Here is a 243,793-nt window from a genome sequence, read left to right on the forward strand (position 1 = left end):
CTTTAGTCGTATTCTTCAACCAAACAAATAAAATGCCAATTCTTTTGGATATAAGATGGTTTACTAGAACATGGCTCTTTTTAATAAACGTAGAAAGGCACATAAGAATAAAATAGGTACAAAAGTTATTCAAAATTTCATGAACTATTCAAGTGAACGTCTGTAACTTGCCGATTTCTGATCGTTACGGTTAACTTGCAGTCTGCATGTTTGTTTCAATGATGCGTCTTTGTCGTTTGTTCGCCGTTGTCTTGAAATGGTTCTCTTAAAATAAAGGAGCGACCTTTTTCCAACCAACTGAAAATAGTTTTCAAATTCTGTACGAGTATTAATATAGCAAACAAAATTGGTCGTTGATGGTACTTGAGTCTACCCATCTATGGTTGATACGTGACCAAATAGACCGAGAACCGTCTGGCTTTACAGGATTTGATCACGTGACCAACTTACTTCATATACAACAAAATATTCAAAACTTTGAATAATTTCTTAGATAAATCGTTAAGTACGTCTATAAAATAATAGAAATACTATGTTTATTTTGATTAAATTATTCTATTTTAAAAGTTCGACATAGTAATAAAAACAACTTTAAATTGGACCGATTTTTATTTAATTTTTTTCTTTCTTTTTTTTTTTGGGGGGGGGGGGGGGGGCAAGATTCCCAATACATGTATTTGACGCAAATATACATTATGTACTGTGATATAACTATCCTATTGTCTTCTTCTCTATTTCTATAAAGAATCGATTTCAGTAAATTCGTCAACATTCTTTTTAATCTTTTGATATTGCTTAATCCATTGAATCGTCTTCGATCTATGGCTGATTATCAGTAAATGATACGGATATAAATTCAGTGCTTGTTAGTGTATTCCAAAAAAGTAAATTCAGCAGTTATTAGCTGCAAAGGTTATTTTGTTTCATACTGACAACAAAACTGTCGGTGCTGTCAAATATTGATCTATGTATAAACGGCTTCTCTCTAATAAACGCATGTCTATTATTAATAATATCACCATCAGCTGTCTCTTTAAGACGTTTCTCAATGATGTTTCATCCCTGGTTTTAATAAATCTTCTTTGATACCGATGATTCGGTGGTAATTGATAATGAAAGTATCGGTTGTATTAGAAAGGGTTTTAAAATCACCTAAGAATCGGACATAATACTACAAGTTTGTGTCCAGAAGTTGCGAAGACTTAGCGGAGATAAAAACAGTTTTCTATTCTTTAATGTCCTATCAGATATGTCTAAGATGTAACTACCTTATATGCATGTACTTTTTTCACTGTCTAATATTGTGTGTCGAGGATATCAAAAATATATATACAGGTAGATGCGATCTCAAAGCGAGCAAAGAGTGGGTCGCCAGCAGTATTATCGATAAGATCAGATTAAGATATCAATAAGATCCGTCAATCCATCTGAGCCTATTTAAGACGCGATATGCAAACATTTATCAAAACTGCAAATGTCACCAATCGAATTTTTAGAATAACAAAAGTTGAGCTCCATACAGACGATAGAATAAAAATGAGAAAGAGGGCCATTTTAACAAACCTTGGACTTAGTTAGTTGTGTCGAACAGAAATGTGACGTAGGTTTGTCTACTTCATTGTCAGCCTCTCAGCCATGTCTCTTTGAAATCAAAGAGTATGTCAAAGCAAGACTTGGGCTGCGTATACATGTATATGTGGTTGTTTCGCTTGAAAATAAAAGCGTCATTTTCAACTTGGTTTGATTCCAGAAGTAGACAGTTTCATTGTGACATAGTCCACTGTCTCGTGAAAAAGACTCTATATTGGTAACTGGGGGTAGATAATATCATATTATCTGTTTTAGGTCTCCTACATTCAAAAATATTGTTTTTAGAACAGTGTTTCTCGTTGCAGAATCATTGCATAGAATTCAGTAAATACCAATATTAACTTTATTGAATTTAATTTTAATTATACGACCCTGCAACAATACTAAGAGTAAGCCTTCTTTCTGTTTTATTTTTTTCTTCTTTGGTTTGTTTTGTGATGTTTGTTTTTTGGTTGAATTTTAGTTCCTTTTCTCTTGCTTCAAAGCTTCAGACCTGTTTTCCTGTTTGCGATGAGACGAACTGCGATTTGTGGTTCTTTAGATGATTTGTTTGATAAGCATACATTAGGCTAACTAAACATTGCTAATATTTTCAACATATATAAAGGAACAGACAAACAACTTATATAGAGTTAACATTCCCATTTGGTGTTACCCTTTAATGCAACATGTACATGATTGGCTGACTTGCCGTTTCCTTAGTTCTAGATCTTCAGACGCACACTTTTGATAATTTATTAATCAGAAAAACGCCTCCATTGATGTGCTTTTGTGTTTCTATTTTGAAATTATATTAGACGTAGTATTAATAAAACTAAACCTTGATGCATGCTTTCGGCTAGAAGTGATGAATGGGGGAAACCCACTGAAAAAAAAACCTGTGTGTGTACTTGACAAGTCATTCTTTTTCTTTCCGAAGTCAAAGAAATTGGGTAAAACTATCTACATGTAGTTGATCATTTAACGATGAAATGCTTACATGTCTAATTTTGTGTTTATTGTATTGCGTTATGCATGCGTGTATATGAATGACACTTCTAGCGAGATAAAGCATTGACTAGTAGATTAAGTGTAGCAGAAAGATAGCGGGGGTTGGGGGTTAAAATGGACAAAAAGATTCTAGTAGTCGGCAATACCAGTAATTAAAACATCATAATAAATGCGATACAAGAAATAGTATCTGGTTCTTCTGACCGAGAGTGATACTGTCCTCAAATATTATTTAACCTTCGGGGTACCCCCCTCCCCCCAACCCTCATACACTTCTATCAAATACACCAGCATTTGCCTGACATCGACTTCTTTCACCTTTCCCCTGCTACCCACTCATGGTTCATTGCTCTCTTTGTGACGTACATACCACATGTTTATTAGCTCTGTCCGATATATATGATGAATATATGATGTTAGATAAATATAAAGATATATATTCTGTTAGAAGTGCCATGGCATGACTCTGCGAAATTTCTGATTCTTGCTGGTAAACCATAATAAACATGCAACGTTTGTTTAATATCGAAAAGAAAAACTAATGCTGCCAAATCATACTTATAATTCATAAGGTAAATATTCCACTCATTATCAATAATTCACTACAGTAACTGCGTTTGTATTTAATTTGTCCCACACTTTATTATTTTATTTTACTCATCGCTAATGCAATGAGAAAACTAATTCATAGTTTCAAATCTATTTCATTTCCTATTCTCTCAAAACCAGGTCACAGATGTATGAGATACATGTCACAAAAACATGTAGGATCGCAAGTATGTATCAGGAGAAACCGCTACTACACAATTTAAAGTATAATCAGCTTTAAATTTAAAAGTTTTAGAAAGTGTCTGAGGATTTTGACAGTATTAATCGTTTTTGTTATTATGGTCAGTTATCAAATCTTCAGCGGAACCGAGTAAGCAGATATTTCATTCAGCTAAATGCACTTCAGAGCAAGACATGTAGCGCTTATTTCCTGTTGCTATTTTAAAGAGATTCAAGGACTACGGTGATATGATACAGTCGTTTTGCACATGTAATTATACGAGAAGAGAATGTCGTAGTTTCTAGTTTTCTGAATAACACACTTTAAAAACAGCCTTATATTTCATATCACGAAATTGTAAGAAAATATACTGTATCTTATTCATTCATTGCAAATGACTTGAATTAACAATATTTCCGGGGCTAACGATTTCATCACAATAAAGCTTACTATACAGATTTATAGACTCGTGCTTTTTTATTTTCGAGTCGGTATCATCGAGTATTTAATAACCATCAATCTGAAATAAAATATTTTTGCTTGAAATTAATGGAAAATGATGATATACACATGGCAGGTAACCTTGTTTTCAACTACACAACAGGCACGTAGCATCGCCAACCCCACTTTTTCTCGCAGCAACTAATTTTTTTTAAAATATACATATGAGAAATTGAATTATCATGGAGTTGCCCCCCCCCCCCCCCCCACTTTTTGGGGAGCATGTAAAAAATTAATATGAAAATAAGGAAATTAGGATTGAAATTGAAGTGATATATTTTTTTGCTTGTCAAGATTTTTTGGATGAGTCTGCCCCCCCCCCACTTTCAAAAACGATGCTACGTGCCTGCACAAATACATGTGTTCTTTTGCCGTGTCATCGTTTTTCACTGATACAAGATTTATAGTATTTGGCCTTCATTTTGCGCTCTGTATCTTCAGGGGGTAAAGTGAAAAATTCACGGAAGAAGCGCTCCATGCGAGATAATGATATCGCACGATCTGGGGTAGTTTGTTATACTAAAAAGGAATGACTGCAACCACTTCTTATCATGCTGCGAAATGTAAAGGTTAGAAATCAATCGAGAAACGTTTTCTGGATTAAACGTGGCAAGGAAATTAGCAATAAATTAAGAAGATGTTTTGATGTGAAATTTTTTTTTATCAAAAAGTGCAGCAAGATTCAGTTTAACGAGTTATAGATTTTTTTTCATTGCCTTTTAATGTTAAGCACAATTCCAAAATATTCTTTAACATTTCTATGGACTATAAATGTCGTCTTTGATTTTTTTTATGCCGTTCTAGGAAAGATTTAAAAATCACATGCGCATTTTCTCACGTCTGGACGTGAATCAGTGTTTAACGTATTACTGCTGAAGTACACTTGATTCTATTAATTGAATTTTATATGCCGAATGATTATTCCGCCTACAACGTTTTAGTGTTATAATCCTTGGGGTACAGCAGCGGATTGCGTTAAGTCCAACTATTTACCGTCGCCACCGCCCCTTGTATTCATTCATTTAATCAGCATTAAGATGAAAGAGGAATCAACGGGTCAAGATCAATAAAAAATATAACTTTAGACAAAACTTCTCGTCAAAACGCTAATTACTATGACGCGCAATTTTTTGGAATGCCACTGTAGGGGGAGAAGAGGGGAAATGGACGTAAAGTCGATAGAACGTCTGCGCGCGAAAGGCGGAGCTAAGCAAGGCAGCAACTGATAGTGATAAAATATGGTTTATTCAATGAATCAATTGAGTCCTATCATGACGTCACGGCCACTACCATATACACATAATAACTTGTTATAAATTGGCATCAAACTTGATTTACTCCCGAAAGAAGACAAACGATCCCCAAGACATAGACCAATCTCTTCTTTGATATTATCTACCTTTTGGACGCCAGAAAGATTCATTTACTCAAAAAGAACTTTTGGAAAAAAAACTTTTTCTCTTTGGACAGTTTATTTTGAGATTTGCTATATTCAGCACTAGATATGAAATATTCTGTTCACTTTATTTTGCTGCTTCAGTTTCTACAGATGGTATGGGGTGAGTACTTTTAAATCATTATTATTTTATTTAAAATATAACTGAGTTAATGCATTTGTGATATCACCATAGTAAAGTTAAGCAATATTTACGTTAACGCTATAAACGCATGTAACTTTACTATTTTAAAACGCTATCAACAATGCATCGAATAGCTTTATTATTTGATATTAAACATCCTCATAAGATATATTTTAAGACCATTTACAATTTCTCTCAGCCAGTTGTCGAAATGTTCTTTTTTTTTTTAAACTTTCCTTTTGATACTTTTTTTCCTAAAGCGTATGTGTAATTCCCGCTAATCATGATCACTTTATTCTCGTGTGTGGCAAATAATTGATTCCTAAATTAGATTTCTAGTTTTCAAATCTAAATCGATGTTTGGTTATGCTTTTAGGGCATTTCACTATTTTAAACAGTTTAACAAACCCCGTTTTTTTTAAGAACGAGGAAATCCTACTTTTACACTAATTACTTTCAAGTTTAGCCAAATACAGCTACAGTGCCGCTATGCTTGTCTAAGATATTAAATTGCCATGCCGGGCTGTATTCTTATTTTTTGTCAATTTATCAAAATCTGTGATACAAAAAACCGCGAAAACGCGATCCAAACTGACAAGTTCTTTATCTTCTCAGGAAAGATATTGATGCTAGCAACCGTGGCAATGAATTCTTAATCATTTTGTCCAGGCAAAATTTGTGAATTTTCATTCAGACGTCTTGAATGATAAATTTCCATTTGAATAACTTTCTTTGAAATTTTTCATAACACTGTTTCTACTAGGCAAATAAAATCAAGAAAAGTAATTTTCTTTCTTCGACGAGCGCTCACGATCCTCCAATAGTCAATGACCTGTCATAGATTTATCGTATTGCGCAGACATACATAATACATTTTTAGGACCAATAACATGCAAGTTTTACACAAATTTTAAAAATAGACCAGTTTCTATCAAGATTTATACTTCCCGATGGAATTGATTAATTAGATTCTCATTCTTGTTTATCTTAACTTTCGTACCTATTCCCTATTAAATTACATTCAATGACTTATGTTGCTGCGTTATAGCTTTTTTTCATTGGAATATTCGATGCGATTTTTAAGCATCAATCTAAAATCAATAAATCTTTATTTTACCTCCTCTTATATCCAAAATTTACAAGGTTTAAAACGTCTATAACGATATGTCGATATGAGAAGTAAAACAAATGTCATAAATGGAACTCCCATTTGTTTTTAAATTAATGATAACATTTTTGCCGTTATCATCGACTTTTGAAATTAAACCTCTGATTGCGGCATCAAGAGATGTTTGCAGGGCGTGCAGGCACTATTGTGAAACGTGGATTAAATAATTCGCCCTGTTCATTTTGCTCCATCACCTCAATCCAACAAAGCCGAGATTAAAACCCCAAGAATGTGCCAGCATGATATTTGATTTAAATCATATATGCTATTAAAATCCACCTTATTTTTTGTTTTTACTCATACAACGACAATTCAAAATATTCACTTTGCACTGATGGCATTCTCGAGAGACGACAAACCTATTTTGAAGTTTGAGATTTTCAATCAGTGTCAAAAAAAAATAGATAGATGGAAACAACAATGCGGGTGCTTGCATGTTAAAGTAAAGGCCTTATCGTCCACAGTTGAGCCTGAGTTTTCTCAACCATAAAAGTCGTCGATAACCACAGTATGACGTTTGTTAATTGTACTTGTATTTGCAATAAATTTTAAAATGCTACATGTATAGTAAATCCATTCATTCGTCTATTGGATGAAATCAGCTAACAGTATTACCAAGTTCAATCTTTAAACTAAAAAAAAACCACGTGATTCTTCAAATTTTTTTTCCCGCGAGCATTTTCCCTAGTGAAGACGCTGAATTGGCGATGTCAGTAGGCGCTATGGTTTCGGTTAAATTAACGACACGGATAGGGACCAGGGAGTAAATACTCGGTTTCCGCAGGCACCTAGACGACTATCTATTTCTGTTCAATGTGTTGCATTTTTAATGGGCCTTTCCATTATAAAACCATCTCTGATGGCTGTCAATACCATCTTATTAATGTTCTCCTTTGTAATTTACCTTGCCGTTTTGTGATCTTGAAATTGCTAAATTGTTGCCCAAAATTTCTTTCTGAGAGGTGATTTGCGTAAATATAGGTTTTTATATCCTAAGGGTAACGTGCATTTACAGTTTATATGTACATTTCTTATTAAATTTCTCGAAACGAAGATATAGAAGGTCATTTGCGATCTTCATTTACACATTTCGTTTAAAGCAGGCAATTATTGGAAGGCGTTTAAAACGTATACAATTCAACTGAAAACCTTCCTCTCTTTAAGGGCGATATTGCAACTTTTTGTGTTTCTGTATAAATTAAACAAAAAATAAACATGATAAATTGAAAGAATATTGTCACTTATTGTATATGAAGCAAAAATTTAACACAACGTTAAAAATAAAAAAAATAACAGCTTAGAGGCCTACTAAAATGAACGGACATTTGATGATACACTGAACAGATAGTTGAATTAAAAAATCAAAGCATAAAACAGCCGGATCGTAAATCTGTTTAAATCAAATCTTAAATATACAACATTAATTATGGAACAAGAAATCATTCATTGAGTATCATGAGGTGATCAAATACGGTTTGGGTGATCAAATCCAATAACGCCCGGAGGGCTTATGATAGATTTGATCACGCCCAACCGAACTTGATCACCTCATTATATTTAAAGATGATTCATTATGATTACTTATATTAATATAAATTCCAGCAATTGTAAGATTAAATATTTCAATTAGTCATTGGTGAAATGTATTGGATTATACACTACAAAATCGATTCGTAGTGTTATCACAAACAAATTAAATACACTGGAATATGTAAATATTAATCACTAAAAAGAAAATGAGAAATCATTTATAACATTATTGCAGTAAGTTTCTCGCTTTAATTTTTTTTACGAGTGGCGATTTTTCACAATAGCTGTTTGTCATTATCTAACTAACAATCAGATATGTTCTCAGTGCTCAATTTCAATAAAAGTAACACAACATCACAGAACATTTCATTTCGTTTTTTATGTGCAAGTATTCATAAATTGATGCATCTTTCCATCGTCTCGGAACTTAAAACAGTTAGAGAGAGACCTGAGATGCTTTTGTGTCTTCTGGAGAGGTATTATTTCGGATCAAAGCTCCTGACTTCTAAGAAGTGTGACCTTTCCTGGGACATGATGATATGTGCTTAGTCGAATCCTCTCTCATCAAAGTAATTCACTCGTCGATACCTTCCCTGTGATGTGTGTAATTTGTTCTGTTGGTCGAGTAGATTCTTTTCTTTGTGATAAAAAACATTTTCTACATCGTTATCTCCAAGTTTCTCTTTCTTTTGAACAGTGTAATAATCGTCATGTTTATAATATTTACACATTTACGAACGAAAAAGGTAATTTTTATTCTTCTTAACCTTATGAGGAATATAATGACAGTCACAAAAAGGGGGATTTGGGTCGATTTTTAACATCTATTGAATAATTTCCATAAACTTATTAACTGGGTTTGAATTCGGAAAAAATAATCATCAATCAATTGTTTGGAGGAAAAGGCACAAAAGTACATAAGGTATCAATCAAGCGATCGAAATTCATAGCATTTCTTTCGCGGGCCTGAGAAAACGCGAAAGAAAAAAGTGCCAGCGTTATTATGAATTACTTTTCCTGGAAATGGCGTGTGACAGTATAACAATTAAAAATAATAGTGAAAGTGCTAGCCCGGTGTTCTTTTCATCTGAAACTTTTCAAAGACCGCACTAATAACGATATCGATACCAAAAGATAGGAAGTTATTTGCACTCGCTTCCGGTTGCGTCATAAAATAGTCCCAAACCCAATGGAAGAACGGCATTTCTCGACAAAAATACCGTTAATTTGAACACTTACTGTCAAAATCCTATCAGATAAAGTGTTAATTATTGATTAAGCTATTTTGTGTCAATTGAAGTTTGATAGCCATAAACAATATCAATTGGGGCCCTACTTTTGTGACTCAAATTTACTCCGCTGTTCATGCATGTGACAAATAAACAGCAATCGATGTAGAATAGTAATGCGATTTACTGCCATTTAAATTCAATATAATGCTAACTAGTCTTGCTGGACAAGTTCCTCTTTTTTCTATTAATTTTAATCTATTTTTTCTTCATTACCTTCGTGCATCATGTAATATAACATTGTGGAGCTGGGTGAAACTTTTGAAGTCGCGATATGATATATGACAAAGATAGAAAAATAAAGCTGTGTTGCGACCGCTTAATTGGCTCTCTCCGATAACAAATTTTCAGGTTTTACCATGACCATCGCGCGGTAAGAGTCCTCTTTAGCAAATTAAAGGTAAACTATCTTCAATATTTTCTTTCAACCAAAAGAGAAATATTTCCATGCTATTTATTTTTCTCTTCTGCAATGCTCACAATGCTCAAGAGTTTCGAAGAGTTTATTTGGAAAACACTTGTGATATTTTACCTGCGCATTAATCCCTTTTGTGCTTAAATAATTCTACAAATAGTTCACTACCGTGAGAAAGCATCAAAGCTGATGGCAGGGATTAAGTCATTATTTTCTCATTTTTCTCATTTTTTTTTCATTTTTTATAATCGTCCAGGAAATAATGACAGTCAGATTACTTCAGTTTCCTTTAAACTATTTTTTTAGTTGGTCTTCGCTTGCAAGTCATGGGTTAAGATTTCTGAGTATCATTGTATCTTCATTTCAATATTGACTTTATTTTTCTCGAAATCTCGATAAAACTCTCTTTATATCTGATACAATGGTCAGTGAAAATATGAAATGTCGATGATATGCAATTTAAAACGCAATAAAATGCATAAATAGAAATAAACAGTCCAACCAATTCATTAACTGCCAATAACGAAGAATACAATGACAAGTGAATGAAACCAATTTATCAAAATTAATTTGATTTTGAAGAGAGAGAGAAAAAGAGAGAGAGATGGTGAGATTTTTAAAATAATAAGATTTTGGTCACCTCTTGTCTTGTTTAGGTGTTTGTTTTAATAAAAAGCCCCCTGCCGACATTGGATCTTTGTTTTCCTCATCATGGTCGATTAGAACGGAAGTCGACGGACAGTTAATTGTAGATCATTATTCTTCCAACTTTTGATCTGTCACTGAAGTTGCAGTTGCCATCCTTTAATTAGATTCGAGAGAGTCATCTTTGCAACATTCTACAGCACAAAGAGATAATATTTTTTTCATGCTTTAACACAAATACATCAAAACCAGTAAAGAAACAAAGCTTTTTTCCCCCCAAAAAAAGAACGTGAAATGAAATAGGTTGCTCAAAATTGGTACAATAAAAGCTTTGAGGATAACTGCAACGTCTAATTGTCGTGAAGATTCAATAAAACAAGCAAACGTATACTTATGGAATGTCACATATTTCTAAAGCAAACAAATATTAGTTTCACACTATAAACCATTGATGATACAATTAACGCACGAGAGTTTTAAAGAAATTGCATATTTGATAAGAATTATAAAACAAAATTTCTTCTGTTATGATTTAAAATGCGCAAGTATTGCAAGCTTTCATAAATAGATTCTAATAAATATAATATGAAATCAGCGGCAATTTACAGAGAAAAAAAATCTAGACAGTTATTTACTCACAATGACGTCAGGGAGAGTGACCCTGAAATAAAACAGCTGATTATTAAATATCTATTAGAATTATACCGGAAGTTCGTTCCGCTAGTGTGAAGAGCTGAATGGCCGAAGTAGCGGGCTTGATAGCGACTGTGACATAAGAAAGTTTTATTGCATTTTCATCATTTCCCGAACAAGTTCACACGACAGTCACTTTATTGTCTTTAATTGACGTTAATGTGTTAATTGCCGATTTCGAGTCGCTTTGTCAGTACCCAACACATTTCTGCTTTGACATCTTCCATTTTCTCTCTACCGGCATTGCGTGACGCGGCATCGCTCGTCTATAATAAGAGCGTTTTTCGCAGTTCTACATTAGGCGTAATAGGAACGAATTGTCTATTTTATTACTGTTCACAGAATAATTCCTGGCGACGATAAATCTTTTGCCATTTCATGAAATGTTAAACATTAGCTCTGATTTTTCATGGGAAAGGTTTTAGTTTGAGTTATTTTTCCCTCCCATAATACTATAGTTCACTTCCTGTCTGGGTTCTGCTAATGTATTCGGTATTGCTGCGTGCTACTCCTTTAGTCCATTACCCAAAGAATTCTTCTTTTTTAAACTTTTATAAACAATAAATATTTAGAATTTCGCTAATCAATCATTATCTGTAAAAGGGAAATAAACAAGGTTTTCCAATCTAAGTGCCATTAAAAGAAAAAAAAAAACGACCTTAAACTTTTTGAGATTAATTTGATTAAGGTGAAAAAAGCCATAACGGTTTTCAATTAGGGATCTTTGATAGTGGGCTGGATTTTTACTCTCGTGGAATCTGAACTTGACAAATGCGGTGTGGGAAGTCCGGTGTTGAATTCCACCTGTAAATATTTGCTAAGCCCTTCATCATTCCTGATGTTGTGCAATTTATGATCAATTACATCTGCAAGAAAAACACCTAAACGTGCTTTTTTGTCATGCTCCCTGCAGTGTGCCCAAAGGATTTTGTGTTTTCCGAAAGGATATGAAAGTTTTTAATTAAGTTTGAAAAATGATAAATGTGCAAATGTTTCAAGTTATAGTTTCATAATATCAACACAAAGCTTGACGATTCAAAAACTGTCTGATTAAGTTTTTTAAAATCAATCAACATATTTTCTCAGAATTTTTCAATGACATTGGTTTTAGAGCGAGAAAGCACGTACACTATCAAAATTTGTGACACTATTTTTAATTAGTCCTTCCAACGGTGTGCTCAACAGACATAATTCAATTTTTCTCTCGTTGATAAGACCAAAGAACTTCGAACTAGACTCCCAGTAGAATCTTACACTTTCTATTTTATTCCATCGTGCTTTATAGTGATATAGCTGATAATGATGGAAACGGTTTAGCGTCAGAAAAACATCGATGTTGCGTTCAGTTACTCGGTGATGAACTGAGATTTTATTGAAGTCGTATAAATAACCTTAAGACACTCTTCCTCAACTCTGTCACATGTAAATCCTTCAATCGACTTGACATGCAAATATAGGAATCATAAATTTTCTTATTCTGAAGCGAAAACATCTTGATATTCTCATCGAAATCTTAAGCGGCTGGTAGCACTCAGTTAGGACACCCGCCATCTTTCCGCCTAATTTCCTCTTTACATTAATAAACGTTCTATATAAGATAAGGCAATCCTAGCTCAAACGCTCTCCTGCTCTTATTCCAGATAAAGTATGCTATTCTAAATGTTTAATTTCGATTTGGTAATTAGGAAACATGGAAAATTGATGGAGACTCCGATTGGGAGCTTGGCACAGATGATGTGATAAATGATCGCACTGTATTGAATACTAATTGACACTTTGGTACCATAACCGCTGCTTACACTTTTTGTACTTGTAAATGGGAGTGAATTTGTTACAATTTGTTGCAACCGACACAATATATGGAATTTGTTTGCGTGTAGTTGTATCAAGCATTGTATCCGTAGTACACAATTAAAAGTCGATGTGTTTGGGGGAAAGGGGGTGGCGAAATATATCATATATAAATTTTATTACCTTCTGACTTAAAAGTTTTACGTGAAAAAGTACACGGCTGTGTATGCAAGTATCGCATGATTAATTTTGTTTTCAAGTACATTTCTATGTTGGGTAAAATCAATCTGAGCAAAAAATAATTTCACAATTCATTAACCATTAAATGGTACAACAGGCTCTGATAACCAACAGATGACAGATTTAACTTCAATCAAACGTAAGACATGTACACACAAACCACTTAATGTAAAACTGCCCTTAAGTTAAAATATAAAATTTATTTTACTTCCGATACAATTCTCGGTTTATTAGGCATTTTGGAGACAAATGTATTTTAGACTTTTGAGAATTTATCTCTGAGTTTTTTTTATGAATGAATAAAATGTCAACTAATCATAAAACTTTAAACAACAGTGATAATCATACATCGACAAAAGTTACAATAAAACTATTTTTAGACGGTTTTCGGAAATACTGTAGATTATTTAACATGAATTCAAAAAAAATAGCTTGAAAAAAAAAGAAATAGGTTGGATTACCATGTAATTCAGATTAAAAAATTACGCGTATTTATTTTGTCAAACTGGTATTAAACACTGTAGTGGTTTGTATTTAAGATAAAAAAAAAAAAGAGGAATATTTATCATATACATATCCATCATATGATACATGTATTTTGAGATTCTAATATCCTAAATTGATACAAATAATCAATAAAAATCCCATTCAATGACTTTAAAAAATAGTTCGTTGAAAGTGCACGCCTTTAAATCATCTGCATGGTCCTATCAGTGTTTGATGAAGTTTATTTTCAATCATATATATTGAACGTTGGAAAGGTTGGCAATACAAGTTAAGCAATACTTCATAGCTTTTTCTATCCCGATCGACTATGATACTTACAATCAAAGAACTGACGAGAGCTCGTCCAATCTCTGCATAAAGCGATACCGTAAACGGACCATCGTTATATTCGGCTCGAAATACATCGCTCCGGAAACATTAATATTGTTGACCAAATAGTTCATTTATGGTCGAAATTGTAAGAAAATGTGTGAAAATTTGGCAATTAGTTCGATTATTTCTGATGTCGCAGAACAAACGGTGTCACTGAACTCGGTATGCGGTGATAGCGCAGGGCCAATACTCATCAAAATAACTGAAGTCTAGCAGATAGGATTAACTCAGATTTGCAAAAAATGCCGTTGTTTACATCCATGGCTCTTTAATTTAAGAGCGGTAAAGCTGATAATTTCCGAATTATACAAATAGCACGACGTTTAAAATAGCCATTTACATTTATCAAAAGAATTATCAAAGACACTCTGCTTTTATCGGTTATTCCTAAAGGAAAGAAAAAAAACGGAACTCAGTTTTCAATCACAGCATGCTGTTTGAAACGACAAGATTATTCTTTGTATAAGGTTAAATACCCATCTATTTTGTTATGCATTACTAATGTTTCTTTCGTTGATTTCAGGATCCGCAGACTCAATAGATGAATCCCATTCCAGAGTAAGGCGAGGCGGTCTGAGCATGCTCAGACTAGGGCGCGGGTTACAAATGTTACGACTAGGCAAACGAGGCATGCCAATGCTACGGTTAGGTCGTTCTAATGGACTGAGTGAAACTGACGAGGATTTTATGTACCCGGATGAAAGCGAATTAGACGAAGGCAGACGACAGGTTCCCCTGCCAAGATATGGTAAAGATTTGCAGCAACAGTTACAACTCGAATGGTTACAAAGCGTCTTAGACAGTGACCTGGAAAACAATGGTGTCAGGATTATTCGCCCTGCTGGTCGCCCGGGCCGTTTTAGGAGATCTCTGAAAGAAGACAACAGCGAGGAGAAAGACAGCGAGGAAAGACATATCCCTCATCCACGTATTGGCCGCCTGATACAACTTGACGACCTCAAATATCCAACGTCAAACCTTGGAAGTTACTACTTAACCGATTCTAATGTATATACGGATAAACGGGGTATGCCTATGTTACGACTTGGACGTGGAATGCCCATGCTTCGTTTGGGAAAGAGGCTACAGGCCGATGACTCAAAACGAGGCATGCCCATGTTAAGACTGGGCAAGCGCACAAATGTTCAGGCAGATTCTGCGTCACAGCAAGAGACAAATCAAAATAAACGTGGCATGCCGATGCTTCGTTTAGGAAGAAATGCAAACTAAAGGTTTAACATACTCTTACCATAAACCAAATATACTTTATCTCCTAGCAAAAAACTAATTTAAAACAATGCGGTTATGACATTCCGAAAACTGTACAAGCAAACAAGCAATGGATTCATTATTTTTTAGTACCATTATGTGTGTAAATTGTTTTGATGTTGATGAAATTTTGATTGACATATTAAATAATTGTGGCAAGTATTAGAGAATTATTTTTGATGATTGTTTGAAAACATAAAAACTCTGTGATCATTATGACTTTATTTTGAATCATTTTGTATATTTAATTAAAGATGTTGTTAAACTTTGTTTGAATGGCATTTGGTTTTTATTTAAAATAAAAGGAATAACAGCAGGTCGATAATAAAAGCATTTTGTTCGTGACACCCCCATCTACTAACTCAATTATAACGCAGTCAAATTTTCCCTGAAAACGTTTTTGTTTTCCAAACTCTCTAACTTGGGTGCCAAGTCAATGAAGTTATTTCATCATTATATCTACTTCTATTCCTTGCATTATATCTCAGTATTCTGTTTGACTGGATCGTATTAAACCCATCAAATTATTTTTGTATTGAGCTCAGTAACATCAAGTAGTCTTAGCATTGGTACCGAAATGTTCAACATGCATACAGTGTTATATCATATAACATCGATATCTAGTAAACTATGGAATAAGGCCAACAAATATACGAAATAATTGCCAAGTTCTCTTAGTTCCTTGTTTCCCATACATGCATAAATTGTATGAACACGAAAAGCATCTTTATTGAGTATATTGAGACCAAATAATCATAAAGTCAGACGGTTTCTTTCGGGGCTTTTCACTGTACATGCGTGTGTTGTATGAACACGAGAAGCATCATTGATAAGTGTCTAGTATACCAAGACCGAAACGTCGGCAATAACCACAGTTACTTAATACAGCAAAATAATGCAATGCAACCCAAATGAGCAACCGTTTTAACCAATCAGCAGGCGTTTTTTTTATACCAAATTTCTCAACAAGGCGACAAAGAGATTATTGCTCAAGTATAAGCGTTTTATAATGCCGTGTTCGGCACATTCCTGTTCTGTGACACACTGACTATTTAAACCTATTAAACGACAATTTTCATGTACATGTAATTATTTGACCATTGCGTGGAAACTATCAAAGAGAATGTTTGGGTAGGATGGTGCAAATCGCGTTGTTTCCATTTCTTAATTTCTAAATCGCTCTTGTTTATATAGTTCAAACCCATTTGGCCTGTAATAAGGAAGAACTAAATCATTAGCAATGCCACCTTTTCACCTCTAATTATTTTTTAAGCCATAGCGTCTTTTTTTTCTTGGTTAATTCTCCTTCTTTTAAAATAAGATTAGTAGTTTTTAATCAAATAAGTGCATGAAATCAATAGCTCTTGTAGTATAAATGTTCGCCAAGTTCGAAATAAATACGATGTAAATTAGTTTCAGACCAAATACTTAAAAATGGTGTATTCAAACTTCCGCCTTTTTAAAGTTAGTTATTTATAAATAGACAACTTAACTATATAAGAAAAAGAATCTAAACACATTATTTGTGATGTGAACTATCACAATTTCTCGGTGCAGAATTTAAATCATATGCTAGACCTTGATAAATAAAGTGATTTGGTACTGTTATCAAAAAATAACCTTTGTCTTTTAAAACAAAAACCTTGCTGGTGCATGCTTAACCTGAATATTATGGATGTATTTCGAAGTCAATTGTACATACATGTAGTTCGAACCAGCTGATCGGAAGTGAATTTTGCCGTGAGCCTTCATCCTACAACTTATTTTCTTATGTAGTACATACAGGACCACCAGTAATGTTGCAATGTCAGTATTAAATGAGTAGCTTTTAGCTAAGTGAATCGAAATACACCGAGGAATGTGATAGTCTCCTAATTAATGGCAAAGAAATTAACGTTGTAAATCGCATCTTGATTGTCTTCGACGGATAATATCAGTTTATGAATTAAACATTAAGGTCATATCAAGTTACTGACTTTTAGCTACATCTGTTGTTACATATATAGATAAGAATTGCACCAATGCAAATGACAATCAAATTACGAATATTCTAAACATGAAAAAGTTCTATACCCAAAAATATGATTGAAAAGATAATATTCTGTATGATTTTTTAAACATTAACGTTTAAAATAAGTTTAAGTAGTAATTCTTAATTCTATACGTTCAAAAATTAAATGTACTCTTTTTTGTTTAGCTTAAACAATTTAAAAAAGAAAATCAGATATTATTTTCCTTTCCCAAAAGTTTAAATGATCATGATTACGTGTACACACAACTGATAACCTGTAGGCATAGATTAACAGAAATTTTATAATTTAAAAAAAAAATAATATGAAATCGAAGAAATATGTCAGCGCGCTGACTTTTGAAGCTATTTGCCTCGAAATAGTTTATATAAAACAGACGCCAAATCACCATTCCTTAGACATTTTTTTTTCATATTCTAAATGCACTCAATTTATGAATGAACATTTATCACTTAATAAAAGCGTCGGTATTTTTATGGTGGTATTTAAGCATAGGGCTTGCTTTTCTTTTTTCTCTCGAAACGATTACACGCGATTTATACCCTTAAAAACACGGGGAGGTGTATTAATTACGTCGCCAGGGGGCTTTATTGTTTCCAAAATGATTCTCAGCCACAGAGAGACAAGGATATTATTGGAATAACATTTGGTAAGCGCTTCACCCGGTGTGCCTGAAGAGCTGGTCGCTGTTCCAATTAAAGGTGAGCACAACCAATACGAAGGGGAGGCTCCATTGTCCGCTCAAGGGTAATTCCGGTTCTTACTAAGTGACTACTTGCATCAAACGGTTTTCGGAGGCCCATTACATCTCGTTATACCCCAGCAATCGATCGAGACCCTAATGTTACTTAATCGACGACCATATTCGCGGAACACAAACATCGGGTGAAAGATGTATCGGGGGCCATTTTGTTTGGTCACAAATAACTCCAAAAATTATTAGACATATATAGTGAAGTTGAGTGTTCCGGAACAACAGGAATTGCCGTTAACGGATGACAAATTGAATTACGATATCTTATACAAAAATACAACCGGACACACACTTCCGGTTTTTTGATAAAAATAACCCAATATCCACGTCCAAAAGAGGCACCATCACGCCTTATAATTTTGTTTACAAGAAAGTTTTGAACAAAATTGCTAAATATCGATGTTATTGACCGGGGAAATTGCATTTCGTATTCTTAACGTTATCTGCTTAGCTACAAGTTGTGAAAGAAGATTATCTCTTAATGTATACGTCGATTTAGTTCTTTAAGTTACCCTTTTTTGAAACTGTTTTGGGTGGTTTAATATTTCCTCAATAAAGATATAAGAAACTTTACTTAAAGCAATAAACTGGACCACAAAAAGCAGAAAATTATATTTTGGTCATAGAGATGAAATGAAATGCAGAGTATTGCAATGAAAAAATGATAAGAAAAACAATATAGTGTTCTTTTGAAATACCTACAGCGATAAACAATGCATGTACATGTGCCAATAAATGCGAACAAAGATATCTGTGAGTGACTGTGACAGTGCATGCTGTGTTAGGATGGATACAACATTATATAAATAGTGCCTGGTTTTCTCGGGGTGTCAATTTCAACAGTTTCCCTCCCAAACAGGCACTGTTTATTTTATTATATACTGAATGTCTTATTTTTTAAAGAAAATTTTACTGCTTTTATATAGAAATGATGTGAATTCTACGGCGAACCGTACGCGCATAATTTACGCGCATGTAACAATTCGTTTTATAATTTTACTTTCATGTTAAATACTGAAATCGGATTGGTTTAGACGCAGTTGGTAATCCGTTCTATTACACTCAGCGTTAGCAACACACTTGGCAACGGGTAACACAATAAATTGTTACATGCGCGTAAATTATGCGCGTACGGTTTGCCGTAGAATTCACTTCATTTATATAGAAAAGCAATAAGGTTTTCTTTAAAAATAAGACATTCAGTATAATAAAATAAATAGTGACTGTTTGGGAGGGTAACTGTTGAAATTGACACCCCTCGAAAGCCATTGTCAACCTCCGCTTCGCGTCGGTTGACAATGGTTTTCTCGGGGGTGTCAATTTCAACAGTTACCCTCCCAAACAGGCACTATTTATATAGCGTTACCTGTTGCCAAGTGTGTTGCTAACGCTGAGGGTAATAGGTTACCAACTACGTCTAAACCAATCAGATTTCAGTATTTAACATGAAAGTATAATAAAAAAAAAAAACCAACCTTACAACCATAGCAGCATACAATGTAAATAATAGGAAAGAATTGCAAGACTTTGGACTGTTGTTTCTATTATTTTCAATATTTAATACTCTTAAATATGATGCATTACATGCATATCTTAATCTTTTAGAATTGATTTATTTAATAAAATGAAGGAGAAGATCTCGTAAGTTGTACTAATCCCTTTTGTATGTGATGAATACAAATACAAGTATGTTTAATTCATTAAGCAGTGTTCTTTACATATTTATTAAAATTTCTATAAAGTAAATAATAATTACATTATTAAATGGTGTCTTCTTTTATATTTTTGAGGTTACTTTGCATTCTATAATACGCGATTTATCAAAACCTTTTGCTACATTTGAAACGCGAGTAAAAAAAAACCCCATTGACTTCCATTTTTTTTATATATAAGAATTAGCTATTCTTTCTGTGTAACGTTCTAATTGACAGTTACAATTATTTTAGTATTTTAACTCACTATTCGCTGACGCGGTGTATGCATTTTTTTCTGCAATGTTAGTTACTGTCATAGCCGTATGAACACCAAAGAAAAAAAAAGAATTTTGTTTCTTTTATAAATTTAACACAAAAATATTTGAAGACTGGTGCACAATACCAACAAGAATATTTTTCTTTGATTAATGTTATTTCAAACCAAATAATTTGTAAACCTCGGGATGATGGATCGTTTGTTCTGTAAAAGAGAAAGGTTTCGCGATGGATAATGCAACACCTCCACCAAATCTGTATTGATCTTTCTGGAGGAGATGGGGGGGGGGGGGGTGTAAAATCATCTAATGCCATGGAATCTTTATCAATACAGTACTATACCTATAATATCAAAATTTCATAGTTCCGTAGAAACAATATCGAGGAATCGATTAGGTAATCAAATGACAACCTTTTGGGTCTTTTTTTTAGGGGGAGGGGTATTCATTTAACATATTATTATTTATATGATATACATGTATGTTATGGCATTTTGACGATGTCATTTTGTATGTCATGTAGTCAGAATTTTGTTTGCATTGCTCGCTACTCTCTAACCGCATTCAGGTTTCTGGTCAGTAATTGAGATTTTGAGTCACATTAAAAAAAATATCGTATATGTATTTACAAGATTTATGATATCCAAAAAAATCACCTTGTTTGATTCCTTTTATGCCTGCATGACGATCGAAATAGTGGAGAAAATAATAAGTGGACATACAAATTTCCTTTTTTCCAAATGCATTTCTGATTCCAAATAGCTGGCTCTTTGCAGATCTGTACCAATATGATCGTTTATCACTACATGTACCAACAGCTGATCATCCTCCTGTTGTGGTCGGTCATAGAGTTCGATCTTCCAACCTCCAATTGCACCAGGAAATAGTACATTTTCACATTTTGTTGTACATCACACTTCTTTCTGTATAACTGCAAGAAACTACTTAGGCAACTTACTCGATCACTATATCTAATGTGACAATGTCATTAAACTTCGCCATTTTGATTATCTGCTTTTTTCCGTTTTCTTCGTAAGGTACCTGATGTCATTCTCATATTCAGTGGTATATCAGAGTACCCTTGTCTCTCGTCTCTTAATTTTGGCTGAATATCATACCCAATAAGAGCAATGATGTATTACTGACAAGAACTAACATTTCACACCTCAATTAATATTTACCAATAATAGATAATGTTATGGCAGAAGCATGAGTACAACAGAGGATTCCATCTTTCTTTCAGGCCAAAATTGTCTTTGATCTTTGGTCCAATTTTGCTTGATTATAAATTACAGATACTAATCTTCGTACATATAATGTCATTGGAAACGTACCCTATTCAAGGCCCTGTTACATAAAGTCAAGGTCGGCTAACAAGATATATCAACGAAATTAGCGTAAAAACAGCGAGAACGTTTGGAGCAGGGCTTTACAAGGGCGCTTAATTCTTCAAATCACGGTCAAAATGTCGACCAAGAACATAAATTCAGAATCCCTTCCTCCCCCGATCCGATCGACAATTAAGATAAATACTTAAAAAAAAAACGTACGCATAATTCAATGTGCAAAATAATAAAAACGAAAATATATGTATATACATGTATTTTTGAAATGGCTTTATTTGAATGAGCTGATATTGATATTGGTGAAACCTTAAAGTCACAACAAATAGTACTCATGACAAAGTACTTTTAATTAGTTTTTCATTCTTTCAATTTCTTCATGTCCTTTTACTGCAAGTGCAGGAGCCGATTTAACGGATTATCAAAGCCATTGCTCGAAGGTTCTGATACGCTATGTTGCCCATCTTTGTGTAATTAAAAGCTTTATTAATCACACAGTTCTGAAAAGATGGCATTGATGCACACCGCCTGCTGCAGCAAAGTATGGGTGTTCTGTAATTGTGCAGAAAACGCCCGAAGTCAGACACCTTCCTACATCCTCATCAATGAACAAACTCTCTTTTTATTTTCATTTCCTCCATTGAAAATTTGTTGTTTTAGATTATCGTGTTCAGTTCGACACTCTTGAGTCGTCTGCTACGAGTCCGTGCCAATCACGTCGAGTCATGTGACCTATGACGCGTGTTCTTGTGGTAATTAATCACGAGGCTCTGCCCTTACTCTAGGACTTGTGTGCTGACATCATTTCCTTGTACTTCTACATCGAGTCTCTTTGAACTTTACGTCAGCAGCCGTTTACTTATAATCCGATTGCTTAAAAAATCCCAAATCATGTGTCAAATTTACAGTTGGCATGCATTTTCTCAGAGATCTTACATTCTAAATTAAGAATCATGAGTCAACATATCAACCAAAGCCCTAATTGCAGGCCAAAAACTTTAACTTTCCATGAACAAAGCAAACATTTGTCTTTCAACATTACAATACGTATTAGCCCGGATATATAATATTTCTTATTCAGCAATGTCGTTCTGTTGGGTAATATATATTCAACTGATATACAAGTTATGAGGTCAACATCATTTGGGCATTTTTGAAAATTTTTGCATAAAAATCATTCTTTGACTAAAATTGTAGTTTTTGAAAAAAAATTTAAAACAGTTACTTTTCGTCATGTATATTAATTATCTGATTTTCTTTGGTCAAAATATTCTGAAATAATTCAAAATGCCCATTCTAACCTCAACCAAATAATCTAGTACTTATTTAATTTTGAGCTAGGCATGCCTAATGCTAAGTTTAAATCTTTCAACATCAACTCAACCAGTAGAATTGTTTATCGAGTTTTATTGTACCATCTACATGCTGTACATCAATCATTGTTGAAATGTACTTCAATTTTTTAAACAAACTCAAAATAATTCAAAACAAAAGAAATCAACAAATGTACATAAATAAACATTCACAAGACAAAAACAGTTTTTTACACATAGCACATTGTAATTTATAACAGGCAGAAAGACAAGTCAACATGGAAATCTACTTTGTTTGAAAAAAAATTTTAAAACCTCAATCTAATTCCTGTGGAATACCGTAATAAGGCTATGGTGCACAAGAGTCTTTTTGCAGAATCATGTTGGTTTTGTATTGACCTTCTGATGGTTAAGATTTTAAACACAACTTCCAAGTTTTCCTCTAAAGTATATTTCTACATCCACAGGTTTTCATTAGCACATTCATTTTTAAATTTTATTAAACAAAAAAATGTTCAATGGTTGTCATATTGCATGTAACCTTGTAAAAAAAAATTTTACTCATTTGTAAATACATGTATGTCTTTTCTTGTACATGTACAACTGTATTTCACAGTACAATATAGATTACAAAAACAACATGTAATAAGTAATCTGCCACTCAGAACATCTTCATTCATGGCCACAAGAAGACACTGATATTATCCATATAAAAAGCTACAGCTCAGCATCTTCTCTTAATGCAATGTAACATACATTAAAAAATACCTGTAATAAGTAAGTAGTCCACCTTTAAATCTCACTCTCCTTTCCTATGTATCAGTTACTTTTAAACTTGCTAATTTGCTAGAATATAAGATATTAAAGATGCCATCACAAACCACGATACAAAACTAAATCAAAATCTACAAATAAATAACTAAATCTAAGTACATGTATATATACCGATAAAAGATAAATGTAACAATGGTTTTTGACAACATTAAATATTCTGACTGGGAGTTAGTTTTTACCTTATTACGTTTTTCAAAACCTGTAGCTTGCTCATTCCTTTTCCTGCCTTGTTCATGTACAATAATATTTCATTTATAACTTTAAAAGGAACTATACTATTGAATATAAGGTTACTAGGTTACTTGTAACTTTAATATGTACTCGTACTCTCTCTCTCTCTTTCTCTCTCTCTCTCTCTCTCTCTCTCTCTCTCTCTCTCTCTCTCTCTCTCTCCTCCCACTGGTAGTTATGGCTTATGGAAAAGATGAAGTTCTAACAATGCTCCTAGCATAATCAATCATTAGTATCTCATCATCTGTTCTTCCACAAGCAATCCTCACAAATTCTGTATTCAACTGAAAATAATACAAAAATAATAATGAAAACTTGTAACCAGATAGCCGTATATATATGAAATATAATTTTATGATTGTATTCTGCTTTACGTTAATTAGTCATTAGCTTGTTGTACACTTGATGCAAGATAAGTGTATAGTGAACAATGTTAAAGGTCATTGACCGAGAGGGACAACTGCGTAGTTAGAATTCGTGGTGTTAGCGGAATGACCAGGAAGAATAAAACTCTCGATGATGATTGGACTTTGGAAAGCGGTCAACGGATGCAAGACTCTTAATTGTAATTAACCTTTAACAATGGACTTCGTTGATAAGTCAGTAGTCACTTATGAACTGTGACCCGAAAGGATGTACTAACAATTGCTTATTCTATTTTACTGATTTTTATGCTCATGATTTGATTAATAATTGGTAGACTGATTTTAGACCACTATACGATTACAGTGCTTAATACATGTAAATATCATAAAACATGAACTGACTTATGATTTCAAAAGTCTAAAGAATAACAACAGAAGGATCACAAACTGCTAATTAGTAATCAGAGTTAATTATTGCTCTATGAAAACAATATGTAATAATACCAAATATTGATGCCCTTATTTGATTCAATGTGTTCCAATAAGACTCCAAATGAAAAATTACATATGCAAATTTGAAAATTAACATTCCATAAAAAGAAAATGAAAATTCCTGTAGTGATATTGCTTACTTTTGTTATGTCCTGTGGCTCAGGTTCTGCAAACTGAATTTTTCTGCTGGACTTTCTAACCAGAATATTCTAAAAAAAAAATCCTGCTGTATACAATTCGTGCTTGACCAGAGGCATGCAAGAGTTATCAGTTTATGTTAAAATTGATATATCAAACCCTCATAACCAGAAAGCTTAAGATTACTGGGGGAAAACACATTTATTTTTATATGCATGTTGAATGGTTTGGCTTTAGAGCTTGTTTTGTTGTTGTTGCGCTTTTTTTTTGGGGGGGGGGGGGGGTTCAGTCTTACAGCATACCTTATTTTTCTGTTTGGGAGGCGATTTCATTTCTTCCAATATTTCCTCTGGTAACGTGTCCTTGATGATAGAAGGAGGTGAAAACAGCACACTGGCATCATTTTGTAAAGATTTACTCTGAAAAGTAGATACAATGAAAATGATTGCTGTACAAAAATCAAATCTTAAAAAAAAACAGTTTTGTTTGACTCTGCATTCTTTCTCAAAGACAAGAAATCCAGACTAGGTGCAGGTGATTTGATAAAAAATAGTTCTGTACATTACATATGTACATACAATGCGATAAACACGTTACATTTGGCAGTGTGTTCTAATTACGGTAGATTTTTTGGCAGAAGACTAAACCAACTAAATGAAGTACATTAAAGCAATTTTCATGATATGCTGGTATATATGATAGATATCATATAAAGAATAATGTGCTAAATCCTTTATCGGCTAATTTATTGATAAATCAATTTCCATAAAATATGAAATAAATGTTAGGTTTTAAATTACATTTGCCCCTAATTCTAATTTTGGTATTGACATTTTGAGAAAATCAAATTATGTAACAAAGGAATGGACAAAAAAACCACACCAATATTAATACAATGTACATGTACTTCAAAACCTGTATATCCAACAATGTCACAGAGACCTTCATTAACCTAAATTTCCCCTTCGAATCATTGATTTTTTTTTTTCAAACATAACCCCTAATACTCCTTGACCCACTTACAGGTGTTTCTGGAGACATCACCACAGGTTTCTCTCCTTGGAAACTTGTCTCTCTCCTTGGTGACAACCATCTTGTGGCTAGACATTTTCTCATCCTATGTTTAGGCTGTGCCTGTGATATATATTCAAAAATCAAAACACTACGAAACAGCTTCAGAGTTAAGGCTTAGAGGAAAAGTGAAGTTTGCATTATAAATCAATCAACAGGATCTGACATCTAACATTTTTAGTTTGTAACATGTGCAGAGACTACACATCAAATAAGAATAACTTAAAGCTAATCTAAATTGGAGGCAACCTCCAAACTTCCATCACATATAAATTTTCAGCTTTACCTGAGGTGAAGGCAACCTCCAAACAAATGTTCAACATAAGAAAGTCTTAAAAATCTCCTCAATAAGTACAATGCTATAATCTTGTTTTACTAATACTAGTATACTATACATACAATCCAGATATAATTTGTATGTAAATCTGTTGAATCGCTACCTCCATGACCATTAACAAGGCCAAAATTTTAAAGGAGATAATAGTGAGATACCTTTTGACTGGTTGCTGGTGCTTGTTTTCTGAGTTCCAGCTGAAGGTTTTCTGGTGTATATGTCAGCTTATTGTCTTCTCTGTTTAAAATACATGCATCCTCTGGCTATATACAAGAAACAATTATGTAAAAATTGTAGTATTGAGGAAAGTTCATGCAAATGTTCATGCTGTTGTGCTGGTACAGGATGGCAAACAAATGGTACATTCAACTGTCTCCAAACTTATCAAATTTATATAATTACAATACCAGTACATGCAGTGACAGTTTGGCGCATAATTTAATAATTGCATTTCATTAAGTTCACATACTGGCTGTCAAGTTTTATCAGTTTCTTCGTATGGAGGTAGAAAAAAATCTATATTAGCAACAATGATGTACCCTCCTTAACTTGGAATCATAAACAACTAAAAAAAGGCCTTTCCAAAAAGCATGTCAATATTACCATAATTATCATAAAATAATTTTTCATTTATCTTTTATTGATAATTATTCATTTTGATATTATTTTCAAACCTTACCACAAAATTCACTTTTGTGAAAAAATATCATGTTTATACATGTATCAATGTAAATACTAACTAAATTACACTACCCTAATCAAAATCTTTTTAAAAAAAAGATAAATTACTAGAAATTCTGAATTAGCATTCTTTAAAAACTAAATTTATTTATTTTTATAATGATATAAATTGATATTCAAATCAATCTCTCTTTGGCAAAGTTGTACACATGAGGAGGTTACTGATGTTGGAGGAAGCCAGAGTACCTGGAGAAAACTTGCATTTGTATGAGTCCAAGCAGGCGACCTCCATTCCCTTTCACATTATGACATAAAGAAACTGTCAATCGCAAGGACTGAACCGAGTCGCAGTGGTGATAAGCAAGCATATTGTCCACTGCGCTACTTGGACACCCAACCCAAATTTTGTGGATTTTTAATTTTTCACAGGTTTACCAGGACATAACCTCAGCAACATGTAGTAGCTAGTACAAATAATGTTTAAGGGCTGTGTTGTTTAAGAATTCATTGAGACGGTAAATTTCTTGGCAAAGAGTACCCACACAATCCACAGAAATTCAGCCCTCACTAATTCTGATGATTCCACAGTTTGTTGAGACGATCATATACACCCACATAAACGAAAATGAATAGACTTACCATTTCACTGATTTTGTTCTTTTTGTCGGCCATGGCATCCTTGAAAGGAGTGGGTGTTCTGGGGGAGGCATTCAGTAGTGTTCGTCTAATTCTTGGGGTGCAGTTGGCAGACCTACAACAGACATTTATATATGCATGCAAATAGAGATCCTACCAAAGCTGTCACAACTACTACAAATACAAGGAGACAGATTTTTAAATAAGTATTTTTTTGTGCCTGTGACGAAATAAATCTAGCAAATTTCACAAAATTTTCTCACACAAGAATATGAATTGATTTATCCAACATATAACTATTTAATTATAGGAGTTTTTACCTGGTTTGGACTGTGCAGGCAGCAATACCTTGGGACATACAGGTGGGGGTGGCGGCCTCACGCTGGGTGCACACCGGTGTAGAAGTTACACGTCCGATCGGAATGTCAGGACTGTTGAGGAACTGAAGGATAAACATAAATCTGGATGTATAAAAAATCACCATTTGCACAGCCATCAAAGAAGACAGACAATACTCTTATATAAAGTTCAATGGAAATGTATACAGGTTTTTTTTTAATTGACTGTTCATGTATCATTCATAGCATACTCATATTTTTATAAATATGTTATGTTTTGATTTTATTAAATCTTAATAGAATTTTCATCTATGAAGCTTGTGTTTCCAAACATCAAAGAACAAAAATTAAAATCTGACCCAATTTCAGTTTTCAAAACCATGAATCATTAAAGACCTTAATAAAAAAAAGAATGAAAATGATTAATTTTTACCACGGAAGGAGAAAACGGTAAACTTTTTATTGGAGTTCCATTTGGAGTAAGGGCCTCTAACAAGGAGTCATTTCCTTTCCCCAGGTCATTATCAATGTCTTCTGGATTGATTTCTGTCAGAATAACTCCTTGTTCTAATTCTACGATGTCTTTGGGCTGCTCCTTGTATGACATGAACGGGAGACTGATTGGCTCAATGTTTTCTGTGTCACTCGTCTCTGTCTCATCGCGGAAGGCTGTATCTAGGTCATTCGTTTGCAGAAAGTGTCTCTTGGTAATGTTTATGATATTTTTCTTCTTTAGAGCCCGATTCTGAAAGATTCATATACAATGTAGTATTTTATACAATGTTAATTCTAAAATCTAAACTCCAGTCCTCTAAACAGTCAAGTTTAAGAAAATGGGTCATTTTTGTATGCAATGAACATTTAACAGATTATGCAATGAACATTTGACAGAGTTACAGTTGAGAAAGAAAAATGTAATGAGAAAGAGGATTTGTTTGGAAGATATCAATCTTTTTATTGTATTAGCATATTGTACATGTATAAGTAAATTAATATGAAAAACCAAAATATATGCAGGGCAATTTGAAGATGATTCAAACAAAAAATTGATATAACCATTTCAATAAATAGGTTGATATGCATGTTAATAGATAACCATGACAGGATTAACAATTACTGGCATAATCAAATGCCAGCTAATGGTTTATATTTAAATACATTCATTTACAAAGACTTCCGTAATTATGAGCTGTGACATTTCAAACCTGTGCTATAACCGTTCAAGTAATTCAACTTTTTTTGTAAAAATCTGTCATGTTTAACTTAAGGTCAGTAATCATGGTAATGAAAGAATTTTTTCCCATTGCAGATACAATTTCTTTGAAAGTAAATGGTAGTCAATAGGTAATTCATTTTAGTCATCGCTTCCTTGCAGAGAGAAAAATCAGACATAATATTACTCAATACTCCGAGTTACAAAGAATTATATATGATTGTAGTCAAATTTGGCCCCAATAATTCGTCATTTTTTGAAGTGTTTCAGGAAAATTGAATTGTTGTGTTATTTTTTAAAAGAGTTGATACAAAATATATTTTTTATCTATTCATTTGATTTAGTCACTGGCAGTTTTTGACGTCAGAAGTGAAGCTATTTTTATAATTCAATCAAAACAGTCAAAATTTGACATTTTTCTTATCTTTTTTTTTTTGAATGGGAAATATAGAGCGACGATTTGAACAAGAACTAACTTTTTGTCACTTATAAGTACTGAATAGATACATCTTTGATGAAAATATTTTGTTTGTTCAAGCAATCGCTCAATGTTTTCTTAAAGAAAAACTGCTAGAAAAACCAGCCTTGTTATGCTAAAATGCAAAAAATAGCAGGAAAGGGTAATCTTTATGATGTCATATTTTTAAATTGTGGGCACGTTAATCAAAATAAAAGTTATGAAAAAAACATCAAATGTATATCTGTACAAAGAATAACAGTAAAATGACGATGTTTATTTAAGGGGGCTATTTTAGGCAAAACCATATATAGTTCTTTCACTCAGCTTCCCAATACAGGGCTTCATTGACTCAATCATCATTTTCAAACACATAAAACGTCAAAGTTTCAATCATCTCAAAATTAACCTTGTCAATTATATTCTTCCTTGTTCCTTCTAATGAAACATACTGATTGACAATATCTAATCTATGTACTTTTAATCATTTTATAAGGGGTTTTTAAATATAAACCTACAACATTTAAGGGCTATTTGTTTTTAATTCATTGGTTTGATTTGAATGAATATAATCAATGAATTGGATATTACAAATTACTCTTAGGCTAGCAAAAATCAAAATTACAACATTATTTATATGTTTGGTGAGATATGCTTGCATTTGTGCGAGGTCTAGCCTAATCTTTTCAAAAAAGAGCAAATATAATTCTATTTTGAATATGGCCTTTTCTATTAAAACAAGATGCAAATTCTTCTGTACTTTAATACCTCTCAGTTGAAAGAATTTCAATCTAATTCATTTTTTGGCCAATTAAGATTATCATAAAATTCAATGTTTATAAAGACTACTAGTGAATCATAAACAATTTACTGCAACAGTAAATCAGAAATCAACATTCCATCAAAGTACCCACCATTTTGACAGGTCTCCTGCGTCTTGATCGTCCCCGTCTTAAAATGGACGGAACAGCGGAAAACTTGGAGGTGACAGAGGAAGGGATGGGAATCAGACGCCCAGGGCTCTTCAACTTCTTGATTGCTTTCCCATCAAATCTGTACTCTATAATACAGCATTAACTGCTTAAAAAGCTAATTCATAATTTAGAGGTAAATGCTCTTTGTTAAGCTTATTTACAATTTAGAGGTAATGAAAGCAAGGTGTATTCATCACTCAATCATGTAAACAATTGTCTTTATTGTAGAAATTTAATAAGGATGTGTTTGTCAAGCACTACATGATCAAACATACACAAATTGAAAATACATGTACTAGTATATCAAACCATATTGGTCATTTTGCCTGTAAACTTGTTGAATGACCTTGTCTATAATCTTTGACCTACATCTTTGATGTCATATGTATGAACATATGACAACTCTATCTTGATAATTCAATTGTTAGAAGATAAATAGAGCTGTAAGCAGATATGTGAGAGAGAGAGAGAGAGAGAGAGAGAGAGAGAGAGAGAGAGAGAGAGAGAGAGACAAAGTGCCATCAGATATTTACTACAAGAGTCAAAAGATTGTACAGATTATCTGATATGTCTAATAAAAATTACTTACTAGAACAAAACTAAATGTGTTGACTATATTTCAAAGTACCGGGTATGTTATATACATTACAATACATTTATATACATTACAAAACTGCTTTAAGATATCTTTAAAAAGATTTTTAAGTAAAATTGTCTTTGTACCTTTTGAATACAGTGAAGTAAACTTGGATGGAGTCTTTTTATTCGATCCATTCCGTCCATTCGGAACAACTTTCAACACTGCCATCTGCGGTACATCTTGTCTAATGAAAACAAACACTTACAATTACAAAATGCTCATACATTAAACAAATTTCCATAATGTGAGATAAATGTCATTTATCCAACAGGTCGTGTTATTTCTATTGCCAAGAAATCTTCGCTATCATAGATTACAAATAAGTTTGATAAAAATGAAATTTGATAAATTCATAAAATGTTTTTTTGTGAATTTCATCTTGTCTCTTATCTAACAATTCTTTAAAGCTTTTAACAGGACAGTACATTGTACAGCAAAGAAATACACATTGTAATACATGCATTAAAATCTTATACAACTGCTGATTCAACAAATATTCAGGCAGACACATGAATAAAACATTCACCATTAATAATAAGCCTACATAAGGAATATGTGTAAGAGTAAATACACAGTTAATGTCGTCTGTACCTACCCAGACACAAGAGCAGTAACTGCATCCTGGCCGACCTTTGAGTTTGGGAACAGCTGTACGGGCTGGAGTGAGGGCACAGCAGAATTACTGGGGGTACAGGGCTGCCCACTGACCACAGGACCAGGGAATGTCCCGGTAAAGTCAGGGGGTGGAATCCTCTCCTCATACTTCCTCTTCATTGTAGAGTTCCAGTGATTCTTTATTGCATTATCAGTTCTACAGAAAACATCAGGCACTATGAATACATGAACATATGATTAATTGTTGGTTTTGATAATAAAATGACAGAAATCTTTCCTATCTTATATCAGTAGGAGAATTGTATCAAAGATCTATGTACCCAGTACATACCGTAAATGCAGTTAATTCGTGTTCATTTGCTCTAATTAAGACTCAAAGTAAAAGTAGACATTAGTGCTAAGTTAACCAAGATGTAATGAAAATGAAATTGGGCACTTCCTAACAAAATACAAATCCACCCATATTACCTTATTTTACTTATTGGTTATACACAACATACTATATATTAGATAGAGAGAACCTGATTATGCAAACTTTTTCTACTTCAGGGAAAAATTGAATTATTGTCCGCAATTAAATTCCCATCCCTGAATTGAACAACAGTTCCATTTTCACAACAGAAATTCTTTTTTTCGTAGATCATAATTCAGCAATTATGCTATTAGAGAGATTCCAGCAAGCTTGACAATGAAAGACAAATATATCCTCTATTTACAGCTGCTGTTGTAAATTCTACTGGAGACAGTAGTCTACTGTGTCTCATACTATGACTATGGAACAAATTGTTTCTCCATGCAGAGTCCAGAAGCATTTTAATTAAGTCACATACTTGGCCCTTCCCTTTTTCCTTAGGGCTATATAAAAAAATGTCACCTCTTCCCAAATCAAAATAAAGTCTATGACAAATGGCATCTGTATCATTTTTAGCAAATACGATATTAACTCTTAGACAATGAAAGTCTCTGAAATATTGCAGCATTGCAACTTTCCACTTTACATAACAATTGACAAGTCTAAAGAGAGAATAATGTACTTGGTGTCACTGAAATGCAATATATCAAATCAAAAATTCACTGCAAGATCATTTGATGAAATTACTTTCTGATCATTTGTCTTGCAGCCAAAACTCTGCATATAATAAGATAAAACAATCATGTTTCACACTGTGTAACATGACCCTATTAATCACTAGCATTGAAAAGGGACTTTTAATCTGGTATATAAAAGAACAATAGAAATCTGATTACAACCTTAAAGAAGACAAATTATGCTAAATACTGCTGGAGTACTAATTCACATTCAGATGAAGAAAACCCTGTGCTTGTATGAGGAGACACAGCTGCTATGGCTGTTGAATTTACCTTCCAGGTAAATACTTGGCTATTTCTGCCCATCTGTTGCCCAAGGACCTATGAAGTTGGTATATTAGTATGTCCTCTTCTCTAGTCCAGGCTGACTTCTTGATTTCTGGATTTAAATGATTATGCCACCTACAAGATAGACCCCACAGCTGTGGTTATTAAACACACTGGCAACAATTTGCCACCTAAAGCTTGAATCCAATTTAGTGATAATAAACCAATGAAGATGTCTTTGGCATCTTACCTCTCTCGACACTGTTTTCCAGTTCTACCCTGAAGATGCTTAGAGATCTGGGTCCAATGCTTTGCTCCAATTTCTCTCACAAGCTTAATTACTTTTTCATCTTCCTGCCAAGGTTAGCACCGTTTCATTAGCAGTATAACTGTTTCAATGTCAGTGAATGAGCAAGGGAAATGTTTAGGCTTAAAATCAAACCCTTAAATTTATTATCTCATTTCTCTTTTCATTTTAACAAAACAATTAATAAATAACAAAATTCTAAAGGATTGTGGGCACACACACACTCTCATGCTTACTTCTTTGGTCCAGGCACCTTTGACGAGATTTGGGTTGAGTACTTTACACCACCTGTGTTGGCACTGGATGTCTGACCGATCAAAAAAATAGTTGGCTACTAGCTTCCAGTCAGAGTCCCCTTTTACCTCCACTAAGTTACGCAATTTTTCGTCCTACAATACATTTATGACACATTTAAACAGCTATAAAGACATTATAATTCAAAACATAATGCAAAAAATATTCAAAATTTAAAATTAAACTTGCACTTTTATTTTCAATTTTTCAGTATAGAAAAGGAATATTTGCTCTTTTTGCTAATCAATATGCAAAACTCATAGATTTTAGGAAGCAAATAATGTATTAAAAAAAAAAACAAAAAAAAAACTTCTTTATAAGACATTCATATATTTTCTTAAGAGTGCCAACTAATGACTTATGCAAGAGAAACTTTCAGGTATTGTACAGGAAAACAATGAAAATAAAATAACTTTAGGGCACCTGTGACCCATACCAAATAGGAAACATACGGTAGTTATATTTATCCTACATTTAACTCAATGATAGAACATTTAACCATTCATGTCAATAAATTTACATAACCTACAACCAAGGGCATGATTAGGTGGGATTCCATTCATGAGATGGCTTTCTTAGCCTAAAGTCAAGATTCTTTTAAGGCGAGAGAAATTTAATTTTTAGTTTTACGGATCCGCCGACCCAATTTTTCCGATTTTGTAAAAAAAAAAAAAATGAAAAAAAAAATCGCATCTTCGGAAATTTTTCCGGAATTTTCAAGTTTGACCGATCTAGGTTTTAAAATTACTTTATTTTATTTGAAATCTGCAAAATGCTTGACAAAGGGAGCTTTTAAAATCAAGTGTAAGCGTCTCTATAACATGAAGTATTTAAGATGGAGGTCAGCCATGCATGGTTTGGCTTAAAAGTTTTTATGAAAAGCAAAGAAAATGTTATCCTGAACAAATTTAGTAAGGTTAATACCAATGAACTTGAAACAAACACAAAGTACACAGTGGATAGTGCAGAGTTCTTGAAATCTTTTTTCCACTGTCAGTCATTTGGACTGACAACCATCAGAAGTTTGTCAGTCCAGACTGATTTCTATCAGTCCAAACATTTTCAATAGAAAGATGAAAAACTACAAGTTTATTTGCCTTATAGTTTCTCTCATTTTTACCTTAATTGATCTGATTTCTCCTAACTTTCACATTCTGGCTCCTGATAACATTCTTATTTATCACTTCATTTATCACTTCATGAATTATTTTTATTTTTTATTTTTGTGTGTATTTCTGTGTATTGCAGTAAAAACATTCACTGAAAACCCTGTTTCGGTGTATGCAATGTACATTGAAAAAACGTAACGAGACAACACTCGCCATCTTGGATTTATAGGGGGCCCTCAGTTCACGCTATATATGTTTAAAACAAGTTCTCCAATTTCTCCCACGATTTCTGACGACATCTAGGTTGGAAAATGATTGAAAGACTTATTCCTATTGTCTGACTACATCTGTTAGCTGCATTATAAACACACCGTATCAATATGTACGAAATACTCGCCAAACTTATCGAAAGCAACGGAAGTGATAATTACTGAGGTGTTCCGAAAATGTATAATAAGTCTAGAGAGAGCGAAAAAACCGCGAAAACCTCCTCTAGATTTATCGTATGCGTTCGGATCTCCTCAGTGAGTATTAAAATTAGTTATATTTTCGCAAGTTACTCTGTCCATATCTACCGGTCATTTGGACTGGCAGGCAACCTCAAGTAATCGGTCCTTGGTTATTTTTATCGGTCTTGCCGACAGGACCGAAAGATTTCAAGAACTCTGGATAGTGGACAAATTAAACTTAATATTATAAGTTCAAGCAAATAATATGTAATTTTGAATAATAAAAGTTTGCCCACTGGTTTTTTTTTGTTTGTTTTATTTTTATTTTCCCTCCTCCGACCCAAATTTTTTACAACAAAATCCATAAAACTAAGAATTAAATTTCTCTCGCCTAATTCGACTATATTTGACTCCTCCTTCATTGCTACTTACCTCCTCTGTTGACCACCTTCCTTTATTAATTACTTTCTTTGCTGCAAAGATGTGACTGTTGTAGTCGTGATCAACTAACTCCGAATCGCTTGAATCTTCTCCACTGCTGAAGGATTGTCTACTGGAGCTATAAACAGCATACAGAATAAATTTATGGTATTAACTAAAGAAGGTGGGTGGATAAGGCATGTAAAATGCCCATATATGGTCAGACAAGCTACTGAAAAACTAAAGTATCAATACGATATATTTTTTTAAAAATAATTTAAAACAATATACATTTTACATATCATTGATTTTTAACTCATAAACATTTTCAATTGGAATATGTTGACTCAAACAGGCGTATACGAATCAAAACCTGCAAATACTGTCATTTTTTAGAACTTCAAGGCATTTTCTTTTATAGAGTGGGCCTGTGCTCCATATTTTTCTCATAGTCTGAATAAGGTCTATTGGAAAGCAAACAAATTTCAGTCAACAAAAACGTGGAGAAATGACCCACTTTACATTAAAAATATCATTATGTATCCAAACAACTGAATGTTTTGAACAAATAAAACAAGACCGTAAATTCATGGTCAAAGTCACACATAATATTAAACAGCCTGCTTTGTTGTGTCTTAAAATGGCTCAGTGGTTAGTGTACCTCTTATAAACTAACCTTATATATTTAGGGTTTTTATGTTATGGGTTCGAGAAAAAATTTCTGGCAATATTTTTTTTCTTATCTTTTGTTAAATATATTAAAAACTGAATATAGTTAGAAATTGTGCTTTTGCAAACTAGTATAATAATATATTTGAATAGATTTAATTGGAAAAAATAAATTCAAAATTGTATTACACTACTAAACCGAAAGGGCATTTGCGCCATCTTATCCCCCTCCCCCCCCCATCTTCTTTGTCAATAAAATGTGTCTAGCATTTTCTTTTATATGATTACTGTCACAATATTATAATAGTAAAATTGACCACAAACACTTTTAAACATTTACCTCATTATCTTTCTTATACAGTGTCAATTTTCTATCATAATGATGCATGTAATGAACAATTTGCATCAGTGATTAGGTATTACCATATATTTTTTATTATGAAAATCTGTATGATGCTATCATTCCAAAATGAAATGAAATTGAGCTTTCGATAGAGGGTTTAAACAAGATATTTAAAAACACAGCATTTCTAAATTCTACTTGTTTTTAAACTAACAATTCTCTTTACCTCTGGTACGATTTTTAAACTTTGTAATGACCAACTAATCCATTGACTAAAAATTAAAAATCATTACTGATCTTATCACTCTTTTTAGCATTTTTGACTATCATGTCAATGAAGCCCTAAAGTACACAATTACATATTTTGTTTTCACTTCACGGTACAAGTGCATGATGCCATGATCCCCATACAGTCAAATCACAAAAGAAAACATAATTAGTTAACCTGACATAAATTCGAGTTCCATATCTAAAGGAGGGCAACAGCGCCATAACCTTTCCTTCACAAAAAGTGCTTCCTCATCAATACTATTGATCATCACGCGATGACATTCTATAAATCAGCTGTTGCAACGCAGTCAAAATGACGTCACAATTAATATACAATAACCATCTTAGCGCCAAAATGTTCTTGTAAACGAGTAAGTATTTTCCGTCTATAAATCATATACACAATGATCGTAATCATACTCTTAGAGGGTTACATAGAGTCACGCAAGGGCCCGTGGCCCTCATACAATCTAATAATTTCGGCTTCATAGCATGCGTCTACGGCACCACTTTACCTGTCAGACAGATCACTCATGTCTACTTGGTGTAGACACTTCTAATCTAGCCATCACTTCTTTGGACTTATAAAACTTCACATATGACTGTCCAGTTTTTCATTAGTTCTAATGAAATGTGAAAATTCTGTACAAAGCAGTGTACACAAACACCAAATTGCGCGCGGTAGATCAGCGATTGGTCCTGTAAACCGGAACTGGTTTGGAAATGACTATACACCCAAAAATACCATAAGTACTTGTAAAAACTGTTTAAATGTAGCTCTCTTTATAGTTTACTGTAGACGTGTGTAGATTGTAATCACTGAACAAATCACAATTTTTTCATGCGTTTCATTTTAAATTTCATTAAAATTTGAAGCGCGTTTGTTGTTTAAACAATTTACACATTCATCAATTTATTTGTAATACAACGAGAGATAACTCTGATAAGTTATACATTTGCATCATATGCTTTGGTCTTTGTATCCATTCACACCAACAACTTCATTTTTTAGAGTAAGGATCAGCAGTTCATTAATTAATTCAATGAACAATGCATGTATATCGACGCACAGTCAATCAAATTCCACGAAACTACAAAAGCGATTGGTTTACAAAAAGTCATTTATTCAGAAAAAAATATTAGCACCCCGTATAAAAAATATACAGGTAAGAATATATATTTTATTTGTTACCATCCAATACATATACAACTAATTGGTCTGTAAAATTAGATTCGGTCTTACATAAAAAAAAGGGTAATATTTTCTTTGTATTTACTTTCATTTATTTTCGCATTAATGTGTGGTGACTTTGAAAATAAAATAAAAATAAAATGATAAACAATTAAATAAACAGATAAATGATAAACAATTAAATAAACAGATAAAAGGGGGATTAAATGTCAAATAATTTCAAATGAACAGTTATTAAATTGCTTGATTAATGTCGTTTTCATTAAACTTAGTTTTAAAAAGTATATAAAATACACTTGAATTTTTCTAATTTCGATTTGAAAAATACTTATTCCTTTTTTCTATGCATTTTTGGGGTCTATTCTGTAACATTTATTGTTCAACGGTTATACACCTTATGTCACGTTATAATAACCATAAAAGATATAAACAAAAAACATTGCGAATCTGATACCATGTGTTATTAATTGTACTGTCCCAGCAATTCAGACCTATATAACTCAAATCTATCACACGTGTTACATTCTACAGAAGTTTTGTGAGTGACCATAGACATAAGCAAATACATAGGACAACGCGTAATTACTTTAGATAAGAAACCCAAGTGCACTTGGACTGTATGTGAAGAAAAGGGTTCGAAAATGAAGAAATAACCTTCTTACACAAATACACTTCGCTAGCTGTAATTTTTTTTAAAAAGAGGTAGAAATATTTCATAAATTTCATGTATATGTATCTAAAACTGAAAAATTAGTTGTTGTCTTAATTCTTTTACTCATTTTTTTTTTGGGGGGGGGGGGGTGTACTGATTAAATCACATCATTGTTTTTTTTTTCTTAAAGAATTACTTTTTTCCTTATTTATGATTAATGAAATATGATAAATTAATGATAAATTATGTTCAAATTACTCAACACGTGCAAGATAAGAAAGACACTACGATGGTATATATCGAATTCAATCTACTTGCTTCAATTTGGTCAGTATTTTGCATTTATAAGTGAATTTAGCATACATGTATATCTATAGGTACCAAAAAAATTGTTTTAAAATTGTTTTAAAATTTATCGATTGTTTAACCTGGCTCGATTTTCAAAAAATCAGATATCTTAAACCCATTTATTGAGAATTATTATTATATAGGTAGAATCTGCTGTACGGAACACACCGTTCTGATGTACAATGTACTTCAGTGAATTCAAACATTTACCAGAAAAAAGTCAAGCACTTACTCTGCGAGTATTTCACGGAAACATTCATGATAGAATATTACCAACTCTGTCAGTCACCTGCTTGCCTTTATGGAACTACGGTATACAAGTGATTTTAAAGGAAACTATGTAGGTGCATTGTTCATTGTTTTCACCACAATTTATCAAAGAGCATATATTACTTACGTAGTCCATGTTATAATAAAACAAAAGCTCATTAGGTACGGATAATTTATATATATAACTATCATCGACATAGTTCGATTTATTTCCAAATCAAGACTGATCTGATATATAAAACACTATGTTTTATTTCAGTAAAATTTGCCCCGCTTTGTTGCTTTCACAGAAACATATATGGCACTACAGCGCTTCAATACCCTAACATAAAAGCAAACATACATGTATCACAATGTGTGATTTTATTCAGCCAACACCTTTCCACAACGGCTACAAGAATGACATTTTCTATCGTTTAAAAAGTCATGTACCGGTATATCACTCGTATCGTCCAAATGCCTTCTTGGAAACGTAAAGGTTTCTGGAATTAATTGGAGATGGACCACCGGTTCCCACTGTATGAGTAACATGTCTGTGTTGTCGGAAAACACTTCTTATGCCTGGATTACCTTGGCCTTGGACTCCAAGGAAACTGTTATTATTCTGTAAAACATTGGAGTTACGCCTCAAGTTAAAAATCGCTGACAAGGGACCACCTCGTACAGTGTTAACTGGTGGATTAATCGGTCGTTGTATGCCACCGACAGCACCAGATGATGCTGGAATATTCGGCGCTGTTTGGGAATGGACAATTGAATTACCCAAATTCAACAGGTGTCGGACATTCGGGATATTGTTTCTGGAGGATATCTGCGAACTTCCAAGTCTAGGCTGATTGAACTCGAAACCGCCTTGAGGAAAAGGTACCACGGGTTCGGAAGTCAGACCCGGCTGTCGTCGATTGAATGCGTCGTTGATATCAATGTTTGGCATTGGGCCATCAAACTGCCCCTGTACGGCGGCTGTCAGGAAGGGTTGGTTTCTGGGACCGTCTGGGTCAGGAATAGCCAATCCAAAAGGTTGTGGCGGAGGTCTTGTTTGTCGCACTGGTTGTTCGGGCATAGGTTGAGATCGTCTAAAAAACGGTCTATTTGTATCTATTGGTCGACGAAATTGCGAGAGGGATCGAGTCTGAAAAGAATTGACAGGTACTTGTGGTGAAATACGAGATGGTGAAGAAGGTTCCATCGGTGGTGCGAAGGGAGTTCTTGGCATCATGTCTCTTGGGTTAAAAGGCCTTTCTGCTCTCTCGTTTATTCCATCATTTCTTCCTGGAAATCGTCCTGATGGAACTATAGGCAATGGGTTGCCAAAGTTATTGCGGGCATTTCTTCGATTATTTTCAAATATATCTCTTTCTTCTAGTCTATTAATGTCTTCGCCCACTGGACCGTTTACTCTAAATGGTGACGATGGGTCTCTAGGAATTAATCTATTTTGGAATCCTCGAGGTACGCCTCGGTTCACATCAAACCCAACCTCATCCGATGCACTTGTCACATCATCGATATTTACGAGGAAAGATATCAGAAAAGACCCCCGAGGCCTTCTTACTGGGGAACGCTGAAAAAATCGTGTCATTTCTCTAGAAACCGGTGATACTGAAAATTGAGACCCAGAGCTAGATCTCACTAAAGGAGGAAACCTTGGCTGAAAGAAAGGCGTGAAAGACCTATCATTTTCTTCATCCAAAAAGTCAACTATATTACCAAAAGGATCATCGCTTCTTCTATCATCAAATGGTCTTCTATCATCAAATGGTCTTCTATCATCAAATGGTCTTCTGTCATCAAATGGTCCTCTATCATCAAATCTTCTATCTGGATCGAATGCACCAGCTCGTGAATCTAAACGATCAATATCTCGATCAAATATATTATTGAATTCAAATCGCCCGTCCCGGGGATCATCAAAACGTGTATTCAATCTGTTGAGTGGATCAAATCTACTAAAAGGACTGCTAATACTATCTCTTCTGTCGCCAAATCTATTATCTGGTTCCATCCTTAAATCGTCAAAATTTTGATCATTAAACCTTGGAAATTGACCTACACCAGGACGTGTGCTAAACATTGGCTGAACTGTTGCACGGTTTGAAGGTACAGCGATTCCAATCGGTCTAGGGACGTCGTTTATACGGTTATCCATAAAGGGTGCGTTGCTAACACGGTTCTGAAACCTGGGATCTTCACTGAATGGAGGTTGTAATACTCTTGATGGAATAAAAGGGGGAGATGATAAATCGTTTGGGGGTAAAAATCTATTTTCTGGACCAAATCCGAAATTCTGGGGGTCAGCAATGCGATTTTCTCTCACATCATTAAAATCGCGTCTATTGAATGGAACATTTCTTTCTAAAAAACCTGTGTTAGATGGTTCCACAATTCTTTGCCTAGGTACAGCTATACCTATGGGTCTTGGAGAAGAGGGACTGGTGGCACGAGTAGGTGTTCGGAATCGTCGGTCGTCAATTACAGGTGATTGAGGCCTCCTAGATGTAAAGACGTTCGGTCTAGACGATACTCTTGGTGTTACAAACCTATTCTCAGGACTGAATCTACTGTTTCGATCATCAAATAAACGCCGATTATCAAATGATGGGCTGCTGAATGGAATACCTCTTCTAAAAGTATCAACATTTGAATCAATTCGATCTCTCGTTACCTGGTTAGGAGGTATTGCTATACCGATAGGTCTGGGGAAATCGTTAGCAGGGTCTCTTGATCGAGGAGCTTGGGATCTACGATCGCTTATGAAAGATGGTCGGAAAACTCGAGATGGGATGTCAGTATTTGTTAAAGGACGACCCCTAGATCTACGGAAAGTTGTTGTTAAATCTTGATCTTCGGTTAAAGGTTGTGGAAATCTTGCTGGAATAAATCTAGGTGCGGTACCCCCACGTAGAGGTTGCATGTTCTCCGATCTTCGGTCGGTAAAACGGGGATTTACAATTATTGAATCGGATCCTAAATTACCTGAATCAAATGGCCTGGAGAAATCAGGGTCAAATTGTCTCGGAAGGGCAAAATTATCTCTCATAAAATCTTGTTGTATACGTTCATCAACCGTCGAAGGTAAATCGATATTTGGCAAAGGTTGTGGACTTCTATCTCTGGTAAAGTCACGTCTACTATCAAATGGTAAATTTTCTCTTCTGTTAAATTGATCTGTAGGCAAATTTATTTGGTTAAATCTAGTACTTGGACGTCTAAAGTCGGGATCTGAAAAACCACCTCTGCTCACGGGTGACCTGCGAGATTCAAGAAATCTCGACTCTTGCGGCTGGTCTTCAAAGAACTGCCTATCCCCATTTACAGATGATGATCTAGGAACGAAGTCATCAAAACTTGATCGTCGAACAAAGTTATGTATTCTGTTAACTGAAAGTCTTGGATCAATGTTAGGATTTGGTGAAACTCTATTCCTTCCTTCTGGTCCAGGAGTTCTAGGAAGGATTCTTCTATTAGCGGTCAGGGGAATGTTTGATGCTGGTCCAAATGATACTGGCGTGCGTTGACCATTTCTTTGTCTAGGTATTGGTTGAATATTACCACCTGAACCTGATCTAGTGGAAGAACCACGACTTGAAGGAAAGATACCCGATGATACCGGGTTAATTCCAGAGACTAAGTTTGGTACTTGTGCAAATCTGCTTTGGTGATGAACGAAGCTTGTTGTTGAAGACGAATGTACGCTTCCATCATTAAATCTATGCAGTCTGTGTAACGCTGGAAGTCCAGCATTTGAACCCATTGCTTGAGGTGCAACGGCATTTAATATAGATGCAGGATGAAATGGAACACGCGGCAATGATGGTGCTGAATTTGACAGCGAACGTAAAATGGCGGGATGTAATGGTCCAGTCAGAGGACTAGAACCAGACAAGGATTGACGAATGGCATTTGCATTGTGTTGTTGGGCAAGTCTGGCAGCAACGGGATGTATGGAACCAGGAAAAGAATTGAAATTCGTCGGCATCCCTCGAAACTGGTTACCAAATATAGCTGCTGGATGCTGTCTTGCGCCAGGCTGTGGTATAACACGCCTTGACAGAGCATGGGCTTGGTGAAGGGCAGCAATTGGATGAAGTGGGGCACCGGGCGTTCGATTGATGTTGGAAAGTGCCGAACTCAACGAACCCAGAGAGGGAGTTTGAGATAGGGATGGGATCTGAGCCTGGCCGACTGATTGCCTTCCACGAACAATATGCGTACTTTCGTGGGAGACAGCTGTACCAGAATTTTCTCTGAGATACTGTGGTAAAGAATTACTAGGTATGGCAACTTCTGGTGCATTCGGAATAAGAGACCCAAGATTGACGTAAGTAAGGTCCCGACCAGCACCGAAGGGGCCCGATCCTGAGTGAGTGACGGTACCTTGTCGAATCAACGATATGAAATCGTTGAAGTTAATGACCGGAACCCCTGTTGCCTGTGTCCCTCCTGTGGCGGGGTGGATTCTTTGTAGTCCCCCGGGGAATGGTACATTTGGCCCATTTGGTAATTGCATGAGATTTCGAGGAGCATTTCCTCTGTTTCTATGGAGATTTAAAGGACCAATGAAAGGTTCTATGCTCTGTGAGACGGGGGTCTCGGCGACAGGGATATATATCGGGTTAAATGGCACTTGGTTTCCTATCCCAGGCCCTAGTCTGCGTGGGCTTGGCCCTGGTACTTGCCCAAGTGATCCTGCAGAATTGCTGGCGAGGCATCCTTAAAAAGAAATGATGTTAATAAATAATTATTTTAAAACTGACATTCTAAGTTATTACCTAAATGGGCTGAGTACAATATTTACTTCAAATACTAGAACTTTACAAAATCTTCTTAATTCGTAGTATCAACTATTATTATAGATGACTTGTTCAAATTCATATTTTGAAAAAAGGCACGATTTTCTGTAACAAAAAATACTGAGTATGAAGCTTTTGGTTGTTACGTCAACATTTTAAAATTCTGTCAGGAAAATTTTCAGTTCAATAAAATAGAAGCAAAACGTCTCTGTTGAATATTTAACACCTAGTCTATATTGAAATAAATTGAAATCTCGATTCCTATAATACCACATGCGGGCGTCTTATGTATTGTAAAATTTTTTTAAAAATACGGGCTTTAAAGATATCTTTAATTCAAACACAAAAATAAATGGGATATGGAAATTGTTGGATACAATTTATTCATTATTATTATAATACATGTACATTTATATTCAACGTTAAGCACACTAGTTCTATCTTATTGGTACGTTGTCGTTACAATCCAATTTTTTTCTTTAAAAACCTATTTGTATCTAGTTAATGAATGGAATTCATTATTAAAAACTTTATTTTTTTTATTTTAAGTTATTTATTTATTTATTTATTTTTTGATTCCAAATACAATACTTTGGTTTACAATTTTTCAATTTACGATGCACAGTTTAGTGTAAAGGATGGAAGAAAAATAAACATATGTGTTTGTGACTTCCTTTACATAAGAAAGTTCGTTTTAAAAATAATATGGCGCAAATTCCAATATTGGTCTATGTTCTATACTGTAAAGAAGCAATTACACATAAAAGAAAAACTAACTCAACGCGATACTTTTATATAAATATGAAATGATAAACAAACATTTCTTTACAGTTGTTGAAAAAGTTTGTTCTATAGCCTCCCTTCTTACCAGAAACACATAGAATAAGTATTCCAAGACGTATCATCATGCCTCCGTGAGCTGTCAATTCATTCTGCAAAAACTGGAATCGGATAGCGGACCTAGAATTTATAAGCGCGACTTTGTCTTTCGTCATTTAGTGGTCGCCATGTCCAGTTACAGATTCTTATTTTTTCGTTGTACATATTTGACTGTTGTTTTTTCCTTGTAAAAGTTTTGATGTTTAATAAAAAATCAAAAATGACATCTGATCGAAGCCGTTTCTTGTATTTCGATTAATGTCATTTGTGCTTCATCGCTGCACCTGAACATGAAAAGTGAACTTAAAACAAGAGAGTCATTTCCGCATGTTACTGTGTTGTCTACTCCTCATGGTTGTTCATTTGTTTTTAACTGATTTATTGACAATCGATTTTTAGTTTGGGGTTGCTGCTTAGTTCGCCTCGGACATTTGTAAATCATGGAAGACGAATTTCGTGTTTAAAAAAACTTGTAAATTTATCACACATTTCTGAAATTCTTTTAAAATCGGAAAAGTGTAAACATTAATTTATATGTTTTTTTTTTAATCGGCAAAACTTATCAATTTAACAGGTTAAAAGTCAGGAAAATAACAAAATTTATTAGAGAACAAAATTATTAGTATCTAAACTATAAAAATTCATGATTGGTTTGATCTGACAATGTTTGTTTTGAATTTATCATGTTTTTTATCATTTAACTAACAAGAAAAATCGCAGCTCCAAAGATCGGTACATGGCATTGGTTAAAGTTAAGAGTTTGTTTAAAACCATCTATAGATGATGTACACAATGCATACATTGAAAAAAAAATGGCGTTCTCATTGTTTTTTAATAATAATTGTGTGGATACATGAATTCGGAATGCATTTTACAAGATTTATCTCTCGTTGACCTTGCAAAAATGAAAGAAAGAGACGGGGGGGGGGGACATGATTTAATTGACTCGGCTGTTATCTAACACGTTTTAAATAAAAATATATGCACTTCATAATTTTGGGTAAATTTTCCTAGAAAAAGACAATTGCTAAAGGATAATATACCACGTGTCTTAAACGCAAAAAAATCATATGCTTTAATTATCAATGTTTAATAAATTCGATTTATACATGAATCATATGCGGCGAGTACACACGATGATATGTAGATTTGAATTAGCTCCCTTTTTCCATGATTCTATATATCATATCGCTATCAATGTAATACTAAATAATAAATGTAAATAAGTGTCCATTACTAATTAACAATTTTTGTTGTCAATTTGTCATGGTAATGGACTCAATGACAATAAAAATATTATTAATTAGTAAAAAGACATTAATTCTGATAATAATTTCACAAGCAATATCAAATCCAACGCTAACAAGTCTTTAGAAGTTGTGATAAAAAGTAAGCAATCTGTTACATTTGAATGTGTTAAACATAGATATCATGACATAAAACACAAGTAACTCTAAATAAAATGCCATTTACTTCCCCAATGATATTAACATCACTATGTTTTATTTACAATTTATAGCATCGACCTTCGACACGTGTCTCTGTTCAGCAAAATGGCCACGTGCTGTTTTAGAGGAGAAACTCCGTAAAACTCAATGCAGTTAAATCAGTCAGCCCTAACTGGCAGGAATCAACTCATTCCGATCTCACTGACTACTTCCGGGATAAGGGACTGGAGATAATCGCCGATTATCTGCCTAAGGATCCCCCGATGAGTTTTCCTCACGACCCTCTCAACTGCCGTCCAGCAACTCGACTAGATACTTGAATGTTGGTGGTTCCCCGTAAAAATGCCTTCACACTCCTTTTTGCGGTAATCAGTCTAATGAAGTCCAGCGGTCGTTAAGATCTTAAATCAGGGCGAAAAATCGCGAAGTTTCGAGAGCAAAAATTGAGAAAATGTGTGCTGTGTACGCGAGGAAAGCTTAAAATGACCTTTTAACTTAAACCAAAAGAAAGACGCATCCCTTGTCAATTTGAGAGACACAAATAAACACTCTTATTTGTTTACATTAAAAAAGTATAATGGACAAGGTGCTAATAAAAACACCAAAAGTTAATTAGCACCGCGTGTTAAGGGTTATAAACGTGTGTTTAAGCAATTTGTTCTTTGCAATTTACTAACATGAAGTCCAGAAGGAATATCATAGCGTACTTTAATCCTACATTCGAATGGTGTATTTAAAATGAGGATTAAAAATTTATACTACATGTACTTCTTTATAATACTGAACCGCTAAAACGTCAATCAATGAATAGATTATTGTTCTCCTCATCACAAAAAGCAAAAACCGAACCTGATTTACCGGGATGTGAAACTTTCAATACTTAATGGGAAGTAATGGTTAATGATTGCCGTATTCTACAGCTAGCTTTGTTCAAACAATATTAAAAGCAAGATTCCTTTCAATTGTTTTGGAAAAGAGTAGTTTTGATTTATGTCTCCATCTATATTTTTTTTCCAGTTCCGCCTCCGAATCGCTAGGTTACTGGATGGTTAAAGACCATACGGAGATTCACAATAACAAAATACCAATGATAAACTTTTCCGACCTTTCAATGTTTCATTGCGATTCGATTAACCACAGAACCAGATACGTCAATGAAATATTAAACCTTTTTGAGGTTCTTTGTATTTTTCGTTTCGGGAATTCCGCTCTCGCTGATCCATAAATCCGACTAAAACATTTCAGTTAAATCGAAAGTTCGCGACCATCAAATATCCTGGAATAAAAATCAAACATCTATTGAAACTGTCGATACGAATCGTTCGGGTTACAATAAATTTATATGTACTATGTTGTAAATTTGAGACACTTTTGTTTATTTTATAGGAATATTGATTCACAGTCATTATGTGGTAACAAATCACAGTTTGACATTAATCACTCACAACTAAAACGTATCCTTTTGTTTTTATTCATTCTGTTAATAACAACTCTTAATTTGATTTGAAATCAAGTTACTTAATTGTAAAAAAGAAAAAAAAGAGACTAAAATGACAATAAATTTATTTTCATCAATTTTTATTACCATGTAATATGTGGCATTGACAGGGATCCTATTCTGGTTTTTTGGTTTTTTTATTGTTTATATTATTTTTGTTTGGTAAATATGGCCTTAATACCAATAACCAAGCTAATATTTCGAGAAAGAGACAGTTCAGCAATGTATTTCGATCATGGATAAATAAAGAAAACCATGCACTGTTTTTCGGTCACCGGGGGGGGGGGGGGATACAGAGAAATGCAAATAATGCATTCAGACCTGATACGAGAGACCCAGACCGAGTTGTGTCGTATGCACAATTTGTGTGAAAAAAAGAAATACTTTTAGATTATCTTGTAAGAATATTGCTTTGGATAACTGTAAAGAGCAAACTTTCTCCAAGGTCCCATGTGGTATGACATTTTCAAATGTTTACACACTGCCGTTTAATTCGCTTCTTTTAATTCTCAAATCTGTATAATCAGTGTGTTTACATTTACCTAAAGCAAACTTTTTACATGTAATTCCATACATTTAATCGTAAATACACACCATTCGTTATGAAGGTAGCGAAATCGTATTAGGCTAAAGCAACCAAATAAACGAAGTTAAAAAGCTGCATTGATTTCCCAATCGCACTGATTCCAAAATCAACAAATTACGAAAAAAATATATAAAATATTAAAAATAAATCCAAAATTCGTTTTTTAAGATCGTGTTGATAGAATTCACAAAACACTAATGACCTTGACATGCACCATTCAGGTCATCACTAGGAATATCCAGCCACCCACGCGGCTTTCAGATTCACGGGATGGAACTAATTGCACGGGCTACTTTTGCATAATTCGTTAATTGATACCCTTGAGCCTAGAAAGTATTTCTCGGCATTCGTAACAAGCCTATCTTGCCAGGCGATCCCATTTGCCTGCTAGATCCATTCACATAGATATAGAATAATAAGAAAGTAGGTACTGGGTAAATTGATTGTTCGTTCGTTATAAGATTTCCACTCTGCTTGACCATCTACTAGCGGAATAGAATAAACAAAAATCACCAGACATAACAAATGTTTTGCAAAAATAATGCAAAACCTTCTAGGGCAGGAGTGTGAGAAAAGCCGAAACCACAGTATCGAACACCAATTTTTTCCAACATTTTTTATACTTATTGATCTTTTAGTGCATGTTTTTGTTTGACATCTTACGAAGTGCATTCCGTACCCCTTACAATTAACGCATGAAATACAATTTCCATTTCCTCACGTTTATTCTGATTATATTTTTTAAGAGTATATTTTTAATTCTAAGTTTTAAAAAATCAATGATAACCTGAAAAGATGCCAAAAGAGATATATTTCCGGGGGGAGATCGAAAATGTACTCTTACAAATTAATTAGGAAATGCAATTAATTTGAAAGCCTTTATAAATCTCATGCTTACAATTACATGTAGAACTTGCCTAAGATTCCTATAATGTGACATTCCTGTTGCCACAGTTTACAAACTCTGGTTATTTTTTTGGACCAGCTACATACATTTTCCAAAATAAATCACGAAATATCTGAGGTTGTCATCCTCATATTATACCAGCGGTTTCCATTAACAAAATCATTGGCTGCAGATGCCATGGGTAGCAATTACTCAGGTCCCTTTGGCATTTACATATTGCTTGAATGAATGTTTGCATAACGAAGCAAAGGTTTGCGACCATAAATTTGGTGGGTAGAATGTATCTATCTGCAAATAAAATAGCCCCCTGAAGTTTCAGCTCATTCCTGAATGTTCTGTTGTATTTATTGGGGTTTTTTCTGGTTGATACTTATTGGTTTTTCATTTTGGGAGGTGACATGAATGTTGCCCTTTCTTCATTACTAGTATTATGAAAAAAATATTTTACTAGTAATTACTGTAATTGCTGTAACTTGAACTGCACGTGATCTCTCTCTCTCTCTCTCTCTCTCTCTCTCTCTCTCTCTCTCTCTGTATATAAAATCCCGATTTAAACATGCTTTCGTGAGAAAAAACAAACTTGTATTTCTGACGTCATGAAGGAAATAACAAATGGATATTTATCATACTTTAAATACACATCTTATCTTCATACATTCGTGTCAGCTTCTGTTTTTATTCGATTTTTCTATAATTTCTCTGTAATTGTTATAAAACAAAAATATTCTCGTCTGCTCCGAGACATAAAACCACGCGCAGTGCGCGCCACTTCACCCATCTTGTGTTATGAGGTTATCTCCATCAAATGCAAAACGTTAACCAGTTACAAATTTCCTTATCAAGGGTAAATTAAACAGAAAACGATCGAATTATATTCTAAAGACCCAAATTATTGCAGTTGATGCCATAACACAGTATATTGCCGATCGCTTTGAAGTTGGAGAAGTCTGTATACTGGAAAATTTTTAATGTGTTCTAAAACATTCTCTCTCGGTGTTCAAGACAATGCATATGGCCCCTAAAAGTCTATATCGATTAAACAAATACACACTTTAAGGTGTAGAAAACACAGCATTCTGTGTGTGTTCTGGTCTCCTATATTTCTATTGCTGTAAACTTTTTTTTATTATGCATGACGTCCATTGTTTTTGAGAAATTCCGATTCATGGAAAGCTTGAACAATTGAGAAAATACATGTACAAAAGCGATTTTTAAAGAAATATTCTCAATATAAAAAAATAACTTTTAATGGTATGATTGCTAGCAAAGCTGGTTTTTTGCAAATCAACAGTTCAATATAAGCTAAACAGCAATTGAAAACTTTTGCACATCAAGGCAAAATGCCTTAGTGCGTCCCAATTCCTTGAAATTTCTAAGATAATCCTCAAAGCCCGCAGTTGTCTCCCATCATTACTATTCTGAAAAGACAATAGGTTGTCAAGGTGTATCAAGAATGTAAACAGACTTTCCTCACGCAGGGCATCGCGTCTAATCAGGCCTGATTAATCAGTCAACTGCGATAGCATCTAAATCTCGCCGAAATCTCGAACAGAATCTCACGCGAGACAATTGAACACGACATTTAAAATGGACGACATACCTCCTCTGCATTTCGTCGGCGAATAAACGAACTACTGTGGACGTAAATGACGGTTTACGTCAAAACCTTACCTGTCTCCAAGATAAAGGTCTGATCAAAGGCGAAGGAAAGCGCTGATGCTGACCCCAAACCGTAGAGTCCCAGATGAAAACAGCATGTAGACGAGCTCAAGCAGCCCACCCTAATTTTGGTACAATTTGTGACCGCGACCAGAATTCTACTAACAAGATTCATACTGACCAAGCAGGATTTGGTGACCTACATCTATCAGTACTTTAACCCAAGATGTAAACTACAACGGTTATCTAAATATATTTGAGAGAGAGGTTTCTTCCGTCATGTTTACAAAATTGTAAATGTGAATTCAATTATTTTTTCAAATACGCATTAGTAAACGTGCATTATGGTATGCATGTATTTTCATAATGCATTGTCCGAGAAAATAAATATAAAAGTTGTAGATTTCTGAATCGATTTGAAATAAGTGTTTTCCTAGAAATAAGTTTAAAATCTAATGCACTAAAATACCGAAATATTCAATGTACGACTAATCTTATTATTGCATTTTACCAAATTAATTCAAACTGAGACTGATTGCTTAATTTTGTTGTAAATGAATGTGACTTTGTTACTGTATTGTTCCTCACAACATTTATCAAGACATGCTCAGTATATAAGAGCAGGGAGAACAAATTTTGGCAACAAGTTGTTAAGACCGATTATTTCGCGCAATAAACCTCCAGATCTGTTTCGAATATAATAATTAGAATGGGTAATTACTGTTTTCTTTTGCAGGCCTCTCGAAGACCGGGGGTAATTTTAACACGTCTAGTTCAACTCCACGGCAAATTAACACTTCCACTGTACTCGCTAATAGAATTTTCCGACACATTTTGTTTGAAGTCGCGCGAAACACTCTCTTGAAATCTCGTCAGGTTATCTGAAATGCAACTTTTGTTTGAAATTCATGTAAGTGCAGAACGGTAAGATGTAGCAGGCGACAGGGAAGTAGGGCTTGTCCCACAATTCCATCTGTTGAAATATGGCGAAAACTGACATATATGAATCAAAGACTGTTAATTTTAATGTTGCATTTCAAAACAATTGCTTGCATTTATCAATTCAACGATCATAGTTAAAACAAATTCTGGTAATCAATTTTCATAAAGGAGATGGATGAATAAGGCGTGTAAACTGCCTATATGGGGATAGATAAGATAGTATAAAATTAAAACAGGAACAAATCTCATAATTTCTTTCTAAATTATTGAAACCAATGTATATTTTCCATTACATCGATTTATAGCCTTTAAATATGTTAAATATTTAGCATAGGTTGATTCAAACTGGCGTATGCGTGTCGAAACCTCCAAATAGTGTCATTTTTAGAACTTCAGTGCCTTTTCTTTTATAGAGTGGGTCTGGGCTCCATATTTTGTCATAGTCTATATAAGGTTTAGAGGATATCAAACCGATTTCAATCAACAAAAACGTGGAGAGATGACCCACAATACTTTAAAAATGTCATTTTGTATCCCAACAATTGAGCGTTTTAGAGAAATACTACAAGTCCGTAAATTCGTGGTTTAAGTTGCATTTAGCAATTTAACAATGAAGTTTGTTGTGACTGAAATGGCTCAGTGATAGAGCACCAGACATTAGGTAACATTTTAGAGCTAGGGTTTTTAGGTTGTGGGTTCGATACCACCAAAACTTAAGAATTTATTTTTTTTTCTTATCGTTTGTTAAATTATTCAAAACTGAATATAGTTAGAAATTGTGCTTTTGTAAACTTGTAATATAACATCATCTAGTATATTTGGTTGGAAAAAAATTAATTTGAAATTGTTTTTTAACGACAAATTCAAATGGGCATTTGCGCAATCTTGTTCCCCCATCTTCAAAATTTTGAAAATTCTAAGACTAAATCATTAAATTCTTGTAATAATTTTCAGACACCGCTATTACAAAACGTAATGTAATAAATGTGCATAAACACAATATATAATAATCAGGATAATTAATAATTAATCTTAATGCAAATTCAAAGACTATGAAAGTCTAAACAAAAACGACCCACGAAAGAAGTGCCAGTTTAAACGATTGTAAAAATTAAACTTTAATTTGAAAGGTCAATATGAAGTACAAAGTAAATAAGCGAAAAAATGTGTAAAATGAAAAGACAAAACATAAAAAATGAATATTTGATGCCCAGTGAATGTAATTGTTTTCAAGCATTCCTCCCCGGAATTTCCACTTTGTTTTCAAAGTATCATGATGCAATTTTTCCCAGTCGACTCGTTAATGCGTGTGTCACTGATCAACAAATTGAACTAATTAAAAGTACATCAATTTGACCTTAAATTTTCGAAATTGTCCCCAAAATATTAAAAAAGATATTATGGATTTTAGGAAGACAAAAATCTTTTCTAAAGCTTATCTTTCAATTTATCTCCAGCATGACGAAGTGTATGTAACCAAATATTGCTGTATCGTCAATCATTAATCCGAATTATTTTAATAATGACTTATTCATTTTATCATAACCCAATTTTTGTTATCGCACAATGGATGGACTCTACACAAGTGTATTGTTCTGATTGCAAAACCCGATACTGGTTACATTTGGCCACTTTTTGACGGTAATTCTGAGATCTAGACCAGATTCCCGTCTACAAAGAACAAAAAGATGGCCTCCCTAGGTGTCCAGTGTGCGTGACTCTCCGTGATAAATGTTACCAATTCCTGCAGAAAAAAGATCTCCATCTGACAGGAGTTGTCACCCCTGTTATAGATGGCGCTGATAGTTGGCCATGTGTATCGAGCTGACAAATCACACTGAATCCAAATAAGGTTTTATCTGATTTAAAGCCATGGCGAATAATTTTGAATTAAGCTGCTACATTTTTTGCATGTCATCAACAATTATCCACCAGAGACATGAAATGGTTAACCTTTTGGACAAACACATTTAAAATGTAAATTCAAGGATTTTTTCATCAATTGCATTGATAAATCACGGATGCATTTTGACAGTGTTTAAGCGTGTTTCTTTTTAAACGAGGGTTTAAAAAAAAATTAAAAAAGTATCAAATGATTTGTAATGAGATATGACGAAGCACCTGTTACATTAAACCAGACCCCCACGGAGCCCTAGCGGAGACTTCTCCCCAAGTGGTGGGCGTGTCTTCGGAGTAGGCAGCTTACATTTTTGTACCCCTTACAAAGAGACACTTGTACTGACTTTCGATGGACTCTGTTATGTAATATAAGTGTCATTTTGATTACTTTGGTGCGCATTTATACAAACATTTTCTTTCATTCTTTCCGTCTTACAACTAATAACCTGTTCGGCTCTAATAGTTGTATATCCAATTTTACAATATGAAACAAATATAACACAACTCATTTGCGAAACGGATTGTTTAACTAAGACTGATAACAAATTAAGATACACCATTCTTCGTGAAATGACATGTTATAGTCATGTATTAAATCAAGAAAGGTGGAACAAGGACTTTTGTATAAAATGGGTGCTCTTCTAGAAACAAAAATAAACACCAAGATTTATGATACACAATGATAGCAACTTGGACCAAGAGTACTTTACTGGCGTTCTTACCAATATTTCAGCGTTATAAGGTCTAAAACAATATCACATATACATGTACAGGACTCGCATGAAAATAAAGTGTATTCCATTGTTCTTTTTTAAGATGGGTTTGTCACGACTGAGTTTTTACTCCCGCAAAGTAAAAATATATATAACTTTACAAACTATTTTTCAAGTTTTGTACCATTGTGTATTATAGCCGATGTTTCAACTTCAAAACCAATCAAAAAATCTTTTAAAGAATGTAAAATGATTTAAAAGATTTTGAGGATTTTGGGTTAGTCATAATAAAATGATTCTGTCACCCTTTTGCGCTACGCTACACAATAGCTAAATGAACAGAGATCGATCGATCAAGTTGATAAGGGTAGCCGTTAGATATTTATCTCCCCTTGATACTTAAGGCGTTCAACCCTACCGAAGGCATAAACATCACTAAAACCAAACGATTAAAGGGTAAATATGGTATCTGTTTGTGGCACATTCTTCTTTTATGTTTGAGGCTCCGTATTTTTTTTATTCTACAGATAGCCATCGATTTGTTGACGGCCGTTATATCTATCAATTTTGTCCTCCAATGGTTCGATGGTGGATGACTTTTTTTTCAAACAATGGCAAAGTTTATCCTCTATTGTTGACTTTTTAATCAGAAGTTCCCGAGGGGTTCCGGGTTAATGCCGCTGAATACGCCGGTAGTTAGAAAAATGGCCGTCTTTCTTTTGAGTATCGACAGGTTTCCAAAACAAAACAAATCGTAAATCAGCGGAGGACTTCATTAGTTTTTCGGTTCATGCACTAAGAAAGTTATTTAATGAGCAATGACCACATTAGATGGTCATAGAAGGAATTCTCTGCTGAATTCATTAGAAGAATGTTTTTAAATAACTGCAGTGATTCTGACAACCAGTTTTTGTCGCAAACCCCCAAGCACTTCTTCAGTCAATACAAAACAGAATACTTTCATTATTATTTCAATAACTAACAATGATACAGGTTCATCAAAATTGTTTTGCGATCGAGTAATATCAAAAGTACTTTGTTTGCAATGTGAGCAATTGTTTCAAAACATGAGGATAAAAAATGGTTATCCAACAGTTAAAACTCAAATAAACACACTTAACAGCTAAACGAATGCGAACGTATTGCATATCTTTGACAAAGTTTTTAACACATGTCAATCAAAAAAATACAAATCTTTAAATGTGTACCGTGTGTCCAATTTGTTGAATTTATCGAAAATTTCCGGGAATTGTTGTCTTTCTTTTTCTCGCATTGGATAAAAGTTTGTCGTTAGATTATTTTAAAATTTCATGTATAAACAAGCATTTTTTTTAAAATTTAATATTGATGTATGTATATCATTAACAACATTAGATTTCTCTCAAAGGAATCATCTGGCATGGAAATACATATATGGTAAATAAAAATCTAAAGATTCATTTGTTCCACTTTTGCAAAACTGAGCTGCAAATGAATTGTTAAAAGGATCTATTACGTTTTATGATGTTTTAATTAAATTTGAATTAACAACAACATTTTAACAACAATAATTTAACAGCAAAAACTCCCAATGAAATCAGACGAGAGAGAGAGAGAGAGAGAGAGAGAGAGAAAGAGAGAGAGAGAGAGAGAGAGAGAGAGAGAGAGAGAGAGAGAGAGAGAGAGAGAGAGAGAGAGAGAGAGAGAGAATATGTTCACACCTTTAATTATTCGTATTCAAACATAAAAAAAACTTGACTAGAAAAAAAAGCAACAATACATGATGCGCAAAGGTGGTCTTAATTGTCATAATTCGTGATTTATTCATCAACTCGAACAAACAAACAGCTCTAGATGGGGATTTTTTTTTTTGTTGGACTGCCGACACCATTGTTAGAGCTTGCCTGTTGTTTTTATGTGTAAACTTCGTCGCGTGGGTGTCGTCTGCAAGGATTCACTACCACGTGAGAACTTGAATAATTTGTTGATTATAAGATATTTTCTTTCCTTTTCTAGCTTCAATGCAATTTTATTCGTGAAATTATGAAAAAAATGCAGCAAATACGCTGAATATTAAACACAGACTTTTCACAGTCATTATAATGGTTTTCGTGGTTTTGTATTTTTTGAAGATCTGCACGGACGGATGTAGTAACTGCAAAATGCAGAAATCGAAATGTGAGGTGTATAAAACTCTCAAAGTAAATAATACATTTTGTTCAATAATGCATTTGATAAATTAGTTAGAAACTAGAAAATGCATTTTTAAGACAATATATTCACATCAAGCAAGTAAATTTTTATCATTTTGACTGCTATATGATATACAGGAATACACATTTACAATTTTTATCTATTCCTTAAGGTACTCTTATTTTCTTTCTGTTCTATAAAACCGCAACCACTAGGTTGGGATCTTTGAGATTTTTTTTATCATTTGGGGTTATTAGTACAACCCATTTCCCGGTGACTCCTCTTTTCGTCATCCTTGCATACAAGTATTATTGCAGTTTTTATGAAGAGTTGGCGGAGAGAAAGGCGCAAAACTCTGTTTAATGTTCAAGTACTTCGTCTCAATCATCAACATCTGTTGAAAAGTTGGTATGCAAAGCTATTTAGACAGTCTGGGATTTCAAAATGATAAAAGACAACGAGAGAAATTGTCAATTGTGAACTGGTATATTTCATGTTTTAAGCAATTCCCCATATCCAAAGAGTCATTGTAAGATTCATAATTGAGACTGTCTCCTATAATGCTGTACAAAACTAAAGAAGCTTTGTGAAAATGCAGTAAACATAAAAACGTTCAATAGTTAATATTTCTGATAGTTTTCGCCTTTTTAAATATCTAGATATCAATTTCCTTTCATTATTAAATTAGAAATAGATCGTACATTGTTCATCTAATACAAACATGTACTATTGGTCCCATTATGTTCATTTTATATTATATTACTTTTTTTTCTTTTTACTTTTTCCTATTTATTTTTGGTAAAAGAAAATATAAATTCGTTAATCACAATAGTTTTATATCTTATTATTATAGTATATATAGGACGTCTAGAAGTTACTGCGTTAGTATAATTGTAAATAATTTGTATGGTACCAAATGAATTAGATGTAACAAATGTGAAAACTGATATTAGATCATTATTTAAAGATCAGTCTCAACTGGGAAAAACTAGAGAATTTTTTATTAAAAATGGGAGATTTTTCAATGTATAGAACTATGGTATTTATTTCAAAATATTTATGCTTGATAGTCAAATCTGAAAATTCTATATATATATGAACATGATTGCATGATCATATAAATTGGTTCCAAATTGTCCTAAAATTCAGGCATGCTTAATGCAACACGCAGGAACTTGAATATGTCTAGCATCCAGTGAATGGCTCTGCGGAGAGACATGTTGGCAATCTTATAATCTAAAATTGTTATTTTCAATGCAATATGCAACTTGATCTATGTGGCCTATGAATTGTGAACAATTACCAAAGTACATAAAAAATCTAATTGCTAAGGTTTATTCCTCCCTCACCTGAAGAATCAATGGATTATCTGCAAAGAGGGAGATGTTTGAATAGTCATTGAAAAGGGGGACATATTACATAATGGAAACCCAATCTGGGTGGCGTTGAATACAATTTTATATATATATTCTTGAAAGGGTTAAAGTTCATTAAAATAAAACCAGTTTTCACTAAGTAGAGATCCACAACACTTAATGCCACTGATTTAAGTGGGGGCATGTATATAAAGAAAATAATTTATATTCATGCATTACTTTATTTACACTTATTATCGCCCAATGAACTGAGTACATGTATCGTTTTTAATGAATCCAATCGTATTTGTTTTGCACTTGTTCCGTATCCGAATAATTATTGCCACAGAAAATTGTCCGTAAACTATGCCGTATAAAGGCACGCAGAATTAAATGAAAATTTGAACGATTTAAAATTCCAATAATTTTCTTTGACCATTTTTTTCACGAAAATATCATTTTAGAAAAAGGTAATATTTGAAAAAATCTCTTTACAGACAACATACAGCAAAGCCAACCAAGATTCTAGTCCATAAACAGGTAGATTGATGAATTACCTATATATTGTAACTATAATTTGAGAAAAAAGCGGTTATTTTGTATCGATCCACAATACATGTATAATAGAATAACTTCAATTTAAATACAGCATTACTTTAAAAGTAACATAATTTGGGTCATTTTCTGGCTCAAAAAGTAAAAATGTCTTTTAGGAAACAGTACTCTTCAACCGCTAAACTGACCACTTTAATGTGGGTCAACTTTAGGTCACATAATCACATGGTCATGTTTTAAAAATATTTGTGTTAATATATATTGTGATAAAAGTTTATTCTACATGAGTAGTACTTCATTAAAGATCTGAGGCTAAATGGAAATACCTAGATCAAAGCAAATATAAACAGTTATGAACCACGATTAACCCGGCGAAGACAAAGAAAATGCATTAATCCTTGATCAAATAAAACAATATTTAAGTATGTGTCAGTTTGTTGTTTTCTGTATCGGAGAAACTGAGCCCTTTTGCGAGAGTTCGTTACTTTAGTCGTTTCCTTACACAATCGAGAAGAAACGCTTTGTATCGGTGCAATATTTGTCTTCACACTTTTATTCAAATGTAAAACCAATACTTTTAATGGGCCTCTTGAAAAAAATATTTTACGCCTTTTTGTTATTAAATCACCCTTAAAGTCTTGCCCAATTTCAGTTATAAGCTTGCGACAGATACGATTTAGTACCGGCTACATTACGTTGACCTAATGAACTGAATATCCTTTCATCCACTGCCAAAATTTGTTCGTTGTCCTACAGACGAATCATTTTCTTCCTTGAAAATGAAGTCCACAGTCTTCGTCAGCGGGACGTTTGTAAGCAGTGGTATGGATAAACAGACATTGATGGTGCCAGTGTGCATGTCCTGTAAATTTTTCTCTGCTGTCATGGAGCCTTCGGTAGATCATTGTAAATTCTAAACCGACATTTTCAACACCCAGTAATTAAGTACATGTAACATGCACTTTATGTTGCAAGGAGAACAATAACGAGTACACATTTGTAAAATTATTTTCAGGTAATACACGTGAATCATGTGTAATGAACCTTATAACAAAATAATTTTCTCTTTTAAAAAAAATCTTAGGCTTTGGAAAATATGTTAGAACCAGCGTCTGGAAAATTAATCAAAAACCAAACTGAGAAGGGTATCATTTGGACCAGTATTTAAGGAAGTCAATTATAGCGATAGTTTTATAATACAAATAATTATAAACGATAACATATTGTAGATTACTCAATGTAGTACATGTACGTCATAGTTATGGCCACATTAACATTCCTATACCATACGATGACGTCACAAAATGACTTTCAACGAACTCTACCCATAAAACAACGATTCTTACAGGTATTCATCTTGTCTTTTATGATATCATTTTTACTTTTATTCTCCAAAGAGGTATTGCAACAAAAGAAACATCTAGTTTTGCTTATAATAACCTTTTATTACATAACTTGTGCATGTATGACTGACTTTTGGTTTTTATGTATTTCATGATAAAATAATTTTTAGATAAAATTATGTTACAAACGTACATGTACTACGATGAAAAGTTGTAGGCTAAACAAAAGAATACAATTAGCGCTTTCTATAAAACTCCTGCGCTTTTTTCCAAATTAACCTTTAAATCATCATAGTTTGGTGTTTAATACCAAGATCGTTGTAGGCTTTTTAATTACTTTACTTGCATGGTGCATGTACAATGTAGTTGTGTTTGTATACAAAAGACCATGCTTTTTAAGCGAAAGTCTTTAATAATCTTACACAAAAAGATTATCAAAAATTTTCAATGATTTTAGAAGAAGCCTTATCTTAAAAACGCCATCTCGGGCAATTTATTTCATAGTGCATTGAAAGATTTGTCGAGACCCTTTGAAAGTTCACTGCAATAATTCCTATCAATAAACACACAGAAAACATATTCATATGAGTAGTAGTTACCAAGAATAGAGATATTATTAGAATTTCACCGGCACTGTGGGAGAGATTAGCACAATCTCCCAGCCAGATATTCCTCGATCGCGCTGAATACCGGGGTAGACCCTACAGCACCGACGAACAAAACTTTGTTTGGGCAAAAGGCAAAATTAATCAAACAAGCAACGATAGGAAGGTCCGAGCGATAATTGTGGCATAAAAACAAATCCTTCTGGGTCAATTTGGGTCACATTTCTTTTTTATCACAACGAACTGGCAGTGAAAGTTCTGTGGGACAGATAGGCGAAATCTGGCTTCCTGGCTACAGCATGAATGGATCTGATATATAGAAGCTATACTGTATATGGTATTTGGTATTCCAAGCATAATAGATGATCAGTAATATAAATTAAACGACGACAACTGCCTTATAAGTTCAAGAATGTTTGACAGTGAATAAATTTTGCTAAAACATGCTGTATAATGTATTTTGATTTCTAAAATATGTTTCTCATTGAGTTTCAAGCAAAAAGAAAGAAATAAAGGGAACTTGTAGATAAATTCTTGCAGCCATTTCCCCAAAGTCTGTAAAACCGATTAAGGTTAGAAATGAATGGAAGCTTCAGATATCCATATCAAATTCTTACAGCAATTCTGTTTACGTCATGAACAATCCATGTGAGTAAAAACTGATTAGAAAGCAGCTGCTGTCGATAAAAGGTGCCATAACGGAACCTAAATGTGCAGCAACTGCAGTGCAAGTTTGCACACGAATGGACTCCAAGTTTTGGCTTTACTTGTTTTTATAGTAAGTAAGGTGATTTGAAATCGAGATTGGCATTGGACTATTACAGTAATATTACATCATAATCAAAAACGTCATAATTGCAGTCACATATTTGGGTTACAAATTTTGTGCAGATTGATATAAAAAATATCATCTGTGAATATACACATACAATTCTATACTTAAAGGTTTTGCGTTATGTAATGCATGTTGTACAAACTGCATGTTTTAAAAGGTGTGATTTACCATGGATCAAATTGGCGTCGAATGATGTGTCCCTGTCATCGCAAATTGCTATACTAAAAAGCACTTCATTGAAACGTTTTAATCTACCATTCTGTGCATTTCCAAAGTAGTTTGGTCTAAAGTGGAAGGTCTATATTTATTTTACATTGCGGTTTGAGTTTTACAAGAGCGGCGTATTACAACGAGAGACACTTAACTGTAGAATATTACAAGTTTAATTCTTTTTTTCCATTATTGTGTGATGATATCATCAGTACCGAAGTTAATGAGAGGTTTTCAATCAATGGTCGTTACTTTCACTTGTTCCCTTCTGAGTAGACGACAGTGAAATCATTAACCACCTCAAATATTGTCCATGTTAATTGATACTCAAGCTAAATATGTCAAATTACTTCTCTTGATATTCTCTCGCGGGTATTTAAGAAAGGCTAGATCTATATCATATTAGAAAATTTCTTCTTGACAAGTGGTTCGATCTCTTAGCACGTAACGTTACGCGGAATCCCAATATTTACATTGCTATAAAAAGTTTCACCTTAAGATAATAAAACGGGAGTATGTATTGCCCGAAATGCGATCCATACCCAGACAGGAGCTACTTGAAATTTGAAAAGCCATGAATGGCTAGTGTTTGCTTCGATCGAAAAATACCAATATCAATAGAGTATCGCATACGGACTTCGTGTGTATAGAATTCTCCGTCCTGCCTATGCTATAGGCTAGAACTATACCTACCTCCTGATAAAGCCCACAACAGTAAGAATTAATTAATAAATTATGAACCTTAACAGAAGAAGACTATGGTACTAATTTCACTTATTTACTGTTTTATATACAGAAAGCCTATTAACCTTGTTTCGCTGATGACAATTAATGTGAGGTCAATTTCGATGATTCATATAACTATATGTCCTTCAAAACTATGGATCTCATAGTACGTGGTCATGTTCAAAACTTGAACTTGACCTAAATTAAATCCCTTGACCCTGACCTTATAATTAGGAGTCTGCATATTGTACGTGTTATTTCATAATAAGTACAGACAAAGAAAATAGTAAATGAACCAACTTAAATATTGTTTGATTGACATACAGAATTAATAGGGTTGGGTGGTCGTGGCCATTTTTAAACTTAATTTATCTCCTTTCAAGGAAGAACTCTGTATGAAGATGTAGGAAAATGTTCATATTTTTAAGTTAAAATATTAGTTTCTTTTAACTTAATAATAGTTTATGAACTTAATATCATATTTCAAAATTTAAAGAACATCTGATGGTTAATTTGTTAACCACCCAACCTCCTTAAACAAAAAGCAATCCATCTTAAAGACTTAGTATTATTTTAGGCTAAGGCATTCCCTTGCTATTTTTTTTTTGTTTATTTGATACCCAAACATCGTCCAATGGCATCAAAGAAGTGGTCTGTTGGATTCATTTACGAAGATGTTTGGAAATTTGAACTATTACAGTTTCATCATTACGCCCCTAAAATGTAGCCAGAACGAAACAAAAAAAGAGAAAGTTACGAAAGTTGGGCATCTGAGATCAAGGTTATTAGAGCCATTCACCTCCTACCATATGGAACGTGAGACCATTTCACAGAGGTAACAGTCATACTATATGTATTCTTTGGCTGTTTTTATGAGGATGATAACGACATTTCCATTCTGCAATGTTTTAAGGAACCACAGTACACGGATTTTTAGACAATTTCTTTGCGCATCACTTCTTATTGTTTACAGCCCCAGCGTGTTCTTAACCTTGTAAAACGAACATTACCGTAACCAACTGCCAACTAAAATATGTCTTCGCCTCCACAACGACACTCTGTGTATGCCAGATAGATTATCTCCGAAATCCGGGAATTCTACTAAAATTTGTGGTTGAATTAAGTTTGCAAAGGCAACTGTGGCTCTTGTGCAAGAACGACAGTCTATAATCTACCAGCATACCATTACGGTAATGTCGTCTGCGTATGAAGTCGATTTCAATCATGTCTTTTAGTTGTTTGGTTCTTGTAATTCTAAACTTGTTTTTCTACATCTGAAGATTGTCCTTAATTGAATTATTACAAGGGGACATAGTTTTTGCATGCAAAAAATATAACAGTAGATTTTTAGCATCCGAAAATTTAGTGCCCGCTGAGTGGAACAAACTGAACATAATAAAGTTGGGATCAAATAACTTTGGGCACGAAAAACCGAGCACCTACAAGTATTCAGAAGAACACAATCAATAATGGGCAATTTTTCGTCATCAAAAGCTTTGAAAAGTGCATGAAATATTTTCTGAAAGTACATTTTTTAAAGTAAGCTTTTCCTTATTAATAAATCATTAATTGATAGAAAACTTTCCACATCGTATACCTATGTCTTTGTCATAGAATACTGAGTAATAATTGGTTGTTTTCATACATGGCTATCTTGTAAGTTCAAAAGCTTTGAAATAAGAAGACTAAATTAAATACGTCGTTTAGAATTATTATGAGACTGACATTAATCAAATTCAGAGGAATTCGTTACGGGCTCCATTTTCGTGGATTTTCTTGATACCTCTTCAACGAATCACGAAACCAAATCTTTTTATCCACATTTTACAGTTTAAACTCATGAATGTCCCGGAACGTGTTAAAATGTTGTAATTTACTACTAAAGTTGGTCTCCCTGACTTTCCCTGGGTACAGTTTATGACTGGTTGTTCATATATGTATAAACAACCAAACAAAACAAAGCTTTTATATAGTATATACCACGTTTACGTTGTATAATAAAACAGAAAATCAACAAATAATGAATGACTTTTCCTCACCTTTGTTCTTCGCTTGGTATGTACTATGTAAATAACAGTACCGCCTACACACACTTGTATCCACTTAGTCAAAGTACCGAGGAAGGACTATTAGGACCTATTGATGGTGCTTACATGCTTTGAATTTCGGAAATAATTCGACGATGCTATTGAGTATATAAGATACGTCTTCATCTCATGTCTATAACGTATATCGGAATCTGTGTGGTAAGAATTGTTTTTATTGATGTTGTAATAATAATAATTTTTTTTTTGCAAAAACCAAATAAAAGAATACAATAACTATGTTGATGATCTTGGGTTTGTTCATTATTTATTACATGAAGAAGTTGTAGAAATCACGTTTGCTGATGAGATATTTTTACACGTTTAGGTAACTTTAGGAATATACATGTACCTTTATCTTATTTCATACATTGGACAACGAATATAGACGAACGCACAAATGTGTAATTACAGAATTAAAGTTTTTTTTCCAATTTCACATTTTGGTGATATATTCGAATTGAATAAAATTACACGTGTGTTTACATTGCAATATCAAAAGGTGGACCAAAGAGGTCCTTCTTTAATAATACTTATCACAAGTAATACTAAAGGCATGTATTATTTCGTCAAAGCCTATGATAAGTTGAATGTTTTGAATATCATTTGATATGACTGTGAAGCAATACTACTGTGAATATATAGTGTTAGAGTGTACGACATATTTTAGTTTAATTTCAATTCACTGAATTTTTCATAGGATTGGAAACCCAGCTGTTATTCTAAAAACACTACTATAATATATGTCAATGCTACTGTAACTACTTGTAAATTATATGTAGTAATAGACAATTTGTTTATGAGAAATTGCATGTCTAATATATAGTGGATGAGAATGCAGTATATAAAACGCTCTATGTGGGAAGGAACGTGTTTAACATCAATGAAGTTTTGGGAAATTAAGCACAGGATATATACCTCGTGCAGAGTTTGTATCAATCATGAATAATGAAAAAAATATTTATATATTTTACTATCAATTTATTGAAATAAAAATGCCCGAGTACGCATGGAATATATTGCAAATCAAAAGGCGGGAAAATCTGTCGTCTGCTTTGATCTGATAAGAAAAAATTGGCTTGTTGGGTTGAAGCGAGGGAGAAATAACCATCTCCGCATTTAAGCAAACATATTCTAACACCATGTACCCACTTGTGATGAGAGGGTGTCTCATTCAAAATGCAATATCGGATATCTAAGCAAATAAACTTAGAATAGACCAAGAACAAAGGGTATTGCATAGTCTGTGACATAGGTTTTGCATAGAGACAATCATCCAACAATGTAATTGCATGTCTTTCAATGAAGACCATATGGGAATTCTTTGACTGACAGTTCCAGTTGTTTTTATTGCGACATTTAAAATTATCCCCGAGATTGACTGAAGAAAACCACCTTATGACCACATGTTGAAGAAGAGTCAATATGGGTGTTTTGAGAAGATATTTGTTTTGTCTGGTCTCGCACAGAGTACTCTTTAAGAGACTTCACAGCTAATGAAGAGTATATTTTGGCTTGGAGACAGTTTCATGCTTCATTCTAATTCAAGCAACTGTTCATATAATCACTGTTTCACGCATTAAGACAATTGTTTTCTGTGTAAAAGAAGATTGGTTTCTGACTATAAATAAATCTTTCGTAATCATTATGTATTGTATTAAGTGTGAGTCATTGGGTTTCTTAAGGCTTTAAAATTGATATATGTTATATAGGAAAGACATTACTTTGAATCTGAATTTTCAAAAAAAAATTCAAATGGTCATATTGCATATGACGTAAACCAAATTAGTTAATGCGTGTGTAATTATATAGTCTGATGGAAAAAAAATAATTTGAGACAGGCATCTAGCACTTTTAAAGATGAAGCGTTAACTAGGACGAAATGGCAGTGACCGAAATGTGCAGTAGATTAGAAAGATATGCCGTGTCTGTCATTATGTGCAGGTTTGTCATGCCTTTAGTTCAGTCGTCACATCGTTGCCATAGAAATCAGAAAAATGTAATCACTGCAAGATGGATCATGAAACAAGATTAAGAATACTTCTTGCGATTTGTGTGAAATACTCTAGATTGGTACCTATTCTGTACCAAACGCAAGGATTATGCAATCTTGGTAGTCGATGTTTGTCTTTGGCGCAATGTGGTTCAAGGTTTCTTTTTATTTTATTTTCGTCATAGTCATCCTTAAGGATTGTCACGTGACACATCTAATACGCATGCTTCGTTGACCCATCAAAGATGAGGTTTTCTGATTAGCTTTAAAAAATACGATCAGATTGCTACACAACAATAATTCCGTAGCTAAACGTTTGTTAGATATATTTGATAGCACTGTAAAGATTCAGTGGTTTCCAATGGGTCACCGTTATATTGCATGTGATCAATTAGTCAGATAATTGTGCGATATCATTCAAAATCTTCTTTCTAGTCACTTCGTGGGAAAAACACAGATAAGATTATGCGTTGCTGTCGAGCTTTGTTTTGACACTGTATCAAGTCCTGGTCTCAAGATTCAGAAATGTGTTACAATTAGTTCATCAAATTACACAAAGCACTCGTACTAGCATTCTCCACATAATGTTCCCTCCTCCATCCTGCTATTTTTCTATTACTTGCGTGTTTTTGTATATAACAGTACTGTTTATTCCCTGCCAAATCCTGTGCTATTCGGTTAATGAATTAGAGGACATATTGGCTGGACAGTAAGAGATGATCTGGGAGAAAAGAAAGCATTCCATTGATCACAAGTCAATCTACCTATACCCACAATTATTTATTTTTTTTTAATAAAAAGGTTAATTGTTAGGTCACCAGAAACAAATCTAAATTTATGCAACATTTTTTTTTTATCTTTTGTCTCCAACGAAATATCAAAAGAAACAAAAAAAATGAATATTCCTGCGAACTGATAACAGCACAACATAAAGCTCTTTCTAACTTTCACAGTGTGAATTCAAATGCATGTCTGTCTAGTTATGCCTTTGATTGCTGTTCACCGCTGGGACTTGAACCCAGAACCATCCACAATGGGACCGCTCTACATTGAGCTACGGTAAATTCAGGTATTTGTAAGGCAAACTTGACACTTTAATTTTTATTTTCATGATTTACTGTTCAATTGAATCATGTAGGCTATATATTTCATAATCTTCAGTTAACAATTCATTATTAGTGTAACAGACTGATATCAAAATCTTTGTGAGTTTGACCGTATTTTCACAATGTTGTGTAATGCCTAAAAAATATTAGCTGCGATCATTAAAGTTAGAAAAAGATAAAAGCATTTGATACGTATTACATTTTTACTGCCTAAATATTCAACTTAATTAATCTAAGGCGATTAAAATCAAATCCGTACAGCGTTTGTACGTACGGATGGGTGAATCGTATTAATACAATATCAATACGCAAACTATAAATATATAACAAATGGATTAAGTCTGTCTTCTGGCCCAGATTAATTTCTTGAGATTAGGGTGTATGCCAGAAATCGGGTACATATGTTTAATCCTATTAAATAACTAATTTCATTTAGAAAGAGATTAGGCTCTGCTTTTTCCATTGTTCTATTGTATAACTTTATGGGTATGAAAACTAAGACAAAGTAATAAATACATTCCACATTATAAACGTGGAATATTTTTATTTCGGGTTGTCTTCTTAATTTGGGTAGAAGAGTCTACATTTTTTATTATCTTTGCCAATCCATTTCTCAGCTCAGGTCCTTTGTCTGTGTGTATTTGTTTAACATGTTCACTATTCCTTAAAGGTAAATAGCCCCAGAATCTGTCTGCTGTTAACAAAAATGGTAAAAATAAATAAAAGAAAAAAATAAAATAAAACTCCTGCAAATCTAACAGGCAGGAACATGTCGAAGTTTTATCTTTAATCGTCGTCCTAATCTGCATTAAATAATTATTTCGACATTTAATTCACCCGTAGCACTGTATGTCTGACATATCTATAGCTGTGATATATACCTCATGAAAAATCCGAGTTTTGGCCTGTTTTAAGTGATCAAGATAGAAAAATTAAAACTCATAAAATATCAAAATCTGAATATGACAAAGTAAACTGTTGGCTTGTATTGTAGAAAGATTTTCAACATGGCCTTGAGTGGGTTAGACTTATTGTATGAATTCTAATTAAAAATGACTCTCATTTTCATCAGAAAATACGTCTCAGCAATAACGCATACAAGGGCATTCTTGTGTACCTGTAATCTGTAATGACACGCGAGCCATGTCTCTGCTTTCTGATTTCTACTGAGTGCACCACAACAACGTGTAATTAATGCCCAAATCTGATGTTAACAAGTATTTATTAGATAAAAATATTTGAATTTGTTATACACTAAATTTCAACAGCTTATAAAATTTCATTTTTTTAAATCAAAGAGATTTCCAAGTGCTTTATATGACATACCAGATTTGAGCTTGTCATTATTTTGCCATTATTTTCTGTTATGGGACGTAGAACTACTAGAGAGGTATAATTGAAGACTATAGGAATATACGATTGCAATTTAAGGCCCAGAGAACACTTGATGGTCTGTATTAACCGTAAAAAAACAGCACCATTGAGCACACGAATGACGAAGCAGTATAAATGAAATGCATGGTACTTATTTTTCTTGAAGATTAAAAGCCATCAACAATTTGAAAATCGCTAAAAAGCTAATTCAAAGAGATGAATGTAAGCAGAATGAGAAAGGTCTGGCGTTCAGAAATACATTGTACATGTACATAAATCCATAAATCTAGACAGATTCGATTGCATCTTTCTCTTGTTTCAAATCTCGCATCTTTCTCTTGTTCAAAATCAACCGGGAACTTCCTGTTCGGATGTTTACGGAACATTATAAAATCAACGCGACAAACAAAGCCAACGAAAAAACTTTAGTGATTTTCTGCTCGACACGACACCTCTTTTGCATTAAAGAATACTGACCTCGGAATATAAAAAAAAAATTAAAATAAGAGCAAGGTGTATTTTTTTTAATACAAAAGACGATATACATCGACAAGATAGCAATCTAGTCCATGGGTTCTCGTAAAATCTGATAAGTTATCTTCTGGTGAGATATTGAATAGACCAGAGAAGTCCGCATAATAAATTCAATGGTAGTTTGCTGTTAGGATGTGCATTATATAAAATATGTGACTACAAAAAATGACACACAGAAGTGCATTCATTAAAGTTGGGTCAATTTATAAAGAATCGGTTTTTCTTTTTGAACAGTTTTTTTGAAAGGTGTAAGCAAGTTAGAATAAATGTCCTTGTTGTCGGGTTAAGCATGTGTTTCGTTAAAAGCCTTTTCAAAATGTAGCTTTAAACCTTAAAAAATCCCAAGACCAAACTTTGTCGTCGTGCAATTACATCCTTGACAAAATGTTTTCTACTGAAAAAGAAATGATTTCGACCTTAAGTGTGATTTTAGGGGTGATCTGATTTCAAGGACTTATTCCTAAGTCAGCTGTAAAACTTCTGTCCCAGGGTAAATGTTCCTACGAAAGAAAGCGTGGGGTCATGAAGAAACAGTCATTGAATACTGAAGGACGACGAAATCGTTTGATGAATATGAACTTTGAGTATTTCTGATTTCTGGTGTCAGATGAATGGAAGATACTCATATCTATCTGCCAAATTTGCGAAAGAAATTCTAAGGCGTTTGTTGACAGAACGCATCAGTGACTGTAATTACCGTGAAATCGACATTTTTATCACATGTGTGAAACAATGGGTTTGTATCTAGAAAATTGAATGATTTTGTCAATGAATCGGCGGCAATTCAAGGCAGCAAAACGCAGAACAAAAGAATACTGACCCCAGAGAGAATAAGAAAACACGTTATACTGATGGGTGAAAGAAGCATGCGCTCAAAAGGCCACAATGTGTTAAACGAAATGCAGAAACACCTAAAAGTTTAATGAAGCGTATAGAAACATGTTTTGCAATCATTATAAATCTAGCACAACGGGTGGGATATGGTAATAGGAAATTTGGGATTTTTCTAATAACTGTTATAAATTTCTAAGTAATCGTTAAAATTCAGAGATAAAAGAGATAAAGTTTGTTACAATATAAAATATCATAAAAAACAAATTTGACTTTGCTCATTTAACTAATTCATATACGTGTACCATCAAAAATATTCGGCCATTCCCAAGAATTAAATTAAAGTCAATCCAAGCAGTGCAAATTAAAACCAAACGTAAACCACCTTTTAAACCACTTTATTTAAAAATATGATGGGAATTTGTCAATTAGAGCTAGATTTTAGTGCAAGGGCTAGTCCTTCTCTTGTGAATTTTTTCACATAGAAATCCATTGCACAAGCAGATTACGTCATTCAAAGACTGCAGGACCGTACAGGACATATCTCTCTCATTGGGGAGGGGAGGGGGTTCGGGGGTCAAGAATAAACAACAATAACCAAAAAGCCCTATATACAAATCAAATCAAACAGAAAAAGAACAATCTCAAGGTGTGACTTCCAGCTTGTCTTAGACTATTAGTGAAATAAAATCCTAGACTAGGTAAACACTGAGATGGTGATCAATTAATGATAAGTAAATCAGCAAGGGGCTTGCTTTGTGTGGGACCGAGATAGCACGTCAGAGGGCCAGAAAAACCTTAACACGGGTCAAAAATACGACAAGGAAATCACAACATGTAAGAATTGATCTCAGTTTGACAAATTCCTTGCTTATCGGTCATTCCAAAATAGACGTGAGAGTTGCATTCGTTATCTGACTTCATTAAAATTTAAAGTTAACAAATTTGTTCCTTGCCTTTTACGTGCATCGACCTTAATCTTGGGCTGCACTTATTGTCCCTTTCCGCCGTGGCACCCTGAACTGTTTCTTAATACGTGAAAATCTTCAATTCCTTCGCGCACAGTACAACAACTGCATTTAGAAGACATTGGTATCTTCTTGTAACGTTTACGTTTGTTGTCATACTTGTATATGTTGGAGCAAATTTCAATATTTATTCTGTATTTGATTAGTCAAAGATCTCTTTCGTCCTTGTGTATTTCTATTACTTGTGTAAGTAGATATCTGTTTACGCGTGCATTGTGATGCCTTACGATATCTAGTTACGATGTTGACACAGATGCAGCCATTTTTATAGAGCCAAATATTGGGCAGGTGTCCCTCAATCTCGGTATCCTGAATATAATACAAACAGTTGAAATTCTAATATCGAATACTTGTTACATGCACAAATTTTTAAATTTTGCAACGTACGATTTGTTAGAAAAGAGGCAGGTTTGCAAACTTTTAAATTCAGCACCATATAATTATGATAAAGAAAAGATCGAGGCAGGATTGCTGATTGAATATTCAAATCGTTTTGTTTGCTTTTCAGTCTATACAGGGTTTTGAGGGGGGAAGATAATTGGATTTTGATACTTTTGAGTTTGTTTCCCTCCCCTAATTCAAACTGAAAACAAAGCACGTATTCTCAGACAGTGTGAGCCAACCCCGGAGTGTGTGGACAATATAATATCTAAAACAAATTATCAACATATATATCCCATTCAAGAGTGTTGTGAACAAACAGTTCTTATCTCTTATTATAAATCTTAACTTGATATATCTGTCTGCTTCAACTAGATTTAATATGACTCTTCGAAATTTTCTAAACATATCCTCAGGATAAACATGTATATTACACATGGTATATTTGTGTGTGTATCCACCTTAAATCTACTGAAAGACATTTAGAATGATTTAAAACTAATCCTTCTAGCGTTTAGACTGGATAATAAATCCTTTAGTAAACTACCGCAAAAGCTTCTCGGCACTGAAAGAAGATTTGATTTTAATCTTTAACAAAACGTAAGACTAGGGTATTTTTCTTTCGATCTGTAACGACAGGGTTCAAATTCTGATTCATATCGTTCAATAATTATCTAATAAATAGAGTCGACATTCTTGCAACGTCATTTTTTTTTACAGTCTGGTCCATTCAATATAATACGCTTTTACCCCCTTTCTCTAATTTGATATATCTATGAATCATTTTACATGATATCGTTAATTTTCAGAACATAATTGGTGGTTCAATAATTTTAACTACTTGCATTTGACAAGTTGCGTCACCGCTTTAGTAAAGACCAAACACAAAGGGTATGCAACCAATGATATATTGCTAATCACTTTAGGTTTATTTCTAACTTTCACCGACAGACAAAAATATGCAGGGGGGGGGGGGTGTAAAAGATATAAGAATTTTTTTTCATTTTTGGATTTTATCAATCGCTAATTAATTTTCTGAAAGAATGTCTAAATATAGAAACGCATCGAAATACATACATTAAAAAGATCTTAAATATGATTCATCAAACGAGAGATCAATGCTTTTGTTATAATATAGCGACAATCTTTCGTTAACTTGACAAATCTCGAACAATACGAGATTAGATTTCACCACGTGACCAGAAGAGTACATATGGCAAACTCCGCTCTTTGTTCTTTTGGTAATGAATTGTGACTACATAAAGAAATCGGCGATTGGAAGATTGTACTTGTGGATTTTAAACACCAAAGCAACGACATTCAACACCAAAAGTTATGAAGCGTGCACGAGTACCAATTATACATAGAATATTACTCTAAACCAAAACAAACAAAGTCTTACATATATATTTGTTATTGTGAAATTTATGAAATTCTATAATGTGGGTAGCAATTAAAATTCAATTAATTATACTTCTAACACATTGAAAGAATTCTCTCTCTCTCTCTCTCAAGAGGAGTGGAGTTTTTTCTGAATTTTTTTTTAATTCAAGCATTGTCCATGATATCAATATTTTACTCTGTTTGAATGGAAGAACATGCCTCTCAAGGAACATGGACATTCGGATACATCAGTTACATCATGCTTTGGGGGTAAAAATAAGTAATCTAACTTTATAAGACAAGATTTTGTACGTTAAAAGGTGATTTTAAAATATGAAAAAGAGATTTACATAATATCACCACTATTTTCCGGTAAATAAGAAGTTAAGTTTCAACAAACAGTTTTAAAATAATATAATAATTAACCTTTTATAACTAAGATAATTATATTTTCTTAAATCAACATACATTTTGCAAACACAATGGGTTTAAACTTGAAATGTGCTATGTTACTATTCAAAATGTCATTAAAAAGACAAATTTTCGCTTAAAAGATATTTTCAGCTTGAGACATTCATTCATTTATTTGGATCTCAGCACAAAATTATGTTCATCAAAACTTTTTATGCGTCTGATTATCGTATATATAATCAACTGAATGGTATATCTCTGGGTGGGACAGGTTAAGCATTCATTTGACAAATTTATGTGAACGTGGAAGACACAAAGGACTGAGAATATTTATTTTGGGGGGGTTAGGAATTTTTGGTTAATAAATTCAAGCTGTAAGAGAACAAAGAATAAACCTCGTGTCCTCGGCTTGTTACATTCTTACGCATTATCTCAGAGAACTATGCATTAATGAATAGCAATTAATGAAACGTATAACGGTATTTTGGATACAGAGTGAAATAAAGATTGTAATTACACCACAGACGTCACACAAAAAAATAAACCTGTTTTAGCAGCTTTTGATCAGTGTATATTTCTCTTTGACAAAGACCTTGCCGGATCTTTTATATTTCGCTGTGTTTTAGTTTTCTGGTATCATCTTTCGGAGAAAATTAGCATATCTATAGACATTTTGCTATGAAGAAAGACACAACCAGTGTCATCTGAAGCGAACTCGGATCATTTTGAGGGTAAATGTATCAAAGTTTAAATGTGTCGCAAATTTTATTTTTTTTTATTCGAAATTGACATGTCTGAGCAGGCGTCTTGCGACGTGACACGCGCTCCGCGTGTGGCTGTTGAAATAAACAGCAGCAGGAAGTATACGAATATAGCCTGCATTGTTCGCTGTGCATATATTTTTCAACAAAGAAATTAAAAAAAATGTTTAAACTTATTTAAAACATGAATTTATTTACATGAAATATCACGTAGTCAAAAAGGGTCCTTTTTCAATTATTTGTAGAATCGGAAGAAAATAGTTCCTTAGGTACATATTTGCAAACTGTGCATTTTTTGAATGAGTATGCAATAATGTCTGTGACCGATAGTATTCTTTGGTTTGCGGATAGTAATGTGTTGGTAATGCATCAATTTTTTGTGAGTTTATGATGAAGATGGATGCATCTGGTGATGTGCACATGCATATGGCACACTCTGGACTCTCCTCTGATATGTCTGTTACCAAAGATCTTTCATCAGTAGCTTATGAAGATGCTGAATGTGATAGCATCCACCGCAACAGTGTTACCTACCATGCACGCGTCGAGCGTAATTTATATTAATGGCCTACAGTCATCTAGGAACTTTTTGCTTTACACAAAAATCAGGATCAAGTTTCTCCTTTATTTACCAACCGGGGCCCGTTTACATGTTCAAGACCCTTATCCCAAATGTACGGACGTTGCCTGTTGTCATTTAGCCACATGTATCTGGTTTGAATAGACAAAAGGTCTCTAATTTGCGTACATAACGCGATTAGCAGGAGGAAACATTCGTACTTTGCCGTTGGCATCCATCCCATATGGTTCCAATGCTTCTCTTCCTAACTGCAGCGCTTATCAAAACTCTGTGACATCGTCGGCAGTAGCTTAACTCAATTATAGCTTTATATATTACAGTTAACAAATTACAATAAACAGAGGGGGGAATCAAAAAATCTGTTTCGTGTCTTAAATGAGTGCTAAAGTTGATTGTGTCTTTCCTTGTATATATCGTTATACTTTAAGAATGTATTCTATGGATATTCCTTTTGCAATACAGAAAACAGTGCCTTCAGATTATGAAGCTTGCATTACAATTATTTCTTGTTTTTTGTTTTTTAACAGAGCAAGGTTCACTCGTCATATATAGGGATCAGAGAAACAGAAGTCATCCCCGTTTGTTATGTAAAACTTTGAAGAAAAAGGAAAAGTGTTGACAGGGTTAAATGCTGGATAAATGGAGACATTTCTCCTTTGTTTCCATTTTAAGAAGTGAACATATCGCTCGAATGATTCATCAAAGCTTTTGTGATCATTTCATAAACCGTCCCCAAACGCTTATGTTCTTACAAGAACAGTATCGTTCCAAAAATCAGCTCAAATACTTAGAGACACAATATACGGATTTATCTTGTTCAAATGCATGACTTCTCCCTTGAAAACCGATTAAACTTATTAGTGTTTGTTCCCTCTCCGCACTATTCTCCTTTTACTTTTTAAATATTCACCTCTTTGGTCGGAATTTAAGATAATTCCGTTTGAAGGTTGTCGTCTAAACGTTCTCTCTTTGTTCCCAAGTTTCAATTACACAGTTATCTGTAGGCATGCTCTTTAAAACGATAATTGTTAAAACATATCTACTTTTTCCCTCTTTCATAAATCTTCAATGGAGTGTAAAATCATAATCGTTACTTTTGAATGTCATAATGGTACAAACTTGATATGTGCTCGGTTTAAAGATTTTAAGTATCGTTCATTTCACTCTTTTAGCGACCTCGACTCCATTTAGTGCACTGAGATTTAAGATATTAAGAAAATAATAGTGGAACCCAACTTTTATAATTTGCACAAAATTTGAACATTCAAGGCCTTAAAAATCGAAAGCTTTATACCATGATATTGCGAAGATTTTTTTTTCAAAAAAAAATCTTTCTCATAAAACACAAGAGTTCATCAAAATTGTAACTAATATTCAACAATATTGCTTAATGCATGCATGGAACAGTGAGTTTAAAAAAAAAATGAAACAGAGTTCCCAGAACAAAAGTTTCAGAACAAATAACTATTGATGAATTTTGTAGGAAAAATCGTTCATTATGAACCAGAAGAGCCACAAATTGAAAACTTATTATTCTAACAGTTTGGCGCAAAACACATTTCAGAACAAAAAAGAACTATTGATGACTTGTGTTTCTGAATTAAAAACACCGATGTTTATGGAGCAGAAAATCTCAAATCCCTTCACATTTTTTTCAACATGACTAATTTCTTTCGGAACATGCCGTCTCTCAGAAAAACTAAATTAATTATTGATGCGGACTTTGGGAAAGCTTAGAAGCCAGAATTATGATGTCTGTCAGTCGTTTTAATAATAAATTGTACCAGGGAACGGTCACAATGGACGGCCAAGCGCCTTGACACGAAATTTTTAATTTTCACTCACCACATGTTTGGCTACCTTCTATTGAATTTTGTCGAAATCAGGGTTAATTTTCTTGTCAGACAGTATATATTGATAACTTTCATAAACTATTTATGTTTGTCTCATGAATTTTTTCTTCTTCTTAGAATAAGACCAACGACAAAGTTATCAAAATAGAAGTTCAAAGAGGTTAGAATGTTCTCTTGTTTTCCCGATTGTTAAAGATATTTTTTCCTGTTTGTTTTAATGCCAAGTATGATAGAGTTACTTCGCCCTCAGTTTGAGAAACCGTCTGTTTCTAGACTGGTAACGGCGCCTGACTTGGTTGCTCCGAAATTTCGGTGCAATGAAATCTCTGAGGGTCAGTCTTGTTTGTATTTTTTAATCGTCGTTATTTCACGCAGAGGAAAAATGAATTTGCCTTAGTGGAATGCTACCTGTGTGGTAATGCTATGAAGGAGATCGGGTCGAGTCTTTAGAACGTTTTGATTCTTGGTCAAAAATATGTATAAAGATACAGGCTAATGTGAAACATATGTAACACCTCCCGAACGAATTGGTCATGACCCCGTTAGACTCGATGTGGTCAGCTCGGACAAATTTATAGGGAAAATGTCGGTGTAAATATATTCTGTAACTTTTCCCCCAACCTTTAGATACCGAAGCCATATTGAACAAGAAAACTTGTGTACACATATAATTTAGAATTTTGTCAGATAAACTTTAAATTCATTCTGTTATCTTTACATTTAGTTCACGAATTAAAGAAATGAATTTTAGTCCATTATTTCTTATATTTACTTTGCCAACCCTCTGACAACTCGGTTCAGAACTCGAACTTCAAAGGCGGTCAGCTGTTTGCCTATTGACTTGAACTCAGTAGGCTTTAAAAGGATATAATTATTCATTGGAAATATTTGTTTGTATGTGTGACCAGCGCAGACAAAACAAACGAACACAGGGGTTAGCAGGTTAACATAATGTATAAATGTATATTCAGTGTAAGAAAAAATGCATTACAATTCTCTCTCTCTCTCTCTCTCTCTCTCTCTCTCTCTCTCTCTCTCTCTCTCTCTCTCTCTCTCTCTCTCTCTCTCTCTCTCTCTCTCTCTCTCTCTCTCTCTCCAAAATGCTAGACGACAACCCATACCCCAACAAAGAATCCAGACCCTGACATAACAATTAGGTATCCTTTATTTCAAAGACGACTGCTGAACAGTCGATACGATCTGGTCTTTTGTTTTAACTATTTTTTTATGGGACATAGACACCTGAAGAGATGGTATCTGGGTAATTAGAGCCGTCTTTGCCAGTTGGAGATCCCGCTCGGGCTGGACGTGTTAAAACATAGGGACACACTTAATCTTAAGCCCGGGTCACAAGAACCAGAACATTTATCCTAATCTCAGACCAATAATCTGTTTTTACGTACGTAGCTCCCTTAAGTTTATAGGCAGCTTAAAATGTGAAATATAGTGCAAATCTTAATACGAAAAAAATATCCCCAACTTTCTCGATTAAGTATGAGATAAATTTCATTTCAATAACTAAACTTGCATGACAAGACTACGACTTTTAATAATCAATAAATTTTAATTTACTACATCACTTAGATTGCTTTTAGTGGATGTTGTGGCTTTCCTGAAACATTAAATGCTTTTTAATTTTCATATGCTGTTTACTTTCAATTTCATTGCATAATTATGTATTACATATTCAAGTTCTGAAGATTTAAATAAATCTCGATATCAAACATATAGAAAGCATTTGGTCGGGGGTCTGTACGCGATCAATTTGTCGCTGTCATGAGGTTTATAATGCAGTGCATATTACATAATTTAATGTTGTCAACAGACAGGTATAAAGTACCAAGCGGTTAACCAGGGGATCATACAAATTATACATTGTCACCATCAAGTTCTACATGTAGCTACCATTAAGAAAACCCAAGAATATCTTGTAGAAAGAGAGAAGAACGTGAATGAGAGAAAGAAGAAACGACAGAAAGAATCTTAGAGAAAAAGAATAAAAAAGGACGAACAAGAGAAAAAAAAGAGAACAAAAGAATTCACAAAAATAATAAAAGGGAAGGGAAATTGACAGAAAAGGAGAAAGGATATTCTAAATACATAAACTGGTGGCCCCCTGGTGATAGAGAAGACTGTACACACTGGGAATGGTCAACGCCACATGGCCCTGTCCCGGCCGTGTGATGTCCGGCTTATGACACAATCCATGGGTGGGTGTTTACGGATTAATTAATCCCCAGTATGAGAAAGGGAGGGGATGTAATTTGGTGATTGTTCGTTATAATTGAATAAAAGGATTGCAGCCCTGCTGTGTACCTTGATAAAACAAGTACCACACAGGCAACAGTAAAACTGGAGAGATATTGAAATCATACTACATCAAAGATATTACCCCCTGTAACAATGAACTCTACAGCGGGCAGCCACTAGTCTTCTATCAGAATATAGACTACCAGTGTCTTGGTCACAATGTGAACTTAACAAAAACCCTAAAGATCGTGGGTAGGGCGCTGAGCTGATGTGCTCATCTCTGTACTTTTATCATTAAAACGTCCGATTGTACGAAAGAGTATTCAAATGTGCTCTTGCACTTTATTCATAATGATCAAGTATAAGAAAAGATACGTGAAAAATTGAGCATGAATTTATTAAGTCCCCTCTTGGTAACAAGCCTATCCTATATATGAACCCCAAGGTAAATGCACAGAAATACAATATGCAGACGATGGTCCATTTTCTGTCAAAAGAGTATATTGTACAGCTTTATTGGACGATTAAAATAAGAATTAAAATAATTAACAGAAAAAAATAACTAGAAGTAAAGAAATCAATATGACAAAAGTCGTTATTATGCCTTTTTGTGTTTCATGGTGCTAATATGCTAATTACGAATCGACGACCGGCTTCTGACAACTGGTGAAATAAACGAGTCCTGGACAGCTGTATTTGTTTTCTTAGGGGTGAGAAAACTCACCGCTGTTACAACGAAATTTCTTACAGTTTATTTCCGATTCTTCTTGGCCATGTATCCTGCTATGGCATTGTCAAATTTCATTGTGACTTTTCTAAAGTTCTTGTTGGTTTTTCAGACAAAATAAAAAGAACTGTATCGAACGCGCACCTATATACAGGCAAAACATTGTTCTGTCCTTGCAACGTGTATAACTAGCTGCATTTAGAATTAAAAAGAGCTTTTTACGAGAAAATTTCCAAAGTAAACACATTTACAATAGTTGATTCATACACACAGTTAAACTATGGTCTTTATAATTTTTTCGAAACTAGGGCGCAGACAATTTGAGGGGAGAACTACTGCAAAAAGAATAAAGGCAGTTGTGGAAGAGACGTTCGCGTCAATATTCCCACGAATAATAAATCATACACATGTTTAATAACTTTTATGTATCTTATCAATTATCTTTAGAAGCAACCAATTTTGCGTTTCCTTTGTCTAATTTCTAGTCTATGCATCTATAGCTAAGTATCAGATTTATTTTGGAGAGTTTATCCCTTTCAGTTTCTATGCCCTACCCTGCCATTTTCCTCCACAAATCACGTTATAAATCAGCTATACACGTTTTCCCTATCCTGACACTACAGAATGGTTCCAATCTGGACAATGTTTTGTAATCGGTACACCCAGTTTTTTCTGATAAACTCCAAAACCCAAGAAGCCCATATTACCTAACATTCGCCCCCTTGATTTGTTTTCCAAATGCTGGTGAACCACGTCCATATTTAATGCTTCATTTTCAACGGATTTTATATCAAAAGCTGCACCGAAAATACTCAGTATTTTACTTCCATGTCAGCTTTTGAAGTCCTTCAAGTTTAAGTCTTTTCATATAAAATTACTTTAACCTTGAGGAAATTGATATCCTTTGAGTTTTGCTAGTTAGGGTTTGAAAAGAGTTGTCATATCATAACGAAGTCATACCTTAAGAAGCAGAGAGTTTTATCTTCTTTACTTGTGAATATAAGGATAGGACACTAATTTATCTATATAATTGAATGACACGGCCTTGGATTTTGTGTATATGAGAGTCTGTGTATTCGTATTCCGTACGAAGTTGTTTGTCAGGTTTGCTTCATCAGTAACTGATAACATATGCAGTTTTCTGTTTTCGAAGGCGAGGTTTGTCAGTACTGTGTTCAAGCCGAGGACACTAAGAATGTGATAAAAATAAAAGTCAGACAACAAACTGCAAACTCACACCACACCAAACGATGTAAAAATGAAAAGTAAGCGCCAAAACCCGTACAAGTTCCCTCAAAAATCCGATTCGGATCTGAAGGAGCATATAGGGTTAATATTTTCGTATTTATTTTGCTTCGGGGAGTTTTGTGGAAGGAAGCAAAGTAGAGTGGGGGAGGGAAGGGTGTGTTTGTTCTTGTGGTAGTCGTCTTTAGATAGATCTCCCGGAGCACTCCAATAAAAAAACACACACACAAAAAGAGAAAAAGCACACACAAATCTAATGAGTAAATATTTTATTTCAAACAAAACAGCAGCATCCCGAAGATTTTTTTTTTGTTCTGTGGTCCGATCAGATATAGCGGCTACTAGGGAACGAGAGAAGAATTTTTGACAGAAGTAAATCTTTTTTTTTTAAGAAAAGGGCACAATTTTTCTATTTTCTAAGAGAAATGTTAGTATATGAATAAAAAAATATAATAAACAACTGGCACAGCAAATCTAGGCCAAATTCAAACCACACAATGCCGCCTACCTTACATTTTTCCTCATGTAAAAGTAAGTCCAAAAAAGAAAGGGAGCAAAGTAACACAGATTGCGAATCTGATGCGTGCCATCAGGGGGACCCCTAACGAATCTGAAGATGCAACATAACTTTTTGTCGTAAGGTATCGAATCGGAACACTGATTTCGACTTGAACTGACTTTGGAACTTCGTCCTCATTCGTCCACGAAGCTAATCAAAACCCTTTGTTACCGTTGCTACAACAACGGGGCCATTTCTATCTCCCGCGTAGAAGAGGTTACTTCATCTGTCAGTTATGCAAATTAGTTTTTATTGCGACGACATTAAATGGATAATCAGTATTATTATTCGGATTAGAGCAGGATTTGTCCCTTTAAACAGCTTACTGCGGTAACAAAGACTTACTTAGTCAGAGATATGGTCTTTAAATCCTGTGATGGTGTGCTTTGAAATTCCGTGATTTCATGCTATAAACTGTTCGAGATCGATCGGTAGTAGACAGAAATAAACAGATTTAAACATATGTAAAATGACAGTTCAGAAGGCTGGACAAACGCCAAAGATTTTAAAAAAAAAAAAAAAGAATTATCCCGTCCAAAGAGACACGACCACGAGGTAAAAACAAGAATAGCCAAGAAAATGAAGCCCGGATAACTCTACAATAATAAATCCTGTCCTCGTCTGATAAAAAGCAGTTGTGTGCATCATTTCTTACATTCATTAGCTATCGAAATCTAAATAAAACATTAGCTTGATCGGTAATATCAAAATTACAAACTACCCTGTGCAATCTGGCATAACGCGATCAGATAAGACACGCTAACGGGCGAGGGGCGCAGGGGGGAGGTCGGAAGGCGTCGATGGGGGCGGAGCTAACGGTTCTTTCACGTGGCTCATTAAACCATGCATGTGGGCGGAGCTAACTGCTTTCTTTATTCTAAACACATTGCAAAAGATATAGGTTCCACACAGAAGTACGAGAGTGCCAAATATACAGATCTGCTGTTACTGCTGCACACTATTGATATTTCACCTCTAGTCCGTGTGTGCCGTAGTCTTTTTTAGACATTTGCAGGCTGAAGTTGTTACTTGTGGAATTCCCCTGCACGTGTTTGTGTGTGATTTTCTTAGGGCTTCTTTAATTTATTCTTTTGCTGATTCTTTCCTTTAAACATCCCATCAAGATGGCCAACACAATTACTCAGAAGGACACAACATTTACTAAAATCTTTGTTGGGGGACTACCTTACCATACCACTGACAAATCGCTACGAGAATTCTTTGACAAGTTTGGAGAAATCGAGGAAGCTGTTGTCATCACAGACAGACAGACCGGCAAAAGCCGTGGCTATGGATTTGTAAGTATATATTTTTTCACATTTGTCACGGCATGTGCTTGTTCAATTGACATTTCATTGCTACCTATATGTTATTCTTTTACCTTCTATTTATTTGACTTCTGAAAGATAAGGTCTTAAAAAATTGGGTGTTATCAAATTGTTTATCTCTCCCTATCGGCTGCTATCGCGTGTATTCCCTCTCTATTCAATTCATCATCTTGTTAACTCGGCCTTGGGATTTTTCATTTACTCTCCCTCATTCTTCGGGCATTCGATTCTTGAGCACAGAAACTCTCAGTCCACTATACAGCCGTACATTTTGTAATAAAGTAAACACAAACCCTCACAATTTCTCGTTTCGTTTTAAATGGCCTTAGATGGGCTTTTTGTAATATTTTCAACTATCAGACCATAAGTATACAGTAGGGTCTGATTGAGCGAAACTTGATTACAGAGCCCATGCACTGATTGCTCCAACCAGAAACGCGGGTTAACGTCTAATCACCGTATAGGTTTTCTTGTCAATTTATTAATTTAAATGCCTGGCTCTTTGTGATAAAAGTCTTTCAAGAAAAAATGCGTGGCCTTACACAAATAAATCTATTGGCAAAATTACTAAGACCCGTCTGTTTCTCTCTCGTCTATTCTTCAGTAACCACGATTGTGTTGTGTAGCTTTTACCAAAAGAATTGATTTTATATATTTGTTGTCTGTGAGGTCTGAGAATACATATGTAATGTTTGATGCTTTTTTGCAGGTAACAATGGCCAATAGAGAGGCAGCAGAAAGAGCATGCAAAGATCCTAACCCCATCATTGACGGCAGGAAAGCCAATGTGAACTTGGCCTACCTAGGGGCCAAACCAAGAGGTATTCAGTCAGGTACAATATCCGGTACCGATCTCTGCAGCGATTTTCAAAGTAAATGCCGGCATCAGAGACCAAGACTTGAAATCAATGGTCGCCATTTTAAAAACTAGTTCTAACTTACTTCTCCATAATGAATAGTCACTCTTGGACTTTGCTCCTCTCCATGGTCTGTGTTCCGAAGCACTTATTTTGAAAATCGTTGTAAAGCACTGTGTATTTTGCTGCCCTGCACTGATGCATTTGAGTATGTTGTCAATCGAAGAGGCGCCTCCATATCAGATTTGACCTTGTGACGTAACATGAATATCTTTTTTAATTTATTACTTGTAAATCGATTAGGGGTTTTAAATAATTCATCGTTTTCTTTCGGGGAACGGTTCGTAAAGGTGAGCTGCAAAGTTTTCATTTTTTGATGAACAGTTACTCAATAAATCTTTATTCCTTACTTCAATATTAGTTCCCAACATATCATATGCTCTGTGGTTTACCAGCAGACCTCATAAAATAATCAAATCCTAGGATTATACGCATAGTTTCCTGTTATAGATTTCATTGTTGTGAAAATGGATTTTAATTCCACATTTATGCAAGTCTCAGTCCATACATCAAAACTAAACAAACACAGCCAAGTTTGAATCGTTTTCTTAAAAGCATAGGTTTGTTAAATGGCCGACATTTTATTAATATTAATTTCATAGAGCACAATGGCATCTTTTGGAGTTTCTGTGTTCATTTGACTTGTCACTCAAACTCGTGGAAATATGTCAAACACAAACAATAGCTGTTTTTAGAGATACCATATATGAATGTATACAACAATACATATTGTTGCATGCTCGAACACGTCTAATTGCTAAGTTTGATTTTAATCGCATAATCTCCTCCCAAATATCAAGTTCTTACAATTTACTGAAACCAGTTTCAAATCGAGCAAACATAATTTGTTTAATAAATGTATAACCCCAGTATTTTTCTTAAAGTTGATAGAAAATTATCAGTGCAGAAAAGGGGGTCACAATTCCGCTGTTAAACAAAGCTAAGCAAGAACAATACACGAAAATGCCGTGAAGGTATTACTGGTATACTGCTGTCATAATGGAATTATTGTGTTAAACTCATTAACTATCGGACACCCTTACAGAGAAAACAAAACAAACACCCCTCGATAGGGACCGTGGACACTCCGCCGAACCGTGACCAGTAGAAAGTTCACACGTCATTACACGTGCGAGCACATGTCACTCAGAGATTCCAAATATACACAGCGAGCAGTGGCAATTTCCTGTTAATTGGTAGTACTCATGAAGTAACATGTCCTAATTAGAGTGATATTTCTACTAATTATTAGCACCACATGTAATGTACTAATCAAGTCCCAAAGTGAGACCATCAGACAAACGCCTAAATAATTGTATTTTATTGCAAGATCTCAGCAACTCAGACTAAAAACGTAAATATTACTCGTGGGGCTTTCTTTTATGATCTGTGAAGTTTAACAAAAATTAATAATTGAAGTATTTGTCCCTTTTTATCTTTTGATTAGTAATTCATCAAAGCGGTAAAACTTAGTAGAGCAAACAGAGAGAACACTCAACACTATAGGGGAGTGTTCATTGGAAGTAAACGAAATTGAAAACGAAGGGGAGAGGCGGTTGTCTGGGGTTTCCCCTCGGTCAGTGATTAGAACAACTTTCCGTCCTGCTGTCTGACAGTAGAAGTATGACGACACAAAATGTCATGGCCTAAATATGAGACTGGAGATAGAGAGACAAAATTCATTTCTATCTTTTATTCACTACACCATCTCTCCAAAATCCAAGCAGGCACTTGGGTAGTTGTAGATGTAGTCTAGTGGCTACTAGGTAGAAATGTTTTGTTAAAATCTATTACGGGGATAAAGTGTGTGATGTAGTGGTTTATTAAATATCTTAATCCTGTCTCTAATCCCCGATTTAAACTCTAATCCACAAATCCCCCTTTAATATAGCACAAATGTCATTTAATACATTGCACTCCAAAGTTCGTTTGAATTAAAACAAAACTGGAATACTTTAACGTTGTTCCTCTGACGATAATAAATACGTAGATACTGCAGAAAATGTGCACAGTTTGTGCATGAAAGTTAATAAAAATTTCATGAAGGACAAAGATGAAAACAGGTGAACCTGTTGAAGAAGAACAACGCACCTGTGAGGGAATACTCTTATCTTCGAAAATTTTATTGCATTTATTTAATCAAACAAGAAAACAATTACCAAATTCTTTCACCACATTTTTTGCACGTTAGCGTATTATTGGCAGATATTAGACACGATCGGTTCCATATCTCGGGAGGCCATGTTGTAGCTCACGAGATCTCGTTTCGAGAGATCTTCAGAACCTCGTAAAATTTGTTTTCAATTAGATAACAAAAAATATATATTAATAAATCTTTGAGTTTGAAGCCTTCCACAACACACAAAAATCCACGAACGACACGTAGAAGCGGATAGATAGTTGTCAACAAGAGAACGTTACAATCTTCTTTTCTTTCCCTCATATTTTTGTTCATCCTGGAAAGAATTTTTGGACACCCCTTTCTTTTCATCTATGCCATTGAGATGGCGTGTTATTATACAAACACATCAAAACAAAAAGAGAGTGATTTATTAACAAATAGCCCCATCTTCTCTCACCTCGCTACAAACGGAAGCCTGTCCTAGTTCCAAGATATTTGTTTACTTTTCTAATGAGATTTGTCTGCTTGCAACCTGTATTCCAAGAAAGTGACTCGTTGCTACTCCAAAAACACCGTGTATTCTTGGATCCCTATTGGCCAATGTTATTACGTACATTTATATATGTACTGCAAAACTAAATTTCAAGTTCCTTCTTTGCATTCGCTGTCATTTATTTCTCAGGCTATTGACACCTATTCTTCATTGTTTCTAGGTATTCCTCTAGCCATAAAAGGTGTACCAGGTCTCCTGCCAGGCCAATTTGGGTAAGTTTTTGTCTCCACTAAGTACCACATAAATCAAGCGATAAAATTATTAGTAATGTAAGGTGAAGCATTCAAAATTGAACGAGTCTTGAAGGTGTTTTGTTCACAAATGAAGTTGCATAGTTCTGTTCATTTCATCTAGTGACTTGTCAAGAGACTTTTACAAATTGTATGCAAGTCAAGATTCATAATCCTCAATCCATTCATGTTTTACCAATTTTAGAGGATAGCCGATTTTGTTACCATGAGGCGAAGTCTTTCTGGTCTATATCAAGAGATGCTGTTACAATGCATCCCAAAATTATGGAAGCTTAGGATATTGGTGATTAAATTTTGGCAGTGTTTTTACCGTTTGAAGTGTATTTTTTGGTCATTTGTTTATTTCTTTACAAACTTTCGTTCTTTTTTTTTTTGCTTGACAATACGTGTGATTCCTCTTGTTTCCAAGACAATGTGATATGAGCAGTCCAATCAGAGCACCTGTAATCAAATTGTGATCACGTGATCACTTACATCCGGGTTTCAGGTGTGCTGAAAAGGACAATGTTTAGAGTCTGCTCTGACTTTTTGTGTGCAAATCGATCATGTCACACCACACTCAAATTGACTTGATTTTGTTTATTTTTTCCCGTGTGGTGTTTTTGCCAATGGTCAGTGAGTGACGTGGGGTTTTTTGCACTTATGAAATACTTTTTTTGAACAGTACCAAAATCATTACTTTTTAACATAACTGTAGCATACGTATCGCCCCCTGTATAATAATACTAACACTGGTGAATTGTATTTCTTAATTTTTCAAAGTATTGAACACATGTCGTAGAGTTCTCTAATGAACATTTTCACCTTTTTCGTTTAGACTTTTCACATTTCTTTAAAATTTATATTAACAAACGGTAACAAACATGAAAGGGGATTGGGGAAAATGAGGTTTAAAAGGCACCTCAAACAACTACCGGAAATCAGCAGGGTCCTGCGTTTGGTTTTCGGATTAGAAATTTACTTCAGTTGCGTTTTTGCGTTATATTCAGCTTTGGTTTTGTCATATTTTATAACGCTTACTGTTTATATTTGGGTGCGAATGGGTATAACGTATGTGTAAAGAAAAGGCAGAGAAAGACCATTGCTCGAAACGCTATTTGAAAAACTCTCCTTTTCAAGTTCGACGAAAATGCTAGACGACTTTGAGTACCGATAACACATTTTTATCTCGATCATAAAACATTTCATTGAATGGTCAAACCTGCATTAAATCTGACTTGATGTCAGTATGCTTTGTGAACGAAAATAAATAAATGACTACCACCTGAATTGGGGGAGAGTGGCCTTTTCAAAAGATAAACTTTATCAATGGTTTTAAACATTTCATCCGAGCTACGATTTGAAAATGCCAAAACTCTCAGATTAATTTTCAAGTGGCGGCGAAAGTTCTTGAAAGTATATAACAAATAATTTCCGCCCAAAAAAGCAAAGGATACATTTTTTCTAACCCGTTCTAAAACGAATTTCTTTAATGATTACTTCAGCGATCGATGCATAGATTTTTTTTTTCAGGAAGAAACCGATCGCTTCTTCGAGCAGACAAAAAACTTAAACAACATCTGTTTTTAAAGTGTGAAAATCAGAGCCATAAAATGATTAAGCCCCTATGGAAAATTTTAAAAACATATGTCGTAGCATGTGAAGTATTTAGTCGGAATGGGGGTGAGAAGTAAACACGGCGTCACAGACAGGCTGTCCCTCGGCCTTCTGTTACGGTTGGAATTAAACATCCTGCTAGTCTTTTATAAACAAGATACGCATTTTTTAAACGCCTCCACTTCATATAATAAATGTAACACTTGATAAAATCACCGAGAAAAAATATCCAAGCGAGTACCTGGTGGTAATTGAACATACGATTCGACGATGTTCTGGATTATTTCGATTATTTTATTATGAACAGTGTAACCCAATTTCTGGTAACGGTGGTCATTATGGCAAGAGCTTCGTGTAGTATTTATCGTACCGTACCCTCAGTGTCTGGTCGTTAGTTGCATTCTCGGGGGGATTAATCAGATGTCCAAACAATTAACAATGAAAATATTTACATTTCATCTAACGAGTAACAGATTTAGTGTGTTGGTCCAATGGGAGGTTCAGCCAAAACATGTTCAATACCGTCAGGAAATGAATGTTAATCACACCCTATTCATCGAAATTCATATGAAAAAAAAGTTCAGTAGTTCTGAAAACGCCCTCAAAATTAAGGCCCATTTTTCCTAGCACCACCTGTTTCGATTTGAATATACACGTTACGTAAGAAAGGGATGGCACTAGGACTATCGAGGAATGAAAACAACACTAGATTTCCTTGGCTTCATGGCGAGTTTAATAAAAGGATAAATCATTTCAGCAGTAAGCAATAAGGATAAGTAAATAATAAGACAGGGGATGAAAACAACTCATCACAGGTGAAGTAATTTTGTTTTGATTTCAACGTAAACACTAGTATTCACACCTGATCTGGCCGAAATAGAAGACGGTATTTAAAAATTTCCGTAACTTTTTCCCCGAACAAATAAATTTGGGTCGACAACAAAAAATGAGTCAGTCGTCAAAGATTTCTCATTATTTTGTAAACTGAAACCATCTCTTTTTTTTAAAGCAAAGCAACAGTAGATTCTGTAAATATTAATCTTTGTTTCCAAAATTCTTAAAAGAGTTCCGTTATATTCCTACCATATTTAAGACATGGATCTTCGGACTGTAAATTCTAACATATATTTGTGTGTTTGGGAACACTTTTGTATCACGAGAATAGGAAGAAATCTCAGATAGTGGTTTTCCCCTGAGTTTTAATTAAATCAGTGATTGTGCTATATCTAGTTTTCGTGCCTTCACTGCATTTAAAATTTTATGCCTGCTTATTTTTCATACATTGACTGCCGCGAATCACAGGTTATCAACTGCTTTCTCAGAGAGTATTTTTTTTTCGAGAATCTAGGAATAGGGATTATAATTGGATTATTTTCTTTTACACATGGTTCAACTTCGATCGAATTCTCCGGAGGTGACCCGGTACCTTTGTGTATTTCAAACTTAGTGGCGGATCTTGTAGGGTGCTGATCCTGTTCAAATGGCTTGTCTGTGTGTACCTTATACGTCATATGCACCGACAGTTTACTTGTTTAGATGATCTAGGACTTTGGGCTTAAAACAGTTATGAGTAGTAGCCTTTATATTTGAAAGTACAAATTTGATAGCCGTCTCTGAACAAATAATGGGTGCCTTTGCATTTTTCCAGTAATCTTTCAAACTTTCAAAGAAAAGTAAAACGTTTCTTTGTTCAAATCTTATTTCTACGTTTGTACTGTGGAGAAATGGCGACAGTGTATTTTATTTGATGTGTGTATATATCGAACATTTACAGGATTAATAAACGACAAGTTCTAAATCTCCCAACTGATAAATGACGCGATATTGATTGAACATTCCTCTGCTGGGAAGAGAGTAACGAATGGACTTGTGGAAGACAATTTCGTGAATCCTCTATTTAGTCCAAGAATTATTCTTAGATGAAAATTTGTCCCATATTAGATGGCAATAAACTTCAATTGATATTTGTTTATGTCTGGCAACAAAACCGTACATACAATATTGAAAATAAAATAAAACCAGACCAGTTTCAATGCGTTTTAAAAAGTTTCTACTTGAGAATATGGATTGAACTCCTTTTATTAGACCGAGTCCGTTTGGAGTCAAAACAAAGCTTTTCCCTGACACGATATCAATAATGTCAGTAAACCATGTCTTAGCTTTCTTTGTAATTTCGCAAGGCGAAAACTTGGTTTTAAACATAGAACACAATTTTTTTAACTGAACACAGAAAGTGGTCGCGAAAATAGTTTCGGGTGTGCAAATACGAAAAGAAGTGATTTAAATAGAGTCATAACTCCGCCGTTTCAGACAGCTTTGTGACAAATTCTATTTGCCAACACACTTCAATTGTATATAGACTCAATCTGCATAATGGTTATCAATGATCAAGTATTCCCGTTTCATGTTTTACTCAAAAGCTTCTCCTTCTGCTGATCATAATTCACATGGATCATAAGTTACGCTGAGTATTTTGTGATGTAATTTCATCATACTGATAAGACTCGGTGTTGACAGTTATTTCTTTTTCGTTACAGGTTCCCTCAGTATTTATACCCGTCCACTGCTTACGTCGCAGCGCCCTCTACCGCCAGTATGCTCACCACAGCAGTGCCACATTCGCCACTCTCACCTACCGCAGCGGCCACCACAGGACAGTTGCTTGACTATTCCACCGCATACGCGTCTCAGTTTGGAGCATACGAGGCTGCATATCCATACGCCTCTAGCGCAACTGGTTTGATTACACCCACTGCCGCCGGATATACTTACGCTGCCATCCCCCAGCCTGCACTCGTAGCTGGCGGAAGTGCGATACATTATCAGCCCCAACAAATACAGGAGAGGATGCAATGATGGTAATAGGAGAAAACTAGCAGTATTCACGCCGAATTCAAAGTATTTCAACAGAAACTATTGACCAAACGTCCGTCCTGAGAGCAGAACGGAAAAAAACCGTTAACCATCTTTTGGATATCAATTTTTTAAAAGGCATTTTATATACATCGATACGTTTTTCTTTAACTGTAATATTTTTATCACGAATTCGGTAGAGAAATATTAGCATGATCTCTATGCAAGATGAAGGACTGATTTGGACGAAAGAGTATTTCAAGCTTTTTTTATAATGTGAGATGAGAGAGTAATTATGAGGGAGAGAGAAAAATCGTATTTATGGCCTATGTATTGTTTAGTGTGAGTGAGTTGGAAGGATATGTGCTTGATAAGCTTACACTATTAAGCGTCCCAAGTACAGTTCAAAATCATAATTTATATTGATATCATATATTATTTGTATCAAAGTATTTATAATATTGTTGTTGACATAAAACTGTTTCAAATTTGTGGATCACGTGGTGTCTCCGTCCAGTTAGCTCAACCTTGCCATCACATTTTTTATTGTAGAGGTCATAAGGTCATGACAAGCAGACGACATCGGTCACATGAAATGTGAACATTAGTTGCAGAACTATATTACGTAGTAGATTTCATGACATCTTTCACTTAAATTGCTAGGGCGGAGACCACGGTTGTAAAAGGATGATACTTGTAACAACTACTTGTTATAATTGTGTAAAATCGTTATCCCTTGAAAACTTAATATTCGATATTTATAAAATATCATTGTTGTCACTGTACACTGTACATATCATCGTAATGTTATATATTAGGTAGATGTTAGACTAGTCTTGTTGTTAATCTAGAGGCAACCGTAGTTAACACACTATGCAAGTAGGAAGGGTGACCCATTGATACACTATAAGAATCGATGGTATATAATTATGCTACTTTGATATTATTTGTATTACCTAATTGTCTTTCTTTATTTGGTAGTATCAACAGAAAGTGCAAATAATCGACTATCGAATCACGTAGCATGCGCGCCGTCCGTTGCATTTTAAACATATTCCAACGAAAGAGGCTGAAGTGCCTTTTAGTCCCACCACATGTAAAAGAAAAGATGTATAATCAAAATTGAAAAAAAATATATCTATAGAACTCGAAATCCACCGCTGTTTCATATAATAGATAGGAATAGATGACGTCACCTGTCATTAGTTTGCAAGATTACGTATGAATGTGTGTGTACTTGGTCAAGGCTTCATGTATAGTTTGCTTGTGATTCAGATAAGGACTCAAGGTGGCGCTGAGTACATGTGTATGCCTCATGTTAACCAGACACCCTTAAAAGTTCCTCGTCCATCCCAAGAGGTTGCCATGGCGATACGAATCGAATTTTTTCATACTTTCTTGTCCACAAAGGCATTTTTCATTACTTTTAAGATGTTTTCGTTTTTTATCTTCTTTTTGGTTGTTTTTGCATCTAGACCAATTCTTACTATTCTCCTAACCAGACAAAAATGGTCAATCTAGTCAGATTTTCGGATTTGTGATTTGATCACCATGGCAACTCATTGCATATTGTGTTCTGATACGGAAAACATTTTGTACACCCGAAAGTATTATAGATTTGAAAACGAGGTTAAACGAATTACGACGTTTATGAGGGGTTTTTTCTACGATTTTCGTTTTCTTGTTCGTGAAGATAATGCATTCCATTTCTTAAAAATGTAATTTTGGTCCAACGTCTTAATTCAGTTCACACAAATGGCTTGACTATCAAGAAGTTAGAGAAAGTTTAACCTCGTTTTCATTTAAATGGTTGGTAATGTTTAAAACCAACCGATGCCTCATTTTTGTACGACTCTTGTTGGTATATATATTATATACAAATATTTATTGCTGTTACGCTTTCAGAGAAAGACAAGATGTGTATAAAGAAAGCAGGGGCGTATAACTATTGTTATATTTTATTTATTTTACCCAACCATTATAATCAAAATAATGGTTGGGACTTTTTATATTGATGTATTATCATTATGAATGTATTTAACAATCATCGATGTCATATCTTAGAGCATTAACTTAAACAATTAACTTAAGAAACTGTAGTATAGTATAATATTGTCTATAGTAGAAACTATGAATACAATGGACTACAATGCCACATCGTATAACAGTGTCAATGTGTAATGCGGTTCAACATCCGCGAGAATAGCATAATCCAATGTTAAATAAAACAGACCATTTACTATGTTGACATTTACTTATGTTACAATCATGAAAACAAATAAAAAAAGGAAATATTATGAAACAGTAGTGCTTTTCTTCTTTTTCATGCAGTATCAGTGTCACCCAGTGGACCTTTTTAGTTTGGAAAACTAGGTCACCAAAAGTAACTGAATGGTCTCAAGTAGTGAGGTTCTTTCTCTCCCCCAAAACCTCGAATCATTCTATAAAATTGCGTATTAGATGAACTTTGGGGGCCTATTTGCATTTACGATATTCGTCACCTCTTCTAAGGATAACAATATAGCGAGATATAGATTTCAACTTGTGTCAATAAGAAACATTGGTGTGTTTGTTCAGCAGAGAAGTAGTGACACCGTGTTTGCACAAGATGGTAAAACATGCACTCGATGACTAATGACAGCAATCTAGGTATAGATGATAGTATTCACCGGGCCCATCTTTCACGAGAAATGCCTTCATTAAATGGATAATAAACATTTTTGTCTAAAGAAATAGTTTTGCGGAGCGCCAATATTTGTGGATTATCTTCACCCCAATTGCCAGAAAACACGATGCGACAACCTTTTCTATTGTGTCTAGAAATGGATTTCTTTTAACGTTAGAAAATCGAAGGTCATAATTTGGTTTTAAATGTAAGAAGAGTCGACTTCCGAGTTAAATGGGGAAGAAATATGGGAAATGCTTTCGTGACATTGCACGAGCAATTTTACCGCAGAATTTTATATTCATTTGAAAACCAGACGGGTTAACTATACGAACTTGCACCATTGATACAAAGAAATATTTACGCGCCAAGATTTAAATATTTAAATCCTGTTCCAAATTACGACAGGGACTGTTGTTACGTACGAGGCGAATAAACAAAACCTGCTCAGTTTTTTTTTCTAATTAAGAATCAGAAAATGGCATAGCTGAAACATGTATATCGTTCAAAAGTTTTGGTTATGATTGGAGGATTAAAAATTATAAGTGTTACAAGATTGCATTTGTTGATTACCTCACCAGAAAAAAAAACCAAAACACTGTGCTCCGATTAAGGTTATATTTTTATCAAACCGTAATTTCTAATAGTTACATTTAAAATGGTTTGATGGAGAGGAAATTAAGAAAAGGGGTTGTTCTTTTATAAAGAGAAAACAAATCCATTGTTTTTGCATTCTGTTGTTTTTCAAATACTGCAATTACTAAATAGTTATTATCCCTCTAACGCGAATCTTGCTAGTCACAGAAATGGTGTATTATTAGTTCCCAAAGATGTAGTTTACAACCAAGTTTCTCTAGTGGTCAACTGTGTATATCTGATAGACTCTTTTTTTAAGAATATTAATAAATGTATTCTTTACATTATGAGTTTGTACCAGTCATTGCAATATTATTATTTGCATTGGGGTCCTGTATTGTTCCATATATTTACTTTCTATTCAAACGTTCGATATGGTCATTTACAGACCTAATGTGAGTAGTTTATTGACTGTGCACAAGGGCACGTGACTTCAAGAAGATATTCTCCTGATGTATGTTTCAAACATTCTCTCGCACTCCAAATCAAATTGATATAGTTCACCCACCAAGCGTTTAATGAGCGTTCAGGCGATGAGATTTTCTATCAATTCAATTTACTTTCATTATCTTAATTGCACAGAGGGTAACCGCAGTGTTATCATAACACCCTGGGCCGTGAATTCGCAGACCAAGCTATGCATTAAGATGTTCTTATCGCGCGGAAAAAAGGTGTTGATACAATGACCAACATAGAGAGATTATCACTCAATCACTGGCTACTTCAGGCCCTCGGTAAAAGATTGTCATACATTGAAACGCTATACAAAGATCATCGAGTTCGCCAGACGTTCTGCCCCTTCAGACCAGTTGTGTGTTTGTCTTTTCGTGTCCATTTTTAAAAGTCTTCGACTTCCCCTCAGAGTAGAGAAAGACAAACAAGGTCGCATTTATTGATTCGTTGATCCTAATTGCACGAAACTTTAAAATGTTGTGTATTGTTCAAAACATCCATGTTAGTGAAAGAGAGGCAGGCATGCATCAAAGCAAGAGTGCTCTTTCATCGAATTTTCTATCAGTCTCACGGCGAGATGCGGTGCAAAGGACGGGGTGTAAGGTTTTAATTAGTGTACACAACGTACCGTGTATCAAGAAACGAACAATGGGAATCGAACCCTGCTTCCTCTGTTCCATCGATTTACACCGATCCCAGTTTTCTTTGATGCCGATTCAGAGGATGAGATCCCAGTCGAATGAACAAATTGGTAAGCAGACCAAAGCAAACAAATGGTAATCCACAAACATTGAAACCGTACAATATACAGAAAAATTATGAGAGTAACTCAAAATGTAACTCAAAATAGAACCATTTTAACAAGACCTTGGACTTTCGGTAGGATGTAACTACCCTTGTCTTGCGTCAAAACAAGTTAAAAATGACGCGGGTTTCAAGTGAAATATACACAGATTACGTAGTCTTTGCTCAAGAGACAGACAAATCTTGTTGATTTCAAAGAGCCATAGCTGAGTGGCCAGCAGTGAAATAGACAGGCATACGTCACATTGCTGTTTGACACAACTACCCAAAGTCCAAGCTCCTGTTAAAATGGTTCTAGTAGTGTCCTTTACAAAAATTTAGATTATTGATAATCAAAATTTGTACATGACAATAATCTAAATTTTTGTAAAGGACAGTAGGCCTATCACCAGAAAGATAATAACAGTTGTCTAAACAAAGCGTCTTCTTACTAGGATATAGATCACATTTTAACCATATCGATTGGTATGCACTTTAAGACTTGCATTTCAATTTTCTAATAGAACTAAGCTTTGGTCTTTATAATCATTATCTCTCTCTCTCTCTCTCTCTCTCTCTCTCTCTCTCTCTCTCTCTCTCTCTCGTGAGATTTATCAATTTTCAATTTAAAAATAAAATAAACAAACAAAAACTATACACAGAAAATGCGGTAATTCTTAGACACATAGGTTTTGCTTGTTCTTTTGGGGTTTTTATTTTTGGCTAAATGGAAATCGATGCGCACACATTCACTTATGATATTGACTCGAAAAAATTGTACTAACGTTATGTAATATTATATAAATGAACATGAATGTATATAAAAACCATATTACAACAAAATTACATAATTTTTTCCCAACTGTCCGAAGTAACCTACCCGTAGATTATTCATGAAATTTTCCATACAACGTAATTACCTTACGTTACCAAAGTATGTCATTATGATACCATTCATACAGTAAGTGTGCCAAGGGCGGCCTTTAATAAGATGACGTAAACCATCAAAGACCATCAGACGGGTCTTTCAAAGTTCTCATACTACTTACGGTTATGATATTAACCCGGAATATTAAATCGAGTCTGAATACCGATTATGTCTTTTCATCAAGTATCGTATGCATTTGAAACCGGTCTCGACTTATTTTTTGGTATGTCAACTTTCCATCGCGTAATTACTCTCAGAATGTCTAATGAGAACTATCAACTTTTAAAATTCAATTATCCCTTAAGTTAAGTCTGCACTTGGATTATTGATATTATCAACTAATGTTTGAAAAAATATAATAATTGAGACTATGCATATTCCTTGGTCGATCGTTTTAACGATTAGAGCGATAGTAGCATACTTGAACCATGTCGATTCGTGCATTAGATCAGATATTTTTTTGTACAGCGATTCATATAGGAGAAAATGATAGAAATCAATTTAAATTCCATATTTTATGATGTTGTGCATCGATTTAAAGCTTTGACACCAGGAATCATGGTTCATTGGGAGGTATTTTTTTTCTTATTTATTTTTTAAACGTCGCAATGATGTAGTCAATTAACAGCTAAAAAGACGAGGATTTTGCACGAGTTAATGATATAGGCGGTAACCATAAGGGTTTTCCCGACGTTTTATGCGGCCTCTGCGTCAGGAATGAGTTTGTCGCGTCAGTCAGTCCCCCGTTTATTTGAGATCTGCATATTTCAAGGAGACACTCCATCGCATCTATAGCTTTGAATCCTGTTTATCAACGTAGGGAGACGAATTAATTTCATTCTGATGATGAATAAAAAGACATTTCGACAAGAGCCTTAATGTGCGGGAGACATTCTCACTCCTTGTATCCAATCTTTGATTATGTTTCTTGTATAACTAATCCGTAGTGCAAAAAGTGCCTATCCGAGAATTTGGGAACACGGGTTGAAAAGGTTTACAAAATATTTACATTTGTCCTATATAAGTATTAGTGCTAACAGATGTTCAATAAGCCAACTGTTCATCAATGGTAAAGTTTTGACGTTTATATATACCGTCTTGTAACCTTAGCCCCGTCAGTCTTTGATGGAGGTTTTTCAAGTCCACGGAACTTTAATCGCAAGCCACTCTTAGGTCTTGCCCCTGCGTTGTGCACCTCAATAGAAAAGTTATAAATTATGTGCCCCTTTCATGAGACGTAACCTTGCCTTTTTCTACCTGAAGTGCACCTTGTTCTGTACACTTTAACTGTACTTTAGTTGTGACGACCACCCACTTCTGTGTGACCAGAGAAAGAGATGATGGCCTTGCGAGTAACTCGAAACGATTTCCAAGCTTCCTTGGTTACTTCTTTGTGTCACCATGTTGCATGAAGAGCAAAGCATACCACAGTAGAAGTAAAACCGAGATTGGGAACAGAGAGTCGGGGGAAATTCAGATAGCAAGATAATAAAATTGCAGTTCCTGAACTTCTCCGCTCATCACTACAATTTGATATGAAATCTGATTTAATCCCGGAATTCTTGCCGATATCCTTCTGTTTGTATGTTATCTTTAAGTCTTAATCTTCCGAGCGTTTCGTTTCTAAGGTTACACTTTGTTCCAATTGACATGTGTTTGAATGGTAGAAGAATTCGCAAGCGAATACAATGGCGGTAATATTGACGGGTTAAAAGAGGTGAAGATTGACTCACAGGTGTCAGAAACAGGTGAATAATGCTGAAAATATACAAAAATATTTACCAAGTATAATAAAATGTTTACCTCAAGCGTCGCTTTTAAGACGATGAGCACAATGTACAATTATTGTCTGATAGAAAAGCCTATGACTGGAACAGTCGACGTGTTTGTATATGAACCCCCTGCTTTGATCTACCAAGTTATGACAAATTAACATTGCTGCACATTTGCGTGGGGGAATATATTTTAAGCTGGGGCAATACAAATATCTTCAGGCGGGATATAGGATGTACATTATTTCTATACAGTTTAGCTAAGTGTATACATGTACATACAGTATGTCTGATTAAAACATCAATGCAGATACCCCAGCATTATACCCATGCGCTCATTACTCTAAATTACAAGACATGGTAAATTTATAATCCACGTGATTATAACATGAAGAGAAAACTTTCAATATCTCAGGATGTAAGAGAGAGAGAGAGAGAGAGAGAAAGAGAGAGAGAGAGAGAGAGAGGGGGGTCTGAAAGGTCGAATGTCGCTATGTGGTCATTGCAGATAGACGTTGTGTAGCTGTAGACATACTTTTGGCTAAGGAACAGAACAAAGGCACAACCATCCATTAGCTGTACACGTACTTCTATCAAAAAGAAAAATTACGATGACGAATCATCTAACAATCAGCCAAGGTCGGTCAGACTTGTAGTTTTTTAGTAATTTTCTGTTGCTAATGACTAACGGTCACAAACACCAGCTATATTTGAAACGCCAAGGATGCAAATAGAACGTCATCACATTCTGTATTAATACATAATTATAATAATTTATTAATAAGATTCAGTACGACAGATATAGAGATTCTAAATTTCACATTTTAAACTGCAGCAACTCGACAGTATATACTTAGCTATACAACGTATGTGGTGTGTGGGTACAATTTATTGGCCAATGTACTTGAGCAGAAGTATGGCTTTTGTGTACAGAAGATCAGATTATTACGTTTAAGTAAACGAGTCTTCAGTGTGATATTTTAGGCTGTCGATTTTACAAGGTTGCTGCAGACAAACCATATAATTCATAGTGATTGTCCTTTCGGAGAAAAGGAACATCCAAAACACTTGTTCAATCTTTGTTAGTCGTCAATAAGGGCTGTAATAATGAATCTTTATACACAAGAAATGTCATTATAATAACCGAATACTTCTCTACAAGAATTTGAAATCATTTTATACTTTGAACGAGGAAAGACAGATAGATTCAATATATGAGCTCGATTGCTTCATATTTCGGATAATGATAATCATTCTTTTGAAGATGAAAGGACAGAAAGGAGACCCAAAAAAGTAAAATCTGATAAGGGCACTTATCTGCTCGAAAAGTATTATTGATGTTAACAAAATTATGACGTCATAGTAGAAGAAAAATCCCATAAAATGGCGGTTTCATTATGTGACGGATCATAATGGGAATCGTATACAAGAATGCCCTTCTCAACTGAAACCTGGTTAACCGGTCTGAAAAATTCTTTCAACAATGTGGGGTTATACACAAAAATTACAGGAAATATTAGGACTACATATAAAAATCCATTTGAAGCCAGCGATAAATACCTGTGTTCAAAATAATAATACAGTGAACAAAAAAATAACCCTGCACCGCTGATGATTTTGGTGATACCATCGACTGATCGAACAAAAGCAATCCGAATCAAAAAAAGAGATTTTATCAACAACAAAAAAGGAGAGAGAGAATAATCGTCACGAGATGAGTATTTAAATGAATGTCAAATATTATAGTGTTGAAATACATGTAGTCCAAAAACTCTGATATTTTATGAGAGAAGGGTTTTTTCGTCTTTTGATAAAATTTCACAAAGGCCAAAGCAAATTAACCTAGTCATTGAAAAATCGAAAGCAAGACCTCGGCTGCATTGTATGAGCCTTTTGCAAAGTCGATACCACGTGCTGCGATGGTATACACAGTGATCTGGTCTCGTTTGATTTCTCTTCTGTTTTATGGGGAGCAATATTTTATTCCTTGGCATTTTGAAGTAAGTGTCTGTGCTATTCGGCTTTATAGGAGGTCATTTTGGAATATTTAAAAGCATATCGACAACAGCTTAGCAGCCATTCCGGGTACCATGTACCGAAGCAAGGTGTGAAACAGCGACTTCAAGGACGTTGAAAAGGAATAAACATTTTCTGAAATAAATTCACTGTCATGGCCGTCTCTTGGCACATCTTTATAACTGTTCTTTAAGGTTTTAGATATTTGCATGCCAGTATCTAGCAAATTTTTAACTTTTTTTTCATAGGATTGTCAAAGTAAATTTTACAATGCATGCTTCGTGACCTAATTGACAAATAGTGTCATATTGTTTTGATATAACTGTCTCCACGTTCGGTTTATCAGACTGTTTGTTTCTTTGCAACTTTAACCTTGAGCAAACATGATCAATCTTGTTAGTGAAGACATGTTTGATAAAAAGGTTGCAAAGACATTTCGAATACTCTGAAAATAATCCAACAAAAAATGGACATGCATTCACAATATTGTAGATTTTAATTTCATTCATTTGGTTTAATTATTTTTTTTTCTTAATTTTTTGTAATGTCCCATTAATTAAATAACTTATATGATGTTAAGTCCACAGTATAGACCAATTTGCGTAAAATCTAAAAATTTAGAAGTGACTTTTATAAATTAGTTATAATAATATGCATGTTACTGAAGGTGAAAATAAAGTGTTTTGAAATCATTAATTGATATCAGTGAAAAGAAAGTAGCAAGATCAATCTATTTTAATACAATCCTTCCAACATACTGAAAACTTTTTATATTAAGCGTGAACTATTATTAGCGGACTTGATCATTGTTCAACAAGTTAGTGAAGATTTCATTAACGCTTTCCTAGATGTAACTTTTTATGCATTTCAGTTATTTTAAACAATATATAGCGGAAGGTGCTTTATGCAAAATAGAACACATAGCCAAATGTATACGTTTATAGTAACTTAAATTCACTTTTCAGTTTCAGAAAAAAATCGTCTTCTGAAAAAAAAGAATGTCATAGAATATCTGAAAATGCCCCGATATGATGGAATATTCAATAAACGACTGACGCGGTCAGATAGAACGACAAAGTAGCATGACCCAGATCATCAAGGGCAAAACAAAAACAACACAAGTGCATGTATACACAAACATTTATCAAAATCATCGTTTGATTCCTTTTTCCTCACAGTGGCATGATGACCCAATGCACCTGAGACAGCACATTACTGGATTAGTAGAGTTGTATTAAAGTGTGTAAGGTTGAAAGGCACAAGTACTAGTATATGTGATACGTGTAAGGTTTTTTTTATTGTAGTGTAGATAAGTGATTCAGTCTGTACATGGCCAAATTCAATGCTCATTCTATGTACATGTATGTATAATGTATAATTTGATCAATGATTTACAGATTCATATCCACGAGGGCTTTCAGTGTTTGTTTTACTTTATTTATTAACGTCTGTATAACATGTTCCTATAACGGGCCACGGATTGAAATAATCATCCCAACCAAACAAAAACAATCTATACGAAGTCGAATCATCATGGTCACTATACAGAATCTGAATTGATGTTAAAAAGATTTCATTGAGGAATCTCGGCTGGAAATCCTCAGACACAGCTGTTCATAAAAAATTCCCAACTGGAACTATTTTTAAGACAAGATCGATAAATAAATCAATCAATATCGGGATTAACCTGTACTTCATAATCTTTCCTAGCACACTTTCTTCTTTTGTGGTTTAATTTACAGTATCTACGGGGGCTTCTGTTTGATCGCGTCTCGCTGAAGAGCACACTCTGCATGTAAACTAGAGCTACGCCGAGGATTACATGGGCATTATGTACCCCGGATATCGTAAATGGGGGTGATGACCTGACCGGTTTTATGTTTTATTTGCAGTCTCAGACTTCCTCGTTTTTAAATGGCGGGATCCTCTCTGACATTGACACAAAGAGGCGCTTGACAGAAACACGAAAAATATTGAGAGAAGCGAAAATCTATGTGTCAGATGAATCTTGGTCCCAATGGAATTTATGCCTATCAATACAATACATGCTTTATTTTTCATATTAACACCAAGGTCACTAGTATCGTTTTGTGTATAAATTCAAAGTTCTTTTACAAGAATGTTAAGGGAGTAGTGTTTGAAGATTAGTTTAAAGCTCTGATTTCCCCATTAAAATATTTTTTTCTTACAATGTTTACAAATCCGAATTTTATTATTGAAAATACTCTTTTGATCTCAACACAACAGAATCTTTATTTCTATGCTTAGTTGCTATTGCGAAAAGAATGAAAGTCTGGTGTTTGGTCGGTTTTGGATTGTTATTTTTAACACTATACATATAAGAAAAAGGTCTGCAATAACCAAGATACCGGTACAGGGCGGTAAAAGAATATGGCGTTTTCAAGGTTGACACCTTGTAGACAGACTGTCCACCAAATTATTGTTCAATGACGTTAAGAAATGACGTTAACAAATTGGCCATCGAATCTACCTAAAAAATTAAGCTATGATTTGTTAAGCTATAAAATTTTATTAAAGGGGCATGGTCACGATTTTTGTCAAAATTTATTATTTCGCTTTTAGTGTTTATAATGCTTCAGAATGTCATTTTAATAGGCAACCAAAATTTGAGTGTCTTTTGTTGAGTTATAAGCGAGTTACAGAGCTTATAATTCCTCGCTATGTAAACAAAGTTTTTGTTTACATTTTGAATGTTGAAGTGAAAATTCCAGTTTTAGACCTAAAATGAATGTGTTAATCGTTAGGAACTGTTTATTTATGCTTTAAATGAATAAGAGGATAGACAAATCATCTTGAAAACTATTTTTACTGGTATATTGAAGCTATGTAAACAAAAACAGGGCACGAGCCTTGTTTACATGACGAAGAATTGTGAGCTCTGTATCTTGCTTAAAACTCATCGACGGGCACCCAAATTTCATTTGATCATTAGAAATGTATTCATATAGCATTGTAAATAATAAAAACAGAAAAATAAAATTTGACCAAAAATCGTAAAACTATTTGTATATTGCCTTTAAAATTTTGAGATATTCCTATATTTTTATTTAGAGCTCTTCTTCTTAAAGAGAACAATACAGTCTAAAAACGGCAGTGACCATCAAGCCCTCGTAACACGTGAAAACAAAACCATTTCTTTCTTTTATCTTGGGATGCATGATTTCATTTTTTTATAATTGTAGTACAGTTCTAAGTAAAGTTTTTTTTTTTAATATGAGACTGTGAATTTTGCATATATACGTTTAAATTGCGGATAAGCTTTTAAATATTTAATGTGGCGATTGTTTATAGTGCGGTATATCCCTTAGTTACGTGTCGTTGTAACACCACTTTGTCTGTAAAACGTCGTGCCATATTTGTATATACGGATGGTTTTATACATTTATTGCATGATGGTGAAGGAAATATGAAGATTTATTCCCCCAAGAAAAATAATATTTCCCGAGGGCTCTGCCCAAGGGAAATATAATTTTTCTGGGGGAATAAATCTTCATATTTACCGAACATTCATGCAATAAAAGTTTTATTATACCGAACAACAAATGATTATACAACAAACGTCGATTTTCTAAAAATTTTCGACTTGTCGAAATCAAAGACGTTGTGATTTTTATTTTTTATCATTCCTCATTTTTTTTGTTCATATATGTCACATTATCTATTTATAATAATATATATTAACATGTTATTGTAATTGTACTTCAAGTACCATCTGCAGAATAGTTTTGATATGATAAAGTGAACCTTATCTTGAACTTATACTATCCAAAGCATCAACTCAAAACATACACTCTATGTGTCTGTTTGTCTGTCTGTCTGTCTCTCTTTTTGGTCTCTCTTGATCTCTACATGTTAAAAAATTATTGGAACATTTTTGCTTATTTTTTATTTATTAACTTTGATTTAAGATAACCTCTGCATTTCTTATTCTGGGAGATTAGACAAGGTTTTAATCGATATCAATTTCCTGTTTCGTAGGACGACCAGCGGGTCCACGTCTCACTCAATATCAGATGTTTCTGTATCCACGATATTCGCAAGACATCAAGGACCTGCATTTTAATATGTGCATGTGCACATTTGCACTGCACTCTAAGGTGTATGTTTTCATTTTCAATTACTCTGACGCAGACGTTATTTATACTTGTACAGTGCACTAGAAAAAGACCAATCTTATGCACAGTATCCGAGGGATGGTCTCAGTGGTATCACTGAACTAATCACGGAGAAATTCATTGGATGATGGATTCATTGGCCCGCCAGTCAATGAAAGTTTAAAAATTAAAATGTTTTTATAGAAATATCAGTTTGTTCCATGGGCCTATTTTTAACGACCTTTTCATCCGATCAGATTTTGACATTCATCATTAATAAAAAAAATTTACGGTGATAATACGTTCACGTTCCGCGGTATATTAACATTCAAGCCCGATCCAAAATTTTAAAAGATTCAAGAGAATGAGAGAGACGGGGAAATATTTTGTGTATACGTTTACTGAAGTGAATAGAAGATCAACAATCTCGTATCATCTAACTTTTGTACTGAACCTGCATTTGTACCAACTAAACATTCATCCAGTTTTCCTCCAGATTTTTGACAAGCCTTGCAGCATATATTTAAGTATCAATAAATTTCAATTATCATTTTTTCCCCTACAAATTACAACTCCACCCATTCCCCTAAAACATAAGATAATGATTGCGTAACATGTACATGCATAGAATTTAAAATAAACAATTATTGAACTTCAGCCTATAAAACCCTATGTTTTACACTTATTACAAACAATTTAACAAGTTTTCAAGAGTGTATTCATACCCCCTAATTAAACAAAGGTCTCAACTTATGAAAACTTTGCCTATCAAATAATTCTAAACCTACGGACCAAAAGTTGAACACAACAAAATTATTGAGCGCGCAATGTTTTAAGTTATTGTAACCTGATTGGGAGTGATCAGGTCGCGGATCAATATGGCGAGACAGGGTCACAGATTTCATATCGCTCCCTTTCCGTCAAAGGAGAAACTGTCAAATCATTGGGCAGTACTTGCACTTGTGTGCTTCGTGACCTCATTTTGAAGAAGGAACCTTGTCTTGGATTTTGACAAAACGCTTACTTGTTTACAACCTTGCGCATCCATTTTGCGAATATCATTTATCGTTTTATCTTATTTTTTAGATATCTTCTCATCTATATTTTCCCCTTTTTACTTTGCACCAAATGAACTTTGGATCATTTTATTGAAAATATGAATATATGTATCGGGTTTCAAAATCTCAATTGTTAAGGTTATTTGTATGAAAGAAAGATCGAAGGCGTTGGTTCCTGGGTTATCAATTACTATATGTAGGACTAATGACTAACAATATTTCACCAGGTATGACATACAGATTGATATAAAAATCACAACTCTTAAATCGTCCCTTTACCTGCATCTAGGGGTTTAAAATGTTTTTGTGGTACACTTGGTCCCCTGTATTGGCATACCGTTTTATTTCAAACCATAAAAAACACCCAAACTAATAATCGTTTGCTCTGACACGAAATAGGAGACTATTCTTTGCCAATAATCTTTTAATTACCCTTTTAACAATCGAATAAAGGCAGGTCTTCTTGTTAGAATTAGATTTATTGAGTAATCAAAAGCGAAAAGTTGGCCCCTCTGAGACATGATATTCAAAGCAGGGTTATAGGAATATTGTAATAAATCAAATGAACCTGTTCAAAAGACATGCCGTGATGAAGTCGAATTAGGAATGTGGAGAGAGAGAGAGAGAGAGAGAGAGAGAGAGAGAGAGAGAGAGAGAGAGAGAGAGAGAGAGAGAGAGAGAGAGAGAGAGAGAGAATGTCGCTATGTGGTCATTGCAGATAGACGTTGTGTAGCTGTAGACATACTTTTTGCTATGGAACAGAGAGAGAGAGAGAGAGAGAGAGACACACACAGAGAGAGACACACAGAGAGACAGAGAGAGAGAGAGAGAGATCTAATTACTGAATAGAAAATTATTTCCGACGAATATTTGAGTAGCTTATCACTTGTTGATATCCAAAACAATAATTAGAAATGTAACTTATAAACTATCATTTTTTATTTGGAGTCATCAGATCTAAGTACAACATGTGCATTTGTTAATAAAGAGGAATGTTATTTTGAAAAATTCTACAAGATAAGAAATTGTTGCACTTCCATTATAGACCAAGCAATTGCCAAATCTGAACTTACAATGGAATGATAATAATTCTTTTATAGTTGTTTCTCATTGATTATCAACTCGAATTAACAAAAATCAAATTCATTTCATTTTTTTTTGTCGTCCCTTCAACATCTGCGGTTACCGCTTCTGAGGTAAATACATGTACACAGTAATCTCAAACCCCTGACTGCTTTTGTAAAGTGTTAATATCAACTCAATTAAGATTTTTACAATTTAGGAAAGTGTCAACATAATTCTTGCCATTTTACTGCAACCTTTCATTTAACATATCCTGCGTAAAAAAATCGTGAAAGCAACCACGAGAGGAGAAACAGGTTTTATTACATCTTCTGAGTATTTTATCCCCTATATCTTTAGACATACGGCCACTGACACAATCAAATCACGATCTGGTCAGTTTTAATTAATTTCCCCGTGTATGATACACATTCCTTGAACTTTTAATAGTAATTCACTTTCAATCTGCCACATTGTGTTTTATAAAATTAAGCAAAATGACTAACTACGGTATCTCATTTAAAAGACTTATTCTGTAATATTGTCTCCTACTAGAATTTCAAATCTGTGCATTATCATCAAAGAAGAATCCTATTATTGGCCATGTTACGCGGTATACCAAAGAGAGGCAAACAAGTATCAATGTACTATATCGCATAAAACCGTCTGACTTTTCCACCTTGCCAAATGGGAAAAAATATTTGTACATTTAATATATATGCCTAAAATTCATTTCTCAAAGTACAAACTGTACAAATATACGCAAAGCATGTATAAAAATTTCATGAACGCTTTATCATATACCCAAATAAAATTATATACATTCATGCATGTATAATTGGGGAAAGTACAGAAGTCAAATTATAGTATACGAAAGAAGCCTACAAGTTTCCGAAAGAAATGTAATTACATGTATTTGCTGCATGTATACCATTATACAGGTGAAGGTTTTGGTGATGACATAAAAAAGATCCGTAAAGATGTCGCGTATCATCGATATTTTTAGAAACGAGGTCAACTATACAAACGCATAAACGGATTAAATTGGTTTAATCATTCATATGATTCATAAAAAAACCGGGTCATTTTATTAAGGATTGTCAAAAATATCGGTGATAAGCTACCTCTATACAGATGTTTATAAACAGTGACATCATCATCAACACCCCCACCTCAAAAATTTGTTTATAAGGATCTCGTTTTTAAAAATATCGATGATAAGTGACCTCTATATGGATTCCATTTCTATAAATAGTTACGTCATCATCAAGGGACCGACCTCTACAAACGTATACATGCGTTTATTTCATTTGAGGAAGCTTAATTAATATTACTTGCTTATATAAGATGTATCGTATAGGAATGTAATAACTTTAAAATTTAATTCTAAGAATTTTAAGAAAAAATATTTAAACATGTAAGAGGGTTTTTCCAAATTTGATGTATCCAGATTGCATACCGTTTCTAACAAAATTAGTTCTTGACTTCTTTCAAAAATTATAAAATGAGAGTATCCGGAGTTTTCTAAGATTTGAAATGGAATAAGTTCAAGTTCAGTTTATTCGCTCAAACCAAATAATTTGGTACAAGAGGAACATATATACAATACACACAAATACAAATCGTCAGAGGTACATACAAACAGGTACATTTTCATACAGGGAAAAAATGTAAATAAATAAAAAAAAAAAAAAAAAAAGGACAGACTATAAAATCACTACTTATGTAAGATTTTGGTATAAAGTATCATAATAGGAAAACAACTAAGAGGAGCAGACAGCATCAAAAATATTTGAAATAAATACAGATAATTTTCTTAGCGATTTACAATTGCAATTAGTCATGAGTTCAGAAAACTTAAAAAAATTTGGAATACAAATACATAATCCTTATATAACAATTAAGTACGGACATGATTATTTAATTAAAATCAATTATGAAATCACATCTAGCACAAAAACTCAGTCTATACTTATTTTATTAATTACTAAATCTTTGTGTTATTCAAGCCACAACATAAATGAAAAATATTTAGCAGCGTTTTCACACGACGCATTTCCTCCATTTATGTCAGCAAAACCATTAATTAAATATTAACATATGATATTTTCTCTTCTAACTTTTAACATGTACATGTACTTCCTATGGGCAGTAATTTAAAGAAAAGCGCTACATATTCAACATTTTTGCAATATTCATGTTTAAAAAAAATAATAAAATTATTCATGACCGAATTGATGTTTAAAATCAAATTCATGAATATGGATGTCAATAATTATGTAAATGTGATTTTATGCAAGTAATATTGTAACATAAAATAAATGTAAATATCAGTTGCGAGTAGATATGTTTTATTTATTTTATTGTCAATTGCCCTCGCAGGAATTGTAATATAGACTATAGCAATTAAGCAATTATCTCACCTGGTCAAATTCCCGTTTCGCACACATTTTTTCGATACCTAATTTACAAATGTGTGCAAAACGGGAACAAACCGTGTAGGTGGCGTGGAACCGGAAGTTGATTATCATTATATCCATGCTTATACAAGACAATGCAACATAGTCTTAAATTACCCAATATGAAAATCATGTCAATAGCCCACATTGTCTCATTGAAAAATCAAATGCCACGCCATGTCTGTCTAGTCTTTGTTTCAGTATGTTGTTTTGTATTCCGCTCTGCATGCGGGTAAGAATTATGTCGCATTGCTTCCCCGAAACGAAATTGATGTTTGATGACCAAAGTATATTCTCATTGCACAATCATTTACCTTTTGATAATTTTAATAAAAGATAACAAAAATGTTCCTACATTTGTAAGGTATATGAAAATTTAAGGTCTGCGAAGTTTCGAAATCCTTCCCGCGTCGAGCCCTCACAGGTAAACTGATAGAAGATACATTTCTTCATTTTGAAATAAAAAATGGGTTTTACTTGTATGTTTACAGGAAAAATAACCAAGGACAGCCTTTTTTCAAGATCATTCTGGCTACACCTATTACCAGGAAATGGGACATAAAAACACACACATATACATCATTTAAAGGGCCCAAAACTTCAAAATTGGATGTAAAATTGTTAGTTAAATCGCATAAATAAGAATTATCGAAGCCCCCTTCGGATAATTTTGGTGAAAAAATTCAATTCAATTTCAAATGGAGATTTTTTTCAGTCCGTTAAATTTCATTTTAGATGATTAATTGAGTGATAAAATTCCCGATAACCTCCTCAATTCTAACTTTCATGTTACATGCACAGAATTAAATTTGGCGACGCAATATATCTTATACATGGATAGAAAAAAAAACCATGAATGAATTTGTTTTGATGACCGAGATGAAACATTTGTGTCGCTTTGCATATTGAGAGCAAATATTCAGTACTGAGACCATAAAATGCAACACGTCTTTTTACAAGAGTTAACATTGGAAGTTAACTACTGTATTGTTTTCAAGGTTTGAACTTCTCTTTTTACATAATTATACATGTATTTCAGTTCAACAGACATCAGAATAACTTCTGGTTTTCCATAAACGTGGATTAGGGTCACTTGGAATATTGGCTGTTGGGTTGTATTCAGGAATGGGGAGTGGGATTGAGACTGGATGTCATATGTGTTCCTTTGACTCTTATAGATGTGTTTAGGGCATGTTAATGGGAGGGGGTATAAGAAATATTATTTATTAGAGAACGCCATGGCTGACGTGGTTGACAAAAAAGTATAATTTTATGTTTTGTGTCCTGTGACGATATTATCAGCAAAAATATTAGATAGCTTATGAGCTAACATGTCAGTACTAGTTCAGTGCATTGTATCTACTGATTTATTCATACAGTCATTAAATTTTCTTCGTCGCTGCGCATGTTCAGTTTTAATTGGTTTTTAACATTCTGATTTTATAACCTACCCGATATAGAATGTATTTGACGCAGAAAAAAAAATCACGAATTAGGGAATAATTACAAAAAATAATGTTTAAAATTAATCACATGTACTTTTATTTGATTATTTATGATTCATATAATTTCATAAAGCATGTCAGCAACAAAGTTATAGTACACATGCAGAAATGGAGATATGATGCATGATGGCAATTATATCTTTAACATAAATTAAATAGAAACATATTAAATGCAGGTAGGAGACAGAACTGTGTCCCCAAAGTGTTGAAATTGATACTAGTAATTAGACAAAAAACTTTCAGATTTATGCAATTCCTTAAGCGGATTCTCATAATCTGTGACCGTTCAATATTATGCCTTTTATATAGATGGTTAACGTCTCGGGATCGATCTCCTCCCCATGTGATTGCCATTTTGCCCTTATGCGCCATTCCCATTGATCTCATGCATGTAAAAAAAAATAATTCTCCAAAGTTTCATAATACATAATGATTTATTATACAATTTATAAAAAAAAAAAGAACGTGTCATAGCCAAAGTTGTATTTCTTTCAGAAGAATAGAAGTTAAATTACGCCACTTGACCCCACGAAATTTGTCGTTTTTTTATTTTATTAAGGATGTAAGATTTTCTTTTGAGGTTCTTGATAAGCTTCAAAGTACGTAACCTTTCTAGAGAGACCTGCATCTAGAACCCATTTACCATTCTAAACACCAGTTTATCTACCATCGTTATCAAGAATCGTTTCTTATGGAGAATTTTCAATGTCTATTGCCATGCAATTTACCCGACCAAACGAAAGTAAATATACATGGTAAACATCTTATTTGTAGATAATAAAAAAGTTCATGATTTTTTTTTCGTCAAGCCCAAAACTTAACTTCAGACTACATGCCTCGGTCGTTTAGTTTTTTTTAATCTAGCGTTTCACGTGACCAGTGTTGTCAGAAACAAAAATCAATTATTTTCTGATTTGTTTTCAAATTAAGTCGTGGATATGTTTATTGTTTTTGTTTTGGGTTGATGATGTTGCTGTTCAGTTCATGACGTAATCAATGAGAGGGTTATATTTCTTGTTACATTGTAACTATAGTCACTCATTCGTTGCTGGTTGATAATCGAGATCTTGCCTTAATTATGCCATTTTGACTGAAATGATAAATTTAAAGCGGTAAACATGAAAACCATCAACAGTAAATAAGAACTTGTTCCACAAGGTGGCTCAATATATCAATTGATTGATCTATAAACTTAGGTATAATTTTTAAAATAATGATTTCACAAACAAAAGTCTGATTTTAGCTCATTATTTCATGATTTGTTAAGGGGAATTTTTCTTCAGAAAACAAGATATTTAAGAGCTTTGAATTTGGTCTTAATGGTTAATATAGGCATGATATAATTATTTAAAATACATGTCAGAGCGTTCATGTAAACCTTAATTTTAACTTTGGCTATTAAAATGAAAGCAAAGAATTGTTTATAAAAAAAAAATAATCACAGTAAACAACTAGCTAATACTAGCAATGGGCTCTTATATGTGAAATTATACGTTTAAAAAATTAATGAAATATTGTTTTAAAAAAAATTAAATTTTTTTATATGCATGTAGATCTATAAAATAAAGAATTGGTGTGTGAACCCCTTTTATCAAACCGACTAACACTGACCAGGGAAAGAAATATCCGTTAAGTATATACATTTGTAAGATGAAATTCAATCCAAATTTAAGCTGCGTTTATGTTATTGTATTGGTATAAATATATCTATGTCCTGAAGATGCCTAAAGAAGTACATCCAAAGGTTATTGGCTGTGAAAGAGTAGGAATGGTAATGATTTGGACTGCTTAAGGTTTTGTTTTTTAAACAAATAAATGGGATTTAAATTTTCTTGACCAACCATAAAAAGTGGGGTTCATGTCCTTAGACCATTCCACCTCCCGTCCCCAGCCTTGATACGGGACTGCCGAGTTATACATGTTTAAGGACGCGACAAGAAACATAACTCGTTATGAGATCAATGACAATACGAAGAATCTTGTGTCCCTGGTTCACAAATATTTTACAGCAGATATCAAAGTTTTAACCCTATCTTTTTTTTAACAAATGCATTTCTTCTCCCAACGAAAAATGATTAAAAGTTTATACGTACAAAAATTGGTGAGTTTTTTTTAAACGTTTCACATATATGTATTTTTTGTGAAAGCATTTTTTTTCGGTTTCTTCTAACAGGCAGTCTATTGTTTGGTTGAGTTGTGATACAGATTCTCGCATATCGCTTTATAGACTTACTTATTATTATATTTGTTAAAAAAGAAATGCATGAAACCGAGCGTTGCCTTTCATAACTTTACATGTTTGTTCGCATGTAATTTGACGTTGCACAAAGTGAGTTCCTTGTAACAAGTGGTGTGTTAACAACGCAAGGAACCAGCATCACCCCTACCAACGACGTGGCAAGGCTTCCATCCGGGTCTTTGTGCTGTGTGCCGACAGGAAGATCATGCAATGTACAGATCGTTGATTAGCTGTGAACAACTTATAGGTTTAACTAAGAAAACGGTCAACGTAAACATTCCTCGGTTAATTATGATGACGTTACCGTGTCGGCAATCGATTTGAACGCAGTCGTAAATACTTGACCATTTCCTCTAGCGAGACTTTTCGCAAGCGGAAATGGCCGAGCAGTTATGAAGTTGCGCACAGTGGTTAATTTAAACGTAGCCTGACGATGTTAATATTAAATATGATAACTACTTGAATTGAAATTGATATTCAAAAAGCTTTAAACAATGGATCTAAAAGCAGTTTAGAAGGTGGACATTCTTACGCCGACAACTTAGTCGTTTTTATGTAAGAAAAGTAGGGAATATAATCAGTGGATATATATATATATATATATATATATATATATATATATATATATATATATATATATATATATATATATATATATATATATATATATATATATATATATATATATATATATATACATATACATGAAATGCACAAAGACTCCCTTGATCCACTTATTTCACACTTTTCAATGTAGAAGTAAGAATGTATCTCTTAAAGAGGCAAATATAGGTGGCATCTCGATTTTTTACTGCCTCTCTCTCCTTTAAAAGGGATGTGGTCTCTTTTGCCTGTCTTTAGGATTTCCAGTGTTGTTTTTTGTTTGGTTTTTTTTTTTGGGGGGGGGGGGGGTTGGGTTCTTTTTTTTGAATTCGAAGTAAAATTGTGCAACAGAAAATTGGATAGATGGACAGGTAAAGATGCGAAAGCCTGTAAAATGCTATCAGAATTTCTTTTTCAAATTCCTCCCCATTCACTTGTAGGCCTTCTCTGTCCAGAAGGTTAGGGTAAACATTTTCTTCTTTTCCTGATCGTTCTAATATGATCATTGATAATCGTTTTTGGGTCTCTGTGACCTCTTTCTGATACATTTTTGGAGAATTTTCGATATTACTCAATGCTGGCTAATGGGTACCATAATAAACTGAGGAAAAGTGTGTCACTTTTGTTGGTTTAGACCAAAATTTGTATCAATGACTCAATTTTCAAAATTTAGTCCTTTTATAATAACAGCTTCAACTATGACTAGATTAAAACTAAACATTATTTACATGATAACCACCTCAATCTCAAAGGACCCAATTTGATTAAAGAGCTGCAGTATTTAAAGCATGCTAGAGAACTTCGACTTAAACCTCTGACGAAGTAATTTTCAGTTGACATTGACCTGTAATTCAAGGCCACTGCAAAATCCTTACCTACAGGCAATCTTTTGTTTAACCCTGAGCAAGCTTGGGCAAAGGGCCGGGAGAGAAGTTAATGTCCAACACTGAATTACAAAGCGTTCTGCTATAACATTTACATTGACATAGAAACGTAGTTCAAGGTCACTCCAAACCATTTGCGCAAAAGCACTCTTCCTGCGAAGTATGGGCTAAATTAGGATATAAGGCCAAGGATAGAGAAAATACATTGTCTAGATAAAGGTTTCGTAATGAGTTCTGTAAGCCATTGATTAAAATGTAAACATTTCTTAAGATATCATTCCATATTAGGACCTATTTTTTCTAACCTTAAATATCCACTATGAATTAAATACTCTGATATTTAGAGTAAAAAAAGATTAACCTAGAGAAATTTTCAAAAATATTGTTAATTAAGCAGTAGTTAATTAATAAAGATTGCATTACATGGTCTAGTGGGACAAGAACATTATTTAGAATAAAAAAGTGAATACAAAGAATATCAATAAATGCTTTGGTGGAAAGATGTATTTTAAATCATTAGGAATACAAAACCATTAAAAATCAATTATTTTTTTTACCGAATACAATTTTTTAGAATTAATTTTTTTTTAGATTTAAAGCAAAGGGGGGCAACTCTTCAATAAAAGAAAATGGTCATTTATTAGGACACATTCCTCTCTTACATGTACATATTGATAATTAATCATGAAAAGTATGTCCAAGTATACAATGTATTAATCCCATACATATCTGTTACGCATCCAGATTCATTGAATCTCGTGCTATTATGGATCGGATACCTTAAACTGGCTTGTTTCTGCCCAAAACTAACCAAAATTGTTGTCAAAAGATCAAAAAGCAATAAATATGAGGGTTTACAAGTGTGTTTTTTTTGGTATGCAAATAACGCATGCGTTATTAAATCAATAATGAGAAAAATTCTAAACTTGCTGTTAACATTGTTTCATAAAAAGGGTACCCTATTCTTAAAATGGGTCTCAGAAACTATATCAGTCGGCACAAGATTTGACTGTGTATATTGGGGTACATTGAAGTTATATTTGAAATGAAAGATACTTGTATATTAAAGACAATTAATTATTGGACCCCTACCCCACTTCTAAAAAGAATTTACTTAATTTATACTTATAGAAGTAAAAAAAAAACCAAACAAACAAACCTGGGACTTGTAAATGAATGTCTGTCACTTTCAACAAAGATTGTTTTGAATTGACGTTTAATTTTCTCTATGAAAATAAAACGTCAATGTGCTTCTATAAACACAGGAGTTCTAAGTATAGACTGGCTATTTTTTCTTGTTCTAAAAATAGATCCCATGCTGACTGATAAAAATAAGATACCTATTTTAAGACAAAGGTACAACACTAAGGTGGTCTGGGATACTTTCATGTTATCACGTATACTATTTATCGAAATAACCAATAACATCGAGTGTCATTTTATTAACAGTTTCTTTCCCATAATTTTCACTTTACAGCTTAGCGCAGTGGGTTAGAGAGTTCGAATGGATTAGAATCCTACAGACGCTTATTGAGGCCAGTTCAGTAAATAAATTAATTTATATTAATTGCGCTAAATCGCAATAGTTATTATGTGGATTGCGTTTAAACGCAAAGTATTGCGTTTAATAGCAAAATTATTGTGTTTAAACGCAAAAAATATTGCGTTTAAACGCAAAGCTATTATTGCGTTTAAACGCAATATATTTTGCGAATAAACGCAAAAGTTTTTGCGATTAAATGCAATAATTTTAAAATTTGCGATTAAACGCAATAATTTTGCGATTAAATGCAATGAATTTGCGATTAAACGCAATGATTTTTGCGTTAAATGGCAATTACTTGTAGTTCATTTGCATATATATACACTTAGTATATGTACCAAGTCCTTGATTTTTTTTATGACAACACTTGACACATCACAAAGACTCAATTTCTGGTTTTCACTTGGATTAACTTATAATGAAATATACTGTATAGTAAGTTGTCATAACTTGAATGCATCAGGCACTTCTAAGCAAACGTGTCCTGAAAAGAAGGATCGCGCTATAAATAAAAACAAGAGAAAGAATGTCTTTGCTTATATTTGTTTCCAAATTCTTCCTTAAAGATGACATGCAAAATGGCTATAATTGATTGATGCAACAGTGATGTTTGCTAGCCGGATACTGGGTATCTAGACTGTGAGAAACAGTTGAATTGAAAAAACGGAAAAGACTCCTTCGCAAAGAGCATTATGCCAAGGGGCCTTATTAATGGAGGCATGTCGATTCGTGTGACAAATTAAAACAAATGGAACTTGCATAAGAAAATGTATTGATGACTATACTAAGAAAGTTTCTTGCTGTGAAGCAACTCATTCGAGTAGCGATCATCACCTCGAAATGTTACAGGACATTTCATCAATAGGAAAAACTGTCCATGAAAAGAGGGAACCGTGGAAAAAATGTATAAGAAAATTTACATTCTATATTGTCTACCCGAGTTATAAGGGACTGAAAATTGTTCAAAACAAATTGATTACCATGTTTTTAATCTGCATGAGTTCTGAAACTTCCGATGGAAACATCGTCTCGCTGATTCTGTAGAAGACGCCTATGATTTATGTTACCTTGCGTCATGTAGCAAACCACGAAATGCTTTATTTTATACGCATACATAAATCATAAAATGTACCATATAATGTCACTTTTCAATGCAATATTTTTTAGTATGGAAACAATAACATCATGCCAACTCTTAATTTTGGTATTGCATCTTTTAAGTAAAATAAAAAACCGCAATATTTGTATGATAAATACATTTATGCACTCTCATTATTGAATTTGACGTTGTACGTCACTCGCACTCGTAGATATCAGTTTGACACCCCGAGAAAACCATTGTCAACCGACGCGAAGCGGAGGTTGACAATGAATTTCTCGGGGTGTCAATTTCAACTGTTATCCTCCCAAACGGGCACTATTTTTTTTTTATTATACTGAATCTCTTAATTTAAGAGAATTTATTACTCCTTTTACACAGAAATAACGTGAATTCTAAGGCGAACCGTACACGCATAATTTAAGCGCGTGTAACAATTAGTCGTGTTACGCGTTGCCAAGTGCGTTGCCAACGCTGAGGGTAATAGAACGGATTATCAACTGCGTATAAACCAATCAGATTTCAGTATTTAACATAAAAGTATAATAATTGATTTTATTGGATAACTAAGATTTGATTTATCAGAAACAATAGGAAAACCATTAGAAATAGAGAAGAGAGCACGACGAGAAAAGGGAGAAATGTCTAACATTACGTTTGGTGGACAGACTGACGGATGATTGTGGCATAACATAAGTCCTAACAACATAAACCTCTTCATTTGGTCGGAATAAAAAAAGTCATGTTCAAATTAAAAACAGTTTTGCAATAAAACGCAATAGCTATTGCGTTTAAACCCAATACCTTTTGAGATTAAACGCAACAATTATTGCGTTTTATCGCAAAGGGTATTGCGTTTAATCGCAAAAATGTTTGCGTTTAATCGCAAAAATCATTGCGTTTAAACGCAATATTAGCTTTGCTTTTAAACGCAATAATTGTTTTGCTTTTAAACGCAATACTTTTGCGTTTAAACGCAAAACATTGCGTTTAAAACGCATCGATAAAAAAAATCGATAAAACGCAATTTTCTTTGCGTTTAAACGCAATAGCTATTTCGTTTAATCGCAATCTTTTGTTATTGCGATTTAACGCAAAAGAAATTATTTTTTCTGCTAAGCTGGCCTCAATAAGCTTCCGTAGAATCCTGCTGGATTTTTAAAATTTTTTACCTTTCCAATTTTAAAACGTATTTTGGTGAAATGTTGTAAAATTTGAACATTCTAAACCAGTGAAAGTATTTAAATTTTAATGTACCTTAATCCACGTTAATATGACAGATGTCCTATACAACCTTAATGTTTAAAATTTAGCTTTTTGTCAACAAATGGTTGTAAAGAGGACACCAATGAACCCCTTTCATATTGTTTCTAGTAAATCTTCAAAATAAGTCTGCAGCTGCGCAGCTCTTTTAAGTGATAAACATAGGTAATCACAGATTACAAAGCTCACCGAGACGAGACATCACCCTTATGAGACTTCACCTTTATGAGACCACCTTTATCATATTAAATGAAAATCATACTTTATGATCTTGGATATTCATGGATTCTGTTTTGACACAATATCGTATATCATCTGTTAAAAAATTGTATGATAATCATATGTCCATAAGTTAATCAATACAATAATATAAAATTAAATATTGCATCCTATCATATTTACAACATTTATCATATAATACAATAAAATACCAAAATAAACAATGATGGGATATGATATTGTAACGTATGGTATGACATTGTATTGTGTTATACGTTATTGTATTTGATCACATAATACAATATCATAATATATAAAACAATATAGTATTATATTACAATATCATATTACATAATACATCATAACATAGAAACATATGATATTATATTGTATAATATAGAATGATATTGTATGATACTGTATCTTTTTGGAAACATAATATGATATTGTATCATATGATACAATATAATTTGATACAACATTGTATCATATCAAATGATACAATATTATGTGATAAAGTAAAATATATAATACAACATTATATTATACATATTGTATTATATGATACAATAATATATTTTACAATATCATACAATACAATTTCATGTGATGTGATAATATATCATATTATAAACCAATATCATATTATACAATATCGTATGATACGATAATATATAATATAACAGTATCATATTATACAATTCATGTGATATAATTCTATATTACAGAAACTAATATCATATTATACAATATCGTATGATACAATATTATAGAATATACAATATTGTATCATAGGATATAATATTATATTTTGCAATATCTTATGTAATAGTAACATGTGATAAAATAATAAATTAATAATACAATATAATATCATACAATATTGTATCATAATATACAATACTATACATAACGATATCATGTTACAATATCATAACATAAAATATAAAAAAAATTGATTCGATATCATATCGTATCATATCACTTTTTATAAAATTACATATGATATTATATTGTATCATATTAAAGAATATTGTTTCATACCATACAATACTATATCATAGGAATCATGTTATATCATTTATCAACAAACACATCTATCTATCGAGCTGGTTTGAGTGAGGTAGGAGATTCCTTTAGCATCCTTGATAATGGAGATCAGGCTCTGCATCTGAAGCAACCTCTCCGTTTCATTTATAATATAGTTAAATCAACTATGCAAGCTATCATCTATAAAACATGTGACCTGTTCCAAAAATACTAAACCTCATCCAGCATCCGAAACCTATGGCTCAGATTCAGCATTCAAGCCTTTCAGGTGCATCAGTATACATAAGACGCATCTCCATGCAAGTTTGGTGAAGTTCAGACCAGTAATAACCAAGATATTATCATCAGAGGGCACTAGCAATTAAAACCTTAACCTGCTCCAGCATCAGCAACCTAATATGGCTAAGATTCAACATCCATGCCTGTCAGGTGCATCTGTATCATAAGACACACCATCCATTCAAGTTTGGTGAAGTTAGGACCTGTATTAACCAAGATATATTTTTTAGCATCCTTGATAATGGAGATCAAGCTCTACATCTGAAGCTTCCTCTGTGATTCATTCATATTACACTTTAATCAACTATGCAAGTTTGAAATAGTACTATTATCTATTAAACATGTGACCTGTTCCAAAAAACTTAACCATATCCAGCATCTGAAACCTTTGGCTCAGACTCAGCATTCAAGCCCGTCAGGTGCATCAGTATAATAAAACGCACCATCCATGGAAGTCTGGTGTAGTTAGGACAAGTAATAACTAAGATATGATCATCAGAGGGCACCTGTTTCAAAAACTTTAACCAGCTCTAAAAACCATAACCTCCTTCAGCATCTGTAACCTATAGCTCAGATTCAGCACCCAAGCCTGTCTGGTGCATGAGTATCATAAGACACACCATCAATGCAAGTTTGGTGAAGTACGGACCAGCAGTAACTTAGATATTGCTAACAAAGGGCACCTGCAACAAAGACTTTAACCTGCTCCAAAAACCTTAACCTCCTCCAGCATCCGAAACCTATGGCTCAGATTCAGCATTCAAGCCTGTCTGGTGCATCAGTATCATAAGACACATCATCCATGCAAGTTTGGTGAAGTACGGACCTGCAGTAACTTAGATATTGCTATTAAAGGGCACCTGCAACAAAAACTTTAACCTGGTCCAACAACCTTAACCTCCTCCAGCATCTGAAATTTAGGACTCAGATTCAGCATCCAAGTCTTTCAAGTCCATAAGTAGGTCCAGATGCATCATCCATGCAAGTTTGGTGAAGATAGGACAAGTAATAGCTTAGATACAGGACCTGCAACAAAAACTTTAACCAGGTCCGGACGCCGACGCCGAGGGTATAGCATAAGCTCCCCCTGACTTCGTCTCGTTGAGCTAAAAAGGCATTGTTCTGTTCCTCTATGTGTTATGTGCATACGAAATATAATGCAACACCTCGTATTTATTGCATTTTTTTTCTTTTAACAAAAGTTATGGTCAGTTTTCGACAGAAACAAGCCAGTTCAAGAAATATTTGGATTTTGGTCCTTAAACGTACGAGACGACCGCATACCAACGATTAGAAAGGAAACAACAAGAGCATCCTTCCATGGTACATCTTAAAGCCTATACAGTAAAACACGGTTATAGCGAACACGCTTATAATGAATTGACGCTTACAGCGAAGTGATTTTCATTCCCCGTGACTATATTACATGTTGTAATCTTGACGGATATAACGAATTACGCTTATAACGAAGCAAAATCACCCGTCCCTGGCGCTTTGTTATAACCGTGTTTTACTGTATTGAAAAATATTTTATTTCATGCCCTAAAGCAGTTCAAATTAATAAATCTTTACAACATTCTCCAAAATCCTTCTTTCAGACCTTAGATCCAATACTGGTTAAACAAGTAACATTAACTCCCTTCACAAGACTGAAAATGGTTTTAAAAAATAATGAACACATTTCTTTAAAAGAAAAGACTTTTTTTAATATCTTTCAATATTCATGGAGAACACTTTAGTTTCTTTATAGAATTTTTCCATAATGAGTAAAATAAATCAAAAATGAAAGTCCAAATACAAAGTTGCAAAACAAATGGCAGGATTGATACAACAATGATCTGCTAGAGAGATGTAGAAAGCACATTACGTAGCACTATTAGATTACAGTGTTCTTTAGCTCCTCATTAGTGTCTTAGATTAATATATAAATGTTGATAAATTTGCACTGTTCAATTTAAAGTTGACCACAGTTTTCGATCTTGATTGGCTTGGATGGCTTTCCACTCTGCGATCCGGTTGCTTCCATCGCTTTGACGACATTCATGCCATCGGTCACTCTTCCGAACACAACGTGTTTGCCATCGAGCCAAGATGTCTTTTCTGTGCAAATGAAGAACTGGCTTCCATTGGTGTTGGGTCCAGCATTGGCCATGGAAAGAGTTCCTATAGATAGATGCATTTAAATTAATACTCTTAAAAACAATATATATTGAGCCTGTAAAATAAACTTAAAGGGGGAGAGGAACGTAAAGTTATAATTTTCATGTAAAAAAAATTCTCATTTTCTTTAAAATTCAACAGTAGATGGAAAGAATGTTGGAATAAGAAATACAAGATGAGAAATATTCAGAACAATAATATAAATATAAGCTGAATTTACCTGGTCCAAGGTGCTTCAGCTGGAAGTTCTCATCAGGGAACTTGTTTCCATAGATGCTTTTTCCTCCAGTGCCATTGTGGTTTGTGAAGTCTCCACCCTGGCACATGAACTGGGGAATAACTCTGTGGAATCCACTGCCTTTGTAGCCAAAGCCTTTCTCTCCTGAAATACAATTAAAGCAAGAGAAGTTTAAACAAAAAGCATAACCAATGGCAGAATCGCCTGGCAAAAGAGCATTTATAATTATATTGATAAAGAGCCCATAGAACAGGAATAGAATTCTGAACCCTACAGACAGAAACTCGTTAGGGCTGAAACACTAATCCCAATGTAAATGATCACTTCTGTTTGCATGCATACACTCTCTTACCAACAAACATTACAAGTATACCCCTCACCCTCAAATGCATTTGGAGTAATATAATTAAAGGTAAAACCAGAAGTCTTACTTTAAAATTAACAGAAACTAATCAGTCATTCTGTGCTTTTTATACAATTAAATTACCGTAGATTCCTAATTAAAGGCAAGAAATTAAGATCCATGTGAAAAACAAGTGTAGCACATCTTGCGGATTTAAAATCTCACTTATTTTTTGGACAGATGAAGGAAACTGATTTAACTTTGGCATTGCACAATTCACAAATTACTTCAGTCTTTCATAACTATTTCTTTCTTAAACAGGTTATCCAATAGTTTCCCGCACTCCAGATTAACTTCATAACAGTTTTAACAACTTTGCGTAGTCTACCAACATCTTCGTACTTCCATAGTGATACGAAGTGCCAGCTAACTAAAAAATACTGATTCTAGCATATATGAAGCCAGGATACTTTTGGAAAATTGAAAAGTGTATCAATCCATATATCATCGAAATTTGTATTGTGATGCATCAATGCATTATCCCACACCTATCATGATGTTAGGCTAAAACTTTTGGCTCACATTGTATTACATACAGATGCCAAATTTATTTCTTTCAGAAAATATATGGATGAACCATTGAATCATTTCAAAACCTACACCTAAACAAGTTTTTGTCAATGGGGTATTTTTTGTAAATGTGTTATGAGCCATCTTAATATCTATAGTAGTGTGTTACAAATAGAAAAAAGAGAGATTTGATGTCTTTCCTCCCCAAAAACATCAAAGACATTTTCTTAACATAAACTATGAATTCAAATGTTGTCCACAATGCCAAAATCACCAGAGGCACATACCTTTTACTGGCCTTTACTCTATACTGGTAATGGGGCGTTTTGTTAAAAAGATAGAGAATTTAACACTTTCTAGTCAAAAGTATTTATGTCAGTAAAAATTGAGAAAATATTAAAAGGTTACAAAAATAAAGGAAACCTGGGACAGAGTAAGCAAGTTTTTAATTCATTAAAAATACAATTAACAAGTCAGTGCACATGCACACAAAAAATATTCTGGAATGCGGAAATTAAATTCGATTACACAAATTTACACATTCTATTGAAATAAATAACTGACATTATCTGTCACAATTGATTACACTATGCTTGTAGTTCGCACTGTTTGTATATTGCCATGCCACCTTCCCGCCATTTTCTTAACAAAGAGCACATGGTTATGACGGTAGATTTAATAAATTAAGTACCTGTGCAAAGAGCACGGAAATTTTCTGCCGTCTTTGGAACAACGTCAGCTTCCAATTCCATGACAATCCTACCGGCGGGTTGCCCACCGATGGAAATGTCGAAAAAGACTTGTGGTTTCCCCATCTTCTTACGTCGTATTACTCTTCGACTTCCTCGTGCAAAAAGAAAGAGATTTGGGAAAAGTACCGGCTTGATGACCTGCTTAATATTACCGCAGAGGATTGTTGGTAATTTTCTTCACTTCCGGTTAGACCCGCCCTCTATGCGGAAGCAAAGTGAAAGCCGGGGAGTAGAAAATCGACTGATCAGAAAACATTGGTATTTAGTTTTATTTGGTTTCTTTAATCGCTTCAGTGCATTTGAATCAAGAGATATTAGTTTTTAATTTTTATCTGATGGAGAATGTGAACTGAAACGTTAATTGTCAGTTTTTCAGTACTATTTCAAATGTGATAAGTTTTTAATTGTTTTGTTCTTACTGTCACTAGTCTATGGGTGAAAGAAATGCTATTTATGATGACTGACAAGTTGTTGAGTCTACTGTATCCACTTGTAAAGCCATCAGAAGCAACACAATAGAACCCCGCTCATTGATAGATGAATTTTGCAGTTGGTTTTCTTTCTAGAACCTTCATACAAAATACAGTGTACACATAGTTTTTTGATAATATGATTTATGGTGCGACCGTTTGAGCGAGAGCAGCATAAATTAAATTGAATACACACAGGTAGATACGTTTCATAATAATAAAGCGTGGTTAATCAAATGGATGCATGAACCTGATAAAAAATAAATAAAAAAGTAAAATATTTTATGCTCCAGTGTACTTGTTTAAACATATACATTCTCTTCACCCAGGAGTTGTCGTTAGAGTTTGCTTCGCCAGCACTACTACAGTATGCATGATGTCGCCACGTTGCCTCATTAATATTGCCATTATTGCTAGCGCTCTCGAGCGCTAGCAACTACGTTAGTCCTTTTCACTGGAATACGCATGCTCGCCTCCATAGTAGGGGATTCTGGGAATACTGTACTACTGTAGATAAACTGTACCATTTTAATTTCGTTTTATCATCTTCACGTGAAATTTTGTGTTTTATCGTTAATGTCAAAAAGTAACAGTAGCTTCGGTCTTATAATGCAAAGTTATTTTCAATATTATAATAAATAACATGTAGCTAGCTTTAGCTTATATTCCTTCAAGTTCGGAAGACTACTTCGGATATGTTTTCCGAGCTTGCCGGAAAGGCCCGAGAAGATACGATTGCTACAAAACAGTACCAATGGTTCCCGAAAAAAATTCACCTCGAAATTGAAATTACAGGAGATACATTATGATTAAGGCACAGCCAATGAGCTATGTCATTGCCCACTCTAGATTCACAGTTTCAAATTGAGACCCCACTCCAGCACAATTCCAGTACACTACTGTGCCTTCCTATTGTTAATTAATCGATTCAGAAAATTAAACCAATGTTTTAGAAATCTGCTTCTGTGTTTTATGATTGCTACAGCGCTAGCTCACCAATCTTTTTTAAAAGATAGGCTTGTACACAATAACATCAACAAGATAACTATAAGGCTTCATGAATTTGGAGAAAAAATCATTATGAAGACAGTGGATCTACTCTTTTTATTTATTTGTAAACATAATTATTGAAATTAAAGGATACTCTGTCAACATACATGTAATTCAGTACATCATATAATTAATTTGTGAAGAGATATAATTGAACTGTTATTGCTATATAGCAAGACTGGTCAGGGTAAAATGTGCCCGCAAATCAATGTCTGTATTGGCAAGGAGAGGTTCAAAAGACCAATGACTAAACTAAAAGGGCAAGGGTCTACTTTCAAAACACTCTCCTTTGAAACATTGCTTGTGATGCAATATACTCTAGCATCATGTCAACTAACTGTAATAGTAATTTATTGAGCTGTTTTATTCAATGTCAAAAATAAACTGTTAAGGCTATATAGCTACATGTACTTTTGCCCTTTTTAAAAGTACATGTATAGCTACTTAATTTTATTTTAGACATTACACTGACACATGGCTATACAGGAAGTTGTCAAATGTGAACATGCATGTGGATGAATTACGCAGATTGAGAAGAAAGAATTTGTTTATCTTGACACTTTTGATTTCAACAATGGCATAGTCACAAAATAACACATAGTGCAATTGAAAAATAAAATAACTGAAAAGATCAATGAAAAACAATTATTAGATATATACATGTATATGTATGTAAATATAAATACAATTGAACTCTGATATCTCAAAAACTGAAAGCTGAAACTTGTGTGGAAGCATTCTCAGGTAGTGTAGATTCCAAGTTGTGAAAATCATGACCCCCGGGGGTAGGTAGGGGCCACAATGGGGGTCAAAGTTTTACATAGGAATATATCATGTATATAGAGTAAATCTTTTAAAATCCTCTCCTCAGAAACTAATCAGCCAGGAAAACTGAAACTTGTGTGGAAGCATCCTCAGGTAGTGTAGATTCAAAGTTGTGAAAATCATGACCCCGAGGGTAGGGTGGGGCCACAATGGGGGTCGAAGTTTTACATAGGAATATATAGAGTAAATTTTTAAAAATCCTCTTCTCAGAAACTAATCAGCCAGGAAAGCTGAAACTTGTGTGGAAGCATCCTCAGGTAGTGTAGATTCAAAGTTGTGAAAATCATGATCCCTGGGGGTAGGGTGGGGCCACATTGGGGGGGGGGTTAAGTTTTACATAGGAATATATAGAGTAAATCTTTAAAAATCTTCTCCTCAGAAACTAATCAGCCAGATGATTCTTTATAATTGTTAAGACTTTGTCTCCAGGACAATTCTTCGGCCTCACAAGAAGGTTCAGAGTTTGATGTAGCTTTATATCCCATATATAAACAATTGTTAATGATCTTTTTGAGAACTGCAATACTCAACATGTGATATGACTACAAAATCATCCTGTTAGAAAAGGGACTAATGATTATAAACATAAGAATATCCAGGGGGGAAATGGATTTTATTTATACAGGATCTACATGTATTATTGTACATTGTCCAGATTGTTTGTATTAAGACTCCATTAAGTTGATTTTATCATACCTATTGTTCCTCAGGTGAGCGATGTGGCCCATGGGCCTCTTGTTTTTGTTACCATAGGTAGTAAAGTGGTGAAGTCAAGAAAAGATACTCATTGTTGTGCTCTTACAAAACTATAGTTTTCTATAGAATATGTTAAAAGACAAATAATTAGAATTTTAACATATAACATAATTGTAACATAAATCCAGTGATCAATTAAAAATTTTGTGTTAATGAATGCATGAAACGCAAACTACATTGCAAGTTCCTATCATTAAAAAGAATGAAATAAAATGTCATCAGGGTACAACAATACAGACATATTTTATGTTTAGTATCATAATGAGCAAAAATTATGCATTAAAAGTCATCTTTTCTTCCCATCTGCAGACAGACAATTTACTTTGTGTTTGCATATTTACAGAAATTAATTAAGACAAGTTAAGCAGAACTATGCTGAAAATATAATTAAGTTATATATATAAGTCTTGAAGTGCTAAACTATAATGCTTCACATCGGCATGTTTATTTTGTGAAATGTACATATATAATATTTGTAATTTTATGTAGGTATGTTACAGAGTTTCAAAGATTAAAATTACTGGGAATTTAAATTCTTTAATATCTGTTGTAATTCAAGTCATCATCCTCTCTCATACTTCTAGAATTTCCAATTTTCCAAATGCCTAGGAAACATCAGTTTATTGTAACACGTGAAGAAAAAATTCATAACCTGCAAATTTTTTCTGCTATGATCGCCACCTTCATAACCCACATGAATCATCAAAGAAAGCATTTTTATGTTTATATTTACATATGAATAAATTTATTGTAAAAAGTAAGTTAATTTAACTTAATTACCTTTAATGTACATATAGATAAAAAAAACACAAAATCATCTTGTATGGGAGTTTGAGTCTGATATCATCATGATATTTCGTGCCGTCCGTGATTCTTCTTAGGTCACTGAAGGCTTACTAGACCAATCGATAAATGGGGCGTGTCAATACATGTATCAGTCCTTTTAGATTCTATAGAGATATGAATTAACTTACTAAAGTTTAGGGAATCATACTTGATAGATGTAAATATATGAACAACAAACCTTATAAAGATATAAACTAAAATTCATTGCAAGAAACCCTTTAAGAAGAAACAAATTACTGTAGGTGAATTATTCAGGGTGAAAAATATAAAAGATAAGGCAGAACTATGGGTGCGCCATCCCATTTTACCTGTTACGAATCTAACATTAGTAAGATGTAAGTGTAGCAAGATTGTTGTGTACTTTAAAGAATTTGCTGATATAACAATCAATCATGACTTCCTCCTTCCTTCTAGATTTAAACATATAGAACCATGCATTTTATTTGTAGATTTGTTTAAACCAAAATTCAAAGCTCAGAGTTCAAGAGATCAACCAGTGTTGTGACTTCTGACAGATTTTGTCCTTTCTCTGTTTTTGGCATTTCACTTTTAACAGCAGGATTTTAGGTGGACATGTAAATTACTTGTAAAATTGAAAAATTCCAATATTGCTATAAAAGGTGATCTTGCCACTTGAGATTCAGTTGACAGACTAAAAGTAAACAAGACATAAAGTAAACAGACTACATATAAACCTGTCTCAACATCTCAAGGATGGATATACCACTATGTTAAATAACCTTCTGAAATGATTACCATTATCGATAATTCTATTAATTTATGATAAATTGGTAATACATGTACCGATACATGATCAGGTCAGTCATGTAGCCCCTATACAGGCCAGCTAGTATGTAATTCTGCAATCAACTCTCTTAATTCTGTATGCCTTTAGTGTGAGAGATTTGCCTTACCTGAGGTCTCTCATGTAAAGTGGAATGTCAATAAAGCTTTTATTTTGGCAGAATGATTAAAGTCTCACAGAGAACACCATTGGCTGTACCTTATTACGTCTCTGTGTTTGATTTGTGTTTAATTGGGGGAGGATAAAGTAATTAATACCGACCTGTCAAATATGTCTCCTCTCTTTCTTCCCTGGCGATATAGCTGATGCAAGGTGTTGCCATGGATTTAGGGAGGAGGGCATTTTGTTTTGATTTTTTTGTTTTACACTGGGGTTATTTTTACTGGTGATCTGTTATTTTGCTATAAGGCGTTGAGGAGTTTGGGAGTTGTGTATATATAAATAAGTGTACACCGCTGTGTAAGCCCCCTGGTGTATATGTGTATGTGTGTGCACTGGCAAACCTTGGAATGTGCTGGGAAGAATGATTGTGTCTGAGATTTATGTGCATCTCTGAGATTGATCATTACGTGACTTACGGTGCAAACATTTTAGTGAATCAGAATAGTATAGCTAAGTGATTTCTAGGGCCACTGCATCATTACTCTGGTATTCTTGGGATTTTTGTTGGAGTAGACGACCAATAAACAAAATGATGTGTTGTAACAGTTGTGTTATATCAGATGATGATGATGATGATGTTGACTCTTTACAGACAAAAGCACAGGACATTCCACACAAAACAGGTGAAACAAAGGAAGTAACCACCTCGCAAGACGTCAGAGCGACGATTCCCACAGAGGAACATAAAAATAGTTCAGAGACTACCCCAAAAGAGAAAGTAAAAGTAGATTCCTCACAGGAAGTTGGTCTTGAAGAGGTCCAGCTTCAGAAGAAAGTTTCATCTCTGCAGACTATACCTGAAAAGCTTGAAAAGGTACCAGTTAAGGAACAGGAAGTGCAGACGACAGAGAAAGTATTTGGAATCATGTCTGCGTCTGAATTACAGTCGGCTGTCAACAGACTTGAGGCAGTCGCTAGTCGTCTGGAGACCCTGGCCCAGAAATCTACCTCCGCAGGGTCAAGCAAATCCTCCTCTGGGGGAGGAGAATCAGGTAATGAGTAAATCTATGGAATCAGCTGTATGCTTTGCCCTCAGCATCTAGATAGAGAAGAGAACATTCAGTGGGGCAGCACTAGCATCTAAATGTAGATGTTAAGGTCAGACGACAAGTTCCTTGAAAAATGATGATTATTTTTCAAATTTTCCTGATAATATACCAAATAGTATCTTGCAAAAATGTCTGGTTAGGTCCCCTGATTTTTTGCAAGAAAGCTTTCCAAAGTAGTAGTAAATCAAGAACAAATTCCTGGAAAAAGTTACGGTATATAAAGTTGAGGAACGCGTCGTCTGACCTTACAATAGAAGTTTGAGACTAGTTGTTGACCTCTTATTCTACTTAAGTGTCATTCTCTTTGTGAAAGTCAAGGACATATCATTATATATGTCATGGTCAAGTCTTATTAATCCTGAAACTTGACAAATTTCATCTTATACTGAGTATTGTAATATATCACAGATGATGTGTGGTCATCTTAATTTCTCATCATGTAAATGTAATAATATTGATAACATATATTTGTATTAAATAGTTTTAGACCTGCCAGTACTAGCTACCCAGGCTAATCTTACTTTACGACCAGATTTCCCCCAGGTTTATACATAGATACTTTACGACCAGATTTCCCCCAGGTCTATATATAGCTTACTATTTTACTTCATTGTGACAAAAAAAAAAAAGAAGCCTCAAGGAAAAGAGGTATAGTGCACCAAGTATGCGGTTTCACTTGAAATATACCAATTTTGCAAACATCAGGCATTTTCAGTATCATACAATGTTTAGTAGAAGTATATTCAAAGGAACACAAATACACAATAACCATGTCAATGAGTCTTTGATAACCTTTCATGACTCCATTAAAATCTTCTGGTTTTGTAAGGGATATATAGGAAAATAGAAAGTATATAATAAAAAGTTCGATATTTGACCATTTGAACCACTCTAAACCAAAGAAATCTGACTAAAATTGTCCTATAAGTATTGCATTACATGTTTAAAATTAAATAAGTTTGATTTAATGCGGTCTTTGTACTGAAAATTATCGGAAGTCAAATGTTTCATTAAGTGACTTTCCTAATACTTTCATGTATATTGCCACATATATTAAAAAGACACCTTATGAAAGTGTTATATGTGTGGCCTAGTGGTGACGCGTAGGTCTTTTTGATTTAAATTAATGATCAATTCCATCAAGTAGTGAAATATTTATTTCTTTAACTTAAAGCGTGTGATAAGAATAAAAAGTTTAACTTACATTTATCTAATCAAGTGGATTTTTTTTTTAAACTTTTGTTTATTTCTTAGTGAAAGCACACCCAAAATAAATGGAACTTTTTAGTGAAAAGTTTTCACTAACACTGTACATTCACTGTGTATATAATTACGTTAGTTGAATTTTGCGGCAAGTGATCACAGTTCAGAATATCAACTGTCTTTGTACACAAAGTACTACATGATTATATTCATTTCTCCATGCAGGTTTCCTGATTTTTTGACAAATCAGTGGTTACAGACACCATTATAAAATCAGTACCTGGGTTTCGAAAATCATTTTGTGACAGGTACTTGTATCTATTTTAAGTAACAGGTGCTTTTCGTTCGAACACGGGTGTAGGCAAAATAATCGGAAAAGGCACAATACGTCTTTGTTTATTACATATAAATGTGTGGTGATGAAGTTTGTATAGTGGAGCAAATTTTACAAAAGATGATTATACTTTCTTTAAAATCTTTTGCAAACTAGAAGAAAAATACATATTTAAAATATGGTGCTAGCTAGAAGACTGGTAAACTAACTAATAATGTTGAAAGATGTAATTTCTGATGTAACAGTAGCACATAGAGCACTTGACATTTGAGAACAATGTTAACATAATTCACTTCTGTTTAATAATATCAAATTTAAACATTTGTTTGAAAGTGTGCTTCATATTATGTACAATTATTTCATCCCATATTCTGAGACTACACAGCACTGAGAAATCCGTCCTCACCTTCTTATCAAAAAGTTCAGTCTGGAGAAATATCTACAAAATTAAGCTCCCCCAAAGTTCGATAATGAAGAACTGCACTTTGAAGCTCTTCCAAGTACAAACAGGATATTACTTCAACCATAAGAATTTCAACAAAGTAAAAATTGACTAGTTTTACGTATTGATGAGCTGAATGATCTCATACTGACTTGGAGATGATGAAAAAAAATCAATGAACCCCAATTTTCCTTCATGCATGTTGTATTCAGCTCATCTTTCTGTTTTGCATACTGTGATTTTAATTTTTGGGGGAGGGAGTTTGATTTGTTTATATCTCCGAATGATAACAAATAAATTGAAACATTCAATCATGAATGGAATTTCATTATTACTAGCAGTTTTCAGTTTTGCAGCTAGGTGAAAAGCCCACTAAATACAAAATAACGATTGCTTTAATTTTATTTTCCCCCAATTTAACAACAAGTTGATTAGGATTTATGAAAATAGGAAAGTTTATGTTGGAATTTGTGAACCTTAGGCAAATTTAAAAAAGAACAATTTTTTTTCAATACTTGTGCAACACTCATTACCCTGCATACAATACAGAGAGTGCGTGTGGGTTGGGTTGGGGTTGTTGTTGTTGTTGTTGTTGATTTTGTTGATTCACAAAGGAAGAAACAGCAGAGCTATGGTAAAAATCCCACTGCAAGCTTGCATATACAGGGACCACATTCCCTTTTTGTTTGGATTCTGAATTCTGCATGATACAAAATTTCTCTGCTATGAAGTACTTTCAATAATCTATTATTTGCTCCTTATAAGAAAAGTCCTTTTATATACAAGATAATTGTTGTCCTTATTTTATTTTTGCCTGGTTTGCCCAATTTCACTGCTTATAAGGTGATTTGAAAACTGGAAATATCAATTAATATGTATGTTGATTGTTTGAAAAGAGATTATTGTAAGTTGATCATGTACTGATTCGAGTTGAAATAGCTGATGGAGATAAGGGGTTGGGAGATAAATGAATGTTTGGAAAAAAGTGAGACAATTATATATGAAATCTTAACGACTAGGGAGGGGAGATCATATATTATTTTGCATTAAATGATGCTGCATTCTTGAAAAGAGATATCGTATTTAAAGTGCAGGTGAACCTAGATAACCGAAACTTCGGGGTAATATGTAAAACGTTGTAAGGTCTTTGGGACAACTTAATACCAGGATGTGTATTTGACATATCTTATGTAAAATCCTTTGCATTTTTATCTGAAGAGGGATTATGTTACATGTAGATTACATATTCAAATATATATGTTATAACTATATTTATACCAGCTAGTACATGTAATTATATATAATAGGTAGGATACTGGTACTTACACTTTGTCAAGGACTCAGTGATAAGAGACCTATAGATGAGAGAGTTATCCCATACAGTGCTTGTATTACATCAAGACCTATATACGGTTATTGCTGAAGGAAACAGCTTTTTTATTTGACTGAAAAATCTGTTGCCCGTCCCCTATATAGTAACATCCAACTTGTTATTGTCCAAATTGTCACGTGACCGATGGATACACTTCACTATAATATCCATAATTCGTGATATCCATAAGACAAATTCGCAATAATCAGTAATGCAAATTTGCTATGTACATTTTATCTTCCACTTTACTACCAGTTTTTCTTATTGAGGTATGAAATAAAATACCTTTGCTGGAAATTAACTTAATGTTTGTTATCATAAGGATACAAATGTGTTCATGCATTAACAGTTAAGTCCAAATAAAATGGAATTAAAATATTACTAGTGGGTTTGTTTACTCATATAAGCATTTAACAATTTAAAAAAATAAAAAATAATAAATAAAATCCGCCCACCTGCCCCATATTTTTTGCAAGTCAGGATGAGAATCTAAATTTTAATTTTATGTGGCCTTAATATTATAAATAGCTGTAAAAAGGTGTAAAACTCATTATTTTTCACGTATACTGGATTCAAAATCAGCCAAACAAAGTTCTTTAAATTTAATGTTTCACAGAAAACAGAGCTTAATTGAATCTGATGAATCTAAATCTACACAGATGCATGCCTATTATATCCTGAGGCAAATATTTCAATCTTGACCACAAGAAATGAATTGTGCTATTATTGGTCAAGTTCAAAGTTCAACAAATTTTTGGGGTGCAGATTCAGCTTTATTACTTAATTGATGCAGGGTCTGTGGGGTACATAACTTTGATGCCTAGCTGTCAAAAATTATGAAGGATTAATTGAAAGTGGGATGAATTTCAAACAAAAATATTGTTAAAGCAAATACATTTCAGTTGCATACCCATATACTTGTGGTTCTTTGATGGTATGCGGGAAATAAATAATAATGTTATTTGTTCAGTATTATTTAAATACAAGTGTGCGGGGTCCGACGAACAAGAAATTATATTGGTGTGGCCTTACTTATGTATAAATAGAGATATATATGAAAATTGTAGCAAGAAAGCCGCAGACAACATGGATGAACGTTTCACTTCCTTTATGTATCATTGTAACACTCACACAAACACTTGTAACTAACATCCTATTTGATACAAGGTACAGGGAGAGTCAAGCTTTTGACATTTATAAAGAAACGGTTTATTTGCTGGATAAGGAAGTTTTTGTTGTTTAAACAGCTAGATGTTGTTATCATTCAGTTTTCAAGGTTTTATCTAGTACATGTAGGTCAATCATCACTATTAGAAAAAAACTGTAAGAAAAAATACATATGCATGTATATACAAGTAATTGTTTTCTATGCAGCAAAAATGGTATTTTAGAGGGTATAAGCATGGGAAATATTAATTATATAGAGTGTTTTATTGTTTAGAAGTGTGGTTTTGGGTGAATTGGTGGGGATAGAAAAATACATCTAGAACTTTGTGTATTTTCTGTTATTATTTCTCCATGTAACCTAACACTTATCTTCTCATCGATGCCATTTTAATTTTTGGTTTCTGAATCAGTCACAGCTAGGATTCAAAAATAGAAAACTTAGTAACATATTTATAAGAACATGTACATCAATTATAGCATCAACCATTTATGTTTAAATTCCTTGTTCGTGAAAGTCAAAAGTTGGGGCAGTATCAGATTTATCCATCCATTTCAAATAGTTCATGTCCCTGTGTGTTGTTCCTTGTCAGTCGTAGGATTTTGATTTACATTCAAATTCAGTATGTTTCACTCTTCAAAACTCAGTAAGTTGTAACTATTTAATTAACTATCTGAAACAAAGATGCATTTAATTTTCAATAGATTAATCACCCAATGCTTTTTCATATTATTCAGTGCTGTACTATTTGTATGTAGCTGCAGATCTGTGGCTCTGTGGCATGTCAACTCAAATTTTCACCTAAAGCTATAGATTTTTTTTTTTCATCAATCTAGTTTATTTTGCATGTATATTTTTTGAAGGGGAGATAACTTTCTACATCTGTTTGTATTTCTTTGCAGAAGTTGTTACACCAAGTGTGACTGCATTTGATGAGATCGTGAACAGCAGTGTCGGCAAGTTTGTAGACCTAAGCAACAAAATCCAGGGGGATGTTCAGACAGTGGTGAGTGTTTGGGGAAATATGGGATGAATCAGTTAGGTCAAGGGTGATGGAATCATGGGATTGATCAGGCATTGAGGCCAACTATCTTTTTTCTTTGCAGAATCTCAAATCAAAGAAACTGTATACAAGGTTATTTTCACTCCGTTTTATTTTCGCCCTTCTTCACTTGCAAACAGTTTCGCCCCGTCTTGAATTCGTCCAGACATGGTTGTCTTTAAAGATAGATAGTTTGAGACGTCGGAATTCGCCCACTGACGACGAAGGCGAAAGAGGTGAAAATAAAATGGGGGCAAATATTTCCTTGTATACAGTACTGAATATTAATCTGCTTTTCATTATATTCAAATGTTTATTTTCTTGAAAGATTTTACTTTAAGATTAAATTATTTTTTCTTGGCAAAAGAGGAATAATATTTATAATTAACATGGACGATATTATAATTTATACATATAACAGCAATCATTGGTGTGTGATTTTCACGAAAAACTAATTTGTAGGTACATTTGAATTACTTATTCCTGTTTTACTTTAGGGTGCCATGGTACAGAGGGGATTCAACAACCTACGTCAGTATATCTATGTAGCCTCCAGGAGCAAACAGCCAAGTGAGGTCAGTGTTAATTACTGGTAATTAGTGTATCCAGAGACCTGGCGCTGCAGGTTATGATAAAGTTATAGCTGTTTGTAAAATGTGAATTATTTTTCAAAATTTTAAAAAATCCCTGTTCAACATCTATGCAAGTCAGGACTTACAAGCTGTACATTCTTTTTTTCTCTTTAATGAATCCTTCCTGAGGTGTCAATTAAAAATAACTAGCCAACAAAATAGAGTTTATTTTCATTACATGTAAAGAATTTTTAATATACACATTTAAATCATTAATATAGATACAGTTACACAACTTTTCCCAAATAGACAACCTTCCTTGTCTGTAAACATGCATCTATGTCAACATGTTTAACGAGCTTTCCCTGTAATTGATAACATTAGCTGCATTGATTAATGCTGTCTGTCATGAAATGAAATAGTTGTGTGTTCAATAAATTTTCAGAGTTTCAAAGAACACTTTTAATCAGGTTGAATTACTAGATGTACAGCGGAGTATTCTAATGGGTTTTTCTGCTGACGTCAGGGAAACATCAAATAACGTTTTCGGCCTTGTCTTTTCATATTGATCTATTACATGTACATTTTCTGTAAATTAAATTGCATTGGCTAAATGCCTTGATGGAGGAATTGTCTGAGATTTTTTAAAAACTTTCTTTCGAAATTTTCATGCTGGTATTTGAAAAAAAAAAAGCAACTTAAAACATGATTTACTATGACATCATTTACTGTGTTTGGTTAGAGATGGGTAGGACTCTCTGATTCTGACACTAGTATTTTATGGGTTTTCTTCTTTCGTTTTTCAGGCTGTCATGGAAAAGTTATTTGATCCAGTCAAAAAAGTGATTGAAGAGGCCATGGTAAGTTTCGTATATACATGAACACCTTTGTGTAATCTCTTTACCTTGTGCAGAATTTTATTTGTTTTCATGCAGATGTTACCTTTTAATCTCATGGACATGTCCCTTGACATGCAATCATAATGTGAAATTGAATAAAGTGATTTGAACACAGTGCTTCAGAGAAAAATACAAGCATGTACTTTCAGTCATCAGTATCTCGATGTCAATACCTCAAATACGGTAGATACATGTATTTTAAAGTGTTGAAAGTCCCAACCACTGTTTCTTTGTGTAGTGTAACCTTAGTTTCTCAAATCCTTGGATATCTTTGAAGTTTTTTCCAAGTCCCATGGAATTTGAGATAATGAAGTTTGACTATACTATTTTATCATATGATAAAAAGTCTTCTTAATATTATAGGCACAGGAAGCAGGAAGGGGCCTGCCCCTCCACTTCAATATTTTTCTTATACTAAGTATAATTTTTTAATAGAAAAATTAATTGTGCCTGTGCAATTTACAGCTACGTGTACAATGTTTAATGTAGCCCAAACAATGGCTGGTGAATCATAAGGACCTAAAACGCAACACATAATGACAAATGATTGCAATATGGCAGCTTCCTTAAACTCACGAGGACGAAACTTGTTTGAATCAGTTGTACCATAAAACTATGGTATTGCGTTTACTGTGCAAAATTGATTACAATCTAAAACACTGAGTGTTTTAGTAGACAGAATTAAGATAAATTGTGTATACTACTTCTGCTGCTTCAGAAGGAAAATTCAAGATGTGCATATGAACATGTATAGCTTTATTTCAATTACTGCACTATTAAAAAAAATTTCACACACATCAAGCTCTGTCCACAGTATTTTAAAAACTTGGGTTATTCTCATTATACGATTAATATACAAGTCCTTATCACAGTTTATAACCTAGCTGAAAAAGTAAATTTCTATGAGTATCCCTGGAGTTCTAATGATAATAGCAAGGAAAGTGAGTCACATAATCTGTGCTGTGTGTAATTTTCTTAATTACTAGTATTGCGTATAAAAGCAAGTATATAAACAACTGTGTCAGCAAAATTAGACTGCCTTCAAGCTGAACATGACTCGTTTAGAGCTAATTATGCCATAATAGTTTTCGTGTAAATTAATGAATGATATGCCTTTACCTACCTTTTACAATACAAAAAAACTTGGGACAGTTTACACTATATAAACTGCGAAGTGTTAGCTTTAAAAAAAATTTTGAATGTAAAATTCAGTGAATAAGTGTGTTAAACATGTGCATTATTGAAATTTTGGTGCTTCATACATACATGAAGGTAGCTATGTAGCATTGCAGAAAAATGCATACACGCGTTAGCTCATGTGTACTATAATTATTACTGGTAATGATAAAATGTGCCATGATAAATTATGACAAAACAGTTTTACTAACATAGCTAGGAATGCACTTCTTAGATTTAGAAAGCAATATGCCAAGCTCTGAATACACAGACAATGTGAAAGAAATACGTTCCGTCAGTCTTATAAAAGAAATCTGCTCCAATTATATCTGAACACAAGTATTGCTTACAAAAAAACTACCCCCCCCCTTACAAAAGCAACAAAAATTTAGACAGAAAAACTACCCCCCCCCCCCCCCCCCTTACAAAAGCAACAAAAATTTAGACAGACTCAGTGATAGTGAAATAATCCAATATTGTCAAATCTATATTTGACAATGCCACTGTTCATTGGTAGCAATAAAAAATTTCAGACTTTGAGATGTTTATCATGTCAGGAGAATAACTACCTTTTTCGATACTGCAGCAGCAGCAATTAGTAGAGCAAGAAAGACAACTCTTGATAATGTTAAAAAAGGTGAAATATCAAAAACATGCATTTTCATGGAGATAAGAGAGTAGAGGAATTCTTCATCAGTTGGCTATGGGATATTAATAATTTGGTCCAACCCTGTAGAAGCGTTTGATGGGACTAGATTTTATGATGTTCCATATGCAGAGAATTCTTCCCATGGCTTATGTTGCTCTCAAATTTCGATCTAGTGACGTGAAAATCAGGATTTGGCATATGTTTTTAGTAGTTTTGCCTCTATGTCTGGAATTCTTGTAAAGCCAAATATCCTGAGCCTCTGCATGAAGTCTTCAAAGTTAAGAAAAAATGAAATTTTAGTCATGTGACGGTAATTTATCAGTTGGGAAGACACCCCGGTCACAGGAATGTGTTTGTCGTGCGTGGTTGTCAAATGACAACTCCTCAAACCTAGACAATGCATACCTTTTGGAAGCTGGAAAGGATTATTTCATTATCACTCAGTCTGTTTTAATTTTTGTTCCCTTTCGTAGGAGGGAGTATTTTTGTAAGGAATACCGATATTAACAATGATGGGATACAATTAGAGCAGATTTTTTTATAAGGCTGACAGAACTTATTTCTTTCACATTGTTTCTGTATTCAAAACTTGGTTAAATTTATGATTATTGTTTAAGCTTATGAAAACTTGCAAGTCCTTTAAATGTACTTTGGTGTAAATGAATCATTTTATCTCTTTATGTTGAAACCAGATTGTGAATTGTGTATGCTTTAGAAATGTTATCTCAAATGTTAACACAAGACAAATAATTAATTCAATTTCTTCCTGATTGTGGTCCATATTTTTTACTCCCAGAATAAGCTTTGAAGAGGAAAAAAAAATGTGGAATTATATATTATTGGAGTGTTTTACTGTAATTAAGGGATCGAGTTTATTATTCACCGATTTTTTTCCCCCTTGGTTTGTTTAGAAGAATTCATCTTTATTGAATTAACAGTTTTTTGGGGGCCTCTGTTTAATTGTGCATGTAAAAGGAGAACAATGGAAGGTTAATTCATTGCATCCAGCGCGGCGACCCACAGACTGATGCCACGTGGTGGTGGCAGACCCGTGACCACCAGACACCTGCCGTTAGCATCGCAGGATCCAAATTAAAAGCTGCGAAATACCACAGAAAAACCAAAGATACACAAATACATGTACCAAAAACAACTGTTTCAGAATAGCACATACTTTTAACCTAAAATTCTTAAATTTATGATACAATGTGATATTAAACCAAGGGTGAATGATATAGTGGGAGTGAAATTACTACAAAAAACGAACTCTATCAAGTATTCTCAATTTCGCAACAATTTTACAACAGGGACCTTTCCACCCATCTGATGACTTTAGCATGATGTTTGGAGCATAAAGTGTAAATACATATACAGGTCTATGTTCAATCTTGAGATTTTGGCAAATCTACCGACACAACTTTTTTTTCTTCAAGATTTTTATCTTTTCAAAATGTTGAAAGTTGCAAGGAGTTTATTTAAAAGTGAGAAATGTTTTCAACTGTATGAGGTGTCGGGATTTAGGGAGGCAGTTGAACTTTTAACACCATGACTGTATCAGTTTGGGCTGAATAAATCAATCCAAAGTAAAATAGATAAAACTGAGAATTTGAATTGCTGCAATCGATCAAGTCAAATTGATGGCCACTGGTCGAGATGGGAATTTATCACTTTTAAATCTTGAACCCAACATGGCATTGAGATTCTCTGCTAATTTTAAACACCTGTAAATCTATGCCATTACCCTGCTGTGTGTTTAAAACTTAAAATCAACAAAATGTGTTTTCCCCTTCTGTTTATTTTTTATCATCTCCCAGCATTGAAAAAGTAATGCATGCAGAAAACTGAAATACAGGCAAAGAGGAATAACTCTTGAGACACGTATCCGTACCTCTGAAATTTTTGATTTTGATTTTGTAGACATTCAAAGATAACAACCGCCCCAGCAAACAGTTCAATCACTTGTCAGCCATAGCTGAGTCACTGCCTGCCCTTTGCTGGGTCCGAGTGGTAAGTTTGTGTGGTGCTTGAGGTGGCCTCCACATTGTTTAATGCCTGCAACAGGTGTACACCATTTTGTTATCTCTCTGCAGTGTCTATCTTACTCTAAATGTTCAAGGTAAAAGTGAAAAAGTGAGAGTGGCAGTGAAATTTTCTTCTATTCAATATAAAGAGTGTTCCTGATGAATAATTTTGGAAGCTCAATAAATTAGATATTCTTTAAAAGTTTGAAGTCCTATGAATGCCAATTAAATTTTGCTCCTTCTTTACATGAAGTATTCTGTTTTTTAATGCTCTGGTGGTTTTTTTTCATTTGTTTGTATCCATTACAGGCCCCCACCCCCGGTCCATATGTCAAAGATATGCAAGATGCTGGGATGTTCTACACCAACCGGGTTCTGAAAGAATACAAGGATAAGTAAGTTTACTTTTTCATCCTCATCATTAGCATTATCACCACCATCATCATCAGAAGAAGAAGAAGCATCATCATCAGCAGCAGCAAAAGCATCAACAACATTACCAATATTGTCGACTTCATCATTATGTATAGCCATCACAATTGATCGTATTCATACCACCACCACCAACCCCCAAACACAACACCCCCCCCCCCCCCCCCCCATCCACACTCACTGACTGGCATTCGTGCAACAAGCATACTTTAATAACTAAAACACACTATCATAATTATCACATTATATTAAAAATATACCAATTAAAACCATTATATAACAACTAACAAGTCTTTGATTGGCAAAAATGATGTAGTCTACTTCTCACTGGGAGAAGAAAAGGTAAGCTTGCATGCAAGTCAAATAAAGCTACCAGATGAAAACAGAATTTGTAGCTGTCTGTTTTGACAGGCCAAGCGGATGTATGCTCTCATCGCCCATGTTAAACTTCCATCTCAGGGTTCAGTAAGAAGACAGAATTCCCAGTTTGTCTTCATTTCATCATCTTTTGAAGTTTGAAACAGGCCAAAATATAAGTGAGGTTTTCGGCTGGCACTTTCTATGACAGGGTGCAATTTTCCTTGTCACTGTAAACTCGCCTCTTCATTATTTACACTATATTGTTTGCATGGAGGAAAAAAGGAAGAAATTGATGAATCGTCTAGTGAATTTTTACACTGGGGCCTAATTGTTTCTCGTATGGTCAGACACAGATACAGGGGGAGAGGGTCATATCAAAATTTCTGAAACAGTGTGAGGTTACATGAAAGGTCAAGGTCATTAACAATAGTACATTTTTGAGACCAATTGTTATTCTTCATCATTATTCAAAGATCTACCCTGAACCTTCTAGTATTACTGTACAGCAGCCATAATGAATATGTAAGCTCTCGGCTTAATCATTAACAGCCTGCGAAATTATCTGCTTTTGACCCTGATGTATATTTGTTTAGATTCTTTTGGCCTTTTATAAAGTGCATGTCTGGCACTGAATTACTGAATATTTCAGGAAACATTTTAATGTTAGGCTTTCAGATACAGTGTGGCATTTGCTATTGTAACAGATGTTTGAAACAAGTGGTAGACAATTGGGTGAATAAGGAATTTTGAAACCGTTCCGCCATTTGTACCGCTATTTAAAATTTCTATTATTGCAGATCTTTGGAGAATGGTATTATAAATGCAGTGAGTGCTTGAACTGGCGACCAAGTGTTCTCTTAAGTTTTTTTTCACTGTTCTTTAAGATATCAAGTAAAAAATTGTGGAAAAAAGAAAAAGAGTTTTTCACAAAAACAGTTTTGATAAATTGATTTGAAAATGATTTTCTTGAAGCAAAATCTAAAAGTGACTGACATATGAAATAATAGATATTGATGGTATTTTCTTGTGTGCTCAGGTATATGTATCAAAAACATTTGATAAATTACCACTGCTGCCAATTTTCTTTACAAACTGGCCTTCCAAAAATTGTGATAGTTGTCAAAACTGTGATAAAGAGGTGGTTTAGAAATATTTACCAAGAATCATAAACATTCAAAGTTTTTTGTTTATTTGTGTTTTTGTTTTTGTTTAGATAAATTGATGGGGCCTATCTTGTTCTCTCTATCATATACCGGTATATGGATGAACCACAGCAATTATCAACTGCATAATGCATGTGAAGCAATCCATCTGTAACATCATGGACTCCTTTCAATTATAGGGATCATTTCCTCCCGTGCCCCTTCACTTGATGAATTGAAAACTTAAATTTTTAAATTTTTTAAATTCCAGTTTTTTGGAATTTTTTTTTTTTTTTTGAAATTAAAAAATAAATATAAATGGAGACATAAATTTTAAAACAGTAAATCTCAAAATTTGTAGTGATTCAGCTGGGTTTTTTTTAAAATTTTTATATTGATGTACAAGTGTTTGCTATAATGCAGAGACACCGATGTGTAAAACATGATCTGTTCCGATAGCCCATGTTCCTACATTTGTACGGCATTGCTGTAGTATATGAGGAAAATCTCTTTGGCACTAGCCCATCTAGAGGTGAAGTCAATATGCAGAATAAGAAAAGCATGCACTTTATGCTTGTTTTATTTAAATTTCTGTGAAATATGTCAAACAATACTGTTTTAAAAAGTTGAAGGGAAACAAATGTTTGCTACCGATATAAATGCCAAGATTTGTGCTGCTGGGGATATTGCTTTTTGTTCTATGTAGATCGAGAAGAATATAGAGTTTTAGATCATGTTTCTATGAATATTTTTGATAGCTATTAAATTCGTAAGTTTTTTTTTTCCTTTTTGAAATAAAAAATGTAAAATATTTCAAAAGATATCTTCTTGTATGTGTTTGAACTTTTTAATATGAATCTTGCATTATAGGACTTAAGTGAATGAATAAAGACATGAAACATATTGTAATGATATACATTGTTGAACAAAGTCCAAACACTTTACACGAAACTTTGTTGAATTCTTGTTCTCTGGACATTAATCAAGCAAACTAAGGCTTGCAATTCTAAAAAAAATTTTAACTGTTATTTCAGGCTTTAAATTTTTTTTAGCAGAATTTCGCACATCTGTTTTGATTTCCAATAGATATTATTGAGATGAACTGAGAAATATCTGAAACTTTGCTGTTTTAATTAAAGAACTTCGCATATGTTATTTGTTTCCTCTATATAACTAGACTCGATGACATCTCATAGGGTTAATCTTAAACTCTTTATTAACAAACCTAATTATTTGGACAAGGATTCAAGGCTTTACATTTCGTTTTTATTTCACCATACCATGAATCATTGTAAAACATGGTATAGATACCATGAACTTGCTCTTCTGTATAATCTATAATCCTCTTTCTTTAGAGCAGGAAGATTTAAATGTATATTTGTATTGTGCTCCCTGCGTGGGTGGGATGGTGTGTGTGCATAGCGGTGCACAAAACAATTCAAACTGTGGCATTCATTGTGGTAACCGACATGCATGGGTACTGTAAAAAGCCCTTTGCTATGTTGTTTATCTAAGTAGTGATATGGTAAAGTACAATCATGTACCGGTATATGTGCATGTAGATATCTAAACATATACCTACACAGGAAACAATTACTACTTATGTATACAGTTATGAAAATACCTTTCTTCTATTAGATAAAACCTGAATCATAATAGCAAAAGATCATTATTTTAACAATGCTAGATTGTCTTGTATGGCATTTATGATAAGCATTAGAAAATTAGAAATTAATGATAAGTTTGGAAATGGCTCTGTGACAAAGTCTTGGGGAGGGGGACATGGTAATACTGGAGCCAGGCTTGTAAAGCTCAAATAAAAAAATTATGCTGCAAAAAGAAACTCCCAAAAAATGATTTAAATAAAATTTCTTTTCTTGATATCTTCAGAGACCAGACCCACGTGGATTGGGTTAAGACCTGGAACGACACGCTGAGTAAAACCATCGCTTACATCAAGGAGTTCCACACCACCGGTCTGTCCTGGAACCCACAGGTAAATGATGGCGGCTCCTAATGCCCTAATGTTTTCTACTAAGGAGCTGTCTTTGTTTATGCAGCATATTTTCCATGGATTTGTGCAAACCATTGTCTACACTTAAATTGGTAGAAATAGATTATGGTACATGTACTCCACTTATTTTTAAAAGAAATAAGGAAAGGATATGGTATTGCAACAAATCATGCTTTTTTTTTAAAAGTAGCTAGTGCATAATGGAGTAAGAGATATATGTCTTAGGTTGGGTGTATTCAATTTCAGATGAAGTGTATACTATATACTGGAATATATATGTAAATTATTTACTTGATTAAGATTTTGCAGCCCTAGCTGCATGCTTATACAAACTGCCCTGATCAAGATACTGGCAGGGAATTCATCTATATATGATATAATATCTCTCTTGAAAACTCTGCTAATTATATAACTTAGTTCTGTTTCATTAAACACTTGATTTCACCCACTTAATATTTTGAAATAATTTGAAGAGATGGTAATGAAAGCAAAGTGGCGCTCTGTAGCTTACAGCATTCTCTCACAGATAATGTTGCGACTCCATTTCTCGTTGTGTGGCTCCACTACTGCATGTTTTTTTAAAGTTAAGAATAAAAAAGTGAACAAGATTAAAAGAGATAACATCAGATCCTTTACCTAACCTCAAATCAACACTGAAACACAAAACCGCTGAATTCCGATAGCTGCTACGTGTTTGCAAAGACTAGCCTGGTATTGCAGTGGCTTGTAGGAGATTTGAAGAAAATCTCGTTTTCTGTCTTGTCTGTATTTTTTGGACATTGTGTCTTGTTGTTTCTTCAAACAGCCTCCATCCACCAGACATTCCAAGTCTGTCTGTATTTACACCTAGATGTGTGTTCAACACAGTTTATAACGATTCATCGAGTCTCCTTGTTTATTTTACAAGTTGTGTGTGGTTTTTCACTCTGGGTTTGCAAGCAGTCCCACTATAAACTCTTTTTTTGCAGTGTATATAGATGTGTGGAACTTCGCTTTGCTCCAAGAGGAAAACCTCTTAGGGATAACCAGGCACCTAGTTCATGTTTCTTCATTTTGAGATTTTCCATGTAAACTTGAAGTTTTAATGATGTTCATAAAACAGTATCTGCTTATGTAGCATGAAGTTTTTCAAGTTTAGAATTTCCTGTAAAGTGGTGAGCAGTGTTATAAACTCTTCCTCTTAGATATTTTAAAGAATTTGCTTTTTGGAAATATTTTAAAGTTCAATTACAAAGGATCAGGAAATTTTTTTGTTTTGAACTTTTGAATAAACTTTGGATTGGACAGAATCGGAAAACTATACTATGACCATGAAACAATTAAGGCATTATGAAGATAATGAACAACAACGATGTTTATGACAAGAATATTAAAAAAATTAGATATTGCTCACTGCCAGATAATATTGTCTTAATCTGAATTTACGTTCTTGCGATCTTTTAATTTAATGGCGATATAAAGTACATTGAAGCTGCTTGCTTACCATCCATTATCAAAGGTTTTGATTTTTATTGCAAATGAAATCAGCTGTTAAAATAGATTGTTTTTCACAAACTTTTTTTCCCCTGCAATTTCAAATGGATGTTGATTCAAATTGTAGATATGAACTTTACAATGAAATCTGCATTGGCATTATAAAAAGGGATGTTGGCATTGTTTTCTGCCGTCTTGATATCAGAGAATTAAATGGAAACCAAAAAGTGTTGGTTCGAATAAAAGTTAAATGGGAACAGATAGATTATAAAATCCCTCTGTATCTGGAATGATTTATAAGAAATGTGTGGGAAACATCTCTAGACTTTTCTTCGACATGTCATTTTTAGAGTGAATAGAATTTTTCTTCAACAGTACAAAGAAACTCAGGGCCATGCAAACGCTTTGCACATGCTGGGTGCACAATGCATTAGATAAATGCACAAATCATGTAGATGTTTTCATATTTTTCTTTTTTGAATTAATCGTAGCCGAATCTTCATCTTAGCTATATTCTCACTAATGTTCCATCCTGTTTTCATCTCCCTATGATTTTGACCTTGACAAGAAGCAATCAAACGGATCGTGCATTGAAACTTTTTTTTTAGTTCAAACAGTTTTCTCACTCTTGTTGCATTCTCTCAAAAGCATGGGGCCCACCTTATATGATACTATAAGCGCATGTTGAAAGAACTCTTCAATTTGATTTTAATCCCTTTCACACCTGGATCTGGCTTTTAAAACATTACTATGCTTAGTGATCCATATAGGTAATTTCATTTCCATGTTTTCTGGATTTTTTCCTTCTCTATCAAAAATAAATCTCAATGTCTTCTTTTTATTTAAACACTTGGCGGATTCAAAACAGATTTTTTGTTGTTGTTTTATCAAATTACGATAAAGATGGATTTCATATATAAATAAATTCAAGGAAAGCCGGCTATGAAACTCCATCTGACTGAGTCTATATAGCTTTATTTTATTTGTGTTGATGGCTTGATGCTGACAAACACATAGATGAAGAAGATTTGATCAAGATTTTTTTTTAAAGCAAATTTAAACAAATCATAAAAAATGAGGGAAATATCTCTCCAGGTATTTGTTTGTCATTCCAGTTGTATTTGGCAACTGTTTAACTTGGTTCATGGGAGAGAACAGAAGATGACGCGAGTTGACAAAGGTGGTTGTATACAGACATAAACCCCCATCTGTTGAGTCCCTAGAATAAAGCAGTTTAAATTCAGGTGCAAATGGAGCATGTAACCATGGGATATGGGATCCATATGTTAGTTTAGAATGATGAAAGAAAATCAGTGAAAACTTAGTTAGGTGGCTCTCAATACATTGAAAATAAGGTAGCTAGAATTATCTGTAATAATGTTGAAGCAGTGCCCCACAGAAAATATAGATTCTTCAAAGTAGGTACTTAATGCAATATCCTTTTAATTATGATTTTCAAAATGGGCTTTTTATTTTTTGATTTTTTTGTGAATTACGGCTAGATGTATAATGCAACCAGTGCCACCACCAGCGTTTTAAAGTTTCAAGTGCAGACAACTCTTTAGGGCTTTTTTTTATGAGGCCTACTTGTGAAATATTTGCTTTCAGTCAAAGACGAAAAATGAAAAAAATCTGCTTGTAATGCCAAAAGATACTTACTTTGTTTGCCTCTTTTTCAAAGCACTGGGAGCAAATTTCTTCACACATAAAAATCATTAGAGTTCTCAATCATTTTAAAAAGCCCAGGTGCTGTGTTTCCTGCAAATAGAAAGATTTGTCTGATGCTTGGTGGTCAATAAATTGTGGATAAAACCAAGGGCAATGAATGCATACAGATGAAGATTTCTTTGTGTCAAAGAGGAATCCTGTACTAAATATACAAAGGTTCCCTCTTTGGAGTCTGACTGTACTGTAGTGGTCTATTTGATGTTTTGGTATATGTGTACGTCATACAATAAAAGTTGTGGAAACTGAAATACCAGACTGATCTATTGATGACAGGTCAAGGACATGGCAGAGAAATCTTTTGAATTTCAGCTTAACTGTGAATGTAGATTGCAATTTGGATTAACTTGCATTTACAATAAAAGTTATATCAGGAAATTAATGCCATATGATAAATAACAACGTTACAGATAAAGAACATGTGCATGCATTTCCTTATGTCCAATTTTAAGAAATATAATTTGACAATATACAATAATACATGTATAAAAACACCATCGGAGCATGTTGTAGTTTTAAATGTCAAATTAAAGTTATCTCAAAATGTAATGTATATATATTCACCTTATTTCTCTGACATTAGCAAAATAAATATTGCATTCGCTGCAAAAGACAGGTGAAGGATGTGGAATGCTACAGTTTCCAGGCCTAGTCAGATTGCAAGCTTCTTAATGCCTTCTCTTGATTGGCCAGAGGGGTATTTACTGAACACTTATGAATGAAGGCCAGATCTACTATAGGTTACATGCCATTGTTTACTAACAATGAGTATAAATGTATTGCTGGAGGTTGCTCTGGTGTGGAGTTAATAATTGGATAGATATCTGTAAGCTTCCCCGGGAAGATGTCTGATAAAGGACTGGGAGAGCCGGCGTGATCGACTGAGACAAGGAAAGGATCTTAGGTTTCTCTGATCATATTCCCCCCCTGATCTGCATCCATATCTCACTGTTAGTAAAGAGAGATAATTAGCGGCCATGAAATCTAGTCTATGATGGGAAACTTCAGACTTGGGCAGCGTCTCCCCCTCCCTTTCTTCTTGTTCTCCAAGGCTAAGGGGATGGGTAACAATGGATTAATGAACAGAAATCTTATTAATTAGGCTATTAATTCCTGTTGGGTGTTTTTTCAAGTTTTTTTTAAAGTTCGTTTGAGAGGAAGATGTTGCAAGATTAGGTATAAGCCATTAGCTGTGCATGCAGCAGAAAGAAGCTGTAATGCTGATAGTGATCTAAAACTAGGGTGAAGAAAATGTAGAAAAATTAGCAAGCTATCAAATTTATGAAAACATGACAAACTGATTCACCTGCTATTCTTCAAGTCTGTTGTGAAGTGAGAGGGAAAGAAATCTTCATGGGATCATAACTGAATATGCATCTTTGTCAAGGGCTAAGCTGTTATGCTTGCAAGCTTGCATCCTTTCAAAGTTTGTTGTCCATTAGAAAAGATAAGAAACCAACCACACTTTATCTTTAACATCCCTTGAAAGGGAGAATAAAAAGGTATTCATAGTGAAAAATGGTCCCTATCGATAGTTGATTATGAAAATCGGGGTTTATTTATGTACCCATCTCTAGGTCTGACTTCTGCTGAGCTGAAAGGGCTGATTTTAATTACAAGGATCTTGATTAAGGGGAATGCTTTCCTGGAGGAACATTCGTGTGGGATTCACACTCTGATGTGTCGAAGAAAGGCAAAAAAAAAAGTGAAGAAATTGCTCTTGAAAGTGTGCCAATTTTCTAATAGCAATTCTACCACTTTAAAGTCTAAGATTATAACTTTAAAATGTAATTGACTTAAAAATCATTCTACTCATTTGTTAGAATTCTTGAAATGAATATTTTGAAAACATTTTGAATTCTAGGTGCTATCCTGAAACAAACTTCACAGCTTTTTCCCCTGCATTTTTAATTGCATGCAATATATCTTTAATTGCACACGACAGAAGAAATACAGGTTAAACTTATTTTTAAAAGCTTGTAAAAGCATCATACCCAATCAGTTAACTGTGCTAAGACAGACGTCAATTTCAGTCAGATACAAGCTTTTTCAACCAATCAGATTGCAGGAAGAAAAGAGAAATTTTGAAAACTTGTCAGTCAATTCTGATTGGCATCCATCATCATTCTAGGAGTAAAATGAGCTCCAGGGAAAAAAATCCGACTCTTCATTCAGATAGGTGGGTTCGCGTGTGCTACACGTGCCGCAGAAATTTATTTGAGCTACTCTTAGCGTCGGGAGAAATATTTATGTACTCCCAATGCTCTTTGATCGTATACAAACAACATTGTAACTGAAAAGAATCTGAAAACCCTATGGGACCCAAAAACAATTTTCAGTGTGATCTGGTCCTTAGCTATATAGACAAGTCGCGATGTTAATTTGATAAAAGCATGATTAAAAATGACCTTGGAAATATGTTTTTTTTTCCAAAAAAAATATTTGAAAAATGTTAAACTTTTAAAGTAATATCTGGGCTAAATCAATTTAATTGTACTGGGTATATTGGCTATTTCAATGTCAGTGGATTCTAACTCCGGAGATTGTAAACCTGTTGCATTTTAGATAACGGCTAACTGTTTGCAATTATCAAAGTGCTATGTTGGGTCCTTCCTTACATTAAGCATGCATAGAACATTTGTAATCAATTCAGACATGTACTGATTAAGTCTATGACTGTATGAGCATTTGATGTGGAATAGAAATACTTAATATATGATTTGAAATGAGATATTTCAGTGACAGGTATTCATTTTCACTTTAATTTCATAAAAGTATTGTGTGTCCGAATATTTCTTCAAATGATCATATTATTAAATATGAATTTTTTAAATTACATCCTCATTGAAGGAGATGTGTTAATTAATACACAGTGCACAGCAACTTGGTCCTTTGAAGTTCCTATTTCTATCTGCAATAAACTAAGCCCCATACATTATCCTTTCTTGCTAGCCCTTGCATCAAAACTCTAACAATTTCTTTTTGGAATTTAAATTGGTGTTTAATTATATAGTCAGCATTTCCATAGGATTGGTTCTTCAATTTGTTTTTATAAAAAAAAATTCATTTAATCAAGTTTAAATTAGCTGCCTAATCTTGTTTTAAAGGCTGACAAAAGCATGTCAAAATATTTGCATGCATGGTGATACAGCGTCAGTATGTGTGGCTTTTATTCATAGGGACGCGATGAGAGACATAGCCCATCTGTTGGCCTGTGTTTACAAAATTTAACTTCCTTATTCTAAACCACCAAATTCCAGAACATCTGAAGGGAGAACCATTCCATGGCTTTTCGTGTGCTGCACCAATTTACCTGTTGTGTTAAAAAAATTCTGATTTGACAAAAAGAACTTTCCATCACAAGTACAACTTGTAGAAACAAGAACGCATCTTTGTGATGTATATTAATGAGTAATCCATGGTGATAGAATGACTTCATAACTTTGACTAGTTTAGGTAAAAAACACAGTTCATGTATACATTTTTGCCCTAAAGTAATTTTTAAATTACCAAGAAAAATAGGTTGGGTGTTGCTTTGCTCGAATTTTTGTTATTGATAAAATACTTACATGTACTCTGTTATGTATAAGTTTGCCAGAAATGAGGTAATTTGAAAAGCCTAAAAATTATTGAAACTCGTTTTCATGTGCCGATCAAATCTGTTTTGAAAGTTTAAAGCGATGTCAAACAGAACAGAATTCAAGTGAACAAGAAATAATTTCAAAAAGCATTGGAAAATATTTAATTTATTTTCCCTTCTTGAAACCATTCCGATTTGATATGATATGGATTAGACATGGAAGTATTTTGTGCCAATTTCAATATGCCACCAACACACTATTCCGTGACCTTACATCATTAGATTGTGAGATATGCCACTTTTTTATGATGTAAACCTGTAAATAACTTGCATTGTAAGCCCAGAGTTGTTAATAAATTGTATTATTACAGAGGGTTGATGTTCTTGCCAATTATGATCAAATAAATTTGAGGCTGTTTGATAAGGTCTTTGAAGAGCGAGTTCCCTGCAGTGGTTTGCAAATAAATCAGGGAAATGAAGATTCCAAGATCTCAACAGATTTCTACATGTTTTCTATTTAATTTAATTTATATTCAAGAAATGTGCTGAAGTTATTTTAATCTGTTGTGAATTTTGTCTGGGTTTTCATCAAGATAGAAAACGGCTTTGAACGTGGAGAGAAACGAGCAGACGTCAGTCGAAGGCTTTTGTTTAAGGATACCTTTAATCATTTCAACAGTTCTAATATCCTATAGCACATCTGATTTGAGGCCTTTTTAAACATGAGAAAAAGATTTGGCCTCTCGGTACGATTTTCCTTGATGGTGATTGCGGCTGAAAATTTTGTTATTGCAACAAATGCTGCTACATGGATGCCTGTACATTAATCAGCCTTTCTGAAGATTAAAACATGACCAGAATTGCGTTGTTCAAAATTCAAATTTTTTTTTCATACAGAGCTTCATTATATTGCTGTAGTTAAAAAAAATATTTGTCTTGAAAATTCCACAAGTGGGCATGATGTTAAGAGTTGAGAGATCATAAGCAGTGCATCAAAGACTCTGTGTTAATTTCAAGTTCAGTTTAATTCGAAGGAGCCTGCTTGATTAGTACAACAGAAGTCAAGTTTTGAGACTCTTGGAAACAGAAATTTTATCAGGCCTTGGCGGATATTGTTTCTGAACATTCTGATTACAACTTCTGGGCAACAGATGTGAAAGACATTTCTTCATACAGAAATTTGATGATATGAAAATAATTAATTTTAATATCAAAATGCAAGAGAGAGTTTTTTAGTTTATTTTATGAGTGGCTGATGTGGGATGCCCAAGATAAAGCAGAGGTCTTCTGCTTTTGTGATTTTAAGCTGACTTTATGCTTTGTTTATTTGTATTAGAAAAAAAAGCTAGCTTCCAATCCTCTTGGCACAAATAATTGTTTTATCACTTTCAATCTCAGTAGTTTGGATTGTATGTAAATCTTTTGTTTATACTCCTACACAGCTAGTGCACGAATTACCCATAACTTTGGGTCATGTTAAGAATATAAACTAGATATCCCCTTACCCCAAACAAATATGACAGAATTGGTATAGTTTGTAAGGCATCTATAGAAGTGTAAGAAATGTTCAGTTATACAGTCTCTAAGACAAATTCTGGTTAGGTTTGTACATATAATAGCAAAACAATTCAGACATTATTTAAGGCTTTTGTCTTGGCAGGGTGACTAGGAGACCATAGGTGATTGGTTCATTGTCCTTTTTGTAATTCAATCACGGAAGACAATTCTACCAACGCAAATGCTGAGAAGAACATCTAAAACTCGCATTCATTCACAGTTATATTTTCTGTTCGAATACAACTGTTTGAAGATGATGAACTTTTTTTGCAAAGGAGGACGAGAAAGCACTGCTGTTAAATGAAATAAGAATATTTTTCCATGTTGATTGGTGGGGGGAATGTTGCGCTTTGGCAGTTAGTAAAAGTGACTGTCCGATGAAGCTGGTTTGTTATGACGATGGATTAGGCCTCCACGTTTCCCATTTTCTCCAGTCATCTCCAGGAATTTCAATTAAAATATTCACAGTGCCTTGTTTTACAGGTTTTCTGTCTCATCACCTTCATGCAGCCCAAACTTTTTCAATTTAAGCGCTGGCTGGCATTTGGTGCTTTATTTGGATTTTCCAAATGCTCTTGCTCGTGTTTTTTTAATGATTTGTGCTGTAAGATCATATGCCTGAAAATTTAACAAAAATATTTTTGTTGTCTGTTGAAATCCCTTTTCATGTGTCAAAAGTATGTATTCTTTTCATTATTTTACCACCCATGTGAATCACGTCAGATCTTGGCTGCTCTTTTGTGTTATTGTTTTTAAATGTAATAGATTTTCAGTCCCACAAGGTCAAAGGTCGTGGAAATCTTGTTTTTAATGTGTGTTTTTATTTTTCCTGCTCTTTTATTTCTTCTAAACTATAAACTGAGATACCAAATAAAAGTAACCATTCTTAGTGACCTTAACAGTGAAGGGTTGTCTGGCAATGTTTAAGGTCATTTGTCAAGTTCAGGGTCAACTTGACCATGAATATTAGTTGCTATTCATTGCTACCTCATCCAGGAGGATAGTGTTTGATAAACACATAGTTTTGTATAGAATTTTATAAAAAAGTTTATTAAAATATGTTTGATCTCCCAAGGCATAATATAGAGACTGTTACTATGACACCCAGTTTCCTTAGCAACTTCAAGTCACACAGTACAAGAATAAAGTGTCTCTAACATAATGTGAGTTTCTACTGTCAATTTGTCATCTGCTGTGAATTATAGCAGCTATATGTAGATATATTTTCAGCACCAAAATATCCTTGTCTTCTTTCATAATGATGTACAAGAAAATGAAGCCATGAAATATGGCTGTTGCATTTGTTAGCGGGATGGCAGTGTTAAGATGTCTCCTTTCCTTCTCATTATCATTGCTGACATTGAGGCATTCTTCCTGGGGAGAATTGACAGTAGTTACCTCAGAGAACAAAATGGGTTAGGACTGGGAGGAACAAACAATACAATCACCTCAAGAATTCGGGGGATGAAAATGAAAGAAATATGTCTACAGATGTCCTCCAATCACCCTCTCAAAGAAACCTGAACTTGATGATGATCAATCTTTGCTGCATGCATGTTTTTAAGGTGGATTGAGGTGTTGATTGAAATTAGTCAACCAGTAACATCATCCCTGCACTTTAAGGGGAAAAAATGAAATGTCACTGATATTTCATGATGTAGCAGAGTTCGATAAATACACTTTTTTAGTTTGATTAACCAAACCACTGAGGAGATCAAACACTTTCATTTCACAATGCATTATGCACCAGTCTGCACGTATCAAATTTTAGAGTGAAGATTTCTACTTCCTGTAACCCTTATAAATGACCTGTGCACCTGGAAATACGGTGATTTATTTACTGCACATCAGTAAGTGTAAACACAAAAGTGATCTCACCAAATATCTTGCGATTTCTACTTTTATCCCCAGTATAGCTGAGATAGCAGTTTGCAAGCATGCACCCAACCTGTTTATGTAATGTCAAATACTGTGGGATTGAAATCTTACAATACTGTGAAGTATTGTTCAATAAGTACATATAATGGAATGTTGAAAGGCAACACATGTATTGCATTATGAGCATTCCTTTGCATTTTACAGTTTTGACCAAATTTATTATCTCTATCCTGCAAACTTGATAAATTTCTTAATATAGATTAATTAATCAAGTGTGTCAATTTCTAATGAGTTTTGCCTGAGGTCCAATCTTCAATGACTGGTGTTTGGAGTGATAAAGACATTTTTAGCTAAGAAGAGCAGGAGAGAAAAAGACAAATGTGAGCAGGTTTAAATTGAAGAAAAATTCATTGGCTGTTCCCCGCTGATCACAATCAGAGAACGGACTCCCATAGATGCAGTAAACTAAATCACCATGAAATTTTAATTGGAAAGAATATGGAGGCAGCGAGAAAGACAGGAAAAGTTCCGATAGTCTTGCTGGTTCTTAGCCTGAACTAGTCCCTTGCAAGCTAAAATGGGCATCCATACATTTAAGTCGTCTGGTGCTAAAACCAATGAGAAATGGGCCATAATGACTGAGCTTACACTATTCCTGGGTGGAATCATGGAGAGGTTTAATAGATAAAGAGTTGCCCAGGTTTCTTCCCCTAGTGGGTAGCCGATTCTTTTGGTGTTGATCATCAAAATTAATTACGAGAAAGTGACTGTTTAATTATCGCTTGCTTTCAAAATTTTAATGAGATGTTTTGTAATGGACCAGATGATTCTGAAAATTAGTGAAAATTTGGTTTCGGAACAGTTGGGTTCTTTCTCTATCATATCGTAATTGCGCATCTTTAAAATAGTTTAGCAGAGCCCTCCGTTTTGGAAGTTCTTTCACCGTCAAGTGTCAGAGAGTGTGAACTATCAGTTTAGTGTGAGGTGGAAGTGTTAATTCTGATTGGGTTTGAATTCACTGCCTTTGAACCTTTTGTTTTCATGTTTTTTTGACACATGCCTGTTTTCTTCGCTATCTGCAGACACATGCATTCATGTATTAAATTAACGCACACATAGACTACTGAGGAAAATGTGTCAATGGTACATGCAACCCCAAAGTTCTTGTTCAATTATATTTTTGTTGGCAGGATTTTTTTTTACCCCATAACATGAAAATTGATAGAGTATTTTCTGACACAAAATGAGACCTTTCTTTGTTTGAGGAGATGCAGAAGCTTTGTAGTGTGTAGGAGTAAGCACTGTGTTTTCAATTTTTTATGAAGGCCTGCTATTGATATTAAAGGGATTTTAACAAAAAATTGGTTTATTGCACTGGTTAATTTAGCACTAATAATAGGTTGTGGCAGATCGTAAGTTAACTGGAAAAAACATTGGACCAAAGGTGAAGGTTATGTAAAGCTATCACATTCTTTTATATTTACAGATTTAGAGGGTGGGGGAGATCTTGGCAAGCAACTGAGAAATTCAAAATGGGGCTACTTATATCTCATTTTAAAAAAAAACATTAATTTCAAATCTGCAAATGAAATGACATGGGTTGAAAAAAAGGAAGGGGGGGGGGGGGGGGGGTAAGCGGGATCCCCCACCCCAACTTCAAAAAAGAAAAATGAGACTTCCACCCCTGTGCACACTGCACAGATAAAGATACATGTATTTGGAACTCATAAATTGAAAGAGATAAAAAAGGAAAGAGGGGGAGGCATAATGGGCAGATGTTTTTATCATCATCTTGCTGGAAAAACAGCAGGAAATGTAAAAAAAAAGAACTGGCTTGGTAATTAGTCACTTTTTTGTTCTCATTCATGGAATCTGACCACTGTTTGTGTTGCCATGTACTTTAAGGGTAAAATTAAAATCAAACTTATGACAGAATGAAAATGTTTTGAGTCAGTGCAGGTGTGCTGTGATCTTTACTGTTTTAATTTGAACATCCCCCCCCCCTTAAAAATTTTCAAAAACAAAGCAAAACTTCAACCACCAATTCAAATCCAAGAAAGGGAGGAAGTATTGTATTTATATATGGTATAAGGGTACAAGTAAATTTATGAAGGTCTGCTTAGTGCTAACCAGATTGAACAAATTTTTCGAAGAAATCCATATTTTTTGTAATTTTTTTCATTGGCGAAAAGGCAGCAATTGGAGACAAAACATTGAATTTAAAACTCATTTTGTGCCTTCTGTGTTTATTCATCTGTTCCCAGTTTTTAATTAATGAACCTTATACATTTACAATTTTCAGAAGTTTTCAGCACTTGGCTAGTTGCATGTTAGTCGAAAGATTGCCTATAACAGAAATTTGGAGTGAACTTTTGGTTCTTCTCATGACAGCATTCAAAATTAGTTGTGTACTTGTTTCAAGTACTCTTTCAAATGAAACTGGAGTTTCTTCAGTTAATACTTAATTGTTTTAATGTGATCAGGAAGAAAAAGTAAAAATGTCATGATTAATAAGTTAGTGCCATTATTTTAGATCTTTAATGGAGGTTATGCCTGGAGTTTACAGAACATAAAGTTCACAAAGAAAGGCATATAAGCATAAAAAATGTCTGGTCAGTGTTTCATCTCCCGCATATAAAAATAAGCCATAAATTAGTGATGAGCCAGAGAACAAAGTATTTAATGGCTGGCTGCTTTGGAATTAGCCCGAATTTCAAATTGAATGCCTCTTCATGCTGTTTGATCATTGGTGGGTTTTGAAGAGAAATGGTTTTCATGGTTTATTGATGAATATGGCACACAAACTGTCAAATCAATCCATAACTTGATTTCAACCAGAAAAATAAATATGGGGGAATTGTGAAAGTGAAATTCGGCAGAACAATGGACAAAATGAAACATATGTCTAATTCATTGTGCCAACTGCCAGGCCAGCCATTTGAAGTTTAACCTTTAACCCTCAGACCAGCCAAGTTATTTTGAAACCTTTAGTTTCAGCTTGATTCTTAATTTCTTGATCCTGTTCAACTTCACATTTTAGCACTAGTCAGAAATAAATATTCTTGTTTCTATAAGGAGGGTTGTCTGTGGTGTATGTATAAACATCATATTTTAAATGAAGAAAGATCAAAAGATTAAGTTAGTATTTGCTCTACTTTTGCTGCAGTTTTCATTTGCAGGCGTTTATAAGTGGAAAAATTGAGATATATCTGTATGGGGGGCCTGATGGGTGTGAAACTAGTCAAAGAAAGATAACTCTTGGTGTGTAAGAAAAAAGCTAAATTATTTCAAAGGAATCCAGATGTTTGCAAATCCGTATACACCCTAAATACCGTGGTTCATCATGATTTTCTGTAAAATATGAAATGTGAACTCTTCCCTGTTATTAAATCAAGAAATATTGTCCAGATGGAGGCAATTTAAGGATATTTAATTTGGATGAAGTGAAATATAGAAAATGGTGTTAATTGGTTGTCCTCTTTGAAGATATTATCTTTTAAATCTTTTCTATGTTTATGAGCATTAATGATAGTTTGGGCTTCAAGAAAAATGAAATTCGGCTTCCTAGATCATGTAGCTGAATTGATAGATTTCGTTCTTTGCTTCTTCTTGAATTTCTTTGAAGAGAAGAATTTGAGTAGCTGTGTGATTTTGCTGATGGGAATTTTATTAGTATTGCTCAAAAGTGTTGAACAAAAAGAAAAAATGAAGTAAAGCCCTAACCATTATGTTCAGCAATACCATTCATTCAAGTCAGGCACCTAATTTTTCTTTTTCAACTTTTGAAATAGTTGTCAAAATGCAAGACATTCTCTGGCACATCTTGCCCCTCATTGCCGATTGTTTGTTTTTTATGTGTTTAAACTCAACTGAATCGGCAAATGAAGAGGTCATCAGTGAAAATGTCAGATTTGTGTTTTCAGTTAATAACCATCTGTTTTAAATGAGTTTCTTTTAAATATTTATCCCACTTAAAAACATATGCTTCCGATTTCCACCAGGCAGGTAGCTGATTTTTTGTGGGAGGGTAAACTGACTAAAAACAACCATTGTAAATGTAGCATAGGTGGACAATCCTTTTCAATTGTCTGCTTTTCTTTAAAAATGTTATAAGTTGGGGTTTTTTCCTTGTTGGAAGAAAAAAAATTGAGTAATGTTAAAAAAAATTTAAAACCCCTGATATCGGATAGACAATGTTATTCTGACATTGCACTTTTCCTACTGAAGTAATTTTAAAGTCATAAATATCTTTGTGTTTTGCAGGGAGGCGAGGCCAGCGCAGTGAGTGGTTCTACTGGAGGGGCACCTGTTCCCCCACCCCCCGGCCCCCCTCCACCCCCTCCCCCTCCAGCCATGAATGCCCCTCCACCCTCCTCTGGACCCTCTGAGGATGATGCCAGAGCAGCACTGATGGATGCCCTAAATAAGGGGACAGATATTACCTCAGGTTAGTATAAATAGTGAATTAACCTCTTCAGAAGATTATGGATAAAATTATGAGGAAATACATTTAAATATTCTTTGAGGTATGAGATTGCACACATCCCAGCAATTAGTATTACAGCATCAACTTTGTGCACTCATTTCTTAAATGTTCAGGAAAGAAGGAAGGGGACATTATCGACATGGGGGATTGAAGTGCAATTCTCTCAAATCAAAGGCACAACATAAATTACATCTAGCATTAAATATTTAGGGTGAAAGAAAAAACTCCACCTCAGCAATACAATTACTACATGATTATGTTGTATATTTTATTCAATTACATTAAAAGGTACAATGATTTCATTGTGAATGCCCTGACATTTTTTCATATTTATTTACAATATTTTTTTTCATCTTTTTTTTTTCATGTACAAGTATATGTGTCATGTATGGCATTCTTGTAAGCAAATAAAATAAGAGAATTTTCCATATAATGCATATAAAGCTTTCACTTATATCCTTAGAATTCATCTTTTTAAATCATTACATGTATTTATGTTCTGTCATTAATTAGTGATCTTTCTTTTCGTTTTCCCTGTTACTGTAAATGTGGATGTAATCACTTGAAGGTTGAATGCTTTGCCATCTTAACTGAAGACTGTTGGGTCTGCAATATTTTCACCACACATTTTCAGCCACTGTAAATTCCTTATTTTACGCGAGTACTTAATTCCGCGATCCCGCTGTTTTGCGAGAACATGAAATCGTGAATGGAGAACTTTTTCCTTATTTCTTATAGTTTTTAACTTACAAAAAATAATGGTGAGATTTTAAAATCCACGAAGGGTGCTTCTAGCGATTTTACGCTAATATTAATTCCTCGCATTTAATTAGGAATCTACAGTAATGACAACTGTTCAAAAACAAAACCAAAAAAAAAAAACCCCACCCCTTCCCCTTTCTTTAATGTAAACCATGACATTGAAATCTATATGAACAAGAATTTCCACTTTTACAGTAATTGGAGGATGTTGCCGTTTTAATAGTTTTCATCCAAGTATGACCATATATGGATGGCTCCTTGTGCTAACACATGATCTGTCTGAATGACCTAATTTCAGGCTTGCGACACGTTTCCGATGCCAAGAAGACCCATAAGAACCCGAACCTTCGGCGCACCAGTCAAGATAACGCTGATGGTGCCTCCTTTAAACCATTTTGTGATGAGCATTTTATCAAACTCTGTACCTTTATTCACATTTCAGTCTAGCTTATTATATTTGCTCTCCATATTACTTCAAATTTAACTGAAAAGTTACTTTAAATTAAAAAATGCTAGGAACTACAGTGGAAACCAATCTAAGACACTAGCACTCTATGCATTTTGTTCTTTTTAAATTAACTTTTACAGTTCTTTTCTGTTAATTGGTAATTAGGATTATTTCAAAGTTTTTTCTTTAAAGTTGATGTTTTAACTGACTTCTGTGTAATGAAATTGAAATTCAATGTTTATTTATGACAATGCATTTTTGATGACTTCTCTTGCTTAAATGCATTTCATCAACTGACACAAATCAAATATCTTGCAATAACACATATATGAATACAGTAGTAACATTGGCTTCTTCATTTAAACTATTAAATTATGATACTATATAAGAATGCAATAGTATAAAGTAATTCTGAATCATCAACTATCGGCATAAAAAAAAGTTTATTTCTATATTAGAATTAAATTTGGAAATAATAAATGTAGGTTTCCACTGTATTATGAGTAAATAAAGCTACATTATAAAAACCAGAGTGCTAAAATATTCATCACATTTGCTTATACATATGTCATTATTAGAAAAAGTAGTAGATTTTCAATTTATGTGATTTAATTAAAATGTTGTGCACCTCTTTTCATGAAGCTTAATGTTTCATTTTCATCATTTTCTGCAACTAGCTCTCATTTTTTTCAATTTTCAAAAAACTGAAATGAGATTCTCATATGGAAAGAATTTTAAAGTTAAATGAAAATTATTACTATTTTTTTTAATAATGAAGATTTTGAGATGAGGTGAACTTGTCTATGTTAAACAGAAGTTGCTTGTCTTATATTTATCACGAGGTCTTAAATTCATATATTTCAAAGCTAACTTGTTATAAAATTTACATGTGTTGTTCACATATCTAAGTCTTACCTTTGTTATAAATGTTTATCCTTATAATATGAACTAAAAGTGGCTTTCATATATCCCATATATATAATCCCACAATTCTTAATAATATCATAAGAGTTTTTCTTTGTATTTTTGTGATAACATTTATTATATGGTGTATTTGAATCATAATTCATATCAGTATCTAGAACTAGGGCAATAATGTCACAATTTTTGTGAACTGGGTCAAGAACTGGAATAAGAAACTTCATTAATTTCCATAACAAGAGGTGGGATCAAGATTTTGTTTTTGGTGCAGACGTTACAAGTACAGAGGGTTCCGCTTAATCTGATAGTCAATTTGTCAGAGAAAAATTATCAGATTAACCGATTATTATATTAACCAATTTAGCGTTTTTGTGCTCTTTAATTTTGGTAAAGAATAAAATACAACTTGTTTCAATACATAATTTATCAACAAAAAGATATAATCTGTTTTTCAATAGTTTGAAATGAAATAATTTACCTTGCATTAGCAATGAAATAGCATTTTAGCCGTTATTTTGTTTGTATATGCTCAAAAGAAAATGTTTCCCTTCATCACTGTTCATTACGATGGTTTCAATGTGGCGGCCATTTTGACAGGAAGTAGTAAGAGGAAATGGCTATTTGTCTGAACATTCCCTCTTTTCACCTGGACAATTTATTTTAATTCTTTTTCTGGTATATAGAATGCTCTTAAATAATTAATTATGCATGATAACAAATTATTTGAATTTTATTCATTAAGTTTTCTACCCCGATGTAAAATTGAGAGTAATCAGAATTTCCTCGATGTCACATGTTCCCAAGCACTTTTGATTCAGAAATTACATGTTTAAATAATTCTTAATGGTTCAAGCCTAGCATGAAATTAACACAGGCAATTGGCAATTGGTACATGAAAAAACAGTAAAATGTGTACACAGGTAAGGTCAGTCCTGTGTGCGGTCATCCGGAACAACTATCGATGTCGGTAGCTTTCATCTTACGAAGAAGTGAGCCACCCGTGTGTGTTGAAGTGAAACTAATGCCCTGTAAAGAGTTACTGTGTACACAAAAGGGGTGTCAACTAATTAAATAAAGGTGTTAGAGGGTGGGCTGAACTATCGATGTCGGTATCTTTCATCTATCGACCAGCTGACCATCTGTGTGCGTTGAGCTGTGACTAATCCCCTGAAGCACCCTTATTTGCAAGTTTTAGGCACGTGCCAAGCTGTTTACACAGTGAGAGGTTATACACGAAGTGGACATGGGGGAAGAGGTGTGAAAATGTTAACTGATATTTGATCGGCCGACAGAAATCGTATCATATTAACCGAAAATGACATTTTTTTCAATCAGATTATCAGTTGAAATTACAAAGGCTTATATAGCAAATGGATCGGTGTTTTGATTTTATATCAGATTAACCGAATAATCACATTAACCGCGATCAGATTAAGTGGAACCCTCTGTATTACAAACCAACAACAGAAAACAAGCCATATTTATACTTGTCGGTACATGTATCAAAATTTTCGTAAAAATCTTATGAATGTATTTTGAACATGATGCAAAACAAGGAAATGTTGTTTTACAAGCTGTCTTCCTCCTTGCTTGGTTTCCTTTGCTGTAGTAAATTTGCAATTTGATTTAAATGAAAAGCAAAACAAAATCAGCTAAAATTCATTTTCCCCATGTTATTCTGCATTTCATACAAGTTTTTGGCTTGTTTTCCAAACATAATATTAATGTCTTTAGATTCCCTTGAATGAACTGGATTTATTGTTCATGCAAAGAACCATGTTATCTATATCAGTGAGAGCATGTTTAATGATGGGCATGTGTGTTTTTTAATAACAGGTGTCTTTTTTTCTTTTTAAGATTGCCTTAGTCTCTAAAACTCAAAACAACCATCAGAATTCAGGAACTGACTTTGCATGCTAGATCTCTGTTCAATGAACTGTGTCTGAATAATGCGGGAAAGAAGCTGAGAGTTTTTTTCAAGAGCACATTTTTCACCTTGAATTTTGCAGGACTGAAGAAGGTCACAGATGATATGAAGACTCATAAAAACCCAACATTACGTCAAGGCCCTAAACCCTTCAAAGCCGCTGCCCCACAGACAGCCCCCAAGCCTGGCAAGCTGGCAGTGCAGGCCCCTGCAGCTGCCGCCAAGAAACCGCCAGTGTTTGAACTCCAGGACAAACGTTGGGCCATTGTAAGTAAATGTATATGCAGAGCAGTTTGTTCATGTTTTGTGAACAGCTTGTCAAAACGTTCATATTCAATGAAAGGCAATAAACTTTGCAGTTATATTGCTTTTCATTCAGAAGAATAATTTTTTTCCATGAATTTCAAGATTGAACTACTTATATATTTGCTTTAAGGACAGTGATCCTCATAGTTATTTCCAGTCATTAATGTGGAAGACAATGAACCTTGTAGATATTGCTTTTTACAAATATTAGAAGAATTCTCCATTTTTGTTTGAAAATTGATAATTTGAAAGAACGATGAACCTTGTAGATATTGTTTATAAAATAAACTAGATGACCTCCTTTCGCACACAGGATTTTAAAAATTTGCATGCTCATTTTTCTAGATTACAATGCTCTCTTTTAACATTTTGAAGATGTAAGTATGACAAATTATAATTATTAAGAGATGAAAAAAAATAAGGATCTAAATGTAAATTTTGAAATGCAAGACTATTCTCTGAACAGGAATATCAAGAGGGTAACAAGAACATTGAGGTAGCCGACACCAATCTCAAGCAGACCGTGTATGCATTCAAGTGCAACAACTGTGTCATCAAAGTAAAAAACAAGCTCAACTCTATCACACTGGGTAAAGGCCAGAGATAATTCTGATTTTTTTTATTAAGTTAATTAGAATTTTTTTTTACTGTGACAGTTATTAAAGAACCAGTTTAAGGTGGTATGGGACACCTCCACATTGTGACATACTGTTCATCAAAATAAACAATGAAATCAAATGTAATTGTATAAACAATTTCTTTCTCGAATTAGAACACTAACAGAGTAGTGCAGGGGGTTAGAAGGTTTGCTGGGAATCTGTAAGTCATGAGTTTGAATCCCGTTGGGGTTTTTAAAACTTTTAAAACAAAAAATTTTAAAAGGTATTTCTTGGTTAAATATTGTAAAATTTAAAAGTTCTAAACCGGTAAAAGTAGTATAATTATAATGTACTTTAATCAACTTTAATATCGACAGATGTCCCATACCACCATAAGAAAAGAGAAGAATTAGTTACATGCAAGCAGTTTTTGGAGCATTTGCAGCATGTTTTTGTGATCAATCACACAATAACATATAAATTATACAATAAAACACTTATATTGAAGAGCCAGTGACGGGCAAATTTACTTTGTTATAAAAGTAATTTGTTATATCCGTCAAGTTTACGACATGCAATAAAGTCTCAGGGAATGAAATTGACTTCGCTGTAAGCGTCAATTTATTATTAGGGTGTTTGCTATAACCGTGTTTTCCTGTATATGTGACTGACTTTCAGGTATTCAATGGACTTTGTATTGTTTGTTTTGTAATTACAGATAGCTGCAAGAAAACTGCTATTGTCTTTGATGACGTCGTTTCCTCACTAGAGTTCATCAACTGCCAAAGTGTTCAAGGACAGGTAAGATGGGTCAAGGTCGAATTTGTAAACAAAATTGCCCAGTCACATTACTGTTTGACAACACATTTAATAGAATTATTATAATGAGGTTTTTAAAATAATACATATTGCAATCTCTATGTGATATATATATTTCATTTCAGGTGATGGGTAAAGTTCCGACCATCAGCATTGACAAGACAGATGGTTGTCTCATCTACCTTAGCAAGGACTCCCTCGATACAGAAATAGTCACCGCTAAGTCCTCAGAGATGAATGTCCTTGTTCCTAAGGATGACGGGGACTTTGTGAGTATTTTCTTTTTAATCACATAGTCTGGTAAAATATGATGTAACAACAATTGTTTTATTAACCTTATTTAATCTTTCAAGTTTGCCAAACTATATCAATTTTCCCTACAAATGAGTAGATAGAAAGGGTAATTTAGATATAAAACTGTTTATCATTATATCATAGGGAAAAGAATAGATGAAATTAGGATATTAGATCAAGAATTTTTTTAACATGTTTTCTTTAGCCCTTATAAAGTTTGATTTTTTTTTTCACTTTAATGATATACTAAAAGATTCGCAAATTTTTTAAATATGTTTGTTATCTGTGTTTTCTCTTGTAGACTGAATTCGCCTTGCCAGAACAATTTAAAACAACCTGGGATGGCTCCAAATTTAATACTGTTCAGACTGATATAGCGTAAGCCATTAGAAGCTGCAGTAAAGGGAAGGGGTTCTTGCACCATTCCGTCACATCATGGACCATGCTTTACATAACGCCGATATTGTTTTGTGCGATTCTGAACAGCTAGTATTTAGTTAAATCAATGTAAAACAAGAAATATATAAAAGTAGTGAAAGTACTGGAAATACCAGTATGCAAGTCTTTGATTATGCAATGATTGTTCAAGAAATGCAGTATTTTATTTTTCATTGTTATTAAGGGTATCTAAATCTTTAATTTGTGTACGAACACGTAATTTTTATTTCAAGTTACATTAAAATGCATGGCATTTAAAATGTAACTTGTGTTGAACATATGTTTTGATTTAAATTTAATTCTAACACATTATCTGTTATTAATATGTTACATTTTAAGATGGATTCAAACTATCAAATCTTCACAAAAATCTATTAACACATTATTTATGATGTCAAATCTTAGGAAAATGCTTGTATCGTTAAAGTGAAATTCTGTGTTGAAGTTGTTAGCAATGGAATAATTGCTTAGTCCTATAAAGTCTGAAAAAAATTGTTCATCCATTTTGTTAAAGTATTTCAAGGACTTGAATATTCTTTGCAATACCAAACCATATTATTGGCGAATGATTGTATATCTAGATCAAGTTTGAGAATGAATTTATCAATGCGTAGGATGCATTTACAGAAATATGGAATGCCGGTAGGTTACAGTGTGTTATTGAGGAGGAAATTGAACAAAATGGTGCTATGAAAGTGGATATTATATCATAGAATTTTGTCTCTTTTGTTTTTCCTTTGGTATGTTTTTAGCAGGCTACAAACATTTTTATTTGTTTGACATATCTTCCATTACAGTGTATAATGAACAACACACCAATTCCATGTATCTGTTCAATTAAGTCTCTGTTTAGAACATTTATATTATTGTTTCTTTTTCTTTTGTCTTGTGTAAGCTTTTTCTAAATTCACTATCACTAATAAAGATATCAGTATTCAAAGATGATGATTTATTTAAATGTTGCATGTTTGGGTTTAGAAGTGCATGGACACTATTTTCGTCAAATTTTATTGTTTACAGGGCTTTAGAAATGCATTCTAATGGTCTACAAAATATTTAGTGTCAGTCTTGAAATTATAAGCAGTCTTAGAGTCATAAATAAGATACAGTGCTCATAATTCATTGCTATGTGAATAAGGTTCATGCCCTGTTTTTGATTACGTTGGCTCAATATACTGGTAAAAGTTCTTCTTCAAGCTGATTTTTCTATCTGCTGATTCGTTTTGAGCATAGATAAAACTAAACTTGGAATTTTCTTAGTCAGCATTTTTAAAAAATGTAAACGAAAAATTGTGAGCTCTGTATATCACTTAAAACTCGACGACTGACACTCAAATTTTTGTTGACTATTGGAATGCTTACTGAAGCATTGCAGTTAAAACGGGGAACATTTAACATACTTGGATTAAGATTCGTTTTCTGATTTTAATCATAAATCCCTCCAATATTAGTATATGTTATCACAAGGACGCCAAAAGATGGTGGCAAGGATACTTTGTAACCTCAAATGACCTTGTATATTGCCTGTTGAATAATATTGTGTTCTTTACAAAACAAGTTCATAATATATAGAACTAGTCTGGCTGGCTTCAAGCATCTTGAATTATTAAATTGGTATATGAGAAACCTCGGCTAGATATGATAATATTAACAAAAGACCCATGGGCCACATTGCTCACTTGAACAACAGTTGTTGTATCTCTTTCTAAAATTTTAATAAAATATCTAACTCTTCTAAAATACTGTTAAATTCACAAAAATTCTCACATGTTCTAAGATTTCAATACATAAATACAATACCCCGGTATATAAAAAGAAACTCATAAAAACATACTTTTTTGGCATATCTTTAGTTTCAAGATGCATTAAATGACCAATATTATTATTAATTATGGAGGCTAGGTAATGAACCATTTTATTTATATGTAGATAATAATAGGATTGGAAAACAAATATTGGTCAAAAGCGAAGCGTAGGTTACCATGACTTATTTTAGAATAAAGATAAAACAAAATTGTAAGATTTATCCAAGTATGATGATCATTGACCTTATCATATAAGTTAAAGATCCAACTAAAATAGTTTTTTAAATACAAAAGGTCGTTCACTGTGACCTTGATATAAGGATTTGAAGACATGAGAATGCTTGCATTGTAATATCACAAATTGTAGCATTGTAGTTCTTGAGAAGGTCTGAAACATTTTCCCCCGAGATATTTTTGTGGTAAACTTTGAACACCTCCTGTGGCCCTAGTATTGGTCCTGAGGTTATGGTTTTAAGAAATTACTCTATAAACAGAAGCTTTTATGTAAATATGTATTGTCACTTATGATGCAGTGGTTCTAGAGAAGAAGATTTTCCAAGACATACACTCCACTTTCACTGTTTCATATCTCTTTACAATAGAGATTTTCATTTCCATAAGGATGCTTTGTACCAAGTTTGGTAAAATTTGGTTCAATGGTTCTAGCGAAGAAGTAAATAATGTGAAAAGTTTACAGATTGACGGTCAGACAGACGAACGTACGACGGGCAGCAATCTAGATGATAAGAAAAGGTCACTTGAATCAAAGGTTTACGCAGGTGAGCTATAAAGAAAAGTAAATCACAATGGCTACCATATTGTAAAGTACATTTTATAATTTCATTATGCTGTATTTTATTTTCTTATTACAGTTATGTGACATGCATACTGTGTATCTATTTTATTTTACCTAAAGCAGAATGTTCTCGAGAATATTAATTTTTTGTGAAAAGTTTATGAGATATTAAACCAAATTTTAGATGTAGTTTTGAGATTGGAGAGCGTATAGATGTGTTATCAGTTAAATCAATCGATTATGAAAATGACGTAATGAGAAGATGTGATGCGCATTTATCAGTTTGTATTGATATTGTCATGTTGTAAAGTTTGAATTTAACAAATTTTGTACATACTGCTAACCGATTAATTAAAAAATTTACAACATGACAATATATTTACTGTACCAAACTTATTACAACGCTCAAAATCGATCTTTTAATAAATATTCATACTAGTGGTCAACAAAATTTTTGTGGCAAAAAATGCTATCAAATTTGATATTCTTTTAAATTTTCACTGGATTATTTATCCTATTGTATGTACATATACTGTATCCTCATTATTTACCATATAGACAAAGAAGTAGAGAGAAATTCGCCTACTTATGAAAATCGACATGCCAGATTTCAAAACTAATGAAAATCTTATCTTTTTTATAATACATGTAAATAGAGACGGACAAAGTCCGGATAGATCTAGGTTTCTGTAATTAATCAAGTAAAACTTTGTCCTACCTGAACGACTTTCAAATTAAATAATTCATGCATAAAACCATGGATTTGACAACAACAAAATGGGTTAATGAGTTTTAGTACAGATATAAATTTCTTTTTAGAAGTTTTAATAAAATGCGTGCAAAGAGTTCCAGAATTTTCAGAAACGAACTCAGTGTGTTGAATAAGCAGAATACGGTTACGTAATTTTCTTTACAAAATACTGTTGGTTCCATACAAAGAATGTAAATCTGTACACTTAATTCTGTCTATAGCCTCAAAATACAAATTAAATATATTATTTCATATGTAAGTGACCATTAGTAAAATGCACGAAATACATAGTATCACTTAGTGCGCAAATTTTATTGTTTAGAATAAAAATAAACTTTGAATTAACTGTGCATAGTTTTCAGTAATCAAACTTCGATACAACCTCAAATCTTTATAATTATGCAAATCGCTTAGCTTGAACACGTTTGATTTGTGTGAAGCTGTCTAATAGTTTTTCTTCAGGGTTTATCTTTAAATCTTTAACGATTAACCTTCTGCATATCTTCATTTAAATAACTAGTTAGAACTATTAAGATAATAAGCGCTTTCGGTGTAAACAAACTACCTAATATTAATGAACACATTCTAAATTAACAGCAGCTATCATGGGGAAAATGTTGGCTTGGATTATTTTGTTTGTAGTGGGATGTTGCGCGGAAGATCAAGATTCAGATGGGTTTTTGAAGGTATTTTTATTTTTTTTTTTAATTAAAAATCATTCAATTCTTTGTTGATTTTGCAATTCATTTTTATTGCTCACTTTTTTAAAACAAAATTTCTGTTGTTGACAGAGTAATAACCCCAATTAATTATGGAGATAAAAAGGGACTAGCATTCCTAAATGTAATTTCCACAAAATAACTTCCAAAATGCAAACAATGAATAATGATAGAACCATTTTAACAAGACCTTGGACTTTCAGTTGCGCGTAGCTATCTATTCCTTGCGTCAAAACAAATTAAAAATGACGTGGTTTCAAACGAAATATACACAGATTGCGTAGTCTTGGCTCAAAAGCCAAACAAATCTTGCATGATTTCAAAGAGCCATTACTGAGTGGCCAGCAATGAAATAGACAGGCCTACGTCACATTGCTGTTTGACACAACTACCCAAAGTCCAAGCTCTTGTTAAAATGGTTCTAAATACTATCGACTGGATTGCCAAATAATTAATAATTTGCGTTATTTTCGGATATATTGGCTATTTTACTGTGTAATGAAGCCCTTCAAAGGATGCATCTTTTAATATATTAAAATCAATGGCTCGAAACACATGGTCATTGTACATGTATATTCATACAGGATCTGTTGTGTTCTTTTTTACACTAAATGCGAGCATTTAATTTTGTATTATTTAGATTTCTCTCGGTTTCTTGAAAACTTGTTTTTATTGATCATTAACCTGTATTTGTATATGCAACTGAGAGATTTTAAAAGAAAGTTGTTTGCCGTGCCCTTACTGAAAGGATAAGTTTTCAGAGGTCAACTATCCAACAGTTTTAAGATTTCGTTACTCTTGAATCGTTGAATGATTTTTTTCAAATTTTAGCTTTTCATCGTATATGCTCAGTATAATAAATCATATATGAAATGTGTTTATTTGACAGGCTCACAATATTATCAGGCGCTTTGAGTACGCTGCTAACATGAAAGAAATGGTAGGTTTTGGGTAAAAAAAATATGACATCGCTCTCGAGGCGTAAACAACCTATGTTACAAGAACTAGAATAATTTGACTGCAGATTCAAAAATCTTTAACCAATATATTTCATAAATATCAATATCATTTAAAACTTTTAAGGAATAACCAATTGATTTTTTTTAGAAGTGGGACGAAGATTTGGCATCACTGGCGGAAGGGTGGGCCAAATCTTGCGTCAGGGGCCACAACCAGAATAGAGAGACTCGAGAGTTCAAAAAGGTCGGCGAGAACATATACCGAAATACACGTAAGGGTCTTTAACATTAATGTTTAATCATAAGAATCTAGTTTTACATGATAAGTTTAATTTAAGTTGAAAATAATTTGGAAGGGGTGGCAATTTTTTTTTCACATTTATACATTGGTTTTTACCCGTCGACTTAATTAACGTTAAGACTAAAAGTCTTCTGTGAATGAGTATTCCTAGCATATTTTTTGTCAACAAGAATAAAATAAAAAATTTCAGGTAGAAAGTCTGGTTTTGATGCCGTAGTGAGCTGGTTTAAAGAGAAGTCTTCATATAACTTAATGGAGGGCAGCTGCAGCGGAGTATGTGGTCATTACACACAGGTAGAGCACCACGGTTACTTACATGTTGTAGGGCTACAGGTCTCGCACAAACCGTTTTGTTTATCTCGATCACCTGTATATCTTCTGTAGGTGGTTTGGGCGGACTCGGAATATTTGGGTTGTGCTGTTGCCTTCTGCCCGAAGTTCTTCAGAGGAAGAGGGGGTTACAATTATGTTTGTAACTACGGACCAAGGTAATCTGTGCAAAACATTACATGATATGTCTATAAATGAGTGGACAAAATCGTTTAATCTTTATCCACACTTTATCCAAGTTTTGTTTACCAAAATAATTCTTTTCTTTTTCTTTGAGAACTTTTAATCAAAATATTGGTCTTTAATAGTATCTCAAGGTAAAAAGAATATTTGTAGAGAAAAAAGCAAAGTATAGAAAGTAAAATTACGTTGAGAAAAAAAGACTTGGAATCAACGAAGTTACAGACAAACGAAGCATTTTTAAATCAAAATTTCCTTTTTTATTCAACCAATGAAATGAAACCACGGATTATTTGACACATTTCCCCTTTCAAACACCACCGTCATTCCTAAATGACCCCTCATTCATGATCAATTGAAGAAAACTCGCGCACCTTCTAGATGAGCTTCATTTAGCATATAAACTTAAGAACGCGGCTTAGAAATTCATTATCGATCCATAATTAATGTTGCTGCATTTATACAAACCGCAAATATTCTTTAGGGGCAACTGGAGAGGGAAGAAGCCATACGTTCCCGGTATTCCATGCAGCAGCTGCCCCCTGGGCTACGGATGTCCGAGGGGTGTGTGTGCCAAGGAGTCATGAGGCTTGGTAATGCAAAGCAGGCAGCTCCCAGGTCAAAAAGGACGTGTGATTTGAAAAATAAATCAATTACTGAAAAGTTTATATAACACACGGCCTTGATGTTTTTTTTTTATTTTTACGACCATTTTATTGAATTGATATTGGCATATTATCTATAAAGTTACAATGTGGGTTTCTTGTTATTCTGTAATCCCGTGTGATATACATGTACATGTGCATTTGATGTACGGGACTGGAGGATGTTGTTAATTAAACAAATTAATGCAATCTACGAAACATAATTGTTTAAGATTTTTCTACTTATGTTTATGCTAATGTTTTATGCAAAAAAAATATTAAAGCATTAAACATATTATTCATTAACCTAGCGACAAAAAGAACTGTAGATTGTTTAAATATGCCGCTGCCGAGAGCAACAACTTTCCTATGACCTAAAATGGATAAAAATATGGCGATGGTAATGCAGTCCTGATCGAGAAACAAAATGGAAACAAAGTCGTGTTAATTGTTAAATGTGCTTTCTTGTTCAATGTTTGAGTTATCTATACATAATATTAACAATATTCTAATTAGGAAAACAAGTAGAAAGTATAGGTGTCAGAGATTAGCGTGTACGATATTTGGTGGAATGATTTTTCAACAAGTATGTTCTACATGATTTAATCTGTTTTGACACAAAGTCCGTATATATTTTCAAAACTTGTCTCTGAATGGAAAGAAAGATCAGTTGTCCCATTTTGTAAATTTTGTATTTACTGGGTGGCAGTCAAACAACACGACATCTTGTGTTTTTGTTTTTATTGCTATCCAGTAAATTTGCGGATTTAAAAAAATGCTTATGAAATTGTGGTTAATTTATGCATCTGCCTAGTTTAGCCTGTTTTTCAATCATTTAATTTCGGTTGTTTCGTCTTGTTACAGCTAGAAGCAACTTAATTTCAATAACTTTCTACGCAATGTATTGGTAATGCTGGAGCTCGGGGACAAACAAAAATTAATTTATTGCATAGCGCACGTGTGCAACGGTCACGCTTGCAGGTATCGTAACAATATTCATTTGTAAAATGGAGGTAAGGTGGAGTTATTGATTTTAAAAGATTATGGAACTTAATAAGTATATACAATCATCATCAACGACTTTATAAAAATTTAGGGGTATAAGGTAGGCGCGATTTGATATAAATTCTGGATCGTACCGAATCTGCAACCATTTCCCACACTGCCCTCAACCTACCGGTAATTCTGACATGAACAGGATCATCCTCCTTCTAGGACTGGCAATTGCGGCCTTCGCCCAAAATGATTTTCTGGAGGTACGTTCATTGTTGTGTAATTATTCCTCGAAATTTTTTTCTGAGTTAGTATTTAGAAAATAAGCAAAGGGAAAGTGATCGGATACAAAATATTAATTTTTTGATTATTGATTTTAATAGTTTTAATAAGGAACGTTTTAAGAATGTATAGGTATACTTTTTGTTTGATCAGATTTTTAAAAATATTTTTGAAATGTTGACCAGTTTTGCTTTTTTAAGGAAATATACTTTTAAAGAAAACTTTTAAAATATCAATTTAGTAACCTTATATTCTTGACTGTTCTCGATTACTGTATACAGGTAAATATTCACTCCGTTTTATTTTCGCCCCTTTCGCCTTCGTTGTCAGCAGGCGAATTTAAGACCGAGCGAATTCAAAATAGCTCTTTGATTACTGTGTGTATTAGAAGGAGTAGTACCGCACAACTGTATCTGGGCGAATTCAAGACGGGATGAATACGTTTTCAAGTGTATAAGGGCGGGAAAAAAACACTCGGGATGAAAATCACCTTGTATACTGCATCACATCACTGCCATTTACATTGTTTAAACGTTGCAGGCACATAACCAAATACGGAGACAAGAAAGAGGAGCTGCAAACATGAAGATGATGGTATGTCGCCTTCAAACTATGTGTTCTCTCCATTTTCTTTCTGTGAAACCTTCACAAAGATATTGTACGGATGTCAATACATTTTTATTAACCTTATTTTATAAATGAGGAAATCAAATGAACTGGATCCAGAAATTTTCATGGGGTGGTTTGGGTGTTTGAGGTAGAAATGTGTTTTATGCAATGCCTAGTGGAGGTTCAAAGCTCAATTTTCAATAATTTTACTACGGTATGTGAATTTAATGAGTTTCAATTCACAAGAGTATGGGGTCCTTACCCCAGAACTCCGCCCCTTCTCTATTCTTACAAAGTTGATTTCTTCGTTTGATTTAATGGATTTTTAGTGAAATTTAAGACTTTATTATGAAACAGAGTTGGAGCCCAGAATTGGCCACTGTTGCACAGAGGTGGGCCAATACCTGCCGCGAGGGTCACAACCCACGGAGAAGTAGCAGTAGTTACCGGAACTTAGGAGAAAACATATACCGCAGAACAGGTGATGAACTCAGTTGTTTTAAAACATTATGCTACAGAGATGGAGATATTTTTTGCAAAGTAAATTGCACATCTATTTTAAAAAAAAAACATTTAAAATAAACATATTTCTTCCAAAAAATGTTCGAATTCTCTCTCTCTCTCTCTCTCTCTCTCTCTCTCTCTCTCTCTCTCTCTCTCTCTCTCTCTCTCTCTCTCTCTCTCTCTCTCCTCATGGTGTTTCCTTTCTCCTACAGATCGAGCCTCTGCTTTTGATGTAGTAAAGAACTGGTATTCAGAAAAAAGGCAGTATAATTTCAACTATAACCATTGTTTTGGCGTTTGTGGTCACTACACACAGGTTCTTATAAAAAAAAAAAAAACACCAAATCTTTGGTTTTATTTTCTTATCTTGTAAACATTGGTATAAGCTACATGTATGCCAGAAAATACTTCTATTTTTCATATTCTTTTCATATTCTTTGCATGACTTGAAGCTGAACGTAAACCAAACAATATAAAAAATAATCCATATATGACATCAAGAAACGTGTCAAGGTTATTTATTCCTAGGTTGTGTGGGCTGACTCCGACGCTCTAGGCTGCGGGGTGGCCTATTGCAGGAACCTCTTTGGGGGCCGAGGAGGTTACAACTACGTCTGTAACTATGGACCGGCGTAAGTATTCCTTTGATCAAAAATCATATTTGCATGTATTCAGTTTAAAGTTTTAACACCATATCTGTATTTATTTATATGTAAATCTAAATGTAATATGAGCATCGGAGGTGTTCTGGAATTTTGGCATTTCTTATGCTCTGTTTACAAACAGAGCAATATCACATTACAGTTTATAATTTTTAATTATTGAAAAACAAACTTATCAATTTTGACCCCCCCCCCAAAAAGACCCCGCTAAAATAAAAAAAAAATTGATGTTTCTAACTTTCATCAACTGTATATGTTGCCAACTTATTTGCTATTGACGTTAAAAAGGCGAGAATGTCGATCAAATGAGTTTCGTAATTTTGTTATCAATATTTCAACAAAAATTAAATAAAATGATAAAATTAATAGTAACAAATTATTTTGGTTGTGTATAAAGACGATTTAGCCAAACTCTGACTGTACGTGTACTTTTCAGGGGTAACTGGAATGGTAAAAAGCCGTACATCGCTGGACGCCAGTGCAGTCGCTGTCCCCGGGGTTATAGGTGTCAGAACGGACTGTGTGCAAAGTCAGCCTGGAAATAAATTTATCTTGGCAATAAATTATACAGAAAAACACTTTCTATGAATATCTTATGTCACAAAGTTGTATTCACACTATATAATACTTAAGCGTATTAGTGCCACATCGTGAACTTCTTTATTTTAAATTCCAACTTTTAATCTTTGGATTTCCAACTTTAATCTTTGAATTTTCAACTTTAATCTTTTGATATGTTATAACTTTTTTCAATTTCAGACAAATGTCTTTAAATAATAGATCTTTATCAACGTCATATTGATAAAGACACGATAGAAATATACAAATTGCAAGGTTTTGTTTTGATGTTAATTGTCTCTTCGTGAGCTTCTTTCTAATACTACATTTGATTAACGACACCCTCTTGTTTTACATATTAGGATAGCGTTTATTTGAGTCAAAATTATTTCGATATTTGGTATTCAATACTTTAAACATGTATTGCATTTTTATTTTTTTTAATGAAAACTTCTAGTTTTGACATATACTATAATTTAATGCACATTTTGCTTGTGATATAATACATACTGTAATATTAGCAAGAAAACAATAAATTTAAAACAAAAAATGTTGGAAATTTCAGGATTAAAGTTTGAAACTCTAATTTCATAGTTGGCTGTTCCAGCTATAAAGTTGGAATTTCCAACTTTAAAGTTGATTTTTTAAACAAGAAAATGCTTAAAGTTAAAAACTCCAACTTGAAAGTATACTTTACAACGTGATACGCTTCCATAATATAAAGCATTTATATGTAAATCATACCTTTTGTGCTGTCTTATAAACCGTCCGTCCGAGTTCTAAAATTCTTCGCGTGCAGAATGGACTACAAAATATCTTCGTTTATCTGAGCACATCATTAACAACAACAACAGCGTTTGTTAGAAGGTACATGAATTTCATCTGTGAAGGTTTACTGGGAGAGTGGAGGGGAACATTAGTAAATACTGTTTAGTATATTGTTAAATGTTCGATTCATGGTTTAGTTTCACAATTTGTTTAGCAAATTTGTTTTGCCTTGTTGAATTTATTCTGCTGTATTTTTGTAAATCTTACACTATAGATATGCTTCACTTTTATTTCAAAAGACGTAAGGTTTATCACAACATTGAGCACTGTGTACATTCCCACCGATATCATATGCCGAGATGGACGAGCGGTAAACACACTGACCACTCACTACTATAGGATGATTAAGTTTTCTATTTGTATACTTCATATGTATTTAACTGTCAAGTTAACTAGAAAAGTTTAACATTTAAAATGCAAGGTGCTGGTCAGCTTTAATAAACAAAAATAAGTACAATTTTAAGTATTAATTAAACATGTCTGTAACGCATTTAAATGTGCCGCTGCTAAGAGCGACAACTCGTCTTAGATACCAACGTTACATCAGACGGTCCATCAAGGGCGATGAGCACCACACTGGACTCTTTAATATCTACAGTTAAAAAATAACATCAATCTATCAATTTACGCAACACTTTGGTGGACTGGCAATCATTTTTTTAAGGAAATACGAGTTAAAAGTGAATGCCATTTTTCGTATTACATGTAGTGATTCATCCAGAGTTAAGATTCTTGAAAATTGTGTTTACAACAGCGTTTTGCAGTCTAAAAATGTTAAATATAATTGTTAAAAATATAAATTTTATACATAATATCAACCAACTTATGGTAACTTCACAGTAATTTCGTCTGACCTCATCCAGAAACAAACCTAATTTCAATAATTTTATGCGTACAACACCTATATTGATGCCGGATGACATAATTTGTCTGCAAGTGTTGTAACGATAGTCATACTAAACTCTGTAGAAGAAGAGGGTATATTTAGATCATATGATGAATTAAAACGGATGTGAAATAAATCAACAACTGTTGCAGTAATGGAATTTTTTAAGTGAATCATGTAAGAAGAAGAGCAGGTAGGCGGGCATTTATATATATAGTAGACCTGACCGAACCTACAGCCATTTCCAACGCTGATCATATCTCCATTTGGCACCAACATGAATAGGTTCTTTCTCCTTCTAGGGCTGGCCATTATGGCCTTCGCCCAAAATGATTTTCTTGAGGTACGTTTATTTTAATTATTGTGATTTTATTATCATTTTTATTTTTCTGCAACAATGACTTTTATAGCCCTATGTGTATTTCCTCAAAGAGTTGCATCAGTTGCGATACATTTCATACACAATTACGAATATTTGATACCTTACACAAGTATATACATGTAAAAATTGAGGCTTTTGGATTTTTGTTTTGAAAAGATGTCCGAATTGATTTGTCTGACTTCGTTTTGAAAGGATGGGATATTCATTTTTTAACAAAGATAAATTTGAATTGTCTTTCGTCTGAAATCATGTTCAACATACATGTAGCCTCCTCCGCTGTTTCATTTTATTCTACTGTGTTATAAATAATGTTGTAGGCACACAACAAATATCGGCGAAGAATTAAGGGGGCCGCCAACATGAAGCTGATGGTATGTTGTTCAAATCCAACGTTTTATATCTTGGTCAATTATTGTCTGCTGTTCACTCTTCATCCCCACTTTTGTAACCAATTTGTCACCAATTTCAGAAATAGAAGAACAGAAAACCCCATGAGATTTAATAATACAAAGTTATTTTTATGTTTGCTTTCCAGAATTGTCGTATAAATTGTATAGATTTGTATAAAAGGTATATAAAGCAAATTGGAGTTTCAAACCTTCTTCCCTTACCAGTGTGTAATAGAAAAATTATATAAGATGAATATGAATTTGCACACATAAACGCCTAAGGGGCATGGTCACGATTTTGGTCAAAATTTATTTGTCCGTTTTTAATGTTTACAATGTTTCAATGAAGACAATCTCAGGTCATGTTTTTGTTTGCATTTTGAACTTTCAAAATTAAGACAAAAAAAAATTGTAAGAAATGCTAGAACATGTATATTTATGTTCAAAACTAAAAGACACGTAAAAAAAAATTAGCGTGTAAATTATTGAACCAATGAAAACAAAACCATGGAACAAACCTGGTTTATAAAGGAAAGAATTTTTTGAGCTCTGTTTGTTGCTTATAACTCTACAACTAACACTCAAATGTTAATCATTAGAAACGCCTTACTAAAACGTTGTAAACAATAAAAAAAAAAAAAAGAAATTGCTTTCGAAGATTGGAACCCGGGAGAAGTTTTGTTCTCGGGATTTTTATTTTTTTTTTTACATTTATTATGATATTTTGTTAGTGTGAACTTTTTAGTGTCTGTAATACAGAAATGGAGCTCAGAACTGGCCAATGTTGCACAGAAATGGGCCAATACTTGCCGTAAGGGCCACAACCCAGGCAGAAGCAGCAGGGAATTCGGTAGCGTTGGAGAAAACATATACCGCAGAACAGGTATATAACGCATTTAAACGCATATTGTGTGTGTGCTTGTGTGTGTCTCAAATATGCTTTCTCTCTTTCTCTCTCTCATTGTGCTTCCCTTTCCGTTCAGATCAAGCCCATGCTAATGATGTAGTAAATGCCTGGTATACAGAGAAAAGACAATATGATTTTGGGAGCAACTCTTGTTCTGGCGTTTGTGGTCATTATACACAGGTAAATGCGACTTTTGATTAATGGGAATTCTGTTAACTCCTTGTCTAAACAACCACACATAAATAACTTACTTTCATTATTTATCTAACTGGGTTACAACTTTATTACAGCGACAGGATGTAGATAAATAAAATTATGATAATTTGAATACTTCTTACCAAAAAAATAATTAACAAATTCATTGCTTTAAAAAGTTCTATATATTATTTTTGCGCAATATCCTTGTACATGCCCGGATCTAGAGAGGGGATCAGGAGGGTCCATACCCCCCTCCCCCCCACTGCAAAATCAAAATTTTTGTAAATTACATTATAAATTACCCCCCCCCCCAAAAAAAAAATGCCTCATACCCCCCCCCCCCCCCTCCCGACCCCCCGGTAAACTCAAATAACTGTCGGACACCCCCCTGAAAAAATTTCTAGACCCGCGCATGTTGTACATGGAATATTGTGGAATTGACGAAGGCAGTTGAGTATATTGTATGCTTACAAGGGCGTGATTTAGGTTGTGTGGGCTGACTCTGAAGCTGTAGGCTGCGGGGTGGCGTATTGCAGGAACCTCTTTGGGGGCCGAGGAGGGTACAACTATGTCTGTAACTATGGGCCGGCGTAAGTATTGCTTGCAGCTGACCACACGGGTTGACTTTGGCGTGTTATGAATTGTTTGAAACATGTTCGAGAGGATGTCTATTTTTACTTTTACTGTACCTGTATTAGTTTACATCTATACGTGTCCATATTAATTGGGTCAAGTGATAACTTTCTTTGAATAGTAAGATTTTGTTAACATTTCTGTAAAGTTTCCGTTTATGCATGTACAATGTATACACATGTAGCTACAAATACCTAATTCAATTTCAAAAATTCCAAAAAAAAAAAATGCGATTCCAATGTTGATACTTGTAGTTGTTTTCTTCTCTATAGTTTTCGATGAGTAATTATATTGTAATTTATAAAGAGTACATAAACACATTTAAAATCACACAAACCTTAACTGTCTACTGAAAAACACGTAGTAATTCGTATTTTTGTAAAATATCGCTTTGCAAATAGAAACATTTGTATCAAAATCAGTACACCCTTTCAAAGGTTTTATAGAAAGATTTATTGTTTAGACATTTTTAAACATTCTGTAAATTCTAGAGTAATCTCCTTTACAAAAATTTAGATTATTGATAATCAAAATTTGTACATGTCATGTACCAATTTTGATTATCAATAATCTAAATTTCAACACCCCCATTGTTGATATTTCAGAGGTAATTGGGTAGGACGGAGGCCATACATCGCCGGACGCCAGTGTAGTCGCTGTCCCAGCGGATATAGGCGGTGTTATAGCGGATTATGTTCCAGATAAACCCCCACACACCCCCATCAACTACCTACTACACCCCCCCCCCCTCCATAAAAAAACTCGGTTTCTTACTGTATAACAAAATTTCTTCTACATGTGTATCTTAAAGACCTTTGTAATCTAGTTCAGTGAATTCTTAACATTATATTTAACCAATATTTAACCAAAATAAAAATAAAATGTTTCAGTTGTGTATTTGTGTTTTCTCTAGTGAAGATTCTGGGTTTTTAAAAATCTTTTTCCTGCCGAAAAATGGCATGCATTGTTCATTTAAAATTTACAAGATAATTAAATTTTAGAAAAACTTTTTTTCTCAAAATATTTTCCCCTTTAAAACAAATTTGATAGAGTCGAAGAAATTGGCAAACTATACATCAAAGCCACAGACACTTGTTCCTCTAATACACATTTGCCTCAATAGTAATTAGTTCAATATGTACATGTATACCCTTGTATTATTTTTCTGCTACGATTTGATTTGAAAAACTATTTTCTGTGATCAAAACAATACAAGAGTATTTGAAATTATATAAATTATATTAAAAGTGCCAGAGATTTGTTTTCCAGCAGAGTGAATGAAATATTTACCAAGAAAATTACAAGTTGTAACTGAAAAGCCGTCTAAAAATTTTGAGAATAAAGGATCTCACATGATTTGTGATTGTCGTGCGATTTTAGAGTTATCTTTCTTACTACAAGATTTCGCCTACTCCTGTGAAAAAAAAGGGAAGTATTTTTTCTTTAATACCAGAGGAGCTACAAACTTGATAGGCATCGATCTTTACTATTCTAAATGAGAGTATTGTGAAATTTGTATCTTTTGATTGCAGTTTGAAAAATATTGTAAAATAGTGAGAAATTTTTGTTGTTGTAAATTATGTATAATTATTACTAATAGACTTTTGAGAAAAAAATTTAAAATTGTGAAAAAAAAATTTCCTTTTGAGAAAAAAAACGGCGACAAGCATTAGAATAAAGTTCACCATCAAAAAGTAGCATCTCATAGTTGACAAAGTATTCAAAATGAAAAGGATTTCCTTACGAAGTGTTTGTAATAGACCCTTTCAGGGCAACAGTGGTACTGCTCTCTTGCAGGGGAAATTGATAATTTGTTTTTTCTTAATTTGATCCAGGGGTAAATACAAGTAGGTAGATAATTGATTGACTTAGATAAAAAACAAAACAAGTGACATTACATCATATTTCACCAAACTATCTCAATTTGCCTTCAAAATAACAGTACCGCAGTTACTATGAAGGAGTATATATATATAGTACATATTCCTTCTAGTTAATTTTTTTATTCACCTGAAATCACATAGCAACAAACAGTATTATTTTGTGAAATATTTTATTTCATAACAGTCTGAGTTCAGTATAGAGAACTACGCCCTTGTCAACAGTTTCAGTAACACAGACACGCACAGTCCAATAATACAAGAACACCACGGTTTAAATACAACAACAATTGATAATCGAGTCTGTATCTGAAAACACAGACAATCTCTAATAACAGTTCTTACAACAATGAAGGTGAACTACAAGTTTTCAGCCATTATTATGCCAACAAAACTTACAGATATTACAAAAAATACACCTGCCAGCAGACTAATTGGAAATTGACCAAGAATAGTCATGCACAAATGCGAAAAAGCATGTGCAAATCTAGAGAGCCATCTCCCAAAACCTGGAAAATTTTAAGTTTTTAAATCCACATAAATTTTTAATTGAAAATTGGCCCAAGATCCCCATGGCAAGCACAATTATCACTTGAACCCCCCCCCCTTCCCTCCCTTTAAATTTTTTCTGGATCTACTCATACAAAGATACTTCTGAAACTTGGAAGTTTATGCCTTATGCATGTTTACATAAATACAAATGTACATGGTAAAATAATATGTGTTAAAATACTAGGTTATAAGGTTATACAAAATTACCCAAGAATGACATGTGTATAGTAAGCACCATAACTTGGAATATTAGAGGAAGAGGATAGGGATAAAAAGAAAATCTATTTAAAAAGTTACATTAAAATAAAAATTTGCATTGTATAGAACCTGAATATTCCAAAGTATCTTTTCACAAAACATGTGGAAGACAACTCAAAAATGTTTTCAAGAGACAAACCTGCATTCCTGAAGGTGTATAAACAAGATAAAAAGAAATAAGATACATGTATAATAGGAATAAATAGGTTAAGACAACAAACCAAATGATGGCATTCTTGCTTTACAAAGATACACATGAACATAATGAAACACACAATTTGGCACTTGTGCTTGATTTTTACAACTCATAGCTACAATAGCAACCCAATACTTTTCTCAAAATCCATTGGCATATACATCATAGAACAAAATCTAATCTAAGCTCTATGGGAATGGCTGCTTTTCATGGACAAAACTTTGATCACTTTGACAGACATTTGCACTATTGATAATTAAGCACTCAACAACTTGATAATTCCAATGAACTCTTACATATGAAAAGCAAAATCATCAAAGTTGCTGTGAAGGTTCTAAAACTACATAACTACATGCAAGGAATATACACATGATAAAGATATGTCAATAAGTAGTTCATTCAGAAAGGACCTAAATAAACTCCATTTGTTATCTTTCTTGGATCTCTTGCTTGGAGAGTGCATCATCCCTTTGATCACTGCTCTGAAATTCTGGGATAGCCAGTACTTCCTGTATCCTGTCCTCTACCTCATTCTCAATGTCTGGCTTGGACTCCAGATAAGAGTGCCAGTCAGAATGGGGTAACCTCGTTTTAGGGGTCAAATCTGTGGGACTAGGGAGTTTGATGTCTACATCGTCTATATCAAAGATTTCCTGCACACTGTAGCAATCTTTATTGCGTTCATCCTTGTAATAATACGCCATGACTGATTCCATCTCGTTGGAAATATGCAGGCATTGTTCAAAAGTGTCAAACAACTGATTTGAGGCTTGTTCACCTGTCGCATTTAGATGGATGTTTTTACCCATTCCTTCTGCATGCATTTCAACATGGCTTATATCCATATGGTTTAAGTGCCTCCCACAATGCCCAATGGACAACCTGCGGTCGTTGGATTCTGTTTCAAAGTCAACAGCGAATCCAATGTTGAGGTTTCTGACCGATGGGTTGATTGGCTCCGGTTGATAAGGGCTCATCATCAGGGAGTTGGGTAGCAGTGGTTGATTACCGTAGTTTATCTCTGTGATAGCCAGCTGACAGGTAAAGCTGAAGGGGTAAAAAAAGTTAATTCTATGTTAAAAACATGTTAAATCAATCTCTTTTAAAGTTTTTCTACATGTAAGTTTTATGTTGTGTATGCTACAAAAATGTCAAAGAGTGATTGTTGATATTTTTTTAATGAAGAAAATTCATTTTTTAAAAGGTGCAAGAGATATGAAAAAGACATTTCTTTGGTGATTTGTTAAACTGATATTGAAATAAATATATAATGATGGCAATATGAGAATTTCCTTACCGAGCTGTGTATTTCCTTTTGTTATGTTGGAACAGGTGAATAAGATGGCGCAGCATATTGATGGTTTCTTGAGACATTTGTTGGACGTCTCTGGGTAATGATGGCAAGTATTCCAAAACTCTGTCAGAAAAACGAATAGCTAGGTCAATACTTAGGTCAATCAAAATCCTGAATAAGATGAAAACTACCACTCTCCAAATTCTTCAAAATTATTTCCAGAAAACACACAAGTGTAATCTGACATTAAGATATGCTTGTTTTGTTTAGCATTGCACATTTACCGGTAATTTCATCATAAAATAATGGTACAAAATATAAACCATAAAATGAACACCTCAGCATGAATTGAACAGCTGGCAAAATTTCTATCCAACAAATACTTCACAAGCACTCTACTGACAATTATCTCCCTTTAAATGGAGGGAGGAGGATAAAGTGTTTTACCTCAGTCCATAGTTGTAGATGATGTCAGCAGGAAGGAACCACGGAGCCACCATGATGGACGCCACACGCAGTGCACGGTGCCGGTGAATGTACGACTGAAAACCTTTGTTCATTGAATCACATGCCTTTTGGAAAGCTAAAACAGTATTTTAACATATCAATTTTAATTGCTCTCCATTAGTGTCATATCTTTAAACAAGCATTTACAGAAATATATCACACAGCTTGTCTATCATACAAAAAGATTACATTGGAAATATCAGTACCCTGTTCATATGTTACCGTAAAGTTTGAAATGATGGAGAACCCTGAATATAAATTAACTACAAGAATGGTGTATCAGTCGTTTTAATGACTGGCTCAGCCCCTCACCTTCAGCCACTGTTGGGGGGAGTGTATCTGTAAGGGCCCCCTGGACCTTCTGTTTACACTCCTGACAGTTTTCCCCGTGGGGATCCTCTTCCTCCTCTTCAGTGATTGGCTCCTCCTCCCCCTCCCAGGATTCCCTGTCCATGGCGCTGAGTTGACACGAGCTGTGGACAGGACGTATAGAAGACTTGACACTCAGGTGGCGAGTGCAGGAGATCAGGTCTGTGTAACAATGCAAAAACATCATTAATTCGATTCATAACCTTTAAAGCAATTTTTCAAAAACAGAAAATACAGTGTAGAATTATCATTACTTGAGATAACTAAATATATTCATGATTTTGGGGATAACATTAACCATAATTTGATGTCTTCAACAAATTTTAAACTGTTTAATAGCAGGTTCATTTTTAATACTAGGACAAAACCAATAAAATTGTGCCCCAAATGAACCAATGATTTTAAAAATACCCACAATTATAAAGTCTACAAGAAATAAAATGATTTTTCAATAGAGCTTATCAGAATGACCATCAATATAATTGTTTTGAAATCAAAATTCTTTCTCAACTTGAAATTTATTTCCAACTAGGAGAAGTGAGAGGCAAAAGATATCAGATTATCCATCTTTATATCATCTTGGAACATTCAAAAGAGTCTAAAAAGATGGCAAACAGATTAAAATATCTCTGATCATATTCTTCCTTACTGTTTTTCTGCAGGAACTTGAGGCAGTCATCGAACCCCTCAGTGCACATGTCACTGAGGATGGAAGGGTGGGGAGGAAACAGGGCCCTGGAGATTCGGTAGAGATTCCTACTGGTCAGCTGCATGCTAGTGTTGGCCAGTATGATGTGCTCAAAGTTGGCCGAGTTGTCCGATGGACAAATGTCGCTCTCCCCGGCAAACGGAGACACCGTGATGGTTTGATCATTGAGGATCGGCAGATTGTCACTCAGGCCTCCATCAATGTATCTCTACAATATGGAACAATATAGTTTGGGTTATTCATAAACTTAAAATTTTATGAAAACCAAAATTGAAATGAAATCTAGATTTACCAAGTACTTCAATCAATACTTTCTTACACTATGATGAAAAACAATATTTTTAAGTTGGGGGGGCTTGGAAGTCTAATAATAGAAGCCAAAGCTTGCGAAATACATGTTAATTACATGTGATTAAAGTCAGCCATAAATGGACTTTGCATCAAACTGCGCTGAGACTGACCTAATTTAAATCTATCAGCTACTGTAAAATGTCATTTCACCGATTTCAGATCGACACAGGGTTAAGTTCATAACAGATAGTGGACCAAATATCTTACTTTAAAAAAATCTTTAAGAGCACAAAGTTCACAAACTTGGCTTGAATCCTCAGTCATAGAAATATCAGGTACAATATTTTGAAGCATAAACATTATGCAATACTAAAGAACTTACTGTTCCATGGAAAGAGGGAGGTATGAGCCCGGAGTACAGAGGAACGTGGGCGCTACACAATAAAGCCTGCAAAACAAACAATAGCATGATTACAGGGTCGTAGAACATACAGAAAGGACAAAACTCTACTTCATGTTTTTTTATAAACATTAATAATCAGTACATGTACTTGCAAATTTGTGGAATATCAATTTTCGCGTCTAAAAATTCAACTACAATTTTTATCCTAAAGCAAACACACAGCAAACATACTTATAAGGGAATAGAAAGAGAATTTTGGTCTGATTGACAAATACAAAATATTCTGTCCCATATCTACATCATTTATTTCAAATTTGGAATTCATTTATACTCGTATGCCCTAACATGCATCAGGTCAAGATGTAAAGATCAGCCAAGGTGAGAACGTGCTCTGCCTTATCTAAGACATGCAGCTGAAGGCCTCGACTGATTTATTTGACAGTGAATAATAAGGCTAAGCAGGTCATGATATAGGACAAAATACCTCAGATATATCGAAATTCCATTGTGTGTATCAACCTGTATTTAAAGAATTAAGCTTATTTTCTATCAATTATCTTATTTAATCTTTTAATGTACAAAAGTCACTGCTTCCACATACCAGGTACATAAAGATTTAATAAATGAAAAATTAAATTAAGCTTTAATCGCTTCTCACTGTCATGACTGTGGCTTTAAAACAATTAACCCCTGGGTTAACATACCATCATATATGTTCTAACAAGAGTAGGTTAATGTTTCATGTAAATCTTTATAATTTACTTAATTAGTGATATTAAGATAAATTACTATATTATACTAAGAGTGGCTGTATGTTTCCTTCGTAGGTTACTTGTTCATATACATTTTATATGACGTCAAACTTATTATTATTTGTAAGAACTTTAAATCTTGCTACGCATATAACTACATAGTTTATGAGGAGTTCTGGCTCAGGATCAGAATGTTGGCACTTAATGCACCAATACTTGGCCAAGGCAAAGTTGATCCAGTGATCTTTGCCCAAATGACCTAAATTCTCTGTTTCTAAAAATAGTGCTTGCACATGCTTTGACACACGACACGGATCCTGTCCACCAATTTATATAACCCCTGACCATATTCACCCCTTAATGATCCCAGTTGTTATTTATTGTTGTTGTTATTTATGTTTACAAACTCTACCTGAATCAGGTCGGCCTTGGAATGGAACTCCGACACAAGCACTGGTTGTCTGTCACTGACCCTAGTCAACGATACGTACAGACGGCCCTTCACAATCTCGTGGGCGTTGTCCGGCAATATGGAGTCTAGGACATCCCTCAGAATTCTAGAGATATCGAAGCTTGGGTGTAATGGTCCCAGCGCTCTGGAGCGGGCTTTTGTGGCAAGTCGTAGCACAAAGCTGGTACATTCACCTAATAAGAAAGAATGGCATTAATTTGATATTCTTCATCTTCACAAGCCAAGACCTCTTTACTATATGAATATACAATGCAAATGCCATTACATGTATTATACATATTCTATCTTATTTGTTAATAAAACAATAAGGCATTGATCAACACTTATAAAGAAAAACATATTTTAAACATGCCTTGATTTCTAGTATTGGTAAAAGTGTCATATACATGTATATACATTTCAAAATTGTTCAAGCACGATATTGTATCCATTTTATTACATTATCCCTCTCATTGATCTTCCTTTAAACACTATAAGATTAAACACTTCACAGTACACTGGCACTATTCTGCCCTTTTAAACCCCTATTACAGCTAACTTTAAAAGTATAAAAGTTTAAAAAATCTTTAAACTATTACATAAGTATCTGAAAGAAATGACAACACTAAGAATATTTTAAACAAATGCTAGCTAGCCTCTATGAAAACTTGAATAATGACCAGTTTAACAAGGAACAAATTATTCAGTATTAGGGTAGTATGAATTATATGGTATACAGTAAAGACCCTGCCCCTGGCCACAACTTTACAAACATTTCAGTGTTATGCATATTCCTTTGTGTGGGGGACAGGTGAGAGAAGGAAGGTGGTAATTTTAACAAGGTCCACAGGACAGCCATGAACTGCCATCTGCCTAGGTGGTTATATTGTAAATCAATAATGAAGTACAAAGTCAGTCAACCTGTCACTTCTGCAGTGGAAGTGAGCTTTAGCCTTATCAGAATAAATACATAATGTTTCCACACAAATCTCTACAATATCCTGCTTGATCTTCATCTAGATCCTGCTGAAGTCAAGGAGAATAATGGATGTTGTGTAATACTGTTTGATCAGGTAGAACTCCACACACAAGCATCGACTACTAAATATCTCAATGTGACATAAAATATGACTTCTACTAAGATATGCAAAATGCAGCTTTAATATTCAAGTTATTATTCATTAAATTAAACATTTTTCATCCTGGTACCAGTAAAGTTAAATGATAAATTTTGAGAAAACTTGGTCTTAAATTTGTTTAATTCTTAATAAGTCTTATATACACTAACGTGCCAAAAGTATGTCAACTTTTCCTTTTTCCCTAGTATATTGCACTTTTTGACATACATTGAAATAGTTTTTGACAACTCATTTGCAAAATTTCATATTTCAAACACACACAAAAATATTTTTTAAGTGCTCTACTACATATCCTTTGCAATATAAGAGCCGAAAAATCTTACTTTAGATGGTGAACATCAAATCTCAAGAACTGCAGGTAGGAAAAATATTTAAGAAATATGATGCCAACAAAGCTAGAGAAATTCTGAATTTATCAGTCCAAGTCTTTTCAAAATCGGTAAAGGGGTTATTTTTAAATGAGTCTTTGAAAAATGTTGGTTTTCATTGAAATATATACCGGTAGTGAAAAGAAAAAAATTGACATACTTTTGGTAGTATAGTTGTAATCTATCATTTTATGGGTTTAATTTGTGTTCATGTGACAATTAATACATTTGTTAAAGTATTTTAGTATGAAGCATCCAAAAGAATCAACAATAATATTATAACTTTTATGACAAAATCTGTCAAGTTTAAAATAATTGACAAGATTGTGGGGAAAGGGGGGGGGGGGGGGCTAAAAATTGGGTCACATGTGTGAAGGTCAAGGTAAGACTGGTTATGAAATACATACACACACATTTTCTTCTTAGGCATCAATGATAAAATAATAAATTTAGTACAAGAATGTGAACATACCTATATCAATTCCACACATTAAACATGTTGACACAAGGGCCCCAGCACTTGCTCCCAAAAAAGTTGCGTTTTCAACCAGTTGTGGTGCATGTTGTTTTAGGCAACTAGCCACACCAACATGGTATATTCCCAAAAATCCACATCCAGCAAACGAAAAATTCATAATAGATCGCTCTAAGTCCTCAGTAATCCATTCTGGTGTTTTATCAAGAAACATAAAACCACGTCCGTGTTTGAGCCATGTTGACTGTATTTTGTTTTGATCAGGTGACCACCAAATTATTCTGACGTAGACAAGCCTCCAATTTGGCGAAATCTGATTGGATAAATCTTATCATGTCATTTCTAAAAGAAAGAGGCGTACGCCATATAGTTTATCCGGAACCAAAAAATCAATAATTTTTTTTGGAAAATACGTAAAAAAAATATTATGTGAAAAAAGGGTGCCATGGACCACAACAGACACCTGAACAAAGAATAAGGAAAAATAACTTAATAGAGCAATTTATTGCTATATAATCAATGTGCATTCAAATAGACCTAAACTTTATTGAAAATATATAACAATTTTTTTCAGACATCTCAATACCGATAACAACAAAAATATCATTTTGTGCAGAAGAAATGAATTTTAATATCGGCATTCACACCCAATAAATTGTATAATACTGTCTCCTTAACTTCTACAGCTGTTCCCAAACACTATGTTTGGGGGGGGGGGGGGGGGCTCAACTTTAAATTTATTAGCAACTTCTTAAACAATTTTTACTACGGGTATTAAAAATTAAACATAATAATATCATATTAACTGTTCATTCAAACCAAGGGATGTAAAATCTCAGGTTCCCATTGAATCTTTATGCTTATACATATTATAAGATTTCATGTATATTAATTTATAATTAAATTGTAAATCTGTTCATTAATTGTTCAGTTGAATCCAGATTTCTATTCATTTGGCAGCTTGCTTTTATTTATTTTAACCAACCTTGGCACAGATTATTAATGGTAGAAAAACTTCTAAAATTGTTCAAATGAAGAGGAAATTCCCTTCCAAGGAGAGATAACTAGGAAATAATGAAAATGAAGCAGAATAATGTATGCTTTGTAGTTTTGAAGAAGAAATCCTCTGGAACAAATAAAAACCAGTAGACAATAAACAAAACTCTTGAACTTAATACAGTTTAGTTACTGTAATAAACAACAACAAATTGTTGGTTGCAACATCAAAATATATTTATCTATTGTGGACAACAATGCCATAACAATACATGGCCTTGGAATGCAGATCACAATTACATACCATTCAGAGGCCAATGAGCAAATGATCAATAAATGAACATTTATATACATGTAAATGTAGATAAACATGTACATTATCAACATTGACAATCACATGTACATATGAGAACATTTGGGATATTGCACTATATTAATAGGGATTTCATGATCATATTACATATTTCTTATTTTGAAATGACAAAAATCCAAACAAACAATTTAAAATTTACCCTGACTATTTCACTGAATGTTAACTTCTACATGTATATCAATACTGAATGTTTACCTCTAAATCAATAATATGCCAATGGTTTGAAATGTTTCTGAAGTTCACAGAATTTACTTCTACAAAATCTGCTCTTGTATGATAGCCTAAATTTTAAAACACTCATAAATAATAGCATTGATGTTACCGTATACCAACACCTTTTATATATAAACAATTATGCATGCAATTTTTTGCCTATACTCCCTATTCCCTTAGTGTCTACTCTACCCCTCCCCCCTTTAAACATGAAGAGTATATACATCTACTGTGAACACATGTATATGAATTTACAAATGATGACTATTTTGGCTAGTGATATGACAATCTAAGAACATCTTTCACATGAAGATGAATACATAAATGAAAGAGGCATCAGGCATTATTGCACTTATATGCAGTATTATAACACAACCTTAAACAATAAAAAATCATACTAAAGATAATAAACAAAACAAAATTTAAAGATAAATAACTGTAAATATGGACAGATTTGAGTCTGATATCAGTTCATGTTTAGAACAAAGGATTTCAAATGATCATCAAGAAATGGAACATAATTCTTATATAAATTCAGATAGAAATAAAATATTGGATTTCTTAAATGTAAATATATATATAAGCAATAAAGAATTATTACGCAACATATACTAAAATAATTATCAACACATGCATGTATAAATTAATAAAGGAATGATTAATTGATTTGGAATGCTCCAATAAATAGCAATACATACATTTAACTTTGAGCTGTGTATTTCTAAATACATTGTATTTTTACCAGGAATGTTAAAACCAATGAATCAATTCTTACTTATACTGACTACAATATTTTCAACAAAGTCTACGTTAAACGTGATAATTCATATTTATGTATGTATCATGTACATGGACAGAACATATTTTTCTTGGAAAAAAACCACAAAAGACAATGAGATTCAAAACTTAACTAACTTTAAAACACAGAAGTACTAAAGACAATTCTCACACAATAAATACTTGTGTACAGTAAAGGGTTTCAGTCTGATAAACAGGAGATTCTTTGACTCATAATTTTCATTGCATCACGGAGTATCTTCCCCTTATAATTCAGTTTTCCATTGAACTACATATAAATGTACATGCATGTGAATAAAAGTTTTAAAAAAATACATGCTGCAAGGTGCGCCAATCTGGTGAAAACATAAAGAATATTAAAACTAATCACTTAAATGCATTTTAAACCTTGACTGCTCTATTAAAATACTACATAACATGATGATGAAACAGATAATACTAGTCACAGTTTCTGAGAGTTTTTGTTAAAGCAGCTGAATGAATATGTTTACTTTGATAGTTACTGTCTAATAAAGGTCTGAAATTGAAACTGCTTGTTTGTAATGTTGTAAGTCTCACACAAATGTACCTGGTATATGTGTAATATACTGAAATCAAAATGTACATCATGCATATTTTTGAACATGTATACATTTACCATTACATATTTTTCTTTGCCAAAAATCCACTGTCTATTTTCTATTACACAATCAGATGAAATAGTTATTAAGTAGAAATCTTTTTTATGAATCCTTCCATCTTTTCATGATTTCATTTTCAGTTGAAAATTACTGGTCAATATTAACAAATCAATAATTGACTGCTGTATGTACGACAAAAAAGTTGTGTGTAATGGTGAAATAGATCAGAATGCGTCCTTGATGTTGCTGAAAGGTCGCACAGCCAGGTCAACAGGAAGTTTGAATGGGATGCTGTTCAGCTTGTCCAGAGATTTCAGAGCATCATCAAAACCTGGAAGTATAAGAACAAAAGAAATGGAAATCTAGATCTAAGCTTAGATAACATTTACCAATTACTGTTTATAAACTTATCATGTATACCTTAGTATTTTGATGACTTTCAATTTATATCTTAAATTGAATAACTAATATCGGTTATATAAATGTATTAAAGAAGAGAATTTTTATACCAGTTCTGGCCACATAGCTCCAATCTTGGTAGTAGTTGTCGATAAGAGTCTGAGTCCTGAAAAGCAGCTTCAACCACACAACCAATTTCCTTTCACTGCAAACAAAGTCAAAGAGAAGGCTAGGGTAAGCATATTACACATTACTGCAAATGTCAGCAAGAATGATCCTAGACGGAGGTACAGTGAAGGGTATTTCCATTGATTCTTTTTACATGTAAGTGTATTAATTCTTGCTTTTTAATCTTTTTAATCATAACAATATCAAGAATGTTCCACGATAAATCAAAGTTATGTTCTGAATGTATGCATTCATACTTGAGTGCCATGGAGATGAAAGCTTTGAAGTGAGAGTCCTCTGAGCGTTTGAGAGGAGTGTGGGAGGAGATGACGGTGTTAATGGCCCCAAGCATCGTCTGTTTGACAGTGATTGGTTTCCCCCCGACCATCTCCAGGTGAAATGACTGGGACAGCTTTCTTGCTGGGGATTCATTATATTGTCTGCCATGCTGCAACATCAAACAAATTTAGATTACCTCAAAATAATAACGGTATAAATCAAAAGGTTGATATACATGTACATTGTAAATGTTAACAGAGACAATTTGGAAATAACCTTGTAAATGCAGTTGGAAGGGACCATACATCATAAAGTCAATGAAAGAAAAATACCCCATAAAGTTCATGTCTTTACAGCCCCTTCACCAAATTCATTGAAAACAAGCCTAAAAAAAATTTCAATGCTAGATGTATAACATCATAATGACATGTACATGGACTTACTTTCATCTCATAGAACTTGAGTAGTAGGTCCCAGGCATGCAGAGACTGAGTAATGGCTGCCGATCTGTTGGGAAGGCATCCAAAGGGTACCAGGCTCTTACTCTGCCCAATCTACAACAAATCATCATTATCATCTTCATCATCATTACAATATTAAAGTATCCTTTCATCATCAAAAAATCATAATAATGAAATCAGCATCATAAAACTAATATCACTGACAATCATGATTTGTCTCCAAAAGAAGATAATTATATGTACTTATAGAGGTAGACTGTTAGATGTAGCGGTAAGTGGTCCTACGGTCTTGATGAACAACCCCCCATCCATTCACCTACCAATTCCCTGGACTTTATTGTGTAGGGAAAAGGAAGGTACCCAGTAACATGTTTTCTAAAACTACAAACTGAACATCATATGATATAATTGTTTGTTCACAGTCCATACGATGAATGACGTTTGTTAATCCTGACTAATTAAACAGAGTAGATATCTCTCTAGCAAGCAAACACTTGTTGCACTAAAGGACCCAGTCCAGCTGAACCAATACACAGAGTTATCACTGGAGAGGTGTACAAGTGTCTCCAGAATAACAATGGACTATAACACAGGGTACAGTGACCTTATTCACTACCTAGATCAGCCTCCTCCCCCTTTTCCAATACTAAAGAAGTCTGAATTCTCTGATAAGTACCAGTAATGGGCACTTGAAAAAACTTGTGGCATGTTGTTGCAATCGCTCATTCAGAAACTAACATTTATTCAAAAAAGAGTTAATTTGTTATTGAATATTTTTATCTTGTATTTTTTTTTTCAACTGCAACTATAGGGAATAGTATAACACATTAAAGAAACATCACAGGCTACTCATACAAATGTTGCACATATAAATTTCATTTCCCTTAGTCAGCATAAACATCAAAGTTTTGAGTAAACAATATGCCCATGAACATTACATAAAAGTTCAGTAGCTCAATGAATGTAACAGTCAATATCTACTACATATACTAATTCTGATAACAATTGCGATAAACACGCTAGTGATTGGACTTACAATCAGTAGAAGGGGATATTAGTACATGTACCTTATTACAAATCTGACCTCCATTAATCGTGCTTGTATTGATAACACAGTGATATACATGCATGTGATAAACACCTGTGTGGGTGTAGGGTGGGGTGGGAGTGGGTGAGGGGGGAGGATATAAATCTGACCTCCATCAGTCCATGCTGCATCAAGTCACGAACAGCCATGGCTAGGTCCTTCCTCACACAGTGGGTCAGGGCGGGGCTACTCTGTTCCTGACTCTGAAAGGTACAACACATTCATACATGTAGTATACTCTGTTTCCGACTGAAATGTACAACATACACACATAATATACCACTTTACCTAGGGGTGTAGGTGGGTTTCATGTGTTGCAATTTTTGTGAAAAATAAAGAAAATGTATACACTTTATAATCTGCATTTCTTTTTTCTTTACAAAAATTTGCAAAGTGCAAAACAAGATATTTACACTGTAATTTCTGTGTCATTTGTTTTTTATGATATTGAAAAATATTGAAAAAAACCCCCAAAAAGTAGTTCATTGAGAAGAATACCAGTAGATTTTACTTTTTTTTGAAATTACAATAAAGTGTGGCATTTAAGAGATAACTTTTATAAAGTGAGTCATTGTGAATCTTGGTTATTAACCTTCAGAATGTTGATCCAACTTGTCTTTGTAAATTTGTACATCTAACAAGATAAAGGAGGAAGTCATTACACTGTTAAAAGTACAGATAAGGGTTATCTTAAAATTGACTAAAATTACATTCAAGTCATCAAAGGTCCTTAATCCCGTGTGACCTACTTTATCATAAAGTATGTCATTGTGAGATTAGTGGTTATATCATCAGATTAGTGAACCCCAGGTCATGTGTTCGAATTTAAGAAGGTTTTATGGTTTGGCAGTTGTATCATTACAATTTTCATAAATTGCTCCCTAAGAATGCTAATTTCTTTTAGTCCTAAACTACATGTAACTCAACTACATACAATGGTCCATAATTATTTTTTCAGTAAAAAAATTTATTGATCTGTAAAAAATACTTGAAGACAATAAAAGTGTGCTGACCACCTGAGTCATTTGTTTCTGGCACCAAAATTAGCAAATGTACATACAGATAAAAATTCCGCTAACATCTGCACTTGATGCAATAATCGTTACATGTACATCCATTGAAGTCTATTGAATCTTTAACTTTGGCTCTCACCTCCTCTGAATCACTGCCAAATTCACTCTGATCATCCTGCGGCTCTTCTTCCTGCTTTTGGGCCAGTTCTAGTGTTTTGTTGATGGCCAGTTCTAATCTTGCTCTCAGATCTCTAAAATGGAAAAAAAAGAGTTTCATTTAATTTTTAATATAAAGGAAAGTACATGTACAGAAGAAACTACACAAATATTTAGGATGAACTGACGGATGAACAAAAACTATATATATGTGATTTCATTTCTCACCCCCAGTGATTTCCCTTGGTAGTCTTTTTCATCATGTTCCTCTTAAATTCCCCGGCACCACACCCAAACTGTGTAATGATGAACATCTGAAGTATGGCGAGAGTCTTCTTGACGAAGGCCTGGGTGTCCTTAACATTCTTCTCTCTCTCCACTTTTTCTTTCAGTTTGCGGTTGTGGTGATGGTGCAAACCTTTACAGTCTTTAGAGTTGTCTGAGCTGTCATCTGGAAACTAAACAGAGCAACAGTTGTCAGACAGTAAGGTCGGACACATGTTATTGCATAAATGACATAATTAAATCATATTGCTATACTCAATTTATACAGAAAATCATTTGTAGTAGAGCTTTTGAATTTAATTCATGCTGCACACTCTTTGCAACTGCAGTTATGTATTGAATGCTTAAATTCACCCTCCAATGGCACTTCAAAATATTCATCAATTATAAAACCGTTCTGCCACTCTTTTACTTGTATATGCATATGTACATGTAAAGTTCTTCAATAAAACAATGATTTCATTAATTAGCAGCACATCAAAAGATGCAGAGTAACCCAACTTTCTCCTTAACACATTCTTTAAACTAGTGTACTACAACAAAAAATGTCCTTTCCATTAAGATATACAATGTATTAACAAATACTCACTTTGTGCACGGGACAAGTACACCTCTCTTCCCCGAGAGGACCTGGACTGCTAGCTTCTCCTATAAAAGTAATTCTTTACGATGAGCATGCTTGTAATTCATTATCATATTCAAATGAATAACCAATTTATGTATGTAGTAAACACATGCCCAATACAGACATTAGAAATTTATAGCAGCATTCTGTACACTCAATTTATACAGAAGGATATTTTTCATGAAAACTGATGACGATAAAGTTAGGAATAACAAATTTTTACAGATATTTTGGAAGTACCTGTTATACTCTGTCCCGAGTTATTGCTTCCACCACTTTTTGCTTGTTATTTCGATAATCATAAATACTTTTGTGCTCAAACTACATTCATCCACTAATATGAAAAATGTCCAGATTATCTGTTTTGAAATGCCGCCTCTAGCGCTTCAGGTTTTAATACACATCCCAAAATAGAAAGTCTATGGGAATTTTGCATTGCATTAATAAGCCCAGATGATAACGTTGAAAAATTGCGCGAGGTATCCAGAGTACTTCCGAATGGAGAAAATATGTAAACATCTCCCATTATAAATCTACGCAAGAAATTTGATTTCGTTCCTGTGAACTTTTATGAGTGAAAAATGATAATTGTTCAATGAAGATCTTGGATATATTCCCTTTTATCGATTTCAACTGTATTTCTTTCACAGGTATGTGTATTTTTATTAAAAATCATCAAAAAGCAATGGAAGCAATAAATTGGGACATACTATAGAAGAAAGTAATTTGGCAACACCCACCTTGAAGAAAAGCTATAAACCTCTCTAGATCCACCACCTGTGTGCGTAGCTGATCTACAAGTTTCTCCTTCACTTTTGCAGGGTTAACAATCTAAATTTAAAAGCAAACAACTTTCTACACTAATGTTTTTCTACTGTCACCATTGTTACTTTCTACAAATACTAACAAACTAGCTGACAAGTCTTTGTGTAATTACGAACCTCCGCTGATCAATGTTGTCTATAGGAGTTTATCAAGATACAGTTCAACACAAATATCTTAAAAATAAGGCTGCAGATAGCCTTTCAATAAAACAAAAATCATGATATTTATCTTTCCTTAACCAAACTCAGTGTCACTCACCTGACCAATGGCATGATCCACCACATTCTTTAAGTCATCAGTGCTGAAAAGAGAAAAAAATCATATTCATCACAATCTCAAAACTATAGAACATTGAAAATTTTAATATCACAAGAGATTTTTGTATCCAATGTATTTCTTATATATGTCATTCACACCTACAGTACCTTAGTTTGTCAAAATTATCCATGTTGAGGTCTAGTTTTGTTTTGAGTTCATCAATGACCACCCTTTGTTTTTCCATCATTTTATTGGTAGGCAATTCTTCTACATCCCCTGTCTAAAAACCATTGTGAAAAAATTATCACCATTCATTAACACAAGATTAACCCTGTTTTAAAATTGTCCAGAATATGTTCAAAGCAAATTATCATCCTTTACCTCGTAGGCATAGTTCTCCAGATCTTCTAGCTGTGATTTAAGCTGATGAATAAGTTCTCTTTGTTTTTCTCTTTGTTCATTTATTTTCACTTCATGTTCTTTGTCACTCTTAAAATGAAATAAAAAGTATACATGCACGTGTATATATATATATATAAAATCACTAATCTTTTAGAAGTTTGTTGTGTTTATAATCGATACATGCAGTTCCCTTTTCGGTTCCTTTTTCTTAACAAGCCGATGAAGCGTTTGCTTTGGGTTTTTTTGTTACAGAAATTATATTTATTTGAATATCTCTATCTTTGAAAGAGTTCTGCTGATGTAAATAGGTGAAAGTCTAACTTTTCAACATAAATATATTGTATAAATATTTTTTGAGTACAGAAATACCAAAAAAAACGGACCAAGCAGATTTAAATACAATGCAGTATTATACTGACCATTTCTTCAAGGATTTGTGCATCCTGTACCCGACTTCCCCTCACATCAGGAATTCCTTTAAATGCAAATTCTTCCAATTCTTTAAGTAAAATCTAAATAAAGATATGATATATTTCTTATCTACCATTGCTGTTCAAATGACCAATGAAAAATCAAAGTCCATTCTACACATTTGCATTGATGTTTTTGATGTGTGTTGACAAAAAAAATTTAAATCATGTTTATACATGTGTAATAATTTCAATATAAATTTCTAACATTTTCTTGATGAGTATTCATATTTTGCAATATTTCAAACATGTTTCAAGTATTTGAAGTTATATTTTGTTTGCATCAAGTTGACCATGTAGTAATATCAACTCTGTTCATTTTCAAGGATATCAGAAAAATGAAGTATAAACAAAGCACAAGCATTCATTAAACAAGTACTTCTCTTTGATCTATATAAATGTGGTATTTAAGAGAGGTCCTACCTCTTTATCCTCAGCTTCTGCACTAACTATCTGCTTCAGTCTGAACTGCACTTGAGCGAAATGTGTAGTGAGGGCAAGTAGGGATGAATTCAACTGCTCCTGTTCTTTTTCTAGCCTTTCCATCTCTTCCAAGTGAGTTTCATGACTGAAATGTACCACACAATTTCAATATGAATAAAGTAACATAAACAGTAAATGATACGATGGGTTGATGTTTATCAACTGTTCAATAGTCTAAATCAATGCTCTCAAGCACCAGTAAACAAAAATAATTTTTAAAACACATACTTAAGTTCCATTCTTGATGGGGCAGGACTGGTTGCTTGTCCTAGAGGTGCCCATCTCTCTGTAGGGCGGTCATACTGCTCATCAAAACTATCATAATCAACATCTAATTCCTCTTCAGCAGCTGGTAGTGTTGTTCCTTCCATCATGCTGAACTTTACAGCCAACTACATTAACCAAAGAACCGGTGTACTGTCAATTCACAATAAATGATTGCAAAGTCAATTCACCTGAACGCTATGAAATACATTTATGAAATACTAAAGTTTTATTTTTCCCTTCTAGTCAAGTTTTCCCCTCTTTTTCTAAACTTAGAGGAAATTCGAAACGATGCTATGTGACGTTTCATGATCTGAAAAATGATAACAAGTCAATAATTTTTCTGCTAAATTGCACCCTTACCTTGTGTGTTCTTATAGTTTTATTACGTGCACAGGAATAATCGGACTATTCATGGAGTAAGAATAAATGTGTAACATTATCTAATTATCTGCAGCAGCTGTCGTGTCTCATTGTTTATCCGGGTCTCTTACGTGAATAACATTAGGGTGCGTTGCAAATTTGTTCAGTCGTACATGTACTGATGTACTGAATGAAAATTTTGAAATGTAATTCATTTGGCACCACATATTTTGTCAATCTAGAGTGAACAAAAATAAAAAAAATAAAATATTACATTGGAATATCATACTGAGTACAGAGACAGATTACCAACATGTTTATGTAATAAAATCGATCAATTTCCTTGAGATTGTAATGCTATCGATCCTCTACTTACTTAGACTAAATTCTTTTAAATTAGCACAAAAGCTCTTAATCAAATACATTTTGAAAACGACAGTCTATTGATTGAATAACAGTTAAAGTTATAAAATGGCTGCTCAGCTTCAGTACTTTAAGAAGGCGTTTTTTCTTTCCTTGGTTTTAGTATCCATCTCTCACCATGTTAATGCTGGTATGTTTTCATTTTTATAATCCAAATTTAAATTAAGTAATTCAAATCACGCAAGTATATAAACCTTTTGTAACTGATATTTTGCTAGATAATAATATCAAGTTTTTTATCATCTTCATTCATTTATTTATATAACTAACTGACGGAAGGGATTGTATTGGTTATTCAAAAAAAAAAAAATAAAAAAAAAAATAAAAATAAAAACCAGAAATTTTAACAAGAAAAAAATATTTTCATATATCGCAATATAGAAAGTTGGTTTTATTATGATTATGTTTAATCGTGGCTATATTCTATTAGACGTTGCAGTTAACAGGTTAATACATGTAGATTGTTAAAATCCAATCTTTTCTAATACGCCTGTATATTAGAATATATAGTTCATTATTTTAAAAAAGAGCAGCTAAAAAATATTCATGATAAGATTTTTGTACGATTTTCAATACTGTGCGAGCAATTACTAATACAAAACAAATGAATGCTATTCGAAGCCGTTGGACAAGATGAAAAATGTATTGTGGACAAAACCAAGCCCGCGTCAGAGGAGGGTAACTACATGGACTGCACGGACGAAACTCTGGTGGCCCAGGGCAAGACGGACTGCTGCGCCCAGGACGGGTCGGTGGGCTGCTGCAAGCCCGGGGAGAGGTGGGTACTTATCCCCAACAAAGGTTAAAATATACAACACTTCCATTTTAAAACCAGCTCGCAAAACTTATATATACAAGCACGTGGATCCATAGAGTTTTATGGGGGGAGGGGGGGGGGGGCAACGGATAATTTTGTTCCCCCCCCCCGGCTTAATTAATTAATTGTCAGGATTTACATACAGCATGTTCTAGTAGGCACTATTATTGTATATAAATATTTACAATTACTTAGTAATTTACTTTCTAAAACAGTAAAACCCCCAACTTTTACAGATGTAACCAACATTAGGCGTGTCGAATTTTAGTAAGCCAACTGTATAATGTGCTCCATGTCCAACGATTCTCTGTCTTTGTAACATACTAATCGATAAAAACGGTATTATAAGTAATAAAACTCCCAGTATTAGATATTACATAAAATTAATGAGTTGTGATAAAAACAATAGGCTAATAAAGCCGCCTCTTCTTTTGTTTATATGCGTATAATGTTGTTGCCATTACTATATTGTTGAAAAATACCAACACAACTGAAAAGAGGATTAAAAATTGACTTAATTTTCCGTTGCAGATGGGGCAAAATGATCGCCATTGGAGTGGGCATAAGTGTGACCTTTATCGTCCTCGCTCTCCTGTATATTTATCTGTTTTGGTGCAAAAGAGGCACAGTACCATTTCTGGACCGACTGTTTGATAGAGCCAAGGCAAAATACTACGCTGCGGAAGATGCTATGCCGTAAGTATAGATCCAAACTGACTCCCTCCACAGCTTCCTGTGTTTTTTTTGTTTTTTTTGGGGGGGGGGGGGTGAGGGCAAAATCTGAGATGAGAAGCGCGGTTATTTCACGCCACCCCTCCTCCGACTTCGACTCTAAACTTATGTGAATTTAAGAAGTTTATGCATAAATGAGATGGAATAAAAATGCTCTGATACGAAAAGAAAAATCCATGGCATCTTTAAATATCATTTATTTGGCTTAATTTTTTAAATCAAAACTTTAAAAGCTGAACTGGTACTAAAAAATATATTATGAATGTTCGACGACAGGTGCTGTGCCAGTAGGACAGAGCAGAGGAAACAGGCTGCAGAGATCATGGCCAAGTCCAAGGACCAGCCGGCGCTGTCCCTCCCCGAGGACGTGCATGACGAAACGTCCAAGGACCGCTGGTGGGACGGGCAGTTCATCAAGAACGAATAAACACAGACAGAAACACGGACATCGCTGGCAAAATTTTATCAGTTACACATCAAAATGTCATATAATTACATAGCTTAATTTATCACTATTAGGTGGATAAACTATATTTTATGTTACCTTCAAAGCCATTCTCTTGTTTGTATATTTAAATGATGAATACAGTACAAAACAGTTTATAGTAATCCCTTAACAGTAAAACCTGGTTAATCCAAATCTTGTGTATTTCCAACTATTCAGACATGCATACGTAAACTTATTCATAGAGTTAATTGTTTTAAATATTTTTGTTTCTTGGCAAAAGTATATATTTCTATACATGAAAAACGTTTTGTACAAAGTGTCCCTATCCTAAAGTCAACAGTGTATGCTAGCACAACAATGTTGCTTTTCAATAAATGTGCATATATTACTTATGCTGTATATCCATAAAACAGAAAAGAATGTATCTCTTTGTTTACTAAATTACCAGGAAGATATATCTTCCACATCACTGGTAACATTGAATTCAAAAAAGCATCCAATTTCAACTGTGCTTCCCAACGTCTTAACAGTATTACTTTTCCCTATTAAATGATTCCCTTTTAAAAATACCAAATACAGCAGTATTAACAAGAGCTTGGACATTGGGAAGTATGTGTCAAACATTAGTTTGATGAAGGCAGGGTCTCCTCTGGTTAACTGTCCAGTCTTTGGGTAACAGATATGAATACATGTTCATTGATCATAACACCTGTCATACTTCATCCAGGGCTGTATACTTCAGTTGAAACAGCTCAATTTTACACAAAAGAGCAGACCTTTGAAAAAACTTTGATTTTGACAGTCTATGAATATTGATGGACTTTTGTTAGCAAGTCATAAACAAGTGAACTCGATATTCAAATGCTTGTTTTCATGAGCAAACTAGGTATTAACATCCCACTTAAAATCCAACCTCTTTTTCAAGTTAGTCATCATAAAATGTATATGTACATATTATCATTACCTCATAGAATGAAATGAAATGACCAACTTTTTCTTTCATTCCTGTGATGTTCACATATATGCATGCATCTTCCTTCGTTATTAAATTTGCCAAATACAAAATTACAAAGAAAAGAACTTGGATTTCCTAATCTTTATTGAAGCAATCATTAACAAATAAATTGACAGTTTTCTTACAGTACAACAATCACTGGATAAAATTCCTGGGAAAATAATAACAATCACCACTTTATCTTCCTGCCCCGCCCCCTCAGTCCTCCTCATTGTCGTCCCTATCAGCCCTGGGACTTCTAGTTCCAGACCTAGCTGACCTTTCTGACCTCGGTGACCTTTCTGACCTATGTGACCTTTCTGACCTCGGAGCACTCCTAGATCGGGACCGTGAGTATGAGGGCCTGATCTCGTCCAGAATTTGCTCCTGGTCTCCTTGTGGGGGACTCCCTTTATCAGAGCTCTCCCTGTTGCTTCTGTCTTTGGACTTGTCTCTGCTCCTCCTTGGGGATTTGGAGGAAGAGTCCTTGCGTTTGTCACGCTTTGGTGATCTTGACCTAGATTTCTTGTCCCTGTCTTTCCTGAACATGATAAAAATACACGTTATAAAAATAAAGTCAAGCCTTGACAGAAATTGTACAGGTGTACATTAGTTGTCTCTTAATAAATGCATTGATATTCATTGTCATAATGCTGATAAATTTTCTCTCTAAATTTTAATATCATACATATGAAATTTAATATGGAATAATGGAAAATAAAAGATTATCAAACCTGCTGCTTCTTGATCTTGATCCTGATCTAAAAATAAGAAGATAATTCATAAATGGTTGCTACCTAATGATAAATCAAAAATTGTATGCAAGCAACAAGTAAAGCTCTGTAAGAAGAAAAGGTAACCCAATGCTTGGACTCGGTCATCTTAATAAGCTTTACATGTAACATTGTTATATGATTGCATTTTTTTTTTATTGAATAGATATACTAGCAGAAATATATTCTTTAAAATTCATTAAAATGGTATTGTTCAAGTTTAAAATATTAAATTCAGCAAAATAGTCGATGTGATCTTTATCCATCTATTGACATGAATTCATTACAGATCAATGTAATACCTGTCTCTTCTAGATCGGGATCTGAAATGTAAAGAATATGAAGTTTATTGTAATGAAATAACAAAAAAAAATTCATCAAAATTCCATGATTCAAAATTTAAAAAATTAATTTTTGGCAGGAATAAAACCATTGATTGTTGTATTAATAACTGACCTTGATCTGCTTCTTCGTGACCTTGATCTGCTTCTTGATCTTGACCTTGTCCTAGTTCTTCTCCTCTTGCGCTCTCTGTAAATATGAGCATTTCCTTATTTCTAATTCTAGAGCAATGACATAAGACATTTTGACAGTAATGTACTCTGAGTATATTTTGACATTTGGTAGTTACATTGTGTCTGCTGTGGTGTCCCAATTTTTTCTTTAATTGAATGTGTTAAAGATGTGCAACATGAATGTACTCTAAAGTAAATTGTATGGCATTTGAGTGTTACATTTTTCTTTTTACGCAAGTGTCTGCTGTGCTTGACCCAATTTTCTCTTAAACTTGAATTGGCTGAAGATGGGGAATTATCATACTATATCTGTTTCCGTAATTATTGCTGCTTGAAACATATTGGTATGTATATGAGTGATGTATTGAACTAAAGGCAAACAAATTGTTAAATTTTGCTTCAGTTGTGTGTATCCCTTCCTAAAAATGATCTAGTGCCCAAAAATCATTAAAGGTGTTGTAAAGGGAAATGTGAAATGATGAGCCTGTCAGCAGTAACTCCCCAGAATTCCATCACCAGCAAAAGAAAATTGTCATGCATTTACAAAGCATTATTACACATGGGAAAAAATTGAGAATATTATGATATGAAAGAATTTTAAACATTTACAATGTATCATAATAATAAGGCATAAAATATTGACCAATTACATCAATACTATATGTAACAAACTCTACTATTAAAGGTTCATGTTTACCATTTAACACAGTACTTACCCAAAAGACTACTAGCAAATTATCACATTATTTCTTATACAGGCCTACACACAATACCACTCAAGCCCACCATAGAGGGATGCACCAATATATTTTCAGGGATCGCACATCCTGATACAGGGCTGTTGACCATAATCAACCAATCACACTTTAGAGAGGTCCGATCCGCCATTTTTTTGCGGAGGACCACCACCATCATCAACTCAAGGCCATTGCCAACTCTTTGCCAACACAATCAATATACCATTACCACTTGCCTGATAAAAACATTACGTAGAGAGACATAAATGGAGTGGAAATCGTAAGTTAATTTCCACTGTTACAGTATACAGAATGATAATTGTCTTTTATCATATAGATAATGGATTAGTATGTGCTAGGTGGCAGATTTTGTCCTTAATACTTGTGAAATACTGGTACTGAATTAGTTTTCAACTGATAATGTCATTATGAAATCTATAACCTAAAACAAAAAATCTTGTAAGTTCACGAAGTGTACAAAATGTTTGCTCTATCCTCTCTTTCATATACATGTACATGTATTTTCAAGGGAGTGCTCCAAGTTTTTGTTGATGCTAAATTTCTAAACTGTTATTTTTCTTAAGAAATTAAAAACTGATTTGAAAAAAGTATAGCCTACTTCAACATATGATCAAACTAGTTCAGGATAGTGGTATATAAAACAGAGTTTTGAACCCTTAAAAATTTTCTCCTTCAACCAATTTTTTTAATTGAACACTTCAACAGAATGAGGTTTACATAATATCTATCTGAATACTTGGGGGAGGGGTGTCTTTTTATCTACTAGGACAGGTATCTGTATATTTTCATGATTAAAAAGCAAGCAAAGGATGGGATATGGGTCTTTTAGCTTTAAAATCAGATGGCAATATATGTATCTACTTATCTTGGTTATAAAGAATACATGTTACCTAACAGTTACTCTTTTTGTTATTTTTGGCATAACTTAGGGGGCCATAAAATTTTACCTGTCCAACTTGTGAGATGTTAAGACTGATATAATGAAAGACTAAATGACAAGTGCAAAAAATGTATGCTTCTATTTTTTAACAGAGTTTACCAATAAAATTAATGCTAAAAAAAATGAATCATGGAACAATGTTTAAATGTGAAAAGTTACGATAGAAACATCCCACAACCTGACAATAACATATTATGTGTCTTTCTCTTCCAGAACTAATGTCACAAAGCTCACTCTATTAGTCAATTAACTTTGAAACTGGGCTATTTGCATTGTTTTTACTAACTAATACAAGTGTTATTGAAAATTTTGTGCATAGAATAATATTTCATATGCAGCATATATCATTTCAAACAAATAATATAACCATTGGAGTCTGAATTTTCAATATCAATAATGAACTGCATTATGAGAATTGTAAACAATCCATTAGTGACGAAGAGACTTTTGATCAGAAAATGACCACTTAATGACATTAAAAAAAATATTTATTAGTAAATTTTTCAATTTTATGGAAATATGCAATATCTTATTAATGAAAAAATCAATGGCAACATAAAACTTCAACCATAAATAAGATATCAAATTATGTGACAAATATCTGAATGTACTTTGAATATAATGGAGAGAAAAAATAATTATATTGTAATTACGTTTCAGCTTCGACGTACCGACTTCTGTTTCGTCGTCTCTGTCTCCAAATTTCAGCACAGTCACGAGAAAAATGGCCTTTCTCACCACAGGTGTAACAGCGCAAATTTGGGTCAAATCCCCGCCTCCTTCTTCCCCTTGTTCTAGGGCGAGCTAAAGAGCACCTTATTCTTCCTCCCGACAGAGGCCTGGAAGCAGAGTTAAAATTGGAACATAATATTCAACATCAAAGTACATCTGAAGTGGCCAGTCTTGTTTCCACATATTAAATGCAAAATTTTCCTAGATTGTGACAATACTGGTACATAAGGCTTTGATAAATTGCTTATCCACCTGGAATTCAATGACATGGCACAAATTGAAGTAGGCAAAGAACTACAGTTACAGTATGATATTTCCCCATCATGTCTGAAGACTAGGTAGTGTATTACAAATGATTCATCAAAATTTGTTTCCCAAAAGACAATAAAATCCTTAGGTCCAGAGTTTGCTTTAAGCCTTTAAATACAGTAAATCAATACATTTTTCATTCAACAATTCTGCAAATTAACTTACTTGCCATCCATTTCTCTGAGAGCCTTTTCTGCATCTTCCCTGTACTTGTATACAATAAAAGCAAAACATGGGGGGTTCCTTGCAACCCACACTTCTATGAGTGGCCCAAATTTTTCAAAGGCTCTTTCAAGGTCTCGTTTGGATGGATCTATTCCTAGATCTGCCACATGAACCCTGTACCCTTCCTCTGGAGAGGGGCTTCTACTGTCGTAACTAGCACTTCTGCTCCGTCTTCTTTCATAGCTTCTACTACGACTCCTTGATCTTGATCTTCCCATTTCTGTTAGAAATATCAAATCTTTATCATTTGAATTACAATATACAATTTGTCAGAAATACTATGAATTTGTTTTTCAGTAAGTTTATCTATATTAGATATAACATCTGAAAATCAAACTGTTTACAAATTTGTGTTGACTACTCTTATTTTTGTATTTTAAATATGTTGACAAAACCACATCTTAAAAACAAAAATTAAGTACAGGAAGAATTCTTTTTTTTTTCTTCCGTTCTTCGATGCATAGTCTACAGCATATCACCACTAAGGATATACTATAGTATACATTTGTGACGGGTGTTCACTTGTCACATAATAATAAAGAAATGAATAATAACCTAGCATTTAAATAACTGCAGTTAAAATTATGTATATAACATTACTTGTTTCGTAGGTGCAAAGAAAGGGTTGGACAATATTCAATATTTTCCTGTTCCCTGTGGTGCACGCCTCTCTCTGTCATCGACACGCTTGTAAAGTTATCTCCATTTTTCGATATATAAAGCGTTTAAAGGAATACAAAAGTAAATTTATTTATTTATAAACTTAAAAAATAGTATTTAAATGAATTTCTCACACAATAAAGCACTCAGTTTAGAAAATATAAACATTTTCTAATATGTAAAATTCATAAAAAAAATCACTCTGTAATAAACACGTGACTTGTGCATGCGCGTCGGCGCCATATTAAATTTTCTGGGAAAGGAGGAAAGAACGTTGACCCAGCGAATATATTGGACCAAGCAAACATCTCAAGAAAAATCTATATAATTTATCAACAGATACAGAATTGTAAGTATTTAAAGCTTGTTTTTTTTTAAGTTGGAAGTAGTGTTAAACTAGTTTTGACAGTATTTTTAGTTAAATATTAAAAGTTGAAAAACGAAAACCGGTGCACAGGAACAAGGATGTTTTAAGCAAAAATCTGGCATCAACCCAACATTTTGGCTCAAAGTGACTGCAGAAACAAGGGAGACACTTTACACATCGATACAACTACTAAAAGAAATTAGAATGAACATGTACTAAGTGTACTCCAACAATGCAGTTTCTCTTTCAAGGGTCTTGAGTCTTGTAAGTGCATTCTAAGGTAGGCTTATATTTTGTATTTTTTGGAATACTTAGATTTAACATGCTATATAATTTATGATTGTAGATGTCTCGATATAGGGACAGCAACCTGGAAGGAAAGATTTATGTTGGTGACCTGAGTCGTGATGCCTGTGAAAAAGACTTGGAGAGGGCATTTGAGTATTATGGCAGACTGAGAAATGTTTGGGTTGCACGGAATCCAGCAGGATTTGCCTTTGTAGAATATGAAGACCCAAGAGATGCTGATGATGCAGTTCGGGGCATGGATGGAACGTAAGGGTCATATTTGATTAAATTTATTTTTAGAAAGAAACCAATCCAATTGATGACCCCTTCTCTCTGTGATAATCTACAATATTCTACTTTAAGTTTTCTATTTTGAAAGTCTAAAAGCTTTAATTGAACAATGGAGTGCACTGTTAACCAAGACTTTTTAAAATTTTGCAGTACAATTTGTGGTTCAAGAGTCAGAGTAGAACATTCTACAGGTAAAGTACGGCCCAAACCTTGGCTCCGAGGGGGAAGACCCCCCAGATCAGGGGGCCGTCGTCCATTTCACCCAGATGACAAGTGCTATGAATGTGGAGGAAGAGGACACTATGCATACGACTGCACAAGAAGGGGACGGTCCCACAGAAGTTCCAAAAGATCAAGGTATGCTTTTAACATTGGTCTATGCATGTAGAGTTCATTTTCAGAGAGAAAATATAACCCTGATGCAAGCGTCAAGTTTGAATTGAATAATTTAATCATATTGAAATGAATTATCAGGTATTTGATAGATTTGTATGCAGTGGACTTCATAGGGTTTTCTACATAATGAAGAAAAAGTGGTCTTATTTTTCTAAGATAAATATAAGTGTTTTTTCAGTGCCTATATATGCATATATGTAATCTACAAAATTATTTAACTAATATGGTTTTGGCAATTTAATGAATGATTCTATTGATTGACCTAAGACCCTTATTTACGTTATAAATATAGGTCACATTTTAAAGATTGAATGCAAAAAGCAAAAAAAAAAAATGCCCTTTGATTCCTACATTAGTGAAGTCCACTATACAAAATTCATTATTAGCCATTCGAATATGAATTTGGGGAATTTTGGGATTTGAATTTGCTGAATATTAAAATGTATAATGAATCGCATTTTAACAGCTTTTAGAAATTAGCAAAAGCCAAGCCAATGATAACACAAATCTTCACTAATGCATTGCAGACATCCTCATGAACCATTGGCAAATGATCTTGACTGCCTCAGTTTTCAAGTTAGATTGCAACATACAATGTCTGAGCTCAACCACACCCTCTCTTGAAGTGCTCAGAATCTTCAAGTCCACAGCCCCTTTCCAAGTTGAAAACACAAAACATGTAGTTCCCCCATCAGTGGGAAAGGTTAATTCGTCCCTGCCACTGTGCATCACAGCCAGTCTGAGAATCTTCACCTCAGCTGATCATGATGACAAGAATTGCATTCGTCACAACAGTTCATCATGACTTTATCAGATTTGAGAGTAGATTCGCCCCCTGCTTTGGACACCCGATCGTCCTGACCACTTAGAGTGTTAAGATTTTTCTACACATCCAGCCATCACTGGGCATTCAGATCAGAGAGTAGATTTTCCTCTTCTTCACACCATCCATCTCTGACCAATCAGATTTGAGAGTAGATTAACACCTCAACACACCAGCCTACTGGGGGCCAATCATTTTTGAGAGAATAGATCTACCTCTTCAGATCAGCCAATTAGATTTGAAGGTAGACTGATTCACCACCTTCCCCATTCAGACTCCTCTTGATCTTTCTGCATTTTGATAACTTGTTGACAACAAATGGGTATGTTATTCTTTTGTGTATGTGAAATTATTTTTCAGTTTCAGAAGGTTTGATTAAAAGGAGACTGTAAATTATGCACATAATATGAAAAATAAATGAAAATGTATCGCTAAATTAGTGTATGTGTTGCATATTGACAATCATGAAGTGTTGACTTGTAATAATAGTTTTTTGCAGTGCCATTTGAAACTGAGGAAAGATGTTGCTATACCTTTGTTTCTTCTTACAGATAACAGATAATGTATCTTAGGTTTCCCTGTTTGGTTGTCATTGTAAGGTTCAGAGCATGATTATTACATGCTTTATTACAGGTCCAGATCCAGATCTCGATCCAGATCACCAAGAAGACGCAGTTACTCCAGGTCACGCAGCAGGAGTGGCAGCCGACCCAGGTACCACACCCGGAGTAGAACCAAGAGCAGGTCAGTAAGAGCCAGTTCCTGTTTCTTTTTCAAAAGAAAATTGCTTCAACTGTCTGACTTAATAAATATATACAAGCCAGGTATTTTTGTCAATTTTGAAAAAAAAATGTCAGTGAAAATGATGAATCTCAGCCTGGACACTGTTCAGCACAGAAATATCAGAATAAATGCTATTGTTAAAGCAGATGAAGGACCATGCTATTAGATTTTAGAATTTCTGAATTTTTTACTGTGATTTAACAAAGGGTTTAAAATTGATTTTCTGTCAAGTGCTTCTGCTGTTGGTTTACAGGTCCTCCTCCCCACCCAGGAGACGAACTAGAAGTATGAGCAGGGAAGGAAGTTCAAAGCATGATGACCATTAGAAGTCCAAACAATGACATTTTGTATATCATTTTCATTTATGACACATCATTATTTTTGGCAATCATAGATATTAATGTTAAAGTGAGGAGAAATTGTTTCATTAACATGATTCAATTTTGATTTTAAATCCATGGACATAGCTATGATTATGTTTAAAGTACATCACAAATAAATGTGCATCATGACAACTTTTTGGTGTTTACTTGATCACAGCATTTATGTTGTTTGTTGTTTTAAAATGTATGCATTTCTGTTAATATTCGACATATTCACACCTTCAAATTTTATTTAGGACATAAAGTGTGATCAAGTTGATAAGAGATTTTGAAAGAACATGATGTTTTATAGTTTAATGTGCAAGATGCAAGTAATGTTATAGATGAGAAGGTTGAAAAAGAGGAAATGCAGTGAGATAGAGTTTGTATATTTTCACTTGTGTATTTTTTTCAATGTAATTGAATAAAAAAGTGTAAATAGTATTAAAATGTGTTGAACATTTAACAAATTGAGTTATAGTTGTCAGGACCATATATTTACTCCCCTTGGCCCTCTCTCACCTGTTGCTACAAGAGATAGACGAAAGACAGAAGATGGACAAAAGGTGACATTAAAAAGAAATCACTGTGGTGAGGAATACTGAAGCATATTAGGTGCGATAGGACTCCTGTCGATATTAATGTGGATAAACGTACATTATAATCGAAATAATTTCGTCTGTTTAGAATTTTGAAATTTTACAATGAACAAAAGTATATTCGAAATTTTTTTTGGAAAGGTAAAAATTATATAACCCCCAGCGGAATTCAATCTCATGACTTACAGTTTCATAGACTTGGTTGACGTCCTTGTTAACCCATTTAATACCGTCTAAAGCAGTTTGGTATCCCCAAGGGTAGGGTATAGCCACAACTGAAGTCGACTTTTTTCATAGGAATATATCTTTAAAATCTTCTTAAAAATCAATTAGCCTAAATGCTGTAAGTTCTGTGATAACTGTAGGCCTGTAACTCCCGGTCCGAAAAAAAAACATAAGACGGAAGATCGGAATTTTTGCAAACCTGAAGCTACAGACCTGCAGCTTCTTTTAATTATTGAAAGCAACCCCGACTTGTGTAGATTCACGTTTGTCAAAATCATGATCTTCGAGACTTTTTTTACAATGAAATATTCAGAGAACGTCTTTAAAAACTATGCAATGAACCAGAATAGCTTTAGTGAAAGCACCTCAGATAGTGTAGGTTCAAGTTTTTCAAAATTATGATTTCGCTGGTAGGACGGAACAAAATTAGGGGGAAGGGCAAATTTTTACATAGAAATATGAAGAGAATTAAATCTTTATACATTTTATTTAATAACCTCCGAGAGTGTTGATTCAAATCTGTCAAGATCATGGTCATAATAAGGGATGGGGTGGGGGGGGGGGGGGTCCAGTTTTACGTTGGAACATTTTTAGAATTATTTTCAAAAAAATCAAATACGGTATTATAATATATGGAATTGTTGAAATGTAAACACTTGACATATTGTTGATTTTTATTTCTTTAGACTTTGGCATCTGGACAATTTTTATGCCCCACAAAGTTTGGTGTAGGTTCATATGTGGAAGATCTTGAGAACTGCACAGTCCAATATGTGATATGACTTTAAAATCATCTTGTTACAAAAGGTGGTCAATATTTAAAATTAAAATATCCGGAGAAAATTCTCAAAATCATTTTCTACAGGTTCTATCTTGATACAAAACTGTACATTATCCAAACGTTTTGTATGCGACTCAATAAATCTGATTTTAACGTTACAATTCTTGCTCACGTAAGCGACATGGTCCATGGGCCCCTTTTTAATAAGTTTAAAAGCGTTTATCTTGATTAAAATGCGGGGGTTTGTAAGCGAATATATCAATCAACAATAAGGGGGGGGGGGGTTCGCAATTCTTAATCTTATCAAACTTCGTGCCTCTTGTCTCACTCTTTGTTGGTCTGTAGTCGCTTTCACGAGCGAGAATTGTTATGCCTAAATGGAAGAGCAAGATGAAAGATCAGATTAATTAGATTGCGTAAGTCTACACGGTTTCATACTATGGCATGCATGATACAAAGCCCTAAGTTTTGAAACTGAAATATTTTCATTAACTTCAACCGAATTCTTGAAGAATAATGTAAAATTAGTTACAAAACAGTTTATTTTTTGTCTCCTTACATATATACTTGGTTATTCAACTCGTTGAAGCAATATGTGCCATCTTGCAGCTACGCCAAGTATTTGGAAGTTTCTTTTCGAAGCCCCAAATCTACATCTTATCATAAGGCGACAAGTGCATTATGATTTAGATACTTTAACCAGTTTAGAATTTTTTAATTTTACAATATTTAACTAAAATATAGGGTTAACTTTTTTGGAAAGGTAAAAATTATATGAAAATTCCCAGCCGGATTCGAACTTCTGATTTACAGATTCGTAGTAAACCCTCTTACCCAAATGCTCTACGCATTTGGGTGAGAATCTTGGGTAAATTTCGATAAATAGTACGTTACAACTTGGAAGTGTCCCATACCACCATAAAAAGGGGGATACGGCATGCATTAACTATAGTTTTGAGGAACATAAAAGGAAGGATCGTATTGACCGGTTTGCGAAACGACCTACGACATTTTTGGAAGGGGACACGGATGTAGTAATCTTTGAATATCGAAGAGTTTACGAAAAGGGCAACATGATGGATTCACAAAGAATTTGGGCCTTAATTTATTTATGATGCATTTATATCTGATGGTCTGCATGGTTGATATACATACAAGAGTTGTTCCCCGTTTTACCTTGTCGTAATTTTTATTATGAACATGAATTGATTAAACATCACCCGATGAATTTTTCTTATTGTGTAATTAAGGATCTACAGAAGTTTGGTCACTGTAATTATGAGGACAATTACATGTATGTTGAGGAACATTGCAATCCGATACAATGCGTTGTATTGCAACTGTTGCTCTCTGAGCTCCACTGCTAATCAAAGACAATATAGTAGAGTAATTTGTCTAAAGGACGAACCAACTAAAAATAAAAGGGGCGTCGTTTCTAAAGTGAGCCAATTTTTTTTCTTCAAAATAGAACAAAACGACGAAAGAATTGACAAATAATATATTTAGAAGTCGATATGTATACATTTATTTCGATGAATGCATCGCTGCTTCTTGGTGCATATGCTAAAAAAGATAAAAAAAAAATCATGTTACATCATAGGCGTTTTGGAATTTGTGAGTTAAATTTTAATACTGAACTTTATATTGATATTATATAATTTTTGAAAATTGCCAAGCACTTGACACGTAAACATTGTCTCTCAATTTGATATAAAAAAAATCCATACATCAATTTTTTTTGTCTTTACTTTGATTAAGCTAGTAAAACGAGATGACATTTTTTTAAAATTTTAAGTGTGACCATGAATATTTTAAACGGTTATTAAAAAACTTCTCTCTGCTTTTTAGTACAAGTACACGTAGCCAACAAAAACACTGAAGTATACTCACCTCGACCAAGTAGGAGATGAACAAATGTGTATCGGACTGGGTACTTATGTCTGTAAAGTGATTAGAATACTTATATTGTCACACAATACTGCTGATAATATAGAACTGGAGTATCTAGTAACCACGTGTTAAAGTTGGAGTACATGTAATTAACGTAACGCTCGAACCGTGATTTCGTACCACTCGCCATCATGTAAAAAAAATCCTTGTCCTATACATATTTTAGATTCATTCCTAACGCCCATGATAATACTTATTTTTGTTCACTTACGAAAGGATAGAAACCACTTGCTGTGGTTAGTTATCTCACAGTCTCAAATTAAAATGATTCACTTTCATTAATAAGCAGAATTCTCTCTCTCTCTCACTCTCTCTCTCTCTATTTCTCTCATATTCTCTCTCTCTCTCTCTCTCTCTCTCTCTCTCATATAAGCTGGATGATCTCTCTCTCTCTCTCATATATATATATATATATATATATATATATATATATATATATATATATATATATATATGCGCTGGATTCTCTCTCTCTCTCTCTCTCTCTCTCTCTCTAAGCTGAATGATCTTCTCTATCTCTCTCGCTCTTTCTCTCTCGCTCTTTCTCTCTCTGTCTTTTCTCTCTCTTCTTTCTCTCTCTTCTCTCCCTCTCTCTCTCTCTCTCTCTCTCTCTCTCTCTCTCTCTCTCTCTCTCTCTCTCTCTCTCTCTCTCTCTCTCTCTCTCTCTCTCTCTCTGAGAGACCCACCTTCGACCAGCTGGATGATCTTGGCGTACCCCTCTCGGTGGATGATGGGGGTCAGGGTGTGGGACTGAGCAGCGCGGAGGAGTTCATCTAACAGAGCCTGCTCGTCCGCGGAAAGGGCTTGTACGGCCGGATTCTGGTGTACCTTATTGAGGAAATCTGTAAGACTCCTCTGTAATAATAGAAAGTATGTATCCGGGAAAAAAATCACACGGAGAGTTAAATATTTGGTGAGGGTGTTAATTCGGTGTTGGTTTGAATCTTTACCTGTATATGAAGCGTTTACCAAATCACTTGTACTAGTATTAATATGTGATAGTAATTTCTTTCAATATTGAAGGTATGATATATTTCATTCTAGTGAGTGTTAGCGATTTCAATACAATACTAGGTCATCATTTGATAATGATTGTCTGCTCTATTCTGGTTGGTAGGTCATCGTTATTCTACCATTTTTTGTGCGTAAGAGCTGATAATTTCAAACTCTTCTAATAATGAGACAAAAAATATCTTACATCTACATTATTACGAAAAAAACTCTGTAAATCGCAGAACCAAACTGAGTTTGCTACATTTTTGTCAGCCGTTCGAGACGAGACAAACAGATTTAATTTCAAAGATAACCTAAATTTCAAGAGCAATATAATGCACGATTTTTCAAAACAGTTTTTGCAAGACATTCTTAGGTCAATATGAGACCCAGGCAATTGCAAATAGGTTGGTATCTTTGATAATAACACATAACGATTGCCGTGCCGGTTTTGGTTACAATTCTTATCTAATGGCCAAAATAAGCGAGAAAAAAAAACGTTCATCTGGCAAGATTTTAAATGTATTTTTGATTGATGAAGGCGAGCATTTAAAATGACATGCAACTTAAAAATTATTTGAAGATGATTGACAATTTTTAAATGAATAATATATTGTAAATAATGGTTTTTTTTCTCCAAAACATGCAACTCAATTTGCACAGATATCTTTCATGCATAAATTGATAGTTTGTGTGTTAATGTACAATTTGATAAAACAATTAACATATGTCAGTTAATGAAAAGAATTACCTTTCTTCCAATTGCTGATTGGCCAGAGCCATCTGGATTTTCTTGGTTCAGCTCCTAATAGAGAAGAAAAGACACTTATATTCGCTTCTTGTGTTTCTTAATTACATTATATGAGATACTGTACTCTGTCCAGAGTTTTTGCTTCCACCACTTTTTGCTTGATATTTTGATAATCATCAATACCTTTGTGCTCAAACTACGTTCATCCACTAATATGAAAAATGCCCAGATAATCTGTTTCGAAACGCCCCCTCTACCGCATCATGTTTCAATACACATCCAAAAATAGAAAGTCTACGGCGATTTTGCATTGAATCAGCCATTAATAAGCCCGGATGATAACGTTGAAAAATTGCGCGAGGTATCCCGAGTACTTCCGAATGGAGAAACGATGTAAACATTTCCCATTATAAATCTCCGGAGAAATTTGTTTTCGTTCCTGGGAACTTTTATGAGTGAAAAATGATAATTGTTCAATGAAGATAATTGGATATATTCCCTTTCATCGATTTCAACTGTATTTCTTTCACAGGTATATATTTACATCCCCCAAGTTTTATTCCTTCTATTTCTTACGGAAACTTAAAGTTCATTCATAGCTCTATAGAAACAGCCAGACTGAAATCTACACTCCCCGTTTATCGATTGGTCGAAATCTACAGCGGCTGAAACTGACAAAAAAATGACAGGACAGATATTGACACGCCCTGTTTATCGATTGGTCCAAACCTACAGCGACCTAGGAAAAATCACGGACTGCACGAAATAATCATGACGATGTCAGACTCAAAGTCTCACAGGAGAAGATTTGGCTGTTTCTTTTAGTTATCGTACTTACGTACATTAACAGTAATTTAGTAAATTTTACTTACTTTTCATAATCAATTTATCAATTAGCTAAAAGAAAGATGTTAATATAAAGAATAAAATGCTTTCTTTGATGATTCATTCGGATTATGAAGATAGCGATCATTGCAGAAAAAATTTACATAACCCGCTAACGCAGGTTATGTATTTTTTCTGCAATATCGCTACATGTACCCTCATATCCCGAATGTATCACCAAAGAGAGCATATTATTGTTTAAGTGTATTTTTATTAAAAATCATCAAAACGTGATGGAAGCAATAACTTGGGACAGACTATATGTTTTTTATTCTTTTACATCCCATCGAAAATTTAAATCTACACTGTGCTACCAAGAGTTCGTGCCGAAATCATACGAACTCTGCAACAGTAGCATGCGTGGATATAAAAAAGGAATGTTCAAAACATGAGGAAGCGTCCTAAGTTTACGTAGCCCCCCCCCCCCTTCTTAAAAAAAATTAGTCATATGTAGAAAATTAAGGACCCATCCCTCCCTCTTTCTGGAAAAAAACACAATTCATTTTTTAAAAGAATTTTTCTACTCGACACTCATTACTCATTTTACAATAATTAGGACATACCTGAATCATGTACTGTTCAAGCCTGTGCGCCTCTGTGGCATTAATCTTTGTAATGGCTGGAAAGACAGAATTCATACGATTATAACCGCAATGCAGATTTCTATGATACAACACAACCCATCACCTCCATAAATAAAATCGTAAAGGAAATATTGGTTGCCAAGGTGAGAATAGCCCATTTCCTTCTAAATCTTAGAATTGTACAATTGCATGGAAATAAATTCGATTGGCCATGAAAAAAAAATTATCTCACACATAGCAACAAAATCGAGTTGATAATTGAATTCAATCACACGCCCTAATGTATAATATATGTACATTTACCCCTATCGATCCCAAATAATAAAATATATATTCTTCAGAAAAATATTTTCTGTATGTATTCATAGGACACGACACTCTAGGAGTAAGAATTAAACAATCTTGAATCTACTTTACCTAAGGAAATAAGCGAAGGAATTTTGATAATACATTTTATTTTGGTTTTAGTTTAGAAGCTTTTTATCACATACCAACCTATTTCCATTATTTGACAATTAACCCACTTCACCCAATTCCTTCATTAAACAAGAGGCCCAGGGGCCACATCGCTCACTTGAGCAACAATTGCCTTAATTCTGATCAAATTAGCATTACAGTATCAAAATATCTTGACAACTAAGTACAGTAGATCTTGCTAAAAAAAAAAATGAAAATCTGCCAATTTTTATCCACCTCTTTCTTTTGGTAAATACCAATCCCCTTTTGTTGTTGTACCTGTAAGATGATTTTTCTCTTTTCCTATATACCCCCCCCCCCCATTTTGTTGCCCCACTTTTCTCTAGGGTATCATGGTTTCATCAAACTTATATCTACATAACTAACCTGTGCTTTCACACTAAGTACTGAGTTTTGGACCGAAAAACTTTCCCTGAATATTTTTAAAGATTTTCTCTATATATGTAAAAATTCAAACCGCCATCACGGCCCCGCCCTACCATTAGGGACTGTGATTTTGAATTTACACTACCCGAGGATGCCTCTACACAAGTTAAAGGTTTTCTGGCCAAATGGTCTTTAAAAAGAAGATTTTTTAAGATTTTCTCTATATATTCCTATGTAAAAATTGATCCCCCAATTGTGGCCCCACCCTACCCCAAGGTATCATGATTTGAACAAACTTGAATCTACACTACCTGAGGATGCTTCCATTCAAATTTGAGCTTTCCTGGCCTAATAGTTTTTGAGAAGAAGATTTTTAAAGATTTTTCTCTATATATTCCTATGTAAAACTTAATCCCCTTCTTGTGGCCCCTCCCTACCCCCAGGGACCAAACTTGAATCTACACTACCTGAGGATGCCTCCACACAAGTTTTAGCTTTTCAGGCCAAATAGTTTTTGAGAAGAAGATTTTTGAAAAATAACAACAAATTTTCAATAATTCTCAATTATCTCCCCTTTAAACAGGGCGTGGCCCTTCATTTGAACAAACTTGAATCCCCTTCACCTAGTGGTGCTTTGTGCCAAATTTGGTTGAAATCTGCCCAGTGGTTCTTGAGAAGAAGATGAAAATGTGAAAAGTTAACGACGACAACGACGACGACAACGACAACGACAGACAACGGACAAATTGTGATCAGAAAAGCTCACTTGAGCCTTTGGCTCAGGTGAGCTAAAAAGCTGATCAAGATAGCTCACTTGAGTTTAGAGCTCAGGTTAATTTAAAAAAAAGGACAGCTTAATGCCCATAAAAGGTACGTAGCAGTATATTACCATCTACCAAAAGTAGGAACTTGTCGAAGCCAACGGTGTCAATGTAGTGGGTTACAGCATCTACTTCCGCGGCAGCAAGTAGTTCCACCAGCATGAGTTTGTGAGTGGTCGGGAGTTGGTGGAAGGTGTCTGAATGGTGCATGCCCTGTAGAACAATCAGCAGATGGTCCTGTCCGATTGGCTGGGTGTGGTGAGGTGGCGTGGTCACTGCAACATTTTGGACCGAGGGTACTAGTACCGCGACCAAGAGGCAGCACAGGATATGTTGAAATTCCATTTTTTTTAAATCAACACTCTGTAAAAGAATGCTTAAAGCAAATCAATTAGTCTACATTTTTACTAGATTTGCAGGTGAAAATCGACGATTTTTTAAATGTTAAGGTAAAATAAAACACATTTACAACACATTACCTGACATTCATTGCACATATTTAATATTTTCAAGCTGCATAAATTCATAATAGAACGAAGGACATACGTACCTATGGGAACAGAGGCCACAATATGTTTAGGAATGGAGTTACTTATTCACGACTTATGACATGGATATCGAGTCCTTATCTTATCTCAACATGAACATTGTTTAATTCTTCAGTTTACATGTACTATTCCATCGTGTATCATTTAGCTTCAACGCTACGAAACTTTCTGACATAGGCTTAGTAATACGTCTACATCCAGTGGGTTGTTTTTTTTTCGATTCATCCCGCGCTTTGTGTTTTCGGAAGTTTAAATTATGAATACACTGTACCAACAGTAATCATCAGTAATATATAAGTTATGTATGTATAAAATTTCAAGAAGAATAAATTTAAAATTGTGATTTAATTAATGTACTCGCTATCCTCTATGGGGGGAAATAGCATGGTTAAAACGTTGTTCAAAATTTATATTCTGCAGTTAATTATCATAGAAAATATTGACAAAACGAAAATTTTGTAAGCTTTTGGAAATTGTATTGAATTGAAACCGCATTTTCAATCCCCTTACAGTATTAGGGCTGTTATCAAATTAGAACTTTTCATATGATGACGAAATACTAGTACACACTGATCCCATTAGGTTCCCTACATGTATGTGTTTCTACAGATGGCGTGTACAGGCGATGCATAAAATTAAAAAGTCAAAAGCGTGAATGATAAATAAATAAATGATTTCTTTCCTTTCTTAGACTGAAAAGAAATAACATGAACTACTTCATTAATTATACTACTTTTGTAAGTCTGTTTCTTTTTTTCTTTTTTTCCAGTCTTTTTTTTTCCAGTTTAACTTCTAGACATAATCTTTTTTCTGTTGATAGCAAACAATCAGTTATAGAAATGTAACTTACCTATTTTACAAAGTGATACGGAGTACCCCAAAATGACTGTATTATTGGAATAATTTGATATTTTTAATAACCGATTTAGTGATGTCTTTCTTTTTATTATCAAGATCATACCAGGGGTGAAAAATTGGACCAAAATTCAGAACACCTTATCATGCAATTCAACTTTGTATGGGAAATTGGCATTTCTTTGGCGAATTTTTAGCAATGGTGTAACTTAACACAGAGAGATTTGGTGGGAGAAAAAACTGCCTTACGTCCAAATTTTATTTCACCAAATTATTCTGAATGAGACTTGAAGCTACAATGACGTCATATCGTGATTATGATGTAAAGAAGTTATATGTAAAGATGTGAGCTATTCAATGTGGTTTTCTGACTTTGTCTCCAAATCAAAAAACATCTGCATGAAGTTTAAGGGTGTTATTTTTTTGGATAATGGTCCCTTTACTCTATGTCTTGCAATTATGCTAAAGAAATCATGGAACGAGTAAGACGGTGTGTAATAGGAGACCGCTAGGGTTAGCTAACAAGGGTCACTTAGTCTGTGTTGGGCTGGTTCTGTCTTGTATTTGAAATTCTCAGATAACCCACGGCTTTTAGTTTAGGAAAAAAAAATCATGCATGTCGTACCAAATATTAGGTTTGACATACAATGTGCGATTGTGCTGCAAAAAATCATAGTCTCTCTCCACCCTTTTATGTGCAAATTTAGATATAAGATATCATATTTTTTTTAATGCAAGGCATGATATAAGATATCAAAAACCGGTTTAACTGTTCAAGTACAACAGATGACATTTAAAACACTCTATGGATTCATATTTAGGATTGGGAAGAATGAATTTGAATAACAAAACACATAAATGTAGACACAATGAACACCTCAAGGCTTTGGTTGGAGAAAGATGTGATGATTAATTATAGCATTGAATGATATGTTTTTGATGCTGTCGGGTCAATAACTGCCGTCAGGTGATAATTTGTCTGCTCACCTGACCGCAGTTATTTACATTCCGACGTCAAAAATAAATCATTTAATGTTTATATTTACATTCCCTTACTGATGAAATTAATTATTTACTTAAATAAATCGATACAAATTGCAGATCACGGAGGGAGTACATCAGTAACAGCAAGAACAGCTGTTTTATAAAAATCGGCTTAAACTGGTTATCACATAGCCTGTTTAGTTGAGATCGATGAACATGAAAATATAATCCATGAAAATAAACTCTTGAAACTTTGCTTTTCACAATAAGATCAACTTTTTTGTTGAATAATTGTAAAACATATGGTGCTTTGACAACATGTATGAAATGTATTTTTTTAACCGATAACACAGAAATCACTGTTTGGGAACTACTTATGTAAATTACATGTAAATTCATACGCAGTGATTGGTTGTTGCATTGAGGGGTATTCAAAGATCACAAAATTTAATGGAAAAACACAGTAGAATGTAAATATAAATTCATATCTTAAAGCACATGGGTGTTGTTACATAGACCTAAGCATTAGTCTCGGAAAAAATCCTTATCAGATCACTAGCAGTAATTATGTAAAAGTTGTTGTTAATTTGAGACGAGTTTCTTAATTTTCCGATTTAAAGATGGCGGCGTACTTGAATGCTACATCATGGATATTTGGGACCAGATTGTTCAAAGGGACACTTCGCATTGTTCTTACATACGACATTTTATAAGTACCAAAACACAATAAAGCTTAGGAAAACCCAAGAGGTGTTTTGTAATTGTTTGTTGTTGTATATTAAGGATGACGTTTACTCAGAATGAAAAAAAATTCCACTGATAATAATGAAAAACCAACTATTGTGTGTTATAGACCTTACATGGTAGTGTTATTCTTCACTTTCAGAAAAGTAGGTCAATGACCTACTTTTTGAGTTAATGGCCATGGAGTATATTTTGAAAATTGAAGAAAAATCCATAAAAATTTTACATTATGATTGAGATTTTCTTAATTATGAAAATAATACAAACTGCTTAACTCTTTCACAAATGAAGTACAGTTTATGAATGGTTGTGACATTAAATAGATACAAAGCATTTAGTTTTCATTCACAATTTTTATAGATATTCTAGTCCGAATTTCCTCCATTTTTGATTCAATATAAAAAAAAAACTGAATGATGATAATGCTAAAACATTTATAGTATTAAACTAAGTATATTGACCTTTCTCTGCCGGCATAAAATTTATATGAGGGCAATGATCAAAATTTTGAGATATGTTGTCTTTTATCATTTTTAAGCATTTTTCAATATTTTTGTAGTGTGTGCCATACGATTATCTAAACGAAAAAGCAAGATACAACCAACAGAAAATATGCAAAATTATGTTGACTAGCAAATAAAATCTTAACTTTAAATATTATAGTACTACCAAAAATATTTCACTGGAAAACAAATTCTGAAAAATTTAGACCGAATTTCCTCTGTTTTGCTAAAAGTCTCAAACTTTGTCAGAGCCTTTTTCCATATTTTAGTAAAAATATCGATTGTTATATTTCATAAATACTTCTTGTATTAAAAAAAAATTTTACTCATGAAATTGAACTTTTTAACAATCCGGATTTGAGAACTCAAACCCTGAGTAAACAACGTCCTTAACCAAAGAGACTCGACAAATAGCTTCTTGAATCTGTTTGACTTGGCGCTAAGAATGATACCAATCCTGCAAAAAGCTCTATTTTTTCTGGTCAACTTAACAAATTTCGTCTAAAAATCAATATGGTATAAATAATTGAGTATGAAGATTTTATTAGATAGAAGGTCAATAATGGCTTTTAAAAGCCAAACGTTCCTATCAACCAATCAACACGTTTGAAAGTTCTCTTTTACGACTGCATAGTTTCTGGCAAGTTAAAGAGGCCTTCGATCAGCTAAGAGTTGAACTGATGATCCGTAGGTTCATACATGAATTGTTCTTACATTTAGCACCTGGACAAGCAACAATTATTTCAATGATAAGCATGTTCTTGCTGCACTTTAAAAACGCCTAGAGAATTTATACGATTTTAAAACCCCGAAAAAAAATGTTGATAAGCAACATTACTCATATGGAGTTATAAAAGAAAGCATAAAAGTGCACCATGGGTGAAAAAGCTGATACGTCAAAACTTGCAATTGCATATTAAATCAAGAATAAATATCGCTTGCTTATTGTTCGGTACAACGAGGAATAAGGTTCGATCCCAGTAAGCAAAAAAAAAAAAAACAACAACAACAAAAACCCTCAGCCGTACAACATAAAGGCAGATAGTAACTTTATGCAGCACTGAAACACATGATTCAAGGTTGCATACCTTAAGGGTGACATCCTCAGAACCACTGTCTGAGGTGACGTAGTATTTGCGTTTCGAACAAGTTCATGACCCGAGCTCCGAAAAAGGTCAAAGTTGAAAGCTACCCAACAACCTTTATATTAACGTTATGCAATGAAAATTAAGGAGCAGTTTTTCTTTAAGTGTCCCAAATAAAAGCCATGTCATCTGCAAGGAAGTACTTAGATTTATGATATGGGGTTGCAGCGAATCTTGTCTTAACTACAGAAATCTTTCGTCCGTTATTTTGGAAAATCATGTGTAAAAATTAACATTTGTGTAATTGGTGAGTAGCATGATGGTATTGCCCTGATGATAGCTTCATTCATGAGTCAATAATTCATTGGTCTACCGATTCTACTTTCCAAATGGTATCAATTATCGGTATTGCATTAGCAAAGATTATGTCATTCCAAGAATATTTCTCCGACAGTAATTGATGGAAATTTGATCAATATCTGTGAGTCTAGACAGCTTCAGACAAATAACTGCTGGCATCTAATAGTAGTGTCCAGTAAAATATCTGTTTGGTGTGTACGTATGAACGTAAAGTGAGAATCTATGTGGTATTTTCTAGCATAGTACAGTAAACGCTTGCTCTCTCGAAGGTTGTTAACGGAGACTATTCATGCTATATCAAAGAGCTCTAATAACATTTAAAGATAATGTGATAAGAATTTAATGTATACATTTCAAAGTACTCTTTATAAATTATTTGAATCTGTTATTTTTTTATTTTAAAAAGATTAGTATCATTACACGAATATAACGATTATATAATTGACTACATAATACTGTTTTAAAAATAAAAGCACAGTGGGAACTTTCACGTATCTTTAGATCCAGGTGTGAATGACCTGAGTTAAATTTTGATATAGCAGTTAGATACATGTACATAAAAAAGTCAAAATAACCGAGTCACGTATATTCTTACGTTCCTGCAAAGAAAAGATTAATATCAACTCTGCAGGCGAAGACATTTGCCCTCAAAGTGAAATTTTTATGTGATTGTAATAGATTTTTCATAAAATTTAAACTCATTTGACTTTTTTTTGTGATAAGGTTTCAGTTTTTTGTGTCTAATATTTTGTTGCAACTTCATAAGAAAAGAAATACCGTATAATGGGTATTTTTATGTGATTAAAAAATCTATACTACTTTAACTTGAAAATAAAAACAGATGCGTCAAATTATTCGTATTTGAAATTTTATATTATGGAAATTTGATAAGAATTACTTAATTGTTTTTTCTATTTATTGGATTCAAGATAACACATACGAATATAGACTTTGGTGCATCATCAAACTTTTCAAGGGATATATATAGAACTTAGCGCCGTAAATCCCAGCTCACCGAAGTCTGTATGCTTTAATAGCCCAGCGTTCGATTTTCGTCCTCAGTTTTCTTACTCGAGCAGTGACAGAGAGACGCACGGGGAAAAGTCTGCACGTTCAATGGCTAGCGATGCGGCGTGGGGCTGATATATCATGGCTCTGGTACTACCTGTTTACAATCGTTGACTCATGTTTAAACACTGATAAAAATATTTACAGGTGCTACCTCGCCTTTAAGTGACATTTTTAAAATACATGTAATGAACGTACGAGGTGGCCGGAGTGATCCGCTAGTGTTATTGCTGTGTTCGGAAAAACCGGTCGTCTGGATTAGAATACAGGAACAGAATGACATCTTTACGTGGAGGATGTAGACTCGGGAACTGTCTATTTAGCATATTGATTGTGATTTTTGTCTGTTATGTATATGAAATAGGTAAGTTGATCTTTCAGTTATTCATTCATTTGTATTCATTCGTCATTCATATAAATACACCAGTGTTTTGTCCTATTTCCCTTCCTGCACAGTGCATAGTGCATGTTATGTCAATAAAGCACCAAATGTCTTGATTATTTCGATCACTATCGTTTAGCACCATCAGCATGTCTGGTCTGAAAATACTCTGTAGATCGATACATGTATGAAAACTTGAGGACATTACTTGTGCCCATTAGTGCACAGTGTCTGCAGACCAAGGCCAAGCATTGCGCAATAAAGTTCATCACATAATACCAGTTCGATTTTAACATACTCGAAATCTTTAGTTTTTCATAATTATTGAATATTTCATTTTTAAAAATCGTATTCTTATGAACTCTGTAAGAGAGAGAGAGAGAGAGAGAGAGAGAGAGAGAGAGAGAGAGAGAGAGAGAGAGAGTTCCAATAGCACTAAGTTACAGAGCTAATACGATATCAGCAGTTTTTTATTGCACTGACATAATCAAGGCCGCATTTTGGATATACAATTGTAAATATCACAGATCTCTTTACATTCCTTCCATTCAAACTCATCGTGTTTTTTTCTCCCTCTTTCTCAAAGTTGTTATTTTTTTTTTACCAAAGTCTGACAGTAGAAAGCTGCGTCTGAAATATATCGATTCTCACAATCTGAACAGAGTACCGTGTTTTCTCACGCAGAAATTTAAAACGGAAGAGGAAAGCGGTAAAATCTCGATTTATTTGATGAAATTCTGGGGTTTGGTTTTAATTGTTTTTGTATGGGTTTTTTTTTGCCTTTTTTTTCATCTTTTTAAATCTGTCACTGTGTTAAATATGAAAAATGAATATACTTTGTTTTAAAAAAGCTTAAGACTGCCAGCCCATTTCAACGTCAGGGGAAAAGATAACCATGTAAAATACTCAATTCATTTTTTATGACGTAATCTCTAAATCAATTATTTTATCATCAATCTTCGAAATATGATTAATGTTTCTAATGATCATTATTCTCGTCGCTGTCTTTTGTTACCAAACAAACCACGCAATCGGGAATTCGGGCTATGGATAAAAACATGCTTTCCACATATTTTATATATTACGGTAACATTGAATCAAAACAATAACTCGTCTCAGGCATAGAAATGCCTGATATACATGATTTTTTTAATATAGTTCCTTCAGTGTAAGTATGTGTGGGTTGTTCTCATTTTGCCTTAGGTAATTGAGCATTTCAAATTCAGATTATTGAATCATCAAGGTTAAAAAAAAAGCAAAAAAAAAAAAAAAAAAAGGCTACCAGCGGAATATCAATTTTAGGTCAAAAGAGAATATACAATCAATTAAAATGCGAGTTATATGGTTTCCAGAACGGTATTGCACGCTTATATATTTTTATGATTGTATGCACAGGTGCGGAGACAAGCTTGTAGCCGTGTACATACAATGATGACTGCAAACCTACTTAATATTGCTTAAAATTGTAACCTTGCAAAGATTGCTTTCTGAATTTCCTGGTTCCGTCGCTAACCACTGTCAATATACTGTATACCTTGTTTATTTTCGCTCTTCTTTACTTGCAAACGGTTTGGCCCCGTAATACATGTATAACACATTAGAATTTGCCTAGTCTTATTCGCCCGCAGACATTGAGGACGAAAGAGGCGAAAATAAAACGGGGACGAATATTCCCCTCTATACAGTATTTCCTCGCCAATCTCACTCAGAGAATCGGGAATTAAATATATGAACGCGTACTCCGGTCCGAGGCTGCAGACGATACTCATGAGCAGTCTTTCAAAACGACATTGCGCAGTTTGAACTAGAAACTGATCAGTTACACGGACTGTCTCATTCCTTCCCAGAATTCTAATTTACGTAAGCACAATTAAAGTTTAATCCTTACTTAATTAGTCAGCCCGCAGGATGACTAAAAATTGCGAAATTGATTGTTTTTACACTCCACATATTTTTTTTATAAAAGTAAAAATATTTAACGTGGTTTGTTATGCATGTTATGCACTTTCAAAGATTATCACTCAATTAACACAAAATGGGAATTGAGAGTTTAGTGGTTCAGATGTAAAAACGCCAAGACTTTTTCTTTAATACTGTTATCAGTTCAGATATATGCGCCAATACATGTTTACTGTATAAGGTATTTGGATTATTGAAATTAAACTGTGGTTTTTTTAACCCACGCATTTTGATAGATGCGTAAGTTAGTTGAAATAACCTCCTACTTCCAAATAATACGAGGCAGTGTAATGAGATATACCAATTACTCATGCTTTAAGAGAGATAACAGGTTTTTTTGGAGGTGTAGTGTGTACATACCGGCGGAAAAAGTCATCGGAACATTACATCGTTTTCATTGATCATTTTGTGTGAATGTCAGATATTTCCCTCTTTCTACATAAATTTAATGAGGAAAAAAATGACCTTGCACGGATAACAATCAGCCTAAAGCCTGGTATCTGGGGGAAGGTGTTGTAACGCTCACCGAGAGAATCATTTTATTGTCGGAATGAATGATTTCTGTGTTTATATGTTACACAATAGTAGAACAGAAAGACGGATGTTATATCATAATAACATAAACATCATTTATGGAATCTTTGAACTCTTCATTTCCTCGACAGACGAAGCTCTTAAGAATGGGTAAATTTAATTCAGGTGTGGTTTGTTGATGTCGTTCAGTTTATCCGTTCTTTTATCTGTCGCACATGCCCTGTCAGTTTACCTGTACACTTGCTACCTGTCATGTTGGACTGCAATCACTAATTATTTAATCTTTCCTATTTTGATTTCCTTGCATCATAAGAAAATAGGGCAAATGGGTTTTTTTTATTGTCGTACTTGAACACCCTTTCTCTTTTAGTTTGCCGTTCTGGCATTTAAAAATAATTGGTTTCATGAGCAAATGAAAAGATTGCAGCATCTGTGTGACCACAACATACTTGTATCTATTGCACCCACGCATCTTATCCGAATGTTCAGCAACAAAAATTTCCACCCAGGTTCAAGGCACTTGTCGACAGACGTTAAACTCGTCTTGGGTACCAAACAAGACACTGTATTGTAGAAGATTGCGCAAGTCCTGCAAAATCTAATTAAAGGCCTACTTACGAGACGTCGAAGAAAGCAGTTGCACACACCAACAATTTTGCCCACGTGGTGATATGAGAATTTTACTCATCAAATGAACTTGGTCATTTGGCAAATAGGGAGAAACAAGAAATGAAAACATTATATAGAGCTCTTCTTCTTAAGGAGATCAATAAAGTCCTAAAATGGCCACGACCATTGAGCCCTCTTAGAGCTAGACGTAGTATATACACTAAATCGAAGAAAAAGACCGAAATTTCTTTTTAAATAGTAAACGTTCCGTTTTATGAAGTTATGATCAGCAGCGAAAATTAAAATTCATTTCTTAAAAGATAGCCTCATCGATCCATGCATGTTTCCATTGTATAATTTTGTGTAGTCAGGCAACCTGTTTGGAAAGACGTCAGGCAATGAATAGCAGTAAATATTATATCAACGGTTTCTGACATCTGTTTTTGACACTTTTTCATACCTGTTGAGGATTGTACCAATTATTTTAATAAAAACTTTCTGTATTCAATACACATTGAAATCAGCGTTTTAACTATATAGAATCACTTAGGTATAAATAAATAAGGATGTTTCCAAACCTATTGAATTCTAGAGTCCAGTTTATAGTTTAGTTCTAGCTTCGAATGAAAACCAGCACAACCCCCTGAAAACAATCAGCCATTTTCATTTAACTAATTAAGTACAGAGCATACTTACATTAAGATAAAGTTTGTATACTTGAGATCAAACAAACACATTCTCATCTTCTTAACTCGCGGTAGGGATACCTATCGGTGGCTCTTCAAATACAAGAATGTCAAGAGTCGGGTGAAAAAAAAAATAGATTTGTAATTAAAAGACTGCAGAGACCTCGGTCTTCTATAGTTATAAAATGGTCGGATTGGAAAGCCATCTTTACATGTAATATCTGATACCAAGTATTGTATACTGTTCCTTATACTGTGTATTCCCTGTTCCGTCCTAACGCTATAGAACATCATAATCCTGCTGGAGGACCCTACCTAATTGTAGGAAGGGGATGTTACTTGATTGAGTGAGATGCAGTTGTCACTTCATTAAATTGTGTGAAATGATATGTGTTGGTTCTACAGCTGTACTGCACAACTGCTTCTAGAGATTTCCGTATTTCCAAGACGTGCTTAATAGTAAACAGATCTATCAAATTTTTATTGCACGGGAAACTTTCATTAACATTTTTTTATTTGAAATTGTTCGGAACATAAAATTTTTGAAGTACATCAAAAAGCTTTATAGCCTGGAATGTTTTTGGGTTTGAAAAAAATAGCAAGTATTTTTCTTAATATTTTATAGTTCGCTCCTGTAACTCAAATGTATGATGTTGCAGTCAATTCAGTTCAGTTCATTTATTCACTCAAAACCATTTTAAACATATGGTAAATGAGGGCAAATATAACATTAAAATATTCATATAAACTAGGTCAGAGGTACAAAAGTATAAACATATATAATTATAAGGTTTATAAAGTTGGGAAAAGTTATGTAAGTTGAAACTCATGGGGGACAGACTACCTCGTATATCTTTGCTATAAACAAACACAGTTTTATCAACAATTTCATATTACATGATACAGCTAAATTGAGACGTAATTACTGTTTTTGGGAATGTATTTAACGTTAGACCATTCATTGAGAATTTGTAATGCATATATTACGTACATATGGCACATAAATACACACAAAACAGAGATAGAAAATACCCAAGGGTGTATGATAATAATGCCTTTAAAGCCTTTTTTGCGAAAACCAATGCATATGTAAAGTGAAATGCTTTCTCATGATTTCCATTTTAAACTTTTTATTGCAAAATGCGAATTTTTGTTATGTGAGTATGTAGGCCAGATTTTCTTTAGGAAAGCATACTGATTTAACTGAATGGTTTTTCATGAAGCTGGATAAATTTTGCAGTACATTGTGTTGGGTTTTATTACTTTTGATATAGTCATTCATGTCCGATTCGTAGATTCAGGTCATCATATTTTTATGAATTTCAAAACCAGAAGTTTGGGATTTTGATTGGCGTTCATAAGTCTGTGATGGCAGTGATCTTTGCTACACTATTCACCTAAAAGTAAAATGGTGTAAAACTTTCAACAATAAATTATAATTTTAATTAAATTAAATTATACCATCTGCACCATGCAATGCTCGAAATGCTATTAAACTATTTGTTAATTAAAAAAAAAACACACACAAAATTTTCTACAAGAAAGTAAATTAGATTCTATGTTTATCCGCAGTGTAATGCACATGTCCGTGGGTTTGCCTTTGGCGGTTACTGGGGCTACTAAAGCATCTGTTTTTCGTTGTTAGCTTTATGTGACAGAAAGTCAATGTTCATTTTAAAGGACTCGAGTCCAGGCGACATTTGTTATCATGGAATGTTGTTTGATTTTTACCTTGCGAACATAATAGAATGTGCTATTTGTAATTAAACGTGACATATCCGGAAGATAAATCAGCGAATGATTGGTCTGTGCAATTTTGTGTGTCTCAATCAAGTAAACGTTCATGCCAAATGCATTTTACTGTTTCCTAATTTAACAAGAAACAATTTCATATTAAAGAGTTTGAAATGGAAAGTTCTGAAAGGATCCATGATCTGGCATCAAAATCTTTATTGTCTAAAATTGATCCTTTTTGGACCATTTAATTAAACAGTTAATTATTCTGACCCACTGCTCACCTCACCGTAAGGGATCAATAGACATGCGCTAACGTCTGTCTGCATGACTGCCGCGGGGAAAATAACCCCAACAGACTCAATGCGGCTTTTTGAGGACTTAATGGGATTCATTATGAGACCAAGAGTAGCCCTTTATGTCACGTGTCGCGTACTATTTACCTTGGGAGATGGTAACCCCGGATGAACTTATTGCTTTTTTGACCATTATTACCGCCAAAGCAATTCTCTCTGAATATAAATTAATACTAAATATTATGATTCTGGACGATGCATTGACTAGACAGAAGGTTTCCAGTTTATGCTGTCTATTACATTAATTTGGTTTCTTATTAGAGTATATACGATGATGCTTGGTGTACATAATTATGTAAATCGGCTGATGGAAGCAGAAGATCACGTTGAATAGGTTACATTTTCTTTTGCATTATTTCGAAAAGGCTAAAATATTTTTTGGAAACGAGCAAACCGTTATGTCAGTATACAAAGATTAACACTTTAATTCATTTGATCATCTTTACATGCATGCTAGCATATTTGAATCAATAACTTGCACCAGATAATAAGGGTTTCCATGAAAAAGTTGGTTTTTTTAAAGAAAACAACTTTAAAGATACAAAGCTTTACTAATAAACTGGTTTTAATGAATATTAGCTATAGATGATTAGCGAAAATAGAATCCGCTGGAATTAATTAATTTTCGTCCATATATCAAACATTTGGATATCTAATTAAAGTACATTAAAGTCAATGCCATTGCATTTGGTTTCCATCTTCAAAGTTATTATGTTTTGGATTTGATTCAACTTTTCATATTCATCAGATTTAAACAGTTGCATGCATGATAAGTTAACCACATTTATAAGGTCATCGTAAATTTTGAATTTCAAAAAAGCATATCGTTCAATTTTCAAAAAAAATGAAATAAAAAAACAATGGTTGTTTTTATTTCCGCGGGAATCTCTTAGATTTGGGGCGATGCATTGGTGTATACGTACTAGTATTGGGCTATAACAAAAATTCCCTAACAAATAATATATCTTTTTTACCAATCATGATATGGTTATATTTCCATCCCTAAACCACCAGGAACATAATCGTTTACGTATTAAAGCATTCCATGTCAAAATGACACAAACACTGTTGTGAGCATTAAATCGGATGCGTACTAGTATCTACTGTAATATGAAAGTACTGTCGTTTTGTAAATTTAGAAAATATTCCATACGTCAACTTCGCACCCACTCATTATACTATATACCAATACAAAAGAACAGAAAGAACAATGTCAGGAATAGCAATCAGCCGATCGTTCAACTACCGGCACCGCAGTACATGTATAACAGTTAAATCAACATCATTTTTGATGCATGTTGATTGGAAAACAACTTATCAACATAAGACAAATAACAATCTCTCGATAAAAGTAATCTCAAAGATGGCTCATATTACGTGGACGTCTACACGTCTACACACCATAAACGTACACAAAATAAAAAAGGTCAGTATTTTGGCATAATCCATGCACTGTAAATGACAACCACTAACAAATGTTAGTGATATATATCTGGAATTCAAGGAGAATCGTTTCATAGATTTCAAATGAAGCCCAACAGTCTGTCTGGTTCTGACGGCCAGCCAGTTGTGAGGGGTCTCTATTGAACATTTATTGCACCAGGAAGTCTCGCGAGATTTGAATTCGACTGTAGCTGACAAATATTGACATGCTTTGCATGTCAGAAAAAAAATTGTTGCACTTTATTTCACACAATTCTGATTCTACGATGTTCTATAACATTTGTTTCTTCTTTTACCATTTTATGTGCTAATATTTACATTTTTATCTGTTTTTGTCTGTGATAGCATTACGAATCAATTTTGACGCCCGTAGCCCAATTATTTCATAAAAGATGAGCGACACAAAATGGGCGTGTCTTATAACATAACCAAATAAGGTATTGGCAGCGCCGTGTTGTAATAAATAGCATGTGCTACAGGAAAAAAATAGTGGTTTTAAAATGTTGTTTTAAAGTGTACAGATTTGAAATAATACTATACTTTGACCCGTGCGTGCACAGATTGACATTGCTTATGATACCGGACATTTACGAAATAAATACATCGAGCTTTCAGCCCACAGTAATGCTATTAATCTCACTAAACTTTGCTTAGTTAGAATAATCTAACTGTGTCTCGGGACAGGCCTTCACAACAGTTAAAATGCCTCCCTGCATGGTCGCATATACCCGTAATGTAGCAAAATTGCAGAATCGCTCCGAAACGATTTTGGAGAAAATTAATGAAGCTGCATTGAAAATAGCAAAATTAAACACTTTTTCACGAACGTTTACTTGATTCGAATTTTCACACCATGATGACATTAGGAACCCTTGGGATTTGTCATATTAAATGCACTGAGTTTTTTCCCGTATTTTCTTCGATGAACAGAATATATGACAAATTTTCAATGAAAATTTACACGTATTTGTATTATCGTTTCTAAGTTTATCCATGCAAATGTGATATTGTGGAAACAAACTAAACAGACTCCCGTGATTTAGCGTGAATGTCAAGATTGTAAAATCCAAAAAATTCAGATGATTTCCGGAGTTTTTAAAGGAATTTTCGTTGATTATTAATTAGCGAAGCTTGATTGAGAAAATATAAAAACAAATTGGTAATCTTCAAGTACCAATGATGTTTGAAATATATAAAGCAAAAGACAGTACTCTTCCAATTTCTCGATATTAACCCCCAAAATTCCAGTCTATTATTTTAATATAGTATTATAGATAAGTAATGAGGAATCGTTCTTTGAATATTATGAGGAAATAATTTTGGTTGGAGCATGGTCAAATCAATCATAAAGCCCTTGTGGATTTGACCACACCCCGACCAAAATAATCACCTTTAAATACTCAAAGAATGATTTCTTATACCTTAATTTGCGCAAAGAAAAAACCCAAAAATGAATTCGTTTTGGGGATACGTTTTTTAGCTGAATTTTCTTCTTATCGCAAATCTGAATGAAAGTTTTGAAAATTATAAATAAGAAATCAAAGCTCCAGTTGCCAGTTCCTATCACTGCATACAGCTTTGTGTCTAGATCAGGTCATCTAGGATTACACAATACATCTCATATGGCAAAACGAAATGGTTTGCTTAGACACTATCTATATTTTGTTCTTTTACTCTGACTGGAGTTGTTCTCAGACTACAGAGGCTTGGACCTGATAAAGAGGCACTATTCATTACGTGTTATTTTTAGTTTGTCTTTGATGTAAAGTGTAATGTTCGACACAATTTGTGATGTACGGTGCGATGCCCTAGATATATAAGAAGAGAGTAAATACAATGCATCTGTTGGTTAAATAACGTGATATAATCGTAGAAATGATAAAATTTGTGGCACTGACACATTTTTTTTCATAATGTTACTGATTTAAGAAAAATAGTATATAAAATTTATCGTAAGAATTTGCTGATTTTCATTTAGTTTTTGTTTTCATTATAGATGCAAGTAGTTGCACTGGAACATGCGAGGAAAAGTTCTACGATATACAAATACATTGCAAAGTGTACGATGACAACGTAACGAAGTTTGAAACAGAGTTTGACACTAGAGGCAATGCCACCATGCTGTGTAGGTATGTATCGGAAAGAATTCTGCATATAAGTAGTTTTCTAGTATTTTGTTTTTAATAATTTGTTTTTGTTCTAAGAGAGCAGCGAATGTTTTCTTATAAAACTTATCATAGAACCATTTTAACAAGACTTTGGACTTTCAGTAGCATGTAACTATCTTTTTCTTGCGTCAAAACAAGTTACAAATGACGCTGTTTTCAAGTGAAATATACACAGATTGCGTAGTCTTAGCTCAAAAGCAAGACAAATCTTGTTGATTTCAAAGAGCTATGGCCAGCGACGAAACAGACAGTCCTATGTCAAATTGCTGTTTGACACAACTATCCAAAATCCAAGCTCCTGTTAAAATGGTTCCATTCTAAACCGTTCGTGCCTTAGTCGTCTTTTCTCTTTTATACAGCTTCCTAGTAGAATTTTTTTTGTGTGTTGGAAGAGTTGCACCAGTGTGTTTAGACCAAATGTTCGCCATCAAGGAACCGTACTTCCAGAGTCCCTATGACTGTCATTTTAATGACTCGGCATATTCAACAATTCAAAAATACAGGACATGTGAACACCTGACCACCACTACAACCACAGTGGTGACAAAATCTTCTCCCTCTACAACATTCCAGGTCACTCAGAAACCATCCAAGTCCTCCAGTAGTTTACGTAAGTTTTACCAATAGTACATGTACTAACTGAAAACGAATAGATGCATGATCATCGTAGGAATTTCGTGTACATTTCCATTACGGAAATCTAAGCAATATGTGTTTTAGTTTGCGTTGCTAATTTTCACATTTCCGGTTCAGCGCCACCTATACTTTATCAGTAACTCGTTCCCTAGCAATCTTGGGAATGTCGATTTTTAGAACTATTTCGTTGACTGAAATTGAGTAGATTAATGTTTGTTAATGAGATATTTTCTTCTATTTATTGTTTTCAGTTTGAGCTGATAAGATAAACCACTTGCATAAAAGTTAGAATTTAATTAACATTAGAATGATTCAGAACAGTAATTTACGTCAACTATAAATCAACTAAACGGCACAAAAATAATTTTTGCATTTTTAAGACGGTAAATCAGTTTAAAACCAAATTAAAAACCAAATATATAGCCGTAATAACTAACATATACATGTAATGGCAGGTACCCTATTGCCGTTTGGTTGTATAATGGGTCATTTGGCACATTTAGGTATAATGGGAATGTCTGCACACTTAGGATAACTTATTAACTTAAAGCTGAATGGAATCAAAATTTCAAACAAGAGGCCACCAGGCCTTAACGGTCACCTGAGTACCATAGCCAATACACAGACCTTTTAAGGATTCTCATATATGTAATTAAAAAAGCTTCATTCTGGGGTAAAGTAAAATCTAAAAATGGTCGAGTCCACCACCTTCCTACCTGAAATCCTACAACAAAGACATTGATAGGAAATAAATGTCTTATATTTGTAAACTTTCTAGATAGCTTTTATGTTTATAAATTTTCATTGATAAACTAAAATGGCTGGTATACATGTTTTATTAAAAACGACAACCCCCTTCAGTTTTCACAATGAGGTTAAAATTGTTAATGGTTGGCGCACAGCAATTACCATAGATAAAGGTACATGTTCAATATATGGTCATATTTAAACACCCCCCCCCCCCCCGGCCTTAATATCTGTACCATGGCCCGAAGACCACGAATCTCACCAGTTTGCATCAAGACATTATAAACATAATAATGCATGAATTTATCTCCCACAGCTGTAATGGTACAGAAGGAAATAATAATCAATACAATTTCACTATGGAGCCACATTGGCCTCATTACCATGCGTTTAGTTTTTCTCAAATATATATAGGAGTAGAGAAGAAGATTTTTAAAGATTTAATGTATTTTTACTATATTGCTATATTGGTCCCACCATACGCCCTGGACCCTTGATCCACAGGGGTCATGGAATTCACAATGTTTGTAAATGGATTCACGGTATCATTTGGGAGAAGAGAAGAAGATTTTCTAAGATTTAATGCACTTTGACTATACGGTCATATTAGCCCCACCCTGGGGCCTGAACCCCTGACCCAAGGCCATGAATTTCGCAATTTTGGTAGAGGGCTTTGTGAACATCATTACAATGTATTTAGTTTTTTTCCTTACATGTTTGGAAGTAGAGAAGAAGATGATTTTTATTTTTTTTTTGGGGGGGGGGGGGTATATTAGGCCCCACCTATGGCAACCCGTGGGCTGTAGAGCCATGAATTTCACAGTTTTGATTCCTCTTACCATAGAGATGCTTCACACCATAAATGGTAACAATTGGTCATGTAGTTTTTAGAAAGAAGTTAAAAATGTAAAATTGTTAACGCACACCGCACTACGACGGACGAAGACCATGCAATTGTATTTAGGTGTAATATCTTGAGCGACTCTGGTGACCTAAAAAGTACAATTGTGTTGGTAGAAACAACAAATTAGGTTCGATCAACAAACCAAAATGCTTTTCAGGAACAAATTAATACTGATGTCGCTTTCGTTCTTTTAAACAGCAAGTCGTACATATGAAGCTTCTTCCTCCGTCACATTCCAAACCTCCAAACCTACCAATCAGCATCAAAAGGAGTCTAACTCCTCCGACAAAACTGGTAAATAAAAAAATGAATGTCATTTTGACTCTTGCAAAGCTTTCACTGTATTAATAATAATAAACCTTACAACTTTGATAATATTATAAATGTCGTTTGCAAGAAAGTAATGTTTGACGGATTTGTTCTCAACATTATACATGTAATCAATTTATTCTATTGGGATTTTATCGAGATGCTTCTTTATCTATAAACTGGTATGTAAATGTTTTTATAATTAAAAAAAACATAATTTAAAAGCAAAGAAACTTGACCAAAACTCGCTTGTTGGGTATTAAATCATTGTCTTTTTTCTTTTTTTAGATATTAGGCGACTGACGCTGATGACATGTATAGCGCTAGTAGTTCTTAGTGTGGCGTGTTACAGCTGAGGTCTGAAACACGTCATTATATTTACAAAGGGTACATCTAGGACCCAAATGTCTATTTGGATCACACAACAAATGGGCTTTTCTATGTCTTTCACACCGCCAAACTAGTTACGTATGAAGATCACATGATCCAGCGAAGACTACTACATGATTTTAGAGTGTCGTGTGTTTGGGGTTTATTAAGTTTCAACGCTTTGTATTCTGTTATGATTTTAGTATCAATGTTATGTAGAATCTCTTACATGTCTTGATTGGTGAGCAAGAACAAATATGTCAGAAATATGTTGGTTATGTACGTACTATATATGCACATGCATGTAATCAAACATTGCTAAATCATATTGATGATTGTAATATTTACACATGAAGGCTTTACCTAAAACAATTATTCGTTTTAGCAGGGTTTTTGTAATATTAAAAGGAAAACAAAATTAAACATGTTTTATGTGAACATTAAACTCCATACAATTAATGCTTTACATAGGAACAATAAAACCATTCCAAGGAGTGACAAATATTATATGAACATATAGGTTGCGTGTCTCATGAATCTTTGTGAATGACCATATTTACAAAACATTGTGTATACATGTAGTACCATTGATTATTCTGTTGCTTTGAAATTGATATTTTATTTATATATATGATTCAACGATACATTCCTTGCATTAGCATTTATTCGATGATATTAGAGAGTGAAGATGGGCTTTAGAATTATTCTATTATTTGTGCAACTCTAAAGCGCACGTGCCCCTTTTTCATTAATGGCATTAAATGCAAACAGAATCTCACACGTGAAATTGCAGTAAGTCAAAATAATCGGTTCTTGAATAAACTTTAGAGCTGAATGGCTGTTTTATTAGAATTTTATATGCCACTGAAGTTTTTACGACAGAAAATGAACTTGCAAGGGTTGTGCAAAACTATCATTGTGTCATCTATAGGGAAACAAAATCATTGAACTACATTTTTTGGTTCTCAGGTTTTGAGCATACGCCCCTAGCCTTGGCTAAACTTGAGTTTGGATACTTTGTTAATTCCTTTCTTTTTGTTTATACGTACCATTGAAAGCGACCAGTTTTACTTGACAAATCAAAACTGGCCCTGAATCATTTACTGTGCAGACAATCAATGCTTCAATGGTGATGATTTTTGTTTCTATATGTGGCAGCTTCAATATAATACACCAAATATGTACATGTATATCATTTCACGGCTACACACTGTAACTGAATGACCTGAATCTATTGTAAAGTCAAATTTGAGTGGCCTGTTGTTAAATGATTTTTATGGTTAAATTAATATGAGGGAAACGAGAATTTGAATATGTTTTTATTTTGAATGCGCATAAAATTTATATAAATGAAGTTGTATTAAAAAGGTGCTTTATTTTTCTTGTATTGTTTTTATTCAGATGTCGACAATGCCTTAAAGATATTTACCAGTAAGTTGTGCTTTTCAAGAGTATACGCCTTCCTGACATTTTATGAAAAATGTACATCATGTCTGAGAGTAATTGAACCAAATTTTCTTGCTTTATTACATGCACATGCGAGCGCAATATCCACCTACGTATTATTCATTTAAATTTTTTAAACAAGTTGAAGTTATAAATTATTTTCTATAAACTTGGCTCAACGAAGTTTCCACTGCGGATTTTTCCCGCAAGTTTAAAGCCTTCAGAAATATTACAAACATAGAATGCTCCAGAGAAAGTGTATATGTTAACGTTATCTTCCTGTATTTTATTTAAATTAATTTTTTTTACATTCAAAATTTAACGGGGCATGGTTATGATTTTGGTCAAAATTTATTTTTCTTTTTCAATGTTTACTATGATTTATTTATTCCTAATAGTCAACCAATTTGAACGTCAATTGTCGAGTGTTCAGTGAGATACAGAGTTAACAATTCTTTGTTATGTAAACAAAGTTCAGATTATGTTTTTTTTTTTACATTTTGAATTTTCCAGGTTTAGACCTATAACAAAAACATGGCACGTACTTAGTTTACATAACAAAATATTTTGAGGTCTGTATCTTGCTTGTAACTCTACAGCTGATCATTACTCCAATGTTGATATAAATTGTAAAGTTATTGGATAAAATGAAAAAATAAGTATGACTTTTAGAGAAAAAAAATAGTAAAATAACAGGTTTGATCAAACTGTAGCATAAAAATATTTTTAAGTACAACGTGTTCTATATGTTTAGTGTACCTCGTAATATGTTTAAACAATGAGCCATTTTAAAGAAACGATAGGTATTTAGGTCTGAGTTTGAGATTGAGATTACATAAACTAACCCATTACTCCACATATTAAAGTACAGACACATTGAAACATTTAACGTTATTACTCTCCATACTGTGTCTGCCACGTTATACGTTGTCCCAAAGTTTTGATGTGGTCGACTTAGCTATACAGCCATTCTCTTCAATGAAGAGATTATAATACTACGTTCATCCTTTCTAAATTGGTTTCCGTTTCATGGAATCCGTAACATTTCTAATCTTTGCACGTCTCCGGTAAGGGTCCATAGGAAGTAGCATGATTCGATCGATACCAGACGGCAAGCCAAGAGCCCAACGGGGGTGTTCAGCTCCTTCTGAAAACCTACACGAACATAGACAGCGGCGAATTCTAATGTAGAATTACTCCATCTGATTCTCAAATTACTGGACCTGTTTATAGCCACAGTGCTTGTCTTCCTTATCAATCGCAATAATTGGTTAGCACTTGAGTTTGTTCAGAAACACATTTGATCACTCTTAACATTGATGGCATTGCGTTTAAAGTTTAATATGCTTTTGATGGTTGTATACCGTACTTGTAGAAATTGCATCAGGGCCTCCGTTAGACTTGTTTAATTTATAATTTGAACCTTACAACAACCGTGGAAGATATGTAGAAGAAGAAGCTGACTTGCCTCATTTTGTGTTAAGTGTTCAAATAAATATTTTCAGATAATGTGTATACCAAAGATTACAGCAATGAATCCAATTCTTTGCATTCTTTCATCTTCAAATTTCGCTTCAAAACTTCACTGATAAATACAATTATGATATTAAAACATTGTATAATCAACGTCATTCTTCAATGAACTGAATAATGCTCGATAATTTGGAGTTAGTATTAAAAAGTTAATGAAGTACATATTTTCATACAAGTACAAATTAGTTTACAAAAGGTTTTAACCTGCATGGTTAAAGATAGTCACTCGGTTTTGTGAGAAGCTGTATGATAACAAACGGATTTATTAAGAAATAGGGAGTGAAATACTCAAAAGATGTAAAAAAAAATTCTTAAACTTGGAATTCGACATTATTTACATTAAAATGTGCAGAGATTTATTTTTACGACAAAGGGCCTTTTCAAGGCGAGTGAATGCAGCTCTGATCGCGCCTTTAGATGATACTTTAGTAACACTGGAGAGAATTTGCATTTGTCTGAAATCTTGAGAGAATCATCGAGAACCACACAGCAAGAAACCTGTTCTCATGCAATGTCAGTCATTCGCTTTATTTATTTTACGCCGTCTTCGTTAACACCGACTTCGTTTAGAAATGGTTATGTTGACATATCTACATGTACCGGTATATTCACATTCACTGAGTTTTCTTCCCTCCAGAATGGAGACATTCTATTGTCTTCGCACAACATACAAAGGCGAAGATGAAATAGTAAAATGATATAAATTATGTACAATCCCACTTCATATATATATAAACACAATCAAATACCGGTATATTAACACCAAGCATTTTTCATTGAATTATCAATGACAACTGTATGAAATGTTTTGCACTCTCTACCAAAAGAATGATAGTTTTAGCAGATGCACAAAACAAAAAGAAATTTTCATAACCGCAAGATATTGGTAAGCATGTCTCAAATTGATTGAAACAGACCAAAAGGAATTCTAACTTCTTTTTATATCAAAAATATTCATGACTTTATACCGTTTTCTCTTTCTTTTTCATTTTCTCTTTTTCAAATTACAGTCTTACTGTTCAGATTGTGAAAATTGATTCATTTCAAACGCAGCGTACTATAGACTGCAAAAAGGTTTGCTGTTATATTATTAACATTCAAAGAAAAGGGGGGAAAAAGGGACACAAGAAGTTTGAATTGGCGTAATGCATCTATACAGAGATCTGAGATTTTTTCAATTGTAAATGCAGCCTTGATTATGTCAGAGGGATATCGCGTTATTTTTTTTTTCTATAATCTCAGTGAAATCTCTTGTAAATAATATCGTTAGC

At 33.8% G+C, this 243,793-nt stretch overlaps 15 protein-coding genes across 30 annotated transcripts; 8 read left to right on the forward strand and 7 right to left on the reverse strand.

The window, feature by feature from the left end:
* The first annotated feature begins 5,168 nt into the window (after positions 1-5,168).
* Positions 5,169-15,619, forward strand: LOC105324772 (myomodulin neuropeptides 2). Its single transcript, XM_011423947.4, has 2 exons — positions 5,169-5,409; positions 14,604-15,619. The coding sequence occupies exons 1-2, from the start codon at positions 5,355-5,357 to the stop codon at positions 15,308-15,310; spliced, it is 762 nt and encodes a 253-aa protein (XP_011422249.2). The 5' UTR covers positions 5,169-5,354; the 3' UTR covers positions 15,311-15,619.
* Positions 15,620-23,064: 7,445 nt separating this feature from the next.
* Positions 23,065-37,702, reverse strand: LOC105324773 (transcriptional activator Myb). Of its 2 annotated transcripts, none has more exons than XM_034475114.2 (16): positions 37,510-37,702; positions 35,725-35,851; positions 33,677-33,829; positions 33,384-33,487; positions 33,140-33,268; positions 31,758-31,973; positions 31,246-31,346; positions 30,463-30,608; positions 28,312-28,623; positions 27,861-27,982; positions 27,544-27,655; positions 26,382-26,486; positions 25,842-25,952; positions 25,121-25,237; positions 24,821-24,889; positions 23,065-24,107 (listed from the first exon to the last, which is right to left on the reverse strand). In XM_034475114.2, the coding sequence occupies exons 1-16, from the start codon at positions 37,527-37,529 to the stop codon at positions 24,006-24,008; spliced, it is 2,046 nt and encodes a 681-aa protein (XP_034331005.2). In that variant the 5' UTR covers positions 37,530-37,702; the 3' UTR covers positions 23,065-24,005. The 2 variants fall into 2 exon arrangements, with proteins under 2 accessions (XP_034331005.2, XP_011422250.3); XM_011423948.4 differs by lacking the exon at positions 37,510-37,702 and adding an exon at positions 37,170-37,447.
* A 1,922-nt stretch (positions 37,703-39,624) lies between these two features.
* On the reverse strand, positions 39,625-45,289 carry LOC105324774 (uncharacterized). Its single transcript, XM_011423950.4, has 2 exons — positions 45,118-45,289; positions 39,625-44,169 (listed from the first exon to the last, which is right to left on the reverse strand). Exons 1-2 carry the CDS (start codon positions 45,242-45,244, stop codon positions 39,896-39,898), a joined length of 4,401 nt encoding a protein of 1,466 aa, XP_011422252.3. The 5' UTR covers positions 45,245-45,289; the 3' UTR covers positions 39,625-39,895.
* Positions 45,290-82,569: 37,280 nt separating this feature from the next.
* On the forward strand, positions 82,570-93,603 carry LOC105324775 (RNA-binding protein 24-A). Of its 4 annotated transcripts, none has more exons than XR_899623.4 (5): positions 82,570-82,979; positions 83,719-83,842; positions 86,762-86,813; positions 87,037-87,135; positions 90,986-91,004. XR_899623.4 is itself a non-coding variant. In XM_011423952.4 (4 exons), the coding sequence occupies exons 1-4, from the start codon at positions 82,806-82,808 to the stop codon at positions 91,302-91,304; spliced, it is 669 nt and encodes a 222-aa protein (XP_011422254.2). In that variant the 5' UTR covers positions 82,571-82,805; the 3' UTR covers positions 91,305-93,603. The 4 variants fall into 4 exon arrangements, 2 of the variants coding, with proteins under 2 accessions (XP_011422254.2, XP_011422255.1); XR_899624.4 differs by having other exon boundaries at positions 82,571-82,979; positions 83,719-83,830; positions 90,986-91,000; XM_011423952.4 differs by lacking the exon at positions 87,037-87,135 and having other exon boundaries at positions 82,571-82,979; positions 90,986-93,603.
* Positions 93,604-121,620: 28,017 nt separating this feature from the next.
* Positions 121,621-124,058, reverse strand: LOC105324776 (peptidyl-prolyl cis-trans isomerase-like). The gene is given in 3 exon segments (NM_001305372.1): positions 121,621-122,095; positions 122,313-122,474; positions 123,935-124,058. Coding segments are annotated over 3 exon segments (495 nt in total). The 3' UTR covers positions 121,621-121,886.
* A 54-nt stretch (positions 124,059-124,112) lies between these two features.
* Positions 124,113-166,934, forward strand: LOC105328361 (adenylyl cyclase-associated protein 1). Of its 3 annotated transcripts, XM_034475164.2 has the most exons (15): positions 124,113-124,253; positions 129,502-129,901; positions 135,377-135,480; positions 136,014-136,091; positions 136,895-136,948; positions 140,730-140,819; positions 141,143-141,228; positions 144,658-144,763; positions 159,258-159,441; positions 160,541-160,618; positions 163,621-163,805; positions 164,311-164,434; positions 165,162-165,244; positions 165,388-165,531; positions 165,858-166,934. In XM_034475164.2, exons 2-15 carry the CDS (start codon positions 129,775-129,777, stop codon positions 165,936-165,938), a joined length of 1,524 nt encoding a protein of 507 aa, XP_034331055.2. In that variant the 5' UTR covers positions 124,113-124,253; positions 129,502-129,774; the 3' UTR covers positions 165,939-166,934. The 3 variants fall into 3 exon arrangements, with proteins under 3 accessions (XP_034331055.2, XP_034331065.2, XP_011427509.3); XM_034475174.2 differs by lacking the exon at positions 160,541-160,618; XM_011429207.4 differs by lacking the exons at positions 124,113-124,253; positions 129,502-129,901 and adding an exon at positions 135,084-135,120.
* Positions 166,935-169,883: 2,949 nt separating this feature from the next.
* Positions 169,884-172,510, forward strand: LOC105328359 (peptidase inhibitor 16). Its single transcript, XM_011429202.4, has 6 exons — positions 169,884-170,032; positions 170,955-171,005; positions 171,173-171,296; positions 171,516-171,619; positions 171,710-171,813; positions 172,320-172,510. Exons 1-6 carry the CDS (start codon positions 169,952-169,954, stop codon positions 172,420-172,422), a joined length of 567 nt encoding a protein of 188 aa, XP_011427504.3. The 5' UTR covers positions 169,884-169,951; the 3' UTR covers positions 172,423-172,510.
* A 1,005-nt stretch (positions 172,511-173,515) lies between these two features.
* Positions 173,516-181,199, forward strand: LOC105328360 (GLIPR1-like protein 1). Of its 4 annotated transcripts, none has more exons than XM_011429203.4 (6): positions 173,516-173,735; positions 174,295-174,348; positions 174,721-174,844; positions 175,080-175,183; positions 175,396-175,499; positions 175,966-176,107. In XM_011429203.4, exons 1-6 carry the CDS (start codon positions 173,670-173,672, stop codon positions 176,072-176,074), a joined length of 561 nt encoding a protein of 186 aa, XP_011427505.3. In that variant the 5' UTR covers positions 173,516-173,669; the 3' UTR covers positions 176,075-176,107. The 4 variants fall into 4 exon arrangements, with proteins under 4 accessions (XP_011427505.3, XP_065941729.1, XP_065941730.1 ...); XM_066085657.1 differs by lacking the exons at positions 174,295-174,348; positions 174,721-174,844; positions 175,080-175,183; positions 175,396-175,499; positions 175,966-176,107 and adding exons at positions 178,501-178,554; positions 179,332-179,455; positions 179,556-179,659; positions 180,164-180,267; positions 180,916-181,199 and having other exon boundaries at positions 173,566-173,735; XM_011429201.4 differs by lacking the exons at positions 173,516-173,735; positions 174,295-174,348; positions 174,721-174,844; ... (1 more) ...; positions 175,396-175,499; positions 175,966-176,107 and adding exons at positions 177,978-178,144; positions 178,501-178,554; positions 179,332-179,455; ... (1 more) ...; positions 180,164-180,267; positions 180,916-181,199.
* A 1,147-nt stretch (positions 181,200-182,346) lies between these two features.
* Positions 182,347-190,230, reverse strand: LOC105328357 (patatin-like phospholipase domain-containing protein 2). Its single transcript, XM_011429200.4, has 8 exons — positions 189,952-190,230; positions 187,934-188,166; positions 186,749-186,814; positions 186,016-186,283; positions 185,310-185,528; positions 184,938-185,073; positions 184,494-184,613; positions 182,347-184,243 (listed from the first exon to the last, which is right to left on the reverse strand). Exons 1-8 carry the CDS (start codon positions 190,166-190,168, stop codon positions 183,625-183,627), a joined length of 1,878 nt encoding a protein of 625 aa, XP_011427502.3. The 5' UTR covers positions 190,169-190,230; the 3' UTR covers positions 182,347-183,624.
* Positions 190,231-191,148: 918 nt separating this feature from the next.
* LOC105328356 (RUN domain-containing protein 1) lies at positions 191,149-200,648 on the reverse strand. 2 transcript variants are annotated; one of them, XM_011429197.4, is made up of 16 exons: positions 200,493-200,648; positions 200,094-200,257; positions 199,806-199,950; positions 199,332-199,424; positions 198,892-198,999; positions 198,678-198,790; positions 198,511-198,553; positions 198,168-198,258; positions 197,392-197,450; positions 196,746-196,975; positions 196,501-196,612; positions 195,459-195,551; positions 194,244-194,354; positions 193,779-193,969; positions 193,464-193,558; positions 191,149-193,285 (listed from the first exon to the last, which is right to left on the reverse strand). In XM_011429197.4, exons 2-16 carry the CDS (start codon positions 200,237-200,239, stop codon positions 193,179-193,181), a joined length of 1,737 nt encoding a protein of 578 aa, XP_011427499.3. In that variant the 5' UTR covers positions 200,240-200,257; positions 200,493-200,648; the 3' UTR covers positions 191,149-193,178. The 2 variants fall into 2 exon arrangements, with proteins under 2 accessions (XP_011427499.3, XP_011427500.3); XM_011429198.4 differs by having other exon boundaries at positions 200,094-200,282; positions 200,493-200,636.
* Positions 200,649-200,930: 282 nt separating this feature from the next.
* LOC105328355 (uncharacterized) lies at positions 200,931-203,304 on the forward strand. The gene is made up of 4 exons (XM_011429196.4): positions 200,931-201,045; positions 201,537-201,693; positions 202,264-202,428; positions 202,741-203,304. The coding sequence occupies exons 1-4, from the start codon at positions 200,964-200,966 to the stop codon at positions 202,889-202,891; spliced, it is 555 nt and encodes a 184-aa protein (XP_011427498.3). The 5' UTR covers positions 200,931-200,963; the 3' UTR covers positions 202,892-203,304.
* Positions 203,305-203,993: 689 nt separating this feature from the next.
* LOC105328353 (serine/arginine-rich splicing factor 7) lies at positions 203,994-208,907 on the reverse strand. Of its 2 annotated transcripts, none has more exons than XM_011429194.4 (7): positions 208,759-208,907; positions 208,099-208,378; positions 207,564-207,731; positions 205,136-205,210; positions 204,982-205,002; positions 204,641-204,667; positions 203,994-204,447 (listed from the first exon to the last, which is right to left on the reverse strand). In XM_011429194.4, exons 2-7 carry the CDS (start codon positions 208,374-208,376, stop codon positions 204,126-204,128), a joined length of 891 nt encoding a protein of 296 aa, XP_011427496.3. In that variant the 5' UTR covers positions 208,377-208,378; positions 208,759-208,907; the 3' UTR covers positions 203,994-204,125. The 2 variants fall into 2 exon arrangements, with proteins under 2 accessions (XP_011427496.3, XP_011427495.3); XM_011429193.4 differs by having other exon boundaries at positions 207,546-207,731.
* Positions 208,908-209,007: 100 nt separating this feature from the next.
* On the forward strand, positions 209,008-212,491 carry LOC105328352 (serine/arginine-rich splicing factor 7). Of its 3 annotated transcripts, XR_010714070.1 has the most exons (6): positions 209,008-209,167; positions 209,532-209,740; positions 209,915-210,121; positions 210,688-211,227; positions 211,617-211,727; positions 212,020-212,051. XR_010714070.1 is itself a non-coding variant. In XM_011429192.4 (5 exons), the coding sequence occupies exons 2-5, from the start codon at positions 209,532-209,534 to the stop codon at positions 212,090-212,092; spliced, it is 600 nt and encodes a 199-aa protein (XP_011427494.1). In that variant the 5' UTR covers positions 209,008-209,167; the 3' UTR covers positions 212,093-212,491. The 3 variants fall into 3 exon arrangements, 1 of the variants encoding a protein (XP_011427494.1); XR_010714069.1 differs by lacking the exon at positions 212,020-212,051 and having other exon boundaries at positions 210,688-211,305; positions 211,617-211,689; XM_011429192.4 differs by lacking the exon at positions 210,688-211,227 and having other exon boundaries at positions 212,020-212,491.
* Positions 212,492-215,216: 2,725 nt separating this feature from the next.
* On the reverse strand, positions 215,217-221,262 carry LOC105340507 (uncharacterized). Of its 3 annotated transcripts, none has more exons than XM_034475287.2 (7): positions 221,111-221,262; positions 220,629-220,923; positions 218,876-218,931; positions 217,428-217,481; positions 216,370-216,538; positions 215,624-215,673; positions 215,217-215,296 (listed from the first exon to the last, which is right to left on the reverse strand). In XM_034475287.2, the coding sequence occupies exons 2-7, from the start codon at positions 220,903-220,905 to the stop codon at positions 215,258-215,260; spliced, it is 645 nt and encodes a 214-aa protein (XP_034331178.1). In that variant the 5' UTR covers positions 220,906-220,923; positions 221,111-221,262; the 3' UTR covers positions 215,217-215,257. The 3 variants fall into 3 exon arrangements, with proteins under 3 accessions (XP_034331178.1, XP_034331189.1, XP_034331171.1); XM_034475298.2 differs by having other exon boundaries at positions 220,629-220,936; positions 221,111-221,240; XM_034475280.1 differs by lacking the exon at positions 221,111-221,262 and adding an exon at positions 221,040-221,072.
* Positions 221,263-226,658: 5,396 nt separating this feature from the next.
* On the forward strand, positions 226,659-240,921 carry LOC105340486 (uncharacterized). Its single transcript, XM_011446544.4, has 5 exons — positions 226,659-227,071; positions 236,407-236,539; positions 236,938-237,188; positions 239,064-239,159; positions 239,463-240,921. Exons 1-5 carry the CDS (start codon positions 226,984-226,986, stop codon positions 239,528-239,530), a joined length of 636 nt encoding a protein of 211 aa, XP_011444846.2. The 5' UTR covers positions 226,659-226,983; the 3' UTR covers positions 239,531-240,921.
* The last annotated feature ends 2,872 nt before the right edge of the window (positions 240,922-243,793 follow it).

Source organism: Magallana gigas, chromosome 5 (genome assembly GCF_963853765.1).
Source record: "Magallana gigas chromosome 5, xbMagGiga1.1, whole genome shotgun sequence".
Taxonomy (NCBI): domain Eukaryota; kingdom Metazoa; phylum Mollusca; class Bivalvia; order Ostreida; family Ostreidae; genus Magallana; species Magallana gigas.

Coding starts and splice junctions, on each gene's coding strand:
- LOC105324772 (XM_011423947.4), top strand. CDS start 5,355: ATGAAATATTCTGTTCACTTTATTTTGCTGCTTCAGTTTCTACAGATG. Junction 5,410..14,603: donor GTTTCTACAGATGGTATGGG/GTGAGTACTTTT, acceptor CGTTGATTTCAG/GATCCGCAGACTCAATAGAT.
- LOC105328359 (XM_011429202.4), top strand. CDS start 169,952: ATGGGGAAAATGTTGGCTTGGATTATTTTGTTTGTAGTGGGATGTTGC. Junction 171,297..171,515: donor GAACATATACCGAAATACAC/GTAAGGGTCTTT, acceptor AAAAAATTTCAG/GTAGAAAGTCTGGTTTTGAT. Junction 171,814..172,319: donor GTTTGTAACTACGGACCAAG/GTAATCTGTGCA, acceptor AATATTCTTTAG/GGGCAACTGGAGAGGGAAGA.
- LOC105340507 (XM_034475280.1), bottom strand. Junction 217,482..218,875: donor TTGAACAGTACATGATTCAG/GTATGTCCTAAT, acceptor CTTCTCTATTAG/GAGCTGAACCAAGAAAATCC. Junction 215,674..216,369: donor GATCATCCAGCTGGTCGAAG/GTGGGTCTCTCA, acceptor ATCACTTTACAG/ACATAAGTACCCAGTCCGAT.
- LOC105340486 (XM_011446544.4), top strand. CDS start 226,984: ATGACATCTTTACGTGGAGGATGTAGACTCGGGAACTGTCTATTTAGC. Junction 236,540..236,937: donor AATGCCACCATGCTGTGTAG/GTATGTATCGGA, acceptor TCTTTTATACAG/CTTCCTAGTAGAATTTTTTT. Junction 237,189..239,063: donor CAAGTCCTCCAGTAGTTTAC/GTAAGTTTTACC, acceptor TCTTTTAAACAG/CAAGTCGTACATATGAAGCT.
- LOC105328352 (XM_011429192.4), top strand. CDS start 209,532: ATGTCTCGATATAGGGACAGCAACCTGGAAGGAAAGATTTATGTTGGT. Junction 209,741..209,914: donor GTTCGGGGCATGGATGGAAC/GTAAGGGTCATA, acceptor AAAATTTTGCAG/TACAATTTGTGGTTCAAGAG. Junction 211,728..212,019: donor CGGAGTAGAACCAAGAGCAG/GTCAGTAAGAGC, acceptor GTTGGTTTACAG/GTCCTCCTCCCCACCCAGGA.
- LOC105328353 (XM_011429193.4), bottom strand. CDS start 208,376: ATGGGAAGATCAAGATCAAGGAGTCGTAGTAGAAGCTATGAAAGAAGA. Junction 207,732..208,098: donor CTCAGAGAAATGGATGGCAA/GTAAGTTAATTT, acceptor CTCTGCTTCCAG/GCCTCTGTCGGGAGGAAGAA. Junction 204,668..204,981: donor TCCCGATCTAGAAGAGACAG/GTATTACATTGA, acceptor TCTTATTTTTAG/ATCAGGATCAAGATCAAGAA.
- LOC105328355 (XM_011429196.4), top strand. CDS start 200,964: ATGGCTGCTCAGCTTCAGTACTTTAAGAAGGCGTTTTTTCTTTCCTTG. Junction 201,046..201,536: donor CTCTCACCATGTTAATGCTG/GTATGTTTTCAT, acceptor TGCTATTCGAAG/CCGTTGGACAAGATGAAAAA. Junction 202,429..202,740: donor GCTGCGGAAGATGCTATGCC/GTAAGTATAGAT, acceptor GTTCGACGACAG/GTGCTGTGCCAGTAGGACAG.
- LOC105328360 (XM_011429203.4), top strand. CDS start 173,670: ATGAACAGGATCATCCTCCTTCTAGGACTGGCAATTGCGGCCTTCGCC. Junction 173,736..174,294: donor CCCAAAATGATTTTCTGGAG/GTACGTTCATTG, acceptor TAAACGTTGCAG/GCACATAACCAAATACGGAG. Junction 175,184..175,395: donor TTTGTGGTCACTACACACAG/GTTCTTATAAAA, acceptor ATTTATTCCTAG/GTTGTGTGGGCTGACTCCGA.
- LOC105328361 (XM_034475164.2), top strand. CDS start 129,775: ATGTCTGCGTCTGAATTACAGTCGGCTGTCAACAGACTTGAGGCAGTC. Junction 136,092..136,894: donor GGAGCAAACAGCCAAGTGAG/GTCAGTGTTAAT, acceptor TTCGTTTTTCAG/GCTGTCATGGAAAAGTTATT. Junction 136,949..140,729: donor AAGTGATTGAAGAGGCCATG/GTAAGTTTCGTA, acceptor TTGATTTTGTAG/ACATTCAAAGATAACAACCG.
- LOC105324775 (XM_011423952.4), top strand. CDS start 82,806: ATGGCCAACACAATTACTCAGAAGGACACAACATTTACTAAAATCTTT. Junction 82,980..83,718: donor AAAGCCGTGGCTATGGATTT/GTAAGTATATAT, acceptor GCTTTTTTGCAG/GTAACAATGGCCAATAGAGA. Junction 86,814..90,985: donor CTCCTGCCAGGCCAATTTGG/GTAAGTTTTTGT, acceptor TTTTCGTTACAG/GTTCCCTCAGTATTTATACC.
- LOC105324774 (XM_011423950.4), bottom strand. CDS start 45,244: ATGACGAAAGACAAAGTCGCGCTTATAAATTCTAGGTCCGCTATCCGA. Junction 44,170..45,117: donor ACTTATTCTATGTGTTTCTG/GTAAGAAGGGAG, acceptor TTTCTTTTTAAG/GATGCCTCGCCAGCAATTCT.
- LOC105328357 (XM_011429200.4), bottom strand. CDS start 190,168: ATGTTTCTTGATAAAACACCAGAATGGATTACTGAGGACTTAGAGCGA. Junction 185,529..186,015: donor CAAGTTCCTGCAGAAAAACA/GTAAGGAAGAAT, acceptor ATTGTTACACAG/ACCTGATCTCCTGCACTCGC. Junction 185,074..185,309: donor CCCCCCAACAGTGGCTGAAG/GTGAGGGGCTGA, acceptor ATACTGTTTTAG/CTTTCCAAAAGGCATGTGAT.
- LOC105328356 (XM_011429197.4), bottom strand. CDS start 200,239: ATGATGGAAGGAACAACACTACCAGCTGCTGAAGAGGAATTAGATGTT. Junction 199,951..200,093: donor CCATCAAGAATGGAACTTAA/GTATGTGTTTTA, acceptor GGTACATTTCAG/TCATGAAACTCACTTGGAAG. Junction 198,791..198,891: donor TGGAGAACTATGCCTACGAG/GTAAAGGATGAT, acceptor AATGGTTTTTAG/ACAGGGGATGTAGAAGAATT.
- LOC105324773 (XM_011423948.4), bottom strand. CDS start 37,216: ATGGCGCTGTTGCCCTCCTTTAGATATGGAACTCGAATTTATGTCAG. Junction 35,852..37,169: donor GGAACTCGAATTTATGTCAG/GTTAACTAATTA, acceptor TGCTGTTTATAG/CTCCAGTAGACAATCCTTCA. Junction 31,974..33,139: donor GCCAAGTATTTACCTGGAAG/GTAAATTCAACA, acceptor TGTTTTCTGTAG/AACTGATAATGCAATAAAGA.